Here is a 288,358-nt window from a genome sequence, read left to right as displayed (position 1 = left end):
TATGCCTTTAAAGAGCACTTAATAAACACTTTGTAAACCAAATTTGACTTTGTTCTGACTTTTCTTGCCCATAGGAACGCATTAATTAAATTTCAATGCATTCCTATGGGAAAACGCGCTTCGCAAAACGAAAAACTCGCAAGATGAAAGGACTCGCGGAACGAATTAATTTCGTTATGCGAGGCACCACTGTAATGGTTTATAATATTGAGTCCAGTATTGACTACATTGATTTAAATGAAAAATTATGCTATTGAATTCAATTGAATCAGAATGTACTTAACAGGTGGGACCCCGTTATCCCTCAGGGGTCCGTTTCTGGACCCCCTCTGCAGATAGAGAAAACCGCAGATAATTAAATCCACAGTTTTTGGGCCCACTAGAGCTCTGAACACCAGTCGCTTCCAGAGCAGTTCTGAGCCTCAGAATGGCCACTGCCCAGAGAATGCTGCCCAGGGCCTTTTTTCAGCGTCTTTTGGTTTTCAGCAAAAACTGGAAGTCACTGAAAAAGGCTCCGGGTGGCTTTCTAAGCCTTGGAGAGGCCATGCACCACCACACATGGACTCTCCGAGGCTCAGAATAATTTTCTCAAACCCAATCTGTACAAGGTATTAGTTTTTAAGATGTGGATTTTTAAGCCGCTGATGGTATTCTATGTAGCTATTCCAAAGCATACACACAAACCTACCATTCTCTTCTATGAATTGAGAAATATTTGAAATATTTTTCCTGTGTGATATACATGTACAGATAGATTCCCACTATGGAAGAAAACAAGTAAAACCTTGAGTTTGAATTGTGAACATTTCCTTTTAACACGCACAGTCCCCCAATCAGACTGTCATCTTCGCTACAGCCCATGCTGTACAAATGAAGACCGCTCAGCACAATCTTATTAGCACTTTTGATAAATATTTGCAGGATGTGTCTCTATTAAGGTGATTTCCTCTCCCCCCCTCCACTTTTAAACAGATTATTTCTATTCAAAGACATATTGCAGCGCTCAAGGAGCCTCTGCAAATTCAGGCATTTCCTGAACGGCAGAGAAAATGTACTTCATTATAACCTGCTCACTAATGAAATCAAATCATTATTTTTATGTCATTCTGCAGAAATGTAAAATAAATGGGATTCCAAGGATTGGTGTGTGAGGTACATGTCAGTGTTAAGTTCTTTTAGTAACGGCATGTCATAAATTCAAAGTACTAGACAGCCTGACACCATGTGGGAGAAGCTAAAAGGGAAGGTCTCCAATGAAAGTTTCACTCCCAGTCAGTTAGCAGCAATGGGGGTGGGGGGGAGAGTTTTGTTCTGGATTGGGACCATTGCAAGAGCAAAAGGCTAGTGTCCCATCCCCGTCCGTCCCCCCGTCCCCCAGTACTGTGATCCTGATCAGGACTGATCTCCAGGTAACTACTATTTGGAGGGGGGAAAAATAAAAAAGGGTCAATCACACACTTAACATACTATGACGTTTAGCCCTCAAGCATTATACGAACTGAAACTAATATCTTTTGCATAGGAGAAATGCTAGATTCCATACATCCCTTTCTTTAAGATTTTTGTTGCAAAACTCTCATCTTTGTCAGTGGGAACGGAAGTCTCAATCATTGCCACACAAAGCCCCCCTTTTGTTTCATACTCATGTTTCCACAACAAGGAAGCCCTGGCTGCTGTAGTCTAACTGTTAAGTGTGAGCATCCTTTATGCTAACAGTGAACTATTTAATGCACATACTATGCCTTTGGTAGGTCTACTGGAAGAGACAGGCCAGGCTTTGTCTTCCTTCTGAAAAGGAAGTTTATATGGGCTACAGTCAAGCTAGTCACACTGTTGGAGCTGTATGGTTCTTATTTTCAAACTGCATGCTGCATATCACCTGCTTTACAGGATTCATGTGAATTTTTTCAAGAGAGTGGCATGTATTTGCCTCAACATAAAATGCACTGCTAAATACAATATTAAATGTGAAGGCCTAGCTGAATTCTCTCAGCCCTACTCCTATTCTTGTATATGCATTCAGCACATACTTGGGCTGCAGTGGTATACAAAGCCAGGGTCAAACTCGATGTGATGGAACAGACGTGTACTTTATGTATTTGTCTCATTCATATATAAAGGAAGTTGGAAGGGAAGGTCTATTCCAGGGGTGGCTCTTTGACATATAATATGCAGCTAATAGAAATAATAATATCCCCTGGGGGCTGGGGATAAGAATAAGTCCTCAGTTTGGCCGTACTTGTCATAAGAAGCGACTAAACAGCCACCGGGTAGATGGGACTCGTCAGCCTGGGAAGGTAGCTCATCTGAGAGAAGGAAAACTCTGATCCCAAACCCCCACTGCCTTGCGGCTACATCCAGGCAAAATCCAGAGCTGGAGTCCCTGAGGCAGTTCATGGCTGAACACAGTCATGTTCTGGCAACTCCTGTGACGCCACTGGAATCAACTGTATTGACTTCTGCCTTTCCATGGGACCATTTCAGCGACGTGAAGAGGGGGAATTTGCTGCGTGGGCAACAGTCTATCCTCCATATCTACCTGACCCAGGCTTCGTGCACTGGAGAGGACACTCTGTTCCAGAACCACCATTCAGAGCGCGATACCATCATCTTCCGAGACTGAAGGATGCTAACAATAATAGAAATATGTTGGCTGAGGTCCTTTTTTTTGCATCACAATTAATATAGGAAGTAAATATGACATTTTCAAACTTAATAATTATTTACCAGGTATAAACTAAAAGTCCACTGGATTAAAACAGAAGTTTAATATTCATGGTGAGTAAATATATTTAAGAATTTAAAATGCTTCCTAAGTATTACAGCTCTCAAACACCTGAAGTATATCGCATGTGGCTCTTAGGTTAAGCAGGTATGACCACCCCTGGAGTATTCTTTATATGATAAGTCAGTGGTTCTCAAACTGGGTTGTGACCTACCAGCCCAAGAACCATTGCCCCTTTCCCCTGAAGAGGTAGGGCAGGGGGGAAGGCACTGGAAAAATCCTCAGGATTGCACCACTGCTGGGGACTGAGGGGCTTTTCCTACAATTTACCCCCTTGCACCAGCCTCCTGGGGGTGCAGGGAGCTCTGTGGAGTCCTCTGCAGGGCTACGTGTGTCTCAGAATGTTCAGAAAGTGCTATCATGACCCCCATCTGGGTTGTAATCGTGAAACTGGAAGTGGGTTGTGATTGCATTTTGTGGAACATTCAGAGACACAGGAAGCTCTTCAGAGGGCTCCAGGGGACTCCCTGCACCCCCCAGGAGGCTGGTGCAAGGGGGGTAAGTTGAACAAAAAACTCCTCAGTCCCTGACAGCAGCGCAATTCTGAGGATCGCGCCACTGCCTTTCCCTGCCCCCGCAAAGACTTAGTGGTTCATAAACTCTACATAAGAGTTTGAGGACCACTGTATAAGCAGTTCACAGTGAACCTGTCCAACTTCCCTGCCCTACCACACTGCACTCTGTAGCTTTAAAGAACTTTCTTTCTGCCAGGTTCACTTTCAGTTTTGGAACCAGTCTGGGGGAAGACTTAGGAACTCAGGAAACTGCCATTCAGAGCCAGACCATTGATCCAGTACAGCCTACACTGACTGGTAGCAGCTCTTCAAACTGATGCATTTCAAATTGATGCGTTCCTGGAGATGTCAGAGATTGACGTTCTGTGTGGAAAGCATGTTCTCTACCTCTGAGCTATAGGCACAACAAGGTAAGGCAGGTAATGGGAGAGATTTTGCTCTCCTCCCCTATACTCTTCATTTTGTGCAAAGAATAAGGTCTTCTTTCCTGGTTTATAACTCAAGGCAGTGGCTCCCAAACTGTGAGCCGTGGTTTCCTTGGGACCTATGGAAACCAGCAGGGGAGCTGCAGAATCCTTGCAAGAAAACCTGCCACTCTTTACAATGAATAGGATTGTAGCCCTAATGGGGAACCACTGCCAGTGGCCCAGTAAATCAAGGGAGCAGGCAGTCAAAATTGGGAACCATTGACTTAAGGGGACAGATAACATGCTCACTGTCTAGTTTGGTCCTTCAGTGTACTTAACTCTGCCTTAGGTGGTGGTGGTGGTAATAATAAAAAAATATTATTATTATTATTATTATTATTATTATTATTATTATTATATTAATATTATAATAATAATAATAATTATTATTATAAGACAAAGAAGTTGTAGTAGTAGTAGTAACAAGATTTATATACTGCTTTTCAATGAGAAAAGTTCAGAAACAGTGGGTCTTTATTTTCTTTTTGGTGTATTAAGAACTTAACATTGCAAGCTGCACACTATTATTGGCCTAATTTGCTCAGATAATTGCTAGGAAAAATACTTATGCAAACATTGTTTGCCTAATTCCATGCTTACCGTTGTATTTGCTCACAAATCTGTGTGCCATTCTAATCATCCATGCCATTTTCCGAATCTGAATCCTCTCCTTCCCCACTATTAGCCCCAATGTGGAACAAATACAGGGCATGGTAAAATCAGAGTCTCCTGCTATTACTTTAAAATTAATTTTAAAAATAATCAGGAGAGCCAACCTATGGATCTCCTACTGCAGGATGGCTTGGCCATGACTGTAGATTTCCATGAATAAGACAGACCTCTATATGTTAGAAAACACCAGAACCAAACATACTAATTTGAAAGATTTATATTTGAAGGATTTATTGAAAGAAATATGTTAATTTGAAAGATTTATAAAACATGGGGGTGGGGGTGGTGAAAAAACAACAATAACAAAAATCACTGTTCTCATATGTTGGTGAATCCGTGGCATCAAGGAGATATTTCCTATTTTCAGAGCTTTCAAAGGACAACTTCCTTTGAAAACATACCTCAGAGCTTAAAAAAGACCCCAACTACCTCCTGTTCTTCACTACCTTTTGTATTTCTATTAGTCATTGATTTTTAAAATACACATTCGGTAGTAATAAGGAAAAAAATGGTTATGATGAGGCAGCAATTAAAGCAGGACTGAAAGGGGTTGTGGCAATCTGTTATGGTACAGCATAGGCTATTTCACTTTTGCTTGCAGTTGGGGCTAGGCTAGTCTTTGTGAATAACACTTTGTCCTCAAATAGGTTTGTGGATTTCATGACAACATAATACTTGTTGTAAGTAAAGATGATAGAATACAACTTTAGAAGTCCGTTCTGTTCTTTGTTTTCTAATAAGAAGAACATGGTTAACAAGTGCAGAGGTAAACAGGTGTTCACAGATAAATAGGCAGTGGAAAGCTTTTCTGGATAAACACACCTCTTGGACAAAGAGAAATATCAAGTTTTCCCATAAATGCAATTATAGATTGGCACTGTAGTAAAAGATTCAGCTCATAAAGGCTAGTCATAATAATCCAGATGGAACATTTGGAAGTGAAACAACTAGAAATGATTTCACCTCTACAGCTAGGGCAAACCCAGATTACAAGCTGGCATAGTGTTCTGCAGACCACTGGTGAAATAGGACATGCAATGCATATAAAACAATATATAAGTATTCTTGATGATGATGCTATAGAAACATTCTCCCCATAGATCTGTGGTTAAATGCAGTGAATCCTGCTGTAATATTTACAGATCTACTCCAGGTTTTCCTACAAACCTTAGCATGCTGGAATCTGGAGCACTTCCAATCCAGGTTTTATTCAAGATTGAAGTACCTTTTCTATACCAAGGAAACTTTCTCTGCCGACCATTAAGGATTGTTGTAGCCCTCTAAAGATGTTTTGCTATCCTAGGTATCCAATCAAATCAGACTTTTACTCTGAATACTTCTCTGGTTTTGTCTGGATTCCTGAATAAGAGCCTAATCCTGAGCTTGACATGCAAAACCTTGACTTTCATCGAGTTGCTTTTCATGACTTTGCTCTTTCCACCATTTTAAATTATAACCACATTTCAGATTTTATCCATGGGCTTTCCCCTTTTGTCCAATTTCATCCAACCTTCCGCAACATTCACTGATGTCCTATGTTAATTTTGGTTTTATTTTGGTTTATTTAGGTTTTGCATGCGTTCATATGTGTTATATAGTTAATTATTTGCGTTTCTCACCAGCCAAAATAAACTTGCAGGCTAAATAAGGCTCTGCTTTGACATTCATCTATTTTTGCCTTTATCTATGCTCTGGTCCTGAACCAGATGAAAGTGTGTGGTATTGCTGTACTGCATTTCAACAAAAGTAAAGCAATTTACACAGCAAAATAAATCAATGAATGGTTAAGGTAGTTTAAGTATAAGGTAGCTTCTTATGTTGTTGAGCGCTGAAGATCACTGTTGTGGGTTTTGGGGGAAGGGGGAGGGGAAACAAGTCAGTTTAGGCAATAGTCCATCTCTTTCAGAACCAACTACATCCTGTTCAACAAAGTCACATTTACTTCAGCCACAGAGGCATTTTCCTTAAAAATATTTATCTTGTAATTACTCTGAAATTATTAGCATGAAATCATCCCATACAATTTGAACACCTCTCTCTCTCTCTCCCCTCCCTGCTGTGTAAGACCTGTAAACACATACTGCCACCTAAAGGAATTAAGGAGAATTGTCAGCAAAACATTCACTTTCCCTGTCAAAATTTGTTACTACTGGTATGTGTTTTCTAGTTCTCTTGCTTTCATACAGGCAAGGTACTGACATTGTAAACAGCTACTAACATGGGCAGCTTCAGAGAGAGTGGGCTCCCAGGGCATGTGATGTGACCCCATGACCTTCCAGTGCCCTCATGGCCCAGCTTGCAGTCTGGCAACCTGGATGTTAAACCCAAATCCCATTCAGAAGCTGTATTGTAAAGGATCCTGTATTGTAATCAGCTGCATGCAGGAAGCACTGAAGTTAGGAAGTTACAAGCATCTTATGGGTGCTTTCAGACAGGCTAGTAATTTTCCGGAATGGTGGGTCCCAGAAGGGCTTCTAAAGGAGGAGGTGAACCTCAGACAGTTTTAAGCAAGCTAGTATTACCCCCCTCTGTAAGTTATGAATTTATAGTGCTCCTGACTTCTCAGTCAGGAGCCCTCTGGGCAGCTCTTACCAGCCAAGCAGGACAAGGGTTGAATAAGAGAACATACAGCTTCATACTCCAGCAATTCTGTCCACATCCTCAGGCTATACAGGGTGAAAATAATCCATAATGACAGGACAGACAGGTGTTGAGGGAACACCTATGACACCATTATTAAGGAGTCCATGTTCTAATGGATATGAGTAATTTTATCCCCGTGAAGTATCTCTAGCAAATTGATCACAGTGGACCAGTGAGTTGTTCATCTCGTTGCCCGAGGAGCCAAGGTGTAACAGGTCCCAGATAACTCTAAACAGCTCTGCTGGGTGACTGTCTGTAGACACAGTGGCAGAAAAGTATGCTTTCTTCACTAGCCTCATCACCACTAGGTAGACTCAAAAATGAGCTCATGACTCAATAAAGACTCAATAATGAACCCATGTTTGGTTGGACTTGTTGACCGTTTTCCTACACTGTCGCTCAAGACATCTGCTGAGGCATTTACTTGTGGGCAATTTGGAGGAAAATTAGGGGAACCACTTCATCTCAGCAGAGGTTGTTTGAAAGTGATCATGTTGAAGGCCCAGAGGTTGGCTGAATTGTTTGCCCTGATGGCAGGAAAATCTCTGAGAGGTTGTACTTCTAGTCACTTTGCTGAGTATTCATTCAGTTGACCCAGACTGGAGGACCAATTCATGTCCACCAGGTGCTGTAAAGTGCTAGACTTCTTGCTCCTCCAGAAAAGATTGCTGCTGCTTAAAAGTAACTAATCCCTTCACCTGGACTGTTGGGTTTGAAATGGAACCTTTGTCTGTCTGTCTGTACATATTGGGCCCTTAATTGCTACTTTATCTCTATCTGCACTGGTACTCACCTCTTGGATTGACAACTAGCACGATCTGAAAAACATCATCCTGGCGACTGATCCCTCCCCTGACAAAACCTTAATATTGAAAAGCTGACCATCTTTATGTTAAATTTTCAGTGATATGCTGTTGGACATTTGCTGCTGGGTGTGGATGGGAATGTCCATTCCCTATGCATCAAAAGACATGCCCACTAACTTTGCAATGCAGATGAGAATTTCCTTACTGGATGAGGGTGACTGGCTCCTAGTTTAAAGGGTTTGCACAAAATTGAAATAAAAGATCTCTCTCTCTCTCTCTCGATCTCTCTCTCCTTGATGTTTCTTCCAAAGAAAGGAAAAAGGGAAAAATAATAATGGGATTTAGTGCTGAGAACATTGGGGTGCAGCAAGTCCATTTGTGAATAGAATTCATGAAAGTGCATTAATCAAAGCGCCATATGAATGGCAGTTTCCATTCGTTTTCCTGATGCCTTTCAATCCAGGCATGCAAAACAAGATAGAAAAGGGCAAAGTCTGCCCAGCACACAGCTCTTCAGAGAATAAACAGACCGCCAAAATCAGTAGCGCAAAAATTCATAAACATAAACCTTGCCAAGGGGGAAGTTATTCTGGTTTGGTCTGCATGTGTAGAATCGTTCTACTCTGAACTGAGACTATTTTGATGTAAGAAGTATAAGGTTTCAAGAAATGAGAGTTCTATTTGCCAGCAATGTAGCTCCATGTGAACCAAAACTATGCTGTAAAATCTTTTCTGATATATTTTCAGTTTACATAGCACCACATTGTCTCTCCTAAAATACAACTATATAGTATGTTGGCTAGGTGGACAATACAGGTCCCCTCTTTTTATCCCCCTTTTTTAATTCCCCTGCAGATAAATTGCATTGTTGCTTTAAAAAAAACAACCACTTCCACAATGCATTCTGGAGCAATGCAGGGCTAAGTGATGGGGTGTTGGCACAACCCGTAAATGGCATCAAGGAGCCCACAGACTGCCCTGCAGCCCTCCAGTTTGACATGTTATAGTAAGGGAAGCATTTTTGCTTTTTAAAAACATCTTCAACAGTTTTTAAAGGGACTGGTTTTTTTGTTTTTTTAAATAAACTGCAATTTGTTTAAATAAGGTGTAATGGAAATGTACAAGATCCCTCAAGGAGATAGGGTGTGGTGTCAACAATGGCTCCTTGCTCTGGCTGGCAGGCAAGCATGGGGTTAATACCAGGGCCTTGGAGTGCAGTGAATGTGCTGCACAGCTGCAGCTATTCCATGGCAATAGGGCCCTCAGGGATAAAAGCAACACCTGCAGGAAGGAAAGGGGTGTGGGTAGTAGAAGGAAGAAAGCTTATAGGAAGGGAACTGAACTGATGGATTAAGGAACAAATGGCTGATGGATTAACTGAGTAAAGGACAGATGGGTGAATGGACTGCTGGAGACACTGGAGATTGGTGTCCTGCTCCAAGACCTGCTGAGGACTAAGGTTTTGCTGTAGTGGCTGGAGAAGCTGCTGGCAGCAGAAGGGAGGAAGGAGGACCTCTGCAGGTTGAACAGGTGAGCTAACCTGGTGGTGGGGTCCAGCAGTGCTGCAGTGGATAACAGGGGCCATTGTTGGGGGAACGAAGGGGAACTAATTAGCTTACAGTGGGCATAAGTTCTCTAAGTGAAGCTTGGATCAGGAATCTGGCAAAACGCATGATTTTTTGCATCCTTGGGGGATCTGGGAATGGATCCCCCATGGATAACAAGGGTAGACTGAATCGCTTTTTTTAACCCCAACATGTATTCAGACAGAATGGGGTAGAAACACTTAGCACTGGATTCAGTACCTGTGGTAAGTTCCATTTCCCAGTGGCTTACTCTTCAGGAGAACAATGTTGAGGAGAAATGGTCTGAAACTGATAAATGGGTGGCAGTATAAAAAAACTGGAGGAATAGCATGGGGTGGAGGTAGACTACAGTAAGGCCCCAATTCTTTAATTCTATCCCCTGCATCAGCACCAACACAGTCCCTCCAAAAAGATGTGCACTGCATCCTGTGGTGAAGGAGACCCAAAGGCAGACAGGAGGTAATTAAAAAGATTTTTTTACTGACCTACTTGTAAGCCCTGGGGCTGCCTATGGGTCTTCTCAGACATATGCTGCCCACTTTGGTAGCATATGTTCAAGGAAGGAAAAGAGGCAGAGATTTTAAAAGAGGGGTTAATATCTGGCAGGAAAGGGGAAAGTGGGAATGATGAGGTAAGCTGATGTGCTGCATGCCTACCTACACAGAGAGAGATGTATGTACATGTATGTACGCACGCAGAGCGAGAGAGGGAGAGAGAAATTGCCAGTTCACAAGCATTAAGAAAAAAAAACTGCCAGTGAGCCACTTTGAACATTGTGAGAAGCACTGATCTAGAGTACAGTGTCCAATTCCGGATGCCACACATTAAGAAGGATGCAACCAAACTGGAGCATATTCAGAAAAGAGTGATGACAATGATTAGAGCTCTGGAAAACAAGTCATATGAGGAAAGGTTGAGGGAACTTGGTATGTTTGGCACGGAGAAGAGAAGGTGATGGGGGTGGACATGATAGCGTTCTTCAGATTCCTAAAAGGCTATCACATGGAAAAGGACAAAGATTTGTTTGCTACCCCAGAGAATAGAACTAGATCTAATGGGCTTAAGCTACAAGAGGGGAAGATTCAGTTGGACATCAAGAAGAAATTCTTTAAAGATCACAGTAGTGTGACAACGGAACCAATTATGGAGGGCAGTGGTGGGTTCCCCCTTGCTGGAAGTGGCTTTATAGGCACCTTTTGATGGTGCTCTAGCTTATACATTACAGAAAGGATGTGTCGCCAAACCAAGAAGGACTAGATTTTAGGTGCTGACATTCTGCAGTGCTAGCACATGAACTATGACTAAATCTTGCCTGGCTTTTCTCTGCTGTTTGGCAGTATTGTCACATGCAGGACCACTATGTATATATTCATGATAAGGTAATGTTAAGTATGTTTTAAATCCCACTGGTTTAAATATGAGAGATGTATTTAATGGCCCAATCCTAACCAGCAACAGTGACTAGAATGCAGGGCGGTTGGTGCAGTGTCCACTGCATCCTACATCCTGTCCAGGGGTGAGGCTGGTCAAGGGGGACAAGAGAAGAATTACTTTCCTTACCTTCCTGACTGCTATATGTCAGAGTCCTGATGTGACTCTGTTGCTGGCATAGCTCTGAGGAGCCTGCTGGGTGCACATCCAGCCCAGGACAGGGGTTCAGGATCTAGTGCAGGGGTGTCAAACATAAGGCTTGGGGGCTGGATGCGACCCGCAGAAGCTTTTTATCCGGCTCTCAGCTGCTGAGCAGTACTGAGGTGTTACTCCTATAAGGACAGCCCACATGAACATTGGACTCTCCCATATCTTGAAATTTGATCAAGATTTGTGTATTTTCTCTTCTGCAGCTAATGAGTTCCTAAGTGAAAAGTGCTTATTTTTGATTATGACCTGTTTAATGACATCATTTCCTGCCTAATGACATCACTTCTGGCCCTCAGAAGGCACCATGAATGCTGTTCGGCCCTTGGTTTGAAACGAGTTTGACACCCCTGATCTAGAGGTTGCAGGCTCCACCACAACTCATCCTGATATGCCCCATCCTGCCACAATCCCCGCCCATCTGCTTGCGAACCCTGCCAACAAATGGTCTGTGCCATGCTGATGGTGGTACATGGCTTTATGGCTGCCTCAGCCACCCTATAGGACTGGGCTATAAATCTCTCAAATTGGAGTTGATAGAACTGAAGTATGTTTAGCGCACGTTGGAGCTGTGCTCTTGCTTTCTGTTTTGTGATTTTTAAAAACGCCACATTGGTTGAGGATGTACCATTCTGCAGAACCTTGTATTTGACTGAACAAGTGAAGATGCTTTTAAAAATGGAATCATGATAATGGGATGGTTTTCTGTTAAGCTGAATCATGGCAATTTGCACACACTATAGCTAAATTAAAACGTACCAAATTAAAACCACTGATTGCTTGATGACTGTGTTTGATTCTGCATGCAGGTCACAATAATGACTCTTACAGCCCAATCCTATCCCCTGCCATGTTATCCCCTGCAGCTGTGCCAAGGACTTAATTGGACAGCCTACAGGAGATGAGTCAAAATATTTTGTACTTACATCCCAGTAGATTGCCCAATTGCTTATGGGTCTCCTTGGACCTATGCCAGCCTTTTTGCTGGCATAAGTCCAAAAAGAGCCAGGGAGTGTTCTGGGGATAAAATCCAGGCACAAGTCACTGCTGCTGGATTCACCACCTCCTTCTCCTGACATACCCCTGGTTCCTCCCCCGCCTATAGCCTGCCCCTGCTGCCAACATACTGGCAATAATGGAGGCCTCCAAAGCCTCTGCTTTGTGCACTGTGCACCTATCCATTTACAGCAGCCTGGAAGCAGATGATGGTAGCTCAGCTTTCACATAAGAGACATATGATGCCAGAATGCTGCTTTCAGAAATGCAAGACCTCAATAAGATTTTCTGGGCTGCAAGTTATTTTTGTAAAAAGTGGTTTCAGGCCATCCTTGCAATTTTGGATTCATCAGTGGTTCACTTCTAAGTACAGTATGTGGGACACAATTTGTGAAACATATTTTAATGATCTTTATGGAAAGTGTAATCATTCAAAAATGGTAGCACAAAGCTTGAGGGAATATCATTTGTGATTAATCTGTTCAGCCACTGGGTGCCAATGTTGTCTCATATTTGATAACCTGATACTTTTCCCATGGGTTGGAGACCTTCAAAGCTAAACTGATGTTCATATATTAAAATATTTTGGGAAATGGAATAAATATGCCAATTTTTTTTTGCATTTTTAAAAATCAACCTGGAAATTGGATGTCAAAAAAGCAACCAGCCAGCAATAGTAAACAATAAGGATTGTACAGTTTAACAAAAGAATAAGGTCCATAATGAAATGGGATCACTGTAGAGTTATGAGTTAGTAAGGCTATTTCTTGTTAGTGATTAATGGTGAACTACTATTTTAACTTAGAATCATATAATGGGTTGCCTCTGAAAAGGATCATTAATCATCATAAGGAACTGGCTTGCCATTTCATTATTTCAGGGTAGGCACAGTTCAGCAAATTTCAGGGAAGACATATACTTTAGGTGGACAACGAGTAAAAATAATGGAAATTATTGTAAGAATCCAATTCAGTTCTTTGGGACTTAAAATAGATTCTTGTTCAGTGCTTCTATGTGTTCCATATTCCCTTTTGCTTTCTTTACATGCTGCCGCCACAAAATCTGTTTGGAAGCTGTTCTTCTACTATACAAAAAAAGTGTACATTGTACACTGTACATTGTATCAGTGTACAATGCTTTTTGCCCATCACCAGAGTATGGGTGATTTGGTTTAGACGAGACAGAACCAGGGGACATCCACTAAAATTGAGTGTTGGGAGAGTTAGAACAGACAAAAGAAAATATTTCTTTGCTCAGCGTGTGGTTGGTCTGTGGAACTCTTTGCCACAGGATGTGGTGATGGCGACTGGCCTGGACGCCTTTAAAAGGGGATTGGACAAGTTTCTGGAGGAAAAAATCCATTATGGGTTACAAGCCATGATGTATATGCGCAACCTCCTGATTTTAGAAATGGGTTATGTCAGAATGCCAGATGCAAGGGAGGGCACCAGGATGCAGGTCTCTTGTTATCTGGTGTGCTCCCTGGGGCATTTGGTGGGCTGCTGTGAGATACAGGAAGCTGGACTAGATGGGCCTATGGCCTGATCCAGTGGGGCTGTTCTTATGGTTACTGCTTGCTTTCCCAGCCACCATTTTGTACCTTGCTCCAATTGGTGGATCAGTTGGTGGTTGTAGCAAAACACAAAGCTGATTCTCTTAAGCCTGAGCTCTGGCCCCTCCAGCTTTAATGTGTAGACTTTGAAATTCTGTTTGGCTGCACACTGCTCATTTTATGACAAGGCTGGAGTGGGGGAAAAAAAGTCAAAATACTGAGCTATCTCTGGCTAATCTGTTATGTGAATGACAGACAAGATGCTTACCATGAGTAGAACAAGCAAAGGATGGGAAGATAAGAGTGTCAATTTGATGTTTGAAACAGTAACCCAGGACAGCTACCCATGAGAAGCTCTATTTTTAAGCAATGCCCCCAGGCTGCCAAGTGGCAAGTATGTAGGAGTGATACATAATCCAAACATCATAAAGGACATTGAAGGCCAGAGTGGAATCATATGCTGGCTAGGATGGGAACTGGCCAATGGCCCATGCACATTAGAGGATCCATATTGCTAAATCGACCTGGAACCCTCAGCACTGGTGGCAGTGATAGTGCCCAATGTGCTATGAGAGAGTAAGCAGGGAAGAGGGGCTCAGTGCAGGACTTTGTCCCAGGGTCCACAGCAGCCTGGCACTTTATAGCAGGAAAGTTACTATTTCTGGTTTCTGGTATGATATATTGGTTTCCTGGTAGTATATTTGGAAGTGGAGTTTAGGCATGAGCATCACAGGGGAAAAGATACAGAATGCACCAGCTCTTTCTAGGGGAAGAAAAAACCCGCATTGGTGTAGCGTCTCCCTGAGACCTGCCTATTCAAAGGAATGACATATCTATACATTCACATCTATATACCATTGAATTTCTTGGACTTTTGGTAGAGTTAAGGAAAAGGACTGACCTCTCTGTTTAGTAATGTAGATACATATAGATAGATAAATATAGTATAGTAGATAAATATAGGAAAATTCAACAGGAAAAGGTTAATGCAGGACAAAGTTCCAAACAACACAGTCCTGGAACGTGCTGGAATCCCTAGCATGTATTCACTGCTGAAACAGAGACGCCTGCGTTGGCTTGGTCATGTCGTTAGAATGGATGATGGCCGGATCCCAAAGGATCTCCTCTATGGAGAACTCGTGCAAGGAAAGCACCCTACAGGTAGACCACAGCTGCGATACAAGGACATCTGCAAGAGGGATCTGAAGGCCTTAGGGATGGACCTCAACAAGTGGGAAACCCTGGCCTCTGAGCAGCCCGCTTGGAGGCAGGCTGTGCAGCATGGCCTTTCCCAGTTTGAAGAGACACTTTGCCAACAGTCTGAGGCTAAGAGGCAAAGAAGGAAGGCCCATAGCCAGGGAGACAGACCAGGGACAGACTGCACTTGCTCCCGGTGTGGAAGGGATTGTCACTCCCGGATTGGCCTTTTCAGCCACACTAGACGCTGTGCCAGAACCACCTTTCAGAGCGCGATACCATAGTCTTTCGAGACTGAAGGTTGCCAATACCAATACAATAAGAAAAAGAGAAGAGTACCCTGCACATGCCCGATCTCATCTGATCTTGGAAGCTAAGCAGGGTCAGGCCTGGTTAGTACTTGGATGGGAGACCGCTTGGGAATACCGGGTGCCGTAGGCTTATACCATAGTCTTTCAAGACTGAAGGTTCTCAACGATAACATTAACTTTGGAGTCCCATTACCTATGACTGGTTCCTCCCATTCTATATAACAAATCCCAGGTGCTGTCAAAATTCCAGATAACCTTAGATAAACATACCAATTTGTGATAGACAGCTTTAAAGCAATATTAGCATTGCAGCACACTGACAGTCTCCAAATGAGCACAATGAGGGCAGCAGTGTTGTCATATGGAAATCTTCCAATGGTGAACTCCTCTCAGGTTTTGGAAGCATGTGCTTCCACCAATCCCCCTGCCATGGTGCCCAGGAACCAGGAGGTAGACAAATGTCAATCCTCACTGTGAATGCTGTAGTTATGGGTGGCAGTGTGGACTCATGTATGCTACCACCACCTGCTAACCCTGACCTCCTGGTAGGCCACCCCACTGGGCCCCTGGCTGGCTTACTGGGAAATGGTGAGAGGTGGAGGCAACAGGGATTGCAAAATGGAGGAAGGATAGTTCAATGTTGCCACAGATCCCCACTACCTTTAATTAAGCCAATCAGGGTGGTCAGAGTCCAGTGTGGAGGCTTACCCACAGGGGATTTTTGACTGCTAGAGGTCTCCTCAGAGTAAGAGAACATTTGTCTCCTTGCTCCAGGGTAAGTCCCAGCAGCCACAACCAGACAACTCAGGTCTGTGCCAGCAATATTGCTGGTGCAAGTCCCCGTTGATCCCTGCAGGTAGATCAGGACCAGGAAGAGGGTTGGGATTTGACAGATGCTGCTGCTGCTGCCGAACCTGCCCCCCTCCCAGGCCTGATCCACCCACCTCCCCGCCCCATCACCACCCTGTTCTGCCCACCCCTCCCCATTCTGCCCCTTTCCTCCCCAGCCTCCTGCTACCCCCTGTGTGGGCTTACCTCCACCAGCAGGTCTCTACTGATCCATTAGCATGCATGGGATAACTCCATCCTTCCCACCATTGCTCTGGCTGCTTGCAATGCCACAAAGCACTTTATGGCACTTTTGCAGCAGCCAGAACCAGTGGAGCATGTGTTCTGCCAGTGCTTCCTTTAGTTAGGATTGGGTCATGGGTCTACATGTTGAAATAAAGCAAATGGCGCAGCTCTCCTGGGACTGGGACAATTGCAGACTTCAGGTTTGAATGTGTCCCAGGGTCAAAAAATCTTTTTCCCATGGAAAACCCTCATAGTGGGGGGAAAAGGTTTTGACCTGCTAGCGCAGTGATTTTCAGCCTCTTTCATCTCATGGCACACTGACAAGGCACTAAAATGGTCAAGGCACACCACCAGGTTTTTGATAATTGGCAAGGCACACCATGCTGCCAGTGGGGGCTCACATCTCCCATTGGCCCCATTAATAAATGATCTTCCCCCAAATTCCTGTGGCACACCTGTGGGCAACTCATGGCACTCCAGTGTGCCACAGCACAGTGGTTGAAAATGGCTGCGCTAGCAGAAAACTTTTCACAACTCAAAGTATTAAAATACTAAAATAATTGCAGTTTTCCATTTTTTTATGTTCTGCTCTGTTTATTTACATGCAAATAATCAAATGGAAAATTGGCTATAAAAGTTAATACACTGTTTTATCCCTGCTTCTTGGTGAGCAAGTAATCAAAAAATCCAGTTTGTTAGGAACCACCAGAGGTCAGTGTATTTCAGACAAATGTGCAATATTGCAAGCATACATCTAACTAATCTTTATTCAGTTCAGACATTAGCTCTCCATTCATTGTACCATATATATTGCCTGGTCATGCTTGTTTTAACACACATACAACCAATAAATAGGGTGCTCATGTATCTAACCATGTGGTGTCTTACATCCAAGAAAAGCATTGTATTTAATCTTTTTCACAGTCCTACAAGGCTCTGAAAAATAGTTGGATTTCATTATATCAAGATTTTTTTTTCTGTAGAAAGAAACCAATTTGAGATGAACTGTGCCTCATTTATCATTTTTCTTGTGTTAGAAGCACAATCCCATGTGCCTTGTCCAGTTATCTTACATTATAGAATTACATTCTAAAAAAATTACAATATAATTTCATTGATCTAGTTTAATCAGGAGTATCTTCCCTTGAAAACCTGTTTAGGGTAGGATGTCAACATTTTTAAGAAACTTAGGTGGTGTTTTCATCTATAAAGTGATCCTTTTAACTTGGTTATTGTTTATTGTAAAGCAAAGTGATGTTGAGCATTTCATTTCATTGGAATGTAGTTATTGAATGGGGGCCGAATCCTATATTCTCGAGTGCCAGTGTTGAGCTCCAGTGCCACTGCTGGGTGCTATAAACGTGCTGTAGAGCATGTTTTCGAGACCAGGAGAGCAAGAAGCACCAGCGCTGGGCTCAGCGCTGGGAGGCCGATGCTGAGGGAGCGTCTGCGGTAAGACGCACCACCAGGCAGCAGTGTGAGGTTTCTGAGCAAGAGAGATAGCATTCTGGGGCAGGGGAAGGGTGGATCGGGGCAGGAACCAGGGTGCGAGGGGGTGGGACTGGGGGAGTCCTTTTCTGCTGTATCCTATGTTCCGTGTCAGACTGAAAAGCCTGACATGGAGCTCCTCCAATCTGTACTGGCAGCCCTGGTGGGGCCCCTGGATAAAGCAGTCGCTATTTTTGGCGCTGCTGTTAAGATTGGGCTGCCCAATAGATTTTGAATGGTATATAATGTTGAATGCAGAAAACACAAATTAATATTGCAAAGAGCTGCAATGTCTAACGGTGCAAAAAGAATGGTTCACCTTATTGGAGAGGAGTGAATAATGTTCATTGTTCATGATCCATAGAGATAGGAATGGCTGAGATTCCATCCTAATCCTCATCATGATCATCACCACCAGTATACTGCTTTTCAACAAAAAAGTTCACAAAGCAGTTTACAGCAAAATCAAAAAATTCAATGGCTCCTTGTCCCAAAAGGGCTCACAATCTAAGTAGACTCAGAAGAACACCAGCAGCCAGCCACTGGATAAAACACTGGGCTGCAGTGAAAAGGGACAGTAATTCTCCCCCTAAGTATAAAAGAAGCACCACTTGAAAAATGCTCACTAATGAATTAAGCAAAGCAAAGCGTACAGACCATTGAGAGGTATGATTTAACAACATTCATGTGAGCTCCTTACCCACCATAAATTTCCTTACCTACCATATAGAATGTAGCTCAGTCTTCCATAGGATTATATATTTATGTTGCACTGTGAGTGAAAGTCAACATTTATACCATTGGGTTATTTTCATGCCAAGAGATACATGAAGCTCTTGTGTTAGCAGGACTGCCTTGTCTCATTACTTTTGTTTCTTAGGGCCCAATCCTATCCTGCTTTCCAGCACTGATGCAGTCATGCCATCTGGTGGTGAGGAAGAGGCAGCCATGGAATCCTCCTCAAGGTAAAAGAACATTTGTTCCCTTACATTGGTGCTGCATTGCCGCTGGAAAGTTGGATGGGATTGGACTCTTAACCTTCAAAAATATTTGCCTGTAGAACTCTTTAGAGCCAATATAAATATCAAGAACAATCCTCACAGCACTAGAGATGTTGCATATTTGAATGTACCCTAACATCAAAAGGCTTTTGATGAGAGTTAGCAGCTCAGCCAAAGAGCACATGTTTTCCATGCAGTGGTCTCCTAGCGGGACTGTTAAGTGCTTTTATACTGACTCACAAGCAAGCAGCACTGGTGGGAAGGCCTGCATCACCCTGCTGGCATTATATTCAGAGCCCCAGCTGCTGGCATAAGCAGATAAGGTGCAAAGTGACTTGGGGCATGAGGAGGTTGGCAGGGAGGTGAGGAGTGGGTGTTTCTGGGTGGGGCAGAACAGGGGTGGATTGGGCCCAGGAGGGGGCAGGATTGGGGGAGGGTTTTTCCACTGTATCCTAAGCCCCCCCTCCTGGAGTTATACTGAACTTCCTGGATTTATGCCAGCTATATAACTGACACAGAAGAAACCCCATAGGGCAGGCTGGGACATTACTTGGGAAATTTATCCCAAGGAGACCTCCAGTCCAGGGCCTCTGAGAGGAATTTTATCAGAGGTTACACATTTTCTTTTGGGCCCCTTTGCAAAGAGAGAGGGGTGAAACAGAGCAGGGGAGAGTGGTGGCGGGCAAGCAGAATAGGGGCAGGGAGGGGCGAAATGGGGCAAGGGGAGGGTAGAGACAGCTGGAAAAGTCTTTGGAGCCCACGTCTACCAACCCATGTGGCATCAGTAGTGTCCCCAGCATCCCGTGCAGGCAACATGTTTGAGTAGATAGAAAAACATAAGATTCCAGGAAATTTCTGGGCCCCCTCCTTTGGCTCCAGGGCCCCCCTTTGGACCCTGGGCCCGGGTACAAATTACCCCCTTTACCCTCCTCTCCAAGGCCCTGCTCCAGTCACCTCCTAACCTGTGCTGGATACAGTGCAGGCCATGCAGTCTGGCTGTACCCACACAGGTTTGGATTGGGCTTCCCATGTAGAAAACCCTGAACAAGATGGTCTGCCTTGGTATTAGGCATCTTCCAACGCTTCTGCCATACCATTAAGAAAAATCTTCTTGCACTAGTACAATTTGATGCAGAAGCTCATTTAGCGAAACAATATTAAACAGTATTTCTGTGGCGATTAGGTCATATGCCTTAGCAAAATGTTTGAATCAGTTCTCCGTTGATCTACAAGTGCTGCTGAACTTCCATCCTTATAAACATTTCCAAAGAAAGGAATTTGACACGTTCTCTTAGCAACTTGTCCGACTAATCAGTCATGAAGTTCCTTAAAGCTTCAGCAGTTGAATGGAAGAGAATGGCCAACAAATATGGCTTCATCTGTCTGAACTGTATAACAACCTGTGCTTACCACCCACCCCCTCTCTGTGATGACACTATAAAGCAGCGGTCTCCAAATAGAAGACCTCTGTGCTGTGGAAATGTCTGCCCTGTCCCAGCCGGCGCTTATAGTTCTGCCATTCTGCTGCTGCTCCTGGCATCCGATCTCGTCACAGGGATGCTCTAGGCCAGTGGTGTGCTCACACATTTAGCACCGGAACCCACTTTTTAGAATGAGAAGCTGTCAGGACCCACCAGAAGTGATGTCATGATCGGAAGTGACATCATCAAGCAGGAAAATTTTTCACAATCCTAGGCTGCAGTCCTACCCACACTTACCCAGGAGTAAGTCCCATTTGCTATCATTGTTAAAAGAATGTGCATAGTAGCTTGTTAAAAGTACAGGTGTGTAACATTTTCCTGAATGCAGTCACATACTATGGTAGCATCAAGTCTAATATATGAAAAATAAAATATTAAAATGAATGGGGACCCACCTGAAATTGGCTCACAACCCACCTAGTGGGTCCCAACCCACAGTTTGAGAAACACTACTCTGTGCAGTCACATCCATTGCCAATAGCCCCAGCAAGCTTTGCTACAGGATGTCCAGGCAGAAGTGACTGCCCAGAGTGTCCTTGTGATGAGATCGGGTGCCAGGAGCAGCAGCAGGACAGTGGAACTATAAGCACAACCCTGCCCCGTGTGTGCAATCTCCAAATTCCAGATCTGGCCCACGGACTGGTGTTTGGAGAGCCATGCTATAAAGGCCCACCAGCACCCGCCAAGACCAAATTTTTGGTCTGGACTTTCTGGATTTTCTTGCAGTGAAATGCAGTGTAGCTGGTTATGTTACCTGAATGCCCTGAGCTTGTGCATTCCTGTTTTACCAAGAAGGTGTCTCTACTTTTTTCTTCTTTAAAGGAAGCCACCTTTTATATAAGACAGATCATTGCATGTTATCGATAAGCAAGAAAAAGGGGCAAAAACCAAAGCATTACATTGGGGAAACACCGCTCCATGCATCACTAGTTATCAGAAGAACTGTGCCTCATGCATCATTGCAGACAGCGAAAACCCGCAGTCGCATCCTATAGCCTTTACACCAGGGACACATTGCTCCAGGCATCACTTTTCATTAAGGAAACTTGGCCTCATGCATCATTTTGCAAAAAGTATGCCTGGTATAATAAATCATATCACCTCAGGGAAACACAGGCATGCTTTCCTTTAGACCAAAGCCAAGCTGCCTCATGCTTTTGCTGATAGCTATGAAAGAGAAACCTTCTGCATCCTTTCACGCGGGGGGGGGGGGGGGGGGAGAATGGCAAGAGGGATGATAGATAAAAAGTTGAATCAGGAGAATGCCACTTTTTTTGTCAGTATTTGGCAATGAAGTCTGAGACACCCAGTTTTTTGGAATGAAAAATGTGTGCTTTTTAAACCATTCCCCCCCCCCCCTTTTCCTTCTGGAAGGGGAATGGAAGAAGCAAAAATGCTGACATAGCACCCGAGAAGCTATTCTTCCAATAATCATAAACAGCAAGGATGTCTTTGAACTTCCATCTATCATTGGGGTAATCTCACCCATCAGTATGCATTAAGAAAGAAGCCTTGCATTTTTTATAAGAGCAATAAGGGTATTTTAATTATAAGCTACCTTCTGAAGGTGATGTATTTTTGGACTGTTCAAATATGTGACTAGTGACTATTTCAGAATCTATTTCATTTTTATACACACTGGTGTGCAGACTGCAGTTTTTTATATGCAGGGAGATCTTGATGTAGCAGGTGGATGTGAGGAGGTCTGTGCAGAGTTTAATGGTTACACATCCAAAAGGGCCCTCTCAGATGACCGGAGAGAATGGGCTGGATAAAATGAAATGAAGAGTTATCTCAAATACGCTGGTCCCAAGCTGGTTCCAAGCCATAAAAGGGCTTTAAAAGTAAAAAAAAAACAACTCATCGATTTCTGAACCAGGATGATCCCGTCTTGCCTGGATTTAGTTTCGGTTTATTAGCCCTCACCTTCCAACCACCTCCCGGAAGCATTTCAGACCCATGACAGCCACCCTGGTATCTGGTAGAATGAAGAGATAGAGTTGAGTGTCATCAACATACTGATGGCACCCAACTCCAAATCCCCAGGTGACCTCTCCCAGTGGTTTCATGTAGATGTTAAATAAAATGAGGGAACCCACACCCCTTGGGCCAGGGCACCAAGCGGATGACCCTCAACACCACCATCTAGGATCTATTGGCCAAGAACAAGCAGAACCACTGCAAAATGGTCCCCACAATTGCCAGCTCAGCTAACTATCCCAGAAAGACACCATGGTCAATGGTGTCAAAAGCCATTGAGAGCCCCAAAAGGACCAGCAGGGATGCACATCCGATCCAGTCCTCGGTGTAGGTCATCCACCAGGGTGACCAAGGCCCTCTCTGTCCCAAAGCCTGAAGCTAAGGGAAGAAAAAGAGGTGGGGAGGCTGCAAAAGGGAGGATAGGATCTGGCATGCACCATTGCCACCAAATCCACCTCATCCCACAGCCTTCCTGCCCCGTTCCTCCCCATCGCTGCTAATTGGGTAAGAGGCAATTAACCTCTGCAATTAACCTCCCTGCAATTAACCCCTGCTAATTGGGTAAGATGCACTTTTTCAAGTGGGTGCTCGTTTTTTTTAGCAGGGGGAGAGTAATTGGCCCACCTCACCCCAGCACTGTCTGTTCTAGTGGCTGTCTGCTGGTATTCCTTGGCATCTTTTTAGATTGTGAGTCCTTTTGGGACAGGGAGCCATTTAGTTATTTGATTTTTCTCTGTAAACCGCTCTGTGAACTTTTAGTTGAAAAGCAGTATATAGATACTGTTAATCATCATCATCATCATCATCATCATCATCATCATCCCTGCCCCATTTCACCCCTGCCCTGCTCCCACCACTGCTTTACTTGCTCTGGTGAATCCAGGAAGATGTTCTAGCTTAGGTCCTCTCAAATTTTCTGATTTTCTCTGCACAAGGCATTTTGGAAGAACATGATGCCCTACTTGCAATCTGTCATCTGCAGCCCAGATATACGTTTACCACCTGTATGAGAACTGAACCTAGCTCTTGCCTTATTGCAGCTTTTGTGATGCATTACTCTAGCAGGAATGTTACCACTGAACAGGCAGACTGAATTATAACCAAATGAATACATTTGTATCAGAACACATGGTCTTAATAAAATACTAGTTAATAAAGTCATTCAGGTATTGAGTGGTTCCCATTTTATATCAGTCTGAACAAGTCAGAAGATTGGTCCATCTTGCTCGGTATCACCTACACTAAATGATAGTGATTCTCAGGTAAGGGTCTTTTCCAGCCCTTCCTAAAGATGCCAGGGGCTGAAACCAGGACCTTCTGCATGCAAAACATGTACTCTACCACTGAGCTACAACCCCTCATCACAAAGCTGCTTTTCTGTTCAATACTGATTGTCACTAATTAGTGTGGGCTAATTATCCACTGGGGGCTGGGGATAAGAATAGGCCCTCAGTTTGACTGTACTTGTCGTAAGAGGCGACTAAACAGCCACCGGGTAGATGGGACTCGTTAACCTGGGAAGGCAGCTCATCTGAGAGAGGGAAAACTCTGATCCCAAACCTCCACTGTCTTGTGGCTACATCCAGTTATGCAAAAGGCTTCAGGAGTCAACCTCGAGGCAAAATCTGGAGCCGGAGCCCCTGAGGCAGTTCACGGCTGAACACAGTCACGTTCTGGCAACTCCTGCGATGCTGGTGGAACCAACCATATTGGCTTCTGCCTTTCCATTGGACCATTTCAGCAATGTGGAGAGGGGGGATTTGCTGCATGGGAAGCAGTCTATCCTCCATATCTACTTTACCCAGGCTTCGTGCACTGGAGAGGACACTCTGTTCCAGAACCACCATTCAGAGTGCGATACTGTGGTCTTCCAAGACTGAAGGATGCCAACTAATTAGTGGTTTCATTTTGCAAACCCTTCTGTGATTAAGGATCAGAAGAATTAATCCCCGAAGCAATTGCTTGTGATGTTATATTCACTGCACAGTTGTGTGCACCAGTGTTCAACCTTAATCAATTGGGCTCAGGCACATATAACTCTGTGCTGAATTTCAGGGATACTCTGCGAACCTAATTCATTTACACATTACAGTACGAGAAAGCACCACCCATTGGCTTCTGTGAAATTTCAGTCTTGTTTGTACATTATTCTTGTAGCAACCAGACACTGGGCTCAATCCTATCCAATTTTCCAGTGCCAGTGCAGCTGTGCCAACGGGGCATGTGCTGCATCCTGTGGTGGAGAGGCAATCACAGAGGCTTCCTCAAAGTGTGAGAACATTTGTTCCCTTACCTCAGGGCTGCATTGCAGCTGCACCAGTGCTGTAAAGTTGGATAGGACTGGGCCCACTGTCTCTTGTGAACTTCTGTGGTCTTCCTTTGTCATTATTGTACGGTTATTTCCATAGCCCAGTGCTGTATTCCTAGTTAGAATCATTGACTGCTCTGGTTATGACTTTCTGCAACAGTGACTGGATTTAAAGCAACACCCTATTCTGGAATAGATGGGGAGAGGTTTGCAATGCTTGAGTCACTTTCCTTGAACCTGCTCTAAGGACAGGAATTTTCATTTAACATCTACCTGAAGCTATGGGGCAGGTCATCAGTTATTTGGTATGAGGCGTCTTCAATATGTTGATGGCACCCAGTTATACATCACAAAGCCATTCCTACCTAGATGGGCTCAAGCAATCTCAGCTGGACACAGCTTGGGGGTCCTACTGCACCTGACCTTGCATATAAAGGCCCAGTTGTCAGTCAACCTTTGCCCAGCTTCAGTTGGTGTGCCAGCTGTACCTGTTCCTGGCTTCAGGTTTCCATACCTTAATCACCTCTTGCCTGGATTACTGTAACACGCTGTATGAAGGGCTGCCCTTAAAGGTCATCTGGAAGCTACACCTAGTACAATTGAAGCGGTGAAATTTTCCATTATACTAAGGGGTTTTCCCCTCTAAATTAAGTTGTTAGCCATCTCAAATGTTTTTAAAGAGTATATGCATTCTTTAAAACTGGAACATTTTAAATAGCAAGTACCACCTTTTGCAGTGCCATTTTTGTGGTATGCCACTAAAGATCACAGCTGCACACAGGAGTGAATGGCAGCTATGGCATCACTCTGGACCCTGTTCCCCCAAATGTTGCCTTCTTTGAAAGGCCAGGAAGCTGCACAGCTGCATCTTGCTACTGGTGCCATTACCTTTCCAGCCACTTCCACATCCATCAGGGTTGGGTCAGATGGGCAGTGCCATGTAAGTCACCATGTACCATGTACTGGCCATGCTGTGAATTACACTACCATCACCAGTTGAAGGGCACTGCCTTATGGCATAATGGAGCTACTCTCTGGGAGCTCCTTTCAACCATGGAGCTTTGCCCAATAAAAATAAAGCTGAATCCTGTACTCTGCTGAGAAAAACTGTTTCTGGGAGCAGCAGGCAAAACAGCACTAGGCCCAAAAAATACTCCACTGTGTTTTAAACTCCACTCCCCCCCAAAAAATAACTCCACTGTGCAATACTACATGGTGCTAAAGAGATGTCCCCCTGTATTATATCAGACCTTGTCAATTATGTAGCCAGAGGGAGGCAGGCAGTATAGCTCCCTGTGTAAGCGGCTCCTACCATTTGCCGTTGGAGCCATTTGGGGCAGAGATGGCCATGCAAGCATGAGTGGCTCTGACAGCGACTGGGAGCAGCAGCTTACATGGTGAGTTGCACTGCCACCTGTAGTTACCACACTCCCCCCCCCGCTATGTTACTGGTTCTTGTGAATGCCAGAAATACCTGAATTCTAGCACAGTTCTGCAGCTGTGCTCCTTCCAGCAATGCTGCTGTTTCTAGAAGGAGCACTTTAAATAGCAGCCAGTGAGGAACTGTGTGCACTCATGCTACATCACTACATCACTATAGTATGCAGCCAGGGGTAGGTGGACCAAAGGTTGTGTTGCCTGCCAGGGCACTGCTGAAGAAAGTGTTTGTTCTCAATGATATGGAGTGAGGCACCGTGCAAAATTTCGTGTTTTGCACCTTCCAGCTATGCTATTGTATGGCCTGAAAGCATGTGGAGTAACCTTGGAAGATGCAAACAATTCCTCCCAGTTACTTGTATCAGTTGCTGCCTCATATGCAACCAAGTGAGAAAAATGGTTGGCAACCTTCAGTCTCGAAAGACTATGGTATAAGCCTACAGCACCCAGTATTCCCAGGCGGTCTCCCATCCAAGTACTAGCCAGGCCTGACCCTGTTTAGCTTCCGAGATCAGACAAGATCCAGCATGTGCAGGGTAACAGTTGCTGCCAAGCAAGAGTCCTGGCTCAAAATAGAATCCACATGGAGAGATTGCCTGCGTGGCTGTATCCGGTTTTGTGCATCAGTTGGGTTTAATCTGTGGCCTAGAGTGGAACTCAACACTTTAAAAATGAACTATTCTCCAGAATGGGAGAGAAGAAGTCCCCAAAGAAAGAAATAATGCTTAATATTTAGATCAGCCTCTAAAAATCCTCTGAAATCCAGCAAAAATTAAATTCCTCCTTAGGGATAGCACTTACCAGCAGGTGCAGGCATCTGTTTACAAGCCAGACAAATTTTGCACATGCTAAATTTATGGTAGAATCAAGAGGTTGCCCTCAATTTCACCCTCAGGGCCCTTTTCACAGATACAGCAGCAGGCGAGCCATTCTTAGATCACTTGCAGTGGCCTCCAGGAGTGTGAGATGTCAGACCAGATCCTCCTTTCCACAACTGTAGATTATTCTGCCCTGGGTCCAGTTCTTTCAGCCTTTGCCATCATTGGTTTACATCAGGATTGACAAAATACTTTATTGTACTGGAAGAGTTTCATTTCTATATATTTATAGAAAAATTGCTTTTGACTATTTTAATTTTTGAAAGTCTAGATTAGATGGAGCTGATGATTTTTTTCAGCTTAAAGGCTGAAAAACTGTTGGATGTGGAATTTCCAGCAGAATTCAGTGCAGAAAACCAGAGTGAAATATCTCCTTTCTATCAAAAGTAATGGCTAAAAACCAGAGAACAAAAAAATGCGTGGAGCCCTATGGAAAGTGGGAAGGACTGGTTTGTGGTGTTTGGTCTGTAATGGCTCATTCATACTTTCAAATCTTACAGTTTTGCAGTCAGCAATTGATAAGCATGCATCTCCAACCTCCTCCTTAGGGAAAATGAATCATCCGTCATGAATCCTGTCACTTGAATACACACATACAGGCGTTCCCTCAAATCCATGGGGGTTCCCCTCACCTCTGAAACATATTCTGAACCCCAGAGAGGCTGTGCGTGTCCGCCTTTGGCCTTTGCAGGCCTCAGAATGACTGTCTAAAGTAAAAAAAAAAAAAAAAGACTTCTGGTTTTTTGTCAAAACTTGAAGTGACATTTTTAAGGCATTAAAAAGGTTACTTCTGCTTTTGATGCAAAACCAAAAGTCACAGTTTTTTTTTATTTTGTTGGGAAGGTGAGGGTGGTGCATGGGGGTACTCCTGCATCCGTGGATAAGTGAATGCAGTTATGGGATCTGTGGATACACCCCCCCCCCACTATTTCAAATGGCTTATTGACTAGAGTTGATGGTGAGCTAAAAGTAACCCTGGATAGTACAAAGTTTCCTCATTATCCTTGGTGAGTCGAGTTTAAGGTATGATAGGAAACAATGTTAAACTCAGGTCACTGTGACAAATTACATCTTTAGAGGATTGAGTTATTAAGTGGGAGAAGGGCGGGATAAAAATAAAGTTTTATTATTATTATTATTATTAAGTGCATTTGGGTATGAAATGCTGTAATTCACCATCATTTTAATTCAGTTTTTAAAAAACCCATTCGTATAAAGGTATTAATTAGATGAATTGCGCTCTCTCTCTCCCCCCCCTCCATTGTATCGTGAGGATAGGATTGGGCCAAAAATTAATTACAGTAATGTAGAAGATTTACTAAATACATTACTATACTTGCTTATTCAGAAAGGGTTAGAGAAAATAAAATTATATCAACCATGAAGAAAAGAATGTTTCTTCAAGACCAGACGAGTCAGCAATACAACACATTTGAAAAATAGACATTATTAGTCAGTAGTATGCTAACACAGAATTTTCTCTGTATTTTCAGTCATTACTTTCAAGCCACAGTAACACAAAAAAGGCAGTACTTTATGTAACCATAACTGATATTTATTTGGATATACTGTAAGTCATTTATATCCTACTACAGTGTGTTTGACATACTTCCTGGTTTCATTAAAACAGAGCTACAGGGTTTAAGCTGATGTTCAGACTTAAAAGCTGGTATTGTGCCCAGAACATGCACACCAATTGTTTTGATAAATCAAATGTCAAGAGAGGTATCACACTGCAGTATAATTTGTAACTTTACCCTCTCCCGGGTGACCTGATACAATGGAGGACAGAGTGCCTATACATTTAACCATTATATAAAAGAGGGGATTTTGGCAGGCACAACTCAACACAGAAGACTTTAAAAAGCTGCATAGAAGATACAATGGTTAAAGGTATAGGCACTCTGTCCTCTACTATATCTGGTCACCTTGACCCTCTCCAGAAAGGTATAAGACTTGATCAGCAGGTCAGGTCAGTTTGAACAGTGTGAACAGAGAACTGCTCTGAACACATGCATCAAATTCCATTCTCATTTCTCCATATTCAGGAATATTACAAACAGGTGGAATACTGAACAGATGATTTACATTTTCTCAAACAATTAGCATTCCATTGCTGGAGTGGTACAGAAAGGCAAGTGCTTGGCATCTGAGCAAGTGAAAAAATACCCCTTTCAAAAAGTCACAGGCACTATGCAGGCACAGTTGTGTCATTCTTTCCCAGTGGTGTCACAAGCACTATCCAATCAGTTCCCTTTGACACTCTTGTAATCAAATCCCATATAGCACTCGCAGCCTTAGGAAATGAATGCACATTAATTGTGCAAAAAAAAAATGCCAACAAACGCACTATGAGATGTAAATAGAGTCATACAGTAGGTCACAGAACAGAAACAAGCCATGAGTTCTATAATGAAGTAAACTTTGGACTAGAATCTGAAGATAAGAAGGGATTATGAAAGTCAAAGAGATCAAGTGGTGACATGAAACAAAATGAGCCTAGTCAGCATGACGTGAGAAGATGCAAGGAACTCAGCATAAGGTCAGCCAAATGGAAAATGGCAGTGAAGCTCGTCTTCCATATGGAACAAAAACCCATGAAGCAAATTGATTCTCTTCTTCAGATACTCGGCCCATTCCTTTTAATACTCGACTGGAGCAGCATGCATGATTCAAGACGCAGATGGCTGCAAATGTGCGTGTCACAAGACATGCCTACTCTGAGTAGTTCCAAAATGGCTGATGCACATCAGAAGGCTCCAAGCACTGTATTTCTGCACAGGAAACTGCTGAGAGGATTTCAGATACACCTGTGGGTATATAAGAATGAAGCTATCAAAGGATACTTAGGGCACAATCCTACCCAGGTCTACTCAGAAGTAAGTCCTATTTTGTTCAATGGAGCTTACTCTCAGGAAAGTGTGGTTAGGATTGCAGCCTTAGGCTACTGTTCCTCACGATGTTAGCGTTAGCTTCCTCCGCCTGGGTCCCAACATTTCTTGCATTCTTCGCGGCACCATGCTTTCATCAACCAGTGTTGGGTGACCCGACCTCTTGCGTCCCTCTTGTTGTGCTCGAGCACAAATAAGTCCGCCTATCGTGTCGGTGGTTGTCTGAGTGGTCTCTTTCAGTCTCTTGGATATCACTCCAGTGATCATTGGTTCTTCTCGCGATGTGGCCCACCCATCGGTGTTTCTTCTTCTTGATGTGGATGAGTGGATCCTTCATGCCAGAGAAGCTGAGGATGTCCTCCAGATGGAGCTGTCGATCTCGCTGCTGTTGGAGAGTCAGTCCGACAAGTCTCCATTTGAGAGAGGCGTGGTCACTCGTAGCCACTCTGCAAGGGCTTTGGACCATGTCTCCGCTCCATAGCAGAGTGCGGGAAGGATGGTCAAGTTGAAGAGCTGTGCCTGCAGGGTGGTGTCTCTGGTGGCGTTGGCGACTGTTCTGATGGAGCATTTGCTCCCTTACCACGGGTAATGCAGAAATGATGTCAATGGGTCGCCTTGGAACAAGAGGCCCCTGTTGGGTTGCCCAAGCTGGGACGGAGGTTAGGATTTGGTGACAAAGCCTGCCATAGTCTCTGTTGCCCTCCTGGGCCTGATCCTCCCATCCCTCCACCTTCTCTCCTTCCAGTTCTGAACACTCCACCTCTCCCCCCACCCCAAGAAGACTTACCCATAGCCGGTACTGGAGGAGAGCCGTCCATCTGTTCACACGGCACTGAAGCTCAGCGCTGACTGCCTCTCCTCTCTGGGTGCTATGGACGTGCTTTATGGTAAGTTTGCAACACCCAGTATCAGTGCTAGGGCTGGTTAGGATTGCCCTGAGTCTTACTAACCACAATGGGCTATTTCTGAGTAACATAAATGCAGGTTGAGCCTACTTATCCTTGGATTTTCTATCCACAGATCTGGTTCAACGTGGGTTCCCTGGACCCACATTGAGCCAGACTTGGTCCAGCCTGAACCCTGAGCCCAACCTTGATCTCCAGAGGGCTTTCTGAAGACTGCAAAGGCCATGTGTGCCTGCCCATTTCCTCTGTGGGCTTCAGAATGCCTCCTAGAGGTAAAAAAAAAATGCTACTTTTGGTTTTTGGAGGAAAACCGGAAGTGACATTTTTATGCCTTTAAAAGGCATTCTGAGGGCTGGGGAAGCCGCACAGGCTAAAGACAGAGTCCCGCAAGCCAAAGCTGATCACAAACTGGAAGTGAGCTCAATCAGCGCTCAGAGAAACCTTGTGAAGTCTCGCAAAGGGGACTTTGAGCCTCCAGGACTCTCATGGAGGCTTTAGGAGCCCCCCAGGTATGATAGAAGGACCCTGAGTTCCTGTGACCCTGTGATTGCTGTGCCGCCATTGGAGCCACCCCCCATGCTCCTGCCCCATCCCTGGCACTACTTACGAGGTTCTCAACTCCCTCGGAGGAGTTTGGGAAACTCTCCTCTACACCGTTTGCTTTGTAAATTTCACAAGTCGAGGAATTTTTGAAAAGCTTCAGAGGCAAAAGGAAAAATGGAGGCCAGATGGAAGAAACATATTGCTTTGTTGGTCTTGAGCATTCCACAGGATACCTGTGTGGCGGCTGCAAGTTTGAATGTGGAAGAACATGCATAGTAAAGTGACTGTGCGAAGTGTGGGAGGCGGGTATCAAGTGACTTGAGCCTGGATGCTTTCCCCCCTGGAGCCTTCCAACACACCCCCTTTGTCTTCTTGGACTTGTGCCAGCTATATGGCACAAGTCTCCAAGGAGACCCATTGCTGTTCAAAGGGCTTATGGATGAGTAAGGGAAAATATTTTCCCTTCCTCTCCCAAACCTCCTGATTTCCTCCCACCCACCATAGCATGCAGCACAGACTGTTTTGGTGCAGGTGCATTCTATGGTGGAGAAAAGGATAGGATTGGGTAGTGTAAGACTTTTCCTTATGATTCTCACAGCCCGATCCTAACCTGCATAGGGTTGGGGCTGGCTGCACCTTAGCCCAGGGAAAGGGGAATTAATTCCCCTTGCCCTGGATAATGCAGTAGCAGCCCCAATGGGGCTACTTGGATCTACACCACCTAAAGAGGTGGAGCAGATCCAAAGAGCCTGGCACTGCACCAGGTCACCCAGGAGTGGGGTTAGGATCTGGTCCAAGTACCAAATCCTGGCTCCACCCCCTGCTTGGTCCCAGGCTGCCCACGGTCCTGCCCTGTGCCCAACCTCCCCACCCCAGAAAGCATCTGTTCCACTGTCTCCCCAACCTTCCCAGACTCCCATGCCAGCCCGACTCAGCTGGCACAAACTTACCAGTCCTGGAGCTCGCTCTGGCGTGGGGGTGCTGTCATGTGTCCCTGCACCAGACTCCCCAACTCACAAGGAGGTGCAAACATGCCTTAAGGCACATTTGTGACACTCCTGGGCCAACGTAAACAACTTGCGCCAGCCAAAAGAACACTCAAGATTGTGCTCTCAGAAGCCTGGTGTTTGGCACTGCTTCACAGGGGTGATGTGAAGTTTATATCAGATAGAGCATGTGCAGTGCTTCGAAAATGCAAGCAATACTATAAAAATACTAAACACTGTTGTTGTGGAATGGTAATGGAGAAATATGCATGTTCCCCTTGTGATCTTATAATGTCATAGTAATAAATGATTGAGTAGAATCAAGTCCATTCTTCAAGTAATGTAACAGCTCTACTTATTCACACACACACAGAGAGAGAGAGAGAGAGAGAGAGAGAGAGAGAGAGATGTCACAATCCTGATGTTTAAATTTTTCCCTACTAGATGTTTTCTCTAGGTCTTGATTATCATTGTAAAAGTCTTATCACTGTATATGTCATATCATAAGTCACTCCCGGATTGGCCTTTTCAGCCACACTAGACGCTGTGCCAGAACCACCTTTCAGAGCGCGATACCATAGTCTTTCGAGACTGAAGGTTGCCAATACCAAGTCATATCACTGTATGACTTACAGTACTGAAATCAGTGTCTGTTCCTTCCTGAGGTGGAAGGCATTTGTCAAGACTGCCTGTATACAGCTTACAGTTGTTCTGCTTCAACCTGCCTTAAACGAATGGTTTTTAGTTCTTCAGCAACCTGGATAATGGGCAGAGCATATAATAGAACAAAGGCATGGAATGACAATGCTTATGCCAATAAAGGAGTTCCAAAGATCTGCTTTTCCTTCAGAATGTCAGCCAATCACTGACATCTGAGGATAGGTCCTGACCTGAAAATAAGACTGATTGGAAGGATTCTGAGTCCAGAACAGAAGGCTTCCATTGTTCATGCCCTGTCCTTCAATTACCATGAGGCCTACATTGGCATTAGAGTTAATTATGTCGAGTCTATAAAAGTACTGACATTTAAAAGGAGGAAGCAAACCTTCCAGAAAATGTCCTAGCCCTTTCTTAGGAACAAAGAGATTATAGTATATTTCCTAGTATTTTGGAAGATTCGCCTTCCTTCCTTCCTTCCTTCCTTCCTTCCAGCAGATTCGCCTTCCTTCCTTTCTGCCTTCCTTCCTTCCAGCAGTTCTCAAACTGTGGATTGGGACCCACCAGTGAGTTGTGACCCAATTTTTGGTGCTTTGCAAAACTGACAGGGCAGATTAGGCTATGTGCAACAAAGGTTAAACAAGCTGCTTCATGGGAGTGGGTGGGGGGAGAGCACTGCTGGACAGTGCCCTTCACTGCAGGTGAAGGACTGAAGGGTTCAATAATTCTCCATTAGTTCCATCCCTCCAACTTACATGGTTCCCTGCATGCATTAACATAACAAGAAAATAGGAAGACCAATCAGACAACAAACAGAACACCCAGTGACAGAGATAGCCCCCAATGTACCATCAGAGGGTGAACAGTACTTTGCCCCAAGCCCAAGATGCCAGTCTGGCATCAGCACTGAGCAGACTGATGGCATTTCAGTTTCCTTCCTCTGCGGATCATCTGTGGGAAGGATGCTGTGTGGGCATGCCATGCTGTCTCCGAGATCAGGGCCACGAGCTTCCACCTGAAGCTTCCTCCTGAAGTGGTCCACGTTACTCTGCTTCATGATGTGGTTGGCCCTGCTCTTTTATACAATACAGTTGTGGCCTATGAAATATTTCTCTTTTACCAGTTGTGCAATTGCGAACATGTGAGAAACATAATTCAAGGTTAACATAAAACTAAAGGGTTGATCAGTATATCCACACACTATACCATTCACATTTTAGGATGATGTTCCTCCACTGGAACTAATGAAGGATACAAGAGAGGATTAATACAGCAATGAATCTGGCCTTTAGTGTACGTTCCTTTCAGCTACTTTAAATTGTAAATTACGGCTGCTTCCATGCTACAGTAATAATTGATTAATGTTCTTGGGCAACTGTTGCCCACTAAGCAGTCTTGTCACAATTATGAAAGGAAAATTTATCTTTTTTTTTTTTCATGATGAGTAGATTAATGAGCGCAGGATCTGATTGCTTTACTACTTTAAAGAGCCAGCTCATTTTGACACTTTCAAAATGCGATGCAGCAAATCCTCACTAGGGAATATTGAATCTGATTCTGAAAGTTCTAAAACTACCCAGAGCAGTAGGGAAGCATAGCCCATTTTGAAGCCCTGCTGACTCAGTGGGTGGCATGTCAGCCTGTTCTGGATCAATCTGTGTTCTCTTTGAAGGAACAGGTTCTCAATCTAGGGGTGCTTTTGGACTCGACTCCTGGATGGACAGATGACTGCTGTGTTCAGGTGTCCCTTTTTTTCCAGCTTTGGCTAGTGTGCCAACTGCACTCAACTCAGGTCTGCTGGGAACAAATTTGTTTCTCCCCCCCCCCCCCCATAGCTCTGCAAATAGGTTATGGACCCAGACACAATGCAAACTGCAAACCAAAGAGCTCAGGACAAATTCTGTGAAGGTGTGACCAAGTAGAAGGGACAGGTCACACTCATCAATCCACAGAAGAAAAATGGCTAGCAATTCAGAGGCAGGGTTTGCAGTAGCAAAGCTAAACAATGGAAATTATCAGCTGTGGTAATGCTATTTTCCAAAGGCCTTGACAGCAAATGGTTCTTGCTACATATGGTGCATAGGTTAAGACCTGGCTTTGCTGTGAATTAGTTTGGTTTTTTCACAGCTCTGAAGCAATCTTGAAAGGCCTTTTGGCAAGTTTTTATCACCACTGGGAGTGTGGTTGGGAACAACATGGCCTCTGGGACTCTCTTCCATATGAGATCTGGACTGTCCTCTTGGTGTTGATGTTCCACTAGGCTTTAAGAATGTTATTTCTTCAACAAGGTTTTGGTTTACTCAGAAGTAAGTATCATTGTGTTTAGTAGGGCTCACTCCCAGGTAAATGTGCGTAGGATTTCAACTTTAGGTCCAATCCTATCCAGCTTTCCAGTGCTAATGCAGCTGTGTGGTGTGCACTTCAACAGTAACAGAGGTCTCCTCAGTATAAGGGAACATTTGTTCCTTTACCTAAGGGCTGCATTGGCACCAGAAAGTTGGTTAGGATTGGGCCCTGAGTTTATGCTTTCTGCTTAAAATGCTCAGTTTTGTTTGGTCATGTCTGACTGCTTCATTATTGTTGCTTATTGTGGTTGTGAAATTTTTTTCCTTGTAGTTGTTTTGCTTGTTTTTTTGTTATTTTGTTGTGTGTTTTATATTTTCATTGATGTAAATGTACTTGGGTTTCACACTGGAGAACAAAGGCAGGGAATAATTTAAAAACATAACAAACAAGCCAGGCTGAGATAGATGCCCCCTGTAACGAATGTCCTGTTTTCCCACCCCCTGTTTTGTACCTATTTTTCTGTATATTTTCTGTACACTTTTAATGCCCTAGAAGCTCCTGTGTAAGTTTAGCAGCTAAAAGCTGCCAGGTCATCCATCTGCAAACAGCCTACTCTTTTGTCTGTTTGGAAGTCCATTACTAGTGAGTCCACATTCTGAATCCACATAGCTTTGTGGATTCATAAAATTTCTATCTAGAGTAACTTTTCTATCTAGAGACAGCTTGCATCTGCAGGTTGCTAATAATGGAGTAGCAAACCATTAGCAAAATGGAATAGGTCCAAGGGGTGGGATGGAGCTGTTTGTTACCTCTAGTATAAGAGACAGTGTACAGTCTCTTTATGCACAGATTCAGAACCCACAGATTTGACCCACCATGAGTTCTGAACCCGTGTCTGAAAGACCCAGAGCGGACGTCTGGTTGCATTCTGAGTCCAGCAAACAGCGGCTCAGAAAATAGATCAGACAGTGGATTTCATTATCCTTGGTTTTCTGGGAATGGCCCCCCATGGATGCTGAGGACGGACCTGTATCTCTGAATAGCAGTTTCAGGGTAACAATGGTGAGAGAGGGGTATGCCTTCATCTCCTGCTTGTGGGCTCTTCAGAGGCACTGTGGGGGAAAAGGAGGCTGGATTAGAAAGGTCTTTGACTAGATCCTGTGGAACTCTTCTTATGTTCTCACAGCAAGTTATTGAATTCTGGGAGGCTATGAGACTGTGGACCAGAAAAGCGAAAACAGCAAGGTTTAAAGGGGAATGTCACACATAATGGAACTGAGCTGCACAGGCCCTAACCTTTTGCTGCAAAATCCAAGTGCTTTTCAAGCCACTGTTTCTTTTAGCTTCCCTAGTCTCCCTCTCAGTGTTTGTTTACATCTATCAAAAATGCTGTCATTTACAATAGACAGAAAGCTGCTTGTGCCACTGAGTAGTTTTTCTGTCCATATGGCATGAGTTCTACGACTCTGTGAATTGGCGGTTCTGCCAGTCAGAGCTCCAGATGATTTAAATCCATTTCTTTTGGGCAATTTAGCAAAACCCACAGTGTGGCATTATGTCTAGGGAAAAGAAGATGAACGTGCATTTTAATGACTGAAGCAGCATGTGCTTGAGCTGGGAATGGAAGCAGCTGGAGCTCTTGGGAGACTGACAGCCCAATCCTATGCATGACTACTCAGAAGTAAGTCCCATTAGATTAAATAGGGCTTACTCCCAGGAAAGTGTGGATAGGGTTGGGCTGTGACACAGAAATATCCCTCACACACCAGGGAGCATAATGTGACTGTTGCAATTCTTTTTTGGTCCCTAAGGCCATGATCCCAAGTGCACTTACGGAAGTCAGTTCCATGGAAATCAGTGGGGCTTTTTATTGTTTAGGATCAGGTCTTCTATCATCTTCTTTCTTCTTTGCAGAAGGAACGCATACATTCCCACAAGTCATTCAGCTACATGCATATGATGCTATTGTTAAAGTATTGATATGAGATTTGGGCTACAAATGATGGTTATCCAATCTCTTGTTAGGCAACTTCCATAGGATTCCATTGCTTATTGCAGCCAAAAAGCAAAAACAAAAAAACATAAGTCTTGTAGCAACTAATCAATTTATTTTAGCATAAACTCTTCTGGACTAGAGCCCACTTCATTAGATGCACTTCAGTTTGCGTGTTGTGGAAGGGGAGTGTAAAAGATGGAATTGCAGACAGATGGAAAGTTAAGAGAGAAAAAGAACTGAAAGCTGAAGGGAAGGCCTCACAGGTCTCTCTAGGAATCTGATGTGATCTGTTGGTGATTTATAGGAGTGTACATGCTGTTCACTGCCACCTAGGGCTTCACTTGCATATTAGTAAATGCATCAAGTATTACAAAGGCACAAGATTTCAGTCCTCTCTTCAATAAGGAAGCCAGAATCCTCCTGGAACTTTTCACCAACTAGGGATATGGAGAGCACATGACTGAATTTATGCCGATCACTTACAAATTGTATACTTGAAAAATGGAAATAATTAGGAAGCTGTTTCAATAACCTGTCACTCCTTTCTCTTCCTGTCCTATGAAGTGTTAATATAAACTGCAATAGTGGCGACTTAAGTTCTCCCCAGAGATGGTTAGGAAAAATTAATTGGATTTCAGGAGGGGTAAATCAGTGTAGCTGTATTGATTTTCTGTGATTCACATGTTAAGAACTGGGGCCACCATGACTTTATTTAGCATACTGGCTGTTCAACCTCAGTTATACAAACCGCAGCTATTTCAAATGGGGTCATGTCCTCCATTTGTTTATTTCAGTGGACCAATTCCCTGTGTGGGGCAAGCTCTTCAAATAGTAGAAATTACTTGTGTCCCCTGTGGCATCCAGATAAATTGAAGCTATCTTCCATGTATACTTATGTACACATGAGATCTTCGTATAATGAGCATCATACACTTATGATGTTTTCAGCCAAAGCTTCATGAATATTACAAGACACAACCCATTTTTTAAGAGATACAGCCTAAAAAAACCTCTTAGCCATTTCAGCTAGCATGCTATGAATATTGTATTTGCTGAGAGCAAATCTATGCATTCAAGAAATGGATGTAGAACAGCCCTCCTGTTATGGTACCACTCCACAATGCAGGTGAGCGATGAGTTAATGCCTCACTTATGTTAAATCTCCTGCCTGTGAAAGGCTAGCTAGGTGGGAGGGGGGGAAAGCAGTTTGCAGAGAAAAGACTTGCTTCTTCCTATGTTATATGTTGGCAACCTTCAGTTTCGAAAGACTATGGTATCGCGCTCTGAAAGGTGGTTCTGGCACAGCGTCTAGTGTGGCTGAAAAGGCCAATCCGGGAGTGACAATCCCTTCCACACCGGGAGCAAGTGCGGTCTGTCCCTGGTCTGTCTCCCTGGCTATGGGCCTTCCTTCTTTGCCTCTTAGCCTCAGACTGTTGGCAAAGTGTCTCTTCAAACTGGGAAAGGCCATGCTGCACAGCCTGCCTCCAAGCGGGCCGCTCAGAGGCCAGGGTTTCCCACTTGTTGAGGTCCATCCCTAAGGCCTTCAGATCCCTCTTGCAGATGTCCTTGTATCGCAGCTGTGGTCTACCTGTAGGGCGCTTTCCTTGCACGAGTTCTCCATAGAGGAGATCCTTTGGGATCCGGCCATCATCCATTCTCACGACATGACCAAGCCAACGCAGGCGTCTCTGTTTCAGCAGTGAATACATGCTAGGGATTCCAGCACGTTCCAGGACTGTGTTGTTTGGAACTTTGTCCTGCCAGGTGATGCCGAGGATGCGTCGGAGGCAGCGCATGTGGAAAGCGCTCAGTTTCCTCTCCTGTTGTGAGCGAAGAGTCCATGACTCGCTGCAGTACAGAAGTGTACTCAGGACGAAAGCTCTGTAGACCTGGATCTTGGTATGTTCCGTCAGCTTCTTGTTGGACCAGACTCTCTTTGTGAGTCTGGAAAACGTGGTAGCTGCTTTACCGATGCGCTTGTTTAGTTCGGTATCGAGAGAAAGAGTGTCGGAGATCGTTGAGCCAAGGTACACAAAGTCATGGACAACCTCCAGTTCATGCTCAGAGATTGTAATGAAGGGAGGTGAGTCCACATCCTGAACCATGACCTGTGTTTTCTTCAGGCTGATTGTCAGTCCAAAATCTTGGCAGGCCTTGCTAAAACGATCCATGAGCTGCTGGAGATCTTTGGCAGAGTGGGTAGTGACAGCTGCATCGTCGGCAAAGAGGAAGTCATGCAGACATTTCAGCTGGACTTTGGACTTTGCTTTCAGTCTGGAGAGGTTGAAGAGCTTTCCGTCTGATCTGGTCCGGAGATAGATGCCTTCTGTTGCAGTTCCAAAGGCCTGCTTCAGCAGGACAGCGAAGAAAATCCCAAACAAGGTTGGCGCAAGAACACAGCCCTGCTTCACTCCGCTTCAGATGTCAAAAGGGTCTGATGTGGAGCCATCGAAGATAACAGTGCCCTTCATATCCTTGTGGAAAGATCTGATCATGCTGAGGAGCCTGGGTGGACATCCGATATTGGGGAGAATCTTGAAGAGGCCGTCTCTGCTGACCAGGTCAAAAGCCTTCGTGAGATCTATGAAGGCTATAAAGAGTGGCTGTCATTGTTCCCTGCATTTGTCCTGCAGTTGTCTAAGGGAGACTAGCATATCAGTGGTGGACCTGTTGGCTCGGAATCTACACTGCGATTCTGGATAGACGCTCTCTGCAAGTACCTGGAGCCTCTTTAGTGCAACTCGGGCAAACAGTTTCCTACAACGCTAAGGAGAGAGATGCTGCGGTAGTTGTTGCAGTCACCCCTGTCACCTTTGTTCTTGTACAGCGTGATGATGTTCCTTCTTCCTATAGAAAGCTTATGTAGAAAAGCTTATATATAAAGCTTCCTATAGAAGCTTCTTCCTATAGAAAGCTTAACTGATCTGAGTGTTCTCTCCTAGCCTCAGGCTCTTGGAAGTTTCCCCCAGTTGCCTTTGATTCTCACTATTGTCTCACCCCTTTCAGACTATGGCCATTTCTGAGAAGAAACAGGTCTGGTCAATTTCTCTACAGATTAGCTGCTTAGGCACCTACCAAGAAGAGTTATATTTGAAAGACTAAAAAGGCAGTTGTGACATGTTTGTGATCTCAAGAGGATATTGACCAGTTCTGCTTGGTGTCTGCTGCCTTGCATGTCAAGGGATGAATGGTGTATGCTTAGCCAGCATCCTTGGATCTCAGAGCCTTGCGTCTGTCCGTTACCATAGATATTCAATATGCCTGAATTGTGATAATCGTGTGATTTCAACTATAATTACATTTTTTGTTTGAATTTGGACCTGGAAGTGGAGGGTAGAGAAGGGAATATCCTCACATGGATTATATTACTACTTTTGTAGGATTTATTCAAATATCCAAAAATGGATGCATCCAGTCCTCTAATATTAAGCCTGAATACCACAACATGCCATTCATATTAATTTTTCATTGTATTTAAGCCTACTTTTTTCAATATTAATAATCAGGAAATACCTGGAATATATTTTTAAACTTTGTAAAACTTTTAAAGATATGGCAGAAGGTTTAACTTCATTGAAGAACAATTAGGGTGCAATCCTAACTTGTGCTGGAAACAGGTAGGCCAGCAGGGCCACAATGCATCCAGTGCAAGTTTGGGGCTGACTGCAGGCCAGCCCAGGGCAAGAGGAAACGTTTTCCCTTACCCCTGTGTTGTGCTGCTGCAGCCCCAATGGGTCTACTCAGATTTCCGCCACCTGATGAGGTGGCGCAAATTTGAGCAGGACCTGAGCTGCCCGGGGACAGGGTCAGGATCCAGCATAACTGCCAGATCCTAGCCCCGCCTCCCGCTCTCTGCCCACCCACCCAAGGTTCCGCCTACTGCCTGACCTTTCTTTTTGCTGCTAGTCCATGTTAAAAATGAAAGGCCTCTTCCTAATACTCTTCATGAAAAGAAAAGAAAGTGGGAAAGAAATCTCTTAGACATATAACTATGTATAGAAGGAAGCTGCAGGTCTGCTAACTGAAAGGTTCATCCATCTTGAAATTTTTATAAACTTTTTTTTCTAATTTCACATTATTTCTTTCCCACCAGGAGGACAAATATCAGCAATGAACCCAGGTGTTATTGATGGATTGCTCTCATGCCTTGGTCAGATGAAAACATCTAATAAGAATATGACAAATGAAAAAGGCCACCTGTGCGATCTGGAGAGAATACCAAGGATACACCATCATGCATGACATTTGTAGCATTGGTTGTTGGAGTTCCTGAGAGCACAACAACATTCATGCTGTTAAAATGCTATTGAACCCTTCATGCTATTGAACCCTTGAGCATGATCCATATGGCACAGCTGGTACAGTAATGATAGCATTTTGCAGGCACCAAAGTCTGGCCCCAGTGTCTTCTGTTTCAAAGAGCAACCTGTTCATTAAATGAATTAGTCTCTCTAAAATGGATATTTTTCAGAAAACCTTTTCCAGAAAATGTGAATATCACCTTGAACATTTAAAAGAAAGCCAGACGGGAGCCGAATATGACGTATTAGTAAATATGAAATTCAATCAAACCAGCAATATATAGTTACTGTTAAGGCTGAAGTCAAATGTACTTTCATTCACTTGACTGTGGTAGCTATGAAGGCACTCACTGTCAGGCATATAAGAAGCAGTAAGCACTGCAGTAATTTTCAGTTTAAATATTGCATGAAGCTTTTAATTTATGTTTCAGATCAGCACATGCCTATTTAAGACAGTTACACCAGACTGGATTTCTGTAGCTATTTGGAGGTCTTGTGCAGGATTTGGAAAATATATATAAATGGACCAATCCACCATACACTTGCCACAATAGAGTCAACAAACATCTTAGTGCATCAAAAGATCTTAGTGCATCTTTCAAATGGATCAGTTGCCTGGATGCCTTTAAGAGGGGATTGGACAAATTTCTGGAGGAAAAGTTCATTACAGGTTACAAGTCATAGTAGGTATGTGCAAGCTCTTGGTTTTAGAGGCAGGTTGCCTCTGATTGCCAGATGCAGGAGAGGTTGTGTCTGTTGTCCTGTGTGCTCTCTGGGGCATTTGGTGGGCCACTGTGAGATACAGGAAGCTGGACTAGACGGGTCTCTGACCTGATCCAGCAGGGCTCTTCTTATGTTCTTAAGAGCATGTGGAAAGATGGAAACTACATCACGCAAGACTTGCTTTTATTATGTAGTTTATAGTTCTAATACCCCTGCTAATTGGGTAAGAGGCACTTTTTCAAGTGGGTGCTCCTTTTTTTTTAGCAGGGGGAGAGTAACTGGCCCACCTCACCCCAGCACTGTCTGTTCTAGTGGCTGTCTGCTGGTATTCTAGTGGCTGTCTGCTGGTATTTAGGAATGGGTTAAGTCAGAATGCCAGATGTAGGGGAGAGCACCAGGATGAGGTCTCTTGTTATCTGGTGTGCTCCCTGGGGCATTTGGTGGGCCGCTGTGAGATACAGGAAGCTGGACTAGATGGGCCTATGGCCTGATCCAGTGGGGCTGTTCTTATGTTCTTATGTTCTTATGTTCTTATTCATTTGCATCTTTTTAGATTGTGAGCCCTTTTGGGACAGGGAGCCATTTAGTTATTTGATTTTTCTCTGTAAACCGCTTTGTGAACTTTTAGTTGTAAAGCGGTATATAAATACTGTTAATAATAATAATAATAATAAAAACTTCCTTGACCTTTTTTTTTTTTTAAAGGTGACAGATATGCAAAGGACAAAATAAATAAGTTATTTTTGTTCCAATCACTACAGTATGGGATCTCATCTTGAATCCAGAGTGTTAAGGGCAAGTATAGACCTTTTCCAGAGCTGTATAAAAATAGTAAGTAAACTGAACAAATTGTGATTCTCAGTTTTTACAATCTGGAGAAAGTTTTCTTTGGGATCACATATTTTCCCAAATTATTCTTTACACATCTCTCCTGGAATTCTGACATGTTTCTTTGAGTAGGAGGAATGGAATGCAGGAGCAGCCTCTGTTTTTGGTGTGACCAGGAGTAATGCCTCCAAAAAGCAAGCAGAGGTGATAAGCCCCATTGCTACAGATACCATAGGCGTCACCTTTAAAACAGGTTTCATATATACATACATATAGGGCTCAGATGTCTACACTGAGCAGGGGAGCTGGACTAGGTGACCTCCAAAGTACTTTCCACCTCTAACATTCTATGATTCTAATGGCCCAATCCTGGCCCCCACCCACTCAGAGCATGCAGCACAACTGACAGAGTGCACACACTGCATCCTATGGTGGTAGTAGTGGTGGTGGTGATCATGGGATGGTGAGATGGCCTGGACTTACCTATCTGTAGATCACCTGGCCTCCAATGGATCTTCTTGGACCTATGCCAGCTCTTTTGCTGGTGTCTGAAGTGATTCCTGGGGATTGTCACAGGCCAGAAAAGGAGGATAGGATATCAGAGTGCATGTAATAAAATGGGAATGCTAATAAAAGGAAACAAAAGAAGGATTAACTAGTTCATTGTAGCCAAGCAAAACTTCAGTAAAATCTTTATGCAGTAAAACTTACATTTCAATCCACTTTCTTCGCTAATGAACTGTCCACTTTCAGACTTGCCCCACCATCTCAGGAACTCCAACTGTCCCATCTCAACCCTGGACAGTGGAGCAGCTGCCAGTACTATATGGCCAATGCATGACTGTATGTCTGGTCCTCATACTGTCCCTTGAGCCATCAAAGCACTGGGTTAGTTGTTCCTCACAGGATGATGGCCTCCCTGCTTTGGGGTGATGCTGGCCCTTTAACCGCAAGACTGGACCAGGTGTAGTTGATGGTGGGGATAGGAGAGAGACAGCCCAGGAAGGGGAGAGCCCAGAGCTTCGTAAGGTACTCAGGGCTGGTGATGAGAGGTCTCTGGTCAGTTTACCTGAGGGCTGTGGTCTGTCTGCTTTCCTGGATAGAGAAAGAATGAAGCAACCCCCTTCTCACTGCTGAACTCTGAGGCTTTGTTGGGGGATTCTGGTTTTTGGGACAGCAATACCCCATTTTGTTTCTACCCCTCTTTCCCTGGGGCAAAGAAGGACTTGGACACCAACAGTTGCTCTCCCCTCTTGCAGCAACTCTGCTGTGGCAGAGGATGGAGAAACTTATATGAATGTGTAACAGACTTCTCAAATAATGGTCATTGGCTGCTTCATTCAAAACTAGCCTTATGTGTTTTGTTCATGCACATGTCGATTGTCATAAATGCATTCAGAGTTAATGGACTCTTGGCATCAGTGGACATCCCTTCCCCCTGTTTGTCCATTAAATTGAGGGTGCACTCTATTTATATTCCCTGTCACTGCTTCAAGTCTCCATGTCAAAAAGCAAGCCTCTATTATAACTTATACATGGCAGCTCATGTGTCTTTTGAGCTATATATTCTCTGTTTTAGAGCTTGATTTATGCAACAGCTCCATAATTCATGTGTGTGCAGAGCATAAAAGTGGGAGGAGTAAACAGACCTCATTAGAGAAAGCAAGCTACCAACTGATTTTATTTTTTCAGTTAATGTGCCAAATAGTGGCAAAGTTCTTATATGGCTGGCGCTGAGCAGAATCCTTGGCTTGGGGGCTTTGAGCAAATGCTCAAGCCAGTTCTCGGCTTTGTTACATTCCAGCTTCAGGAGGTGCCATTGCTAACACGATCATGCAGAAAAATAGCACTGGGTTTTCATTCCTTATTTTCACTTATTTCACTTATCTCCCACTGTTGGAGCTGTAACTATGAACATCTGCAAGCCTGTGCTGGGTGATGCAAAAGGATGCTGTTTTGCAGAGAGAGCCTGTTCTTTTGTCACTTCTCCCTAGATTATTTTCATTGTGTAGCAAAGAACGTTTTGGGGAGCATCTGTCACAGGTGGGCTCTTATCATGCTTCCTCTGGACTGGATGCCTTTAAAAGGGGATTGGACAATTTTCTGGAGGAAAAATCCATTATGGGTTACAAGCCATGATGTGTATGCGCAACCTCCTGATTTTAGAAATGGGCTATGTCAGAATGCCAGATGCAAGGGAGGGCACCAGAATGAGGTCTCTTGTTATCTGGTGTGCTCCCTGGGGCATTAGGTGGGCCGCTGTGAGATACAGGAAGCTGGACTAGATGGGCCGATGGCCTGATCCAGTGGGGCTGTTCTTATGTTCTTATGTCCTCACATTGTGCTGTCCTGTTATAGGAGGGGCTGGAAGGAGGAAGGTGTTTAGGACCCAGGGGGATGCGAGCAGCTCCACAGGCATCCTCCCCAAAAATGCATAGCCCCGCGGAGCCAGGCTCACTCATTCACAGTTCTGGAGAGCGATCTTACAGAGGGAAGCCTTTCTTTGCAGCCACCCATCTCAGCGACCAGGATTCCTGCAGAGAACCAAGCCCAAAGCGAGGCTGGATGGCGCTCTAAAGGTATTTGGGATGATCTTTCCCGGGCTTGCGTTCGCTTCTCTTTCCCCATTCCTCTCCTCCTTTTTTGTTGCAATGCCATGGCTGCGGCGTTTCAGCACTACCCTGCGCGGACAGCTCCTGCCTGCAATCCATCTGCACTCCTGTCCCTTCCTCCCCCACTCCTGCCTTGCCTTTTTTTGTTTTCCCCCCATTTGCTCAAACAGACCAGCTTGCAGTTCCCAGGGGGGCGCCTGGAAAAGAAAAAGAGGCAGAAATAAAATAGGTGTCCAAGCCTCAGAGCCTGGGAGAGGACACAAGTTGAGAAGGGAAGTTCAGGTGAAGGTTATCATTTTGAAAACAGAAGGGAAAGGCTGGGACGCTTGGGGTGGGGTGGGGTGGTGGTCTAGAGTCCTCCTGGCTGAGAAATGTAGAGAGACTAAGAGGCAGTTGCTGCTTCTAAAGCAAATTGATGGCTGCTTCTTTCAGGCATATTAAACCTGAAATGAGGGTGTACTGGCGAAAACAAGCAGGGTCAATTGAATTTTCTGCTTTCTCAATCGGAAATGACCGCTATTAATATGGGCTAGGGAGGCGGTGGCATGAGTCATTTCCACCCATTCTTCCCTGCTTTCTTTACTGTAAGAAAGTAAAGTGTGTTACGTGTGTTGCTAAACTGGCAAAGATTTACACACACACACCAGTTCAAATGCATTTATGGCTGCAATCCTCTCCACCTGGGAGGAAGCCCCATTGCCAATAATGAGAGTTTCTTCTGAGTAGACGTGCATAGGATTGGGCTCTAAGTGTTCTACTACTGCTATTCTGCAATTCATTTCCAGGCTGAAAAGCTTCTCTGATGGTCAAGTGCCAATCCTTGAATATCTGATTGGAGAAAAACAGGACTCAATAATGTTAAAGTTAAAGAACAGATGGCTGGTCTTTGCTCATCAGGAGCCAGTGATTGGTTTATATTTGGGAGAAAAGATCAGCTCAGGGAGGGAGATTTCCTGGGCTTTCAGGGTATAATCAGATGATAACACAGATTTTCCTGGTACATCAAAAGTTAGTGCAGGGCCAACAAGTAAAATGACGTTATATAACAGCATGACGTCATGCACAGAATGGCAAAGGTATGGGCTTTCACTTTCAGATGCTGGCAGTTTATCCTTTGAAGAGACTTTTATTGATTTGTAAAGGTCCAATGGACAGATGATCACATTTTGGTTTATTTTTCATAATTATGTGACAGCATTATAGACAATCTTGCAATTTCTGTTGACTCATTCCTGCTCTGAAAATTGCAGATGTTTTTTCAAAGAGGAGAAAAGGCATTCTCTTATTCTTAAATAGCCGTTTTAGTAATTGCATGTGAACATAGCAGGCTCTTTTCATTTTTCACAGGGCCTCTGCTCTGCAACCTTTTCTCATCCAGAGCTCATCTAGAGCTGGCAACAGCTCATCTATGTGTTGAGTTCTGTAATTAGAAATTGCAAAATTGGGCCTGCAGAGCAACAGTCCTGTTTCACATAATGATGAATATTTACAACCTGATTTCATGGGTAATATGAAGCCATCTGTTTGATTCAGAATGGTTTGACTTCTGTTGATAAGTAACTCAGTACATCACCCAAATCCAAAGAAATTGAAGGCTGAAATTTTCTTAAAACCACCTGCTTGAAAGTAAATTATCTTGAAGTCATGTAGTCTTACTTGCAAGTAAATTAGAACTGATGAATTTGCCATATCAATCACTGCAATGTCTGTCTTTTTGTATATGCAGCTATTTTACTGTAAAGCAGGATTATGTCACAAGAAAGATACATCTATGAAGAACAAGGGAGAAAATCAGGCAAAAACTGTGTCATTTGCTGAAAGAACTGGGCAGGTCTTGAGATTCAATGGTAAATGGCAGAAATGTGATGTTGCAAAGCTTTATTTTAGAAATTCACAACTGTGCTTTGGTAAATGTCTTCTTGTACTGGTAAAGGATGAAAATGAGGGTGAACTTTGGTTGTTAGGTTTGCCATTTACCAACAGAAGTTAGAAATGTTGCATCTTCAATTGTTTCAGACATTTATCAGCTGGTCTTGGTAAATGAGATGACTTACTTAAATTATGGAAAAGTGGGTGAAATTTTGCATACCTCTCTGGCTTCCTACATCTCCAGTACTTACCATAACATCCTGAAAGCATAAACTCACTTTGTTTTGAAGAGTTTTGACATGGAAATGCAATTGTTTTGCTGCAAGCCATATGTGCCGGGCCCAGGAATGCATACACAACCCCGCTTAACTCAGTTTCAAATCCAGCAGGAAACTGGCCTGCTGACTGGTAGCTCTTTGGCTTGTGGATCCACTTACCATGAAGGAGTGGATAGGAGTTCAAGGACACAGTTGCAGGACTACAGCTGCTGCAGAAGTAAGTTTTCATATCAAGAAATTTCCTGGGATTTCAGCTGGTCTCATGGAGAGTAAAGGATGGAGGTTGGGCCACCTGGAGGCCAGGTTTACAGGCAGGAAGACCTGGGCTCAGTAAACCTTTCCAGTTTTTGCTACCCTCCCACCACCCTGTTTAGCCCTCTCCCCTTTAGGGAAGGGGCCCAAAAGAAACTTTGCACCCCCTGATAAAATTCCTCTTGGAGGCCCTGATGTAAGCTCTCGGCCAGTGTTCAACCTGACTGACTCCCCTGCCATTCCAATATTTACTCAGGGGCAGTAATGAAAGTAAACTGGTATAGCCAGGTGCAGACTACATGTACAAGGTTTAGTGCCGTTATGGAAGCATCACTCTAATCCAATGTTTCCCAAACTCCTACAAGAGAGTTGGGAACACCGTAAGTGTGTGGTGGGAGGGGCTATGGCAGCAATGCGGTCCCCAGGATTGTGCTGCTGCGGGGGGGGGGGAGTATTTTTTTTTGAAGTTACATAAGAGAGTGGTAACTTCCTTAGGTAACTTAAAAAAAACACCTCCCCACCCCTCCACAACAGCACAATCCTGGGAATCGCATTGCTATCATAGCCCCTACACACCCCTTAAAGGGGCAGAGACAAGTGCTTCCCTGGCTGGAGGGTTGCGACCCACCAGTTTGGGAACCACAGCTCTAATCTATAGAAAATAATGTTTTGCTTAGGAAAGTCATGGTTGGCACCATTTCAAAGTGTCTTCTGGCCAAGCACTAGTCTTGCAACTTGCTCTCCTTCAAACTGTGATCCCACATTTGCTACTAATACCTTGTCAGTCTCCCTATCTAATTCTAATTCCATAGTTTCCCCTGCCTTTGCAAACTGGGTCACTGAAGTCACAGAAAACACCATTTTCTCTGTAGTTTGAGCAAGACTGGACACATGCATCTCTAGTTAAATACTGTACTAAGTAAAGATCACTCAAGGAGAAAGGAGAGGACTAACATGGCTAGAGTGACCATACCCAAAAGGGGCATCTCCTGCTTTTCTCCCACCACTCAGAACGTTGTACCTAAGCACTTTTGGGTAATAATATATATTTAAATTGGACATCCCAGCAAAGTGTCTCAACCTATGTTTCAAAGATGGGCAATCATTAACATAGAGCAGGGGTGTCCAAAGTTTTTGGCAGGAGGGCCACATCATCTCTCTGACACTGTGTCGGGGGCTGGGGGGGGAAAAAGAATTAATTTACATTTAAAATTTGAATAAATTTACATAGGTTTACGTAAATGAATATATTAAAGATGAACTTATATGAATGAATGAAGGTCTTGCAATAGCTCAAGACCTATAAAAGGTCTTGCACAAAGCAAGGCTGGCCTTTCCTTTGCTGCCTCTACTGCATCACAGATGTGAAACAGCAAGCAGTGGAGGAAGGCCTCATCCCACAGCTCATGCGAGAGGTCAAACAGTTGCCTTCATGCTGAGAGCAGTTGCGTTGGGCCAGTGCGGGCTCCAAAAAAATCTCCGGAGGACCAGAGGCTCATTGGAGACTGGTGGCTCCCTGAGGGCCGCATTTAGAAGCCTTGAGGGCCACATGTGGCCCCAGGGCCGGGGTTTGGGCACCCCTGACATAGAGCAAGAAAGAGGGCAGAAAACATTTGCTTCACCAAGGCTTCTGGGGTTTGGGAACAGAATCTAGGGACTGTTTCATGTCATTTCAGGAGGAGATTTGAATTTTCAACTATGTGCAAGTTGCATATTAGCTCACGTTACTTGCACTCACCAGTTTTACTTGGTGCTCAAGCTTTTATGAAACATATGAGCAGGTAAGGCCTGTGCTCACATGTACTTTAAAAGATGCAAAGCACAAAATAATACATGAATATGCACTTAGCATCTAGCACAGCATGTGTGTGCATGTACACTTGGGCACAATACCCCTGTGCAACCCCCGTGCAATTTTCTCATCCAAAGCAGCTTTCAGTGATGAATCACAACTATTTTAAGTTCATATGGCTCAAATTAATAGCATAAGAAAACAGCAGTGAGCAGCACCAGCTAAGGACCCTGCTCATCAGTACAGGGTTTTTCAACAGGGTGTTGCAGTGATGCCAGAAGGGAAGTGTGTGGGCAGGAAAGGAAGCCAATTTGTACTGAGAAATGATTTGATATTACAATATGAGCATTAGCTTAATGAATTATATAACATAAGAAGAGCCCTGCTGGATCAGGCAAAGGGAGCATTTAGTTCAGCTTCCTGTACTTCACAGCACTGGCGTCGCTAAAGGGGGGGCAGCGCACTAAGTTTTGCAGAGAGCCTCCCTGCGGCGTGCAAGCGGCTCCTCCCCTCCCCTTTGGAGCCATGTGGGTAGGGGGAAATGGAAAAATAGCTTTAAAGACCCGCTTCCAGGTTTCTTGCTCTTCCCTTGTTGCCCCAGAATGTATTGTTATAGACACTATACCACATTCAGCCATTAGATGGGGTGAATCATGAAATTAATGGAATGAAATAATAATTATTTAACAGTGTGAAGGCAGGAAACTGGATTTTGGTGCTTTTTCCCCTTGTTACAAGGCATTTAAAGGTGGACCTCGTTATCAGTGGTAAGTCAAATCAGTGGATACAGAGGTCCCATCTGTATCTCTAAAAACCTGAATCTGGCCTTTTTATGGACACAGGTGTTATTTTAAGTGTTCTAGCAGTGTTCACAGTGTTCTAGCATAAGAAATTGGCTCTGACAATTGACAGCTGTAGTTAATTAACTGAGGGAAACCACTAATTATTAAGGGCAAATTTTTGGTGGGACTGAGAATTAAGGACAATTTTTTTTGCATTTTGATTTTTCTGACTCAACACAACAGATACTTGAGAGCTTTCATTGCAGTGTTTCATTAACCTGTCACATTGGCCTAAGACTCTAGACCAGTGATGGCAAACCTTTTGGGCTTTTGTCAAAAAGTCAGAAAATGCCTAACTTGACTCTGCTGTCGCATCACACCTCCCGTCCAACAAAATAGAAGCAATTCTTTACATATTTATTTATTTATTTTTAAAAAATGCAGTCCAATCATGTGTAGTGCTTGTATTATATAAAGAAACATTTAAAAATTACAAAAATGAAACATAAATAAAACTTAGGTATTATCAGGTGCTGGTGAACACTGGTGTATCACCCAAAATGTCATGGCATGTCATAGGTTAGCCATCACTGCTTTAGTCTGATCTTTCAGGGAGGAAGACACAGAAGCTTCCCTTCCCCAGGTGCTGAGAATGTGACCTTCTCAGTTCTTCTTTAGTTAAGGGCTTGCCAGACTCACAAAAGCTGATGGAGGCTATTGCACCTGATAGACTTTTAGGGCGCAATCCTGACCAACTTTCCAGAACTGACTTTGCTGTGCGGATGTGGCGTGCACGGCATCTTGAAGTGGGGAGGCAGTCAAGGGGGCCTCCTTAAGGTAAAGACATGTTTGTTACCTTACCTTGGAGCTGCATTGTGGTTAGGTCAGTGCTGGAAAGTTGGTCAGGATTGCGCCCTTAGAAGCTCTTGTCTTGCAGTCCCTCTAATCTGTCCCTAGACAAAACCTAACTTGCACTTCATTCAGTATCTCAAAAATGTACCTATCTGCAGTTTTGGTAATAAGTCAGTTGACTGGAACTTAATCAATTGATCGGACTGTTAACATGGATTAATCACAATCCTATCCCCCATTATTACTGATGATGCAGCTGCACAGATGGAGCATGTGCTGCATCCAATGGTTGGTGGACACAATCAGGAGACCTGCCAGGTGTAATAAAAATATTTTCTACTTACCTCTGTGTAGGTCTCTTGATCTCATCAGACCTATGTCAGCTATATAGTCCAAAGGGGTGGGGCAGGTTCATAAAGAGGGGATATGAACCTGGCGTATGCTGGTGTTGCAGAGCTCTACTCCTGCCCTCCCTCTCCCTGCCCCCAAACTCCCTTCATCCTCACCCTCCCCACCCATGACACCCCCCCCCCACTGCCAACTTACAAGCACCTGCAGAACCTCTGGGTGCTACAGCCACGTGTGCCCTGCCTTTTGCCTTTTGCGGCAGAGGCCCTGAAGAACAATAGTGGCTCGGCTTTCATGACAGTATAAAGGTCCCTGTGCTGCTGGAATGCAAATTCTGGCAGTGCAAGGCCTGATAGGATTGGAGCCTTTATTGATTGACTGTCCTATTAAAATATATTAACTATACTTACTGGTTTTCTATTGCAGTGGTTCTCAAACATTTAGCACTGGGACCCACTCATTAGAATGAGAATCTGTTAGGACCCACCAAAAGTGATGTCATGACCAGAAGTGACATCAAACAGGAAATTTTTTAACAATCCCAGACTGCAATCCTACCCACACTTACCCAGGAGTAAGTCCCATTGACTATCATTGTTAAAAGCATAAACGTAGTAGCCAGTTAAAAGTACAGATCTGTAACATTTCCCCAAATGCAATCACATGCTATGGTAACATCAAGTCTAATATATTAAAAATAAAATATTGAAATGAATGGGGACCCACCTGAAATTGGCTTGTGACCCACCTAGTGGGTCCTGACCCACAGTTTGAGAAACACTGTTCCATTGCATTCCAACACTGACAAAATAACCAACACGCTTGCATGAAAGAATAAAAATGGAATGTTAGCTGTGTAGTTTTAATCTTAACAAAATTAGGCTGCAATCCTAACCTCACTTTCCTGGGAGTAAGACCCATTGAACACAATAAGATTTACTTCTGAGTAGACCTGGTTAGGATTGTGCCCTTGGATGTTCTATAAATCATATCCTACAACTATAGGTCTTCAGTTAATAAGCATTGCTATCAAAGGCATTAAACTGCTATTTTAAAATGAATAAGGATTGATGAGATTCACAAGTGCTGTGCAGATACAATGCAGTTACAAAGGAATATTCACAGGGCATAACAAAGCATGGCTAATCTTCTCCTTCCCTTAGTATGTATGCATGACAATGAGAAGTCAGTGTGTGCCTCTCATATCTATAGCTCGGTCTCTACCCTCATTTAGTAAAAGAACACACGCCCCAAACTCAGATTCCATGTAAAAGGCCAGGTTGATGCCAATACTGGAGCCATGCTCAAGCTTTCCATTCCCCAAAGCAAACCACGGTCATGATCTCTGCTCCAAGCAGCAGTTTGGAATTTGATTCCATTGAGGAGGAGCAAACTGGATGAGAAGCACCAGTACTGGACCCAGAAACAAGCCCTGGGGCCTGGCAGCTAAAGAACTCAGAATCCTCTAAACCAAAGTCTTCATCTCCTGTGCTTGAGATGGGAAAGGTCTGTCCGTGCCAAGAACTGCATGGGCCTCCATGCTAATACCATCAACAGACCAGGAAGGAGTTGATGGAGAGGAAAGGGAGTGCAAGGCTTCAGGCCTAGTGGGCATGTGGACATTTTCATGAATGATATCACCATGGCAGGCAAGTTATCAGCCATGGTGTAAGAATATCTCAGTGGAGCAATAATAGTCAGTGACACTCTCCTAGCTTTTAGGAAACAGTGCTGCTGCTCAAAGCTTATTGATCATTCTGTCTGCCAACATATTGCTGCAAAGCTGGATGTTAGTATGAAAGAAGGCTTGTGAGAATGAATGATACACCACTGTGTCAAATACAATAGAGTGATTTCTTTCTAAAACATTTTGGTATAGTTTAGTATAGTTACAATGGAGTGTACATGTAATGTGAGATATTTCACAGAAACTGTAACTCTGAACCGGGGTATTGTATGGCAGTTTATTTATCTAGAAATAAATGTTATCCAAGTGAGACTAACTTTTCCATAAAAGCCCTCATGCATCAGTACATATACTGATCTGATAGTTGACATTGCCAACAATGAATATCACATGTACATGCTCTTTCCTCATCCCATTTGCGGTCCTACCATAAGGTCCGATGGAGCAAAAGCCCCAGGCGTGAGGCGCTAGGACCCAGTGGAAGCTTCTCTGAGGCTCCCGACAGGGCCGGAAACTGTGCTTCCGGTTTTCCGGAAGCACAAAGTGTCGGGGAACCTCACAGCATTTTCTCTGACGCAGGTGGAGGTTGCATGAGGCTCCGTGAGCCTCAGGCGAGTAGGGAGGGTGGATTTCTGTGCGGGGGTGGTGGTGGCGGTAGCCTGTGGGGGGACACCATTGCAGACCTTTGCCCCAGGCAGGGGGTTGGGGAGGTCTGCTGCTGTCTCACCCCACCAACTCCTTTGCAGAATTACAGTGCTTTTTTCACTTAAAAATGGCAAAACTCCTTTCATGACTGTTGTTTTGAAGAGACCTGCAAGAAAAGTTTGTATGGCATGTATTATTTATTTATTTATTTATTTATTTATTTATTTATTTTTAAAGTAGAATTTATATCCCACCTTTCCCCTCCAGAAAGGAGCACTTGAGGCAGCTTACAACTCATGCTAGTCTTAGTGCGGTTCATTTCTTCAAATATGCCCTGGACTCAAGCAAATGTGCTTCTGTTGATTGCGATGATCAGAACAGAGTGCGGTTCATTTCTTCAAATGTGCCGTGGACTCAAGCAAATGTGGTTCTGTTGATTATGATGATCAGAACAGATTGATTGCATGCATCTAATTTGGAAAATTGCTGCCATGTAGATGTACCCTAATGTGCTCAAATTAAATGATTAACAATGGAGAAAAGATAACACAGGGCATTGTAGACTATGATTGTATGCTGTGATCACCAGAAATATCACTGTTAGGCATTCATTAATCTTATAAAAAAAACAAAAAACCATCAGTGACTGTTCCAAAGCCTCCCATGATCTTAGGTTAAAAAGGTTTTGCAGCTGGGTTTCAACCTGAAGTTCCAACAATGTAGCCATTGCAGCACAGTGGTTCTAAGAGCTCCCTTGCAAGAGTGGTTGTGGACAAAGTAGTATCACTAACCAAACGTGCCACGATGCTTGTGCAAGGAATGTGTACAAGCTCTAGGTTCACATATAGCCTACTTATATTTTTCATGAGAACTCCCATAAGAATTATACAAAAAAAGCATGACTAATATGTTACTGACTGTGTTTTCAACTAGTGGTTCTTCTCAACTTGCACTGGGTGGTTAATCAGGTATGATGGTTTCATTTGGAATGATGTTTCAGCTGCTACACAAGAAACGGGCATCGTTTGTAGCATTGCTTCTTTAGTTTGATGCAATAAGGCAAGAGCGTAGCTAGAGAGAGGCCAAAACAGTAAGTACTGCAGGCACAGAAACATGCTGTATAAGCAGCCCCTCCCACTTGTTTCTGAAGCCATTCCAGGCAGCGATGGCAAAATGCAGGTGCTCGTCAAATCAAATAGTGTCTCCTGCGTGTTGCGATTGCTGCCTGGAATGGCTCTGATGAAGAGTGGGAAGGGGCTGCTTACATGGCACTTTGTGACGCCTGCAGTACTTACTGCTTTGTTCCCCCTCAGCTATGCTACTGCAATAAGGACTTTTCTCAGAGGGACTAGCATTCATCTATCATGAGTTGATGGCACTCTCAATGTCTTCGTTATTATCCACATTATAATTAAATAAGGAATTGTAATGTAATGTTAAATATGTGCAATTTCAGCATGCTAGAGGCTCTGTTCAATTATAAATTCATCAAGCTGTGTTCATAATACTTTTATATTATGCATGCAAGCTATATAATGATAGCAGTGGAGTAACTACCAATTCTAAAAGTGTTGAGTTGTTAGTCTTTAAAATTTTTAATCAGATCTGCAGCCAGTAACAATTTAAAACAATGCTTGGCAACTGTGCTCATTGAAACTGTGTTTACATACACATAATCTGTGGTGCTTATATGTTTTTCAGTGGATGATACGAGTGATTCAATAGGTTTCGATGAATATGAACTGACTGTGAGACCACCTTGCATGGATAAGAAAAACACCAGCCAATTATATTTTTCAGTACAATTTGAGAGGTAAAAGCATCTGAATGGATTACACTTTTTAGTTGAATGGGACCAGTGCTTCTTATAATCATATATCTGAAGTTAAAAATTTGGAAGAAAGACTTGTGCAGAGATGACCCATTTACATGCTGGACTCAGTCCAGAGACTATAGAGAAAGCCCGCCTGGAACTCAGCGAAAACCCTGATGTTTTGCACCAGGATATCCAACAAGTCAGGGACATGATCATCACAAGGCCCGACATTGGGTTTTTACGTACAGATGATGCCTTCATCTTGAGATTCCTCCGAGCCAGAAAGTTTCACCAAACAGATGCCTTCAGATTACTGGCTCAATACTTCCAGTACCGCCAGCTGAACCTGGATATGTTCAAAAATTTCAAAGCAGATGATCCGGGGATTAAACGGGCTCTGATTGACGGATTCCCTGGAGTTCTGGAAAACCGTGATCACTATGGTCGGAAGATACTTTTGCTTTTTGCAGCCAACTGGGATCAGAGTAGGTAAATGTAGATAGTGTACTTATCTTTTTTATACACAGCATATGAATGGTTGTTAATAACTTTTTTTTTGCCGGTACATTTCCTTTGTTAAGATTATATTCAAATCCTGAGTTGACTTCTCCAAAGTATTTGACTAATGTGTGCATGAAAAATTTACTTCATTGGTGTCTCAGATGCATGCTTGTAGCATGCTTCAAGCAAAGTATCTGCAGGAAGTATGCAGTAATGCCTATTAGCATTAATATCAGAATAAAAGATTTTATAATTGTGGTCACAAGTACTGTAATGAAAACTAGACTGAACAAACCTTGTTGAACTACACTGGTAGAGGCCATGTGACTGTGTGAGCTCTATTATCTAAATGGAATAACCTGAAGAGCCCAGGGGAAATTTTTCTTTGCTCACAACCAATCTTTTCATACCAGCTGGTGCCCATAAATTCTGCTTTATTAACCCAAAAGTTGTAAACGTCAGAGACTTCACTGCTCTGCTTGAAAGTATACAGAGAGCTGGCTTTAAAGGGCAAATATTACTGCTATGTGATCTTGCAAGAAAAACCACTGTAAAGATAGTGATTAAGTCCAAGTGACAGCCTTGCCAAAAATGCTTCTTTTCAGGTTCTAATTTGAGGTCTATTTTTAGATGCTGATTATTTCCATACATGTCAGCGATAATCTCTGGGGTTTGTGTTGCTGTTTTTTTTAAAATACAAAACAATGCATGGCCAATCAAATGAACTTCTCCAGAAAGAGTTGCCATTACTAATACAAGGTACTAATAAGGTAAGCTAATAAGGGGCTAATACAAGGTACAATAAATGGCAGTGTTTTGCAAAATGGCATGTTCCACTTTTTAAGACTGCGTTTTACTAGTGGATAGAAAGTGCCAAGACTACTTGTCTGTGGCATTAGCACAGAAGTTATATGTGACAGATTGAAACCATTAGTTCAGAGCAATTACGCTTGAGTTAAAACAATTACATTTTTTCAGCCTATGGAATTAATAACCTTTTTGTGGGTGGAGAGTAAAAGAGATTTAAACAGAATAATAGCTGATTCACTGGCATGTGAAGAAAAGACTGGATAGTCTCAGAACCACAAGATAATGGGTTTGATTCAGCTGTATGATTCAGGATTTGGCACTCTTCTTGTCCTGCTTTATGGGTCACAGTTAGCTGTAATGAAAAGGTTTAGTAATAAGAGACGGAATAAAAAGAACAAGGTAATTAGAGGGAACATACAAGACTGACAGCTGCTGTCCTCTCCTGATTGTATGATTCATTGACCAAGTCTGTGACAGTTGTTGTTGGTCCTTGAAGACAGATGTCCCCACCTGGCTTTTGTATCACTTCCAATGGCTAGGGCAACATAGGGTAGCATAGGCACACCTAGGCATGCAGATGCCCACACCCTGCTCCATCCTGCCAAAGAGCAGTGGCAAGAAGAACCCCACAGAAAGTCAAACTACATTTTGTTAATAGCTTGCTTGATCCTGAAATACAGTGCATAGTTTTTGGGTTTTTTTTTTCCTGAGTTAGAGTTTTAGAGGGTCCAATTTGGTTTGGGAACATGATGGAGGAGGAGGGATTTAATCTAGCCATGGTCCCAATCCACACCACATCACTCATGGCTGTTACTTGCTGCTATGTAACACCAATTTAAAAAAAACAAAAAACCCTAAGCACATCATGATCAATCATGTTATTAATATAACAAGTAGTTTGGGCTCCCAACAAAATAGAGTGGCAGAAAGGAGTGAAGGGTAAAACTGCATTGGCATAAAGATTCATCATAACCAGATACTTGGAAGATTTACCTACATAACCTAGAAGCAGAGCACTATGTATTCCTGACACTGAGGCTGCAATCCTATACGCTTACCTGGGAGTAAGTCCCATTGAACTTACTTCTGAGTAGACTGTAAGGATTGCAGTATGTAACATGTTTATAGAATACCTGGCTCTAGAACAGGAACCTCCAAACTATGGCCCAGGGCCCACATTCGGCCTGCCACAATATTTTATTTGGCCTACAGCAACTTGTTTTGTCAGAGCATTTGCTAATGTTTGACATTTTTACTCATTATATATCATTTCTCAGTTTCAGCACAGCATTGTTTGTTTGAAATTGTCACATTTCTCTTCTGTACTGAATCATATCATGCTGATTACAAAAAAGATCCAAGTAAAACTTATTCATTCATTTAAATTTCATTCACTCATAAATAAAACTGATTTTTTTTCAGCCTGTGAAAATGTCTAAAATATACGATGTGGCCCTCATACTGAAAAGTTTGGAGAGCCCTGCTCTAGAATATAGCTCAGGCCAGTGTGCCAGCAATCCCTATCCAAGGTGGTTATTTGCTTTTCTATACTTGTTGTAGAAGCTGCTGAGCAGTAATAAATGGATCAGTGAATCACTTCAAAGATAAACCAGGGAAAACTCAAATGGTCACTTTTGTTGTAAGAGTAGAGGATGTAAAACGATTTCTTGTTAGTATCACATAGTGACTTTCAGTTCTCCAAATTTCCTGAGGATTTTCTTTTTTGGGGGGGAAAGGGCAGAGATCAGACAGACCAGGCCCATCATGAAATAGAATATTCCTACTTCGTGGTGGTTAAAGTTCCAATTTTCAAGACTGACGTGGTATGTGAAGAGTCAAATCTTAATCTCTGTTGACAAGCTCACACACAGTTCTCCCACAAAAGTACACAAGCTTCTGAGTCGTATGGTTATAACAGGATCAAATACCATTCATCAAATCCAATGGAGCTGCCAGGGCCAGCCAAGCCATGAGGTGGACTGAAGTGGCTGCTTCCAGTGGCAGGGCAGAGGATGCAGTGAACACAGGAAGGGTGTTCTGTCCCCTGCACCTGCTTGCTGCCACTCCCAGCTTACTGCCCACCTAGCTGCTTTGCAGTGCCCTTGCAACACTTGCTTGCTAGGAGTGAGTGAGAGCAGGATCAAAGCAGTGGCAGCCCACCTCCTCTCCTATTGCAAGAACAGCAATGGTCTTGAAGGAAAAAAGAGGCAGGGTGCGGTGGCAAATCTGGTTTTGACAGCTCCCTTCCGGAAGAGCAATTTAAACAGGATTACTTGGCATCCCTCATCTTCCTTGCCTGTCTGGGGACATAAAAGAAGGAGGTAGCGTGACCCTCACCCCTTTACCTTTGGACTTGCTGCCTGCTTGTCTCCATCCAGCTATTTCTTAATAAAACAGGCTGGGCAGAACATTCGGGGACCTGTCCTCTTCCTGTCCCCGCATGCCCTGCCCAACCTGTTTATTTTGAGAAGTGATTGGGTAGGAAGAAGCAGGCAGGGCAGCTAAGGGCAAAGGGGAAACAGGATGCTTTGGAGGTGCCGTGTTCTCCTTGCCCACAATACTGCTTCTTTAAACAGGCAGGCGAAGTAGAGGTGGCAGGGCTGTGGGGCACACATGTTAATGTGTGTGTGGAGAGAATAAGAAAAAAGGGGGAATTGGAAAAATGTGGAGGTGGTGGAAAATTAGAGCATTGTTTCAGGAATCACTTCAACGTGGGCTGGCAGCTGTCACCTTATTATAATGCCATTTTAAAAAGAGGCCATGGATTACATAAAAACTAGATTAGACTTTTTCCCTAGCTTTTATGGTATTAGGTCCAATAGTGCCAGCCCCAGGTTGCTGGAGGCCTGGGGCAAAGACCAGCACTGGGTCCCCATGGTGTATTGGGTGCCATAACCCCAATTTACTAGCAGCAGGCAGCAGTCACTCCTCCTGTCCTCCATAATAGCCAACGGGAGCATTGCCTAGAAGCCCTGATGCGAGTACCTCTGGTAGATGCTCACGTCTGTAGGTGAGGGGCCTGGGCAGTGGTTCCTTGGGTCTCCTGGCAATCTCATGTCACTGCTGCAGCCAGTAATAAGAGGTTCTGCCAGAGTTTTTTGGGAGGAGGGGCAGGTACAGGTTATGCAACACAATAGTTTGGAGGTAGCAATTTATCTGGGATGTCTCTATCTGAGAATGGGAGGTGGGACCAGTCTGAGAAGGGGGTGAAACCTCTGCCAAATCCTATACTCTGTGTTGGACTTGGAAGCAGCATTGAATGCTCACTTGGGAGATAAAGTGAGATATTAATTAATAAACTTAATCAATCATTTACATAAAAGCACGACACAGAGCTTCTAAAATCTGTGCCAGCAATTTAACTGGCACAGACTTGAGTAGCCCTATTGCGGAGGCATGGGCTTTACTTGGAGTGAGGGGACAAATGTCCCCTTCCCCCAAGGAGACCTTCGGCAGCCTCCCTGGTCCCACAAGATACAGCGGCAGCCATATTGGCATCGCTGTCGCCTGCAGCACCAGGGAGCTTAGGATTGGGTTGTAAATTACTATTCTTTTCTCTTGGGGGGATTGAGTGTATATGCTTAGATATGCACAATTCAGTTACACCTAAGATGCAGGCCAACTGTAATAGTAATTAACTCTACAATGGAAGGAAAGGAGAAAATTCTAATGTAAAAGAAAACTTCCAAAAGAGCCTTCTGGATTTTGAGATGTCATTTTGATGCTATCCATTTGATGCTACCTACAGCAATCCCAGATCAATTTTACTTTGATACCTATTAATTCCTTACCGTTGGGAAGCTGCCATAAGGTAAATTTGTGACAATTTGAGAATGCCATAGATAGTTCAAAGATATGGAAAAGATAGTATGTCTCTCTCTGTCATATGTTTATTCCTTAAAAACAAAAATGGTGATTCTGTCATGTACTCCAGGTAGGCTTACTTGCCAGGAAGAGAGTGTTACTCCTAGGACTCTGACCAAGGGGAAACCAGGAAGGCTTCATCTGTCTACCATGAAGCTTCATGATTGGTGAAGAGAGATGTAAGCCCTTTTCAACCAGTGTGCCGTGAATGGTCTGCAGGTGTGCTGCGAGAGTTTGGGGAGGGTCGTTTATTAGTAGAGCCACTGGGGGATGTGAGCCCCCCACCACTAGCATGGTGTGCCTTATCAATTGTCAAAAAACTGATGGTGTGCCTTGACAATTTTAGCACCTTGTCAGTGTGCCACAAGACAAAAAAAGGTTGAAAATCACTGGTCTAAACTGTCGTCAGAAACAAATACCATTTTGTGTTATCACTGTGGCCACATTCTGCTGGGATCTGTGCAGTCCAGCCTATCTCCCCTCATTCATTGACTGTAGAATTTCCCATAAATTAGCACCCCCATGTGCAGAGTGTGAGGAAACAACTCCTGTTTTAGGGAAGGAACACTGCATGATAAAGACAGAGATGTTGGCAGTGGGTGGGTGGGACCGATGTAGTCCTTGCCTTGCTGTGCTTGGATGAGCATAGTGTGATGGTATCATGGTATTGGGACTTCAACCTGAGCCTCCACAAAGGATGTGAATAGGTTGACTGTTTGTGTGAATCGGAATGTTGTGAAGAAGGAAGGGCCCAATCCTATCCAATTTTCCAGAACCGATGCAGCTTTCTCAAGGAAAGAGAACATTTGTTTCCTTACCTCAAGGCAGCCTTGAGATAAGGAAACAAATGTTCTCTTTCTTTGAGGAGTCCTCTGTGACTGTCCCTCCACAGGATACAGTGCACACCCCATGACACAGCTGCACCAACACTGAAAGAGTGGATAGGATTGGGCCCCGAAGCCACTATATTCTCTATATAGTGGTGCCTCTATATCCATAAGGGATCCTTTCCCTGATCCCCGCAGATACTGAAAACTACAGATAACGAAATCTGTGTTTTTTGGAGCCTACCTGAGTTTGGAACATGACCGAAGCCTTGCTCCAGTAATGTTTGGAGCTGTTGTGAAGACTGTAGAGGCTGTGCACATCTGCCTGCAGCCTCTGCGGGCTTCAGAATGCCTCCTAGAGGCAAAACCGGATGTGACTTTTTAATGCCTTCAACAGTCATGAGGAGGGCCAGGGAAGCCATCCTGGCTTCTTAGATGAGAAAAAAACCCTATCAAAAAAACTCTTCTAGACTGATCTCATTGGGCCTGAGAGGGGTTGAATTTGACTTCCGTGGTACACACCAAATCTAAACCCCCTTCCTGGGCCTGATAGGCCTACGTGGATCAACGTGGACTTGTGTCAGCTATAGAACTGGCATATTCAGGTTGATCCATAGTGGCTGCTGAGGCTTACCCTGGGGCAAGGGGACTAATGTCCAGCAGCCAAAACTCCCCTGGGGCATGCAGTGGATGCAGCACCAGCACTGCTACATTGCCACACAGTGAGTTAGAACTGGGCCATTAGCCATGACTAACTTTCTCACTCATGACTATAAACTTAAGATGCCATATTCTATATCTGTTCTATATACCAAATCTTACGGTCCAATCCTAAAGGGCCATAGTGCTAGTGCTGCGCTCCAGTGCTAGGTGTCGTAAACGTGCTATGAAGCACCCTCAGAGGAAGGTGTGCTAGCGCCGAGCCAGTGCCAGTTGATGCTGAGCTCAACACCAGATGGATGCTGCCCAGAGGAAAGTAAGAGCTCCGGGTGGTGATGCAGGCTTTTGGTACAGGGGAGGCGTTCCAGAGCAGGAGGAGGAACTGGCCCGGGAGGATAGTGGACCTGGCAGAGGCCTTCTCCTCCAGATCCTATCTTCCATGTCAGGCTTCAGAGGTTCTCTTTGTGGGACTTGGGGCTTTCCTTGGGGGAGGGGGACAAAACTGAGGAGACCTATGGTTGCTTCCTGGCACTCCCGGAATACAGCGGTCGCTATTTTGGTGCTGCTGTTCCTCTGGGCGCAGGGAAGCTTAGGATTGGCTAAGGGGCTCCCTCTCTGATACCTGAATTTTGCTGCTGTTTAGTTCTTTGAATTTTCATGTTTGTATCATGTGGTTTATGTTTGTCTCTTATGGCCCAATCCTGTCCAGGCCTTGCACTGACAGAACTTGAGTTCTGTCAGCTCAAAGCCTGTACCACTGGTGTGGCAGTCACTGCAATGGTGTGTGAGCTGGGGCAATCGGCTAGTGGCTGCATACATACCCCAACAACCTCTGGAACCCCTGCCAGAGCAGGTAAGTTGGTAGAGGGGGCATTCTGGGGTAGATTTGAGCTGGGTTTGAACTGGTCTGGGGCATGCTGAGGATGAGTTTGGATGAATATCAGTCGCATATCCTATGCTCCTACCCTGGGCTCAGTATACCCCTTGGACCCATTCTGATTTGCATCAGCCAAAGGCCTAGCTCAGATCCTAGTAAGCCTAGTGGGGACCAGGCAGCAGCGGAGTAAAATGATAGAGAGGTAAGTAAAACCTTTACTTACTTACCTCTCAGTTGCTGCTTGGAGGCTGTGCCAGTGCCACTGCATGCTCTGGGCCTTGCCAGGGTAGGAAAGGACTGTGACTCTTCTTTTTGTCTTGTTTATATTATTGCTAATTTATATTTAGTGCCAGCCACTTTGGGCTTAGTTTTATGAGAAGCAGCATAAATGTTATAAACCAATACATTACACTCAGTGCTTCAATTTACTAACCTTTAGAATAGTTTGGTGGCTTAGGACAAATATTGTTTAAAACATAATTTGATGGGCATCAGATTCCTCCTACCTGTTTAAAAGGCCATTCAAGGAATTCAGGTTCCACAGGTAGTTGAGCTGCTGAATTTGACTTGCTTCCTCCCTCTGACTCAGATTGAAGGTTACTAGAGGTTATGCTTTATATTCTTCCTTGCACATATACTGAAGAGACCAATTTATTTTGTCCCAGTTACAAAACTGCCAGCCTCACAGTGACGCACTCAGAAGGCTTTTGCTAAATAAACTAGATGCTAAAGAAAAGCACGCTGTTGTTGAAACCTACCAATTTACTGCAGGCTGTATTTTGCTCACCAGGGATCTTATATATGTAAGTTCAAGGTCTGTTGATATTAGCAGGTTCTGAACTAGCATATTTGAGAAAAGTAGGGCTGATCTTAATATAATAAATTAAACTGAGGGAAGGTCCTTTCTCATTTGAGGGCAAGTGACACTTCATCAGGATCGACTGAAGCACCTCACTTCCTTTCAAGTTTCTTATCATGAGTACCACATATGCCCTTGTTCTAAGTGACTTCAGGGAAATTGGTATTATTTTGATACCATTCTTCACGACGCATTTTCCTTCTTCTTAGCTTTCGTGGAACTTGGCCTCATTCACTCACACTACCATTTGTTCTATTGACTGGGTTGTAAGAATTAAATTCCATCAAGTTTAAGGCTGAATTCTAATATATATTTACCAGGGAGTAATAGCCCAACCATTCCCAAGGCCTGCACTGCCAGAACACATGTAGTGCCAAAGTAGTATCTGCCACGAAGTGCCATAAAGCACTTTGCCAGCAGTGCAGATTGCTGGCACGTCAACAAGAAGGCCAGGGCTTTCTTATATGCGCCGGTGGAGTGCCGAAGGCCTGCTGGTGCAGGTAAACCTGGTGCATGGGTTGGATTGAGGTGGGGAGGGATTGAAAAGGGTGGGCAGAACTGGGAAGAGATGTGCAAGGGTGAGCAAATCGGGTGCAGGGGGGGAGTGGGTTCAGCAGTGGCCGTGCACACCGAAACCTGGCCCCCTTCCCAGGCCTGCACGGATCAACATGAACTTGTGTCAGCAATATCACTGGCGAAGGTCCAAATTGATTTGTTTTGGCTGCAGGGGCTTATCTCCAGTCATGGGGATAAATGCCCCCTTACCCCAAGGAACCTGTCAGAAGCTGAAAATCCCGCATGGGGTGCAGCGTAGCCTGCACTGGTGCTGCTGCACCGCTGTGCAGGGATTTAGTTAGGATTGGGCTGCCTGCTGGTCCCATTAAAGTCAGTAGGACCAGCTTCAGAGTAGACATGCACAAGACTGCACTGCCAGTCTGCTTTTTTGAATTTGTGAAAGATGCCAGAATGAAGATGTAGAACTTAAAAAGCATGTCAGTGCTTTCAGTCCACAGGATTGGGCTGTAATTCATTTGTAAATTCTCCCTGAGTGCTATACAACATCTGTGCATTTCATTAATGTACTTTTTTGTTCTCTACTAGGATGAATGTAGCGCTCAGTTTAGAAAGAAAGTACCCGGAAGAAGGCTATTTGCTGAAAAGCAGTGGGCTTTCAAGAGTATTTCATACAGTCTTGTAATACATTTTTTTTCCTGTACCTGTTTGGCCATCCTGCCTCTTTTATTCACCTGTCTGAGCACTGCCCTCCTTTTTGCAACAGTTAAGTAGCTCCCATGCTGAATCCACATAGTGCTACTATAGGTGTCACTCTTGATAACATCTCTGCTGTAGGGAATCTGGCTCTTGGCCAGTATTAATTCTCAACTATTATGAGCTCAATCATATTCCACAGGCAATCATACTAACTTTGGTGAAAAAGAGTGCCTTTTATTCCTACTGAAAACTGAAACTTGGGTTCAAGTCTAGATTTCACAGATTGATAAATACAGCAGTTCCCAAATGTTGGGTCTGGGACCCACCAGTGGGTCATGATCCAATTATTGTTGAGTTGCAAAACTGGTAGGGCAAATTAGACTATGTGCATCAAGAGTTAAACAAGCTGCTGGGGGGTGGGGTGGAGAGAACTGCTGCCCAATCATCATTATAGCCACACCTCTTGGCATTTATAAATTAGGCAGCAGCTACAAGGGCTTCCCAAAAAATTGGGAACCACTGGATAAATGTTTCTTGACTCTAGATCAGTGGCAGGCAACCTGTAGTCCCCTGATCCTGAAAGTATCCAATGCTACATTACACATGGACCACAAAATATCCATTCTAGGAAGTCTAGAAAAGTCTAGGACAGGTGTTCCCAGAGACTTACTTGGACTTTGGGAACCCTGTAATTCTTTGCATGGTGGGTGGGCAGCAACTACAATCGCACTGCTGCCAGGTAGGGAGGGGGAATTTCACCTACCTGGGGTTTGCTATGGCTCTCCAAAAGGTCTGGGGAGCCTGCAACCCCCACTGCAGCCCTCCCTGAGGCTTGAAAATGTTGTAGAAAGGGGGAAGAAACCCACTTCCAGTTTATTGTCCCAAAACAGAAAGTGGAACTTTCAGGCTCCCCAAACCCTCCGGAGAGCAACCCCCATGTAAGTGAAAAAACCCTCCCTTTCCAGCAGTAACACGATCATAGTGATTGCATTGCTGCAGATTGCCGGGCTATTTCCCTTACAGGAGGATGGCCCTTTTCTGGTTCCCCTCGTGGGTCATGACCCCACCAGTTTGGGAACTACTTGTAGATATAGTGGCATCTTACACATAGTGGATTGCAGTTTCCTTGATTCTCATTGTCCTCTCAGAAACATCATATTGTTTGAAAGTGGGAAGATTACCCAAAAACTGATTTCCACATCTAGCACTGTTGTTGCTAGTTGAAGAAAAGAAAAAGAAAGGAAATTATTCAAACATTAGACATGATGCTAAAGCTTGCTGGTAGTGCAATCCTAGGTATGCCTTCTCAGAAGTGAGTCCCATTGAGTTGAATGAAATTTATCCCCAAGTAAGTCTATAGGATTGCAGCAAGAGTTGCTGGCAAAAGTTCACTGTCTATTGGGGAGATGATGTTGTTTGGAAAGATGAGATTCATGAAAATGCAGCCCAGAGGCTGCTGAAAAGGCAAATTGGGGATTATTAGTGATGATCTTGAAGCTTCATTAGCCAGTGTCAGAATGTATGTATCTATAGCATGGCTGCATTTGGAATACACAGTATTGCATTCATTTCTGGGCACTGATTCTCGAAAAGGGTTCTGTTCTAGATCCTGGGAAAGATGCAGAAATGATTGTCCGAAATTATCAAAGGGTGGGAACGTCTTATCCAGATGGAGTAACTAAAGCATTTGAGAATTTTTTAGATCTGAAAAAGGTGTGATATGGAGTGATATGGAAAAAGCATTTAAAATTATGAATGGTGTGGAAGGAGTGGGAACGGAGAAATATCTGAGTGTGCTGTTCATGGCCACTTGTTGAGGTCTTAGATGATTTTACCATGGGTTATTAGATAAATTCACATGTCAGTGGCTATCAGTGGCTGGCTATTTGTCATGATAGTTTAAGCTCCATAGTCTGAGTACCAGAGCAACTCTGGATATGTGATGCTGGGGAAAAGCAACAAGGAGGGCTGATGTCTTCACATTCCACTTGGGGGCTTCACTGAGACATCTGGTCAGTCACTATTGAAAACAGGATACTGGAGCAGACAGACTTTCGATCTCATCAAGCAGGGTAATTCTGATGTTCTTAGCACTACCTATATATGTGCATGCTTAATTCCCATATACACTATTGATCCATTTTTAAATAGTCAACCTCCTACAAAAGACACAATAAAACTCCTCTGTAGCAAAAGACTGCCCTGCAACTTGTGATCATTTAGAGAAGAGCTTGGTATCACATCCATCTTCTTCTAATGAAGGTCTCTCATTCTATTAGTTTTACGACAGGTCTTGGTTTAAAACTTCCACTCTGTATTATTTTGAATGTCTTCTTTGACTTGTCCTTAGTACTTTCTGGTTTCAAGAAATAATACTAATTTTTTTTAAATGCTTCATTCAAAGTCTGTCACAGTTGTCACTCAATGTATAAATGGAATGATAGGTTAAAATTCTTTGAATGAATAACCACAATGTTTCAAATTTACCATTAACAGCACTGATTTTACTGCCTCTTGTGAATCTGCCAGTAGATTTAATGCTAGGAGAGTTTCCTTTTGAAGTCACAGTTAATATTTTTTTAATCATGGTTGTGACCAAAGTCAAAGCAACAACAATTCTAGAAAATGAAGCATACAACTTGTGAAGATCAGGAAAAGTTAATTGATCGATTTGTCTCCATGTCTATATACAGTAGTTCTAGTTTCAAAAAGTGGGCAATTACAATCCTGTGCATACTTCCTGGAGCAAAGCCCCATTGAGCACTCAATGGGGTGAAATTTACTCCTGCTTTGTTGCAACAACTGTTGCTACAAAGCATTAATAGAGACTTGAGGGACTTAAAAAATTAAGGCCACAATCCTAACCCACTTTCCAGCACTGACATAAAGGCAATGCAATCCCAAGGTAAGGGAACAAATATTACCTTACCTTGAGGAGGCCTCCATGACTGCAGCCCCAACTGCAGGATGAAGCACATACCCCACTGACACAGCTATGCCAGTGCTAGAAAGTTGGTAAGCACTTCACCCTTAGTGCTACTCACATGCAATAATTTGCAGCACTCTGCTTAGTAGGTCAGATCCTAACCCCCTTCCCGGGTGTCCCAGCCTAGTGCCAGGCTGCTCGGAACTGCGCCACCTGTTTAGATGGCACTGATTCAAGTAGCCCATTCAGGCCGCTGCTGCATTACCCAGGGTAAAAGGAATCAATTCCCCTTGCCCTGGGTTGCGCGGCAGCCTTCCCCAACCCTGAGCTGGATACAGCGCAGACCAGGTGGCCTGCTTGTTCCAGCGCAGGATAGGTTTGGGCTGTAATGTATTTATTGTGGCCTGAATACAAAAGTTTGAAAAGCCATTCAATTTATACTTTGAAAACCTATTTTACTTACAGATATTCTGTAAATACAGCTGAACAAAATTACTGCTGCAGCTGATGAAACAAAAACCCAGAGGTTTACTGACATATTCATTTTCTTCTTCAATGAGCCCATGTCATTCAAATAACGTAAAATGACTTTTCTGAAATGTTCCTATGAAATTTTTTGAAATATTTGCTGTTTCAGATAACCTTTACCAGAAAACAAAAACCTATGGCATCATTGCATTTCTTGTGATTTGTAGATAACTATAGTCCTTTCCCTCTCTTTTTTATTCCATCCCTAGGAATTCTTTCATAGACATTTTACGCGCTATTCTGTTGTCGTTAGAAGTTCTCATTGAAGATCAGGAACTTCAGATAAATGGCTTCATTCTAATTATAGACTGGAGTAATTTCTCTTTCAAGCAAGCCTCCAAACTAACACCCTCTATCCTCAAACTGGCCATTGAAGGCTTACAGGTATGTGGGTTAAACATGCATGTGATACCCCAAATACTTTTAGTTTACTGATTGTCAGATGAATACTGTTTTTCAGCATGCAGAAAGAAACAAATCAAGAAGAATAAAACCATGCAGCGTAATCAGCAGTTCAAAAGTTTAACTTTTTATCTAATTAAATGGTAGAACATTCCTACTGTACAGGCATATAGTACTTATAACAGCAATTAAGAATAATGTTTGGAGATTTGAGATATAATCCATTTGAGATTTCCTGGGGATTTAAAACTTGCAACATCTGTCTAAAGCACATGCTATACACATGCAGGGTCTTTGTATATGTGGGTGGATAAATAGAGACATGTCTGAACCTGGATCATTTACATCAGTTTTACCAAAAGGTCAATGGTTTTTGTGTGTGTGTTTTTTTTAATGTTAATTAAAATCAGAGCAGCTAACAATGTAGCCACACCAGCTGATTTTAAAGCTGGCTTTCCTAGCATGTTGGGAATAGTAGTGTGGTTTGCAGTGAATTTCTGGTCACTAATATAGGCTCCACTTTTGACGTGTGCATGAATGTGTTGCATGTGTGATGTTTTTCATTGTGCAATTGAAGACTCCCACGCATAGGTATACACAGTTAATGAGCAGCCCCATTGATCAATCATAAAAAGCTAGCTGCTGTTCATGTGTACAAACACTAGATTTCACTGCTGTTTAGAGCATTTATGCATTGCAGGTTCCAGAGAGCACAGAAACTACTCAGAAATGGGAGTAAGTGTCTGCCTACAAATGTAGCACAGCAGGATCAACCAAAAGTACCCATATATAATGCACAGAGTTACTTTTGGTGTCTAAACTCTAAATCAATTCTTTCCACATAAGTCATCCCACCATGAATATACCATACAGTGGTGTGATTGCTTACACTTGCTTGAGTGTGTGTGTAGATGGCTGGATGATAGCATAAAACAGGAAATTAAAGGGTTAAATTCAGATGCCTACCTCCCCTTGATTTCAGACACTGAATTAGCAAAGACTCCTTATTTGTTTAGTTAAGCAGCTTTCATCTTATAATAGGCAATTACTTGGAATTGGTACCACTGAAGGCCTTTCAGTTGGCTTTGGACTTCTGAAAATCAGCAAAATCCCCTTGCCACAGGGAGAGCTCCAGTAGCTGCAATGGGGCAACCTGGACATGTGTCTGCTAAATTGCTGGCTTCCTTGCTCTGGGTCTGTGCCTGGGGAGGGAGATAGGATACAATGTGTGCCGAAGCCGCTGATCTTGTTCCGTCCCAGGCCTGATCTGCTCATCCTCCCCCTGCCCTTCTCCCCTTATGTGCTGCCTGGTGGGAACTTACTGTGCCCGGCATGTGCTGCTCCCTTTGCTAGCACTGGCAAAATGATGCAGGCCTTCTTGCCAGTGCTACTAACTGATGTGCTATTGCAATGCGCTTTACAGAACATTTGCAATGGCCTGTGCCTCTGGAGCAGTTGGTCCACTGGTGCAGTGGTAACATGGGATTGTGCCATAACTCACTATAAGGTAGCTTTATATATTCATGTGACATCTAGAACTGCACTACTACGGTGACCTCTTATTATCATAGTCATTATAGATATTGTTAGAGATAGAACAACTATTTTAGTTTTTTGAAAGTATTTATTTACTTATTTATTTTGCACATCTTTATGCTGCACTTCCTCTGAGGAGCTCAGGTACATGGTTCCTTCTCTCCTTTTATCCTCACAACAACCCTGTGAGGTAGGTGAGACTGAGAGAGAGTGACTGGCCCAAGGTCACCCAGAAAGCTTTGTACCTGAGCAGAGATTGGAACCTGGATCTTTCAGGTCTAAGTCCAGCATTAGAACTACTGTACTATCCTGGCTCTCAGTTAAGTATATTGTTTAAAATTTCTTAGCAGGCACATAAAGTATGCCTAACAAGCCTTCTATGTGCACAGATTCAGTAAAAATACATTTGTGTGCTCATTTGAAAAATGAATACTACAGGTTGAGTCTTGTTATTCGCAAGGGTCCTGTCCCAAGGACTCATGTGGATGGCAAAAAACACACTATAGAAAATCAATTTAAAAAACAAAGTCTCTTTGCTCTGGTGATTTAAAAACAGCCTTGCTGACCTTTGTAATGCACACAGAGGCAATCAGTCTCTCTCCAGGACCTTAGGCTTCACTAGGAGACAGCAATCCCTCCCTTCACCAGGTGCCCCAGCAAGGGGGAATGAACTGAGAAGGTGATAATCACTGCCATTTAGCCTTCTTTCACCTGCTCAGGGGGAAGGGAGGAGTGAAGCCTGCAGAGAGAATGATTGATGGATTATCAGCTGCACTCTCTGGCATTATTAAACAACTGTTTTCCTTTAATTTAAAGTGCTCATCAGCTTTGAGACAGAAAAATCTGGGGATAATTAGGTTATACCTGTAATCACTTGCATGACTGTCTCTCTGCAACAGTAAAAAGCAGTCTTTTAAACTGTGATTTTAAAGGGGAGCATTTTTCCCCTCCTCCAGGGATCAGCACATTCCTTCTCATTTGCAGGGGCCATTTGTGTTGAGTCAAATACATGTATAAAAAATCCATGTATAACAAGGCTGGACCTGTATTTTGAAATGTTTGCTCTTAACTCAGGATTATTGGACGTATTTCTGAAGTCAGTTCCACTGAACAGCCATATGCAGGGTAACTACATAACTAAAGTTGTAATGGAGAGCATTTTGGTACTAACTGAAACAAGGTTGGCTTGACATATTCCCCAAACACACAAGCCATCTGTTTCCAGCAGCTGTTGTGATACAATGCAGAGTGGAGTGTTCTCTGAGCTGTCAAACAGACCCTTGAAAAAGTGACTGAGGATCTTTCTTGGTATATAAAATAGAACAATAGGAACACATTTTGCTTGCTGCAGGAGAAGCTCTATGTCAGTTGCCTATCTGCCATTTCATTGAGTCTAGATGGTAAGAAGGGCAAGAAAAGATCAAGCAGGAGACTTGTGGCCCAATCCTATGAGCCATTTGCAGTAGTGCATCTATCAAACCATTGCCATAAATGTCCCCGTGTCAGTACAAGTGTCACACCTTGGTTGCATGCAACAGAACTGCTGGTCAAAATGGCCAGCAGCTCTCTGTGTGTGCCAGACTTGCCCAGAGATTCTGTTGGCCCAGGTAAGGTGGCAGAGACGATGGTTCGGGAAAGGTTTCAGGCAGGGATGTGGGGGGGGGGGCACACAGATTGAGTTGAGGAAAAGATGGTTAAGAGGTCACATGATACATATCTATAAATACCTGAGGGGCTTTTATGTGTAAGTTGAAGCAGATTTGTTCTCCGTTTCTCCAGAAGATAGGACCAAAAGAAATGGGTTAAGTGTTAGGAAGAACCTCCTGATGCTATGAAATGTTCAGCAGTGGAACAGTCTGTCTTGGAAGACGGATTATATACAGAATATTGAACATGCCATTCCACCTTATTTTGACCCTCTCTGAACCTACTCAGGTGGATTCACCAGCCCACATGATCTGCCAAGCCTCTGTTCGGCTACTGCTATTTTCCTCTGCTACTGCTATTTGCCACTACTATTTGCCTCTGCTTAAATTTTTGTTCTGTGCTGGCTGATTGCAATTCTCTCATTGGACTCTAACTAATTTAGGGATGGCCATAATGGTCATTCACAGAATTCCTTTTCCCCCCTTTTTTCCATGGGAGCAGGCCCAACTACCCTTGGGCATCCACTTGCATGGCTAATGTAGTGTGCAATCTCCATGCCCCATCATCTTTCACATTTTGCTCTTCATTATTATTTAAAGGATTCTCTCCCAAACCATATATGAAAACCAGGGGCTGGGGAGAAGGAAGGAGTGTGCAGTTACAATTGTGCAGTAACTAAATGCAAGCGATCAGTTAACGTAAAATAATAAATAGTTGGCTGCTATAAGACCCAAATTAATACCTGTACTCCAAATCAATGCAGTGATGATATAAAATCAAACGCTTCCTTTCCATTATAAATGGCTTCATGAATGCTTTTTAAAATGCCTTTATTAATGTTAATGAGATTCATAAGGTCTCTGAACTGAAGGATAATAAAGAGAGATTGTGGCATACAAAGAACAACGAAATATAACTTGGGTGGCTTTGCAAGGTATTTCTTAATGATTATACTATACCCTCCAAACTCCAATTCTAATTTTTAGACACAAAACTCTCTTTATACATTGTAGTATTGAATCTCAGGTATAATTTGCTTACTCCATATTTGACTGGATCCTCATCCATGCCAAAAAGGAGGATTAAAATGTAATTAATATATACATACTTTCTCATGACTGCATACAGCTGAAAACAGTTTGTTTCAGACAAACTTCAAAGATAACGTTCCTTTCCTCCCCACACGTGCAATTCAAACTAGCAGTCATTTGAATGCATCCATTAAAGACCAAAACATCATGAAGCAGATTGGTTAATGCCATTTATAACTTGTTCAGCATATATAAATGTTCTTTATAGCACTCTAGTAAATATTCATAAGCTTCCCGTCAGGTAACAGTACTTGAAAGAAATGTTTGCTTGTTGGCTTTGCCAAAGGCCCAGGAAGACAGGCTGTTTCGCTTAGTTTATCGCTGTATCTGTCACATTCTCATTCTAAGTCTTTTTCTTAAAATCATGTTTCTAAATGTTTGTCACCTTCAAAGAGATTTTCTTTATACAACTGCCACAACAGGCAGCATGTTGAAGATAATGTCAAAAAATATACATAAAAATTATAATTTTGAAATTATAACTCATAAATTCCCCATTAAGAACCGTTCATCATCTTCTTCCAGTGGTTATCAAACTTTTTAGAAGTCCTAGAGGCTGCTGCCCAATTTATAACTGCCAAGGGCATTAATGGTAATTTGCGCAGCATGGTCTCCCCAAAGTAGCAGCTTGTTTAACCTTTAATGCACATAATTTAATATCCCTTGCCAGATTTGCGAACCAAGAAAAACTGGGTCACGACCCACTGGTGGGTCCTGGACCCACAGTTTGAGCACCGCTCTTCTAGTGTACTGTTCTTGTGGTCAGGAAGCCTCACCATAAACAGTGCAAGCATTAACATCACAAGCTCCCCCTGCCCCTTACCTGCTTCACTCTGCTGCAGAACTGTGATGTCAACATCCTGGTTTCTTTAAACCACGGCTTAGTGGCTGGTGCAACATGTAATCATAGTATAATTCTGCTTTTGAACCAGAATATGAAGGCAACTTACACATTTTTGTTTCACATTCTGGTTTGGAAGCCAGAATTAAACCATAGTTCCTAACTTCATATGTCCTGCAGTGCCATAGCTTTAAAAAAACAACCAGGAGTTCTATCTGCATGAGCAAAGTAAATAAGAGGATAAGGAAGGGGGAGCATGTGAGCCTGCAGTTCTCCAGACCTTGGTCACAATACAGGCCATGGTTTTGTTGCAAGGCTGATAAGCAACTCAAGAACAACTCGGTACACAGGGATGAAGGTTAACATAACAACATAAGAACAGCCGCACTGGATCAGACCATAGGCCCATCCAGTCCAGCTTCCTGTATCTCACAGCGGCCCACCAAATGCCCCAGGGAGCACACCAGATAACAAGAGACCCTGGTGCCCTCCCTTGCATCTGGCCTTCTGACATAGCCCATTTCTAAAATCAGGAGGTTGCGCATACACATCATGGCTTGTACCCCGTAATGGATTTTTCCTCCAGAAACTTGTCCAATCCCCTTTTAAAGGCGTCCAGGCCAGATGCCGTCACCACATCCTGTGGCAAGGAGTTCCACAGACCAAACACACGCTGAGTAAAGAAATATTTTCTCTTGTCTGTTCTAACTCTCCCAACACCCAATTTGAGTGGATGTCCCCTGGTTCTGGTGTTATGTGAGAGTGTAAAGAGCATCTCCCTATCCACTCTGTCCATCCCCTGCATAATTTTATATGTCTCAATCATGTCCCCCCTCAGGCGTCTCTTTTCTAGGCTGAAGAGGCCCAAATGCCGTAGCCTTTCCTCATAAGGAAGGTGCCCCAGCCCTGTAATCATCTTAGTCGCTCTCTTTTGCACTTTTTCCATTTCCACTATGTCTTTTTTGAGATGCGGTGACCAGAACTGGACATAATACTCCAGGTGTGGCCTTACCATAGATTTGTACAACGGCATTATAATATTAGCCGTTTTGTTCTCAATACCCTTCCTAATGATCCCAAGCATAGAATTGGCCTTCTTCACTGCCGCTGCACATTGGGTCGACACTTTCATCGACCTGTCCATCACCACCCCAAGATCTCTCTCCTGATCTGTCACAGACAGCTCAGAACCCATCAGCCTATATCTAAAGTTTTGATTTTTTGTCCCAATGTGCATGACTTTACACTTACTGACATTGAAGCGCATCTGCCATTTTGTTGCCCATTCTGCCAGTCTGGAGAGATCCTTCTGGCGCTCCTCTCAATCACTTCTGGTCTTCACTACTCGGAAAAGTTTGGTGTCGTCTGCAAACTTTGTAACCTCATTGCTCAACCCTGTCTCCAGGTCATTTATGAAGAGGTTGAAAAGCACCGGTACCAGGACAGATCCTTGGGGCACACCGCTTTTCACCTCTCTCCATTGTGAAAATTGCCCATTGACACCCACTCTCTGCTTCCTGGCCTCCAACCAGTTCTCAATCCATGAGAGGACCTGTCCTCTAATTCCCTGACTGTGGAGTTTTTTCAGTAGCCTTTGGTGACGGACCGTGTCGAACGCCTTCTGAAAGTCCAGATATATAATGTCCATGGGTTCTCCCACATCCACATGCCTATTGACCTTTTCAAAGAATTCTATAAGGTTCGTGAGGCAAGACTTATCCTTACAGAAGCCATGCTGACTCTCCCTCAGCAAGGCCTGTTCATCTATGTGTTTTGAGATCCTATCTTTGATGAGGCATTCCACCATCTTACCCGGTATAGATGTTAGGCTGACCAGCCTATAGTTTCCAGGATCCCCCCTCTTTCCCTTTTTAAAGATAGGTGTGACATTTGCTATCCTCCAATCTTCTGGCACCATGGCCGTTTTGAGGGACAAGTTGCATATCTTAGTCAAGAGATCAGCAACTTCATTCTTCAATTCCTTAATAACTCTTGGGTGGATGCCATCAGGGCCTGGTGACTTATTGATCTTTAATTTATCAATGAGGTCTGAAACATCTTCTCTTTTAACCTCTATCTGACTTAACTCCTCGGTCAGGAGGAGGTTCACAGCATGTATTTGAATTGTATGCAATTTGTCCATGGGACTCATGTCCAAAGCATGGACATGAGTTTGATAGTGTCCAGAACTCTTATAGATTTCTCAGCCCTTTGTCTGAAAATTTAGACTTGCCATTGGCTGAAATGTGACATCAGAAATGGGGCTAATTCCTAATAGGATATAGATAAGAAACCATTTACATAAAAGATAGGTGGGCCAAACCATTGATTGGCTCTGATTTACATACTGGTGGGGTTTCACCTTAAAACTTAGCCAAAATTACACAATTCCCAAAAGTTTTCAAACACCAGCAGGGTACGCTATATTACCATTTACTCAGTTTTTACCCAGTATTGAACCTTATTCACTTCCATCAATTCAACGGACTTCCTTGACAGGCCTCCGTACCATCCTCATTAAGGAGGGTACAAAAGTACAAAAACACAGGTGTGAAGACCTCATCTTTGGCAGAACTTCAGACCTGTTTCTTGGCATGCCCATCTCGTTAGTGCGCCCTGATACAGTTCTCTTATCTTTTACACCTGTTGCTTAACATAACACAGCAAAGTAACTTTTGGTTCCTTTTATTAAAAGGGGTTTTCAAAAGCTTTACTAAAACTTCTATAATTCTATATAATTTTTTTGACCAGTTACCTTGAGTACATTGGTATTAAGGGATCACTTGGTTTCCATATGTCTTTTGCCCTAAAAGCATAAAGTATGAAATATAAAGCTATAAGTGAGCACTGTCAGGCAGGCATAATGACGTCCTTGGCAAGACTTCTGCCAGGATGAAGCCTATCTCTTTGTTGCCTTAGCCGCACTATCTTTTCTAAATTCCAGAGTGCTTACAGTCTGAGGCCTGAGCAGCTTCTGTGAAACTTCTGTGAAACTAACAATCAGCTACCAAAATGATTCTTTCAAGCAGCTTTTCTGTTTCCATTGTATGTGTTGCTCCAGTGGCCTTTACATGTGGGTTGCAATCTGGGGTTACCGTGCCTCAGTTTCTTATTAATGTCTGAACAGAACCAGAGCAGAAAAAAGATTTTTAGCAGCCTGGAGGTGTACAATTAATTAGAATTTCATGTGTCAGTGAATCCCTGCAGACCTAGTACCACTTCAGACTGTGAAGGCAAGCTGTAGTTGGTTGATGGGTAGAGGTCAATTTTATTCAGTAGAATTGAGAGTGAAGGTCTTTTTTCCCCCTAAGGTGATTTGGGTCCAGAGTGTTAATGAAACAGGGAATGAAAACAAAATTCTTAATCACCATAGTCCTGATCCAGCTAGATACCATATTTATTAATGTTAGATTCTTATATCCTAGCTTTCCATGCTGGAAACATAATTGCTAAGGTGGCTTAGAAACTGGCTTCTACATGCATAAGTGAAGGACCCCATGTGCCACAGATAGGGTCCCTACTTGATCCTACTGCTAAGGCTAAAGTACAGGCGTGTTCTTTCAAAACCAACAATTATACCTATCAACTTTTCAGGAAGGAGGGACAGATATAAACGGATCCCTGGCCAAACGGATGAAAAGCAATTACTGCTTTTTCAGAAGTGTTCTGCATGCATAATCTCTGTTGCTTCTTGGCTGATATATCAAGTGGCCTCTAGAGAGATAGTCATCATCAATCCCACAGGGCCCTGGCCAGATGGAAATGCGGTTGTATTGGACATATTTTACTGATGTAACCCACTGGAACTGTCCCTAATGACTAATGAAATTTTTACTTGAGTAAGAAGTGCAGAATTACGTCTCCTGAGATGAGATGAAACCCTAATGGGATGTTTTTGGCAGACATTCACATATTTCCCAAATGCTACGGTAATCAATTTCCAGCTTAGTCAACATTATTTTCATAGAACAAGAACAGCTTTATATTTTATGGTTGTTAAAACTAAGGATTACATTTAAACACAAGTTTTCCTTTGGGTCATGCATCGTGTGTTTTGATCACTCCTAAATGCCCAAGCAGTCTGGATTGAATTTCCCGCTTACTTTCATTGTACTTTAATTATTTCCCATAATTTTTCTCCATTTTTTTTTTCAGAACAGGTGACATTATTTGGTAGTCACATCCTCCTGATACAAAAGGTTTATAATTGAAGTATGCGTAATTACCTCGATCATGCACTTCACCTGAAGTATGCATGAATACGAGTAATGCACTCGTAATTGAAGTATGTGTGCTAAGGTGGCCCTGAGGCAGAAAACTCAATCTGCTGCTTCTCCCCCCTTAATTTCAGTGCTCCAGAGTGTTTTTTTTTTATGGACACACAGCTGGGGGGGTCAGAGCTTAGCCCTTGAACCTCTTTTTGTGGCTTGAGTCAACTGTGAACAATCTGGAAAATTAATAAAGATGAAGGTAGGTCAAAGTATGTGCAAAGAACATTTCCTTTGCCATTGAAGGCCAGTGAAATGAATGTTTTCATGCCTTCTGATCATGCCCCCAACACTGATATGCCCACTGGTTGAAATACATTGGTGGCTGTGAGCTGGGTGTATCTGTGTTTGGCAGAGACCATATGTGGATCTGGGTAGGCCCAGGAGTTGAACAATGTCCGCTGTTTCAACTCTGACATTCTATGATTCTCCATGCAGTTGGGAGCCCTCATTGCCCTGGGTTCCTTGTTGCATATATGATGTACAACCCCTTCCACCATGGCTGGCCCAGCCATGAAGTGACGATGTGGCTTTTGTCAGCAGCAAGATGGCGGAGAGAGCAGGGGGGTAGCAGAATCAGGATGCCCTTTGCTACTTTCTCCCTTCAGCCCATCACAGGCGTGAGCTACATTGAGCCACTCCCTGCTTGCTAAAAGCAAGGGATAATTGGATCATCCCCTTCCCCTGCCCCGTTGTCTCATAGGGTTTAAGGTTTAAACCCTGTCTGAGAAAGGAGCACTTTGATGCCCCTCATGTTGCTCCATACTCATGTGATGAGACAAGGTTGAAAGGAATGCATCCCTTTAAACCCCGTGAGAGGACACAGAGCAGTAAAAACATGAGACACTTCTTTTTAGAGGGGAGGTGTACATGTACGTTGTCCCTCCTGAAGAAGGTGGCAGTAATGAGTTGAGGCAGAGTTGTGCAGTGGACCAGGGTGGACCAGCCCTGCCTTTCACACAAATGCTGAATGTGCTCCTGGCAGGTGCATCTACATGGGTAGCATACAAAGTCCCACTTGCCTGCTGTGTTCACAGAACACAAGGTATATGATGTGAACACCCCTGAACAACTCCAGTCTACACAATGAGCTTTTGGGAGCCAGATCAGAGTGCATCTTCTGGGCATTTCTCCTCTTACAAATATAATCATGCTGTAGACATAACCTGTTTTATAAACCCTCTTGAGATTTTTGGGGAGAACAGACAGAGAGATCGAGGCAACCAATGGGATGAAAGAAAACAAGATTCCACTTGCAAGAGAAGCTGTAACATGACATTACTGGATTGGATGGTGGGAATTTTGACCAAAAAAAGTATCAGTCACATGCTACCTCTGGGGCAGGTTGCATGAAGGAAAGAACAAAAAACACTGAACTGAATAACTGTTCTGCTGACTGAAGATCTGCCTGCCCATTTTTCTCATTTACTTGGCTCTTATTCTAGGTGAAGTAATATATATTTTAAATTTTTCAAATGAGTTGCCCACAGGTGGACAAATCCATTGCACATTGGCATGCATTTACATTTCTATCATGCCAATCCTACTCCACTCTTCATGCAGGGATGTAGCTGAGCCAAAGTGGCACCTGCTATATCCTGTGGAGGATTTTGAGTTTCCGGTGGCCTCCTCTGGGTAAGAGAACATTTGTTCCCTTGCCCCAAGGTAAGCCTGAGCCAGCCTAGTGGGTTTACTCAGACCTGCACTAGATATATCACTGACACAACTCCTCATGGACCCTAGTCTGGGGATTGAGGCCGAAGAGGAGGATTTTATATTGCCATGCACCACTGCTACTGATGCCACCACTTTCTAATTCATCGTCACCCCCATCCACACCCCTTTCCTTCCCCTGGGGTCAGGTCCAGGAAGGATGTTAGAATTTGGCAGCCACCACTGTTACTGAATCTTTCCAGACTTAGTCTGTCCACCTCGCCACCCCAATGGGCTCTCTCATATCTTGAAAATATGAATAAGAGTTGCAAATTTTCTCTTCTGTCATTTGTAGCTAATGAGTTCTCACATAGAGAGAACAAAATGCTTTTCCCTCTTGCGTATATTAAACGTTGGGTAAAAATGGCTTTTAATGATGTCACTTTCTGCTTAATGATGTCACTTCTGGCCTTCAGAGGGCACCATGAATGCCAGCTTTGGACTTCGGTATGAAATGAGTTTGACATTCCTGCACTAAACTATGCAAAATGATTTGATAAGCACTTTGTTCTCACATAGAAACATAGATATGAGAGAGCCCATTTATCAAGCTGGGAGATCCCAATTATAACAGGGCCAGATAAAGTGCTTCCAGGGGCTGCTTTCGGCCCCTTATATTTGAAAGCCCTGGTTTGGTGTTATCTCTGTTGACAGGCAGTGGCGTTCAAGGATTTCAGACAGGGTCCTTCTAGGCCCCACCGTGAGAAATCAGGGGTAGAACCTGGGGCCTTCTATATGCAGAACAGATCAAAACAGTCTGCCTTTACTCAGGGAACCTGTTGAGAAGTGGTAGTTTAGCCTCTGTCCATACAGTTATAGCACATGCATATGGTCATTCTGCATGCTCTGTCTCCCTGCATGCTTGCAACAGTGCATAAGGGCTACTTCTCTCAAAGGTAGATGATCCACTTAGGCTATTTCTGGATTCATTAAATGATTAATCTCTGGAAGTTGAATTCCTGATAAAGTCAGATGTATCAATATGGTCTGTGCCAAGTTTTCTTCCAGTTAAATACAGGCAGATTACTTTCATGATGATACACTCTGTGATATCAGTTGCAGGAGTGGATTGTATTGTTTATAATTATTACTGGGTGGTAACAGAACACATAAGAACATAAGAACATAAGAACAGCCCCACTGGATCAGGCCATAGGCCCATCTAGTCCAGCTTCCTGTATCTCACAGCGGCCCACCAAATGCCCCAGGGAGCACACCAGATAACAAGAGACCTCGTCCTGGTGCTCTCCCCTACATCTGGCATTCTGACTTAACCCATTCCTAAAATCAGGAGGTTGCGCATACACATCATGGCTTGTACCCCATAATGGATTTTTCCTCCAGAAACTTGTCCAATCCCCTTTTAAAGGCGTCTAGGCTAGACGCCAGCACCACATCCTGTGGCAAGGAGTTCCACAGACTGACCACGCGCTGAGTAAAGAAATATTTTCTTTTGTCTGTCCTAACCCGCCCAACACTCAATTTTAGTGGATGTCCCCTGGTTCTGGTATTATGTGAGAGTGTAAAGAGCATCTCCCTATCCACTCTGTCCATCCCCTGCATAATTTTGTATGTCTCAATCATGTCCCCCCTCAGGCGTCTCTTTTCTAGGCTGAAGAGGCCCAAACGCTGTAGCCTTTCCTCATAAGGAAGGTGCCCCAGCCCCGTAATCAGCTTAGTCGCTCTCTTTTGCACCTTTTCCATTTCCACTATGTCTTTTTGGAGATGCGGCGACCAGAACTGGACACAATACTCCAGGTGTGGCCTTACCATCGATTTGTACAACGGCATTATAATATTAGCCGTTTTGTTCTCAATACCCTTCCTAATGATCCCAAGCATAGAATTGGCCTTCTTCACTGCCGCCGCACATTGGGTCGACACTTTCATCGACCTGTCCACCACCACCCCAAGATCTCTCTCCTGATCTGTCACAGACAGCTCAGAACCCATCAGCCTATATCTAAAGTTTTGATTTTTTGCCCCAATGTGCATGACTTTACACTTACTGACATTGAAGCGCATCTGCCATTTTGCTGCCCATTCTGCCAGTCTGGAGAGATCCTTCTGGAGCTCCTCACAATCACTTCTGGTCTTTACCACTCGGAAAAGTTTGGTGTCGTCTGCAAACTTAGCCACTTCACTGCTCAACCCTGTCTCCAGGTTGTATGTAGCTCTATTATTAGTTCTAAGTGGATAATAGCTTTTTTCTCCTATTGATCCAGTGTGTATAGACCTGTTTGGAGAGCACACTTTCCTAAGTTCTCATGAATAATGTCATTTTTTGTCACTTGATTCTCTAAATCAGTATGCTCCATATAGGATATGAAATTTTTTTGTTTTGGTCATGTGACAACTGTCATTAAAAAAAAAAAAAGAAAATCCAGTAACAGAAAAAGCCCTCATACAAAATGAAGATAGAAATGTTCCCCATTGTAAATGCTACATATACAAATGATCATATCCCTAATTTTAACCTAATTTTAGCATTATTATTCAAAGTTATAACACCTTAACTCTGCCCCCTTGAGTGAAGTTCAAAAAAACATGCCAGGGTACTCTCTCATGGATTACTCACTTGGATGGCATCGTTTCTCAAGTTGTTTTGTCTTAGATGGCTTAAATTAGTGAATCTTAAAGTTGGGGGTGACCAAAAGGTACACAAAGCCAAACTTTTGCCTTGAGAAAGGACCATCCATAAACTCTGTACCCCATTTCCACCCAGGAGCTGATGCATTTCAGACCACAATGTGATGCAAGCAGAGAATAAGCACAGCACAGAGTGGATCTGTGGAGAAAAACACAAAAAGACAACTCGAGCTAGTAAGAGAAGCCAGGTGTTCCTGAATGCTCAAAAGCTACCACTGGACCGTCAGTGATTACTGAGGAAGACAAACACTTTGTTTCAATAACAAATAATAATGTGGCCATAAAAATGCTTCCCTTGGTATCCCAAGTCATGCATCAAATATTTGATTCAGTGGGAAACACTTCATTTCTTCAATCAATGTTTACATCTACAAGCCTCAACAATGGCACAAGATAAATTGTGTGCGCGTGTGGTAGTATAAAATATATTTTCAAGACCCTGAACGTTATTAATCAGACAATGTAAAAAGCAGAGGTATATTCTCAGTTCTCAGGCTACTTTTTGACTTGAGCAACAAACATTTGCTACAATCCACACCAGAATGTACACTTAGAACCAGAGCAGTTTAATTGAGTTCAGGAAGATAGCTTTGCAGTCAACTGCTTGAGGGTTGCTCAGCCATTGTGTAGTACTTGGTAATATCACCTGCTGACTCTGGTGGTCTCCCAGCCTTCACAGCTCCCTTTGTCTTTTGTGAGCTTCAGGAATACTAGTTCAGCCTTTAGTGTCATTTCCATTTCAGTGGATGATGATTTCATTCTTCTCAAGCTTGAAGCAGAGTGTAGGTGGTTTTTATGAAGCACTTTCTTGATATTATATTTGTTTCCCTAGAGACAGAGATCAAAAAGGAAACAAGTAAAAGAGATGAAGTTCTTTAACCATGTTTGCTGTTCTCTCTTCTTCAAGCTACTGCACAAACACTGCAGAGATAGGTACATCATGGCACTCTAGTCCTGCAGCATTTTTACATGCAGAATAGCAAGGGCCCTTCTTTACAAAGATGTACTCGAGAAGAATTTGCAGTTAGTAGGTGGTAAAGAGCAACCCACAATTGTTTTGCTGTGATAGCTCTGTGAAAAGTGGCTGCCAAAAATGGCCGTGTAATAGCCCTTGTTTTTTCAAATCTCCACTGAAAGATAAAGCAATAGGTGTCTTGTATCAGACATCTTCAGCTCCATGGTGGCAGCAGAAAATAACAGAATGTTGTGAATTAGACTGATATTGTTTGGTTGGATCAAGGCCGGCCCATCCATGAGGACAACTGAAGCAGCACACTCAGGGCCCCGTCCTATCCATTTTTCCAGTGCTGGTGCAGCAGTACCAGTGGGGCTGCTTCTTGTGGTAGGGAGGCAATCACGGAGGCCTCCTCTAGGTAAGGGAATGTTTGTGCCGTTATCTTGGGGCTGCATTGTGGTTGCACCGGTGCTGGAAAGTTGGATAGGCCCTCAGGCAGCAGATTGACTAACTCTCTCCACCTACTTGCCTCTACCGATTCTTCCCTCCTCCTCATCCTTCCAGTCCCTGGATTAGAAAGGAAAAAGGGGAAGACAAAGTGTGGAGGGGAGGAGACTGCTCAGCTGGAACCTGGGAGACTAGGAGGACAGAGGCTAGCACATCATCAGGTAAGGAGGGCAGTGTTTGGCATGTTACCTTAGCTATTAGGTGTTCTTGGGTTGGCCCCAAGTTGGATCAACCCAGAAAAGTTACTAACCTAGTTGGTTGGCAACCTTCAGTCTCGAAAGACTATGGTATAAGCCTACAGCACCCGGTATTCCCGTGCGGTCTCCCATCCAAGTACTAACCAGGCCTGACCTTGCTTAGCTTCCAAGATCAGACAAGATCAGGCATGTGCAGGGTAACAGTTGCTGTCCTACAAAACCTGCTATCGAACACACATACCTGAATTAATCAGTCATGGTTCAGTGATGTCATTAAAAAACGGACAGAACAAAGTCCCTGCATTATTACTGCTTGAGTCTTTCAAGGCTTTCTTTTTCTTTTTCTTTTGTACTTACTCCAGGCTACGTGGTACTACCTTCAGCAGTGACTGGTGATGTGTCACCACTCCTTGGTATCCAAAGGAAGGAGGAATTCCTGCCCTTACCTGTTTGGGAAGCTGGGATGAAGGCAGGGGGCACTGCATTCAGCATTGTGCTGGGATGCAGTTGCTGACTGGCTGTATGCCTCTGGAGTGGGCTGCTGCCTCAGCAGGGTATCTTGCCAGGTAGTCCACAGATGTGCTTGCACAGTGCTGCTGACTGAGGCACCTCTTACCCCTGCCTCTTGAGAAAGGGGATGGAATTGCTCCCCCAGTGTGGTTTTTATTTGAAAACTAATTTCCTTGTGCCTTTGATGTAGCATGAGGTGCCATTTTATATTTGTTGTCCTCCTAGAGACCTCTTTTAGAAAATCAGGAAGGCACATGACAGCCACACTGAGGCCTGGCAACACATACATGCACTTTACAATTGTGGCTTGGTCAGAAAGTATGAACTTTAAAAACTGCATGCAGAGGGGTTTTTGAGCAACTCAAAAAGTGAGCCAAACTGCAGACTACACAGATATGAAGTGTATGATCAAAGAATTGAGACTGCAGAAGACAAAAGAAAAGGTTTACCCATCAGCAGTGGAGGACTTACACAGCCCTGGACCTGAGGCAAAGGTCTGTGCTACTACCCCCTGTGCACAAAGTCACCCCCCTCCACTCACCACAGCAGAATGGAGACGTGCACAGCTCCAGGACCCAGGGAAGTGTTCTGAAGCTTCCCTATGGTCTTAAACTATACTTCCGAAAAACTGGAAGTACAGTTTCCAACTGCATCAGAAGCCTCAGTGAGGTTTCCCGCGCTGTCCTAGAGGCGCATGGCCTCAGCACTTGGGCTATTTGCCCCATTCTCAAAGCACTAGGTCCACTGTTGCCCATCAGCCAAACTTCCTGGAATGGCTACTAGCCATTCAAGATGCACAGACCAAAATCAGCAAGGTAACCAGAATAATGTCCCTATCCCTGTATATCATGTGCTAAATATATATATATATATATAAAGCTAAAACAGTCCAAAGATGGGCTGGCTAGCTAATTCCTTTAAGAGTCACGTGGTCATTGCTGAGATCTGGACTCCAAGCCCCACCCTAACAGCAGTACTGCAAAGTGGCCATTAGAGGTGAAGGAGAAAAAGCATGTGTCAGTTACTGGAAATACTCACCTATAAGGCAAGAAATTTCTACCAATAAATCAAGCATACATTGACCCCCTTCATCTTAACTGCAACTCAGTCAGGGCTATTCAGGCATGTTTCAGCAGCCAAAAGAAGCCTGGAGGGTCTGTGAAGCATCTGAGGAACATTTTGAGTGGCTGCAGACAGCTTACAAACAATTACATTTGTGGAGCTTCATTGTAGAGTCCTCTGAGCAGGCTTGTTAACTCAAAACCCAGCAGTGCCTCTTAAAGCAACAGTGTGCAGTATAAAAAGTTGTCTGGTAGAAATTGAAGGAGGGTGTTCTGCTGTGGTAAGCTGTTTATGTTGCTTTATATCGGTGCTGCATTTGTTATGGAAGGTTTCAAACCTTGATTTTTTTTATTTTAGCAATTCGATGCAATGTTCAATTCTGTTGCTTTGGGGGGATGGCACGTAGCGCTACATAAAGACATTGTTAATGTCTTCAGAAACAGTGGTGTGACTCAGACGCTTTCCCCCCTTTCAATCAGGCTCCTGGGCAAGCTGCAACTCCTCCTCTCCTCCTCACAAGCACTATTTCCCAGGTTTTACCTCCAACTTATCTGAGGGTCATGGAACATTCCATTATTTTTGGCTGAAAATCTGCCCTCGCCTTATCGCCTTATAGGCGAGGATCTGTGGTATGATGCCTGTTTTCTATGCAGTTGTAGCAATTTCTCATTGTAGTAAGTATCTTTTTAAAAAAAGGTTCAAATAATTCAGTGTGCAATTGCTTCTGTTCAGAGACAGAGAGAGAGAGAGAGAGAGAGAGAGAGAGAGAGAGAGAATGGGCTAAGCTGCATCCGCTTATGCTTCTTTGTCAATGCACAGCTACATTGGTGAAAGATTAAGGTCACTGCATATGGTTGCCAATACAGTTCCAAAATGATTCAGAGACCAAACAACCAGAAAGTATCAATTTTATGCTTATATGATTCATTCATTCCTTTGTAATTTTGTTTTCAACTCCTAAGCATGATGGGAGAGTGCTAGGCTCTTGGAGAGAGAATTTTGTTTATCAACCTTGATGCTAGGACATAATATCAAAGAAAGCAAAGTCAGAATGTTGGTCCGCATTTTGAATGGGCTGAGTACCAGCTCCCACTGATTCATCAGTCATGTGTAGTGTGGTGGCTAAGAGAATTGGGACCTTCCTGATGTAAACTTTGTCTTTGACCTTAGACACACTGCTCCCTTCTCAAGCACAGCTGCAGTATGGGGATTAAAAAATATTACCTTACAAGATTGTTGTAATGCCAGGGCAGGGCGGGGAACAAATTGAGACTGGGAAGAGGGTGGTATTTGTGGTGGCAACACCACTGATATCCTATCTTCCTTCCCAGCCTCAAAGTGCCTTCCTAGGTTCACTCAGACTTGTGGCAGCAAAATAGCTGGTACAGATCCAAGCTGACACCTAAAGTCAAATGTTCCTTTACCCAGAGGAGACCCCTGGAGCCCGAAACTTCCCCATTGGCATGGCTGCATCAGTACAGGGGGAGTTAGGTAGGCTTTGGACTGCCCTTCATATAGCCCTTTTGGGTGTTCAGAACTTTATGTGTACTGGTCCAGCCTATTTATACACTGATTTTTTATACATGGATTTGACTCAACGCTAATGGCCACTGCAAATGAGAAGGAATGTGCTGATCCCTGGAGAAGGGGGAAAATGCATCCCTTTAAAATCAATTTAAAAAACTGCAGTCCTTTAACAATAGCCTTCTTAATGGGGGGGGGGCAGCTGGCTGACAATCCATCAGTTCTTATCTCTCCAGCAGACTTCCCCTTGAGCATGTGAAAGAAAGGTGATCACTTTGCATTGGTGAAGGGAGGGGCTGAGTGAAGTGCCTTTCTAAGCTTGGAGGACGACTGATTGATGGATTGTCGTCTTAATGACTCTTATCTTACTTCACAAAGGTCAGCAAGGCTGTTTTTAAATCACTGGAGAAACTTTGTTTTTTAAATTGATTTGCTATAGTGCGTTTTTTGCCATCCACTTGAGTGCTCAACCTGTTATCTTGTTGTGACTTGTGCAGCAATCCTGGAGATAAGTTTTACTCTCTCTTCCTATATTGCTGGGGCTGACTTGCCTAAGGCCACCTAGTGAGTTCATAGCAGAGGTGCAATGTGAATCCAGAAAGCCATCCACTCACAGCCATTATGTTATGCTGATTTTAATTTCAAATATCATATGTTTTAAATAGTAACATGTGAAAACAAGAAAAAGAAAAAGCTAAGCAAAGTGTATCTATTGTATGTCTGATCTTTGCCTCAAGAAACTTCTAGATTAATGTGTGTACAATGCGTGTGATGCTATTGTTCCAAATTGCACAATCTTTTCTATATATAATTCATTCTGAAATGATTGAAATAATCCATCACCTTGGGAGGGACCAGGGGACTCATAAGCTCCTATTCTCCCGTAGAGCAGAGCTGCTTATTCTTGAATGTCCTCCATAGGCAATTTGAATGCATTGCACATAAAGGCAAATATAATGGCTAAAACTCAAAACTGTTATCCATCATTGTAATGACAACTTTCCTAAGTAATTTGTTATCTTCTCCATGAATCGTTGGCATTCATCACAACGGATAGGAGGACAGAAGGTGGGCAGGGTGGTTGCACTGAGGGAAAGGGGAAGGGAATGTTGGGACTACAGAGAACTTTTCAGTCTGCTCCTGAGGCTGTTCCAGTGTTCAAAAAGCACAGCCACATGAAAATAGATTTTGATTTACTGCAGAGAAAGGAAAATAGAGAATGCCTAAGGGCAGCAAAGAGATGAGCATAGAGATTTAAGGGCACGAAGACTACAAACCAGAGCAATTACCTTCTTCCTTGACCTCTGCTGTGAGAATGATGAGTGAGGCAGCAGCGTAGCCAGGGGCAATACAACCTGGGGGCAGTGACATTGTAATGCCATGCAACATAGTGATGTCATGTGACACTGTGACATCACTTCCAGGTTCAGAGGAGGATGCAGAGGCTTTGTAATGTGACTGACCACCACCCCCCCTTCTTCAGCAGCTTCCCAGCTGAATTTCAGCTTCTGCTAAGTCACTGCATGCTCCCAAGCACAGCGCTGTGGAAGCTCAGTGGAAGCTGAGCTCAGTGGAAGCTGAGAGTGGAAGCTGAGAGTTAGCCAGGAAGCTGCTGCTCATATCAGACTCGCCACTGCGCACTGTCTCCTCAAATGGCTGGTGCAAAACATTCCTTCCATGGCCATTAGTAGCTCTTGTAAGAAGGCAACCCTGTGAATGTTATATACTATTACAGTAAGCCCTCAATATCTACAGATTTGGAACCCGCGGATCCCAAACCATGGATGTGGCCCACCTGAACCAATCAGAGGGCTGCACGTGGTCTCCCCAACCCTCAGAATGCCTATATTGGGCAAAAAAAAAAAAAAAAAAAAAGGTGATCTGGTTTCTTGGGGAAGCTGAAAATGTCATTTTTATGCCCTTATTTATAAGGCATTCTGAGGTCTGGAGAAGCCATGCACAGCCTCCCTGGCCTCAGATCACCCTCCAGACCCAACTGGAACATATTTGAACATCCACAGATTTTGGTATATGTTTGATAATGAGGGCTCCCTGTATGAATGTTGCTAGGGTCTGTGTTTTCATCACTTGTAGAAACTTCTGAGCCCTAACTAGGCACGGTGGAAGACGCTCAGTGTGTTTAAACGCAGAACTGCTCAGTCATGCAACAATAAGGGAAGAGTGGGGGTTCTGTTTTTAAAGAGCAAAAGGAATTCACAGGTGAGGAATATAGGTGAGGAGGAAAGTGCTCACCTTCCCACAACGTCTCCCCAAGAAATTTCTAGCAGTTACTTTGGGCAAAAAACACTTGGGGAGTCAAACTGCAGGAATGTAAGTAGGAAAACATGGAATTTTTTCCAGTCCTAGTGAGCCTCTCTGCACAAGTTTCATGTAGATTATAAATCACTGCCTGAAATCGGAGAGGGACAAGTTGTCCTTCTAGTATCTAAACATTGTTCGTGCCTCTGGCTGTTAGACACTGAATTATGTTATAATAGCAGAACACAGTGTGCTGTCTCTGCCTCTTGGAAAAGCCAAAGGGCCCAGGAGAATTTCCTTCACTTGCCAGTCTCAAAGGATCCAATTTATTGCTCATTACTGAAGTGAAGAGTTTTAGGCATGTTTTGCAGAAATTATAGCTTCTGCATTTCAGTAAGAGGGGGTTTCTGGCTCTACCAGTTCAATTTACCTCTTTTCTGTTATGAATTCCAGAGAGCTGAAAATAATAGATTGTTGCAGAAAAAGTAACAAAGAATATTGTGGCAACTTAAAGGCATTCTGATAGAGGTTTTCAGAAAGCAGATCTCAGTGCATCAGATTAGTCGTTGGTTCATTCATTCATTTGTTTGTTTGTTTGTTTGTTTACATAATGCCATCAGTGTGCATGGGGCTTCTCAGCAGACAGGACAGGTTCAGGCCTGAGGAATTTACAACCTAGAAATAGACACAAGGGAGATGGCAGAGGAATGGAAGGGGTGCAGTGGCAGGTAAATTAGGAAGGGTTTGTGAATATTTCACATATAGGGACACATAATTGTATGAGGGCAAAGGATTAGGGAAAGGAGAAAAGAGGAAGGAAATAGTTTGATCCCATCCATTGAGAGAAGAACATAAGAACAGCCCCACTGGATCAGGCCATAGGCCCAACTAGTCCAGCTTCCTGTATCTCACAGCGGACCACCAAATGCCCCAGGGAGCACACCAGATAACAAGAGACCTCATCCTGGTGCCCTCCCCTGCATCTGGCCTTCTGACATAACCCATTTCTAAAATCAGGAGGTTGCGCATACACATCATGGCTTGTACCCCATAATGGATTTTTCCTCCAGAAACTTGTCCAATCCCCTTTTAAAGGCGTCTAGGCTAGACGCCAGCACCACATCCTGTGGCAAGGAGTTCCACAGACTGACCACACGCTGAGTAAAGATCTTTTGAATGTGTTAAAAAAAAATAAGAGCAAGAAATCACACAATACAAGATATAGCAGCAAATGTGTTCCGGGCCTGTGGAGGACATAAATAAATACAGAACTGCATTGAATGAATACAATTGACATGGATGTGACTCACTTCCAACAAGTACTGATGTGATGAACAGGCATAGAAAAATCAATACTGTAAAAACACCACTCAAGAGGGATAATTACTTGCTGCAGTGCACTAGCCAACCTTAGGATTTGCTGGTATCAAAGTCTACTGTGCCAAATTTGCTAATGAACTCCAATCTTGTGGCTTCATGCTGGAGTTCCCCTTCTGAAACAGACTACTGTAGCATTAAGGTCTGCTGCAGACCAAATCCTGGGCGACTGAGGGTCAGACGATATGTTTTGGGGAATTGCATGATTGGTACAAGTTTAGTTTCTTCAAAGGGAAGCTGCATTGGACAACCTGGACCAGGGTCATGGTGTTGTTTGTGCCTGAACCATTTCCCTTACTTGAACCTTGCTAAGTGCAATTGAATGATACTTGCCATTACATTACCATTACCATTGCCCAAGTAATGTTGAAGACAGAGTTGGCGCTGCTGTGCACTGCCTCTTTAAGAGGCAAGCCCAGAAGTCCTTAGAATGAGGCAGGCCAGGGAAGGAACAGGAGGAAACACTTTCACATTTGCAACAGATGTCTATGAGTGGTTGGGCCCATATGATTTCCTTGTAAGTTCCCTGGGGTCAGGCTGTGTCTTTTTTGTTCTAAAGCAGGGGTCTCTAAACTTTTTGGCTGAAGGGCCGCATCAAATATCTGACATGGTGTTGAGGGCTGAGGAAAAAATTAAATATAAAATTTAAATAAATACATTAGAGATGGAACTTAGATGAATGACTGGAATGAATGAATGAATGAATGAATGAATGGGCTCAAATGTCCAAGATTTCTCCAAGCACCAACACAGCCCAAGAAATAAAGCACACACACTTAAATGGACCCCTATTCCCCCACCTCACAAGCACAACTCTGTGTTTGGTCAACTGGGCCAGAGGCTCTCAAGGGATCAATGGCTGGCTGCGGGCCAGATAGAGGCACTCTGCGGGCCACACCTGGCCCCCAGGTTGGGGTTTGGAGACCCCTGTTCTAAAGTACCATGTACATTGACAGTGCCTTATAGATGACAACAGGAATGAGAACTCAAGTCAGATGACTGATGTCCGAATCACAAAAATGTGTGTTTTTTGCCGACTCATGTACACTTGAGTCAGGCATGTCAATCACTACAGCACTGACTTGAGTCTGAGGCCACTGACTCAGCACTCAGTCTCCATGCATGCAAACTCGAGTCTTTCTGTGTTTGGATGTGCTTGCTTACTTTTTCTGTAGTGTGAAAGACCTCGTGGGGCATCATTCAGACCAGGTGAGCAGGAGGTAAGTTCTGGTTTTCTATTGAGCAGGAGCAGGGCCTATGTGAGGAATTTTAGAAAGAGGTACAAAGTTTCTTCTGGGCCCCTTTCCAAAGGCAGATGGGGGGGGCAAAATAGGGCAGGGGGAGTGTGCTGACAACCACAATAGCCTTTGGAGCTCAGGTCTACTAGGCTTCTTGATGCAGAGCCCAGGTCTACAGGAACATGCAGTATTGGCAGCTAGATAAAATAATATGGAAAACCAAACATACTCCTAAGTCTCTCTAAAATTTTTGAAATACAGAAAATCAACTGCAGAAAATCAGCATCATTTAGGCTCACACTAGAATGGATCAAAATGAACTTCCGCAGCAACTATAGCCCCACAGCTGGAACTCTGAGCTTCTATATACTCCTTCATGGTTATGGGATCCACAAGACAAAGAGCTACTGTAGCAGGCCAGTTTCCTCCCAGATTAGACACTGTATTAAGGAGGGTCATGGATGATTTCCTGGGCCTGGTGTGTCTGGCTTGCAGCAGCAGTTAACTCTGCATGCACAAGGTTGTGCCCCAGCATTATGTGCTGGCAGAGAGTTCAGGTGAGATAGGAAAATATCAGGTCCCAGGAACTTTCTGGGTCCCCTTTTTTTGCTCCTGGGCCCCCTTTCTGATCCTGGACCTGGGTACAAATTACCCCCTTTACCCCCCCCCCCTTCCTGGGCTCTGAGCAGGAGATGGAGGGAGGCAGGAGTGGGCTCTCTTGTCCATCTCTGAAGGAACTGATGATCACTGGATGAAAGTTTTTTCCCTGGATGGGAGAGGGGAGAAGGCTGGGGGGGGGGAGGTTCCTAGCCACCCAAGAGAAATTCATGGCATGGCTCCGGTGAGCTCACTGAATGACTGGCCACAATAGGACTACTTCTGTGTAGAGCTGCAGTGTTTGGCAACCTTCAGTCTTGAAAGACTATGGTATAAACCTATAGCATCTGGTATTCCCAGGCAGTCTCCCATCCAAGTACTAACCAGGCCTGACCCTGCTTAGCTTCCAAGATCAGATGAGATCGGGCATGTGCGGGTAACAGTTGCTGTAGAACAGGGGTGCCCAAACCCCGGCCCTGGGGCCACTTGCAGCCCTCAAGGCCTTGCAATGCGGCCCTCAGGGAGCCCCCAGTCTCCAATGAGCCTCAGGCCCTCCGGAGATTTGTTGAAGCTCGCACTGGCCCAACGCAACTTCTCTCAGCATGAGGGCGACTGTTTGACCTCTCGTGTGAGCTGTGGGATGAGAGCTCCCTCCACTGCTTGCTCTTTCACATCTGTGATGCAGCAGCAGGAGCAAAGGAAAGGCCAGCCTTGCTTTGTGCAAGGCCTTTTATAGGCATTGAGCTATTGCAAGACCTTCATTCGTTCATATAAGTTCATCTTTAATATATTCATTTATGTAAACTTATGTAAATTTATTCAAATTTTAAATGTAAAGTAATTCTTTTTTTTCCCCGGCCCCCAACACAGCGTCAGAGAGCTGATGTGGCCCTCCTGCCAAAAACTTTGGACACCCCTGCTGTAGAAGATTGGGTCATACTGGTAAGGCTTCCAGTTGCACATGTGACCCTCCTCCCTCTTGCCACTTCTGTCTCTGCTTTCACGCAGTTACCCTGCACATGCCTGATCTTGTCTAATCTCAGAAGCTAAGCAGGATAAGGCCTGGTTAGTACTTGGATGGGAGACCGCCTGGGAATTCCGGGTGCTGTAGGCTTATACCATAGTCTTTCGAGACTTAAGATTGCCAACCACCCACCCACTCCTGTCTTGTTTACAGATGGGATAGAGACATCAGGGAATATTAAATGAGAACTCTGACACACACACACACACACACACACAGACCCTGGCAGCAACTCTGTTTCTTTCTGTGGCTGACATTTTTATGGAAAAGAGTCGGAACTTGAGTCCTTTAGAGTCTCCAAAACACTCTGGGCGTCTTGGAAAGTCTGCCCTTAAGGATTCATTTTTGGTTAAAGGGGTCAGAGACTCTTGACTTGACATGAGTCAAGCTGGGCTGGATTTGCCTATCTCTGGATGACGACGACGATAATAATCTGAAGCACAGTTTGTGAGGACACATAAAACAGCCCTCTCTATTGCTATGCCTAGACTGTGGAACAGCCTGTCCAAGAGGTAAGCATCACTCTCACCGTGATTATTTTTCATCACTACCTTATTGCATTTTTGTTTAGGCATGAACAATGCTTGATTTTATATTCTCATCTCTTTGGAGTGTGTGACTAAGTTGGAGACACTTATATGTGTTGCCTCTCTTTTGTTCTTAGGATATGCTAATTTCAACATCTTTTTTATTTATACAGTGCCAGCAATGTGCCTCCTGCTTTACAAGGAATGAAAAGACAGGTCCCTCCCCTGAGTGCTTCCAATCTCGATTTTGCCACAAAGGCAATAACGGGGGTAGGAGGGGACAGAGGCAAATAGGGAAAGCACATGCAATTCTTTCAGCTACATGTATTTATATATTCCTAATATATATATATATATACATGTATTATATATTCCTAATATATACATGTATTATATATTCCTAATATATATATTAGGGCCCATTCCTATCCAACTTTCCATCACTGATGCATCTATGCCAATGGGGCATGTGCTGCATCCCTCAGTGGGAGGGGGCAGATACAGAGGCCTCCTCAAAGTAAGGGAACATTTGTTCCCTTACCTTGGGGCTGCATTGTGGCTGCTTCAGCACTGGAAAGTTGGATCAGATTGGGCCCTTAATTAATAGATACCACCCCAATTTTGGAAATGTACTGCTTTCAGCCTGGTTTCTGTTCCATTCAGAAGGTCCCGTATTCAATCCCTGTCCTTTCCAGCACTTCCTGGCAGGCCCTGTAGCAAAAGTCTCTGCTCTGGGTCCTCCTTGAAATGTGCTGCCTGAGACCCACTGCTAGTTGTAGCAGACAATACTGGGCTGAGGCATAAAAGGCAGCTGCATACATACATACATATGATTGCTGTGAGAAATGCTGGTGTCATTTTGGGCGGGTGTCAGACCTGTGTGTCTGCAGCTTTAAGACTAATACATGGGCATCTAGGAAATGTGATGTGGCCATTGGTCCCATGTGCTCATCTGTATGTTACTCACACATTACCTCTTTGTTGTACAAAACTCATTGATGTAACACCAGAGTTCCTTGAAGCAGTCATCATGCGAGCAGCTGCCCTAATTTTTTTGGGTTCCGTTTGAGTGGCAGGAAAACCTTCAGATGAATTTCTGTTTAACTTAAATCAATTTGCACATGAGCATGTAGTTCAATTAATTCTGAATGTAATGGATTGTCACACAAACCTCATTCCATCCATCAATACTGCATAATATGCGTGTGCATGAACCAAACCGAAGGAGAATTTTTGTTGGGTTTTGTGAAATGAAAGGCAAATGCTACTCAGCAGAGTATTAAGGAAATACATTCTCAACCGTGTCTGGTTGCATCGATCTATTTTAACCAAATCTGGAGGATTTTATTCTTTCTGTGACATTTCAGAAGAAGTCCCTGAATGCTCACTTGAAGGACTAGATGTGCAGGAATTCAGATAATGCCAGGGTCAGTGGCATGCAAATATATGATAAAAGTGCGATTGAAATGGCATGGGTTCCTTTGATAACATGCCTTGGGGAACAACGCATCCTAAAAGAGATTGGCAAATGGCAGCAAGGCATTTTAAACACAGCTTTTGCTTTTATAGATTCAGCTGGATGAGAAATGTGCTGTCTGGCTGGTGACTCACCTTTCTCTCTCTCTCTCCCCACTCTGCCCTTTCCTGCACTTTACATCATGGCGTGGCCTACATCTGTCTTGTCCTCAATTCACTCCTCCCTCAACTTTCAGGCAACTTGTCCCAGATATGAATTAAATATAGTCAGTTAAATATCACGAATTATTGACAGTTTGATTCCTTTGTATATTATGTTCTGGGATTCTGCTTGCCCACAGCACAGCCATTTTAAATAATTGCTAGAGCTGTCAGAGCAGACTGTTTTATTTGCAACCTTCCTCTAAATCTGACTATTAGGAAGACATCTCCTTCAGACACTACCTGCTCAGCACCACTCCATTAGATAACTGACCTTCCTCATGATGACTCATCTCTAACTGGCTAAGAGGGATGAGTCACTAGGAGGTGGTAGAGGCTGATTGCTTTTTACCAGCTTAGGCCAGCAAGCCAGCTGTGCTCTTTCCTGGGTATGAATGATCTAGCCACAGTAATTCACACCCTACTGACATCCTGATCCAACTACTATAGCATGCACTACATATGTTTACTACAACTGCTTCAGAATGTGGCCACTGGGTATTGACTAAGGGCCCGATCCTGAACAGTGTGCACCGGCTCACCGTCAGCATGTACTGTTGCAAATGTACTCTAAGGTACATTTGCAAGCCCTTACCATGGGCACAGCGCCAGAGCTTGCCCAGTGCCAGAGTGCAAGCCTGTGCTGGGCCCGCATTCTACCACCCAGCGGTTACCCGGATCACCTAATGACGGAGAGATGAGTGGTGGTGTTGGGGAGGTGGGGAGGAGGTGTTCTGGGGCAGGCGGAGAGCAGGCAGAGGGCCAAGAAAAGGCATGGTGGAAGGAGGGAGCCGGACAGGACTGGTGGAGCTGAGCAGAGCTCCTTTTCAGACTGCGGTCCAACATGGAACTCTTTGATTCTGCGCCGGCTCGAGAGCTGCCGAGAGTAGACCCATTGCGGGGCTACCTCCCTTACTCAGGGGAACAGGATAGAAATCTCCTTCTCCAACTTTGCTGCCACAGTCTGTCTGGTTGCCATGGGTGCCATTTTGATACCGTGGCAGGCTCATGCTTCGGGTAGCTCAGAATTGGCTGCAAAGCAGACTGCAGGGAAGATATGACGCCAAACTTGGAGCAACTTCAAAGTCTTCCATTGTTGTTGTCAGGCACAGTTAAAAGTCTTGATTCCAATGAGCCCTAAGTGTTTTCTTGCTCTCTGAAGTTTTCCTGTTTTAGTTATTATGGGAAGCCATCTACCTTTAACTTCCTTTAAAGCAAAATTAAATGTGATCCGTACATTTTATTCAGGCCAAGGGACCATCGAGTCCAGCTTTCTGTATCTCACAGTGGCCCACAAGATGCTTGATGGTTGATTGAAAACACGTTTACATCACTAGACAGAAGGGGATTGGGGTTTCCAAACAACCTGGACAGCTACATCAAGGACAGTATGAAAGGCGTGGTGGCCAAAAGTGGATCAAGACATTTAGAACTTTGGGGTGCTATGCAGGGCCAGAAGGTTTATTTCACTCTTGTTGCTGAAAATGCATTCATGGCAATGAAGAAAACATTGATGGTTGAATATTGAGCAGAAATACACTGGTTGTGAACAAGGGTTTAAAAAATGGTTATGAATAGGGATGAAAAATGTACTATTAAAGTAGAAAGTGACCTTTTTTGAGAAACCTTCCAAAATAACAATATAAGACCTCACCAATTTTGTTACAGTTCAGTTCGGTTTCATGTTATTGTTTAGCCATTAGGGGAAAAGAAAAAAAACACAACCAGGACAGAATTAGAAAAAATATTTCTTTAGGTAGGTGTGTACAGTAAGGCTACAACTGATTATGGATGTGACCAGTTATGACATGTATGCATCCTGGCCACTTCTCTCAATTCTCAATTAGTTTCTTTGATTACGTGGTGGGGGGGCTGGGTTCTCCCCCCCCACTTTATAAAAACTGTTGTAAGTTCAGGAAACTGACCAAGCCCCACCCGTTCCACAACCTGTGAAGGGGGGGGCAACAAAAATGGTGATGAGGAACAGCTTCAGACCAGAGCTTACTGATATTATTCTGATGTGAGAACCATACTTTACAGCTGTGCTAATTTTAAAGTTCCAAAATTATTAATGGCTTGCTGTGTGACAACATAAGTGAACTTAGTAAGTGTGCTATATTAATGTGAAATCTGAAGGAAAGTTTAGGGCCCAATCCTAGCTGAAAGCTCCCTACAGGGTGCAGTGGTGCCAGCGCAGTCTCTGCTGCATCCTGCAGGTGGCCAGAGATCATGTGGGGGGCAGTAAAAAACAGTGCTTTTACTTACCTTACTCCACTCCTCATGGGACCCTATGGATCTACCTGTACTTGCGCCAGCTCTTTAGTCCAAGTAGAGGCAACGGGTGTTCCAGAACCAAAATTGCCATTGTCAGTGATATCTACCCCTGCCCCGCCCTGACATGCCTCCCTGAGGCCCTGATCCTTGCACCCTGCTGGCTTATCATTGGTCTCAGGGGTAGCTGAGTCTGGTGGGCAAGCTTCTGGTGCCACTGCCATTTGCGGTGGCACTTCTAAAATGACTGCCACTGGCACACTGTGCACTCCTCCACAAACCATATTAAAACTGGCCCAGCACTAGTTAGGATTGGGCTGTTTATCTGTCAGCTATTCTCTAGTTGTACATAATGTCAGACACATGAGTGCTGCGTGCTCATTTGGCTTCATTGTGATTTTCCTGTTCACCTAACAGGAAACAAGCCCTGGTTGCCGTGTTGCCGTCTCTTTCCTTTCACATCGGTGCTTTTTTGTGTGTTTTTTTTTTTTGTTCTAAGCTTTGTACAATACAAGATGACAGACCAAACAAGGAGTAAATTAGAAATGAACAAAATTGGCTTCAGGCTTGTTGTTATTCCCTGGACTGTCTGATTTGGCTTAGAAATATAGCTTCTCTGAACTAATTATCCGCTGCTGGTCTGATGACTTTAAGTGAGCAATGAGAAGCTAATAGGTCACAATGACCCCCAAGCTTACTAGCTTGCAGGCACTGTGCTGTTAACATTAAAAGAAGGTTATATTGGCAACCTTCAGTCTCGAAAGACTATGGTATCGCACTCTGAAAGGTGGTTCTGGCACAGCGTCTAGTGTGGCTGAAAAGGCCAATCCGGGAGTGACAATCCCTTCCACACCGGGAGCAAGTGCAGTCTGTCCCTGGTCTGTCTCCCTGGCTATGGGCCTTCCTTCTTTGCCTCTTAGCCTCAGACTGTTGGCAAAGTGTCTCTTCAAACTGGGAAAGGCCATGCTGCACAGCCTGCCTCCAAGCGGGCCGCTCAGAGGCCAGGGTTTCCCACTTGTTAAGGTCCATCGCTAAGGCCTTCAGATCCCTCTTGCAGATGTCCTTGTATCGCAGCTGTGGTCTACCTGTAGGGCGCTTTCCTTGCACGAGTTCTCCATAGAGGAGATCCTTTGGGATCCGGCCATCATCCATTCTCATGACATGACCAAGCCAACGCAGGCGTCTCTGTTTCAGCAGTGAATACATGCTAGGGATTCCAGCACGTTCCAGGACTGTGTTGTTTGGAACTTTGTCCTGCCAGGTGATGCCGAGGATGCGTCGGAGGCAGCGCATGTGGAAAGCGTTCAGTTTCCTCTCCTGTTGTGAGCGAAGAGTCCATGACTCGCTGCAGTACAGAAGTGTACTCAGGACGCAAGCTCTGTAGACCTGGATCTTGGTATGTTCCGTCAGCTTCTTGTTGGACCAGACTCTCTTTGTGAGTCTGGAAAACGTGGTAGCTGCTTTACCGATGCGCTTGTTTAGCTTGGTATCGAGAGAAAGAGTGTCGGAGATCGTTGAGCCAAGGTACACAAAGTCATGGACAACCTCCAGTTCATGCTCAGAGATTGTAATGCAGGGAGGTGAGTCCACATCCTGAACCATGACCTGTGTTTTCTTCAGGCTGATTGTCAGTCCAAAATCTTGGCAGGCCTTGCTAAAACGATCCATGAGCTGCTGGAGAACTTTGGCAGAGTGGGTAGTGACAGCTGCATCGTCGGCAAAGAGGAAGTCACGCAGACATTTCAGCTGGACTTTGGATTTTGCTCTCAGTCTGGAGAGGTTGAAGAGCTTTCCGTCTGATCTGGTCCGGAGATAGATGCCTTCTGTTGCAGATCCAAAGGCCTGCTTCAGCAGGACAGCAAAGAAAATCCCAAACAAGGTTGGTGCAAGAACACAGCCCTGCTTCACTCCACTTCGGATGTCAAAAGGGTCTGATGTGGAGCCATCGAAGACAACAGTGCCCTTCATGTCCTTGTGGAAAGATCTGATGATGCTGAGGAGCCTGGGTGGACATCCAATCTTGGGGAAGATTGGGGATCATGAATCTAGCAAAAGTATTCATTCCATAACCCTGCCTGTCATGGGGAAGATGAGATCCCAAGATTCCTTGACTTCCAACTCTTGAGTCCAATTCTATGTTTTTCCCCACCATAGCATGCAGAAGCACCAAAACAGGCTGTACTGCATGCTATGCTGGGGGGAGGGGGCAGGAGATCAGGAGGCATGGGAAAGGAAACATATTTTCCTTGACCCCTTTGTAAGTCTCCCTATTGCCTATGGGTCTCATCAGAACTGCACCAGTTCTTTAGCTAGTGCAAGTCCAAGGAGACAAAGGGGGTGTATCAGCTGCTACTGGAGGGGACAGCATCTGGAGCAAGTCACCCATTCCGGTGCTATGCCCTTCCACCTTTCACACACATCCTGCTTTCCCCCCATTCTGCCCTGGTCCACCCTGCCCCTTCCCCTTTACACCTTCTGCCAACTCAACCTTTGTTTCCCTGCTGTCGTGTTCGGGGCCGCTCTGGCCTCTCTGACAAATATGTAAATTCTAATTTTTGGATCCCACAATCACAGATTCCACATATATGCCTTTCAGTTATGCTGTAAAACAGTAGCCACCAAACTGCAGCCTGCGGTTCTAGAAAAGCTAGATCTAGAAAAGCTGTCTGGGCATGGCACAGCACAGCATTTTTAATTCTGTGCCACAGCCTCCTATCTTTCCATCCAATCTTCTCGGAAACTCAGGGCAGCTACCTCTACTGCCTGTCACCCCAGCAGGCTCTGAGCCCTGATTTCTTGATGGAAGCGGTTGCCCAGCATGAGTTTTTGAGAAGGTCAGATGGAAAGATAGGAAGCTGCGGCACAGAATGGAAAGTGCCACACCTGGACAATTTTTCCAGCACACACTAGACTGCGGTTTGAAGACTGTTGCTGTAAAAGATCAGTGTGTGCAGGGCCACACATTAAGGATCGAGTTCATAAAACTTGAACATAAGCACATTCTTTTTTAAATTTGCTCAACTTTTCCAGCATACCATCTTCATTGGTTTATTTTTTTAAAAAAAAATTTCTGCAGATATTCTGTATTTTAAGATGAGGCCAAAAGTTATCCAAGCAGAGCTTTCAACTGAATTTGAGGAGGGGTCCAGCTGGAATCAGCCCATTTTGTTTACTGCCTCTTTTCCATTTGCCACCTCCATCAGTTTCACATAAGCAGCAGCTGGGACATTTATCCTACCAGCCACCATTTTTATCTCTGAGGCAGATGCTCATGATGACATCGCATCCTCCAAATGGAAATTGCAGGAGGGAGTGGAGAAGGGAACGGAAACAGCAAGTTGCTGTCCACTGGGAGCAGTGCCTTTGTCACCCCTTTTCTCTCTCCACTGAATCATTCTCCTCCAAAATTGTTGCCCACAAATTGGACAGTAAAATGGGAAGTGCAGTTAATCCTACTTGTTCTTATCAGTCTGCTCAGGGTTTACTGTTGTGTGTGTGTGTGTGTGTGTGTGTGTGTGTGTGTGTGTGTGTTGACATTTATTTATATCTATGTACTTATGATTGTCATAAGCTTTTACAGTGTCTTTTGTTAAACTAAAGGGCAGCGTAAAAATGTGTTAAAGAAATATATGCAATCAATTACTTGGAAGTAAGCCCTATAGAATTTGGTGGAAATTGCTTCCGCATCATGTCCGTAGGTTTTGAGTGTTAGCAGGGTAGTGAAGAGACACTTCTGAAGTGTCAGACTTTAATATAGAGCTTATGATTCTAATACGTAAACAGACAGTTGTAGAAACCCCAGAGCTACAATTTAAATTGGCACATCGTAAAATATGACAGTATTGTGTTGCAAAGACAAATCATTTCTTGAGGATGTCCTTCGCTCTATAACTTGCTTTATTGACGCCATTAGCCAACAGCAAAACAAACACAAAGGGAGGAGAATACCTAGACATGAATCACACTCTGCAAGCAGTTCTCTCCCTTCTTCTGAAGGTCCCTAGTGCCATATATCAAGAGGTATAAGCGGATTTGGGGGTTTCAGCAGGGAAGAGGGGCTGCTGGAGTCATCTTTGGGCAGCATTGCTCTCATGAATTCTATGCTCTGGATGTGAGCCATTGTGGGTGGCAGGTTCTATATTATTAATAATTATTATTCACAACCATTGTGTGTGTGTGTAATATATATATATATATATATATATATATATATATATATATATATATATATATATATATATTTCTGTTGAGGATTGTGATACCTTCCCAGAACAATCAAGCATATTCTGGTAGGTTAAAATAATTGCATAATTATTTATATTAAATAAAATATTTAATTATTTATATTAAATAAAATTATATAAAATAATAATTGCATAATTGAAATTCTTCTATAGTCCTGAGTTGTTAAACTTTTGTTGGGGAAAAAAAATACCTGCAGTGTTAACATGGTTGTTATTTTTGTGATAACTAATGAGTTCCAATTGCAAGCCTGAAGTGTTTTGTTTCTTTTAAAGTTTTGAGTTTTGTGTGGACAGATGTCTCCAGATTGTTGGCACTCAGCTATGACAGCTGTGATTGCCTAACTAACTATTGCAGAGCGTCAGAAAGGAAGCCAGCTTCAAAATGACTTCAGATTTCTTTTTCTGTGTAAATAAAGATCTTCCAATCAGATCCACACACTGACAATTACTGCAACACCCGTGGCCCAAATCTATGGGCCTGCTGTGCTGCTGGAACTTGCATACCAGTGGCACAGTATGCTTTACATTAGTTGTAAAACTTGACCCTCCATTCCATGTAACCATGGAATGTTATAATCAGTGTCAAATTGTAATACAGGTGCAGCCTATTTATCCATGGACTTTTTGTCTCAACGTGAATGGGGTGGGGGTACTGAAAGTCACACACACCATTACCTCCTTTGCCCTGCGCTGCCCTGCTGTTTCCGGGCAGCCCAAAAAAGTGTGCCATAAAGCACACTTGTGGGGGTTAGCACTGGATGAGTGCCCGAGCTGTCCCAGCGTGAGCCTGCACTGGAACAGCACTGGTGGGAGGTCGGCGATCTACCACTAGGCAACCTTTGTAAAGAACCTGGTGGTGGAGAAATAAGATGGGGCAGGGGGGAAGTGGCGAAGAGGCGTTCTGAGGCAGGCGGGGAGGAAGGCTGGCAGGGGAGGGAGTGTGGTAGGAGGGGGTGGGACCAGCAGAGCTCAGCTTCACCAGCTCCAGAGCCCAGTGTTGGGCCACATGGATTCCTTGATTCTGCACGAACCGAAAAGCTGCAGCAGAATTGAGTAGGTCCATTGCGGAGCTACTTTCCTTACTCTCATCCTTTTTGAGATGCGGCAACCAGAACTGGACACAATGCTCCAGGTGTGGCCTTACCATCGATTTGTACAACGGCATTATAATATTAGCCGTTTTGTTCTCAGTACCTTTTCTAATGATCCTCAGCATAGAATTGGCCTTCTTCACTGCCGCCGCACATTGGGTCGACACTTTCATCGAGCTGTTCACCACCCCACCCCCCAAGATCTCTCTCCTGATCTGCTCAGGTTGCTCAGGATTGGGCTGTTAACCGGGAAGACTTCTAACTACTCACAAAACAAAGAGCAAGGAAAGGAGTACAGTACTTCAATTCGTGACCACTGTGTAACAAAAAAAGTGGTCCCTGTTCAGATTGTAGCTTACCATTCCACTGGGTCACCACATGACTTCTATTGTGGTCAGGGGCAGGGACCCTCTGGGCAGTTGCATCTGCTGCCTAGCATCCCAGCAAGCTGTGCAACAGGACTTCTAGGCAGATGCGACTGCTCAGAGCATCCCTGTCCCCCAATTGCAGTAGAAGTGATGCTTCACGGGGCAGAAGGATTACTCCAGATCTAGCCCTCAGGCTGGGGTTTGCAAGGCCCTGCTCTATGCCTATAAAACCTTTGCCTTGCAAGGCAGTACTACTGGCAAGGGTTAATGCAGCATTTTAGTGCAGTGATTTTTTGATATAGGATACTGCCTTTTACAGATTTTTAAACTATAACTGTAATCACATCCAAGGCCAGCCCTGTCATGAGGCCAAATTAGGCAGTTGTCTCAGGTAGCACATTAATTGCACATTAATGAGAGGGGTGACATTCAGCCCACTCTCCCCCACTGCTCATCTTCCTCCCATTCCCTGACTTTGAAAAGAAAGAGGAGAGTGGAACACAAAAGAGAGGAGGACTTGTGGGCTAGAGCATTTCCAACATTCTAGCCTACCACTCTCCTCTCCTCCACACTTCTTCCACTCTCTTCCTTTCTTCCTCTTCCAATCAGAGATTGGTGCATCACCGGATCAGGTGGTACAGCCAGGAAGTCTTAGGTCAGCTGTGGCCACATGAGTTTTAGCAAAGCAGAAATTTAAATGCCTGTGGTCTGCTCTAGGAAGCCACAAACTGAAGGATTTGTTTTGAGAGCAGGTCGTATGACAGAGAAAGTTCTGGTCAAGGGCACTTATCAGCAAGTAATGCCTGTGCTGTTTTATTTGTGAGCCCATGTGCCCAAAAATCACACGGGAGTTTACTGGGCCAAAAAGTGACCAGGCAAAAAAGTCGTCCCCTCCTTCTTATTTCTTCTGGAAAGAAATGAACTAAAACTGTGCTGTCGTATCCATAATTGCTCAGAAGTAAGTCCTACTGAGTTCCATGGAGCTGACTCCCAGGTAATTTTGCATAGGATTGTGCATATTTAGTTTAGAATACTCTAACATAATTGTGCATTAGAATACTCTGGCTGCTTCACCAGAATTCACTGAATTCTCCAATTTATTGGAATTCTTCTTTCCAGTAAGGAGGATTCTTTGAGAAACTATTAGGGCACATAATACTACTAGCCCTTGGAAGCCATAAATCCTTCAAACGAAAAGATTACATGGGCTCAGAAGAGACAAGGAGCTTTACTTTTTCATTTTTGTGTGTGTAGCAAGATGACCTTGTGGGATTTAAATACTTGAATTTGTGCTTAAAAATCCCTCCTAAATATAGAAGAAAGTTTTAATCTTCAAAAGTCATCCTGTCGATTGCATTAAATCTACAGGGGTAGTTGTTTTAACATGTTGACATTTTCTTTAGAAGTATGCTTACATCGTAACACTTAAATTTGCATTTCGAAATAATTTTCCATAGATTTTGGATGACCTTTAAGCTGGTTGTTTTGGTTCAGATGAGGGATGCAAGGTTGGTTGCATCCAAAACATTTGTGAGGTGAGACCTGGTAATATCACAAGGAAGGGTTTGATGACTTCCCAGAACTGCCAGTCCTCGCACACGGGGGAAAAAGTGACCTGGCAGTAAAGGTGTGGAGCCCAGCAAAATGGGGTGAAAAAAGCAGAAAGCTGGAGAAAGAGATTTCTGGCAGATGGGCAGCCCTAGACCATTGCAGGCAGATCAACCATTTGCAAATAAAAAATAAAAAATAAAATTCAGCATTCCAGTATCTGTATAGTGTAAACTTAGAGATTCTCTTCAGACCCCCTTAAGATGGTTGGTATTTTGTCTGGTATGCCATCTGTAAGATGTATTTGAAAGACTATTGTTTTGCATTTTAATATTTTAGCGTTTGATACCGAAGACAGTGGAATGATTCAGCAGCATGGAAAAAGGATGTGCTGGTGGGAAAGGCGAGCTAAAGTTGAGAAATACTGGCTTGTAATGGCTCTACTTCTCAAGTTCACAAAAAGAACCTTGGGGAAATCAGAAAACAGACAGGGAGTGGGAACTGCAAACCTCCATGGGTGCCTGGGAGGTAAATTGATAAACTATTATTGTGCAGCGGCCTTCCCCCACTCCCACATTAATTCTTTCTTTTTCCTATTGGGACACCATGTGTCTGTCACATCCTCACTGAGAAGAGCACTGAGGAGGGGAGAGGCTGTACAAATGACAGGTCGGCTCCCTTCAGTTCACACCTCTGAAATGCAGCTTTACTTGCTTGTAAGTGGTTTTTCAAGGCATTATATTTTGCTGTTGAACTGCAAAGCCAAACAATAAAAATCTGGGAATTCTCGGGCTCCAACTCCCAACAAATGCTTCTTCAAATCTGCTAAAACTGAAAAAAAAAAAAATTGCATCCAACTACAAACTGACAGCTTGTGCAAAGGTTTCTCTTAACTTACTGAGGTTGTAATTATTGCACTTGAATATTTCTATTTCTTTCCAAAAGTGACACTGAAAGCAAATCCTGGTTTAACGGAGCGTCCTTTGGGAAATCAAAGCCAGGTCTTCCTTTCCATTGTGTTCTCTCTTTTCCCCTTGAACAAAGTGGAGAGGGGGTGTCTGAAAGAGACATGTGCATTTACTTTGCTTTTCTGAATCAGTTACACCATTTGCTGTTCCTTCTAAGAAAGGGGCAATGTTCAATTGCCTAAGACCAGGGCCTAGGAGAGAGGGGTAAAGGGGGTAATTTGTACCTGGGCCCAGGGTCAAAAAGGGGACCCAGGAGTCAAAGGAGGGAGGCCCAGAAATTTCCTGGGATCTTCCATTTTCTAATCACCCAGATTCACTGCCCACATGGGATTTCTGGGGGCATTATTGTGGGTATATTGTGGCAACTACTGCCACAAGCCAAACACACCAGGCCCAGGAATGCATACATTCCTTAACAGTGTCACATCTGACCAGGAAACTGACCTGCTACAGTAGCTCTTTTGCTGGTGGATCTGCTTACCATGAAGGAGTGTAGAGGAGCTCAGCAACACAGCTGCAGGATTGCAGGTGCTGCAGAAGTCTGTTTTGGTGTACACAGGGCACTTTCCATTCTAGTGTGAGCCTAAATGCAATGCTACTAATCTCCTGCAGTGATTTTCTATATTTGAAAGACTTTTTGAGAGACTTAGGAATGTGTTTGGTTTTCCTTATTACTGTATCTAGCTGCCAAAGCCAGGGAAGCAGGTAGACCTGAGCTCTGCATTGGGAAGACTGGTAGACCTGGGCTCCAAAAACCATTACCACTTTCCCTCTGCCTGTTTTACCCTCATTCTGCCCACCCCCATTGCCACCCCCCCACTCTGTTTCACCCCCTCCCACTTTGAGAAGGGACCCAAAAGAAATTTTGTACCCCCTGATAAAATTCCTCTCAGAGGCCCTGCCTAAGACCACACATTCCAGAGCGCTAGAGAGAAGAAGGTTGTTGAGGAGTAGCAGCTTTGATACAAAATCAGTATTATGTTACAGGTGGCATTTGATGCACCAGTCATTTCTGTTTCAAATTGCCCTCTGTCAGTCAGTGGCATCACTAGGGTTGGCGTCACCCAGTGTAGGAGGCCAGCGCATCACCCCCATGATGGACCTCCTCCCATTCAGTGGGTGGAGCAACACCCTGGACAGTGGACATGGTGATATACCATTGTCCAACCCTGCTGGTTTTTTGGCTATAACTTTTGATAGAATAGAGATATTTCAATGCAGTTTGTTGCATTCTGCATGAAATTACACATTGAGTGATATATACAATGATGACATTGTTTGAAAATACCAAGATTAAAAAAAATTTGGTCAGTAGTGAGTGGTGTCACCCCCCCTGTGCGTGTCACCTGGTGCTGCCCGTACGCCCCCTGGCAATGCCACTGCTCTCTATAATTATTGTTGTCAACCAGTAGTTTAGGAGGATACTAGAAAAATTGATGTTGCGGGTAGTTTATTGATTAAATGAGACAATGAACTTGGTAGACGTAATCCATATTACCTAAACCATGACACCTGCATGGAAAACTGTTATGTGTGTAACCTGATCCAGATACAATTTCATGACCATGAATTCTGTTATGATTGTGGCACATTTTTTCAGGCAATGCAATCATAGCTGGGAAACTGTGGCAAAATTTGTAAAGGGCTTAGTTCACAGTTCTCTAAGCAATTTGGCAATTTAGATCTTCATTATATCACGTGAAATCCACTGTGTAAATATATCAGGCAACACAGCTTTACTTAAATAGGCTTTCCATGTTTCTGACTTTGAAACCAGTGGTGCCCAGCTTCTGTATTCTTGGGGGCTATGCATTCACCCGTGACAAATGAACATAAGAAGAGCCTTGCTGGGTCAGGCCAAAGGCCCATCTAGTCCAACTTCCTGAATCTTACAGTGGCCCACCAGATGCTTCTAGGAACACAAGACAAGAAGATACATGTATCCTGTTGCCACTCCCTTGCATCTGGCATTCAGAGATATGTGACCTCTAAAACCAGGAGATTGCACACAGTCATCATGACTTCTGACAAGTGATGGCCTTTTCCTCCATAAATCTGCCCAATCTTTTAAAAGTATCTAGGCCAGGTGTCATCACAATATCCAGTGGCAAGAGGTTCCGTAGATTGATTATGCACTGGGTAAAGAAATATTTCCTTTTGCCTGTTCTCACGCTCATGCCTGTCAATTTGAGTGGATGTTCCCTGGTTTTGGAGCTGTGTGAGAAGGAGAAGAACTTCCCTGTATCTACTCTGTCCATCCCATGCATAACTTTATATATTTCAGTCACCCCACCTGGTGCCTTCTTTCTAGACCGAAGAGCCTGAAACATTGCGGCCTTTCCTCATGAGGAAGGTGCCCTAGCCCACTAATCACGTTGGTCACTCTCTTCTGCATTAGGGGCCAGTAGTGTATCCTTGCTATACCAAGCAATCAGACTCCACAATAAAGTTCTTGTTTATAAGGTGCATACCCTGGTGTTCCACTGATATGCTCCAAGTAGCTTACAAGTGTTGTTTATGAAACCCTTAAATACTAAAACATATTTACTGACCAATGAGTGTTGCTTGCTGACTCAATGCTACAACAGCAGCGAGAGGCATTGGAGAGGAAAAGATGTTAAGGATCACTCCCTCCAAGCATCTCAGATGTTCTGGCCAGTCTCTTCTCATGCTCTATTGGAAATGAAGCAACTCTGTGAGAAGTCAGAGCCACCTCCGGAAGCAGAAATAGGCAGAACTGGCTCTAGCCTCTCTTCTTCCATATGAAACTTGCCTGCCACCTCCATTCATCATCTGATGCTCTGCTGCACATCAGAGGTTTGATTGATCAGAGGCTTTTCAGTTGCAGCTCCCAGACTGTGGAATTCTCAGATCCCCTCACTCCTGGGGCTTCCCAAGTTATGGACATTCGACTTGTGAACACTGGCACTTGCGAAAACGTATTTTAATAATAATTAACTGGCATACAGGATGCCAACCCACAGACAAGAAGGATTTGCATGCTTGACAGAGAACTGCAGGGATGTCATGAGCTGCCACTAGTACCAAGAGAGTTCTGGAGTGCAGGAAATGGGGTGCAGGGTTGAGATGGAGAAAGGTGGAGACAGATGGTAGAAGGAAAGAGCGCTAGAGAAAGCAAGACAGAGAGGCTTTGGCGCTCATTAGGGGACTAAAAGGCAAAATAAACATCCTTGAATTGAGTGAATGAATACCTTCCCCCACCCGCCTCCCAACACCTGAGGCAGTGTGCTAAATATTGTTGTTCTTGTATGATAACCTCCTGTGCCAAAAGCCCCCTCTTACCTCAATAGTTATTTCCTCTGCTCTCCTTCACTCATTCTCTGGATTCAAAAGGGAAGAGGAAAGGAGAATGGAAGAGGTAGTGTGAAAGAGAGTGATGGGCTAGAGAGTATCTACTCTAGCGCACCCCTCTCTCTTTTCACACTTTCTTTTCTGCTCTGTTCCCCTCTTTGTTTTTTAAATCCAGGGAGCAGATGAGGAAAAGGGGGACAGGTAGAGGTGATTGGGTAGCAGATGCCCACTTCAATACACTGCTTGAGACACCTGCCTCAGTCAGTCTTGTGGATTGGAGGAGACTGTGTACAGATTCCCAGTAAATTAGCATGCAGGTAGGGTAGCCACTCCCAGAAATCTCTTCACTTGCATTCCACTCCAGATAAAGAAAATGGCAAATTTAGAAAAATATCAGAGCTTCCAAAATGCCTTTTAGGGACATTATACCTCATGATTGCTATTTGATCTCTACATTAATTTTTCAAAATGTCAGGAAGCAGGCTGGTTCTGTTATGTTTTTCAAGCAGTTTAAAAAGACCGCCAGTGGGATGGATGCTGTGTCAGAGAATTTCCTATTCACAAAGCAGTTTGCATAGCAAAATAAATCAATAAATGTCTAACTTCTAGAACAGTGGTCTTCAACCTTTTTTTGTGCCATAATCCTAATAAACAAACAAACCAACAAGGTATGAGATTGGAGACCCACTGCCAATTCTACCCCTCCCAGGACCTGAACTGCTCATCCTCTGCCCCTGTCTTCCAGGTAGCTTAGGGGCAGAGAGAAGGGAAAGGTGGTCATGGAACAGGCTTTGAAAGGTTGCTGTGACCCCATAAAAGAGGTTTTGTGACTCCATTGGTATCCTGACCCACAAGTTGAAGAACACTGCACTAGAACACCTTTTTAATCACTCTGCATTCCTCACCACAGTTTGCCTCACTACCTAATCCCTTCCACATCACAATTTTGTTACCCCCCCCCCCTTGATATGTAACATACTCTGTGGACAATCTCTCATCAGTCCTATTTTTGTGGCTTTAGTAGGGTGTGTGTGTGTGTGTGGGTGGGTGGGTGGGTGTGTGGGTGTGTGTGTGTTTTACAAGTATTCAGTCATCTCAAACAGACTTGTTTTGCTTTGTGGGTGAAAATGGAACCTAGGCCCAGATCTGAGCAACTTCTCTGCTTGAAGAAGACAAAGGAGCCAGCTTGGTCCCTGACGCTTGTATGAATCTAATGTAGAGAGATTAAATAGCATTCATGATATAGAATGACCCTACAAAGCACTCCGGAAGCCCTGACATTATTCTAAATGTGCTATTCTCCATACCTGGAATGGGATGTGACTGCAGATCTCACTGGCTGAGGCTACTCTACCTGCATGCTAATTTGCTGGGGATCTGTAGGAGCCCTCAAAAGCAAGCACTTGTCTGTGTTAGTTTCCATGGTGCTGTCACGCTGCTCCCATTCGACAGCTTCACTTATCAACATTTTCCACCCGTCCTCTTCTGCATAATGCGCTGTTCATTCACCCATAAAGTTCAGCTATTGTAATGGCTTGGGCAGAGGAGGGGGGGAGGAAGGCATTCAGGCTGAAGAAGTGAGCCGTGTTCACAGAGGTGTATGGGAACTGGGTTCAGTAACACTATGGGGAATTAGGAAACATGTTCCTTTCCCCATTCATGCAGTGTACCTTGAAAATCACATATGCACATGAGAGAGAGAGAGAGAGGAATATGTCTGAGCAAAGGCAAGTTGAGATTGAGCTGCTTTTAAATATACACACACCCAATTCCATGCAATGGTATAAAGGAACAGTGGAAAAATCATGGTAAGAGACAGGTTGAGTGAATGTATAAAGTAGCTGCTCTCTCATAGTGCCTCAATTAGCAGGCAAACCTCCTCCTCTGATTGACTGCAGCCCTGCTGCTTCTGCCTCTAACTGGGTGCCTCTTTTAATTGGCTTTCATTTTTTTCTTCTCCACAGGACAGCTTTCCTGCTCGCTTTGGAGGAGTCCATTTTGTGAACCAGCCTTGGTACATCCATGCCCTGTACACACTCATCAAGCCCTTCCTCAAAGACAAGACAAGGAAAAGGGTAATTAGAGAATACAGCCTGTCGCAAGACAGTCATTGCTACCCGCTTCTTTTAACTCTTCCTTTTGTTTCTTTGTGGTTTGCTTTGTGTGGCCTCAGAACGTCTGTGAGGGCTGAAGCCTCAGTTGGAGTTTGCCAACAGCCAACATTTAATCAATATTTCAGCAGGAGAGAGTTATTTTCAGACTCCAATCCAGGCACCGGAAAACCTTTCATCATGTACAAATAAAAGACAACCATTTTATAGTATAAACACGTGTGGATGAAATGGGTAGAGAATGATTACTGAGCTGGGAGAGACACCAGGGGCAATTCGCACTGGAGCTCTTTGAGAATGTTCTTTCATCTTGAGAGAAATTTTCTATTTTGCTTCTTCAGCAGACTGCCTTTCCTGTAAAGGAATAAAAAAGAGTCATGGTGGTGCCCCCAGCATTCAAATTTCAAATACAATTAGAGAAGAAGCACGTTTCTACTATGGCACAGAGCCTCAGAATATTGATTTCTACTGTATTACATTTTAGCACAATGTACATAACATTATGATTTATGGGGACACTTTTAATGTAATCCTGACCATTAGAAAACCAGCCAAAGAGGCATATTTGACTGACATAGGTCCAGTGGGCCATAAGAATAGCCCCGCTGGATCAGGTCATAGGCCCATCTAGTCCAGCTTCCTGTATCTCACACTGGCCCACCAAGTGACCCAGGGAGCACACAAGACAACAAGAGACCTGCATCCTGGTGCCCAGCCTTGCATCTGGCATTCTAACATAGTCCATTTCCAGGCCCTGCAAAGTCTCCACAGCTAATACAAGGCAGAAATAGCTACCAACAGCACTTCATGGAGAAGCCTTCTGAGCAATTATTTTGGTAGGGTGCTATAAATTCCTCCAGAACTGTGGGAGACAGAGCCAACCTGCCAGTGAGCTCTAGACACCATGGTGGCATACTGGCAGATGCAGCCAGTGTCTCTACCATCTGCCCCAACACTTACCAGCAGCAGCAAAATTTGTCACTATCAAAAACCATCACCACTGCCAGGTGCCTGCTTCTCCCTGAACTGGCAGGGGGCAGGAGCTGGAACTGAAAGCGCAGCATGGACATATGCCTGCTCTAGTTGATCACATCTCCCACATCCACTCATTACTTCCGGTTCCCAGTTTCACCCACTGCCTTTTCAAAAGGCAGAGCAAGTGGAAGGCTGGAAGTAGGGGTGGAGGAGAAAGTATGCTAGTGCCATGATAGTAGCAGCAGAAAAAAGAGGAGGGGGCTGTATGCCCACCTGTGCGCTGCCACCAGTGAGGCAATAAGTCAGATAGAGGTTAAAAGAGAAGATGTTTCAGACCTCATTGATAAATTAAAGATCAATAAGTCACCGGGCCCTGATGGCATCCACCCAAGGGTTATTAAGGAATTGAAGAATGAAGTTGCAGATCTCTTGACTAAGGTATGCAACTTGTCCCTCAAAACGGCCACGGTGCCAGTAGATTGGAGGATAGCAAATGTCACGCCTATTTTTAAAAAGGGAAAGAGGGGGGACCCGGGAAACTATAGGCCGGTCAGCCTAACATCCATACCGGGTAAGATGGTGGAATGCCTCATCAAAGATAGGATCTCAAAAAAAATAGACGAACAGGCCTTGCTGAGGGAGAGTCAGCATGGCTTCTGTAAGGGTAAGTCTTGCCTCACAAACCTTATAGAATTCTTTGAAAAGGTCAACAGGCATGTGGATGCGGGAGAACCCGTGGACATTATATATCTGGACTTTCAGAAGGCGTTTGACACGGTCCCTCACCAAAGGCTACTGAAAAAACTCCACAGTCAGGGAATTAGAGGACAGGTCCTCTCATGGATTGAGAACTGGTTGGAGGCCAGGAAGCAGAGAGTGGGTGTCAATGGGCAATTTTCACAATGGAGAGAGGTGAAAAGCGGTGTGCCCCAAGGATCTGTCCTGGGACCGGTGCTTTTCAACCTCTTCATAAATGACCTGGAGACAGGGTTGAGCAGTGAAGTGGCTAAGTTTGCGGACGACACCAAACTTTTCCGAGTGGTAAAGACCAGAAGTGATTGTGAGGAGCTCCAGAAGGATCTCTCCAGACTGGCAGAATGGGCAGCAAAATGGCAGATGCGCTTCAATGTCAGTAAGTGTAAAGTCATGCACATTGGGGCAAAAAATCAAAACTTTAGATATAGGCTGATGGGTTCTGAGCTGTCTGTGACAGATCAGGAGAGAGATCTTGGGGTGGTGGTGGACAGGTCGATTAAAGTGTCGACCCAATGTGCGGCGACAGTGAAGAAGGCCAATTCTATGCTTGGGATCATTAGGAAGGGTATTGAGAACAAAACGGTTAGTATTATAATGCCGTTGTACAAATCGATGGTAAGGCCACACCTGGAGTATTGTGTCCAGTTCTGGTCGCTGCATCTCAAAAAAGACATAGTGGAAATGGAAAAGGTGCAAAAGAGAGCGACTAAGATGATTACGGGGCTGGGGCACCTTCCTTATGAGGAAAGGCTACGGCGTTTGGGCCTCTTCAGCCTAGAAAAGAGACACTTGAGGGGGGACATGATTGAGACATACAAAATTATGCAGGGGATGGACAGAGTGGATAGGGAGATGCTCTTTACACTCTCACATAATACCAGAACCAGGGGACATCCACTAAAATTGAGTGTTGGGCGGGTTAGAACAGACAAAAGAAAATATTTCTTTACTCAGCGCGTGGTCGGTCTGTGGAACTTCTTGCCACAGGATGTGGTGCTGGCGTCTAGCCTAGACGCCTTTAAAAGGGGATTGGATGAGTTTCTGGAGGAAAAATCCATTATGGGGTACAAGCCATGATGTGTATGCGCAACCTCCTGATTTTAGGAATGGGTTAAGTCAGAATGCCAGATGTAGGGGAGGGCACCAGGATGAGGTCTCTTGTTATCTGGTGTGCTCCTGGGGCATTTGGTGGGCCTCTGTGAGATACAGGAAGCTGGACTAGATGGGCCTATGGCCTGATCCAGTGGGGCTGTTCTTATGTTCTTATGTTCTTAATGGGGGGAAAAAACAAGGAGGAGATACATCACAGAGCTTGGGGGCTCTGGGCATCAGTAGAAAACAAGAGAGGAGAATATTGGGTTGGGGAGGCACCTCACTCTTGGTCTCAGAGGCCAAGGCTGGTGGGAGGATATACAAACAAGTAGCCAAAGTGGGAAGAATAAAAGTGCAAAGACTTTCACCTAAACAGTGTTGGCAACCTTCAGTCTCGAAAGACTATGGTATCGCGCTCTGAATGGTGGTTCTGGAACAGCGTCTAGTGTGGCTGAAAAGGCCAATTCGGGAGTGACAATCCCTTCCACACTGGGAGCAAGTGCAGTCTGTCCCTGGTCTGTCTCCCTGGCTATGGGCCTGCCTCTTAGCCTCAGACTGTTGGCCAAGTGTCTCTTCAAACTGGGAAAGGCCATGCTGCACAGCCTGCCTCCAAGTGGGCCGCTCAGAGGCCAGGGTTTCCCACTTGTTGAGGTCCACTCCTAAGGCCTTCAGATCCCTCTTGCAGATGTCCTCTATGAGAATCCTCATAGAGGATCTCCTCTATGGAGAACTCATGCAAGGAAAGTGCCCTACAGGTAGACCACAGCTGCAACACCTGAACAATAGTCTTTCAAATGATAGTAGGAGACATTTTTTCCTTATCCAAGGTTTTAACTAGTGAAATTTGTACTTTCTGACATCAGACATGAATTGTGCCCACAGAGAGGTCTGTAGCAGGGCAGGGAGAGAAGACACAAGTAACACATGATCTGGGTAGAAACAGGCCAGAACTTTATGGCTCGTTATAGCTTACAAGAAAAGGTGGCTCACACCTGACGTGGTGGGCACGGATCCCCATCAAGCAACCAGCTGCCCTGTTGGCATTATTACCAACCTGCTGAGGGTGGGATCCAGGACAGAGAGTGGAAAAGTGGGCTACTGATGCGTATCTCTTGGTCCCGCCATTCTTAGGCCCCCACAAGGGGGCTATTGGCTTAAGCAATGCATGGATAGGTATATGACCCCACCTCCCTTTTCTGTGATCCCTGTTGCTTCATCTGGTCATCTCATTGCTCCATTAGATCCCAGATAAATGTCTTCCAAGTAGCTGTGACAACATAATGAACGTGTGGCCACATCAATAGATACAGATGTAAGCCAATTAATATACACACTATACATCACTAATATCATACTGCTATCAGAAAGGCATAGACTCCAGGCATCCCTGTGTCCATTTGGTGTTCAGCCCCACCATTTTCAACCCCACCAACCAGCAACTAACACCGTTCTTAGAAACAGACATGCAATGGGAAGAAGCGATGACCATCCAAAACAACATTAACTAGTGCTAGCAGCCAAATTTCCAAATACAGCCTAGGAATGAACCAGATGGATAAAGTTCTCCCTCTGGTTTTCCCCCAGCCTGCACAACAGTCTCACTCAAAGACTGGAAACGGCTATATCATGTGTTCAGATGGCATTGGAGCTGCCATCCAGCCCTCTCCACCCTGCGTGACCCACACAGGGCACAAGGAGTCACTTGGGAAGTCTGGGAGGGCTATGTCAGGGTCTTGTGATTTGGCCCACAACATTAAGTAAATAAGAAGCAGAGGGTCTTCTATGTTTCCCATAGAACCATGTGTCTCTTTTGAAATAATTTTTAATATTTTGGTATGGCCACGAAAAATTGATTATAAATGAACTCATTGTATCCTTTGTTTTCTGTTTATGTTTTTTCTAAAAAAAGATCTTTCTCCATGGTAACAATCTGAATAGTCTTCACCAGCTTATACACCCAGACTGCCTGCCCTCAGAGTTTGGAGGGACACTTCCTCCGTATGACATGGGCACTTGGGCTCGGACTTTACTTGGTCCAGACTACAACGATGAAAATGAATATACGCATACTTCCTACAATGCCATGCATGTGAAGCACACGTCATCCAACCTGGAGAGGGAATGCTCACCCAAACTCATGAAAAGGTAAGCAGCAAGACATTAGATTCTCTCAGAGCAGCCTTTATTGTTTTCTCCAAGGCAGTGCAGCAAGAGCAAATTTTGCTGAAGTGGAAAGGAAGGGGGTACTTCACCTTGAAGGGAAATTACTATGTGGCAATGAAAGAACTGCATCTCTACTAAATGCAATTACTTGCTTGATTACTAATGATTGGGAGGAAAGCAAGTTTGAGCAAAGAGGTTTCAGTAATGTATTAAATGGAAAAGCATCACAGTGGAATGCTCTGCCAAGAGACAGAAGGCATCACACAGAATTATGGCTGTCTTGTGTGTCATTAACCATGGTTGATTCTGGTGCATCCTGGTTACACTTGTTAAACAGGCAGAATTTTTTTCTCTCTCTGTAATGGAGGAAGTAAAATATGCGCTACAAGATGTCCAAAGCAAAATGAAAGATCTTTGAGTGGCATATTGTCATGCCTACTAAAACTAAGCTATAAAAAGTACCTTTGTGGGGGCTAGTTCAGTTATGGTGAATGGTGGTCTTTGAATGATGGTTAAGGAATTGGGAATGGGATACAGGAGAATGTGATCTCACAACGTTTCTGTATACAGAGGCATTCTACTCCCCCAGCATTCTTCATCAGCTGACCTTAACCACAGTTAAAAGCCATTTCTGCTCAATATATGCAACAGGGGTAAAAATGTGGACTGTGGGCTGAGCAGAAATGGGTTAAGGTTCTGTCTTACTGAGACTTGAAACTTGAGGCCTGTGATCATACTGTAAGGGCCCATTTGGAGAAGAGACAGTTAGGTCAGATTAGGTTAGACTGGGGCTGAGAAGCCAGCTGACCTTTTGCCTCCCTGCACCTGTAGTGAATTCAGAATCGTACAGACCAGAATTTCTACAGCAGGGGTGTCAAACTCATTTCATACAGTGGGCCAAATAGCATTCTTTGATCCTGCTGAGTGCCAGAAGTGACATCATTAAGCAGGAAGTGACTTAATGCATCATTGAGCAGATGATGGCCAGAAATAAGCACTTTTTTCTCACATAGGAATGCATTAACTCCGGGTTTCTCAAACTGTGGGTCGCAACCCACTTGGTGAATTGTGACCTGATTGTTGCTGAGTCAGCTTTAGCTGATCAGCTGATAGCTGAGCAGGCAAATGCATGGAGCCCTATGGAAAGTGAAACTGAACCATATCTTGCGTTTACTCACAACTTGCCTTAGGGCCCAGTTCTATCCAGCTTTCCAGTGCCAGTGCAGCTGTGCCAATGGGGCATGTGCTGCATCCTATGGTTGGAAGGCGGAGGCCTCCTCAAGGTATGGATACATTTGTTCCCTTACCTTGGGGCTGCATTGCAGCTATACCAGTGCTGGAAAGTTAGATAGGATTGGGCCCTCAGTCCACTGGAAAGCGCAGGCTGAAAGACTTTGAAAAAACTTTTATTAACAATTGGAAACCATTCATGGACTTCCTGTGTGTGAAAGGGAAAATGGGTCTAATGAATTATGGATTAAATGAGTAAATAATCGATATACATATATTATTACATTTTTTCATTTTCTTTCCTGTGGTTGAAATGTATTTTAGACATAACCAATAGACTGTTTGACTATTGGGTCCTGATAGTGATATGTTTTAAATATAAGAACTTAAATTGAACTGGGTAGGGCTGAAATTCTTACTGATTTTTTGGTGTGGAAGGGGTGTTATTGAAGGTAGGCTACAGACAAAATTCAATTGGTGGAACAGAGCTGGCTTCCCCTTACTTATTTGTTTTACTTTACTTTTAATTTACTTTAATTACTTATAACTTATTTTAATTTTCTTGATGACGTCCTTTCCGGCCATGACATCACTTCTGGTGGGTCCCGAACCGGTTGTCATTCTGGTGCTAGAAGTTTGAGAACCACTGCATTAGCTGCAAGTGACAGAAGAGAAAATGTGCAGCTCTTGATCATATTTTCAAGCTAGGGCACAGCCATCACTCATGCCACCCTTTCAGCAGCACTGCTTCTGCCAAGGTCACAGATCAGCAGCTGAGAGGTGCACTCTACAAAGTGACGCCTTGGCAGAAGTGAGTCTGAAAGGGCAGTCTGCATGATAATTGGGCTCTCTCAGCACCTCAGCAGTGCCTCCCTCTCTCACTCCTCTTGGCCTGCCCCAACTCTTATAGCATTTCTCAACTTCTGAGGCCTCCTTCTGTCTCTCTCTCCCAAATCCTCAACAGAAGCAGCACTTACAATGCTTACCCTTGAAAGGGTGGTGCTCGAAGAGCCCAATTATCACATGGAACAGATAAAGAACTTCCATGGGTGATCTCCAGCCTGTGGGCTTTTTATGACACCTGCTCATGACACTCCTGTTCTAGAGAATCTGCTGTTTTCATTTTAAGTGGACAGTTTCCACAGGTTTGACAGACCTTGACTACAGTTCTCACATAAATTCTATGTATTTTGTGTCATTTATATTGTAAGGTTGCTGTTTTACCTCTTCCATTGCTCATGATAAATTGAGACCAGGTACTTCATACTAGAAAACAGACACCACTGCAGTTTGTTTTTTTTAAAAATAAACATTCTTGTACTGTTCTGTGTTGTTGGTGAAGAATGAAACAAAGCGAATCCCAAACCACAGAGGCAGATAGCAAGCAAGCACTTCAGTATTTTTTTAGGCTTGTGAGGACTCGGTCACTGAACTCTTGCATTCTGAGCACAGTGTGAATTTCTACAGCAGTGGAAGAATGCACTCTGCATTTTGACTTAGGTCTTGAGGATATCCTTTCTACCTCAAGAAATGTCTGTGAGTTACTATGACTTATTTCCTCTGTGTACGCTGCATTCACTGAGAAGGCAAGAGAAACTATGGCTGCAATCCTAACCACACTTTCCTGAGAGTAAGTCCCATTGAACAAAATAGGACCTATGTAGACTTGGTGAGGATTGTGCCCTCTGTGTATTAGAAAGATGAAAACAGCAAGGTGAAAGTCATGACAGAACTAAACCAAATGCAGTTCTGCCTCATTGGGGGAGGGGGATAGGAACATCAAAATACCATAATAGTCTATATGCTGCACATTTCATTGTGCATACCTGATGACAGACGTGGAGAAATTAGAAACTCTCTAAGCAGCTCCTAATTAAGAATCAAGTTTTTTGAGCTCAGTAATATTTTTCAGTACTGTGAATCATTTCAATTGTCAAACATTACTTTCCAATTCTGTGCTCCATTTTCAGTCCCAAATCATCTTCATTTTCCTTCATGACCACAGTCTTATAGTTTTCTGACAGAAAACCAGGGTCCTACAGCCTTCCATCGCAACCCAGCAGGAATTTATTTTTTCCTCAGCCTGAGTAAAATAGAAGCATAAAAAAGACTGAAAAAACACACTAAAAATATTTGATCCATGATAAAAGTAGAACAAACAAAACTGTCAACTAAGCAGCATAACGGCAAAGGAGATACAACTCATTCATACCAAAGGCATGGCAAAATGGCACAGTATGAATGTAAAAAGCCAATAAAAAAGGGACCACTTGAGCCTCCAGGAAGGTTTATAGTTTGAGTGGCATGGCCAAGGAAGCCCTTTCTTGTATACCCACCAACTACACATGTGACAGTGGTGGGACAGAAAGAAGGTCCTTCATTAAAGTCCTCAGTGGGCAGGCACGATTAAGGCTGCAGTCCTGTATATACTTATGTGGGGTAAATCCCACTGACATCAATAGGACTTTCTTGTGAATATATAGGTATAGGGTTGTAATGTAAAGGCAAATACAAGACTTTGAATTGAGCTTGAAAACAAACCAGAGGAAGGCTATGCAGACTGTATAGTAAATGGAATCATATGCAGGGCTGGCCCATCCATGAGGCAGACTACGAGCCCAATTCTATGCATGTCTACTCAGATATAAGTTCCAGTATAGTCAGTGGGGCTTAATCCTAGGAAAATGTGGATGGGATTGTAGCCTAAGGCAATTACCTCAGGCAGCTGATAAACAGAGGGTACCCACCTCCATCTACTTTTATGCCTCTACTGCTCTTCCTTCTGATCTTCCTCCCAATATCTCCTCCTTCCCAAAATCTCCTCCTCCCTCCACTGCTCCTCCCTCCCAACTTCTCTAAGTGTTTTCTACGCTAGCCCACCTCTTCTGCTCCAACCCCCTCTTCCTTTTCCAATCCAGGGAGTGGGAGAAGAGATTGGCACATTACCAGAGGAGAGGCAGCATTTGGGACACTGCCTCAGGCACCAGGTCTTGGGCCATCCCTGGCCATATAGCCTTTCCAGCAGTCTCTGCGCTATTCCTGCCACAGGTTTTTGAGCACTTCCCCATTCAACTGTTCTGAGAGGCCCGAACACTCTGACACACCTGAGGGGATTATGCATCTGAGGTGACACAACGGAAGATTGTAAAGCAAAGAAATTCCAAATGCTGCTGGAAATGTGAAATCCCTCATGCATTATCAATAAGAAAATCAATTGGTGCTTGTTTGGTGCATGAAGGAAACATTTTCCTTCACTGATATTTTATACAGAAGGAATGAATTGTTGAAAGATAATTGCCTGGAGGAGATGCAGTAATCGGCAGAGAATTAGAGGGAAATGAGCAGATGGGAGGTGGAACCAGAATGAAGAGATCTTTGCAGCGTGGCCTGATTGATTGGTCACACTGCCTCGGCTTGAAAGGCAGCAAGCTCCACTCAAGGGGGAAAGCTCAGCAGGGTGGTCATGGTTTTTAGCATGGGCTTTAGCAAATAAGGTTGTTAATAACACAAAGGAAGAATATTAGGGGAGGAATAAAAGACAGGATCGGGAGCACGCAGCTTTCACATCCTGCATTCTTATTCAGTGGAGCCTCGTCTTCAGATTGAGCAGGGGCAGCTTGGGGTTGAACTGAAACTTTTCCCAACTGCCACAGGTTTAAGTAGCAGCTTACAGATCAAGGCTGCAATGAAATCAGGGCATCTACAGACATGTCCTTCTTTCCTATGTGGAAATCAGCCCCATTCTGGAAAAATGTTATGTGTAAAACGGCCCAGTGGGGATGGAGTTGCTCTTGCCACAGACACATACTAACCCACCGTGGGCCAGGAGGTGGCATATGGGAGTTAAGCTTGTGGTGGCCAATTTGCCAAACATTTCCCTTTTTTCAGATAGGCAGAACCAGAGGTTAACTTGGGCTGCTGCTCGGCCCACCCTGGCACCAGATTTTTCTTCCATGTTTCAAAAGTTGGCAGAATAATGATATCACCAGGCCTCAGGAAACTCAGGTAAGAGGCAGGAAGAACCTACCGCCAGGGAGAGAAAATCTAGTGCTCTTACTGGTAGGAAATCCAAGGCAAGTGATTGTTGAGGCCAGCGATTGCTGAACTTAGCACTGTCCTGGCGCATAGCTTCTGACTGACTAGAAACATCCTATTCAAATAGTTGTGCATTGCCTTGAACACAGGAAAAACGTAAATGATTTTCATTAATCATGTGGGTAGGAATGCTGACTTACAGCCCAAATCCTATGCATGTCTACTCAGAGGTAAGTCCCAGTAGAGTCAAAGGGGCTTACTCCCAGGTAAGTGTGGATAGTATTGGGCTGTTACTCAACCCATGTTTTTCCTAAATATAGGTCTGACTGAAACCCCTGGAGGCAGATGGCTGGAGCTGCAGGGGAAGAGTGATGGGTGGGTCTCCTCTTGCTTCTTCCATACAAGTCATCCATATTACCAGCACATTCAGTTAGAAAAAGCAGCCATTGGGTTTTGATTACACATGCGAGTAACAGGTGGTTCTGTCCTCTGCCCCAGTTCCTTAGTCTGCAGAATTCCTTTCTGTGTTCCAGCCTGAGAATTACAAGGATGAATGCTGTGGTTATAAGGAGTCCATTATAGTTTTTAGTGTTTTGCCATTGCCTGTAATTCAAATACTTGTAAGGCTACCAAATGGCAACTCTGAAGTGACTGTACTTTACAGGAGCGTGGAGAAGCTTTCCATGGAAGCACATTTATTATTTAGAGAAATAAGTATTGTATTGGCCTCCTTAGTTATTTCCTTTAGTCCTGCAGTTCTCAATCTGTGGGTTAGGATCTGCAGTTCATTAGGGCTGCCTCACTAGGAGAAGTGGATCATGTTTTTTTGCAAGTAAATATATAAAATATTACTTGTACATAAATATATTATTTTTTTCTAAATCACTTTTTTTATAAGTCTCATAAAGCTAAGTGCTCCCTGGGGCATTTGGTGGGCCGCTGTGAGATACAGGAAGCGGGACTAGAAGGGCCTATGGCCTGATCCAGTGGGGCTGTTCTTATGTTCTTAAGTGAGTCCCAATAGAGTATCATTTTTAAAAGTGGGTCCTGGTGCTAAAATAATTTAGAACCACAGCTTTATAGCCCAATCCTATCCACTTTTCCAGTGCTGGTGCAGCTGTGCCAATGGGACGTGCACTGCATCCTGTGGTAGGGAAACAGTCACAGAAATGACTGGGGAAATGTATGGGAACATTTGTTTCCTTATCTCGGGGCTGCATTGTGGTGGAATGTTGGATAGGATTGGGCCCTTGGTCTATAATGGACAAGTTCATCAGGGGCAATATAATCTTTGAGCCATTCCCTTTCCCTAGCTATGTTTCTCGATGAGCTGGGATTGGAATGAACCTTTCTCAGTTTCAAACTTTTTAAGAGCATTAAAAATAGCACTGATTTTTAAAATAGCATTAAGGCTGCAGTCTTATACACATTTTCCTGGGAGTAAGCCCGACTGAACACAGTGAAATTTACTTCTGAGTAAACATGCATAGGATTGTACTATAATAGTCTTAAAAGTGACACAAAAAAACCAGCTTCTTTAAACATATCATTCACAGCATATGGTACAGGGATATTTTGAGATGGAGAATCATCTAGAAAGAAGAGGTGCTTCCATTTCCTTTAACCAAAGTGATTGGAAGGGGGGAGGAATGTGTTTGTTACCAGCTAAAGTAGTGGTTCTCACATATTTAGCACTGAAACCCACTTTGTAGAATGAGAATCTGTCAGGACCCACTGGAAGTGATGTCACGACTGGAAGTGACATCATCAAACAGGAACATTTTTAACAATCCTATGCTGCAATCCTACCTGGACTTACCCAGGAGTCAGTCCCATTTACTATCATTGTTAAGATACATAGTAGCTTGTTACAAGTACAGGTCTGTAACATTTCCCCAAATGCAGTCACATACAATGACAATATATTCAAGTCTGATATATTAAAAATAAAATTTTGAAATGAATGGGGACCCACCTGAAATTGGCTCATGACCCACCTGGTGGGTCCTGACCCACAGTTTGAGAAACACTGAGCTAGAGAACACACTCCCTAACACTTAGCTCTTAGATTAATGGCTTCAAGAAGACAGAACATTGTTCCCATCAGTGTTCTGGTTAACTGTGCTATTTTTAAAACAGCAGTATTGTTGAAATGACTGCTGGTGATTCGTATGGGGAGCATAATTTATACTTTCAAAATCTAGCTAATGTTTAGATGGCATTCACAGTGAATGAATCACTACTTCACTCAAATGTGTGTGGTAGCTCTCTCAGTGGCTTTGGAACACTGTGTTCAGTTATTAAGACACGCATTACCTGGAATCTAAAAGGGAAGGTTTAGAGCAGTACAATACTCACGTTTAACAAACAGGCAATGTTATTTTACTTTCTGGTGGCTGCTTCAAATGGTACAAATTTGTGGATGGGTGGAATAGGATGTTGTCATTGCTGCTACTTCCTGGATCCAACCGACACATTATGTGGCCTACACAATTGTCCATCCTGCATAAAAGACCCTATCCATTATATATGAATAAATTGCATGGATTGCATGGGAGAAGGTGAATAAATATGATTCCCACACTTGCAGTCTGAAGTGGAACAGCCCAGAATTCTGCCACCGCAGTTTACCACCTCGGCATAATGTGTAGGTTGGGATCTCAAATCAAATCTGTTTTTGGAAGTCAGGGGAAGTGAAAAAGCCATTTGGATCTTCTGTAATAAGAGAGACTTTGAGCAAAAAAATAAAATGCACATTTCTTGCTGGGCATCAATTAGTGTGTTTAAAGCCTCTCTCCTTCCTCTTCAAGCAAGTCAATACAGCTTTTCGTTTATGGTGTCTCAAGAGAACCCAATATTTCAGCAGGACTATAAAAATACAATAGCCAGTTCTATTCATAGGTTCTTGAATTACTTACACAAGATGGTAAGGAAGACTCTTATACCGGAATGTGTCCAAGTGCAATTAAATGCACCACAGAGAAAGCTCAGCACAGATAGCTGGAGTCTGTTCTCCCCCAAAGTAATGGATCAATGTGTAAGAGTTTATTTGAAACAAACTCTAAGGCCTGGTGTACACATCATGTATGGCAGGGGTGCTCACACTTTTTTGGCTCGAGAGCTACTTTGAAACCCAGCAAGGCCCGGAGATCTACCAGGGGGTAAGGAAGCGTCTGACAGACACCCCCTTTGATGTATGGAGCCCCTGCTGGACCAGGTCAGAGGAGGCCCACCAAGTCCAGCTTCCTGTGCCCCACAGTGGCCCACCAGATGCTTCAGGAAGCACACGGGAGGCCTCTCCTGTCTCCCCACCCCACATACTGGGGGCAGCCACAGGTCCCCCCAAGAGGCACATGCCCAGCCTTGCTGCACTACGGGGGGAGGAGCTCCCCACTCCCCGCCCCCCCAAACTCTTTGTGGCTGCGCCCCGAGACCAGCAGGGAGAGGGAGGCGTCACAGGTCCTCCTCGGAAGGGGCGGGGGGCTTCCCTGTTTCCATGGAGAGGGGCTGTGGGTGCAGGCGGCAGGCGGGGGAGACACTGCTCCCACCGGCCCTCCTCCTGCAGTGTCGGGGGGCCAGGGGGGTCGTCTCACCTGTCAGCCCCAACCGAGAGCAGCAGCGGCCGCAGCACTTACCTCTGGGCTCCTACAGGGGCGGCTGGGCCAGGCATGGCTGGGCTGGGTTGGGCCGGACCTGACTGGAAGGGAAGGGGAGGGTCACTCGGAGCCTCCCGCGGCAACCGCCAGCAGAGCGTCTCCATCTCGAACTCCCGCCCCTCCCCCTTCCGCTACGGAGCCCCAGGAAGCACCTCAGTCCAGTGCAGCCCAGCTCCCCCTCCTGCCGCCGCCCACTTTAGCTCCTGCTCTTCCGGCATGCAGCGCCACGAAACTGATGAAACTGACTAGAGTCTCCTCAGTTTTGTTGCTGCATGCCTGAAGAGCAGCTAAAGTGTCAGTTTCAGTGTCAGTTTAGTGTCAGCTAAATATGTCAGTTTCATCTAGTCGCTAGACGAAACTGACATATTAACAGTTTGGAGAGACAGGGCTCCGCGATCTACTCATTTTGCCTCGCAATCTACCGGTAGATCGCAATCCACCTATTGAGCACCCCTGATGTATGGAATTAGCTTAAATAGTATCTCTGAGATGACCTCTGGTTGTTGTAACAAAATATTGTTTGTAGAAGGTGGTTCCAGATTGCTTTCAAGCCAAGGGAGCTGCAGTGCTTGGTTGCAAAGGAGAGCATAGATGTAGTGGGCATAATGGAAGCCTGGTTGAACAGAGAGAACCACTGGGATACAGTTACTCCAGGATACAAACTCTATAGAAAGGACAGGGAGGGTCTTATTGGAGGTGATGTAGCTCTGTATGAAGTTTAGGGTGCAATCCTAACCCAATTTCCAGGACTAGCATAGCTGTGCCAGTGGGATGTGTATCGCAGCAGCGGGCCTCCCCAGCCCCACTTCCAGGGCAAAGGTCCACAATGGTGCCCCCCGCAGGCTACTGCTGCCCCCCCTACTCACCTGAGGCTCATGGAGTCTCAAGCAACCCAGGAATGCATTGGAGAAACCTCTGTGAGGTTCCCCGATGCTTTAAACTGGGCTTCCAAAAAACCGGAAGCACAGTTTCTGCCCCCAACAGGAGCCTCAGAGAGGCTTCTGCGGGGTCCTGGTGCCTTGCACCTGGGGCTTTTGCCCCATCAGACCTTATGGTAGGTCCACAACTGGTGCGCTGCATCCTGCAGTCGGAAGGCAGTCATGGAGACTCCCTCAAGGTAAGGCAATGCTTGTTCCCTTACCTCAGCATTGCATTGCCCTTATGGCACTGCTGGAAAGTTGGTTAGGATTGCTGCCATAGACCTACAGAGGGTAGGTGACCCTAGACTTCATTCTTTGTAGTGCCCATGACCTAAGTGTGAGGTGTAAGCGTTGTTGAGCTGATAGGGAACAGTGACTGTAGTGCTATCCAGTTCAAGGCAAATGTAATTGGAAAGTTTGAAATGAAGTTCAACTCTGGCATTTTGGACCACATTTTGCACCAGTCAATCTGGTTCCCTTTGATTCCTATATGCACTGACGTTCACAGAAGTCAATACTTTTTTTGGTTGTCTGAGACTGCAGCTGTAAAGCCTATTGAGATTAGTGGGATTTTCTTGTCAATAAACTTACCTAAGCTTGCACTGTGACTTTATAGTTCCTGAACTGGTGGATATTTTCATGATCTCTACAACATTTGTATAATGTACAGTGAGCCCAAACTTAGCCCTCCATGCTGCAGCTGCAGAGCTCAGCACCCAGAAGTAATTGGCAATGACGTGGGATGTGAGGATGTCACCACCACTTACTTCTGGGTTGAGAGACCACAAAGTGACCCTGAAAATGGTGGTAAGAGGGTCAGGGTAGGTGGATGGGTGGGGTTTTTTTGCAAAGAAAACCTTGCACACAGAGCTCTGCCTTCTGACATGAGCCTCTGCTCTGTGGTGTTCAGTGCCATATTGTGATCTTGCTCCCAAGTGGCCCCTGCGTCGCCCCTGCGCATTTTCTGCACCACCCCACAGAGCCATGCCTCACAGTCTGGGAACAGATGATATACAGCAGGGGTGCCCAAACCCCAGCTCTGGGGTCTCTTGCGGCCCTTGAGGACTCCAGTCCAGCCCGCAGGAAGCCCCCAGTCTCCAATGAGCCTCTGGCCCTCCAGAGACTTGCTGGAGCCCGCACTGGCCTGATGCAACTGCTCTCAGCATGACAGCCAACTGCTTGATCTTTTGCCTGAGCTGTGGGATGAGGCTTCCTCCACTGCTTGCTGTTTCACTTCTGTGATGCAGCAGCGGCAGCAAAGGAAAGGTTGGCCTTGCTTTGTGCAAGGCCTTTTATAACCCTTGGGCTATTGCAAGACCTGCATTCATTCATATAAGTTCCATCTCTAATGTATTCATTTATGTAAATTTATTCAAATTTGAAATGTAAATTAACTTTTTTCCTGGCCCCCAACACAGTGTCAGAGAGATGATGTGGCCTCCTGCCAAAAAGTTTGGACACCCCTGCTATAGAGCTTCCATCTTTTTGTCAAACCAGACCATCCATGTAGTACTTGTGGAAACAATTTTCTTGGGATAACAGTACATAAAGAAAACCATATCAGCCTTGCAAATTTGAGTCTATTAGAAAAATAAAACAATGAAATGTTAACAACTGTGTTGTTGTTTCAGGTCTCAGTCTGTGGTGGAACCTGGGATGTTGAAACACGAGGATCAGAATGAGAATGAGAATACCCAGCCACTCTTGGCTCTAGACTGAGTCTGAACATTCATTGTGAACACATAAATGCATCATCAGACTTACAAGGTCCAAGAAACCTATGAAGTAAAAGACAGGTTTAATACATATTTACACACGTTCAGCTTGAAATCAGGCTCACCATCTTTGCAGAGCAAGTAATGATCATCACCAGCCATCCGTCTGTGTGGCCAAAGCCAAAGGGGAAGATTCCTTGTGGCCCAGAACTCAAAGATAATGGGAAGTGTTTGACTTTAAAGCAGGGTTCTTTTGCTTTCCCTTTTATGATGTATGATATTTACGACTGAACCATGAGAAACAACTTTCTATGTTCATACACTCAGAGATGCATCAGTTGAGGTTTTCCCTGACTGTTTAAATTAATAGGGATATTCTCCAATTTTACTAAAATAAAATGTAGATGAAGTAAAAAAAAAAAGTTTGAGTTTAAACATTGCAGTAATAGGCTTAGTTTGTCATTCAGAGAGAACACCTCCAAAAGTCCTTCAGTCCTTGCAAAGATTTTTTTTCTTCCCGATGTTTTTTTATTTATAAACAAAGAATTGCTAGGCAAGCACCAGCAGAAAATTGTTCATTTCTGCAGTATGTGATCCCATCATCCCAATATTTGCAGGGATCACTTATTTCAAATCTAATTCCTAACTCTAGAAAGTTCCTATAATCCTATCAGCTCAAGATAACGAGTGGAGTGGGTAACATGGGAAACAGATATTGTCAATTTCAAAAACTACTACTGTATTTCATTTTAACAAGGTGGGGGATTTTCTTCCCTCCCCCCAAAAGCTACTGCTCCACATTTATGTGGAGTAGATGTAGCAGTGGTGATAGAGGAAAATGAGGTGAACGCTCAATGGAAATACTGGTGATTAATGTTTCACTCCAGGTCCTTTCATTCATTTAGGTCACTCCAGCAAATGAAAGCTCACTGGAGCTGTTTCACTATCATCTTTTCCACAATCAGTTAAAGGTGTAGCCACGGGGCCTGACTGACTGCAGATATAGGCTGTGCTTATAATGGAAAAGGAAAACTTGGGATGAATTATTCAATATGCCTCCATTAGAACGAACTGTTGAAGAACAGAAAAATGTAGAACTGAAATGCCAAAGATCAGTTTGCTGTTCCTGTCTTTACAAAATCGAATCCCATCCCAACATTCAAATGAAAATAGATAATAAAAAATCTACTCTTATGAAACTGTTTTTGGCCGTGGTTTTATTTCCTTAAATAGTTATAAGCATTTAAGTCACTTTTTGCAACTCTATGGAAGAGCCAGTTCACAGTCTTTTGCCAAACACAAAATAGAATCCATGTACATTAGAAAGATTAACTTACTACCATGAGGTCAGCAACGTAACTCTTAGGTGACAGCTTGGAAGCAATGATATCATTTGCTTGGGTCTGATCCATTATGACTCAAACCGTGATGTTTTACTACCAGAGTGTATCCTCTTGGGGGTAAGTTTCAGGGACCGTTTATTATGAAGCCAAGGATATTGCTTTTACGGAGGAGTCGCTGCTGCCGACACAATATAATTTAGCTATAGTTTGTCCCTCAGGGTCAAATAGATACTGCAATTGGCCTGTCTTGTACAGCTGGAGCACTTGTTAAAACAGCAATACTCAAATCATCCTCTTTTCTTGTCCCTGTGAAATACAGAGGCCTTTGCTTACACTACAGGCTTGTGCTGGTATGCTGCTTATTCTGATGGAAACCAAAATTTGCCTGCTAACGTTTTGCCACCAGGGCCAAGAACTAAAAGTGCTCAACACCTGTAACAGAAAAAAATCACTTTTAACCATGCCATCTCTTTCGGCAAAAGTGTACTGTACTTTGCTTCCATTCCTACCACTGTCTTTCAAAAACAATGACCACATGCATTGTAAATCTTAAGAACTGCTGCAAGTATTAAAGTCTTAGCTAAGGATTTGTGTAATTTATTTTCATCCTCTAATATTCTTAACAGCATGGTGAAAAAAAGTTTACAGGTATCCAATGTAGCCATTTTAATTGTGATAATACACCTTTTAACTGAAGAAAAAAAAATAGGCTGACTGGACTAGAGCAATGCATGACGTTCCTTCCAGTTGTACAATTAGAAGGATTTGTGACTTTTAAAAGTGCTTCTTCCATTATCACTTTCAGCACAGAACTGTGTCAAACAATGGTTCTCAAACACTTCAGCACTGCGACCCACTTTTTAAAATGACACTATCACCTGGCTTCACGAGACTAAAAAAATGAAATTATGAGCTTTATGAAACTAAAAAAAAAATTCATTTTACCAGCTGCTTAAATCTTTGTTTTTACCCTTCTGGAGCATTTGTTGAGCTTCACATTCCTTGGATCAGGATCATTCTGGTGGTCCTGCATCCCCTTTGCCTGGCCTTTGATAAGAGCTGAGATGCATTCACCTACCTGCAAGTAAATGTGCACGTGTAGCTCAGTTTTGCTTTCCATAGGGTTCAATACATTTTTCTTGTCAGTGGGGGACACCCAACTTCTTTCTCAAGAGATTTTTGGGGCCTGCATTCATTGGATCAGGATAATTCTGGTGGCATTGCACTCCCCTTGATCTGCCCTTTGATGTGGAGTAAGGCATACTACTCACAAGTAAAAACACATGTGATGCTCCATTTTGGTTTCCATAGGACTCAATATATTTTCCTTGTCAGCTATCAGCTTGTCAGTTTAGCGACCCACTAAAAATCAGGTTGTGACCCACTGGTGGGTCCCAACCCACAGTTTGGGAGCCACTGGTATAAAGCATATGGAGATGGTAGTAACAAGGAACAGTCAAGGTTTGGTCATGTATACATTGCATATTTGTTTGTGGTTTTGCAGGTACTGAATATATTGCAGGTCTGGTTTCTTGCATTTTAGTAGTTTCAGTTAATAGAAAACAGCACTTTGATTCTTTGGTACCAGTGCAAAATCTAGAAGCAATTTTGGTTGCTATTAATAAAGTGAAGACACTTGAAATTGATGCACAATACAAAATATCACAGCACATAATGGGCAAGAATATACTTGTAGGCACACGTTTAGAGCAGATTGCTTTATTTTGTTTTCCAGTCACATAATCCTGCTACATGGGGTGCCTGTTTGGGAGGCTGAACTGAGAGAAAGCAATGCAAAATCAGGCTAAATCACCAGCTGACAGGAAAATGGAGCCTGTGAATTCTCAAATGCAATACTCTCACCTGTTCACACTTTCATTTTTGGTCTTAAATTTGCACTTTGAAAAGTTTAAGGCAACTATTAATAAACATTCTATACAGGAATACTTCTAATCAAAGAAATTAGAAAAGCTCAATTTAATCTTTAGCACATCCTGACTATAGTTTATAATATTAGAAAAATATTAAGATAAGCAAACAGTTTTCTTCTCACCAGCTTAATAATTTCTCCATACTTCATCTCCAAAACATTTCAAAGTAAGACAGTTCTGCAAAATCCACCTGATGTACATTTTGGCATATTTCAGTGCCCAGAAACATGACTATCATAGACATTCTGGGCGTGAATCATTCACAAGTTGAAGTTGCATTGCTAGTCATAATTTAGAAAAAAAATATCCAAAGCTGAATGGATTCCCAATACTGTTCTAGAATACTCATCCTATTTCACTAAATCAAGCAGAAAATGGAAAAACATGTCTCCAGGAAGTGAATCTCATGGTAACAATGAATTTGCTCTATTGCGTCTAGCTTAAAGTATACATTTTTGCCTTGAAGACCGTATTTCTAGCTGCAGGCCATGGTCCCAGCACCTAGGCTAGTGGCAAATGAAGCAAAATAGATATAGCACCAGAGAGGCAACAAGTGAAGTCATAGCATAATCTTGAGCAGAATTTGTGCAATTTCCATGTAAGTGAATCTTTTTATTGGCGTCCTGGAAATGTGAAAGCGGAAGGTACATGCAAAAGCGGAAGGCTCACTGCACCTCTATGCACCAGCAAGGCTTTAAGGACCTTTCTGTCTTAGAAATAAACACAATCAACACTGGGTTATAAAACAGGAATTAAACAAGGTCAAATGTGTACATGTATGTCTCTTCACTTGGAAGCAGAAAACCATACTCAGCAAAAATGCTTTGTTCATATATAACAGGCTTGATCATGGTTTAATATACATGTCATTTGCAGACTTACAAAAAGAAATTAAAAGAACATTACAAAACACAAGTCGTTCATAAAGAGCAACAACATGTCCATCCATATGTGATAGAAAAATAGTTATCTATAAAAAAAACCCAACAATAAAAAACCACCCGCTCACATTCTCTGCAGGTCACGCTATACATTCATTGATTTAGATCTAAATGAATTACCACATGTGGTGTGACAAATTTCCAAGCTGCCAGCATGTAAGTGCTTATGAGAATCCTTACCAGAGTGGATATGAAGACATTGATCTGGGATGCAATTCACTAAGCATTGCTGGTGCAGCAATTTATTTTAAAATGAACCAAAATTGCACATTAACAGTGTCTGGAAGATGGTGTCCTTGCACATAAGCCTTGAAAAATAAGTGACTAGCATATCAAGAGTATGCCTAGCACTTGCACACGTAACACAAGCATAGCAAAACACAGGCATGTTACTCTGAAATGTGGCACAGGACATTCTTTGGCTGACAGAAGTGTAGAATATCAGTTCTTGCAGCATGGATACAGAGCTATTAAATCAGTGCTGTAATGGTATACACAGAATAGGAATCTTTGAAGACCACATACAGATTTCTTCATACAGTTCAGTTTTGCTTTTTTACAAGGACAGCATTTTCTGTCACAAAAGTACAGCCCTCAAAAGGGGATGTCGAAAGTAACCTGAATGTGTCAACCTTAAATGGCTGGAAGGGTGCGTCGCTGTTGTTGTGTTAACTCTGGATGCCAGACATCCACAATGAATATCAAGCGATAACGGTTAGCATCCTGCCACACTTCATGCTCAAAGGAATCATCAAAAATTAGAACTTTCCCTTCTTCCCAGATCCTGCAAGACAAACAAGGAGTACTGCCTTAATTTCTTGCATGTAAGAGTTCCAAGAGAGAAGTTTCTGACCATATTTTCATCCAGTTAAAAGTCCCCTTCAGACAGGGCCAACTGTGAGGGGGCAAATGGGAGTATGACAGTTGGTCATTCCTCCATGCTGACGCACTCCCAGGCCAAACCCCCATCCTTGTGTTCAGCACTTGGCTGCAGAGGTTAGCAGAGAATATGGAAGGGTTCTGCCTTTTGGTTTAGAACCCTGGCCAACCATGGTAAAAATATCAGGGGACTTTGGACAACCCATATCAATAAACCAAACTACCCTGAAGTGAATTCTGCCACCCTGGAGTTGCTGGGTTATCTGTATTATCCCACCAGGTAGGAAGGGGAATTTTTACCACACATCAAGCACGGATATATGATAAAACAGTCATCTCTATTGTCCCACACCAAGCAGCAGATTGTACCCATTAACATTTTACAAGTGAAAGCAGAAGACAACTTTTCCCAATTAATAAACATCCAAATCAAAGATTGGGAAAACTTCTTATTCCTAAAATAAATATATGTCCAAATGCTGTATTTTCTATACTTATTCCCCTCCACCACACACACACACACACACACACACACACACACCCTACCCCAAGCTGTTTGCAGCTCAACCATGAAATTCACTGACTGACCTTAGTCTAGTCACTGAGATAGCCTAATCTATCTCAGAGGGTTGTTATAAGGACCAAGTGCTGATTGAGCCATGTATACTTCTCTGAGCTCCTTGGAGAAGTATATAAATGTAACAAAGTTTTGAAGATGTGAAATCCCAATATCACAGTGAGAGTAAGACCAAGATCCTCATCTCATTTTGGTTTCCATAGGACTCAGTATCAATATCCTCATCTCAGTTACAGAAGAAACAGCCTTCTACCAATTCAGACCACAGGAGGTGTATAGTAAAAGTATAGGAAGGCTGGGGTAAATGTATATTTTTTGAAAGTAAATATGATCCCACAAATGTATGTACAAATCAATTCTGGGTGAAACAGCAGGAACCTGGCTAACTAGTTTGACAAATATGGGGAATATATATAACAGGGGTGCCCAAACCCTGGCCCTGGGGCCACTTGCGGCCCTTGAGGACTCCCAAACTGGCCCGCAGGAAGCCCCCAGTCTCCAATGAGCCTCTGGCCCTCCAGAGATTTGCTGGAGCCCGCAATGGCCTGATGCAACTGCTCTCAGAGTGACGGCCAACTGTGTGATGTCTTGCATGAGGCTGTGGGACAAGGCTCCCTCCACTGCTTGCTGCTTCACATCTGTGATGTAGCAGTGGCAGCAAAGGAAAGGTTGGCCTTGCTTTGTGCAAGGCCTTTTATAGCCCTTGAGCTATTGCAAGACCTGCGTTCATTCATATAAGTTCCATCTCTAATGTATTCATTTATGTAAATTTATTCAAATTTGAAATGTAAATTAACTTTTTTCCTGGCCCCCATCACAGTGTCAGAGAGATGATGTGGTCCTCCTGCCAAAAAGTCTGGATACCCCTGATATATAAAGTAGTAATGGAAACGCTTAAACAGAAGTTTGGTATATTCAAATGAACAGATAATGCTTACTTTCATTAAACAAATTCACTATCAAAAACATAAAAGGAGTTAATTAAGATCTGCTGATAAATGTTGTATGGGGAAAATTGGGTCTTGAGAATTCCTAGAATTCTGAGGTACAGAATTAAGCAAAGAATGCATCCCTGTGTTTCTAGAATATTGGGAGATATTTTGTTAATGGAAGAAGAACATCAGCACATACTCTCAAACATACTCATATCTGACTGAGCATAGAGTTTCTATTTGTTACAATAATTCACCCTACATGATCTGGCATCAAAAAATTGAAATGTTACTATTTCAGGGCATACAGTTGCAGAAGCAACTCCTATGAGATTAAGCAGAATGACAAGGGCAAAGAGAACACACAGCACATTTATTTAAAGACAAATGTAGACTGAGGGCCTGATCCAATTTTCCAGCACTGATGCAGCCATGCCAATGGGACGTGCATTGCATGGGGGGGGGTAGAATCACAGAGGCCTCCTCAGAGTAAGACAGCATTTGTTCCCTTACCTTAGGACGGCATTGTGGCTGCACCAGTGCTAGAAAGTTTGAATAGGACTGGCCATCTGAACAACCCTCTCTAACTGTATCATCTCATCTCATTTTTGTTGGGCTTAAAGATGACTAAGGAAAACCGTAAACCAGTGGCGTAGCTAAGGCAGTGCAGGGGGTAATAGTTGCACCAGGCATCAAGCTTTAGGGGGGCAACAAGTTGAGCTTGACACAAGTGACCAAAATTGTGAAAATCTTGGTATTATGAATAATACCATCATGTTATATATCATTGGAAAGGTAATTAATGCTGGATGCAAAGAAACAAACTGCATTGGAATATCTGTATTCTATCAAAAGTTATGGCCAATTAAGCAGAAAATGAAAACACAATTGCCTTATGGATCAAAAAGTAGATTACCTTAACTTAAAACTGATCTGAGACTGATTGTTCTGAGAGCCAGTGACATATTATCATGTTATTGACATGCTGCAATGACATGTTATCATGATACAGCATGAAACCAATTAGGTGTTAATATGAGTCAGCTTTCATTTCCATGTATCATTTCCCTTGCTAACTGGATAAAAGGCACTTTTTCAAGTGGTGCCCCTCTTATATTTAGCAAGGGTAGAATAACCATCCCTCTTCACCCCAGCACAATGTCTTGAACCTATCAGGGGCACACTTTTTATTTACTTAATTAATTTGATTTTGTCTGGGGGGGGGCTACAAATCTTCTTTGACCCCAGATAGCAGATAGATGCCTTAGCTATGCCACTGACTAGGGGGAGGCAGTAGAGCAATTAGAAGGCAAGCTGCTGTGGGGAGGAGGTGGGTTCTTCCCAATTTTCACTTTTTAAAAAGCCCGGGCGTGATGTCACTTCCGGTTGTGACGTCAGTTCCGGGGCAACATTTTGAGCTTGGCACTAGGCTACATGATCATTAGCTACGCTACTGCCATAAACTGCTATATTTTTGACACACTGGCTTCACAGAGCATGCAACATGTTTAAGGCTATGGATCTTTTGCACATGAATCAGCATCCCCTGTATTTTCAGCCCTCTGAATCTAGTGGTACTAGTGATGATATTAATTATTTTTGAAAGATATTCATGTAAATCATGGACTGGTTCAGATGATACTCTAAAACCAGCCCTTCTCAATGCATGGGATGAGTATAGGTGAACACATCTCTGTCCTACCTGGTGGGCTACTACCCAATTACTACTACGTTAAAATAGTATGTGCCAGAAATATCCTGTCACCTGATTAGGTGCCAATGTGCTGGGGAAGCCATTACATGCCCTTCTACATGCAATTGAAGGAGCCAACTGAAGCAGCATCATAATCAGCGCCATGTGTTTTATTTGGCTGGGGAGGTTCCATCAGTTTCTCAGCTTCTGCAGATAAATTACTTTCTTCATGTGGCTGCTGATGTTCATCCAGCAGTACTGTATTAATCTGTGCCTTCCCTGAATGAAGTTGTTAAGAGGCCTTGTCTCTTTGGAAGAAATGATTGAATGATTGACAGCTATTCTGCAAATAAAAAGTTCCTCCTCCATCTGTCTTCACCCCAATATTCAGGGACTACCCTACAGAAGCTAAGCCAATAAGCAAGTGCATTCATCACCTTGTCTTGATGCTATCGTAATTCTATGGAGATGGGCAGCAACAGTCTCTGTAAAATTAATCTCTGATGAGAACAAGGCTGAGCTTTAAATACTGCAAACAGCCCATGACATCTCATTACCATAAAGATGTAGACAACAGAAGGAAATTCAGGAGAGAGCAATAAAACAGAGGAAGCAATTAGAAAACAGGATTTAATGAAACAATAGCAAAGTGCCCTAATTCTGAATACCCTGCTTTACAGAGACTTCATTTCAACTACAGTCAAAAGACAGGGCTGAACATTTGCTTAAATGAGAATGCAGTACAGTGAACAGTAAAATCATCAAGAGAGGAAAGCAATACTTTGTGGTGATACAAGACTGATGGCTACCAAGAAGGGGCTTGCTCTTTTCTTTTTTCTTCAGCCTGATTGATTGCTGGGCCCAAATGCAAATGGGAGCCAGAACAGTGAAGTGCTAAAATTAGCACTGCAGACAGGTATCCTGGTGTGCATGTTTGACAGCAGACAATGAAAACCTCACTTAATACTGGACTACTTTTCAAACTGAAACTATGAACATTGCCTGATTTTCAGTTTTCTGATTGTAGTTCTCTGGTGCTGTTATGTTAACAGTTGACAGTGTGTCAATGACATTTTATTGTGCTGTCATTGTAATATATATTTGCTAGCCTCTGTTTGGACTAGTAAGTGGGAAAAATATTTAGTAAAGAATCATTGTTAAGGATAAGATCAACCACTGGACTCTGCTCTGTTTCACTTTCTGTGACGAATTCATTTTACTCTGTTTCACATGTGGAATGGATTTTGTATATGATGTATATGTATCCGCACCCCCAGCTTGACAAAGGCATTGCTAGAAAACCCAACCAAAACTGACCATTGCCTTTCAACTTCTAGTAATGATGGGAGAAAAGGCAGGCTGCCAAAGCTGGGCCCTAGTGCCACGCACCTCCCAGACCTGAAAGTAATAACCCCCATGACAGAGCACTCACCATCAGCTGTTGCTGTGAATATATCATGGAGGTGGGGAGTGGGGAAATACATGCTCCAACATGGAACTGGGGAACAGGAACATACAACACTGTGCAAGAACATGGTTACCGAGTTGCCCTGGATAGGTGCACTCTCCTCTCAGTTGCAAGCTGGGGTAGGTATTCTCCACTCTTCACAACTGACCCACAGTAGCTTTCAATGAGTGCCATCCCACAGGGATTATTGCTTGCAAGCCTGGGGCCAGGTGGACACCGTGACCCAGCCAGGGAAGGCCCCCCGCATTGTCACAGGAGATTTAAGTTATGGATCATTTCTAGTTAGAACTTCTGACAACCCTAACTGAAACAGATAAGATGCTGAAATCAAGGTCTGCCTTTTCAAGCAAGCTCCAAGGAGGCCAAAAGAGGCGTGTGTCTAACATCTTCTCTCTTTTAGAGTGTGAATTATCCAGGCTGAGCCTAATTGTATCTAATCATTACAACAGTAGCAACTTTCAACACAATGAATACTATCCATGGTCTTGCTTTACCCAAAAGCATAACCCTGATAATGTCTAACAGAGGTTAATGTCACTATCTACATATTTAACTGCTATTTGTACATCCATTAAGAGACATTCTTGCCACTAAAAGGATAGGGAAGGAAGCATGCTATTCTGCAAGTCTACTTCCTATTTCTTAATAATGGTTAAACAGTTGTCAGCAGCATTTATGGCGACACTAGCCTGTAACGCCAAAAAAGCTTTAAGGAAAATTAGAGTGATTGTCAACAGAGAGCAGCAAACATTGTTCACTTTGAACTGATATGACAACCAGCATATAGATGATCAGAAGAGCAGTCTAATAATACAGCTTCCATCTATCACCAATCCTGAACTCATCTGAGGACTGGAAGGAGACAGAACTCTACATCTCGTTAACAGCTCTGAGCAACAAAGCTGCCCACCCACAACCCTGATTAAGCTCATTTCATAATGTTGAGAACAAATGTTCTTGTCAGTGATTAGACCATAAGAGCTCGTGGCTGCCATACACGAACATGAGTGGCCAGTATTTAAATGACGCGAGTGCTGGAAAGCATCCAAAAGCAGAGGCAGCAGCAAGCACATTTAATTGCTGAAAATGTTCAGCTGATTCCCAGAAAACATTTCTTTATGAGATGTTGGTAAAGATCATTGACCAATGTTATCCCCCCCCCCCCACATCACTAGCTGTGTTTCTACAACAGCAACAAGGGAAAAAAAGAACTCAAAAACATCCTCTGCAGACTTTGCAGACAGGAAGCCACAGTCCAGCTTCCCTTATTTCTTGTATACTCAAGATAGCACTATAGGCATCCAGATGAGACTCCCGAATCAAAATATAAAAGATCAGCAAACGAATGTTGGAATTCTAAAAGTTAAATTAATTTAAAAAACTCATAGACAACACAGATTCAACTTTTTTGGAGAAAGACTCAAGCTTAGAGGTAGAATGCATGTTTTGCATGCAGAAAGTCTCAGGTTCAATCCCTGACATCTTTAAGATGGACTCTACTACTAAACTCTGGAGTGTCAGAACACACAGACAATACTGAACTAGATGAACCAATGGCCTGATTCAGGAAAACAGCAGGAGCATAAGTGCAGATGTCTAGAGCAGTGTTTCTCAACGCTGCTCCCCTGATGTACCACTTGCCGTTGCGCTGCCCTTGGAGGTACAACCAGAAGTAACTGGCAATGACATCATCGCCAGTTACTTTTGGTTTGGAGACCACGACAGGAGCTTCCAAGATCAATAAGAGGCCCAGGGAAGGTGGGAGATCTTTCTCTTGCACTTGAAAACTGTGCACTAGAGCTCTGCCTACCAGATCTAAGCTTCCTATCACCATTGGAAGCTCCTATCATAATTACATTGCAAGGTGGTGGGTGCTATACATACCACCCAACATTGCCTGGCATACCATTGTTGGTACACGTACCACTGGTTGAGAACCACTGGTCTAGTGGATTTGCAGGTTAATTTGCAGGTGCACACCAGGCAGATTGTCACCTAAAAATCTTATTTTGTGATCTAAATGTTGAATTTTTGAGATGAATATCTCCAGTTAAAGGAGCACTTTTAATGGTATGGGGTTGTAGTCATACATAAAGGCCTAAGGGTTCTCTCAGGTCCCTTTTAGGAGACTTCACTCAAATTACTGAATAATCGTGCAAACAAAAAAGATACCTGTTTTCCTGGGCACATCGAATCCTGCAGCCTTCTTTTGGAATCACCAAACCTAAATGCATCCTTAACCTACAGTTAGTAGGCCCTGTGTGAGGCCAGACATGTGTCCCAGGGTGCATGACAGAATACTTGATCTAGAGAGAGAGAGAGAGAGAGAGAGAGAGAGAGAGAGAGAGAGAGAGAGAGGGGTATAATATTGGTTTTAGAATGAACACCACTCTCTCTAACACTGGCAGAGATAGCAACACTGCCAAACACTGCCAAAATAGCAACTCGGCACCAGCTAAGGTCCTTGGCTGGCATCTTCAACTCATTTAATATTGAACAGTCTCACTGACATAAAGGCATTGAGCTACTAATGACAGCCTTAATTACAGCTGATCTCCCAGAGTTCCAATTTTTTTAAATTTACTACATAAAATAAATAAAAGTGACATGCATTTTCTCTATTAAACAGAAGTCTATTTTTCCCCATCTTACTTAATAACCTCGGCATCTTGACAAGCATATCATATTTGCAAAAATCTAATAAAAAACCCTTCATATAAAGAAGGCACAATTAATTAAGTGTTTCAAGGAAGACACTGGACAACATTTGGTTCAGCATCCAATCTAAAATAGACCTCTATCAATGACTTTATTGGAGTAGAAACTAGCAAACTGATAAAGGGCCCAAATTTCTGGTGCTGATACAGCCATATCAGTGGGGTGTATGCTGCATCCAGTGTTGGGGGGCAGTCACTAAGGCCATTTGTTCCTTTACCTGGGGGCTGCATTACAGTTGCATCAGTGTTGGAAATTTGGATAGGATTTGGCCCAAATTGTTCTAGGGACCTTAATAGCATGTATAGTAAGAGAAATCTCACTTTAACCATCATATTGCACAGAACAAAACAGCTGGGCCACTTTTAGGCCATTCTGTATACATGCAACCACAATGGCTGCTGGCATTGCCACAATGTAGATTAAACTCAGCATAATAATCTGCTTATATGCAGTGAACAGCTGTATTTCTATGGTTACTATCTGCCTGAAGCAGATATGTTCCACTCTGGAACAGACAGCTTCATGTCATCAAGAATATTAGGAGGTTCTGGCCATTTGGGGAGAGGCTGGGAAAAGCAGTACCCTCAGTGATGTATAGCAGATGTTACAACTCCTCAGAAACACCTGCATCTCTGATTATTGAGGTATAAAGCCCTAATCACAATAAGTACTCTTGAAATACTGTGCTATTTTACAATTCAGTGGCTGAAGGTATCAAAATGACAATGTTACAATGAATTTTGCCCCCACTAAAACGTGAAAACCTTGTAGAGATGTTCTGAAGCCGAACGGCAGGAAAGACCTATAGCTACTCTGCCAGCTACATAATCAATACGATTTGCTAACAGTTTGGAAGATAATTTACAATTTCATTCTGCCCTGATAAATTTGAAATTTATTATGTTACAAACTCATTTAAACTGCATTTTCTTAGCCCAGTTTCCCAGGACTCCAGCTCATGCCAATTTGCTGGCAATGCTCTATATAACCTTCTTATGGTAGTCTTCGCTGAAATCCATCCCACGTTAGCCACACTTGTAATTATTCAAAGGTTTTGCATGTCCCTCCAGCTTGTTTGGTTCAATTGTGTTTCCTCTATCTATAGTGAGGCACAATTATTTGTGCTATCCCAATTTGTACATGGAAGTAAAAGATCTGAGGGAAATGTATATTCTGACTCAAACGCAGCCATTCATTGAGATCACGGGAATTCAGGCTTGTGAGAATCTGGATTCTATTTAAAAACTAACTTTGCTCCTTCACCTTTATAAAGGTAAACCCTACTCTGAGTTAGTTAATAGACTTTTAGCAGAGGCAAACTGGAATCTCTGTGCTCAACGCAGCATTTTCCCACACAAACTAACCTGTATCAATTGAATTGCTTTATGGTATCAGTTGTTAATCATGTTGACAGTTCATACAGTTAGTTTAAAAATCCTTCACACATTTATCTTCATAACTCTGCAGGTCATTGTTATTCCCATTACACAGATGAAAAATCTAAGCTGAAAGGAAATGCTACATAACAGCATGTACCTGGCCTCTTCTGCATCCAGTGGCTTCTGGGAATCGTTCCAATAAGGTACATGTTCTGGGAACACTCTTACAGGCATTTTCATTTTTCCTTCCTAAAAATTAAAAATAAAAACCCCAAACACCACAACAACTTAAACAATGGTAATTTGAATTCTAATCACAAAAGACTAGTGAGTCTTCAAATTCTCCAGGTATTTGGCATGCTTGAAACATGACAATTCTATAAAATGTCTATATAGACATATTTGTTTGAGGTACAAAAACATCCATGAACTGAATCATTGTTAGTGTCTAACAAAAAAAAATGTCCTGATGTCAAGATACTGAAAGCAGCAGAAGCAGGCTTCCTACCCCTCCAATGTCTGCTACTGGAGTGCAACCTGCCACTTCTCCCAAACCTAATCACAACTAGCAGGCATTCATTGAACTAGCCACTCACTAGACTACAGTCCTGGTAGCTGTCAGTCAGTACCTAGAACAAAAAATCCAGAACACAGCAGCAGTAAAGTTCATTTTGCCCATATGTCCTTGCAAATTAGCATTGGTTTCAACCATGTACAAACACAGCTTCTTTGTTTATGAAATAAACAGAAGGTATTGGGAAGGGAAGCACATTGAAAGCATCCAATTATTCCCCACCAATACTGTGTCATATTTTACATGTCATGTGTAAATGGCACATGAATGGCACAGAGTTCAAACATGTGGATTATGACATTATTCAGACATACACAAGCTGCTCCACATTTTCTGTACCCATGTACAAGAAACCCACATATGTGTTCCCAATATGTGTTCTGTAAAATCATGACTGCAAGAATAAATCACTTCACTGCCACAATCAGCTCTCCCTCCCTCTCTCTCTTCTAAGATAATGCCTTGAAATCTTAGCTGGTACCTAAGATTGCAGACTTTTGCACTGCTGATTATGAGATTTTTTTCATATTAGGAAGCTCAAATACAGCAGTCATAATGTTCAAGAGGACTCTGTGGAAATTGGCGGCCTTTCACCAAAGTGGTGTGAGAACAGGTAGAGAGCAATCCGGTTTTGTAAAACACAAAGGGACAAGATAACTTCACCACCACCACACAGATTACTAAAAAGTTAATGTTGTCTCTAGTGGAACAGCTCCTGTGCTACTCTGAAAGCATTCATGGTTTCCATATCACTGTTAGCCTAACATTTGAGCTCATGCCACAGCTTGTATTAATTCCAATTGACAGAATTGCATCTGGTTTGTGACATGAAGATATCTCCTTTTTGCCAGCTCACTTTTCCTAGGGCCAGTTTATAATTGTGTACCACTCACTGCGTTGGATTTAAAGCAAGTACAAGCCTTCCTGCAAGAGAAATGCAATAATATATCCTATAGTAGCTATATGTGGGAAGCAGAGTTTTGTAAGCAGCATGCAAGTTAACTTTCCTCAAGCTGCATCAACTGTCATGCTAAAGTCACAAAATCACAGTGTTAGAATGTACTAAAAGGATAGGTAGCTCTCCCCACCATCATGCCAGAAACCCAGCCACCATCTCCATACAGATCAACCTGCTTAATCCAGAGCACAGCACAGAAATGTTATTTCATATGTCACACAAATCTCATCGCTCTCTCAGGAAGCTCAGAGCAGTTTACATGGGGTTTCCCAGGACGTTTCCTGGCCAGGCTGAAACTTGATTAGCTTCAAAAATGTCTCAGCATTATTAAGGACTTCCATTTTCTCTTCTCCCAAAAAATGCCTGCAGAAAACATAGCACCAGGTAACCTATGCATAGAAGACCATTCACACATTGCTGGACAGGCTTCAGTTTCATTTTTGCTTGAGGAAGGCCAGTGAAGATTGGTGATGGAGAAAGCTCCGAGTCAGTGCCTTTCTGAAGAATGGGTAGGCCTGGAAACTGGGAGAGATTTCCTTTCCAGGGAGCTTGCATACCCTTTGGCAGTTATACATCCTGCTTCTTGGCTAGTGGGAGGAGATCACCCAGCTTGCATGCCTCCTCCATCAACAGAACATATATGTGACCCCACGTAGTAACAGATGAGAGCGCTCATACTATGCACACTTCCTGGCTTCTCTCCTTCCTTCCTGGTTACTAAGAACATGAGAACAGCCCCACTGGATCAGGCCATAGTCCATCTAGTCCAGCTTCCTGTATCTCACAGCGGCCCCACCAAATGCCCCAGGGAGCACACCAGATAACAAGAGACCTGCATACTGGTGCCCTCCCTTGCATTGGCATTCTGACATAGCCCATTTCTTAAATCAGGAGGTTGCACATACACATCATGGCTTGTAACCCATAATGGATTTTTCCTCCAGAAACTTGTCCAATCCCCTTTTAAAGGCATCCAGGCCAGATGCCATCACCACATCCTGCGGCAAGGAGTTCCACAGACCAACCACACGCTGAGTAAAGAAATATTTTCTTTTGTCTGTCCTAACCCTCCCAACACTCAATTTTAGTGGATGTCCCCTGGTTCTGGTGTTATGTGAGAATGTAAAGAGCATCTCTCTATCCACTTTATCCTTCCCATGCATAATTTTGTATGTTTCAATCATGTCCCCCCTCAGGCGTCTCTTTTCTAGGCTGAAGAGGCCCAAACGCCATAGCCTTTCCTCATAAGGAAGGTGCCCCAGCCCAGTAATCATCTTAGTCGCTCTTTTGCACCTTTTCCATTTCCACTATGTCCTTTTTGAGATATGGCAACCAGAACTGAACACAATGCTCCAGGTGTGGCTTTACTATCGATTTCTACAACGACATTATAATATTAGCCGTTTTGTTCTCAATACCTTTTCTAATGATCCCAAGCACAGAATTGGCCTTCTTTACTGCCGCCGCACACTGGGTCAACACTTTCATCGACCTGTCCACCAACACCCCAAGATCTTTCTCCTGATCTGTTACAGACAGCTCATTAGCCTATATGTGAAGTTTTGATTTTTTGCCCCAATGTGCATGACTTTACACTTACTTACATTGAAGCGCATCTGCCATTTTGCTGCCCATTCTGCCAGTTTGGAGAGATCCTTCTGGAGCTCTTCACAATCACGCCTGGTCTTCACCACTCAGAAAAGTTTGGTGTCATCTGCAAACTTTGCCACCTCACTGCTCACCCATCTCCAGGTCATTTATGAAGAGGCTGAAAAGCACCAGTCCCAGGACAGATCCTTGGGGCACACCGCTTTTCACTTCTCTCCATTGTGAAAATTGCCCATTGACACCCACTCTCTGTTTCCTGGTCTTCAACCAGGTCTCAATCCAGGAGAGGACCTGCCCTCTAATTCCCTGACTGTGGAGTTTTTTTAGTAGCCTTTGGTGACGGATCGTGTCGAACGCCTTCTGAAAGTCCAGATATATAATGTCCACAGGTTCTCCCGCATCCACATGCCTGTTGACCTTTTCAAAGAATTCTATAAGGTTTGTGAGGCAGGACTTACCCTTACAGATGCCATGCTGATTCTCCCTCAGCAAGGCTTGTTCATCCATGTGTTTTGAGATTTCTGATTCATTGGAACTACCTCACTGTGTATGCTGCTAAACCTATTTTTAAAGTGTGGTAAGAGAAAGTAACCAAGGAAGGAAGGGAGACGTCAGGAGCACACTCATCCCTTGTTGCATGGAGCTGGTTTTAGGGGAAAAAGTATTGTCCAAAGCAGTCCTCAGAGAAGCTTTTAGAAGCTCAGCCCATGACAGCTCCACCACAGACATCTGTTTTGTTTTGCTGTACCTTATTTTCACAGAAACAACTTCACCTTCATTAAAAGGATAATTGCTTCTCCTCGCTACAACTACAGCATGACAGCTCAATGACAGGAAGATGACAGCAATAAACATAAGTGCTTGCGTACCTTGCTGCCACAGAGTGAACTGGCTCCAGTCGCCTTTTTCCCGTAAGTTTTCATCTTCAGGCAGAAAGAGCCCCTTTCCTCTATCCATCACAGCAAGTCCTTCATCCCGAATTATCTTCCAGTTTCTTTCTAAGGACTGAGGAGACAAGAACAACAAAACAAATCCTGCGTTTTGCTAGTATTTAGCAAGCGTGTTAATTCTTCTGACTTTGAAAAAAACAAAACACAACAGCAGTAGCAAAGCATTTATCATCATAAACAGGATTCTGGGTTTTCCATTTCCATCCAGTTAAGGATTAAAAAAAACACACACAAAACACAGCATGTAATTTCTCAGTTTCAATTACCATTGTATCATAAAAATTTCAGTAATCCCCAGTTACCTACCAGAGTGGCCTCTGCTTTAATTTGCTTTTGATTAGCCTAAGGGATGTTTCAGCAGATCATTTTATGCTACGAGCTAACAAGAATATTGATTTTCACAGTTAGAGCACACCAGTATTTTCAAGACCAAGCAAATTACCAGAGTATTGAGAATACCGCTGAAATTCCAATGTGTGCATGTCTTAACTTTGTGGGTATGATGTTTCATGGCATACACAGGCATTATGGAATTTAAAACATTTACCCTTAAAAAAAGGCTAGTTATTTTTCCCCTAACTCGCAACCATAACCAATGCAACAACAAATAGCATTTGCTATCTTAGCATTTTACTAAACAAAGCTTTCCGTGGATCTCCATCCAGTTATTTATGTTAAGCAGAGTTAATCCTCTTAATTTACAATTTAATTTCATCAACAAGACAGAACATTTATCTCTTGGGTTTCTAAATGATTTCAACTATGTGTGTTTGCTAGACTCGCACATTTTTTTTCCTGCTTTCAAAAGCAGTGATTACAGGGCACAAGCAGCCTGATATTAAGGTGTAGTGAAGTGACTTCATTGGTTGGAGGACTGGTGGGTGCAGTGCTCAGCACTGCCACCTACTGACCATTGCATATATACCATTATCTGGCCCATTCACTTTGCCCTCCCTCACCTAATGTCTGTCCGTAAAATATTGTTAATATTTTAATCCCTAAACAACCTAAGATATAAAGGGGTAATACTTGCATCAATAACTTCTATTATAGACTGCTACAGTAACGCTTGATAATGTCAACATTATCACAATCCATCCAGGACTTGGGGAAGAGGCTATAGGGACAGTTTAGCACCTCCACCTCTGTTTCTCTTTAAATCACATCCCTGACATATGAATGGGCCGACCAACATTTAGACATAACCAGTGGTGGGATTGAGCCGGTTCGCCCCGGTTCTATAGTACCGCTTCTTAGTTCACCTCTTGGTTCGGAGAACCGGTTGTTGGCTGGGGAGTGCACGCGCAGCTATGACCCTCCTGCGACTGCGCGGAGAATGCAGGAGAGGGCGCGAACGGCCAGCCTGCAGCCTCGTTGATGAGGAGCAGTTCAGCTGCTCGCCATGTGCCTCTCCTCCCCGGCTAGTCTCAGCACTCCCAGTGAGTCGGGGGCCCGGGAGGAAGAGGAGGGCGCTGGAGCCCAAAGAGCCCCCGCTGCCCCCAAGGGTGAGCCCCCCCCCGCCGCCATGTGTCCCCACCCGCTAACAGGAGCAGTTGCCCGCCCTGCGCCTCTCCTCCCCGGCTGAGCTAGCTGGCTCAGCTTTCCCGGTGGGTCGGGGGTGCGGGAGGAAGAGGGGGACGCTGGATCCGCTCCCACTCAAAGAGCCCCCGCTGCCCCGGAGGGCGAGCCCCCCCTGCCGCCATGTGTCCCCTCCCGCTAACGAGGGCAACAGGAGCGCAGCGTGCAGCCTCGCTGACTAGGAGCAGTTCAGCTGCCCGTCCATCGCCCTGAGGATTGCAGCCCCAGCAGTTTGCCACACTTTCCTGGGAGTAAGCCCCATTGAACACAATGGAACTTACCTCTATGTAGGCACTGAGCACAATCCTAACCAGGTCTACTCAGAAGTAACTCCTATTTTGTTCAATGGGGCTTACTCCCAGGAAAGTGTGGATAGGATCGCAGCCTCAGTGACGAAGATGAGATGCTTCCTTCTTCACATTCTGATTGACAGTGGCTGCAATCCTAACCACAATTTCCTGAGAGTAAGCCCCATTGAACAAAATAGGAGTTACTTCTGAGTAGACCTGGTTAGGATTGTGCTCAGTGCCTATGTAGAGGTAAGTTCCATTGTGTTCAATGGGGTTTACTCTCAGGAAAGAGTGGCAAACTCTGCCACACTTTCCTGGGAGTAAGCCCCATTGAATACAGCGGGACTTACCTCTGAGTAGACACTGTCAGTCAGTAGGCGAAGAAGGAAGCATCTCATCTTCGTCACTGAGGCTGCGATCCTATCCACACTTTCCTGGGAGTAAGCCCCATTGAACACAATGGGGCTTACTTCTGAGTAGACATGCCTAGCATTGCATTGTCAGTCTGGAGGAGAATGAAACGCAGCCCTGGGACCTCCAAGGGGCACCTCCTTCCAGCTCCAGACTGCAGAAGTTTTTGGAGCTCCCCCTCCACCTTTGATCCAGGCAAGAGGGTCAGTCTCCCAGTGTCTCACCCCACCAGTGGCTCTCCCCAGAAGACTTTTTGCCCCTTAGGGACATCAAACCCCCCCCCATCTCTCACACAGGAAGGGACTGAAGATCGCTTATGTCTCCCCGGCACACTTCTCCAGCTTGGATGGGCTCAAGGTCCCCAGTGAGAGGAGCCGAGGGAAGACTTGCCTTCCCCTGTGAAGTGCAGGTGCAGCTCCACGCTTCCTGCTGCTGCTGCCCAGAGCAGATGGGTTGCTAGCCACTGGACTAAGCTAATTACTGGGCTGGGGCACCTTTCTTATGAGGAAAGGCTACGGCGTTTGGGCCTCTTCAGCCTAGAAAAGAGACGCCTGAGGGGGGACATGATTGAGACATACAAAATTATGCAGGGGATGGACAGAGTGGATAGAGAGATACTCTTTACACTCTCACATAATACCAGAACCAGGGGACATCCACTAAAATTGAGTGTTGGGAGGGTTAGGACAGACAAAAGGAAATATGTCTTTACTCAGCATGTGGTTGGTCTGTGGAACTGCTTGCCACAGGATGTGGTGATGGCCTAGATGCCACCTGGCCTAGATACTTTTAAAAGGGGATTGGACAAATTTCCAAAGTCCATCACAGGTTACAAGCCATGACATGTATGGTGCAACCTCCTGATTTTAAAAATGGGCTACGTCAGAATGCCAGATGCAAGGGAGGACACCTGGATGAGGTCTCTTGTTATCTGGTGTGCTCCCTGGGGCATTTGGTGGGCCACTGTGAGATATAGGAAGCTGGACTAGATGGGCCTGTGGCCTGATCCAGTGGGGCTGTTCTTATGTTCTTAACTACAATTCCCAGAATGCCTTGCAGGTCTCTTGTTATCTGGTGTGCTCCCTGGGCATTTGGTGGGCCACTGTGAGATACAGGAAGCTGGACTAGATGGGCCTATGGCCTGATCCAGTGGGGCTGTTCTTATGCAACCCTGACCCCCCTCCCCTATTTTAACAGTAATTATTGCCTACTCTTTATTCTATAATTTCAGGGAACAAATGTTCCCTGCCCCCCACCACAGGATGCAGTGCATGCCCTATTGGTACAGCTGCACTGGCACTGGAAAATTGGATAGGATTAGGTCCTAAGTCCTCTTAACTGTAACTTTCCAGCACCAAGTCCTGGAGGTTTCCTTGTGACAACGAAATGTTTGTTCCCTTACTTCGGGGCTGCATTGGCTCTGGAAAGTTGGATAACCCTTAGGCTGCAATCCTACTCACACCTGGGAAGCAAGCCCAATTGACTATAGAATGTGATTTGCTCCTGTGTAGGCTTGCATAGGATTGGGCTGCTATTCCCAGTGTGCTGAGGATGGTACAGTTAGCATTGCTCCTTCTCTTGAAGAAAAGTTCCTTTAGGTTATTCTCCCTCCCCCCACGCAAGTGAAATGCCAGGCTGACTAGAAATTGAAGATTTTATTGAACAAGTTTGCAAATTGGGTTTAGGTCTTATCACCTAATGAAAAAGAACTGGAGAAGCACTGGGAAGAACTTGTGATCAGGGTGAACCTCAAAACCTGCAAGGCTTGTTACATGTGCTCTTAATTTTCATTTTTGGGCTGGGTTGTGGGTGCTGGGCACCTACACAGCTGCAACACTTTCGAAGGACTGTGGTGGGGAGGTTCTGCCTCACCTGCCTCCCCAACCACTGCAGGCCCCTGCTTTGCACTCCCTGGTCAGTAGCAACCCTCAAACTTGTGGGAGACTCACCACTAGAGTAGACCAAAGTGATGGGTATCTGCTGTTGCCTGTCGGAAAGCAACCTAGAAAAATAGTCCCCTCATAGTACCTTTTTGCTCATTAGTGAAACTGTCCTTCAAGGCTGCCATTCTCTCTCAAACCCTGGAAGTCAACAACTCCCCTTGAACTTGTTGGGCTTCTGAGTAGACGTGCATTGGATTGCAGAGTTGGAAGTTGGAGGGGGAAGCTTTAGAGTTCACTGGAATTCTTTTTGGGGCTGGGTGGTAAAAGCAATAGAGCAGCATTTCTCAACCAGTAGTACTCATACCACCAGTGGTACTTGAGGTGGTGCCCAGTGGTACTCATGGCAGGACCCCCCCCCCCGACCTCCACTGCCTGGCAGTGAGACCAGCAATACGATGCAACAAACAGTGGTAGGAGGCTCAGTTCTGCTTTTCTTGCACTCAAAAAAGCCTTCCCATCTACCCTGGGAGCCCAATCCTATGCATGTCTACTCAGAAGTAAGTTCCATTATAGTCAATGGGACTTACTACCAGGAAAAAGTGGATAGGATTGTAGCCTGAGCCTCTCTCTTACCGTGGTTTGTTGCATCATGTCTGGCCTCTTAGTATGGAAATAACTGGTGATAAAGTCATTCCAGTTACTTCCAGTTGTACTTCCCAGAGGTGGGCCATGCACAATGGTACAGCAGGCGAGAGGCAGATGCTGAGGAATGCTGTAATAGAACAAAAAAGAAGGGGAGATATAAAGATGTTACTATGCTGTTGTTGCTTTTGGTTGATGATGACTATGTGCTCAGTGCACTTTTGCTGACCAGATGTTCACCACTAAAAGTGAACCAGATCCTTGAGAGGATTGACTGCTCTGGTAAAAATCACCAAGTTCCCACTGAGAAGGAAGGTGGCCCAGCTCAAAGCCCAGTGCAGCAAGTTGGTTTGTGCAGATGTGAAGGTGCTATGCTGCTGTGGTGTCTCCAGAGGTTGGTAACCTGGAGCCCTGGCAGTTCCCACCTCCTCTTCTTGGTGCCTTCCTGATTTCATTATACAACTGCCTTGAGAATTCAAGAAAAAATGTCCATGTGAAGTGTGCATGTCAGCAGCATGTTTATCCTCCTTGGAAACTAGTGGCCAGAGGCCTGTAAGTATGATTATAGAGGACAGAATTGCAGCCTTGCAATTTGGATTTAGACATTGGGTTACAGTAACTTGGTTAAAGTTACAGTGCAATCCTATGACTGTCTACTCAGAAGTAAGTCCCATTATGTTCAATGGGACTTACTCCCAGGAAAGTGTGTACTGTACAGTATAGGAGTGCAGCTGTAGTCTTTCAACTTCCTTTGCAGCAGACAATTGAAGCTGAGTTGCTCATTAGGACATAGAACCTGTTGTTAATTTATTTGAATCCCACCACTGGACATAACCATTATGAGCAACTTGGACATGAGCATGGTTTTCTTTTTTTTAACACTAGCCTCTAAATTGAGTTCAACACTGAATGTTGTAGACCTGAGGAAGAACAGCACTTGGCACTTTAGTTAAGTTTGCAAGGTGAAGTCTAACACTGCCCAGCTAGACTGGCTTGAGTTTCACCAATGCAAACAGCAAAAATGGTGAAATGAACCAGTTGGCAATTTGGAAGAAAAATAACTTGCCCAGATTTTTCTGTTTTCATAAACAAAAGGAGCTGATGCCCAAATGTTTTTGGAATTAATGAAACAGCTGTCTTTATGAAGCTTGTTACCACTCTCATGAGGATGTTATGGCACATTTTGCTTGCAGCAAAAGCACAGCTCATTATTAAAATTAACTCTTTTTCAAATATTGAAACAATTTTCTAGAGCATTAACATGGATGATATGAAGACTGCAAATGTTCTTCTGAAATGTTTTCATAACCTATAAATCTAAGTCCTTAGGCAAATTTTCAGCTGCTTTAGTTACTTTAAGAATCCAAAACAAAACATCAATTAATACATACATACGTACATATTACATGCATCAGCTGAAGCATGCAATGTTATGGATAGCAAGCAGCATGAGCTGCCAGTGCCACTCAAAGTTATTCTAGTACAGTATGACCACATAGCTTCATCAAGCTGTTCTATAACACTCTCTTCTTCTAGTTATCAAGGATTAGCTACAGTCATCACGAGACTATGACTGAAATGAAAATGCAGTTTTGCCTTGTGTTTTTTCTTAGTAAAAATAACTTTCTTACAGAACATGTTTTCTTACTAAAAATGGATTGTGCGTGAAAGATTATAGACTGTTATTGTTTGCTGCCTCCTCTCTCTGGTGTGCCAGCTGCCTACCTGCATGTCACGTTCCTTTGCTGGGCAAGAAACTGTTCTTTTTTTAATGCATGCTTCCACTTGCACTAAAGACAACTGAAGGTAATGGGTGCAGGGCCCCCAAGGAGAATCTCAAATAAGAGAAAAATGTGGATACCGGATCAGCGGATATGGGGGAATGCCTGATAAATTAGCTGTGAATGCTATTGCTTGACCTGAACCCCAGGAACAGTGAGGCATATATTCCTAATAGGAAGTGTCACACCTTGTAGTTACCCAAATAGTTTACAACTAATCTGAACTGGATCTTTAGGAAGCACAAGCTGCAACAATTCAAAATGATTAACGCTCCCCAGAGGAATTCCCTGGGACACAGAATGCTTTAAAAGGCATAAAAACTTCACTTTTGGTTTCCCAAGGGGAACTGGAAGTCACATTTCTTTGCTTCTATGGGCCATTCTGAAGCCCACAGAGGCCATGAGCAGATGCGCACAGCCTCTGTGGGCTCCAGGGAGAGTTTGAGAGCCACTAAGTCTTTGCTGCAGGTAGCGGGGGTGGGGGGAAGGTAGAGATGCGATGCCCAGCATCGCGCCTCTGATCGGGGTGCACAGGGGTATGCTGCCACTCACCACTGCCTGCAGCAGCCTCCCAGGGGTCGGGGGAGCCCGGCGCCAGTCTCAGCAGTGCTCCCCACGCAGCACAGAGCTCTCCAGAAGGCGATTGCGACCACCTCCGGTTTTGCGATCGAGAAGCAGGAAGTGGTCGCAGTCAGCTTCTGGAGGGCTTTGCACTGTGTGGGGAGCCCTGCCAGGGCTGGTGCTGGGCTCCCCTGACCCCTGGGAGGCTTCTGCATATGGCGGTGAGTGGCAGCACTCCCCTGCGCCCAGATCAGAGGCGTGATGCTGGGCATCGCGTCTCTGCCTTCCCCTTTTCCCTGTCCCTTAAGGGAAAACAGCACAGGGCTCTCAGGCTGGGGTGTTGCGACGCCCCAGTTTGAAAACCACTGCCTTAAACCAACATTTATGACATAAGAGTATCTGTAACATTTAAAATGTGTCTGGTCTGTCAGACTGCACACACTCATGCTTGTCAATACAGCTGCATCAAACCTTTTGAGCTGGCAAATTCTGGCTGCTATTGTATAGATTAGAAAGATTATTGCTTTTTATATTACAAAATGCTCAGGGTTGTATCCTGAGAAAGCCAGTCATTATTAAATTCTATTGAAATGAATGGGACCTAAGTTAATCACAACTGGCTTCTCTGGTGCTTAGTCATGACTTTCTTCTGTAGTTATGATTAATGTTCTGAGGATACAATCCTCAGTAGACAAAAATCCAGATGGCTCTCTCCAAAGCCCTTGTTACGACCTACTCTAGAAATAACAGATTCCTGCTTATATAGTAAAAATCAATCAATGGATTTGCTGAAAAGCAACATTGTCATTTACTTGGAATTTAAGTTTGAATATACTCTGAATTTAAGTTTGAATAAGAGCCTGTAGTTAAAACTTCACAACACTGCACCTTAACAACAGCATAGAATACTGATTATAATTTATTTGTCTATGTCAAGAGCTATACACACTGATGAGCTACACACACTCTAGTTTGATCCTTGTATTTATTCAAGCTGGCCTGATGCTACCTATTTTATACAATTAAATATCCCAATGAAGCCTCTGAGAATTATGAGTGCAAGAGAAAATGGATCAGCCACTAATTGCAACGTTCAGCAATTTAAGGCTTGCCTCCCAGTAATTAGTTTGAATTACTGCGGTCATCTTCATCTGATGAACTCAAGTGGTCTAGCATATAATTTTTGCGTGTTTGCTACTTAACATACCTCAGCAATCCATTTCCCCTCAATGCGTTGTTGTAAAACAATTCTAATGAGGGTTGAACAATTATCCATTTTAAGTTCTTGCAGCAATTAACTAGAATGAACAGAACACATGTTGCACTATACATTCAAGGTATCAAGGCAGAAGGAAGGAAAAGGTTTTTAATTAATACCTGGTTGCTCCCTCCACCCCAAGGTTATGCATCTTTTACTCAGATTTAAGTCCACTGTGTTCAATGGGACTTATTCCCAGGTAAATGTGCATAGCATTGCAGCCTTCAAATAAGAACTATGTAGTAAACAGAACAAAACTGCTCACCTTGACCAATTCTGTATAGCCAGTTTCCTTGGCTGTCCACCATGGCTGAGCCTTTAGACCCTTGACATTATACAGAGAGCGCTGCCAGACAGATGCAAAGTGTCCCCGTTGGTGCCCAAGTTCATACCATTTGTATGCCTAGAAGATTGGTATTTGTTAACCACCCATTTACATAAGCAATGCTTCAGCAGAAAAAGGATAAATCAATAACAAATATAATATGCTAGCAATTCCTCTGTGCATCCTAAGGATGCTCCATTTGGTTTCCTATAATTCAGCCCCATCAAAAATAATCAGTTAAAATGGCAGATGTCTTATGCACAAGCAAATAGAAGCAGATAATGTAAGAACTCTTGAAAACTGAGCACACCAAGGAGCCCAGGTGCACTCCATGTCACATATATCTAAAAACTCCTGGTGTGTTGCTGATTCGGTTATTTCCATTGCACAACAAAAAGTCACATTTTTCTCATTTACACAGACACAATGTTTTTCACTGTTGTCAACTTCTACGGAAAATTCCACATGCTTTTTGGGGGGCAGGACGTTTGTATGGTGCTTCCCATACTCTTGGTATAGTCCCTTTAGTATGTATATATTAAGGACTCAATCTGGGTCGAAGACGTGCTGTAAAGCACATTTGCAGCTCATTGTGTGTTGGCTGGGCAGGCGCAGGGATGCATGCCAGCCCATGGAGGCTGCATCCAGCCTCCGCACTGACCTGGGAAGGGAAGGTTGCATCGGCCGAGCTTGGCCTACGTAGGGGTCTGGGGAGGGCAGGGGAGGAGGCAGGAGGGAGGAGTTCCACGGCAGGGGGGAGGACGACTGGAGGGCATTCCAGGGGGTGGGCAGGCGGGGAGCGGGAGGCGGGGCTGGAACCCAGCAGTTATGCTGGATCTCAACCCCGTTCCCTAAGCAGCACGAAGCAACTCCAAGCCTCTCTGTTTTTCTCTGACTTGTACCACCTCCTGAGATGGTGCAGGTCCAAGGAGACCCATTGGGGCTGTGGTGGCTTACCCGGGGGTAAGGGGGAGAGTTTCCCCTTGCCTCCAGCTGAGCTGATTCTGGCCCCAATCTTGCACTGGATACAGAGCAGGCCTCCTGGCCTGCCTGTTCCAGCACAAGATAGGATTGTGCTGCACGAGACATGCAGAAAGCAGGTCCTCAAACATGAAGGTATGATGGGTGCTCTGATTTGCACATCTTTGCCTTATGGGAGCTGTACCTTCCATGCAGACCATACAATTCTTTTCCACTTTAGCAGTGGTGTCACTAGGGTTTGTGTCACCCAATGTGGGAGGCCAGCATGTCCACCCCATCATGGACCTGTTCCAATGCAGTGGGCAGGGTGATGTACCATTGCCCTGCCCCCACTAGTATTTTGGCTACAACCTTTGATAGAATAGAGATATTTCAACATGGTTTGATTCTTTGCATTCTGCATGAAATTACGCATTGATTTATATATCACATGATGGTATTATTCAATTTTAAATCAAATATTGGAAGTGTCACCTCCCCATGCATGTCACCCAGTGCAGCCTGCACCCCCACACCCCCAGCAACGCCACTAGTTTATGCCATTCTTGTTGGCAACCTTCAGTCTCGGAAGACTATGGTATCGTGCTCTGAAAGGTGGTTCTGGCACAGCGTCTAGTGTGGCTGAAAAGGCCGTTTCCGGAGTGACAATCCCTTCCACACTGGGAGCAAGTGTAGTGTGTCCCTGCTCTGTCTCCCTGGCTATGGGCCTTCCTTCTTTGCCTCTTTGCCTCAGACTGTTGGCCAAGTGTCTCTTCAAACTGGGAAAGGCCATGCTGCACAGCCTGCCTCCAAGCGGGCCGCTCAGAGGCCAGGGTTTCCCACTTGTTGAGGTTCATCCCTAAGGCCTTCAGATCCCTCTTGCAGATGTCTTTGTATCGCAGCTGTGGTCTACCTGTAGGGCGCTTTCCTTGCACGAGTTCTCCATAGAGGAGATCCTTTGGGATCCGGCCATCATCCATTCTCACGACATGACCGAGCCAACACAGGCGTCTCTGTTTCAGCAGTGCATACATGCTAGGGATTCCAGCTCGTTCCAGGACTGTGTTGTTGGAACCTTGTCCTGCCAGGTGATGCCATATGCATAAACTATATCAGCCAAATCAGTAAACTCAACCTTTTAAGAAATCTACTTGGCTGCCTTTGAGAAGAGGTTGGACAGCAAGGCTTCTGCCATTGGCTCAGCTGGGACCAATTGCTGCACTTGATTTCTCCCCTCCCAGAACTAGTTGCTTCAGAGGTAGGTAGGTCTCCTTCAGCCTGGCTGGGAATAACTACTAGTTGGCTTCTTTCCTGCCAAAACTTTCTACAGTGATTGGTCTACTTTGTAATCATGTGTCTCTGTTAGGTTAATGAAAACTGCTTAACTTTCTCTACGCTCCCCATTTGTTTTTCCACTTGTATTATACTACATTATAAGTCATTTTTACAAAATGTTAACTGCCTGAAATATGGTATATAAAAGTGATGGACAGACAAAAAAATATTAAATTTAATTTTTAAAAAGTCCATGCTCCACCCTGCTTTTGATTCCTCCTGACCATCCTTGTGCTTTCTATGGAAGGCCATCTCGCCTCCCTCAAAGACTGTTTCCAATGTTCTTCTACATTCCTCTTTCCTTGTGTGATTCCTTTAAATGAAACAGGAAGTGTGGGGCATGCTGAGAGAGCTCCTGGTACATTCTGCATCACATAAAGAAGTAGCAAGGTGAAGAGGTATGGGCTTCATCGCCACCTTCTATATGGCTTTGGGAGGCAATGGGAGGGGCATCACAAGGCACTGTGCTGCTATATGACCTCCCTCATGATCCTTCTAGCCAGGTGGATTAGGAAGTGGCGGCAGCAGCAGGGATCATTAGGAAGGGTATTGAGAACAAAACGGCTAATATTATAATGCCGTTGTACAAATCGATGGTAAGGCCACACCTGGAGTATTGTGTCCAGTTCTGGTCGCCGCATCTCAAAAAAGACATAGTGGAAATGGAAAAGGTGCAAAAGAGAGCGACTAAGATGATTACTGGGCTGGGGCACTTTCCTTATGAGGAAAGGCTACGGCGTTTGGGCCTCTTCAGCCTAGAAAAGAGACGCCTGAGGGGGGACATGATTGAGACATACAAAATTATGCAGGGGATGGACAGAGTGGATAGTGAGATGCTCTTTACACTCTCACATAACACCAGAAGCAGGGGACATCCACTAAAATTGAGTGTTGGGAGAGTTAGAACACACAAAAGAAAATATTTCTTTACTCAGCATGTGGTCGGTCTGTGGAACTCCTTGCCACAGGATGTGGTGATGGCGTCTAGCCTGGATGCCTTTAAAAGGGAATTGGACAAGTTTCTGGAGGAAAAATCCATTACGGGGTACAAGCCATGAAGTGTATGTGCAACCTCCTGATTTTAGAAATGGGTTATGTCAGAATGCCAGATGCAAGGGAGGGCACCAGGATGAGGTCTCTTGTTATCTGGTGTGCTCCCTGGGCCATTTGGTGGGCCGCTGTGAGATACAGGAAGCTGGACTAGATGGGCCTATGGCCTGATCCAGTGGGGCTGTTCTTATGTTCTTATGAATGGTAAACTTTGTGCACCTCAGGTTCCACATGCGCTTGGTCCTGAAAACTGGCAAGGTAAAGGAGGGTTGAATTAATTCTGAGGACAAGATCCAGCTCTTAAGCTTTTCATCCTTCCCAAAACTAGAACTTACAACCTTTTGACAATTCTTCACTTTAATATTTTATGCTTTGAATTATGATGATAAAAACCACAGATTTGATAAGCCATTCAATGCAGCCGTAAACTTGTGAATTACAATGTAAGACCTCCTGTCCCATCATAAAAATTGCCTAGATATGCTTTTCTGGTACTAGTCTTTTAAACATTTTTTTAAGAAACAGAAAAAGGTATAGATCTGAATTACTGAGCTACCTCAGGTGTTCAATACTATATTAGCTATCCTTAGATCTGGCCTTAAATATTACTACAAAATTATCAGCCTCTGTAGTGTACTTAAACACATAAACCAAATTGGTCAAAAAGTGGCTACCGCAAGTTTTGCAATAAATCCATGGCTGCATGCAGAAACTAGAGTTACCCACTAAACAACACAACTACATCATAAAGAAAGAAACTCAATACACAGGCCTCTAAAGACATTATCTATCTATCTCAGCTGTCTTTATAGCCAAGCTACAAGGAGGAAATAGAGGCAATTAAACACAATCCTACGCAGCCTCTATTGCCATGTTTTTCTTCTCTTGCAGAAAATGGGGGGGGGGTATTAGATAAATATCAACAACAGGGAACCACTTTGATATGACTCGGCCTGTCAACTTCATGAATAAAGGTAAAACATAGCAAGTCTCTTCACACAGATTCACAAATGTTCTCAAGCGTCACATTAATCGGCTTCGATTATGTTACAAGCCTCATGCCACAAGTCAACTTTGAGTTCATTGGGTGGTCTGCAATTCCAAGACAGCTTCTTAAAAGGAGCCATGTCATGCATTGTGAAAGCAGAAAGACTTATGTGTGAAGAGGGACTGTTAGCTTATCTGTAGCTATATTTCTTTGAGTGGTTATCTACCCAGATGCATGTAGTAGAGTTCTGCATCATTCCAGGCAGACAACAGGCTGTTCATCTGCTACTAGGGACCCTGCAAGGTCAAAAGATGTTTCTGCCCAGCAACAGCACATGCTCTGGCCCACTTTAGAGACTTCCAGTGATTTGTGGAGTATTCTACTCCTGCTCTTGAGTGGGGAGCCCAGGCGCATCATATGCCCTGAGGGTGAGAAGAATGCCCAATCCCTAAGTTCCTTTGAGGACCACCACTATGTTAAAATTGTAGCATCTAAATAGAGATCCAAAAGTTGGATCCTAGCCTACAGAGGGAATGACAACAACAATGGGTATTTATATACCGCCATTCTGGTCATCAGATTATTTCTCTGACTTTATTCAAGGCGGTTTGCATAGGCAGGCTGTTTCTAAATCTCCAAGGGAATTTTTACAATCACAGAAAGGTTCTGTTTTGCAAGAACCACACACATTTCAGATGGATCTTTCTGGTCTGGTATAACTTCTGGCCTCCAGTTGCCTCCCACACAGGCTGGCAAGCAGCTCCTTCATCTCTCACATGAAGGGCAGCCAAGATGCTTCTTTGCTCACACCAAAGAGCAGATGGAATAACTCAGCTCGGCTTGTCAGCTGCTTCAAGATCTCACCATTCATGGAGCTGCCGATGGACTCAAACTGTCGACCTTCTGATGTTATCTTTGGGCTAACGGAGGCTCTACCCTCTAAACCAGACCTCCTGCCCATATATGGTCATATATGCCATGTGACTGCACAGATGCCCAACTAAACAATTATAGTTACAGATAAGCAACCTGTCCTCCTTCAGATTCTCTGTGCAATCACACAGACTGGAGACTAGCTAGCTTCCCTCTGGAGGTGGATGCAAGTCAATCAGGAGATGTTCTGCAGAATGGTACAGCAAAATGAGGCATCAGCTCAACCTTGTGTCCAGGACATAGTGCTGGATAACGGTTGATGGACTGAACACACTATTGCTCTGCAGAGTTCCAGGAGTAGAATAACTCTCAGGCTCACAGCAGAGGATGAAACAACCCTGGTGGAGTGTGATTTCAAGAAATCTGGTGCCTGTTACCAACACTGCTCCCATGCCCACACATGTGTCTATTACTACTATGTATGTACAAACACACAGTCTTGAGCTCAGATTTGCCCAGCTGAGACTCAAATACAATCAAGGAAATTTATCTCTCTCTGCAGAAGCACGAATGGCCTCTGGGAACCAAGTGCCCCGGGAACAAAGTACCAGGTAAGGCACTGCGAGTTTAGGCTCTGTGTGAGGAGAAGGAGAAGGCAAGTGAACCTCTGAGTTTTGGAGAAGGAGAGGGAGGACTCTCTGAGTTGTGAAGAGGAGAAGAGGAGAACAAAAAGGAGAAGGTAACTGTACTCTTTCTAACTCTTTGTCTTCCAACTTTAAATCAACCTTAAATCAACATTGAAATTTAGTTTACCTTTAGCTTAGCTTTACCTAAGCTTTACCTAAGTTAGCTCCTAATCTAACCAGAGGGAGGGAGTCTAAGGTCCAGCAAGTTGGGGCACAGGAGCAAGGTGAGGGCAATAAAAATAACAACACAGTCCTGAGACATACAAAATTATGCAGGGGATGGACAGAGTGGATAGAGAGATGCTCTTTACACTCTCACATAACACCAGAACCAGGGGACACCCACTAAAATTGAGAGTTGGGAGAGTTAGGACAGACAAAAGAAAATATTTCTTTACTTAGCATGTGGTTGGTCTGTGGAACTCCTTGCCACAGGATGTGGTGATGGCATCTGGCCTGGATGCCTTTAAAAGGGGATTGGACAAGTTTCTGGAGGAAAAATCCATTATGGGTTATAAGCCATGAAGTGTATGTGCAACCTCTTGATTTTAGAAATGGGCTATGTCAGAATGCCAGTGCAAGGGAGGGCACCAGGATGCAGGTCTCTTGTTATCTGGTGTGCTCCCTGGGGCATTTGGTGGGCCACTGTGAGATACAGGAAGCTGGACTAGATGGGCCTGTGGCCTGATCCAGTGGGGCTGTTCTTACATTCATATGTTATAACAAGAAGTCAAAATGCAGCAAATGGCTGTTTTGGGACCATGGAGTTTCTTGAGTTTGACTGAGTTAAGGTATGTCCTTCCAAAAGGGCCCAAGATGTAATGCACGCCAATCAAAGAGGTTTCTGAAGGGACAAAAGGTATGGCAGGGTACAGGCTGCACTCATGCTTAGGTTGTTGGTGGGAGAGGCTTCCGGGAGAAGGAACTAAAAAGACTGATCAGGTGGCCATGCCCAGATTTGATCTAGTGCATGTGGTGAGCAGCAGATACTCACAGATAAAAGGTACCAACACTATAGTTCAGCCTTGAAGCTTGAATTATATACACATCTAATATGTTGGGTATGAATAGTATGAATACAACTTTAATGATCTATGAAGGTAAAGAAGTACTGCAGAATGTGCCAAGCATTTGAAGCAGCCTAAGAAGCAGTGTTGATAAATGGGATAACAGTGAACAGGTTTTGTGAGCTCTTCTTTATAAATAATTTCATGTTTCTCCAAAGAGGTGTCCTAAATTGTGCCTTCTAGGTTTAGGTCACAAAAGTAATGTATTGCAGCAGTAATTTACAATATGTCTTTATAAATGTTGGTTCTCTGGTTTTAGCCTTTGGATTGGTGGCACAATAGCTCCGTATAGACTCTTCACCCTTTAGAGCTCCAGTAGGAGAGTTTTCATATTTGCTATTCAGAGATGATGGCAAGAGAATCAATGGGTTGGTCTGACTAATTATACACAAAGAAAGTTAGTGGCAGTGAATTTAGGTTAGCAACTCCTGACCCAAGTATTGTTTCAGTGCATTTAGTAGCAAAGTTGCAGAGATGTTTAGCAATATGACTTTTTCCAATAAGAGTGTTAAATGAAGGTCTACAGAACCAGTGCTTCTCAAACTGTGGGTTGCAACCCACTAAGTGGATCACAAGTTTGGCCCCCCCATCATTGCGCCTGCTTGGAGCAATGATGGAGCCATGCAGACACAAACAGAGGCCACTTCCAGGGTGCAACCCACCTCCAGCAGTCACCCCAACATCATGCTGGCCCAGGGTGGCCTCCAGAGGCCTCTGTGAGCTTCAGAAATGGCTTTGCCTTATTAGCCATTTTCATGATTGCAACCAGAAGTCACTGGTGAGCCATTTCTGAGGCTAGCAGAGACCTCTGGAGGCAATCCTGGGCTGGTGAGACATCAGGGCAGCTGCAGGAGATGGGTTACGAAGCCATTTCCCCAAGGACAAAGTGGGTCGTGGCCCAGCTAAATTTGAGAACCACTGGTCTACACTATTTAACTTCTCCCTGTCAGGCTGGTTAAAGACAGAGAACATTGTATGTCTAAGCTAGCCTTAATCACATGCTGCTGTATCTAAAAATAGCATTGTCCCTATTCAGTACATTGCAGGAAATTGTATGTTTAAAGGTGACTAATTCAGTGCACTGTATTCGAAAAGGTATGAGGACACATGATAAAGCCACGTGGCAAAACCAAGAAAGTCTAGGTCTGGTCAGTGACTTGATGGACAACCACATGGCAGTGGTAGCACCAGGTTGCTCAGGGCTCTGGAACAAAGCCCCCATGGGCGGGTCATAAGAACATAAGAACATAAGAACAGTCCCACTGGATCAGGCCATAGGCCCATCTAGTCCAGCTTCCTGTATCTCACAGCAGCCCACCAAATGCCCCAGGGAGCACACCAGATAACAAGAGACCTCAACCTGGTGCCCTCCCCTACATCTGGCATTCTGACTTAACCCATTTCTAAAATCAGGAGGTTGCGCATACACATCATGGCTTGTACCCCATAATGGATTTTTCCTCCAGAAACTTTTCCAATTCCCTTTTAAAGGCGTCTAGGCTAGATGCCAGCACCACATCCTGTGGCAAGGAGTTCCACAGACCGACCACGCGCTGAGTAAAGAAATATTTTCTTTTGTCTGTCCTAACCCGCCCAACACTCAATTTTTGTGGATGTCCCCTGGTTCTGGTATTATGTGAGAGTGTAAAGAGCATCTCCCTATCCACTCTGTCCATTCCCTGCATAAATGGTCCCCATGGTGTGCACTGCCTGCCTTTGATGGCAAATTGGGATTACAACTGCCACTGGTACTGAGAATTCAGAGGTGGGCCCAGCCAAGTATGCCCTCAAATGGGCATGGATCCTCAGCTAATTCCATAGTCTGGCTGACCCCTACAACTCAGCTGCCACATGGGAATTCTCTTTATTTTGTCAATTTGGAGAGACAAATTCCAGAGTATGTTTTGTTCCAGGACCTTCATTTTTTGATGAACCCCACTTTTTGTCTATATAAACTGGACCATTCATTTCATGAACATCACAGAGCATACTGAAAACTTATGGCCAGAACTTAGTGGCCAGAACTTATAAGCACACATGAAGCTTTTTTTTTTCCTACGCACCACCTATACATGAATATAAGTCAATGTATCATTTGATCTCTACACCCTACTCAAGAAGTGCAAGAGGCACATTTCCAAAGTGGAAGCTGGTTCTGGAATGGAAGAAGATTTTGCTAGTTTTACAATATTTTTCACCTGTCTGGGAGGATGACTTAAAAAAAAAGCTTCTTTGCTCTATTGCTGTTCTTAATTTCTGAGGCTGATCCAAAAGACACTTTTGAAAAGAGTAGAAATATGCTTGGATCATCCTTCCAGGTAATGGTTTCAGCAGCTAGCTGAGCAGCTGACAAAGAGAAGAGCATCTCCCCTTGAAAAGAACTAGGAGAAAGACTAGAAATAAAGCAGTGTCTCCCTTCCTACCCTCAGCAATGCTATCAACAGCAGGCTCAGCAGCAGCTTCCTTAGAGGGAAGCCTTCTCCTCATGCTGGGTTTACACAGACCAAGCACATGAAAGGTGATTGAGTTGGAGATATGGTTGGTTGGCAACCTTCAGTCTCGAAAGACTATGGTATAAGCCTACAGCACCCGGTATTCCCAGGCGGTCTCCCATCCAAGTACTAACCAGGCCTGACCCTGCTTAGCTTCCAAGATCAGACAAGATTGGGCATGTGAAGCACCCTATTTTCACATTCAGCTTGATGCATAGATATCAGGAGTTGGGCTGAATGATCCTACTCTCCAAACAGATAGGGAAAGCGGGATTGTGCCACCTAGCCTCACCCTGATCTCCACACATCAAGCTGAAAATGGGATTTCTATATGCATCCAGCCAGCTGTCCTTTATGTTTGCTCTAAGCTTGGAGCCCAACATAAGACTGAAGGACAAGCTCCACTTCACCGTGGAGAAGTAGGCAATGGGACCTGTCTAGAGATCAACACAGCAACTTTGACAACTATATTACAATTTTCCTTACCGAGATCCTGTCACCACCATGCTTCTAGCTAGAAGAATGTTTTCTGTAAGCCTTTCCTGTTTCCCTTAGAAAGTCAGTTCCTACTAGCTTGTCTCAAGAAAAATCATGTCTCAAGGAAGGAGATACAGCTGTGATATATAGAAGACAGAGCATAGTTCTCTGAGAACCTGTCACCTGTGTACGCTCTAACGTCCTTGATTAAGGAAGGCTTCAGTTTTATTTATTTCCAGACAATCCCCTGTATGATCAACAGACACAATCGTTCATTTTGTTCATCTTAGCCTCCCAAGACGTTTGAGAGGAAACAGAAAATGCCTGCTACATACCCCTGGCTAACCTTACACATAGTCTCTGCAATGGCCAAGCTCCTTAAACTTGCAGCTTATTATCCTTTTTGTATAAAATTAAATGAAACTCAAAGAGATCCAACTCTACCTCTTTGTTTCCCACTCGCTGCATGGCATCGCCCAAATGAAAGTAGAAGCGGCCATCATCAGTGCCAGGGTCTCCTGATTCTAGACCTTCCTAGAGAAAGCAGAAAACTGTATGGACATAGCAGCAGCAAATATAAATATATATTTATTGAAGTACTTAAATGGGAACTGAACTGTATTGTACTAGTCCTATAACACAGGATATGATAGGTTCATAGTCACTTACCTATCATCATGACCTGCTCCCTTGCTTGCTCTGAAATTGTGTCAAATCAGGGACATGTGCAGGGACATCACATGCCCTCATGTCACCTTGATCCCCCCAAATGCAGCCTCTGTATGTGTGCTTGTGCACAAGTGCACCTATCCCCCATGCACTAGAGGGAAGAACAAGTGGGCACAACCCCATTCCCCCTTCTTTTTACCAGTATCCCTTGCTCCTGCTCATTGCAAACACAACTGGCACAAAGGAGGGAGGGTGCATACCATACTGTTCACAAGTAGAGGGAAAGGGATGGGCTCCAAATTACCTCTGCCTTCCTCCTTGATGCCTTGAAAGAACTAAGTAGGTGGAAAGAGGCTATTTGAAGCCATAGCAACTTTTTTTTGCCCCCTCTCACTCCAGCAGGACAGGGCTGCCATGGGAAGAAAATTGGCACATCCTATGGAGACGCAGGCTGGTGAGGGCAGTAGACAGACAGGCTGGTGTCTTACTCATTTGCTAGCCCTCCAAGTGACCATTTCAGATTGCTTCATGGCAAGTCTGGGCCTAGTAAATGTAAAATGTTCTCACCGTAGACTGGTCTTGTGAAATCACCTTTTTCTGGTAACTTACTATTTTCCAAGGGTGCTTTCAAATGAACCATTGCCAACATTTTTGTGCGAACTTTTCCTCAGTACAGGAAACAAAAGACGGTGATGAATATCTGTCCAGTAGCTCAGTGTTGGAAAAGTGAGCCACTATATTTATGCATAACAATCATATTAGATGTTGGTTACAGTTCATCACTGAGATTTAGAAATTTCTGATATTAAAGTTAAAGAAATTCTGCAGGTAAAACGTTTGCTTCTACAATTTTCACCCTTTATATGCAATTTTCCCCAGGATATTTTATGTTCCTCAAAAGGAAAAAGAAAGAAATTGGAAATATTACTTTCAAATAGGGAATGCTTTCTGAAATCTTGTTCTCTGCCTTCAGAATGAAGCCATAATGCACTTTAGCAAAACCATCATTAGGAGCCAGGCTCAGAACCTGCAGGAAAACACAAGAAAGCATCATTACAGCTGTACTTTTACAGGGATTCTGAGCTTTATGACCTTGGATTTGCAAATCAGTGTTCCTTCCATTAGTGGTCTAGAAGTACGTACTAGTACATCGATTATCTGTTAGAACTACATTTTGCATGTTAAGGTCAGTTCTATCTAGCCCCAGCTGTAGACAAGAACCACCTTAAATGTGTTTACAGCCATAGTTCAGTCTTTGTTTTTAAAGATGCATTCTAAATGGCAGGCTTGCTATTAGCACAAAGTATTTTTGTGAAATGAATTTTCAATTGATACTGACAAGTGAGGTGGGGGACAAAATCTCCTTCAGCTATTAAACAATAATTAATGCAGAATTCAGGAACAAACCTTAGAACTCATTCAGAACACCAGTCTATCTATGGCACAAAGTGGAAGAAAGAAAATTCCTCTTGTACTATAGAGGAATCCCTTGAACGTAAAACCAAGATCTGTTGCTCTTTGAAAACAAAAGTGACTTTGATTTTTACAAAGACCGTATTTAATGTATTGTGATTCAGTTCCAGACTATGTGATTCAAAGGTAAAACATCTAATGGGGGGAAAAAAGAGAAACACTTTCCATTTCTTGACACTGCCTTCAAGCTGTGGTACAATGGAACAGTTGATAAAAAAAAGTTTTCAAAAATAGGGCACCTTCTCCATCAGGTTGAATTCTGGCTATAGACATAGCACTCTTTGATTTAAGATTCAATATTTAGGTTCATCATTGAAAGGGAGGGAATAAAAAGTGTTCAGCATGACTGAACTGTTCAAGACGGTCTAAACAAAAAAAAATTAGGTCAAATATAAGAACAGGAAATTGTCAAAAGTTATCTGCACTGCTGATCCACATTCATTCCAATGCTACCCTCTTGGACAATGGAATTCAGAGGAGAAAAGATAAGGGCATAGGTATGCACTGAACCTAGCTTGCCTTCAGACACTTTACACTGACATGTTCCCTCACATTCATTGTTTCTAAATTCTCTTTACCTGTCTACAGCCCAATTATCCTCCCTGGAGCCACAAGTTTCAGCAGCACCATAAAGGCTACCACTGTATCCAGTGGGGCCAGAGAGGCCACTGGAGGTCTCCTTCAACGGAAGGGGACTTTTCCCCCTCCCCCCCCGGGGAAAGTTCCAGGCCCCATAATAGGGCTACTTGAGTCTGCATCAGCGATTTTACTGGCACAGATCTGAGAAGCCCTTTGTCGGGTTTAGCAGCCTGACATAGGGCATAGGATCCGGCAGAGGAGGCCTCAGCCTGTCCCACTCCCCTCCCAGGCAGATATCTTCCCATGCCCCACCCTCCCCCGCCCTGAAAAGCTGCACTGCTGCCTGGTGGTGCTACTTACCACTGGGCTGGCGGCTCATCGCAGGTGTCCTCCCAGCACTGGTGCTCCCTCCTCCCCAGGTGCCATAAACATGCTTTACAGCATGTTTGTGACATCCAGAGCCAGCAGTACACACATATATTGGTAGCGCTGAGGAGAATAGGATTGGGCCCTTAATCCCTGCACACTATGTTAATAAACTTGATTGGATTCGATTGAGGAAATCTGTGTCCCAACTAAAGTTATTTCTAAATTTTTTAAAAATGTATTGTTTTAGTACTTCAGATATTATGAACAGCTAAGAATATGGTACAAACATAAATGATTTTTAAAAACATTTGCAAAATGCTCAAACTATCCAGGACATAACACGAACAAGTTAGGAAACTAAAAAAGGAAGACCGGTATCCTAGGTAGAGTACAGTAACCAATTTGAAGTGTGAATATAAAATTTGTTTTACTGGTTGTATCTCTTGTTAACCAAAACTCTGATTACTAGAGGTGTTTGTTTCTGGAGAGTAAATTGGATTTCAGCCTGAGTTTTACTGAACTCAATGGGCTTACATCTGAGTAAAACAAATAACACCAGTTTCAAACACCTCTACTGATTATGAATGTGAATCAGGCTTTGCACGTGTTAATCATTAAAATAAGTGGACACAATCCATTTAGCAAAGGATTGCAGGATTGGGTGACAAACATATACTTCTAATAAAGAGATCCTCCCTGACATGTAAAAATATCTTTAGATACTGCTTTACATCACACTGTTTTTGGAAGACTTCCAGTTTTTCCAGAAGACATCTGAAAAGCACTCTGGTGGCTTTCTAAGCCTCAGCCACACACTGCCTGCGTAGCTTCTCTGAGGCCCAGAACGGTGGTTCAGGATGGCTCCAGATGCAATGAGGTAAAACCAGAAGTCACCCAAAATAGCTCCTGGCACCATTCCGAGCCTCGGAGAGGCTATGTGTGATGGCACGCAGACTCCGTGACTCAGAAAACCTCCCAGACATGACTGGAACAAGGTTCTGATCAAGTCTGGGAGGTCTGGGGGTGGGGGTGGGGGAAATGATCCAGGGGTTTAGCATTCACAGTGGGGTGAATCCAATTATAAAGAGGCCCCACCTATATACAGAGATGTCATTTTCATCTGATTAATCTCAAATGACTTTTGTCTTATGAAAATTTATAGTTGTTAAGTAAATGAATTCTAAATAACCAGTAAATAGATTTCTTTATTTGGTTATATACTTATAAATAAAAGCTCACCTCTTCATAAACTCTCTTGGCATTGCTGTTGTCACCGATCAAAAGATAACCCACTCCAAGGTTGTTCTTGAATGAAGTATCATTAGGAAACAAATTAACTAGTTTTTGTAACGTTACCAGTGAACCTTTCATACGACCTAATTTGAACAAAATGCACACAAGTCACAATGAGCAGGGATTCAGACCCAATGGGTTGTATCCTAAGGAAGTGAGCCATATCCAAGCACCAGTGAAATCAACAAGTACTGTAGTTAACAAGGCCTATTAATTTCAATGGAACGTAGGAATTCTAGTTTATTAAGATACAATTCAATACATATGCCCATAAAAAAGGCTAAGCTTACTGAAGCACCCTATACTATTCCACAATATTAAACACAAACAATGCAGAACATGGATGTAAGAACAATGATTATTTAATCCTTTGATCACTTTTACGGCCAATTTTAAAAGCAACAATTCAGAAAAGCAAGTTGATGGAATGGCCCAGTCTTATGGAGACCTCTTGTGGACAATTCTAGCATTCTTCATAGCAAACCTCTTTTGAAGAGTGAAGTTCCTTAAGTGGATTTACAGTACTGGGTAAATAGCCCACATTTAATCTCACACTTTTCAAGCCCCTGCTCTTTCTTACCTTCCTTAAATTACAGGTACTTCATCTGAAATTAATCGACACAGACAAAATTATCAATCTTTCAGACTCATGGGAGAAAGATGCTCACTGGGTATTAATTCACAAGCATTCTATCTCTTCCTGTATTATTGTACCATTATAGAATCCCTCTAAATTAATACCAAGTGACCTAATGTCATTCCTATGAGCCTGAATGATTGATCATGTCATTTCCTTGGATGAATTTCTATTTATATCTATACTTAATGCTATTGGGAAAAATCCAGCTAGATGAAACACATCTGGCAACTATATATTTGATTGTTTTTGCACAAGTGTAGCTGTGATCTGTACCGTACAATCAAATCTGATCTTCTGATATTGGCACTCTCAATCATAACACAACTTGCAGTCGACAAGCATAACACGCTGCTATTCTAGTGCAAGAAACGTTAAGGTATGTCACTCTGAAAGTGACTTAGGGTGTAATCCTAACCAATTTTCCAGCACCAAGGTAAGGGCAATGCAACTCCGAGGTAAGGGAACAAACATTGCCTTACCTTGAGGAGGCCTCCATGACTGCCCCCCAACTGCAGGATGCAGCATGTGCCCCACTGGCACAGCTATGCCAGTGCTGAAAAGTTGGTTAGGATTGCATCCTTAGTGCTACTCACATGCAATAATTTGCAACACTGTGCTTACTATACCGGTAAGTTACGGATTATAGTTCCTATTTGAAAAAACAGCTTATATATGTTTAGAACAATGTTCTGTTGAAGAAACTTACATCTGTAAAATTTTGTACTGTAATCTTTTGAGTACTGTGCAGAATTATTGTTGAGTTTTTGTCCAGCATAATTTTCTTTCTTGGTTAACAACATGGATAACAATAGACAACAGCTTTGATTCGAAAGCCTCAATTGCCATATTCTTAATTATGGTGCCTTTCTCATGTTTTGAAAACACCTCATTATACACCACATTTCGCATTCTCTATGCAATGTTCCCCCATTGTCTGAGTTGAGGCACACTTTCTTTTTCAGAATTAGAACACAGGACATATATTTAAGGCATACACCCCAAAATAATCACTTCTAGGGAATATTTGGGCAAATTTTCAAAATCTACATGTGCAAAGCAGGATTTGCGTTTTTTGTTTTTGTGCACAGTTTGCAATATTTGCAAATAGATTTCAGCTGTAATATGCATAACTGCTCCTCATTAAAATTCCTTTAGACACTTTTGAAAAATGGCCCCACAGATAAATACAGATTTCAGAAACTTACCAAGGAACTGCTGCCTATCTGCCCGACGTTTCAGTGTCAGTTTTACCAGATCATCAGGGATGTTGGGTAGACTAGCCACCTCCCCATAGGTGCTGATGGATCGTTGCAATATTTCATTGCTTCTCATCTTCTCAGCTAAGTCATCCTCACTCTGTGAACAACCATAAAGCATTTGTCAGTATCCAAATGATCATTGAACTTTGGAGACCTAACTATTATGTTAGAGTTACAGAGCAATCCTGAGGGCGATAAATATCCACTTACTCCAAGTTGCACCACAGCCACCTCTTCAGCTTCGCTGGATACAGTGCAGGTCAGCAGGCCTGCCTGTTCCAGCACAGGTTAGGAATGGGCTAACAGTCTATGCTTTAATACTGGATTGAAAGACATCTTGAGCTTTGGAAAGGCAGGTTGAAATGTTTTAAATCAATAAAGTTAAACCTTCATATGAACCAAGAAGCACAATGCCTGAGGGTAGAAAATTGCAATGAGCCTAATGTTCTTGAGGATTCTGAGTTTCCATGTTCTTTTTTTGTACTTGTGGAAGACGATTTTAACAACAGGTAGAGGTTCTACAGTCAGCTTCAACAGTTACCTGAAAAAGTAAGGGGCTGTAGCTGGGCCTGTTTTTGTAGACAAACCATAGATTTGACTCAGAATAAGGCAGCTGCTAATAGTGGTGCAGGAGTGAAAACCCAGCAGTATTAGCACATGCTTATCGTATAGGAGGTCCTACATTCAATCCCTAACATTTCCAGGAAGAGCTAGAAAATGTCAATCTGAAACCCTGGAGAACTGTCAACAACCAGCATTAATAATACTCAGCTAGATGAGCCAAGGTGAAGAGTACTCAACTCTTAGGCTGCAGACTGCTGAAGACTTTGCAGAGCCAAATTCCCTAAGAGCAAGTCTCTTAGGGTGTGTTCTCATGTTATTTTGGGGCTACATAATCTGGGGTATGTTATAACATAGCACTGAGTATGCTACTGCTTATTCACATGTAACAGGAGAAGCTGAGGCACATCCAAAGGAAGAAGGGCAGGGGATACCTTGGCATTTAGTCTCTTAATGACAGGAAGTGTTATATTACGTCACCTGCTCCCTTCATTCAAAAGATGGTGGCTTTTAAAGAACCAAGAAGTGCTGGTGTCAAGAAACATTCACACACACATGGCTCAATGGGAAATGTCCTGGAAATAAGAGGAACCTTCTTGCAAGAGCCAGAAAAACATGAGACTAGGGGGGTTCATTCATGTTATTTACTGGAGCACTTAAGTCTTTAGTTGGGCCATGTCAATTTTGATCTGTTCTGTGCTGAGACAACTGTATGTCTGATGCCTGCTGTTGATCAGTCTCAGTAGAAATTTGGCACTCAAGCATATTTAGTCAAAAATCATGGCAATCAAGTTCAAAGAGGCCATCTGGGCTCAGCTTACCATATGGCAGGGGCTGGTTGGTATGCCTGTGACCATCTCAGCCCAGGCTAACAAAAATTAATACTGTCACAGACACAAATGGTGACTTGAATGTGCCCAAAAGGAGATTATCTCAACCCCCTTCAAACATCTGAAAAATACTTCTTTCATTTGTATCTTGGCATATCACAGTGAAGGAAATCAATGAGAATAACTGATGCAGTAACCTCAGTTTTTGACTACTCAGCCATATCGCTGGGCTGGTTGGGATGATGCTGTTTAAGCCAGCCCCTGTTCCATATTGAAATACACATGTCTCATTGTTCCTGTTTGCTAAATCCAGGTGATGCATTGTACCCCATCCAACTAACAAATGCAATATGGGAGCCAAGCCAAATACGTACATTCCTAATTGTATGTGGGGCAACAGGAGGCTTGCAAGGTATCATCTGAACTATGTGAACTAAAGCATAATAGCAGGAGAAGAAGATTGGGGAAAACTTTCAAATGTTTGGAAAGAGGAACACACCTAATGATAAAAATCTCGTACCTGATAAAAACTGGGATAGCTGCAGTTTTGAAATTAACATGACAAAGAAAACTGGTTATTAAATACAACATTCATTTCTATCTTCACTATAACGTATATAACATATAACAGATAAAATCAAAATCAGAGGCTGTTTCCCACTATGTTTATTTGGTTGGGCTTCCAACAGAATAAATCTTGACTACATATTTTTAAATATGGAACATGAAAAATGAGATATTTTGTCTTTCCTCCCACAACATGTTCACTTTTTACCTGTGCTTTTCCATATCTTGCCCGTGGACTTTGGGGATATTTATTTACTAGTATTTCAAATGCCTTCAAAGCTTCTTCGGCTTTTCCCTGAAACAAAGACCATTTTATCTGAAGTAATTTGTGGTTTTTGGCAGGTTATTGCTTGTCAAATAAAATGAGAAGGGCAATTATTACCACCTGTTAACATCACATTCGGCTAGCAGTTCCCTTTCTCTCTGCCCCATGCTATATCACATGCTGCTGTCAAGTATCACCGAACCCTTTGCAGAGACTTTTAGAATCATTTGGGGGCTTTGAGAGGGAGGAGAGTTGAGAGGGGAAGACAGTCTGTGCTTGTACAAATTGCATGAGTGCAACACTCACATACCAAGCAGTGTCATAGACAGTCATCAGTTAACACATAGCTCTTTAGATAAGTGTATAGTAGTACATACTTTTCACATACATTAGAAGATGTATTATTTAGCAGTCACTTAAAAGGAATGCAGATCATGGAAATGTCAGGGAAGACTGCAAAACAGCACAATCTGCTATGAAAGGATTTAAACGGAACATCCTAGACAAAATTGGAAGAGTCCCAGAAAGGCTTTTAAAACATATGCAATGAACTATTTCCATTGAACATGTAATTTCCAAGCATTATACTAATAAAGTAGCCTTTGTCATTTGTAGTCACAGGGCACTACCCCTAATCCTTTTTCAACTAGACCAGACAAAAATCCCCAAAATCCCACTCACCAGGTACACATTGTATTCTTCACACAAGAGAGGTATCGAATCAACTGATGTGTGATTCTCAGGGATCACAAAGCACCAAATGTTAAAGCCATAACAAGCAGAATGAATGCAAGAATCAGCTGCCACTGGTAAGAAATGGATAATCCAATGGCATTGGCTGTTTTCATATTGGCAGGCTGTCGACTGCTGACACGGCAAAGATAAATACAACTTTAAAAAATGACTTTGCACTTATTTGCATATATTTAATCTTATGTCCACGCCTGATGTTCTCACCACAATGCTGATTGGTGCCAGGCATAAACATTCTATGCTTTAGAAAAAAAATGGCAATTGACTTCCATTTAAAGATAATATGTTAGGTTTAGCACATTTTCTAGTGCACATTTAGCACTATATTGGTTATAGTTATAGTCACCAGCCTAAAGCCATAGGAGTGTGGCAAACTACCAACTAAAATGAATGTGTATATTATGTGTATGTGGTGGATTTGAAATAATAATAAGTGTTTCATTCATTTGGCCACTGAATCCATTGGGCCACAAATGAGTGGCACCCTGTGGGTCACTCATGCCTACAATTGATTCAGCCTATTTTGTCACTTGACAATGATGCAAATAACTGAATCTACGATGGGTTTTGTGGGACACAAGCAGAATCTTCTGGGTCTTGAGTTGATTCTCTTGTAGACTTCAGCTTGGAATTTAAGCTTCAGCATACCTTTTTCCGTAGTTTCTCTGCAGCATCCAGTTCAGCTTTAATGCCTTTATCAAACTTATTAAGCAATTTTGGCTTCTTCTTCTTAGCTAGAAAAAAATTAGAAACAATATCACTTTACCCAGGAATTCACTGGTTAGGAATTTTCTTTACAGACAGGGTTCTTCTATGAAAGAGCAAAATATTTTCAAACATTGGAATAGATGTACATGTAACTTTTATATCTGCAATAATTTATCAAGTATATATCGTGTTTTTGATCAATTCTTCACTTCCAATAGGTTTTCATTTCCTAACACATGGACATACATTTTTTCCCTTCAACTTGATTGCATAGTTTTTAGGCAGGATCTGAAAAACTAATCCATAAGCACAAGGGGGTTTTGGATCTTTTTTTCTTGAATTGCAGCACATTCTCCATATGCATTGCTTTTAAAATTGAGGATAGTTTCAGAAGCAGTTTGTAATACAACATGGAAATCATATGTCCAAAGGCATACACTCTTTAGAAGAGCCTACATAGCTTTTAGGACTATGGGCATTGTACCCAGTGGCACAAGTTTTTGGGTGCCCTGGAGTCAGGTTCTCCCATAGTACCACCTGCTGGTGACACATTGGATGTGCTATCATTACTACTGACACTGAGAGTTCAGGAGTTGGCTGAGACACATGGGCCTCCTGATGGATATAGGTCCTTGGTCAATGTCCAAATTAGCCAATCTCTTATTGCAATGTTTCTCAAACTATGGGTCAGGACCCACTAGGTGGGTCGCGAGCCAATTTCAGGTGGGTCCCCATTCATTTCAATATTTTATTTTTAATATATTAGACTTGATGCTCCCATGGTACGTGACTGCATTTGGGGAAATGTTACAGATTTGTACTTTTAACAGGCTACTATGAATAACCTTTTAACAATGTCAGCCAATGGGGCTTACTCCTGGGTAAGTGTGGGTAGGATTGCAGTCTAGGATTGTTAAACATTTTCCTGCTGGATGATGTCACTTCCTGTCATGACATCACTTCCAGTGGATCCTGACAGATTCTCATTCTAAAAAGTGGGTCCCTGTGCTAAATTTAAATAAGCCACCAGCTTATTGTATCTTCCTCTCACCATTCTTCCCATACGGGTTGTTCTAAGAAATATGGAAGCTGAAAACAAAATGACACCTCATTCCTCCCTGTTTAAACTGGCACTTTGATGTTTAAAGACATGTAAAGGTGGAAGTAAGAAAGCAGCACCTTTTTTGAAGACTGCTTCATGTCACTGTGTAGTAAGGTAGGAAGTGTGAAGCACTCCAACTTTTTTTGTTTTAAGTATGTGTTTATCCTTGCACACCAGTTCTTTCACATTTAAATACAAGACAGTGTTATACAATTATCTTCTTGGTTTCTTTGAAATGTTTTATTAACATTTACACATTTTTCCTGTAGAGGTTATACCTCACCATAAACTAAATCCAGAACTTTTGGCTTAATAACCTTTTCAAATACTCAAGATTGTTTCAAAGTGTTATCAATCAGCCTAATTTATATAGAATCTGCTTGCATAAGAAAGTGCCCTGATTAATAGGTAACTTTTTAAATAGGGAACTTTTTAAAGAAAAACAGAGTGGTAATTATTTCTTTTCGAATACATAAAAATTGGTGATGGCCGGCTCCATCTTGGAAGAGACTTTCTTCCTTCCTCCTTGGGAGCTGTTGCACTTTATGCACTTAATAGTGACATTTGGGTTAGTTGGAGCAACTACAACAGCATCTGCCCAGGATGCGCTCTTTCCAGCCAGGAACTGTTGCGAGCAACTCCTAGCAGTGTCTAAAAGTGCTCCAAGCCACCGGGGTCAAGTACATGCCTGAGATTTATCAAGGGCTCAGCTCCCTATATAAGGCAGTGTGGGTGGGAAGATGGAATACCATAGCAGGGTCATAGCCAGACTAAACGTATAACTGATTTTAAAGCATTTGACTAAATACACACACATTACAGAATTAGGACTATTACCACCATATGACAATTCCTTCTATATAAAATTATTTTTTTTTAAAATGTGTAAATCAGAAAGTTAAGAGCAGTTGATTGCACAGGCCAAAATTTGGAAGGTATTTATTCATGGATTTCATCCAAGAACACCCATATGCTTCAGGACATTGTGTTGGCAATCCACCATATGGTATCAGGTTCATGAGCTAACAGGGAAATGACAGGCTCCTTCATCTGCCAAAGTTGTATAATTGGGGCAAAAAATGTAGCAAGGAGGTTTTGTGGAACATAATTGCTATCTGAAGGATATGATGCAAATTGTTAAATGGTTCTTTGTGGAATCTGGATCAGTCTGGATAATGGATCAGTTTGAAGAAAGCAATTTCTCTCTCTAATGCTGGAATTTTTTTAATTTAGAATGAAAATTGGATAGGTATAGGTTTCTAAATTGGAAGGTGTCAAACCCTGAAATTTCAGAATTTTGCTACCATCACTAAACATTATTTGTTAGTTCAACCCTACAGGTTAAAGCCCATTTTTGCCCAGCCCACAGGTGTACATGTTTGGTCCCTGTGGCGTATATGCAACATTGGGCAAAAATGGCTTAAGCTTCTAGTATGCCTGACTTGCCTGCACTGGCATCTGAAGTAAATCTATTAAAGCTTTCTAAATTTGTAATCATTTTTAAGCTAATGTATATAAGTCATTCAGAACTACAAATGTGATTGTATACTCAGAATTTTACTCTCAAATGCCAAATGTTAAAGACCCCAATTACTATGTTCTGTTGAGCTAAGACTATGGGCCAAACGAGATGCGGAAGATCTACAAATGCATCTCCCAAAATCTTTTTCAATGGTTCAAAGTAATTGCAGCCTGAATGGGACCATAGCAGAGCACAGGCTCTCCGTGCAGAGTCACCAGGTACAACCTTCGACTATCTCATGATAGGGCTGACAAAGACCTCTGACTGAATAATTTCCGGTCACTGCAAACAGTATTGGAGTAGAATGGATAAAGATCTGATTCAACAAAAGGCAGCTTCTTATGTCATTGTATAGTACATGTGAAAGGGGGGGCATGATTTGGATCAGTACTGAAGGGGGGTTAACCTCATCCCCTGATCTGTTTCCAAAAGTTAAATCATTTCCTCCACTAACATTCTACTTACAATGGCCCAAAAATAAAACTGATACAAAGACCATTGTAACCAAAATAAAAGTTGTCAGGAGATCCAAGCAAGATCTCCCATAACACGGCTAATTGTTCTGCTACAGGTCCCACAACATACAAAATTGGACAGTTTGGCCCTTGCATGCTATAATTCTAGCCCTTCAACCAATGCAGTAACTTTGGATTTTGTTGTGTTTTGTGATACACATTTACAGTAGCTTACCTTTTTCTTTCTGCAGAGTTTCTCTTCCACTTTCCCCTGTAAATATAAAACAACTTTAGAATAAAATAATATTTTAGAATGTATACAGTTAATATATTCAGAAATAGTCACTTCCTGCCATATAACAGTAGCTTATTATTAAATTAAATGATAGCTTATTATTAAATATTTCTCAAATATAATATAGATTACCTAAAATGCAAAATATAAAAATAAAATCCTAAAAATAGGATAAAGCATAACAGGATTGATGGCGCAAACGTATCACTGGTGTACACTGACCTACAGTGTTGCAAACATGCCATAAAGCATTTTGGCACCTGTTGAGTAGGCAGTGCCAGCCGGAAGGCATGTGTTGCTTTGCTAGCACTGCATCCCAAAGGAGCACTTGCAAAGTAAGTAAACTCCCACTGGGCAGCACAGAGGCAGGGGGAGGGCGGAGGAAGGGTGGAATGGGAGGGGTTGTAATGGGATGGGGTAGATTGGGGAGGGGGCGGATCAGGCCCAGGAGGGGGCGGGATTGGTGACAGCAGTGCACATCGTATGCTATTCCCCCTCCAAGGCTTGAAAGCCCAACATGGGACCTCTTGGACCTGCACCAGTGATTTTGTTGACACAGATCAAAGTAGCCCCACTGCGCCAGTGCCGGTTAGGCTAGGGCTGTGATTGTGCTTGAAAAGGTGAGAACTGAAGGTAGCAAGAATAAACCAAATGTAGATCAAAGGAACTAAAGTGCTGTGGTTATCTCGAATTCTTAATTCTACTTATTATTAAGGGCACAATCCTAACCAGGTCTACTCAGAAGTAAGTCCTATTTTGTTCAATGGGGCTTACTCTCAGGAAAGTGTCATTAGGATTGCAGCCTAAGTCTGCTTATTAAGTCTACTTATCCTCCATGTATGTTCTAGCACAGAGGTTCTCAAATTGTTGGTCTCCAGAGCCCTTTCTTGACCTAACAATGGCTCTCCCAGCTCTCTGAGGAGCACACATTGAGAAATGCTGCTCTAGCACATATCTATTGCCTTCTCAGTTAACTTTATGCATCTGATGGAGTTTATATTTGCATGCATTCATACTACAATAAGCAATTTGTCTTTACAGTGCCACAACCATTTATTTGTACAGTTACACATTAACAATACTTTTTCCCCCTGGAATGTACTGCTGGTTTCAGTGTATGGAATATTTCAACAATGATTTATGCATATATTATTATATTATCACTGCACTTTACACCTTAGTCATGCTCAAACAGCCATCATGAGATTACTTCTGGGCACCTGTAGGGTAATTTGGGGGGATCATAGTTAGGACCAAACACACGGAGACAGGAATTGAACCAATTTTGGCTTTGAACCAATTTTCCAGCATGAGGCTATTTAGGCAGCTGCCATGATTTAAGTGACAATTTAATTATCATGGACCCAAGTGAGGATGGGGCCATATACCAGATGGAGATCATATGCCTGGCATGCATAAGATCCCAGGTTCAATCCTCAGTATCTTCAGTTAGAGCTATCTGTGAGAGAACAGAAGTAAGATCTTGGGGTGGTGGTGGACAGCTCGATGAAAGTGTCGACCCAATGTACGGCAGCAGTGAAGAAGGCCAATTCTATGCTTGGGATCATTAGAAAAGGTATTGAGAACAAAATGGCTAATATTATAATGCTGTTGTACAAATCGATAGTAAGGCCACACCTGGAGTATTGTGACCAGTTTTGGTCACCACATCTCAAAAAGGACATAGTGGAAATGGAAAAGGTGCAAAAGAGAGTGACTAAAATGATTACTGGGCTGGGGCACCTTCCTTATGAGGAAAGGCTACAGCGTTTTGGCCTCTCCAGCCTAGAAAAGAGGAGGACATGATTGAGACATTCAAAATTATGCATGGGAAGGATAGAGCAGATACTCTTTTCCCTCTCACACAACACCAGAACCAGGGAACATCCACTAAAATTGAGTGTTTGGAGAGTTATGACAGACAAAAGAAAATATTTACTCAGCGTGTAGTTAGTCTGTGGAACTCCTTGCCACAGAATGTGGTGATGGCATCTGGTCTAGATGCCTTTAAAAGGGGTTTGGACAAATTTCTGGAGGAAAAATCCATCACGTGTTACAAGCCATGATGTGTATTGTGCAACCTCCTGATTTTAGAAATGGGTTATGTCAGAATGCCAGGTGCAAGGGAGGGCACCAGGATGCACATCTCTTGTTGTCTTGTATGCTCTCTGCGGCATTTGGTGGACCACTGTAAGATACTGGAAGCTGCACGAGATGGGCCTATGGTATGATCCAGCGGGGCTGTTCTTATGTTCTTAGCTAAGAGACATCTGAAACCCTGAGAGAACCATTGCCAATTAGTAGAGAGCACTGAACAGGAAGGACCAGTGGTGTGATTGAACATAAGGTGGCTTTCTGTGTTTCTATTATCTGATCTACCGTAACGATGCAGATTATAATGGTTTAATCATGTGAAGCCCCTGATAGGGAGAGGTGGATTTATCCAGTTCATGCAGCTATGCCATTCTGTCTAGGCGACAAGGCTGCTAGCAAGCCAGTGCATTTCAGAAAGGGATTTTATGTGGCCCAGTATCTATATAATAGCTTCCTTGTCTCCAGTACGCACACAATGCAGCACACCACTACCTCCACAATACAAGATATCCTTCTACATCTTCCTATTCCCCAAATAATACTTATCCATAGGTTTGGAGGACACACTTTGGAGGTTGGAGGAAAGTGTGAACAATTCTAAAGAGCTGCCAACTCTGCCTTTCAAAGTCCTGTTTGAGTGGGTACTCCCATCTTGTTTTCCAGACCACATAACATGCAGGATCTCTCTCCGAACGTGTGTTGACAGCAATTTAATTAATGTGTATTACATGTTTCTCCAAAGAACTCAGTAGGGCATTTTGGTCTTGTAACAATCCCTTGAGGTAGATTAAGCTGAGCAAGGCAGGCTTATAGCTGATCAGGGATTTCAACTTGGGTTTCTGTGTCCAAGGCCAACACTTTGGTCTCTTACCTTCATGCATGCTTAAATGTGTTGGCACCTTTACAAGAGCTTAAGATTGTATAATTTACAGCACATTCTATTAATCTGTCTTTTGGGAAGTTTTTCCTTGGTTCACAATGAGAATGGACATGGCCAGACATCTGTGCCTGATCTTTGCAGTAGTTGAAATTGGGAAAATTCATTTCTTCTTGAATTTGTTGGAGGTTCCTTATGACAGGAATTGAGAACCTCCATTGGAGATCAAAATGCCAAGGAACTTAAAGGATCAGATGTTAAAAGAGCTGGACCAGCACAAGAATCTACCCTAGAAAAGCAGAAGTGTGATTTAAGCTTAAGGGAGAAGAGTAATTAACTAGCTCAAATTCCCATTCTTCTCAGCAGAGATCCACATCCATCTCCATTTCCATACTACATATTAAAACTACAACTTGCAAATAATGCAAAACCTGCCTGCATCTGACTGCCCATAGCTCATTTGAAAAACTATTCTATGGCAGTGATAACAGTGAGATCTTTTTTGCACCACAAGCAGCTTTGCTACACATTAGGTGACTTGTAGGAATACATAAGACTTCCATTTGTCAGAAAAATTGTGGTGTACATCAAATGATGTTTGTTCTGTGATCTTATACTGCTATGCTATAATTGCATTTATGTTATGTATCCTGGCCATTTTTATTCTGTTTTATTACAGTACTTTGGGAATTTCTAATAAAAAAAGCAACCTACACATTCTAAATTAATAGACATTTGGCAGTAATAGAGATACTTATCAGGAAAAGAAAATAAGATACAACAAACTAAAATGAAGTTTAATTTTCTGAACTCAAGTAGGAATTAATAGTGTAAAGTCTATTTCTCTTCAGGTTGGTATCCAATCTCAAGAGTTCATTACAGCTCTTTTTGCTGTAATGTTACGCAATCTTTTGTGTACAAGGTGGATACATTTAGTACAGTTTTCTGACTACTTATTAACTAACTGGTACCCTAATCTTACATGTATGCATAGCTATAACAGAATTCTTGTGTCATCACAGTCACAATTTATCATGAGAAACACCTTCCAGAGAGGTAACAGAGTTAAGTTTGTTGCAGGTCTTGGAGACAAAGACAAAATGCAAGGTCTTGGAGACAAAGAAATTTGAATAGAAAGAAAAAGTAGCATTCAGTGAACTCTTAGCAAGTCTTAGTCGAATACTTTACACAATACAAAGGAACACATGTATTGGAGGTTGAATTACATGGTGAATGGGAAGAATGTAGCATATGAACTTCAACAGGCCATTAGGTCTTGAAAAGATTGTATACAAAATCTTGCGTAGAGAGAAAAATGCCTCTGGATTTAGGCTACTTTTCTCACACAACATTCTTTCATTAGGTTGAAAACAGCCCCTCTGTAGCAGAAGGATACCTTTTTATCCCAATGAAGTAATACTGAGTCACCTTAAAGCCTAAGAAATTTTAAGTATACAGGTGGTAGCTTGGTATCCGCAAGGGATCCATTCTTGGACCCCCCGTGGATACTAAAAACCATGGATAATGAAATCGCTGTTTTGGCCCTTTAAACCCTCAGGGGACCCCCCCCCCCCGAAAGCTTCCCCAGGCCTCAGAATGCCTTAAAAGGTATAAAAACATCATTTTTTTTTTTTTTTTTTTTTGCTGTAAGGGCCATTCTGAAGCCCACAGAGACCATTGATCAAGATCTTTAATGATTATTTATAACTTACTTTTACTCCTTCCTAATCACAATAGCCATCCTGTCTTGTTTTGAGTCTAATAATGGTCTGATGACTGAAGGCATTTCTGACGGTGTGAACTGTTAGTACAGTGGCATAACCCTACCGGAAGTCCTTGTTTGACTCAGAACCTTGCCTCAGGACCACAGGATTGCAGGAGGACCCTTAGGATCATAGCATCAAATTGGAACACTCTTCAGAGTAAATGAATACAACCAATTGATGGCAAATATAAAACAAGCCCCAGTAAAGGGCACATATGAAAGCACAGCAAGCTAATTTTGTGCATCCACATTCTGCACAATAAAATTACTAGTCATTTCAAATGATAGATAGTATAAGGTACAGAAGTACTGCTGAAGTACCCCAAGAAGTACTGCTGAAAAGAGATGTCATGACGCATTTTAGAAAATAATGACGCCACCAATGAAAACATTCTTCTGTATTTTATTGCAGTCAAACATTAACACAGAAGAAAGGTCCATCTTTTAAAAATCCCCTTCACCTTGCCCACCATGGCACATTTGTGTAAACATGAAAATCATATCATGAGTAAGAATTTTAAAAATTTGATCACAGCATAATAATCCTCTTATTCCAGCATTCTAAAAATAGATTGTCAGTGTACAAAAATGCAGTTCACTTAGCCGAACACAATCTTATTTTCCTTCCAAGAGTACTTAAAAAAATATGGCTTTTTAAAAAGTATTGCTCTGTCATTAATGCTCTGTCATTAAGAAACCAATGGATTTTCCACAATGAAGAATAACACTTTGCCTCAACTTGAATTATCAGCTTTAGAGGTCTATTATTTCCTGACAAGAAGAGGTCATAGCACATTATTATTCCCCTGCACATGTCTCTTTTTCCCTGGAGCAGCCTAGTGAAGTGACAGGTGGAGAACAGAGTTCTGTTACACCTTAAGGATCTCTCAGCACACAAGCATAAGTACCTGTATGAGGAAGAATCATGTCCACAGAAATATGGAATATATACTACATACACACTCTCACTATGTAGACTTCTCAATATTTTCCACTCCCACACAAGAAAAAAATGCCAGAACACATTTTGTGTTTCATTATAATATTTCTAAGTTCTAAAAAAATCAAATAAGTTCAAGCACGGCCTACAGCTTACAAGTCACATACTTCAAAATAATCCAAGAGCAATTCTACTGACTTCAGTTGATCTGCTCTTAAGTGTTTTCAGACCTACACAGCAACCTGGTTTTTCTTGCTGATATCATAGTTTAAAGGGAGATTGTACTTTAAATTCCTCTATGCAAAAGCATCACAAAATCTATTCCTGAGCCAAAAAAAGAATATAATCAAAATAATGTCGTTCTAAGACTACAGAACAGCACCACACAACAGTTATCTAAAACATAACTTTCCTTAAGCTTCACCTTTATCCATGATTAGCATGAGAGTTTTATTAATAAATACTGCTTTATGTTTAAGCACAGCAACTTTTGGTCAAGTAGGTGAGTTCAGTTTAATCGGTCAAATTTTGGCTCATCAGTTAACAGTCCTGAAACTGTAATCTCTGGCATAATTTAATGACTACTATTGAATCAGTGGTTGTAGGAATTCAGCCCATGTATTTATATAGATATAATTTCAGTGGTTTATTAACACAACAGCTCATCGAAATGGCAGCTGTTATACCATCAGGCCCAAGGACAAATGTAAAAACACTGCCACTAAACCCATGTGGACTTTGTATGTAAGCGACATTTCCATCTAAGTACTGCCTACACCTATGTGATTATAGAATTGTTCAGTGTTGGTCTTATAATTGAATGTTCATCATAAGAAAAGCCAGCCTAAACAGAAATGCTAGAAAAAGCCATTTAGTAATTTGGTTGGTGTATGCCTATGATAAGACTTTTTTTACCTGCAACACTTTACAGTGAGCTGAAGCTCACATAGAATAATTACTGACAAAGTATATACATAGGCCCAAGCCAAAAATTTCACAGCTCTACTTTTCTAGTTAGCCCTCATCATAATAAATGTAAATATCCTTAAGTGTTATTTGATCACATTTTAAACTTTCCTAACTTTGGTTGCTTCCAAATTTTAACGTAACAACATATATATATTAAAATTTTAAATTATTTACTGCTACATTATAAATAGCATATTAACAATTATGTGAACAGCACATGTAAAATTCAAATACAACAGACTTCTTGATCAATAACAAAGGAGAAAATAAAAACATTTTGTATCCTAAATTCTACAAAAAACAAAAGTGTATATAAGGGATATAAATGTATATTAAAAAGTATACTAAAATATCAACTGGGTGCTACACACTTTCAATTTGTAGGCAGTTTCACAAGAGACACTTATGTAGTTTTTTGTATTCATGAAATGAATGAAAAAAGTCTACATTTATCAGAATGTACATACAGTTCAAAAATAGTTTCTGTACCATATTAACAAGATTCACAAGAGATGCATTCCAGACAGAAAAGCTTCTCAGTGTCACTTGTGAAAAGGCCTTTAGTGTTTTTCTCCCCCAAGTTTCTGAACTGCATTAATTACGTGATAAAAAGGTCTACAACAAACATCTGCTCCCCTTCTGAAGAATATGGTTTAGGCTGGTCCTCTTGCTGTAGGGACAGTCTTTTTGAAGCTTTAAGTATCTGAAAAAATAAGGGGAAATCTAAATTAGAGGACCAACCATGATACAAATTTTTAAAAATATTTGATAATAATATGCAACTTTGTAAGAGATTACTTAATTTGGTACTATATAATCTTTTATTAAAACTACATTACGCACAAAGTTGCTGTTCATGAAATAAGGGCTGCAACAACAGACTGTGAAGGACAGTCCTTGTGTGTTAATACTGAGCAACAAAACTGAAATGGATCTCATACGCACACAAATTCAACACACACACACTACAAAATACCTATTGTAATACACAGTGCGAATGTGGAAGAACTATCTCCTGTAGATTTTTATCACTTAAGTCTGTACTGTTCATATGCATGCAAGTGAACAAAAAAAAAGAAGTGTATGTGTTTTTGCTTTTAAAAATAATATTTCTAAACAAACAGCATTAAATAAGGCTAAACTGAGCAACAGTAGAAATACAAAACCAGGAACAAAATTAGTATGTTGTTTTGCAAGCCCAATCCTCTGAACACATTTTATCTACTATGAAATATCTGGAAACTTGAAGCTGTGAGCTGCTTCCTTATGCAATGAGAATATTTGCATGAAAATTATTCATTTCTTTGATGATAATTCAATGATCGACACACCATTTTCGCCCTTCCATAGAAAACCAGATGCAACTTTGTGGGGTTCATCAGAAAAGCATGAATAACAAAAATCCAATTTCTTCAAAACTTGGTGCTGAAATGCTGGTGAGGGTATGCTTTTCTCATTAGCAGTTTAGATCATATCTCTTTCTGTGTTTGTTATACTGGACTGAAGATACAACTGGAAGGCCAAGCAGCAATTCCAGATTGCAATCAGGGTACTGGTGGTCTGCTCCTTGCAGAATAGTCTCTGACCCAGTTCCTGTCAAGTCAAGATAGCAAGTTCTTGAAGGGAGGCAAAGGTTCCATGAGAGACAATGTAAGGAAGATCTATAGTTTAGGAAATGAACACCAGCAAATGTGCTTAAGGTCATGCCAGAGGTTGACCCTAAGGGCTAATTACTTAATGTGTAAACAGTGTTGCACTCACTGTTCTTTTCAGCACACCTATAGCACTTCAGAGTCCAGAGTCCCTGGAGCTTTCAGAGATTAACTCGGTTATGCAGATCAGAGACCAAGCCTCACCAAAAAAGTTTTGCAGGAATTGAACTTTAATATATTACCTGCTCTGGCCTACTACTGCTGCTAGTATCCTTAACTATGGATTGCTTCTTTGTTGATAAGGCTGCTTGCTCAACATATTTCTCCTTTGAACTCCGCTTGATGACAGTGCGCAGGCGAAAACCTCTCTGACACCTTCGGTTTCAGTTCAGATCTTGACTATGCCACAATTGATGGTTTCCATTTTTCAATGGTTTGTAAGAACAAGTTCCATGATTAAGAAGTCATTGTATGTACTCAAAAGCTAGGGTTTTGTCATCCATAGTACCAGAGGTTGACCCTAAGGGCTAATTACTTAGTGCATGTGTGGAAATAGTGTGGCACTCACTGTTCTTTTCAGCACATCTATAGTATTTCAGAATCCCTGGAGCTTTCAGAGGGCTATATAATGCTGATTGAAATTGCACATTCAAAGTTTATTTTCTTCAGATATTACACAATTGAACATGTCTTGAAAGTCAGAACAGCAGATGAAGACAGCATAATAAAGCAAAGATTGGACTGATTGCACTGTTCCCAACTGCATAACTCCCAAAAAGATGCTTAAGAGGAATGACCAATGAGTTGTAGGTACACAGGAGGCAGAACTGCTTGAGTTCAGTGCCCTGGACATAATCTGTGTCCAAGGGACACCCTGACCATGATCCAGATAGCATTTTCCACTGCTTCAGATAACTTAACAGATTTCCAAACAGAAGAAAGCTGTATGAGAGCCTGCCAGGGCTGAAGGACACAGCTTCACAGCCACCTGTAGTAGTTCAGTCTTGTATATATGATGTTCATTACAAGCAGACCAACTGAGTGACACAGCAAAGGTTAAAGATTATGCTTGTTTTGAAGATGCTTTGTTACACATTTGAATCTTACAGAATCATAGAGTTGGAAGGTACCATCAAGTCCAACCCCTTGCTTGTAGCACAAAATCCTCCTAGAGCATCTCTAGCAGGTGCCCATCAAGTCTGAAGATCTCCACTGAGGAAGAATCCATCATATCCCTTGGCAATCTGTTTCACAGCCGAATCATCTTACCATCAAGAATTTCTTCCTGATGTCCAACCAGAATCTCCCCTCTCGTAGTTTGTACCCACTGAATCTAGTTCTACTCTCATATGCAGTTGAGAACAAATTTGTTTCTTCTTCCAAATGACAGCACTTCAGGTATTTGAGTACTATCATATCCCCTCTCAGCCTTTTCTTCTCCAAGCTGAACATACCAAGTTCCCTCAGTCTTTCCTCATTGGTTTGTTCTCCACCCTCGGATCATTGCTCTTTTCAGAACCTGCTTCAGTTTGGCTGCATCTGTCTTAAAGTGAGGTGCCCAGAATTGGAGACAGTACTCTAGGTGAGGTCTGACAGTGTGGAGTAAAGCAGAACCAGTGTGGAGTAAAGCAGAACCAGCTTCTTGTGACTTGGAAGCTATAGTTCTACTAATGCAGGTTAAAATTGTGTTGGCCTTCTTTGCTGCCGCATCACACTGCTGACACATATTCACTGCAACTCTAAGATCCCTCTCACATGTTGTGATGCCACACCAGTTATCTCCCATTCTGTACCTGTGTCTTTGGTTATTTTTGCCTAAGTGCAGAATCTTGCATTTGACCCTATTGAACGTCATCTTATTCATTTCAGCCCAGTAATCCGTCCTGCCAAGGTCTTCCTGAGAGCTTCTACTGTCTTCTGTTGCATTTGCTACTCCTCCCAGCTTGATGTCATCTGCGAATTTGATGAGACCCTCTTTTATCCCTTCATCCAAGTCCTTGATGAAGACGATAAAGAGAATTGGGCCCAAGACAGAACCTTGGGGCATTCCACTTGAAACAGTCTTCCAGGTTGATGCAAATCCATTGACAAGCACTCTTTGTGTACAGTTGTCCAACCAGTTGCAAATCCACCTAACAATTGTATCATCTAGCTCATATTTTACCAACTTGCTGATTAAGATGTCATAAGGAACCCTGTCAAATGCTTTAATGAAGTCAAGATACACCACATCCACAGCATTCCCACTGAGAAAGCTAGTAACCCAATCAAAAAAAGAAATGAGATTTGTCTGGCAAGATTTATTTTTAACCAATCCCTGCTGGCGTCTATTAATCACTCAACTGTATTCCAGATATATGCTGACTGCATATTTTACAATTTGTTCTAATATCTAGAACCTTACCGTCCTTAGAGTGGAAAGGACTAATCATGTTTGGGAGAAAGGGACAATGACAACTGGGAAAGGACTTCTTTGTCTATTCTTCTCATATCTGCAGGCTCTGACAATGAAAGTATGAGAATGCAGACAGGCAGATGAATGGAACTTGGAGAGCAGGTTAACTTTGCAATAACGGACCTTCAGTTTCACAAGTAGATATGGGAAAAAGACTCCCTACTTGGTATGTGATCTGCCTTGCATTCTGTTTTCAATAGTGAGTAGCCAGATGCTTCCAGGAATCCTATCATCAAGGCAAGCTACTGTTTCCCTACATGTGGAATTTAGTGGCATAATATCCCAAACATGGACTTTGCATACTTCTACTATGACCAATAGCTGTTCGTAAGAGTTTTGCTGGATCAGGTCAAGGATCCATATAGACCAGCTTTCTGTATCTCATAGTGACCCACCAGATGCCTCTAGGAGCAACCAAAACAACACCTATATCCTGTTGCCGCGCCCTTGCATCTGGCATTCAGAACTGTCATTCCCCAACTGTGGAGTTCTCAGGAGCCTTCGTGAGGGACTGTGTCAAATGCCTTCTGAAAGTTATGATATATAATACCAAAAGGTTGACCATTTCAAAGAATTCTAGTAGTTCTATATATCTTTCTTGTTGCCTAATATCCTTTTAAAGCTATTGGCCATAACTGCATTTTGCGCAATTAATTCCATATTAACTAGGCATTGTGAGAAAATTCCAGTCCATGCATTACACACAGATCATGTCTGCCCAGTCTCACCATTCACACTTGGGCCTGATTCCCTGCCTGCTAGCGAATGGAGCCTCACTGACACAGAGGATTACAAAGAGAATTGCAAACCAGTCTAGCTCTGGCTAGTGACCCCTGCCCGCCCTTCCCTTTTTTTACAGTCTGGGATGCGCTGGTTGCCTCTAGATATGGGTAGGAATTCTTGGCTGTTTTATTGGCCTTAGCAAACAATTTTTCACCTTCCTCAGGTGGTTTGAAGGATGGTGGTTACTTTTCATATCTGGTCACTTATTTTATTGCAGGTGGAATTGCTGTTTACTCCTGCCTGCAATAAACATCCGAGTTGTATCCTGTAGGCAGGAGTAGGAAATCGGTGTGTATCCCTATATCAGCAACGGCAATGGGAAACCCAGTACCGCTCATCAGATGTTCATGGGCTTGAGGTGGCTGGCTGGGGAGGCTGATAGCTTAAGATCGCAGGGGTCACCTCAAAGGCTTACCAGCTTTGCGAGCTTGTGTGGTCAGCTACCTCAACCCTGCTGGGCTTTTGATAAGTAATGTGGGCTGCTTGCCAACAGGATGCAAATGGTGCATCCCTGTACTAAGGAACAGACATCAAGAAAAGTGTCTCAAAGCTTTTGCAAATCTCAAGGAAGGACTGTTAGTTCCCAAGATTTCACCATAATTTCCAGTACCTAACATAGTTTCTATTTCTAGCTTTAAATAAAATCTAAACAAGGTTTTGCACAAATATCATATGAAATATTAATTGCAATCTTTCTCAATTTCAGAATTTCTTCTTACCAACAAGATTATCATTTGAGTAATCTTCTGCTTGAACAGGAATGTCTGTAATCAAAATATTAGTAGTTATTATAAGTCAGTTTTACCATTTTTTTAAATTTGCTGCTAAGACTTGAATTTCTCATAGTTGAAGATTCCCCCCCCCCCCCCATACAAACTGAAGTAGAACAGGAAGGTTTTAAAACTAAAATACAGAGGAAAATGAACACTAGTAATGGGATAGAAAATCTGTCTACATAGGGATTATTGTTTCAAACATGACAAAATTTCTACACAGAAAATATATCCAAGTAAAAAATCAGCAGGCAGTCCATGTTTAGATCATTACATTTGACAGAACATGCAATCAGCAACTATATATACACGAAGGGTACATGCTAGGCCCATGGAAGTGTTTTGCCATTTCAGTGATCCTAGTACATCCAAGAACCAGGTTTTGGACAAAGGTAATTATAATCAACGTTTCCAGTCCTTTGCCCTGAATGTTCTGCACCACACTATTTACAAAAGTTTGATGTGTTTCATGAATATACAAAATGGAAAAACCTAGCACATTATTAAGGCATTAGAAATCATGTATTGTCTATCAATTTCCTTGAGATTAGATAATAGGCTTTCTGATTTTAGGTGACTTGCTGCATTCAGGAAGGACCAACTGACCACTCTGTCAGGCTATGCTGCAAAAAACATATCCCCTAAAGGGAACATGGCATGCCACAGGTTCATGAAGAGATACTGGACCACTATGTACATTTCAATTTCTAACAAAACTGGGCTATAACGTTCTAGTCATAGCATGATGTTGTAAACCAGCGGTTTCCAAACCACAGACTGCTGCATTGAGAAAAGCCTTCCCCGAGTGATGTAGTGCTTACTGTTCCACACGGCAGCCTCTTATCTTTCCAGCCAATCTGCTCACAAATACGTGCCAGAAAGCTACTTCTGCTGGCCATCACCCCATCACTCTGTGCTCTGATTTCTGGAGGGAAGTGGCTGGCTGGTGTGGATTTGTGAGCAGATCAGCTGGAAACATAAAAGGGTGTAAAGAACAGTAAGCGCTATGTGAGGAAGGCTTTTTCTTCACACTGGATCCAGCACATAGGCCATGGGTTTGGAGCCTGCTATTGTAAACAATCTCAGAAATATCTGGAGAAATCATTTATATGATTTGCTGAACAATTTTGATCACATCTGAGTAAAGAAATAACTAGATGAAATGTACAGGTTTCGCTCAAGAAAATATTTTACAAACCTGTTTCACGAGGTTGATCAGCCAGGTGAACTTTTGCCTGTTCTCTCTCATCCACTGTGAACAAGAATTGGAGGAACATATTAGACCTACAATTGTGTATGCTTGTGTTTATTTTTATTCTCAGTTTTAGTGAAATAAATTGTTATGTTTGGATCACAAAATAGTCAAGCTTATTGTTACCACCACAAAGTCAAGATTTTTTTAAAAATTTCAATGAAAATTCAGATTTGCCAAATTCTGCAATGATTAATCAATCTTGATATGCAGTCCACAGGCTGTCAGTCCTATGACACTGCACAAGATGTATGAATCTTTATTTATTTATTTATCTATCCATTCATTCATTCATATTCCGCCTTTCTCCCTGAAGGACACCCAAGGCGGCTATAAAACATTCTACTGCCAGTACACATTTTAAAAAATGAAGCAATAAAAATAAAGAAATAGTGAAACAAACAATGAAAGAGGTTAATCCTTGAACCATTTATAGCTCTTAGAAATTTAAAAAATACAAAAATGCACTGAGCGTTAATATTTGAGTCTTTCTTTATCACCAGTTACATGGGTTTATCATCACTGCTTTCCCTGAAAGTCTAAAACATTCTTTGAAATCAATGGTGATTGTAGTAGATTCACTATGCATTATTGAAAAAGATTAATAGCAACTCCCAACTAATTTTTCATACAACTAAGTATTTCATACATATTTCGTACTTAAAAGCATACTTTGCGTATTTCCATATGTACTGTTTGTAAGACAACTGCAGCAGAAAACTTAAAATGAGCCTGTGAACTATTACAGCCTCATATTTTTCCCCACCATGTACTTTCTTACAAACAGCTTGATTTCAGTAATGAGCAAATCACTCAAAACCAGGTGACCCAGATTCATACCTGAGCCCTTAAAAAACAAGATACTTTGCTTAAATGGATTAACGAATCGATCTAATAAAAGCTATATCCTAATTAATAACTTCATCAAAATTATTTTTCACATCCTGAAATAATTCACATACACGTACCTGATTCAATATGTTCCAGAACTGTATCTGAGGCAGCTGTTTCATCTATGAAAGACATAAAATTTATAGCAAAACATGAAATTTCATGCTGTTATAGTAGCAACCAAATTCAGCTAAGACTAACTTCCCAAAACCTCTCTATCAGTATTAAAATACATGCCTAAAAAGGTAGTAAGAGAAATTACCTTTTCTACCTCTTGATCCAATGGAAGGATAAAAATATGACTATGGAACAGTTTTCTTTCCTCTTTTGCACAGATATTTCAACAAGGAGAAAGAACCTTCACATTATGTTCAGTGTTTCTTTCTCCAAAGTGGAAAGAAGGTGTCCTCAAATGGACTGCTCCTCCATTTGCTTCTAACAGTCAGGGTCTGCCAATCAAAAAGTGTTCTAAAAGCCTAAGAGAATAAAACCACTCTCAGTTCAGATCATGAAACAGCTACCTTGGAAAAAGTAGTGGTGTACATCGCTTAGTAATGGGAATATGTTCCAAGATCCCCGTTGTTAAGCAAATCCGTTGAAAAGTGAACAGAACAGTAAACAAAAAACAGATGGTGCTTGTTACTATCAGGTTGGGGAAACCAGCCATGATTTTTTGTTTTTGCTTTTAAATCCTTTCAGTGTTGCTGAAGTGGAACAGCTGAATTTGTCCCAGGTCAGCCACTTGCCTGCTGAGTGCAATCCATTGATCTCCCACATCGGCAGCAGTGAGGCACCCACAACTATATGTGATCTCTTGCCTCAGTTCTGGTGATTAAAGGATCGTGCTCAGGAGGGCACTCAGCAGGAAGTGGCTGGTACAGTACAAGTTCAGCTGTTCTGCTTCAACAAAGGATCTGCAAGTAAAGAGACCCATAGGATGTTCCAGGGAAGTGCAGGATGATTTTTCAAGGTATCATATTTGTGGTCAGTCGGTTTTTGGAAGGTCAAGGTAACACCTGTAATGATTCACCAAAAGACCAGAAGAATCCAGCAACAAATAATACAACATGCAAACTACTAAGCCTCATAGTTAAAAAAAATGAGGGAAGACATCCCTAGAAAACTAGTACTGACCACTCCCTACAAGGAGGAGCGAGACTAGGAGGTAGAATCCAGGTATTACTGTCTTCTACAAAAGTAAAAGAAAACACAATGGGTAAGTTACCCTCCTTCTACTGTGGAGGAAGTCTACCACCATTTATGATAAATGAGGTAGCGGTATAACTAATTATGATTTATAATGACCTTTTCTTCAAAATGTTCTTTCTCTAAAGTTGCAGGTTCAAGATAAAAGACATCCCTGAATATTTAGGATTGTGAACTGGTATCCCTTTTAACTCGGTGCTTTCTTGGTATTCAGGGTATTAATAAATTATCTCTGCAGGAAAAATACTCAGGAATGTACCCTGCGGGCCTTGTTTAAGACAAAAAAAAGATCCACACAGATACAGGGAAACCCTCAGGCGGTAGCAAAAGCTTCAGCAACAAAATGCTCTGAACTTAGTTTCCCTGAAATCTACACATCTACATTCCTCATGCCATTAGAAGTTCCACAAACACTTTGGGTGTGCTTCTGGGACCATGGTACTTGACGTCAGAAATCAAGCCTGGTTAGACAGCTGTTTTCCCCAGACTAGTTGTCACTGATATCGAAAGGAAGCTATTTTCTCGCTGCTGCTTCCCCCGTGCTCTCTATTATGCTTTCATGGGAGAGATCTTGCTTGCTTGAGTGGATAGTTCTCCCTGCCCCAGATGACAGATGGGACATCACCTGATTGGGTGAATTTTTCCTCTTTATCTCAGGGCTCTCCAAATGGTTATGGTGCTTTGCATTCTGAGGCTGAGGTGCAAAAAGCAGTGGTAGTCCTCTAAAAGCAAAGCTGCTGAGAAATGCAGGGCTTCTACTGAGTGAGGGACTGCAACATGGGAGCTAACACCACCACAGAGCTTCACTGCTAAAAAATACACTGCCTTTTTTGTTTTTGTATGTTTCCTCCCTTCCAGAAAAATTGGGGGGGGGAGTGATAAAATTACACTATATGATGGGGGGGTAAAATCACACTAAAAGTTATAAAAGAGCAGGGGGGAAAAAGTGATGACATTTCATCACAGCTGTATTCCTAAAAGATAAAACCAGAATTGGGAGCACTTCTCAGGCTTCTAGAAAAAACTTGACTGACAGGTCCCTTCAGAAACAAACAGGAGAAAGGAGCACACCAGTCAAGGATACTTTCCTCCACTGAGAGAGAATTTTATACTTCCATTTTTTTATCCAGTGCTGTCTGTTGGTTCTATTAGATATATAATAAAAAATAAAACTCTTCACCTTTAGATAAACAAAGCTAGCAAAACCAACCAGATGGAAGCATTTCATAATAAGGAAAGCAAAATAGCAACAGTAAAAACATATTCCTTGAAGGAGCACTTTATAACTTCCGTGTATTCAGGGAATGCAACTTAGAGCCCAATCCTATGCATGTCTACTCAGAAGTAAGTCCCATCATAGTCAGAGGGTCTTACTCCCAGGAAAGTGTGGGTAGGATTGCAGCTTAAGAGTCATTTGAAATGTGACAATATTTGTAGCTGTTTAGGAAGCATTATGCAATCTGTGTAGTGACTATTTCACTTAATAGTGCACAAACATGGATTTCTCTTTGAGTGCCTATATCAAAAACCATGACTGTCTACATCAGTGTTTCTCACACATTTAGCACTTTAGGACCCACTTTTTAGGATGATAATCTGTCAGGGCACAACGGAACTGATATCATGACTGGAAGTGGTATCAACAAGCAGGAAAATTTTTAACAATCCTAGTCTGCAATCCTACCTACACTTACCCTGGAGTCCATTTACTATCATTATTAAAAGAATGTACATAGTATCTTGCTACAGTTCTGTAACAGGTACAGGTCTGTAACATTTCCCCAAATGTAGTCACATGCCATGGCAGCATCAAGTCTAATATATTAAAAATAACATATTGAAATGAATGGGGACCCACATGAAGTCGGCTCACAATCCACCTAGTGCGTCCTGACCCACAGTTTGAGAAACACTGGCCTACATTATCATATGTAAACCAAACACAATATGTAGCAAAATACATACACATGCAATCAACATATGATGTAGACAAGTTTTATGCTATTTCCTACTCAATTGTGCTTTCTGGGCAGAAATTTTTTCAGGTTTGGTCAACTCAAAAGAAGAGCAGATCACTACTACCCTAAGCAGAGCACAAGTATTCAATCCAGCAACCAACTTTAATGTTGCAGCATAATTCTGTCTATTCTAGCTAAAATAAGTATAGCATGTTCACCTTCTGCATTTCCATGATAATGTTCTGTTAGAGGTTCTCCATCTGAAAAGAAAACATTGAAATCAAGGTCACAAGAAAATACTGAGACAGATTTCACAGCTGAAGGAAATCAGGAAGTCAAGTCTCTGACATGTGCATAAGGGAAAGGAAAAAGTGAATGTGTTCTCACAAACATACTTGGACTTCTGTGGAGTGGAGGTATGTGTGAGTGGTTTTGCCTGAGGGAGTATATGATATGGAATGGAGAAACAGCAAACAAAGACTGAGTGGTCTCCTCCACCCACATCTACACTCCAATTTGCCCCTTTTCAATAGTACTTTTTCTTAAAACAACAGTCAGGGCTTTGTTACATACATCTACATGTAGAAAGGCCCTTAAAGTCAATTTCAAGTTGTATTAGAGAAGAAGCAAACTAACAGGGTCCACTATGTCCATCTGCAACTACAAATTCCTAAAAGAAAGCTACAGGACAACAGAGACCTATTTGGCTATGATGTGCTTTTAAAGCTAAAAAGTGAAGAGCATTCCATCGGTGCAGTGTCACCACAGAGAAAGATAACCCTCAGGTCTCCACTTAACACACCTCTGATGGGGTAGTAACCCAAAACAGGACCTTCAATTAATCTCAGTATCTAAACATGGGAAGACACTGTCCTTGAGGTATCCTAGTCTTAAACCAACTCAAGTGTTACAGATTATTATTAGCATCTTCAAGCTCAGGCTTTCCTAGGCTTCAGCTGAGCCTAGAAATGGAACAATTGTTTTCATACCAGGGAGAAATACAGATTGTTCCAGTTAGCAGCCCAGAACTTAAATTCTATATTTTGGACATGGTCATACCCTAGGGTTAGCAAAATTATTTCAGTATCCAACCCTGACCAGAAAAGAAATTGAAATGAATCCAATATCAATCAAGAGTGAAGATACATGGTAACCAAATGATCAAGCACCTTTCTCTCATAGAGTAATTTTTTGAAAGGTCTAGAGTTAAAATAATGGGCAGGGGGGAATCTAAAGAGATCTTTTTATAGCAGACAGGACCAACTCCTCTCACAAGGTAGAATTTATTACTTCCTGGATATAACCATTGATTTGACATCTTTCCCAGAAAGATACAAAAAGCCAGGAAGGTGTAAGCATCAAGCCAATAGAGTAGGCTCAATCTTATTCACTCTTCCAATATTTAGGTAATAATCAACTTACCTATATCCTGAGTTTCAATTAAGACTTCATTTTCCAAGTCTAAAAAAGCATAATTTAGAATTTAAACAAACTAGGAATGGGACTATGTCTGTGAGTCAATAAAGAAAAAGTAACAAAATATTTCATTTCCCTTCTATGAAGCAGCACATGGGCTAGAAATGGAGTTACTGCTCAGAATGTTTTTAAAGTACTGTACAAAGCTCTAATGCTTTAAACTGGTTAAGAATGGCACACAGAAAATATATATCCTCTCCCTGTAATTTTTTTTTTAAATAATACTGTTTGGAGTACCAATGTCACAACTAGAAGAAGGAACTCCAATAAATATAAACACAGAGTAAACACAGAGGAATGGTTGTGTGCACTCATGGGAGCTGGAACACTCCTGGTCTCCAGCTTGGCAGTTGAAGGAACAGGGAGACTCCAAACACATGTTCATGCTTAGTTTAGATCTTTGAGATCGTACAGTGCCCTATATATTTCAAAAGGTGGTGATACAAGATCTTGGGTAGGGAAGCTCTTACTGGGACTGCATAGCTCATGCAAGTCCCCTTAGGCAGGTGGATCAAGATGAGAGGGAGGGGGAGAGAGATTAAAGTCTCATCTACATGTGTAATGGAATAAGGTACCAGAATGGAACATACCACATAAGACAGCAGGCAGCGGAATGTCATTTTTTGAGAAGTTTCTTGTAAATTTAAAACTAGCACAAAAAAGTAAGTTTAAAACTAGCACACATGGAAGTGAACTAGATTGTAATGTTTCTTCCTGAAATGTGCTAGCTTTGTACTTGCAGGAAATACTACTTAAAAGGAGCATTCAGAAATGGTTTCTCCCATGTGCAAATTGAAACCGTGCAGTGTGCCTTACTACAGCAGGATTCTACTACCTCATTCTGCTGCATGTGCAAACCAGATACAACACAGTGAGAGAAGAGGAAACCCCTGGGATAGGGTACTGTACTCTGGTCAAGTGAGCTAAACCTTCTTACTGCTGCTACTGTGGTCCCTGAAACACACCATATAAGTACATGGTATAGGAAAAACCTCTATACCATAGGTCATGTTTATTATTCAACCCAAACTGGGAAGCACAACTGGTGCTTTATTTTTTGCAAAATAGCCCTCTATAAGCTAACTTACAAGATAGATATTTTTGGTTTACAGTGGAACTAATAGGTAACTTACAAGTTGGTTCCTCTGCAAAATACAAATACTAAGGAACATTATTACTTCATGCTTTCTTAAGAACATAAGAACATAAGAACAGCCCCACTGGATCAGGCCATAGGCCCATCTAGTCCAGCTTCCTGTATCTCACAGCGGCCCACCAAATGCCCCAGGGAGCACACCAGATAACAAGAGACCTCATCCTGGTGCTCTCCCCTACATCTGGCATTCTGACTTAACCCATTCCTAAAATCAGGAGGTTGCGCATACACATCATGGCTTGTACCCCATAATGGATTTTTCCTCCAGAAACTCGTCCAATCCCCTTTTAAAGGCGTCTAGGCTAGACGCCAGCACCACATCCTGTGGCAAGGAGTTCCACAGACCGACCACACGCTGAGTAAATAAATATTTTCTTTTGTCTGTCCTAACCCGCCCAACACTCAATTTTAGTGGATGTCCCCTGGTTCTGGTATTATGTGAGAGTGTAAAGAGCATCTCCCTATCCACTCTGTCCATCCCCTGCATAATTTTGTATGTCTCAATCATGTCCCCCCTCAAGCGTCTCTTTTCTAGGCTGAAGAGGCCCAAACTCTGTAGCCTTTCCTCATAAGGAAGGTGCCCCAGCCCCGTAATCATCTTAGTCGCTCTCTTTTGCACCTTTTCCATTTCCACTATGTCTTTTTTGAGATGCGGCGACCAGAACTGGACACAATACTCCAGGTGTGGCCTTACCATCGATTTGTACAACGGCATTATAATACTAACCGTTTTGTTCTCAATACCCTTCCTAATGATCCCAAGCATAGAATTGGCCTTCTTCACTGCCGCCGCACATTGGGTCGACACTTTCATCGACCTGTCCACCACCACCCCAAGATCTCTCTCCTGATCTGTCCCAGACAGCTCAGAACCCATCAGCCTATATCTAAAGTTTTGATTTTTTGCCCCAATGTGCATGACTTTACACTTACTGACATTGAAGCGCATCTGCCATTTTGCTGCCCATTCTGCCAGTCTGGAGAGATCCTTCTGGAGCTCCTCACAATCACTTCTGGTCTTTACCACTCGGAAAAGTTTGGTGTCGTCTGCAAACTTAGCCACTTCACTGCTCAACCCTGTCTCCAGGTCATTTATGAAGAGGTTGAAAAGCACCGGTCCCAGGACAGATCCTTGGGGCACACCGCTTTTCACCTCTCTCCATTGTGAAAATTGCCCATTGACACCCACTCTCTGCTTCCTGGCCTCCAACCAGTTCTCAATCCACGAGAGGACCTGTCCTCTAATTCCCTGACTGTGGAGTTTTTTCAGTAGCCTTTGGTGAGGGACCATGTCAAACGCCTTCTGAAAGTCCAGATATATAATGTCTGCGGGTTCTCCCGCATCCACATGCCTGTTGACTTTTTCAAAGAATTCTATAAGGTTTGTGAGGCAAGACTTACCCTTACAGAAGCCATGCTGACTCTCCCTCAGCAAGGCCTGTTCATCTATGTGTTTTGAGATCCTATCTTTGATGAGGCATTCCACCATCTTACCCGGTATGGATGTTAGGCTGACCGGCCTATAGTTTCCCGGGTCCCCCCTCTTTCCCTTTTTAAAAATAGGCGTGACATTTGCTATCCTCCAATCTTCTGGCACCATGGCCGTTTTGAGGGACAAGTTGCAAGTTAAAATCAATATGACTAACCTGAATTGTCTTTAGCAAAAATTACAGGCTGACTCACAATAACAATGACTAGCAACATATACACATTATTTGATTCTGATTAAGGTTTCTGATTTCGTAAGATACAAAGAATGTAATGTAATCAGAAATATTTTTAATTTGAATAATGAGGCACGTTATTTTAAACCTAAAAACACAGCTACAAGAACTGAAGTGTCTACTGTTCCTTCTTAACACACACCAATCTGTATAGTACTTCTTTGTTGTGTTTAATCATGCCTTAGTATGTCTTATGCAAAATCTGCATGACTGAGGCATAGCATAGATCTTTTCTACTCAGTCAGCTCCCCACAAGAAGGAAGAGTGCTAAGAGTTTGGGAAAGTCCAATGCAATCACCTTTCCCACCAACATGATTACTGTATTCTTGCATCTGGCCAAAGTTAAATGAAATATTAGTATGGAGAAGTGTCTCTCATACAACTTTGCTTTGTAAAAGTTTTGTTGCACAGAAAACGATTTTATTACAGTCAAGTTGTCAAAGTCACAGTACATACCATGTTCTTCCACATAATCTTGCTGTTCTATGTCTTCTGGAAAAGGTTCTGAAAATAAGCAAATGTTAAGAATTTGATTTACAAGGTAAACATGAACATATATGGCTACTGTCTTCCTCTGGGAAATTATACATCCTGGCAGACAGTCCTGCTTAATTAAGTGATAATCCAGTACACAAGACACAATTAAGAACCCGAGAGAGCTGGAACCTTTGCACTTGGCCCAGGTAATTTGGACATCCCTGTTAACTGAGCAAAACAAAACATTTTCAGTGGCAGTACAATACTCTGATATTTAGCAAGGTGAGACCAACTGTCCCTACTCATCCTTGCACTATGTCTATTCCAATGGCTGCTGGTCTGTAGCTCCATGAGGACAGGAAACAATTCTGCCATTGGGAAATATTTGCTGAGGACTGGTTTAACAATAATACACACATATACAGTATGTATGTACCGGGTGTCAACCGGTAATGGCAAAAGTGGTAACAAGAAGCTTGAGGAAAAGAGTGGGGATCCACATCATATCATGCAGAAGTTGGCACTGTATGACATCTAGCAGCGATGACATTGTTGCTTCAAGACAGAACTGACTCAGTGTTACTCACTACCCAGTCACAGTAATGCATCACAGGTACTATTCAGATCCATACGGCAGTACCCCAACTTCTTATCTTCACCCAAATGTCAATGGCTATTACTCCTGGTGGTACATGCACAAGTCCTTCTCCATCAGTTAAGCTCAGCACTTACTCCAAGAGTTTTGCCTTTAACAATGCATATAGGATAAACGTACTAACTTGGTCATTAACTGCTTACACTGTTTGGCTCATAAGAGTTTTCCTCCACTCACTGTCTTTAATTTAAAATGCTACATATGAAGAGAGACTCAGCAGCACCATGGAAGTACAGCACATATAGTCATACCCCATTGAAAGAGAGATACCCCCCCCACCAAAAAAATCTGCAGTCAACAAACTCTTAGTTATGCGAAGCTCACTAGGTTTAACTGGAACCATCTTTAGATGCGTGGAAGATAAGTAAAAGAGATCCAAAAGCAAAACTCTCAACAAATGTAAAATACTACTGCAATACTCCTGTAACACAATAAGAAGAACGTAATTTGGCATTTAAGCCCAGTGAATCCAGTTTTAAAGAACATTATGTAAATAATACCTGTGTTGTGCTCCAGAGCATCTTCTAAAGTTAGTTCTTTGTAATCTATGAAAGATAAATAAATTCAATGTAGTTATTGCTCAAATTCCTATAGCTATGAAATCAAGGGATTGGTTGATTGAATGCCAACAAAGGGAAAGGAAATCAGGACTTCATCAGCCTCTTCATCCCCACTCACATCTTGTCCTACCCCTTTGGCCCTCTGGATATCAAGTTTGCATAAGGACCCACACACATAGAACTCAACATATTTAGGCCCATGTATCCAATCTGCATGTTCCAATTTGGGGGTCTACAGATCATGCTATATGCACATAGGTCCTTAGGAAAATGTGATGTCCAATGTAAGGGCATCAGTAGAGCCTGTGTGTCAAATAAGCACATCATAGGGAGGTAGCACATGGCTCCCCTCACCAGAGTGCAGGGGATAGAGTGTTGGACTGGTGGTACCCAACATCAGCTCTCTGCTAATTCTTGACGCTTCCTGGGTATTCTTGTGCAAGCCACAATCTCTTAGCCTAGCCATCTCAAGAGAGTATTGCAGGAAAAACTGCAAGCAGGGAAAGAAGCCCTGTATGCCATCTCAAGCAAAAGGGCAAGATACAAATCTAATCCATAGCTCAGTGATTCTTAAACATTTTAGCACCAGGACCCACTTTTTAGAATGATAATCGGTTGGAACCCAGCAGAAGTGACATCATCAAGCAGGAAAAATTTTAAACACCCCATATGATAAAAAAATAATGAATTAAGTAAGTGAACTAAAAATTTACAATAAGTTTAAAAATTTACTTAAAATAAAGAAGAACCCTCCTAACCCTCCCAATCAGTTGCTGATCTCTTTAAAACAAATTCCTCAAAGGCTGCAATCCTATCCACACTTACCCAGGAGTAAGCCCCACTATCGTTCTTAAAACATATACATAGTAGCCTGGTGAAAGTACAGATCTCTAGCATTTCCCCAAATGCAATCACATACCATGGTAGCATCAAGTCTAAGATATTAAAAATAAAATACTCATTGAAATGAATGGGGACTCATCTGAAATTGGCTTGCGACCCACCTAGGGTGTCCCGATCTACAGTTTGATAAACACTGCCATAGATCATTATGAATAAGAACATATACCGATGCTAAATTTATTTTTTCTTGTTTCTCCTTACACCAAGCTTCTAAAGTATTTCTATATGATTTTTCAGGTGAGAAATTGAGGCCAAGTTACAAACTACTCAACTAAGCCAATGACTGCCATGACATCTGAACATAAGCCCCTCTGAAGTCTATTCTAACCTCTATAGACTGCACATGCAGGCAGTATTTTATTGTATCCATCATTTACAAGACAGTACATTGATAGATTTGAGCCTCTCTGTCTCTCAATGTACAAAGTTATTTTTATTTTAAAAATTATTCCCAGGTGAAACAGAAGTTAGCAATAAAACATAGCCTTCACTCAATACATAGCACTTCAACCAGGCACATGCTTAGACCATTCAAGACTCAGAAGTCAATTCTGCCTCTCATTAGCTTTAATTAAAAACCATTCTTCTGAAAACATATTAAAGCAGTCAGGTATAGCAACTACTTTTAAAGACTAATCATTTTCCTTCCCTTAGCTTGATATTATAGTAATTAGGCTGACAGTTAGGAGCCACTGTTGAACTAATCTTGAATTCTTAGCTCTGGGAAATTATTTTTTAAATTACAGTTAAGTATTAAGGCCATTTTCTGCAAAGGCTTTTCAGTGTAGCCTATAATCTCATATATGAGATAGCACTTATTAGTCTCCAATGTACCCAATTTAACTTAAATGCAAAGTACTGTATCATTACAAAAGTGATTCTTTTCAATGGTTCTGAAATGATTAACATGCTTTCAAAACTATTACTACTGTAGAACTTCTAACCACAAACAGATGGATTCTTAGTTATTCTCAGAGTTCAAACTCCACACATTATGTTAGGAACATGCTACCTGCAATTACCACTTCTGTTAATTGTGCAAGACTTCTTTTACCAGTTGCCACAGATCATTGCCTCTTACCACCCTCAGGCAGATATCCCAATCAGGACTCATGCTGAGAGGAATTAAAATCAGCTATTATTACTGGTGAATTATACTGGTAATTACCAATATTATTACTTTCAACTATGAATAACCCTAAATAAAATATAAAATACATAAAATTCTTCATAAAGATTGCAAAATACAGTGGTAAATACATGACACCACACCAAAGTAGGCTATGATCTCTTTTTAAATGTGATTGGGCAATAAACAGAACAGTACATACTACTGTGCTTTGAATCATATATGCTTACATATCTTAAATAGGGTGCAGTAACCTCTGAGAATCTCACACACACATACACACAGACATAGAATGTTGTATGTTTCAATATTTAGGAAGAAGCTACAAGGGAAACATAGGAAGTTTGTTTAATCAAACTTTGGTCAAGATCAGGGGTGTTCAAACTTTTCGGCAGAAGGGCCACATCATCTCTCTGACACCATGTTGGGGGCCAAGAAAACAAAAGAATTAATTTACATTTCAAATTTGAATAAATTTACATAAATGAATATATTAGAGATGGAACTTATATGAATGAATGACGGTCTCACAATAGCTCAAGGCCTATAAAAGGCATTGCACAAAGCAAGGCCAGCCTTTCCTTTGCTGCCGCTGCTGTGAAACAGATGTGAAATAGATCTGCAAATGTGAAAATGTGAATGGCAGCAAATGTGAAATAGATGTGAAACAACAAGCAGTGGATGGAGCCGTCATGCTGAGAGCAGTTGCATCAGGCCAGTGTGGGCTCCAGCAAGTCTCCGGAGGGCCAGAGGCTCATTGGAGACTGAAGCCTCCTTGAGGGCCGGATTGGGAGTCTTTGAGGGCCGCAAGTGGCCCCAGGGCTGGGGTTTGGGCACCCCTGGTCAAGATGAAGCTTGATCACACTGTGAAAATTCCTACACAAAGAGCAATATTTCTATGGGGAAAGTCTTGTGTTGTATATAAAAGAGCATATAACAGAGATGGGAAATATATAACAGGGTGCGGAACTAGCAGCCAAATCCTGTCCCTAAACACCCATAGCTTTGTCCCTATTCTCAAAGAAATGCATATGTGATTCAGAACCCAAGTCACTTTCTTCCAAGTTGAGACAGAGACAAAGGGCTCTAGCCCCCTTTTCTACTGCATGAGAAGCACAGTTAAGGCCCTCTCTGCATCATGCATCTCAGCAGCACTCTCCCATGCACAAAAACATAGGGAAAAGGCAGCAAATAAAGTATCTACAATGAAGACGTTCTGCCAAAGTTGCTGCTGTACCCACCAGGAGAAAGGATTAGCAAGTCTTTGTCTGTGTCTCCACTGAGAGTGAATCAGTGGCAGAACCAATATTATGACCCTTTTATTCCTTGCTCAATTGAAAATACAGTGGGTCCTCCTTTTCCAAGGGTTAGGAACAAGCAGATCTGACCCAACGTGGGTTCTGAACCCGCATCAGGAGGGCACATACAGCACCTCTGGACTTGACCAGAAGGCTGGACTTCTGATCACGTTTTGAGGTCCTCTGTGGGCCACCCTCAGAATTCAATTTCCATAGGGGGTCCGGGAACGGATCCCCCACAGTTATCCAGGACTTGCTGTTGTATACTTGTCGTACACTCCCAGGGTTTGGGTGCTCAGAGTTCTTGAACCCTAGAGCCTCAAGGAGCCCTGTTCGGTAGAACTGCCACCACCCTGTATGTGCCAGTGTCTCAGTCCAGGGACACTGAGACCCTCCAGGCTTAATTCTATCCCTTGCAGGCACTGAGTACTTTCTTTACTTTAAAGCTTCAGACTTCAAGTCACTAGTCCTCAATGAGGATTTGGTAGCTTGCTGAAAGGGCTAGGCAGGATTCTGAACCTTTGCCCCCAACAGACAATGAACCAACATGGTAAAAGGATTTTTACTTTATTAAGTACATAGGGTTACAAAAAGTTACAAAAGGCAGCAAATACTTGAGGCATGAAACTTCTAGGAAATATCTCAGCATTAAAATAATAAAGCTAACTGGCTATCTCTATTATTCTCTAACTCTCACCTGGGTCAGCTTCTGCTGTAGACCTTCAGCCCCAGTTACCTATGAGGCCACATGGTCCTGGCAGGGCAGGATGTGCACCCACCACCTTTCCCACCAAGAAAGAAAGACCAAAGACAAAGAGACAAGACACCCCTTTGGGCTTTGTTCTTATACTTCTCATGCTACAGGATGAGGTGACTCTGTACTTTTTTGAACTGACCAATCAGAATCCTTGGGGACCGAATCTTCCCAAAGTGGGGCTGGATGCTAATCCTCTTAGGTCTCCCCCTCCCCACTGGGGATTCATGGTGCCTCTCTGTCTGCTGAGGTGCTACATCATCACCTTCCATTGAGTTGTAAATTCCTTGCAGCTAGGATGCAAGCCACTTTTATGTTACTGGGTTACTTTGGTTCAGGCTTTGCAATGCTACTAGGCCTGAACTGCACATATTCATGACACTTGCTATATGACCATATTTAAAGAACTAGTTGCTGATGAGGGACATACATATTAGGCAAGGCAAATGTAAATGAAAACAAGATATATGTTGCATATTTATTTTAAAAGAGAGTAATGGGAAATGCTGGAACAATCTACAAAAGCAACATTATGGTTTTTCCTGAACATTTCTATTGTAATTGTTAACATTTATATTCTTACATCTCTATTTTATTATGACAATTTGTTCAAAAAAAGGAAAATACACACACCATTATAATATATTATTATTATTATGCTCAACGATCTCCGACACTCATTCTCTCGATACCGAGCTAAACAAGCGCATCGGTAAAGCAGCTACCACGTTTTCCAGACTCACAAAGAGAGTCTGGTCCAACAAGAAGCTGACGGAACATACCAAGATCCAGGTCTACAGAGCTTGCGTCCTGAGTACACTTCTGTACTGCAGCGAGTCATGGACTCTTCGCTCACAACAGGAGAGGAAACTGAGCGCTTTCCACATGCGCTGCCTCCGACGCATCCTCGGCATCACCTGGCAGGACAAAGTTCCAAACAACACAGTCCTGGAACGTGCTGGAATCCCTAGCATGTATTCACTGCTGAAACAGAGACGCCTGCGTTGGCTTGGTCATGTCGTGAGAATGGATGATGGCCGGATCCCAAAGGATCTCTTCTATGGAGAACTCATGCAAGGAAAGCGCCCTACAGGTAGACCACAGCTGCGATACAAAGACATCTGCAAGAGGGATCTGAAGGCCTTAGGGATGGACCTCAACAAGTGGGAAACCCTGGCCTCTGAGCGGCCCGCTTGGAGGCAGGCTGTGCAGCATGGCCTTTCCCACTTTGAAGAAACACTTTGCCAACAGTCTGAGGCTAAGAGGCAAAGAAGGAAGGCCCATAGCCAGGGAGACAGACCAGGGACAGACTGCACTTGCTCCCGGTGTGGAAGGGATTGTCACTCCCGGATTGGCCTTTTCAGCCACACTGGACGCTGTGCCAGAACCACCTTTCAGAGCGCGATACCATAGTCTTTCGAGACTGAAGGTTGCCAATACAATATGCACAGTATTTATATACCGCTGTACATATATGTACATATATTTATATGTTAGCTGTACATCAATTAATGTAATTTAGACAAACCTGTGCCTTCTGGTTCATGTGTGTCTGGTTCATGTGTGTCTGGTTCATGGGTGTCTTCTTTCATGTTCGAGTGAATTTCATATGAAACTGAAAATTAAAAAAATGTGTCACACTACAAGAAGCCATAAATTTCAACATGAGGACAGAAATTATTAAATTTAATTTACTCAACCTCAAGGACATAGTACTCAGGGAAGTTAGTTGCAGAGAAAACAGAACTGTACCAGGATAACCAAAATCCTTCATAGATTGCCTACAATTGGCAAACACCAATTCTTTCACCAACACCATCAATATTTTTAAATAAGTGGTGACTGTTAACGTTAGATGCTGTAGGGTCCCTGTTTTGTCCCAATGTGAGCAGGTTGCAAGAAACAGCATATACAGCAGAGTACTTTCAAGCAGCAGTTATATTTTGAGCAAGGGATATCAGAAGCAGAGTAGTCAATAAACATTCCCGGTCAGCATGAAGATCAGTCAGTCCAATGATAACAAATCCCAATCAGTTTCCCACAATACAAAGTCAAGGTCCAGTCCACGGTCAGTAATCACACATATACATACAAATATCCAGCCTCCACAGTCACTGGCAGCAGTTTCTCGGTTATCTCCAACTACACCCCTACTACTGCACTGGAGGTTAAGCATACTAACCCTTAAGTAGTTAGATCAGCCAATCATTGCAGGCTTGGTAACACCCAGGGTGTGTCTGTCACAGGTGCTTGTTGATTTTTGCTAATTCAGCAGCCTGCACCTGCTCCTGGACCAATTCGTTAGCTGTGTTTCTGTTTCACTCAGAACCCAGAGCTAACAGTGACAACGGCTCAACTGAAAGCTTTTGATATCCATGCCTCATTTAGATATTTATATTAGCTAAAGAATGCATACAAATTTCAGCAAGCCTAAACATTTTAGTGGGGAGAGTGTTGGAGCAGGAACAATTTACCTCAATGACTTCACATGCAGAAAGTCACAGGTTCACAAGAGTTTTAATTTTTAAAGTAAGATGGCACCTTAGTATCCACGGGGCACTCATTCTTGTGGATACTGAAACCAAGGATAATTAAATCCACAGAATGGCTGTTAGGGCTGAAAAGACGCAACTTCCAGTTTCCTTGGAAAACCGTAAGTGATGTTTTTATACCTTTTTAGGCATTTTGAGGCCTGAGAAAGCTCTCCCCGAATCTCAGAATGCCTTAAAAGGCATAAAAATGTCAGTTTCCCAAATCAAAGTTGGTCTTTTGGGCCCTAAGGCTCTAACGGCCATTCTGAAGCCCACAGAGGCAGCAGGAAGATACATGCAGCCTCTTTGGGCTTCAGAAAGCCCTCCCGAGGCAATGGGAGTACAGCTCCAGTCGCCATCACAGGGCTCAGGCTGGGTCAAATCTGGTTGAGCCAGATGCATGGATGAATAATAAGTGGATCCGAAGGCCCCACCTATATCTACTTTATCTCTGTGTATCTCTGTCTTTTTCTGCCTTTCCAAGGGGCCCACCTCCTAATTATTTGGTGGCTCCTCCTAACTCCTGTTCCTTCTTCCCAGATTAGAGGCATCATAAGTCATGCTCTCACCACCTGTCTAATGCAGCCTTGTGACTTCTAAATGGTAAAGCTGAGCTGACACTTTCTCTTTTTGCTCCCAATAAGTTCTTATCTATGCTCCACCTCTGTCAGAATCCCATCCTACAAAACTCTCCAGTCCCATGGGAGATCCTTTGCCACCACTATTTCAACTCCTGGCTTTCTACTGCACTATGCTAATGTAAGTTTCACACTACAGGTTGCACATATGTGTACATCTCACTACTTCCAAAGTTGGATTGGCCTGCTTCTGGGTGCAGCTTCTGCCCTGTCCACCATGTTTCCAAGCAAGACTTCACCCCACATTACTGCATGAGATTTCTCTTTAAAAAGGGGAAAAATGGAAAATGAATAACTCATGCAATGCATCAAAAAGTGATTGACTAACTGAAAAACCAGAAACTGAGTCATCTTCTATATATGAAATTTATTGTTTACAAATGGCATTCATTACATGCTAATTTATGGCCAGCCCATACAATTGCATGGCTGTGTAAACGACCATTCACAGATCAAATACTGTATATAAATTATATGTAATATATCACATCTCAAAGCAATTATGAAAAGCAGACATACCATGAGTTTCGTCTTGTTCAGGCTCTCCAGGCTGATAGTCACTTGCGGGTTCTGGAAAAGGAAATGTGCAAAAAACTGGAAACACTGACAAGATTCAGGTTCTGAACAAATGCAAAAGCCCATGTGGAAGTGGGCATTTGTTGGAGAAAATCTGCTTGTCTGAATGCAAAACTTACATGAGTTTAATTATCCATGAATATTTTCCCAAAGAATAAATGAAACACCGTTTTCACTTTTTACTCCAATAGTTCTGACTTCTCAATGTGGGCTTTGAACATAAGATTGAAAATTCATGTGTCTTTCAATATTCATGAGTTCTGAGTCCTTGGTGTGCCTTAAACTGGCTCCTGGCAGGGTCCTCCTATGCCACAATTCATCCTCTCCTTGTTTTTGGCATTAAAAGGTAGCTGCCTCCTCCTCCTCACTTGTGAAGAGTAGGAGAGAAAGGCACAAAAGTGGAGGTGGTTTGGATTTCTGGTGCATCTCTGCATAGGCTGTTTGACCAAGACATTCTTGGTCAAACAGCATAAGACCCTCCCTATTAAAGTTGGACACACCATCATGTAATATGCCTGTAGCTTGTTATTAGATGGCTTTGCCAAACTGAAGATGGGCAACAGTAATAATTGTCCACCCACTATCACACCAGTTACTGGGAAGAATGTTACATCTGAGTGCTAATTATTCAGCCAGTAAGATACTTTATTTTATTTATGTAAATGTTTGAAACAGAACATCTTGGAGCTCAGTTTTTCCTTGGAACCTTTTTTCAAAAAAACTCAAATGTGTGGAATGTGCAGACATTGTCCCCACACACTTCCAGTCCTTTTCCCATGTCAAAAAACAGCCTTAGGGTGCAATCCTAACCCCTTGTCAGTGCTTTCCAGCCAAGCCAGTGTCAGTGACTTATGTCATTGACTTATGTCAGTGTCCCATGCCAATGGGACATGTGCTGCATCCTGCAGTTGGATGTCACTCACGGAGGCCTCCTCAAAGTAAGGGAATATTTGTTCCCTTACCTCAGAGCTGCATTGCCCTTATGTCAGTGCTGGAAAGGGGTTAGGATTACGCCCTTAGTCTTGTTGCAATTACCAGCACTTGAATTAGAAGGGAAGTATTCCTGGCAGTCATTCAACTGAAATGTTGTGCAGTTGCCACATCCCCCTCGTGTCATGTTGAGGTTGTTCTAAGTGACTATCAACCAACTGGCAGGCACCGCTAATCAATTTATAGGGAGTCTTGCTGTGTAGAGACAGTGAGAGAAGCCACATTTTTGGAAAGCCCCCCCCCCAAGAGGAACTCCACTTTCTTGGTAAAAGAAACAGAACTGAACAAGGGGGGGGGGAGAACTTCCCTGCGCAAGTTGGAGTGGCAAATGTTTGAACCAGGAAGCTTTCTGCAGGTTAAGTGCTGCTGGGTTACATGCAGACCCAGGAAGTCTGCTGAAGGATGACTGGCAGCACTGGAAGAGGGACTAGCATAGCTTTTGCCAAAAAAAAACTCCTGGATTGCAATGAATGCGTCGTTGCAAATTCATGGATTCATTCTGCCACAGAGTAACTACACATCTAACCTGGGATATGCCCCATCCAATTTGCAGACACACAGATTTATACAGATCCACACACAGATCCAGACTGAACATAGTACTGAGAGTGAAACAATATTACCATAATCTCTGAACGAATTAGATATGCTTCTAAACATACTTGGTTACAATCTAGTTTACAACACAAATTCAAGAGAATGCCAAAATGCAAAAGAGGATTTCCTGAGATATCAAAAGCAGGCAAAGGAGTCAGCACAGGATACTGTTGTGTTCTGCAAGTGCTAAACTTGTGTTCAGGTTAATCCAAATTGGCAATATCACAATATGTAAGCAATTTAATATATATTTGCTGATGCACTAAGTATGACTGAAACCTCTGCTACTTAAAAAACAAAATGCTTCTGCACTGGTTCATGCCAACCACATTGGTTACTACATAATCAAGAACGCAGCTTGAGATCAAGTCACATTAAACTATTCATCAAAACTACTCCATGATTGAACAGGATTCTATGCACAGAACCAAGTCTTTATAATATGAGCCAAATTGGTCATACATCTATTACCAATCAAGGCACCAAAACAAAAAATCAACATCAATCTGACACCACTAGTTCCAAAACAGCAGTTATTGGTCCATCTCACTCAGTGCTATCAATACTGAGTGGCAGCAGGTCTCCAGGGTTCCAGATAGGGCTCTTTCCCATCACTACATGAAGATTCTGCCAGGTATTGAATTTAGGACCATTGCAAAATGTGCTCAGTCACTGACCTGTGGTGTTTAATTTGCTTTTATTATTATTTTTAATGTATTTCATGTGTTTAATTTCTGCTGATTAGTTTTTTCAATTGTTGCTATTAACCACTATGGGTAAGAAAATGGTGGGCAGCAAAGCAAATGAAAGGAGGAGGAATGAGAACTTCAGGGTGGTCCTAGTCCTTTTTGGGTGTATTTTCAAGTTGTTTCAGCCTTTGAGCCTGATGAGTGCTCAAAACATGTTGGGAATCAAGCAAGTTTTCTAGGAAGTCATCTTCCGCATTTTAAAAGTTCTCATTTGTTTTCTGTCTTTAGTTACCAGAGGAACGCAGGAAACTACCTTGCTCCAAATTAGTCTATCTATACCTATTAGAAGTGCCTCTCTACAGTTTTCAACAGAAGTCTTTTCAGCTCTAACTAGAGATGTCAAGAGATGTAACCAGAGACCTGCCACATGCACATGTGCTCTATTATTAAGCTGCAGCCCTTCCCTTGAAAGCGATGCCAGTAAGGAGGGTTGTCATTTTTAAAAAAATTGAACAAGTGTTCACATGGCATTGTTGAGTATAGTCTATTGCTCATTTTTCTTCAAGTTAGTATACAGAGCACTGAAGAAGGTAAGCCACTGCAGAGACAAGTGAAGAATGAAACAGACTGCACAAAAAGATGAACACCTTACTAGCTCTCTAAGCTGATTCAGAAAAAAAAGTCTGATGCTGTAGAGATGTGATAGAAATACAGGTCCAGCCTATTTATACACAGATTTTTTTATACACGGATTTGACTCAACACGAATGGCCCCTGCAAATGAGAAAGAATGTGCTGATCCTTGGAGAAGAGGAAATGCACCCCCTTAAAATGAGTTTTAAAAACTGAACAGTCCTTTAACAGCCTCCTTAATATGAGAGGGGGGGGGGCAGCAGGCTAACAATCTATCAATCCTTCTCTCTCCTTTGGACCCCTCCCTTCCCCCAGCATGTGAAAGGAAGGGATCATTTTGCATTGGTGAAGGGAGGGGCTGAGTGAAGTGCTGATGGATTGTCTTCTTAATGACCCTTATCTTAGAGTCAAAAGGTCAGCAAGGCTGTTTTTCAATCACTGGAGCAAAGAAACTTTTGTTTTTTAAATTGATTTGCTATAGTGCGTTTTTTTTAATCCATGTGAGTGCTTGGAACGGAACCTACGCAAATAATTAGTCTCATCCTGTACATTTAATTCTATTTTAGATACCTTCCTGGAGGGATTCTGGCATTTCTGGCGTTTCCACTACTTCTGGCATTTTATAGTCTAGTTCTTCAACATAATCCTCTTCCAGCGTGGGAGCTTCAACAGTATCATCAGGTATTTCATTATTCTCCTCTTCATCCAGAAAAGGTGTTTCTTCTTCTATGTTATCTTCACCAGTTTCATCTATTTTATTAAATATATAAGAACATATCAAACATCCATTGAAATTCCTCATATGCCTGAAAAAACCAAAAGAGCTGCCCTGGGCACAATCCAAGAAAAGTTAATACTTTTAAGTCCCATGGATTTCAGTGGAGATGGTTTGTTTTTAAAAAGCAACAGAACTTAAAAGTCCTTAATTTTTGATGGGACCTGAAAGGATTGTTCCTCAAGTATTTATTGTTTCAGTGGGATGTTCCTATCCACTAGTACCACTGGATAAATAGGAAGTATAAATCACTGTCACAAGCCACTATAATTATTCTTCCACTTTAGGCAGGAAGCAAAAAGTATTGACAATAGCAACAGATAAGCTTTGTGACTAGCTACACAGTATTTGTTATTATCATTAGTGATTAACTCTCAAAGAAGAAAATATGGCAATTTGAAAAACAGATGTTAATGAATAAAAGTGCAAAGTTTGAATTCCTACCAAACTGAGACTGGAGGACTTCACGCAGCAAAGATTCTATTTCATCTTCAGGTTCTGCTTCAGCATGCACGTGTTCTACATTAGTTTACAGAATATTTGAAAGGTAAATGGAAAGAACACAATGAGGATCAAACAGATGAAGACCAAAAAATCTGTTTAGATCTAGAACTAGAATTATGCATTCTGACAAAATGAAAAGCAGCATATTTTTTCAGACAAGCATTTGGTAAGCAACACAAAAAAAGGGATTGTTTGGGGACACATTTTAGAAACATATATGCAAAGAATAAAAATATGATACTATTGGCAGAAGACGCTGTAGTGGTGATTAAACTAGAAGAATCATTTAGATGACTATACCATACAGAAGAGGTATTGTATGTTGCAGAAATCACAGAAACAGAAATGTTGCAGAAATCACTCTGATGAAAAATTTTAATCAATATGCGTCCAAGAAGATTAAAGTACAGGTTGAGTCTTGTTATTTGTGAGGGTTCCGTTTCCAGAACTCACGTGGATGGCAAAAATCACATTAAAGCAAATGTATTTAAAAAACAACGTTTGTTCATTTGCTAGGCGGTTTAAAAACAGCCTTGCTGACCTTTGTGAAGTTAGATGGAGTTATTAGGCAGACAAGCCATCAGTCTATCTCCAGGCGCTTAGAAAGGATTCACTCCAAGCCAATGACCCCTACCTTTACTCAGAGCGCAGGAATGCAGTGATTATCCTGTGCAAGGGTCGCTTGCCTTAGAATGAAGCTGTTCTAAGTACCTGGAAAGAGATTGATGGATTGTCAGTTGGCTGCCCTCTGTTGCATTAATGAGGCTACTGTTAAACAACCAAGGGCCCTTCTCATTGCTTTGAGATAAAACTTTGGGTGAAAAATCCATGGATAATTAGGTTATACCTGTAGTCTCCCTGCAGAAAAGGTTATATCTGAACAGACTCAGGGTTTTTAACATTTTGACTTGGTGCTCCTTCTTACAGGACATCTGCCTCCATAGGAGTAGCATTTGGATTAATGCTTGGGGAAACTTGCTTGTGAACTACTTATAACAATTCATGATCCAGATATTAGATTCCAACTATTTAACGACCTTTCATGACATATGTACACAGAATAATAGGGGGGACCAGTGCTTTTTTTGTAAAAAAAAAAAAAAGTGCAGGAACTCACAACTTGTTAATCTTTTATTTATTTATCCCATGCATGTATACTCAGAAGTAAGTCCCATTATAGCCAATGGGGCTTACTTGCAGAAAAGTGTGGATAGGATTGTAGCCTGAGAGCCCAAGCTTATGCATGCCTACTCAGAAGGAAGTCCCATTATATTAAATGGGGCTTACTCCCAGGGAAGTGTGGACAGGATTGTAGCCTGAGTTCCCTTGGGATTAAGACTGCCAACTTTTTCCACCAGCTCTTACTCCAGTGGTGTTTATCAGCAGGGTAAGCTTCAGCAGCTGGATTTCTGCATATCACCCTGCTGCTAAAGCTTTGCACACTAGCAGCAGGTCAGTTTTGCTGGCTAGTTCACAGTGGCAACTGGTTGACCAGTAAGTGTGGGGCACTGGGGCTTCAGGCTGTGATCCTAGCCACACTTTCCTGGGAGTAAGCCCCAATGACTCTAATGGGACTTACTTCTGAGAAGACATGCCTAGGATGGGGCTTCTAAGGCTGCAATCCTATCCTCACTTTCCTGGGAGCAAGCCCCATTGACTATAATGGGCCTTACTTCTGAGTAGACATGCATAGTGTTGGGCTGAGGCTGCAATCCTGCCCACACTTTCCTGGGAGTAAGCTCCATTGACTAATGGGACTTACTTCTGAGCAGACATGCATAGGGTTGGGCTCTGAGGCTGTAATCCTACCCACACTTTCCCATTGACTAATGGGACTTACTTCTGAGTAGACATGCCTAGGACTTGGCTGGCAACTGATGCAGGAGGCAGAGACACTGATAGGAGGGGCTGAACTGGCAGGATGAGTCCCTCTGAAACCTGCCCCCCTCCACCCTCCTCGCTGCTCATGGCTGCACGGCTGCTGCTGGTCCCTACACTGAGTATCATGGAAAGGGGGGTGAAAGTGGCACGGGTGCGCGAGCGGGATCTACGATGTCCCGTTGGCCCACTGCGGGACTGTCCCAGGAGCAGCTGTGTTGAGGGAAGTCCCATTGCCCCGCAACTGTTTCTGACTCATAAAGTGCCGTGATTGGCTCACCCCGCCCTGCCTCCGTCAACCCAGAGCCAAATCTCAACCGCCCAGCCGCCCGCAAACCCCAGGGCTCTGATTGGCTGAGAGAGGAAATGGGCATGTCGATGAGAAGCACCGCCCTCCATGGAATTGTGAATACCTCGTGGGGAGAGCATTGCAGGGCAGATCACGTGCCTCTTCTCTCTCCTTGTAGTCCTGCCTGGTCTTGATTGCTGCAGACAGTAGATTGTAGTCCTATCTAAAAGGTGCCGGAACGCCGTTCCGGTGCGTTCCATTAGAAAAAAGGGGGGGACCATACCCACGGATCCTGTATCTATGGATTCTTTTATCTATGGATCAGGTCCAGCACCCCCAGCATGCGTACCCCGACCTGGAGAGGTTCCCCAGGCCTCCCAATACCTTATAATGCTTTAAAAACGTCACTTCTGGTTTCATGGAGGAAATCGGAAGTTGGGTTATTCGAGTTATACTGCTCAGTCTGTGCCCAGCAGAGGCCAGGGAGGAATATCCTTGGTCTCTGCTGAGCTCAGACACCTCTCTGGAGGCAAGGAGAGTTGAGCTACCCTTGTTTCCAGGGGGCGGCCCCCCATAGACCGCAGGGATGGACAATCGCCTGTATCTGCAGTTTCAGGTATCCGTGGGGGGATAGGACTGGGCAGTAAACAGCTGTATATCTGGTTATAAACCAGGGTGACGGCTTAAACTAAGACACAGAAGAGAGAAATCATGGTTTATTTTTCCTGGGGGGTTATTTATAGAAAGACTCACCTGCTTTAGCACGGGGCTGCTCTGCAGTTCGGATCACCTCTTCAGCATCTCTTGGTGTTGGCTGCTCTGGGGCAGATCTTTCTTTAAGTCCTGCATTGTTTAGTTATAAAGTTAACTTTAAATTTTGGGATACAGCATGTTGATTTCATTTCCAATAAGATGGAAGGCCACAATCTAAAGGCCATCAGTCAGGATAGTACACACCAGAATTCTCTGGCGATCACCTTTCAGGCAATACTTTCTCCTTAAAGCCCTAAATAGTATTTCTAAACTTCCAGATTTAAAAGCAACTTAGGAAATATTGGTTAGCAATTGCATTAAATCAAATTGCCTCTTGGTAAGCATGACCTAGCTGTCTTTATTGTCCTTCAAATAAGTCTTGGGTCAAACATCCATACTTGCTTTGCAAACTTGGGAGTGTGGAAGGTGGAGGGCTCTTTCAAACTAATAGCTCTAAATTATGCCAATGATTGCACGTACATGCATATGGATATCCTTAGATACTAGTGATTTAGAGCACTATTAAATAACACTACTAAAATTAAAGCTCCTTTAAAATAATTTGTTACACAATAAAGGGCAGTGAAATATCACATATAGATTAGAAATTGTTCTGTCTTGCATCAGCACCTAGTCCCCTACCACCACTACCTTATTTTCCCTATCTAACAACTGCCAGCCTTATCACTGAGGCCATCACTGTCAGTGAAGCACAGGGCTTGGAACAGAACTTGTACAGCAAATCACAGCTTACTGGAGACGGCATGTCCAGTGTCCAAACAATGGGTATATAAAGCCTCTTTTTCTCCCTCCAAAGCTAACTACAAGTTAAGAGGGGCTGGTTTTGAATTCTCCCCTTTCTATCACCTTCTGGGTTGGAATGGGAATGAAGTTAGGCAATATATAACTGATTAAAAGCAAAACTATCTTCCCTGACAGCCAGGTTGTAGGCAGGGAGAAAAAAAATGCAAGTCATGCTGATTATTTGCTTTGTCCTCAAATGAAAAGCCCAGTTAACATGTTTGTCTCATTATGCCAACTTTGTATGGGCACTTCCCCCCTTCCCTTTAGAAGTGGCATGAAGTTGATGTGCATTATTCAATCCTTCTGATGTCCAAACAATGACATAGTTTTCAACTGCAAGCAGGGATCTTGTGATTTCATCACACATGAGCAAGGCGACTCCCATGATTTCAGTTATACTCTGAGCTCAATTACTTTGGCAACATGGCCATCAATACCACACAGATCACAGAATAACATGGGTAAAGCTCAGTAAGAAAGGTTTGCACACACTGCAGACATGACACACTTCAACAACATTGGGATTTTTATTTTCCAATGCAACTCACAAGTACCAAGAGGCATGTTTCAAGGGTTACCTTCTGCATATTTCAGGATGATACTTTCTACGTAAAAGTTTACAGACGACCAGCAAAACCCATTAGGAACTTCTTTTCTGCAAGCCCACTGAGGTAAACGGCCTTCAGAAGTATGACTAAAACTCTGTGGCAAATTATTATATCTTGCACAAAGTAAATACTCTGTGACTTTATAAAATGGATGCTTAGTCTCTTTTTCTAAAACACCTAAGTGAAATTAAACAGTACGATAAGTACCAAAACTAGGAATTCTGTTTCCCATTTTTATCAGTGTCTTATTCAACACAAGAACATATACAGGTAAGCGATGATGCACTTTCTGTATGCTGAAGTGTAAAATAAATGTGGATTAACATTTCAGAAGAGGTCCATTTTTAAAAGTATGTTTTTTAAATTCACAAAATACATTTTAAAATAAGGACCATATGCATACAATCATCTAAACGTAATCTTGATATCTCATTTTTCAGGAGAAAGGCCAAACAGTAATGAGCCCAGGACTCTAAGCAGCTCCATAACGTTCAGATGTGATGCCAAGTGTATAGAGGCTGGGGGAAGCAGGCAGACTTCACGACACGTGAAGTTTATTCAGTTTCTCAATCTATCAATATGCCAGAACTTTCATTCAGAGGTGACAAAGGAAACCATTTCCTCACCCATACCACTCTGGGTTTTCAGGCCAAAAGAAGCTGTTTTTGAGGAACCTATACTTCTGAGGAACCTACTACCAAGATCCAGGTCTACAGAGCTTGCGTCCTGAGTACACTTCTGTACTGCAGCGAGTCATGGACTCTTCGCTCACAACAGGAGAGGAAACTGAGCGCTTTCCACATGCGCTGCCTCCGACGCATCCTCGGCATCACCTGGCAGGACAAAGTTCCAAACAACACAGTCCTGGAACGTGCTGGAATCCCTAGCATGTATTCACTGCTGAAACAGAGACGCCTGCGTTGGCTCGGTCATGTCGTGAGAATGGATGATGGCCGGATCCCAAAGGATCTCCTCTATGGAGAACTCGTGCAAGGAAAGCGCCCTACAGGTAGACCACAGCTGCGATACAAGGACATCTGCAAGAGGGATCTGAAGGCCTTAGGGATGGACCTCAACAAGTGGGAAACCCTGGCCTCTGAGCGGCCCGCTTGGAGGCAGGCTGTGCAGCATGGCCTTTCCCAGTTTGAAGAGACACTTTGCCAACAGTCTGAGGCTAAGAGGCAAAGAAGGAAGGCCCATAGCCAGGGAGACAGACCAGGGACAGACTGCACTTGCTCCCGGTGTGGAAGGGATTGTCACTCCCGGATTGGCCTTTTCAGCCACACTAGACGCTGTGCCAGAACCACCTTTCAGAGCGCGATACCATAGTCTTTCGAGACTGAAGGTTGCCAATACAATACTTCTGGTCAATACCCTGGTTCTACACAGCATGCCTAGACTTTCACAACATGAAACAGGCTATGCAATAACTATACATATCAAAAGCACACATCAATTTTATTTTTTTTTAAATGCTGAGAGACCTTGATAAGATTTCTATAGCTAATATGAGATATTAAAAGCAGCAAAAACATACATTCTAAATATATACTTTTTGCAGGAAGATCCCCAACAGGTCTTTATGAAAATGCTTCCCCCCCCCTCTCTCTCTCTCACACACACACACACACAGAGTGAGTGCTATTGGTAGTCATTTGATTTTACAAAGTCTCATACCTCATGAGAAATACTCATAGAAATATGCTATAGGGCTACAGTATGTTGGAATCTGTTGCTTTTACTGTCATCACTTGATAAGATTTCTATAGCTAATATGAGATATTAAAAGCAGCAAAAACATACATTCTAAATATATACTTTTTGCAGGAAGATCCCCAACAGGTCTTTATGAAAATGTTCCCCCCCCTCTCTCACACACTCACACACACACACACACACACACACACACACACACACACACACAGAGTGAGTGCTATTGGTAGTCATTTGATTTTACAAAGTCTCATACCTCATGAGAAATACTCGTAGAAATATGCTATAGGGCTACAGCATGTTGGAATCTGTTGCTTTTACTGTCATCACTCAAACTTGTACCCAACACATCCATGAACACTTCTTGTGGCAAGACAAACAAACAGCAAAGGTTGGAAGAGTTATGCAGCTGTGTATTTTCAAACTTTGCACTGACCACATCCTTTGTAAAACACGAAATATTTCCGGGGCATTATCTGAAGTAACATTTTAATTCATACCTGCTACTCCTCACTGTCTTCACCTGTCTACTTACACCTTCAATCCCACTTGTTTTGTCTTCATGCGTTACAAAAGGTCAACAGGCATGTGGATGCCGGAGAACCCGTGGACATTATATATCTGGACTTTCAGAAGGCGTTTGACACGGTCCCTCACCAAAGGCTACTGAAAAAACTCCACAGTCAGAGAATTAGAGGACAGGTCCTCTCCTGGATTGAGAACTGGTTGGAGGCCAGGAAGCAGAGAGTGGGTGTCAATGGGCAATTTTCACAATGGAGAGAGGTGAAAAGCGGTGTGCCCCAAGGATCTGTCCTGGGACCGGTGCTTTTCAACCTCTTCATAAATGACCTGGAGACAGGGTTGAGCAGTGAAGTGGCTAAGTTTGCAGACGACACCAAACTTTTCCGAGTGGTAAAGACCAGAAGTGATTGTGAGGAGCTCCAGAAGGATCTCTCCAGACTGGCAGAATGGGCAGCAAAATGGCAGATGCGCTTCAATGTCAGTAAGTGTAAAGTCATGCACATTGGGGCAAAAAATCAAAACTTTAGATATAGGCTGATGGGTTCTGAGCTGTCTGTGACAGATCAGGAGAGAGATCTTGGGGTGGTGGTGGACAGGTCGATGAAAGTGTCAACCCAATGTGCGGCGGCAGTGAAGAAGGCCAATTCTATGCTTGGGATCATTAGGAAGGGTATTGAGAACAAAACGGCTAGTATTATAATACCGTTGTACAAATCTATGGTAAGGCCACACCTGGAGTATTGTGTCCAGTTCTGGTCGCCGCATCTCAAAAAAGACATAGCGGAAATGGAAAAGGTGCAAAAGAGAGTGACTAAGATGATTACGGGGCTGGGGCACCTTCCTTATGAGGAAAGGCTACGGCGTTTGGGCCTCTTCAGCCTAGAAAAGAGACACTTGAGGGGGGACATGATTGAGACATACAAAATTATGCAGGGAATGGACAGAGTGGATAGGGAGATGCTCTTTACACTCTCACATAATACCAGAACCAGGGGACATCCACTAAAATTGAGTGTTGGGCGGGTTAGGACAGACAAAAGAAAATATTTATTTACTCAGCGTGTGGTCGGTCTGTGGAACTCCTTGCCACAGGATGTGGTGCTGGCGTCTAGCCTAGACGCCTTTAAAAGGGGATTGGACAAGTTTCTGGAGGAAAAATCCATTATGGGGTACAAGCCATGATGTGTATGCGCAACCTCCTGATTTTAGAAATGGGTTAAGTCAGAATGCCAGATGTAGGGGAGGGCACCAGGATGAGGTCTCTTGTTATCTGGTGTGCTCCCTGGGGCATTTGGTGGGCCGCTGTGAGATACAGGAAGCTGGACTAGATGGGACTATGGCCTGATCCAGTGGGGCTGTTCTTATGTTCTTATTTCTAGAGTAGGCAGGTGCCACTTTTTAAAAAAAGAATTATGTATATTGATGAAGTCTTCCATTGCAATATGTGCATTAAATGTATTCTTTACTAAACAATATCATTGAGAATTGGTCCAACATACTCCTTGATTTTTTCACAGTACTAATTCCCAGTGTGAAGATGCTTTGCATTAAGTAACACTTCAAATATTTCAGTATTTTCCTTTATTTTTGTATTAGCCTTAAATGTGACATACTGAGTGCCAAAAACATGATTCCATTATACAAGCTACCTCAGTACAGTAAGAATGTACAAGACATGATCAGATACACTATGTACATATTGGAATTTCATAGTAGTCTCTCTTTTGATGTTCACAAATGCATACATATACTAAGGCTATTTCTGTTCAGGATCCTGTAATCTTATGTTTAGTCTAATAAGCTGAAGAATAATTGCCTTGCAGCCCAATCCTAGCCAAATCTCTACTTGGCAATGCAGCAGCACTAGCGTGAGCACTTCCCACAGGGATTTTTTTGGCTGCTAGAGGTCTCCTCAGAATAAGGGGACATTTGTCCCTTTTCCCAGGGTAAGCCCCAGCAGCTGCAACACGTCAACTCAGACCTGTGCCAATGAGACCACTGACGCAAATCCACATTGATTCATGCAGGCAGAAAAGGCCTAGGAAAGAGGTTTGGATATGGTGCATGCTGGCACCACGATCCTGCCCCTGAACCACCCAGGCTGTTCCACCCTCTCCCACCCTGTTCAAGCCCCTCCCTGCCTCCCACCCCTGCGCTGGACTTACCTGCTCCAGCAGGTCTCCCAATGCCAGCAGGAAGGCTCCAGTCTTCCTGCCAGCAAGACTAGCCTTGTGCTGTCGTAAAGCATTTCATGGTGCTTTAGCAACAACACACACCAGTGAAGCGCATGTTCCACTGATGCAGGCCTTCAGTAGGATTGGGCCATTAGTTATGATGAATCTACTAGGTTGTATTCCAAGTTTAGTCAGTCATGACCAAGAAAGTTAGTCATGACTAAGTTTCATGTTACAACCCACTGCGTTCCTATGATCATTAGTAGTCTTACTATCAAGTATGATTAAAGCAACATTCAATATGAAACGGTATCATTTGACTTTTTTTCTCTTCTCTTCTTCCTTTGCTGAGCCAGCAGATAATTTAGAAAGGGTTTTAGCTACCTTTTTAACTTCTTTATCTTTGCCACTAGCTGCCTCTTTATTTTTGATGCTTTTCTCTAGCCCCAATCTTTCCTTTTCAGCTTTTCTGTCTCGCTTAACTTTGTCAGATTCTCTCCTTGATTTATCCACATCAGCAACTTTTTTATCTTTTCTGTCCAATTCATCAACTTTTTTCTTGGCTTTCTTCTTTTCTTCATCTTTACTTTCCTTCTTTAATTCTTGCTTTTCTTTCACTTTCTTGATTGGTTCTTTGATATCTTTTACTTTTTCTTTTTTTCAAAAAGGGGGAAATGTTCATTAAGGAACATTAATTAAAATGTTGGATTTTACTAAATCAAATGCATATTCACACTTCAATTCCAAAACAAATTTTACTTCAAAAGAATTTGACCACACAGTATTAGTAGTGGCAGAAAAACTGAATTAAATACAAGCACTTGTAGGCTATAAAAATACACTGAAGAAAGATATCTTGGTAACTATTGGGTAGTTTCAATACCACTTTTGAGGTCTTAGCTACTATAAGCATAAAATTAGAATCTTTCGGCAGTAATGAAAGTTTTGCTAATGTTCCAACTAAACTGCTGAATATGTTATTCAGTATGTTAAGTATTATTATGTTATGGGGGAAAAACTGGTACAAAATATATTGGCCAAGTTATCTAACCAGAATGCTCCATGTGGAAGATATACCACTAATATTGATCAACCTTTACTGACTGAAAAAAAATGTCTATACATTGGCACAAACATGACAATGCTACAAACTGTGCTATCTGAATTTTAGAGCATTCTTGAACACTGAGAATCTTTGTCAAGAAGAAATAAGCTACTCCCAATTCTCTCTCTCTAAATGTTTTGCTGCAGCTGCTGCTTTTTACCCAGAATATCAACCCATTACCATAAGCAAACATCTGGGGTACTTATTCATGACTCTTTCCTGGCCCAAGAGGCTACTCATGGATATTCATAAGCCTCAACTCCTTTCTAAAAAGCATTCCCCTTCCATTTCTCTCACCACTTCCATCTCCCCCAGGGTATCCTTCCTTCACTTTCATCTACCATTCAGAAATTTGCTATATTAAATTCCAGAATTTGGGGGTAGGGAGGGAAACATTAAAATTAAGTACAATCATGCATTGGACCCAAATCACATACTTAATAGCATGATTTAGAACAACTATGCATGATTCAAGTGATCACAAGCACTTTGTAAAAAAAAATGCTGAGCAGCATATTTAGTTTGAATTTTATAGTGCAGTAAAACCAGTGAGAGAAAAAGCATAGGTTGGACCTTGTCAACCGTGAATTTTGCATCCACAGTTCTGAGTCAATGCGGGTCCTCCAACTCGTTTTGAAGATCAACCTGTACCCTTCGAATGCCTCCAGAGGGTGTTTTGAGGCCTGGAAAGGCCGCACGCTGGAGGTCTGGTGTTCAGAGGCTTGGCATGCCCTGATCCAGGGATTTGTTTATCTATGCATTTCAACAGCCAATGGGGTTCTGGGAATAGAACCCCTGCAAATGCCCATGCACAACTATACTATATTTTTAAATAGAAAAATTTAGAGAAAAGTGATCTTATTTGGAAATTTCTCTCTTGGAAGGAAGAAACACTGACTCAAGGAAAAATTATTCATTATAAATATAACTGTAAAAAATTACTTCAGGGAAGAAGGGTCATCTCTGTCAAGCTTCCAATTCAAAGAAAATACAGTATTTCACATAATTTTCTCGATATGGGGGAGGGGGGTAATGGGGTTGAATCATTTTAGCTTCATTTCAGTCACCAAAACATCTTTCTGAAAAAAGTACCAGTATAAGTTAACAACATGACTGAAAACTTTCACACTAGCATGACACAAATCAACTCAAATTCCAGTCACATATCAGCTGCCATGCAAAGATGTCAGAGCATACACACACACACACACCCATCCATGCATTGATGGTGTTAAGATCCAGGGCTCAAACTAGATAAGAGACTTACATGAGCAGGCATATTCAGCACAGGAGAATCAGTACACAGGAGAGTAGTTAACCCTTTGCCTAAAAATGCCTCCTCCTGGATAGTTCTAAATTTCTTTCCAGTTGCCATGCTCCAAACTAGAAGTGAACCATTTCAAGTGTCCACCCTGTGCCCATCATGTGATCATACATTTGCCAGGCCTGCCCTTTAAAAATTTTTCCCCCTCAATCATGTTTTCTGTATGTTGGTTTTTAAAATGATATAAGAGTTTCTGAAGGATAACAGAAACAAAATGCCTTAGGGTGCAATCCTATCTGAGCTGGAATAGGCAAGCCAAGAGGGGGTTGGGATCCGGCATAACTGCTGGATCCCAGCCCTGCCTTCCAGTCATGCAATTTGGATTGCATGCAACATAACTTCCAACATGCAATTTGGACTGCGCTGTTAATAGGTTCTCATTCCCTTCAGGGACTGAAAATTCAAATTATTACTTTGCTTATGGGAGGCAATAAGAATCCAAGAAGTTACTAATAACACAGGCTACAAAATTGAGGGTCAGAAAAGTTTTTCCCAAACTTTATGGTGGTTTGATATGAATTTGGTGTGCCAATTCCAAAAAATGGCATCCATTTTGCCCTATCACGTCTAGTTTTGGAGATACAGTACAGTCTCATTAGTGAATGGTTCAAGCAGCTTCCCTCATGATGTGATAGGACAAAACAGATGCCATTTTTGAAATCAGCACCCCAAATATACCCAGGAATTGGTGTAACGTTTAAGGAAGCAAAATGTGTGTTAGCCTGTGTAATTAGAGATGATTATGTAATCCTGAGTAAGACAGACAGGATTAGTTTGTCACTGTGGTCGAACACACGGCCCATGAAGCCAGTTCTGTCAGCCTTTGGGTGGCACTGAGCCCACCCATTCTTCCCAGTTCAAAGCTGCAGATGGGTGAAGGAGCTCCACAGTACCTTCATGCTTGTCAGCTGGACAAGCGGGGCGGGCATGCTGGCAGCTCTTCTGTCTCCCTGCTGTGCCTTTCCAGCTTCTCTTTTGGAAAAGCAGCAACTAGAACGGTGTGTCATGGAGATCGTAAAGCCCCGTTGCACACACCTCCACCTTCTCTCCTCGTTTTCTGAGTCTGCCAAATAACTTCAGCAGGCTCAGAATGCAGAAGTAATTGGCGGTGACATCATCACATCACTGCCAGTTTCTTCCAGGTTGACCCACGTTGGCCCAGCCTGGGGTCACACAACAGTCATGCACCTCCCGGTTGCCCAAAGTTGGACCGCCCTGGCCTAAGTCTTCCTGAACACAATGGACTGACTTCTGAGTAAGGTAAACAACACCATTTTCAAACATCTCTACTTCTAATTAAAAACATTAGTAACAACCAGGAGTTATGAATTGAAGAAAACATTACTGCGTATCTGGGGAAAAAACAGATATTGCATAATAATATACAAATAAGAAAGGGGGACCTTTATTCCTCTTTCTCAAGAGTGACATATGATATAGCATATTTATAAGTTATAAGCAAGTGATTTATAAGATAAGCAAGCTACTTAAGAGGGTTAAAAGAACATGTTTTTCATACGGTTCTATTTGTCATATACAATACAGCCAAATTGTTTGCCATAATGAAAATGGGTGCACACAGCAATAAGTACTGCATTTGAGTGGCTAAAGACGTGAAAGCAAAGTTCTAATACTTCGCTGCTTGGCAGGAAATGGGGAGTAAGCAGACTGAATCCAGCCCTATGCTTCCCCCGTGAACAGCTGGCTGGTAGGGAGGAACTTTTTTTTTTTTTTTTTTAAAGGTTGCTCACACTGTGCCCATGTTATAACAGGACAGAGAATTACATGAGTTTCACCCACTTGTACAATTCTCCATCCTGCTAGATACATGCACAGAAGCCTGCTTCCACGTGGATATTGCCTCCAGTTAGATCTGAGTGAAAGTGCTTTGGATTTAATTTTATACAGCACTACAGAGTACAGTTTATTTTTTCTTCAGCACATTTTGTGTAGGATGTGATAATTCCATTTGGTACATATAGAATACAGAATTAGTAAGCACATTTACCAAGATGGCAACATGCATGGATTTCAGCCATTAAAATCAATGTGCAATAAAGGTCACCAAGACTTTGGTAGCAAAGTACCTTTAGCTTTTCTCTTGGCTACCTCTCCAGGTGACCGCCCTAATTTCACAAGATGAAAATAGATTATAAACATTATTTTTAAGGCTGTATATACACTAAAAAAAACAAGACTTGCCACCATGAAACAGCAGGATTTCATCTGACATTAAAGATATTACATCATTTTTTTCTGAAGTGTTTTTAGTAAAGCAAAGATTTTTTTAAAAATATGAGTCATGATGCAAGGTGACAGACAGTCCAGTCATACTTTCAGCCAACAGTAGTTGAACAAGAAGTGTTTGAAAGCACTGTATCTGACAGAGCTACCAGTTGTCAACAAGCACAATATACTTTATACATAAACACAAAGCAGAGCCCTTATAGAAAGAGAAGGAGAATAATTCTTTAAGTATTAAAATGTATACCAATTTCATGCAATACTGATTTCCATAATTAAGGGAAGATTAATTATGGAAATCAGAAATTATTAGTCCAGAAGGGGTCTTTGAGGTCACTTATTTTTGGTTTAAGCTTGACTGGAACAACCCTAGTCTGAGAACGTTTTCATTTACTCAGGAAAATGAAGTTACATTATGCAAAGAAAACTCAGAAAATAATTCATAAAAAGAATCCTGGTTTGTCACAGAGATGAGTATCCTTTAATACAACGATACTTGTATGAAGGGTATCTGTTTCTTGTACAAACTGCTACCAGATTCAAACTTGACACAAATATGTTTTCATACAACAGTTAAATCATTCTCATATCGTGCCTTTAGGATTGTTTGAACAATCTTTCATCATGAGATAACCTCAAAAGTAATTTGAAATTTGGATTTGTACTAAAGAGGTTGCTCAGAAGACGATAAAAAGATGGCACAATTAGACCTAGAATTGCACCATTTCATTTGTAGGTGAGAGATTATACAAACAGGAATAAGACAGTTTGTGCCATATGTTGTGGTGGCCTGAGTTCAGTGCAAGCAACCTATGAATGAACTAATAGTGAGCATATTAATGGGGAAAATACCTATTTTATTTTCCCCATAAATAAAATAAAATAAAAGCGGTTAGCTTTTCGTAATGAACAAAACATCTACATAAGTCTCTGATCCAATGACCCTGGCAAAGTTAACAAGGACTAAACCACATTTCCCTGTTTATCCTAAGGCAGCATTTCTCAATATTTCTCAAGTTTCTCAATTTCTCCCCATCGTACCATTTCGTATTATCCACCTGTTGGAAATACCACTGGAAGTAACTGGCAATGATGTCAACATCAATTACTTCCATATTGGAAGGCCAAACATTACGCAACAAGTTAGATATGACCCAAGTAAGAGGCTCAGGCTGGACAGGAGGGCTTTTTTGAGCATGCAAAAAGCACACACTGGAGCTCTGCCTGCCAAGCTGAGCCTCCAACCACTGTTTGTCGCATTGTGTTGCTGGTCTCACTGTCAGATCTGGAGGTCCTGTGAGTACCACTAGACACACCTCAAGTACCACTGGTGGTATGAGTACCACTGGACCAGGGGTGTCCAAACTTTTTGGCAGGAGGGCCATATCATCTCACTGACACTGTGTGGGGGGCCAGGGAAAAAAAAGAATTAATTTACATCTCAAATTTAAATAAATTTATGTAAGGTTATATAAATGAATATATTAGAGATGGAACTTGTATGAATGAATGAAGGTCTTGTAATAGCTCAAGGCCTATAAAAGGCCTTGCACAAAGCAAGGCCAGCCTTTCCTTTGCTGCTGCATCACAAATGTGAAACGGCAAGCAGAGGGAGACCTCATCCCACACCTCACATGAGAGGTTAATCAATCACCCTCATGCCGAGAGCACTCTCATTGGGCAAGCATGGGCTCCAGCAAGTCTCTGGAGGGCCAGAGTGTCATTGGAAACTGGGGGCTCCCCGCGGGCCAGATTGGGAGTCCCCAAGGGCCGCAAGTGGCCCCCGGGCCAGGGTTTGGGCACCCCTGCACTGGACTAAACATCTATTTGGTTCTACCTAAAAGGCAGGAGAAACAGCGAAATCACTTTCAATAACCCTAAAAGGACTCACTGCCTCCTCCTCTCCCAGAACGTTCTCCGGCAGTGATCATTCCACCTGGTCATTATGTAAAACAGTATGAAAGACACAGTACTATAAGTTTTATACTTTCCTCTTGAATCATGTTTTGGACTGTAAACCATGGTTTTTAAGTTGTAAACTACAAAATTCTTTGACAGGTGATATATAAATGTAAGTTAAAAAAACTAGAAACATATTAACTGAAGATGTTTAAACTCTCACAATGCTAGATATAAAAAAACCAGTTTCATGATTAACAGTTTGTGCAGTTATAAAGATTATGAGACATCCCACTGAAATGTTAAAAGCAAGACTTCAGTTAAAGTAACTAAGATAGTACACATTAGCAAAGCAATGGGGGGGGCTAAGAGAGTTGCTGGCCTTGGGTGCTACGATGGAGGGGTGACACACTACCCCCGGCCCCCCTCAATACAGTGGCCATGCTGCCACAGGCACCCGCTGTAGTCAAGCGGCTTCAGAGAGCCATTGCAGCCAAGCTTTCAAGCGCCACAGCAGTGCCTGCCCTCTTTCCTGTGGAGGAGGGGGCGGCTGGACACAGAGGCAGAGCCATGTGGAGGCCGCCACAGAGCCAGTTCTTAAAGCAGCGGTGGGAACGCATGCCCACTGCAGGCTACAGCATGGGTGGGAGGGAAGCGCAGGGAGGGGGCTCAGAAGAAGCAGGATGGGCAGGCAAGCGAAAGATGAGGGAGCCAGGGTACCACGGCGAGTGGTGGCTGCCTCTGAGAGGGAGGGCAAACTAGGCAGCCAGCAGTCCAGAGGCAGAGCAAACAGCAACATGGGTGGGGGGCTCAGAAGCAGCGGAGGCAGGCAGGCAGGCAGGCAAATGAGGCTGCAATCCTAGCCTCACTTTCCTGGGAGTAAGCCCCTTTGACTATTACGGGGCTTACTTCTGAGTAGACATGCAGAGGATTGAGCACTTAGCCAGCCAGTGGTGACCCCGATCCAAAGCCAGCCAGCCAGCTAGCAACCGACTGTGGAAGGAAGGGAGGATGCAGGCCAGTTCCGATGGCGACCCTGACTGGTGCCAACAGTATTATTGGCTCAGCCAAAGGAGAAGGGGTTGGGAAGCTGCGAGAGCCTATCCCCTCACAGCATCCCGACTGGCTGGTGTTGGGGGATGCTCTGACCTGATGGAGCTATCCCTGAGCATGTGCAGAGTGCAGCTCCCTTCAGTGACAGTGAACCATTTTGGGCATATGTGGGGAGTAGTGTTCTCATGATTAAAGATGCTCAGGCTGCCTGCCTGTGCTCGCTTTGGTGACTGTAAAACAGAATGGGGGGGGGGGTCTGTGGAGCATGGAACAGAAGCTGTTGGATATGTGTTTGGGTGGCTGCTATGTGAAGGATGCCGTTTTGTGCAGGGGGAAATGTATTGGGGATGCTCTGATCTGCCGGAAAGGTTACTCTGGATGTTACTCTGGCAAGTCTTTACCAGATCTCCTAAAAATTTATCATGTTTTCTGGTAAAGACATTTTGAGAGAACTTGGTCAACTGCAGTCATCTGAAAGCCGCCTGGGTTGATCCTGAGAAAGCAAAGGCCTGGACAATACTTCAATTTCAGGAATTTGTTGTTCAATTAGAATTTTTGGATTCTGTGCCAAACCTAGCCTTGTGCTTCAGACTAACTTTTTGTGTTTCTTTAGCAGCACGTGAACAGAACTTTTCAAAATTAAAGTTCTCTTCATACAATTATGACCAAAGATAGACTTACCAACTTATCCATGCTGTCTATAGAGCATGAGTATGCCAGAAACATAGACTTTGAAAAAGTAACAGACAGATTTGTGGATGCAAAAGTTGGGAAGAGGAGGCTGTAAATGAAGTCGAAAACAGAGAGTATGCAAGTCTAACAGCCCAATCCCAACTAAGCTCTTGCACAGTGATGCAGTGGCACTGGCAAGACCTCTTGTTGCATCCCACAGGGGAGTTTTGGCTGCTGGAGGGCTCCTCAGGTCCCCTTTCCCCAGGGTAAACCCCAGCAGCCCCAACACGTCAACTCAGACCCGCACCAGCAATCAGTGGCGTCACTAGGCCTTGCGTCACCCAGTGTGGGAGGCCAGCGCGTCACCCCCATGATGTGCAGTGCACCCCCTCGTGTGCAGTGGGTGGTGCCTCTAGCATCGTGCGCATGTGCGAGGCTCATGTATGTGCACAACACTAAATCTAACTGCAGCTGAGTTCGGCGGTGCTTGCGAGCCCTTCCAAACTCGGCTGCAGGTGCCTCTAACGTCGTGCGCATGCTGAGCCGGGTTTGAGGCTGTGGCGTCACGCGCTTAGTAAGCGCACAGGGGGCACGTGGTGCATCACCCCCCACAGCGCGTCACCTGGTGCGGCCCGCACTCCCCATAGCCCCCTAGTGACGCCAGTGCCAGCAATATTGCTGATGGAGTTGATCCGTTCAGGACGATCAGGACCAAGAAGTGGGCTAAGATACGGTGCGCACCAGTGCTGCTAATCTCACCCTTCCCGCTCCATCTCCTCTTCATTCCATCCTCTTCTTGCCTTTGTACAGGACTTAGGTGGTCCAGCAGGTGCCCTTCGTTCTATCAGTGTGTGCGGGAAGGCTCCAGCCTTCCCACAGGTGTGCTGCATAGCAACACTGTTACAATGCACTTTATGGTGCTTTTGTGACAGCATACGCTGGTAGAACAGATGTTCCACTGACATTGAAAGAAGATAGAATTGTGCCCTAAGTCTTCTTGTTGCTCCTTCTTGTAATGGCAAAACCAGGAATTGTCATTCTGTTTAAATCCAGTCAGATTGCATAGTCTACAAGGTTTATGTCTGAAGGTTTACTAGATTTACATTAAAAAGAAGAATGTTTTAATATTTGCTCTAAATTATTATAAGTAAGCTATCTCCACTGTCTCTTTCTCTTCTTCCCCCCCCCCCCCAATTCATCTTGAACCAACATATTGGCTATAGAAAGCACTTTTATTTTCTTTGGGATGGATGCACCTTTTCCATAAAAATCAACTGGACTGTAGGAGAACAATCTGAACTTTTAGGGACAGGAGGGAAAGCTAAAACTGATAACCTTACATATGCCATTCAAAATATGCCAGAAATGCAGTTGCAATTAGTAGACCCACATCATAAGATATGGTTGCATTCCAACCAACATTAGAAAATAAGGAGTTTTGGCTTACCTTGGTAAGTCCTGTTCCTGGTGGAGACAGGGGGCATTCCTGACAGATGGGAATGTCCCTCGTCGCTACATATAGGCAGGTCACACCCAAAGGAGGGTGGAGCTCCCTGTGCACAGGGACCAGGACCCAGACTAATAGCCGAGCCACAGTCCTCAGAGACAAAACTTAATAACTGGAAAAGATTAAACTTCAGCAAAAAAAGGCAGACCAACATCCAGGATAGAACAAAGGTCATCAAGACCCCAACCACCAGTATTAGCTCATCATGTGTAACAAAATTTAACTGGACCAGAAGGGTACAGAGTCCAGTGAGAAGAAGGGAGGGAGGAATGCCCCCTGTCTCCACCAAGAACAGGACTTACCAAGGTAAGCCAAAACTCTTGATTTCCCTGGTGGAGACGGGGGCATTCCTGACAGATGGGATCTCCCTGAGCAGTAATCCCTGAGTTAGGTGGGATCAGATACAGAACATAGTAAACGCTAAGCACCGTCTGGAGGACTCTACGTTCGAAGGCAGCCTCTGCAAAGGTGTAAGAACTAACTTTATAATGTTTCAGAAAAGTATGTGGTGGCGACCATGTAGCCGCTCTACAGTCTCAGTCAACAAGGTGAAGTCATCAAAAGCGGCCAAAATGGCTGCCCCTCTCAATGAGTGAGCAAGGATCCCTTCAGGGGGCTGAAGTCCCAAAGTGTTGTAAGCCATGGAAAGGCAGGTTCTCAACCACCTAGCCAAAGTAACAGGCAATATTTTTCTTCCTAGTGTCCTAACCTGATAGGCTATAAGGTCATCAGTCTTTCTAAAGGGTTTAGTGCGCTTTGTGTAAAATCTAGTAGCCCTACGTACATCCAGCATATGGCAAGATCTCTGTTTAGGATGTTTGGACAAATTAGGGATTAGGACAAACGGATGGCAAGACTAATTCTTGTTGATGGTGGAAAATTGAATTAATTTTGGGCAAGAAGAACAGATCAGTACAAAGAACCAGGCTATCTTTGTGAAGATGCAGAGCTTGGGATGGATAGACAGCTCCCCCAGCTGCAAAACCCTACGAGCGGAGGCAATAGCCACCAGGAAGGCAGTCTTGACAGAGAGTAGTTTTAAGGGATTGTAGCTAAAGGCTCAAAGGGAACACTAAACAAAGCTGTAAGAGCCTTGAAAAGGTCCCAAGTAGGGACTCTGTGAATGGGAGGAGGATTAAGCAGATCCACCCCCTTTAAAAAACCATTTAACATGAGGGTTCATCAGCAGTGACAGATGACCTCCCGCTCCTAAATTGCCTTGAATTCCTGCCACCTGGCATTGCAGGTTGGAGGTCTTGAGGCCCTTCTCTATCCCATCCTGCAAGAAAACAAGCATAACAGAGACTGATGGATAGGTGGGATCAAGGTCCTTTTCTCTACACCATGAATGAAACTCTTCCACCTGGTTCTATAAACGCTTCTTGTGGAAGAAGGTCTAGAAGATAACCTGGTGGAGATTACCCTCTCAGAGAGACCTAAGTGTTGAAGCTCTAACCTTTCCACACAGACAGATGGAGTTTGTATGACTGTGGGTGATTTAGCAGACCCTGGGACAGAAGATCTGCTCTATGAGCAATTTCCCAAGGGGGAAAACCGACAACTGCAGTAGCTCTGGCTACCTGGGCCTTCTTGGCCAGCTAGGGACGACTAGGACCACTGGCGCCTATTAGACTGAGCATTTGCATCAGAAGGGGAACAGGAGGGAAGGCGTAAAGAAGACCCTTGGGCCAAGGGTTCAATAATGCGTCAATTGCCTCTGCCTTCAGGTCCTCCAACCTGGAAAGAATCTCCCCACTTGGGCATTTTCACCTATAACAAATGGATCCAGTACTGGTAGACCGAAGTGGACTGTAATTTTCGAGAAGGTCTGTGGATGCAGTCGCCATTCTGCCTCCACAAGCTTGCTCTGACTTAGCCAATCCACCTCTACATTTGGTTCCCCCCCAGATGTTGTGTGCCTACAGACATTAGATTTCTTTCTGCCCATTGAAGGATTAGGTTTGTCTCCCTCATCAGCTGCCTTGACCTTGACCCCCCCCCTTGGTGGTTCAGGTAGGCTTTGGCCGAACAATTCTTGATCCTGTCTAAGACGTGTCCCTGGCGCAAAAGAGGCTCAATCGCTCTCAATTCCAGCAGTTGATGTTGAGAGATGATTCCAGGGACGACCATCGTCCCTGAACTGATCTCCAGTTCAGGTGAGCCCCCCATCCTATTAAGCTGGCATCTGTGGTTAGGACTATCTTGGAATGAGCATGAAGACTGACCCCTAGAGCTAACCAGTTCTCAGTCAGCCACCACCACAGGTCCTTCTTCAATGACAGAGGAACGTGAATCCTGAGCCGAGACCTCCTCTCTGTTAGATTTTTATAAGGGGACAGAAACTGCTGAAGTTTCCAAGTATGAAAAGACGTACCCAGTTGACTAGCTGAAGACACAAAATCAGCATCCCCCGAAACCTGGTAAGTGTGCGTAAAGATTGTGTGATCTTCTGTTGTCTGTCGCTGAAGAGGAAAGCTCGAAAAACTCTGGGTAGCAAACTAAACCCCCCAGGTGATCCAATACTTGTGAGGGTGTCAGCATGCTTTTGGTTTTGTTGATGACAAACCTATACTGTTTGAGACACTGTACTGTAAGGGTGGTGTGCAAGTGAGGTAAATCCCTGGATGACACTTTGATCAGGAACAAATTTATCCACTTTAAATCTAGGATCCCCCACATCTCTGTTTCATTTTGGAAACGGAGAAAGAGTAGATCTCAGAGTTCCTTGCTGGCAGAGGAACCTCTTCTACTGCCAGAAGATGATTTAAGGCATCTAACATAGTAGAGAGTTTTGCTCTCTACTGGAGAAAAGAACCTGCCAGAACCTGTCTTGAGGCTTCCTGAGGAACTCCAGGGAGTAACCTCTGCTGACAGTTTCCAGGATCCAGGCATCTGAGGTGACCTGATGCCATAGGAGGGCAAACTGAAGAAGCCTGGCTCCCACTGGAACTGAGGGGGGTGGGGGGGAGAGACTTGGTGTCATGCCGACTTATCCTTGGAAGGTCTGGGGTTTGAATTGTCCCACTGAGAAGAGTGTTCCCTGTTTCTGGGGAAATCTGCCTATGTTCCACCTAGGCTTAAATCCGTTTGTTCTCTAGATATACTGGAGGAATGAAAGGAGCAAAAAGGCAGGTTTAGTTTAAACTTGACCTGACTTTTGGGTGCAGAAGGTAAAACCTTCGCTTGTCCTTGTTTTCTACCAGGACAGGCTCAAGAGACTGTCCAAAAGGTTTGCCCCCTACAAGGGGGTGCCTGCCAGTCTGCTTTGCAAACGAGAATCAGCACCCCAAGGGCAAAGCCCCAGGTTACGTCTAGCAACTACATTGGATGCCATGGCCCTGGACAAGGAGTGCATCCAAGGAAGAATAGGACACAAACGCTACTGTCAGGCAGATCATTTGAGGGGACCTTGATGGCCTTAGGGAGCGAAGGGCTGGAGTTAGACTGCTCATCAATCCAAAGAAAGGTAAGTCTAGCAAAGATAGAAGTTGCAGCCACAGCACGCAGGGCAAGAGGAAGCCTTGAAAGCACTCTTGAGAGTAGACTTGATTCTCTTATCAGAGGGATCCTGAGGCCTGCCCTCCGCTTTGGATAAAATGATAGTATTGGTGGCCAAGGCTGCTACTGGGGCATCAACAGAAGGTGTCTTAAGTTTCTCAAGAACTTCCTTGGGGAGGGAGTAGAACTTGTTGACTAATCTAGCATCTCTCCTGCCATGTAAAGGTATTGCCCACTCAGATTCCATGATCTTAAGAGAAGCCTCAGGAAACGGTATCTCTGCCTGGTGGAGTGGCCCTTGGGGGAAAAGGAGGTCTTCCAGATGCAGAGGACAGTGCTGTAGAGCTAGGCTCACCCTCTGCTGATGCTTTGAGGCTTAATGCTTTAATTACTTTCTCCAACACCCTGGGGAGGAATACTACTGGAAAAAGGCGATTCATGTTGGAGTCAGCACCCTCCTGGTCTTCCCTTGAGAAACTCCCTTTCTTCTTTGGAAGAGTGGTCCTCTGCGGAACTAAGTTCAGAGCCCCCATAACCCATAGCTGTTAGGAGCTAGGGATTTTGCCAGCACATGTGGCTCCCTGTGATTTAGGGGATTTGAGGTTTTTCTTGCACCAGGAGGCATGGGAGTCTGAGGCAGCTGAAAAATCAAACCCCCTGCGGAGCCAGGGGGGAGATAAGGGGCCTGGGGCATTTAGCTTTGCCCTTACCCTTGGTGCTGGAGGGATACTGTGGCTGAAAGGCAGAGCCATATGCAGCCAATCTGGAGTCTATAAGCCCCTCCAGCCATAGTACAATACGCTCTCTGTCTGCATTCCCTAGAGGTGAGAGGGTAGCAGAAGTCTTGGTGCCTTGTGAGTAGGTGCAGCTCTGCCCAATGATTTGGCTAATCTGGGTATGCATGAGATAACCAGGTCAGGAAGGCTGGATTCAGAACTCGCGTCAGAGGACATTGTGAGTTCAGAAGAAACTAACAAATAATCTCTATGAATGCAAATATGAACCTGAAGGAGCAGGTTCACAGCTTGGGGGTCCTCCTGGACTCGCAGCTGCTCCTGGATTCCCAGGTGGCGGCTGTGGCTAGGGGGGCCTTCGCTCAGCTTCGGCTGGTGCGCCAGCTGCAGCTGTACTTGGATCGTGTAGACCTGGCCACGGTGATCCATGCCACGGTGACATCGAGAGATTATTGTAATGCGCTCTATGTGGGGCTGCCCCTGAAGACGGTTCGGAAACTGCAATTAGTGCAGAATGCGGCAGCCCGTGTGGTCACTGGAGTTAGGCGGTTTGACTCTGTCAGTCCGCTTCTCCGGGGGCTACATTGGCTGCCCATTCGTTTCCGGGCCCAATTCAAGGTGCTGGTTTTGACCTTTAAAGCCCTATACTGCTCTGGGCCAGGATATCTTAGAGACCGCCTACTCCCTTACAATCCGGCTCGCCCTCTCAGGTCATCAAAGAAGGCCTTTTTACAAGTGCCGCCACCCAAGGAGGTCCGGGGGGCGGCTGCAAGAAATAGGGCCTTCTCGGTTGTGGCACCAACATTATGGAACTGGCTTCCCCTTGACTTGAGAATGGCTCCCTCTCTTGAGAGTTTCCGGCGAGGCCTGAAGACACTGCTGTTTATACAAGCCTTCTGATTTTTTGGCCTTCTTAACATTTTTTACACATCTTGTAGTTTTTTACAGGCCTGATTCCTCTGTGACTTGCTCTTTTGTGCTCTTTTTATTCTGTCTTTTAATCTGACTACTGTTTTTTATGGTCTCTGTTAATGTGTTTTTAATATGTTTTTTTTTATCTGCTATGTGTGCTAATTTATGTTTTTTAAATCTGTTTTTTACATGTTGTTAGCCGCCCTGGGTCCCTTTCAGGGAGAAGGGCGATGTACAAATAAAGTTTATTATTTTTTTTTTTGAGGGGGGGGCGGCAAAGGAAGTTTACCAACAAAAGAACAAAGAGCAACTAACAATTTAAGAGCCTCAGCTGAGCCAACCAGGCAAAGCCTAAATAGAAAATTTTCACCAGCCAGAGCCAAGACACTGAGGCTGCAATCCTAACCACACTTTCCTGAGAGTAAGCCCCATTGAACCAGATAGGGCTTACTTCTGAGTAGACCTGGTTTGGAATGTGCCCTAAATCACTGTAAAAAGGCTTCCCAGCCCCTTGCAACTCACGGTTTAGGCGGGAAGCATGAGAGCAGGCACCAGCAAGCAGCCCCAAAATGGTGCCCACGCCTCCATGGAGGCACCTGAAGCTGGGGTGCGCAGGGCAGACCTGGGCACCAAGAACTTGTGGAGTGGTCTGCCTGGTCTGAACCCAGACACTGTGTTAGCACCAGGCGGACCTGGAGGAGAAGGCAGTCGCTCCCCCCTCCCTGCCACCACCTCTGAGAGGCGCGGACCAGGCGCGCCAAAATCCTGCTGCTGCTGCTTCCCTGGGAGGAGTCGTGTGGCTGCGACACTGCAGGGACCTCAGAGCGGCAAGGCACAGAGGCAGGCTGTGAGCACTGCAGGGAGGAACGTGCCTGCCTGCTCCGGAGGGCTTCCACCGCCCCTGCCTTCGAGCCCCAGGAGGGGGGAGGGAGAAGAAGAAAGAAGCGCTGTGCAGGAGAGCTCCAGGAGGGCAACCAGCCTCTGTGTGAAACAGGAACGATCTGGGTCCTGGTCCCTGCGCACAGGGAGCTCCACCCTCCCTCGGGTTTAACCTGACTATATGAAGCGACAAGGGACATTCCCATCTGTCAGGAATGCCCCCGTCTCCACCAGGGAACTTAAAGACGTCAGAAAAACATTATGAGTTGGATTGTTCATGGGCTCCATACACCTTTCAGACTCCTATGAGCCTACTTCAAATCCTTTCCTCAACTAAATTATTTTTTTCAGATCTTAATCTAAAATTAGTGTACAGGCATCCCCGGTTTGCACAGGGGATAGGCTCCTGCTACAACTGTGGATACCTGAAACCACAATCCCCCACATTGCACTCATGACTCATCTCTCTGCAAACACTTTGTGAAATGGTGATTTTTCTTCCTTTCACTTTGGAACAGATAGCAGAAAGCGAAAACCTAGACTCATAGCTGCTATAGGACTTTCAGTTGTTGTCACTATTGACTCCTGTAGTTCCTCTAGGAATGAGTTCCTCTATTTGTTTCCTGCCTCCTGTTCCAAAGCAAAAGAAAAATCTCCTTTTTCGAAAACATTTGCAAATAAGACAGATGAGTCATAAGTGTGATGGGCGAATTTGAGAATGTGGACAAATGAAACCACGGATATAGGAGAACATATGTATATAATAATGCCTTTTTCATGTTAGTATACTTACATGTAAACCTCAATCAGTTTAAGCCTCATACCATGTATTCCTTTATCTAAGGCAAATATTTTTTTATTTAATTGCATACAAAAATAAATAATCACAACATTGAGCAGATCAAAAACAAGTTACCTCAGTCATGACTGAAGTTTACGGTTTCATCAAAAGGAATGTGAAGTACTATTTGGGTCCAGATACTTTAAAAAAGTCTTTTGAAAAAACATTTGGAGTAAAAAAAAATAGTTAACATAAAATATTCCGATGGAAACTTCAATTATTTTTATCTCCAAAATAAATCATCAACTAATCTATTGTGATTTTTATTATATAGGGTGTGAATTCCGTTTGCCATAACTAAAGCAGGCTCTGTACTTATTCTTGTCAGAAATGCATTTAAATAGTTATTAGATCATAATCCTTATAATACAGTTCTTACATAAAATATATTCATATAAATATCAATCAGTAGAACATGAGCTATTTGCTATTTTAACAGTCTATACTTACTAACTCTACATTGCCAATTAAATCATCTGCCTCCAAAAAAGAATAAGCAGCAATTACTGTCTGACAAAAGTTGACAAATTCAGAGGTTCAAATGAGAATTTTTCTGCATATAGAAAAACAAAACAAGAAACAGGAATATGTCTTGCTTAATGTCTGAAGGCAGAAGACAAGGGAAAAAAGTTAATCTGAAGAAATATTGCAGGGAAGAGGTCATTTTAGCACAGAGGTGTTTCACAAGATATTGCAGAAGTAAAAAAAAAGTGTCTGACCCAGATATGCAAAGATAATTTCATATTACCAGGGTCGGTTTTAAGAGCTCTTCTTTGCTCACCCACACCCTCCCCCATGCAATCATTTCCAAAAGTTATAGTCAATACAAATAGTGAAAATTGTAGCTTTAAAAAGATACAAAATTTATTATGATTCCCAACGTAGTTAACTGATGCTTTTAAACATTTCTAGAATAGATATGCCCAACAGTTTAAATCTTTTTTTAAAAAAATTTAAACAATTTTTAAATGGAAATGGGGGCGGATGACCCATGCTTTGCATTAGATACAGTTGAAGGTGGTCACAGAAATCCAGGGTTCAGTTCATATCTTTCCATTTTGAACAAGTAGAATAAAATAATTCATGCAAGCCATTTACAAACAAGTTAGTGTCAGAGGAAAGAAAGCAGAAGCTTATGCAAAACATAAAGCTGCTTTCCAATACTATGTGCTCAGTAGTATCTAGCTAGGCATGCTATGAAATGCACAGATCTCTTCTTCAGACTGCAGACATTACAAACTCATATTTACACCAGCATTAATAATCCAAGATCAGACAAGATGAGCATTTGTTCAATTGTGTGCATGCACAGAATGGATACTGCATTTGGTTCTGTTCCATCTTGCCCATCCTACCATGCACAAAAATATGCTGAATATCTGGGGTACCTGCCTAATGTCACCTCACTATAAGAATGGGGTATGGGGCAGAAAAACCAAACCACAACGAGTCACTGAGTTTAGTAAGAAATAAAAGACGATTTGTATTGATTATCTTTAATAAACTCAACATTACAGGAGAAATACATATTTACAGATTCTCACTTCCAAAAATGTCCACTAAACTGACAAATTAAACTGCTTTTGAGAAGTTAATAGTATATGAAAGAAAATGAGACTGAAGGCTCCATTTCAAAATATACAATAAGAAACAATTACATGCCATTTTTTTCATATAATAAATGGAACAACTAACCTGATAAATAAATTTAACCATCACTCTCTATATTATTTTCTATAAATCCGTAAAGGCACATAAGAAAGGGCCTTTGGGATAAAGGGATAAAGAAATGGGATAAAGAAATGGTAGCAAATGAAATAGGTAGCAAATGAAAGAATTTTAACAATGGGTTTCTTCTTTTAATGCAATAATAGTCATCATCTTAATCTAAAATATAAATATTTACACCATGTGTTGATCATGCCAAAATATTCTACAGTTAATTCACACTTGTTAGAAAGACAAATAAAGTAAGAATTAATTAGTATGTGCAGGTTAGTGCTAAGAATGCACAAACTGAGCAAAGCTGTACAGAAATCAATCATATTGCCAAAGACATTTTTGCCTTAGCTGACAAATATGTTATAGCAGTCTTTCTCAATTGCAAGTTTCTAAAAGGCTTTTTTGTCAAGTGAATCTACATCATATGGCTGATATGTCCATTGGGGGTTTTACCCCATAACCCTGTTGCTCTTTAATAACAGCATGGACATTTCCAGAAAATGAAATTGAGCCCTGAATGAAAGTTATTGGTTTTGTAAATCCACAATAACACAAGTCTTTTTTCCCTGAACCCCTTCATTCTGTGACGTACCATCAACATCATCTGCTGCATCGCTCTCTTCTTCTTCTAATATGTCAAAAGGAGTCATTACATCATAGAGAAATGAGAGGAAGCCATAAAACCAATCAGAACTTTCCTCTGCTAAAATATTAAGGACCTCCTCAAGTGAATCAATGTTTTCATTATTGCCATCTTTGGTGAGGCCTACACAAGAATAAAAGGAAAGAGAGAGGGAGAGAGAGACAGAAGGCAGAAGTTAGGTGGAAAAAGGATACTGAAATAAAAGGCTTTGAAGAGACCAGGTATACAATCAGTAGTCTAACAAGAATAGACGCTAAAAAGAATGCTAAGCAAGTTAGTGAGAAGAATTTGAAAGATTAAAAAAATGGCCAAGAAGCTCATTGGGTTGTTTCCCAATCATTCACACTGTGGCTATCTGTGATTAGGAGCTCCATTCATGAAGGAGAGTTGCACTCTCAGGATGTCATGCACAGTGTTAAAGGTTAGGATGCAAACCTTTTTTCCAATAACAAAGAAGTTGAAGAAATATTGAGAAAGATATATTTACACTACTGACTTGGTGGCATCTGGAACTTGAACACTTCACTGCTCTTCCTAACTCAAAGGATAAATGAAAAAGTACCAGCATGAATACAGAGCAAATTTCTTACTTCCCACAATTATGAAAAACTGTTTACTCCTCACCTTCTGCTTCCTCTTAAACCATGATGATCCATAAAAAGCTGTGACCTCTTTCTACCATGATTCTTCAGTTTGTTCAGAATGACTAGTTGAGGAATTTTGTCAAATACATCTTAGAAGTATCGGAGATCTACCAGATAATCACTATCTACAACCTTGTGGATACTTCCCAGAAACTTCAAGTGACTCAAGTCAATAGTTTACTATACAAAAGCCATGCTGATTCTTCCACCGCTAAAGCTTGCTCTTCTACAAATTTAACCTTCTAATTTTAATCTTTTTCCACAGTTCACCCAAGACAAAATTTAGGCAAGATGGACTATAACTCCAAGGTTTTCCCCTCATACTTCTTTTTAAAAATTTGTATTACACTATTTCCTTCCAATTCCTTCCAATCTTCCAATTACTGAGCTCTCCCCCCCCCCATGTGTCCAGGAACTTCTGCTTTAGGAAATCAAGACAGACAATATTAAATATTGTCCTTATTTCTAAGCCATCAAGAAAAATTATGTCTATTATTTCATGGGAGTCACAATCAGTAACTTGCGTTGACAGTTTGGATTATGAAAAGATGTGACTTTTTAATTCAAAGAATTGGAAGTTTTCCTGATCCAAGACTAAAACTACACAAGATGTGGTCTCATACGATCAAAGCAGGTTTAGACACTCCAGACAGGGACTAGATCCAGATTCCTTGCCTCATTATGCCAAGATTCCATAATCTCCATGTCCAAGCTCAAAGCCTACCAGATACCAACCTCTTATACCAGGGGTGCCCAAACCCCGGCCCGGGGGCCACTTGCAGCCCTTGGGGACTCCCAATGCGGCCTGCGGGGAGCCCCCAGTCTCCAATGAGACTCTGGCCCTCTAGAGACTTGCTGGAGCCTAAGCTTGCCCAACGCAAGTGCTTACAGCATGAGGGTGACTGTTCAACCTCTCACATGAGCTGTGGGATGAGGGCTCCCTCCACTACTTGCTGTTTCACATTTGTGATGCAGCAGTGGCAGCAAAGGAAAGACCGGCCTTGCTTTGTGCAAGGCCTTTTATAGGCCTTGAGCTATTGCAAGACCTTCATTCATTCATAGAATTTCCTTCTCTAATATATTATAATTTATGTAAATTTATTCAAATTTGAAATGTAAATTAATTCTTTTTTCCCCAGCCCCCAACACAGTGTCAGAGAGATGATGTGGCCCTTCTGCCAAAAAGTTTGGACACCTCTGTCTTATACAATCACTCATAAGTCTTAACAGGTACTCCAGAGGTGGTGAAGTAGTCACCTAATTGCAGCACTTTATCATCTATAGTATAAGAGGACGTAAATGCTAAATCAGGTCATTGCTCACCAATATGTGGAGCCACTCCTTCACAAGCAACTTGCTATCTATAAAAGGGTAGATAGTTTTAAAGAAGTAGTCGCTACAGCAATATCCTCTGTTAATTCTGGCGACCTTATCCAATTCCATTGTCTTCTGAATCCTTAAAATGATATTTGATTGGATGCTGGGGATCAGTTAACCCCTGCTTTGAAGTATTCCTCATTACACTAGATGCTCTCAATCACCTATCCAACAGACCATCTGTCAGTGAATTAGTGCTAGTGCCAAATGTTTGTACATTTGGAGCAAGTACTTGTCACTTGGAAGACACCACTCACAAAAGGCACTCTGTGTTTTGACAGCATCCATATGGTGTTCTTCACAACTGGAAAGTATTATAGAGAATGAACATAAAGAGAGTGTAGTCTAAAGCATTTTATTCTTCTAGCAGTTTGTTACTCAGCACCATGAGAAAAGAATGAAGGCACTTTTACAGCAGTGCTTTCTACAATAGGTGTTTGTCACCTACCAATCAAAAACTTATCTCACTTTTATAGTTAAAAACTCAAACCATTCACAATGGCTAAAAAAACACAAGAGTAGAAACAATTGTAAAACAAAATATAAGCAAAAAAGCAGCAGATAAAATTACAAAAAAGCAAAAAACCAAAACTTAACTAAACACAACTAAGGGCGCAATCCTAACCCCTTATGTCAGTGCTTTCCAGCACTGCCACAGCGGTACCAATGGGACATGGGCTGGATCCTGCAGTTGGCTGTCACTCACGGAGGCCTCCTCAAAGTAAGTGAATGTTTGTTCCCTTAGCTGCATTGCCTTTATGTCAGTGCTGGAAAGCACTGACATTGTATTGTGTATTGGCAACCTTCAGTCTCGAAAGACTATGGTATCGCGCTCTGAAAGGTGGTTCTGGCACAGCGTCTAGTGTGGCTGAAAAGGCCAATCCGGGAGTGACAATCCCTTCCACACCGGGAGCAAGTGCGGTCTGTCCTTGGTCTGTCTCCCTGGCTATGGGCCTTCCTTCTTTGCCTCTTAGCCTCAGACTGTTGGCAAAGTGTCTCTTCAAACTGGGAAAGGCCATGCTGCACAGCCTGCCTCCAAGCGGGCCGCTCAGAGGCCAGGGTTTCCCACTTGTTGAGGTCCACTCCTAAGGCCTTCAGATCCCTCTTGCAGATGTCCTTGTATCGCAGCTGTGGTCTACTTGTAGGGCGCTTTCCTTGCACGAGTTCTCCATAGAGGAGATCCTTTGGGATCCGGCCATCATCCATTCTCACGACATGACCAAGCCAACGCAGGCGTCTCTATTTCAGCAGTGAATACATGCTAGGGATTCCAGCACGTTCCAGGACTGTGTTGTTTGGAACTTTGTCCTGCCAGGTGATGCCGAGGATGCGTCGGAGGCAGCGCATGTGGAAAGCACTCAGTTTCCTCTCCTGTTGTGAGCGAAGAGTCCATGACTCGCTGCAGTACAGAAGTGTACTCAGGACGCAAGCTCTGTAGACCTGGATCTTGGTATGTTCCGTCAGCTTCTTGTTGGACCAGACTCTCTTTGTGAGTCTGGAAAACGTGGTAGCTGCTTTACCGATGCGCTTGTTTAGCTCAGTATCGAGAGAAAGAGTGTCGGAGATCGTTGAGCCAAGGTACACAAAGTCATGGATAACCTCCAGTTATCAGATAACCTCAGCATCATCAGATCTTTCCACAAGGACATGAAGGGCACTGTTGTCTTCGATGGCTCCACATCAGACCCTTTTGACATCCGAAGCGGAGTGAAGCAGGGCTGTGTTCTTGCACCAACCTTGTTTGGGATTTTCTTCGCTGTCCTGCTGAAGCAGGCCTTTGGAACTGCAACAGAAGGCATCTATCTCCGGACCAGATCAGACGGAAAGCTCTTCAACCTCTCCAGACTGAGAGCAAAATCCAAAGTCCAGCTGAAATGTCTGCGTGACTTCCTCTTTGCCGACGATGCAGCTGTCACTACCCACTCTGCCAAAGATCTCCAGCAGCTCATGGATCGTTTTAGCAAGGCCTGCCAAGATTTTGGACTGACAATCAGCCTGAAGAAAACACAGGTCATGGTTCAGGATGTGGACTCACCTCCCTGCATTACAATCTCTGAGCATGAACTGGAGGTTATCCATGACTTTGTGTACCTTGGCTCAACTGACATTAGGAGTTAGGATTGTGCCCCAAGTTTTTGAAGCTTTCATTAACAGGCCACACATATGGTAAACTTTGGTTAAAAAGATGAACAGTATTAAGATTTATTTAACCCATTTCTGCCCAGCCCACAGATGTACACTTTTCATCCATATTGCTTATATGCAACTTTGGGCAGAAATGGCTTAAATTCATCTTGAGGCCTGGGTTTGGCACTAAAACAACTGTGGTCTCCCAATTATCAATCTGTACCAACAGGACAACAAGGTGAGTGCAACAATGTTAATTTTTCTGGGCACTGTATACTACATTATTGATCATATTATTCTCCATAAACTTGAAAACCAACTTTTAAAAAAGTGATTGTTCAACAGCCCCAGAATCAAAATTACTAAGGTTTAAAAATGCAACCTGGGTTATGATTTAACAACTAATATTTTTTTAGGACTACAAACTCACACAACAGTAAGTATTCACTTTCATTTAAAAAGGTTACAAAAACCTCTTTTCTCACAAGACGTATTAACAATTTCTAGCAGTTCATCAGAATTGAATAAAGACACCTAAAAACAAACACTTTCATACACCTTACATATTTTAAGAATGTTGTCCTGTCTTATAACTTTTATAGGTTATATATAACTACATAGCTTTTTAAAACTGTAATTCCAGTTTAAATGCAATCCAAGAATAAAGTTATCACAGGCAACAGAATAAACAGCAAAGATGGGAAAGGAATTTCAAGATGATAAAAATTCTTCAGGAATCCTCACGTATGCCAATTCTTAGCTCCTGCTTTGCATATCCTTCTTCAACCATACAGTACATGAGGTGTCTGTTACTGGCTAGGGATATTTTGAAGGGGCAAAATGGAGCATAAGTCAGGAGGTGTAGAAGCCTTTACATTCATGATTGATTTATATATAATATTTTGCCACTAGTCAAGACAACCCCTTCAGCAAGTCCCAGCAACAATTTGGAAAATACCTGTTAAGCCTAAACACCTGAACCAGCAATACATTTTTAAGCACACACAGACACTAATGGCAGTGGCATAACCAACAAAAATGATTAACCTTTTAAGGCTATGAAATGAACTACTTAGAATGGACACAAAATAAAATGATTTAAATAATTATAAAGAATGAATGAATCATCATGAAGAATCCTGATCCCTGCCGCTACTCACACTGGGATTGCCTTTGTCAGGCCTCCCCATCCTGCAAGACTACACAGCTGATCTAGTTGGTGGCCGCGCACAGCAGAAGGGGTCCCTACTTGCCTCTCCCCCCAATAGCTGCTTCTCAGTTTGCTTGGTAATTTACCTCAGCATAAGATGTAGCATATATGGCTCTTTAACATGGAAGTCTTAGAAAGAAGCATACACCTTATGGTAAAGGAGGGAATGTATTTCTCATTAAGTAAATGGGAAGAAAGCAATCTTTGCAAAAGCAAAAATGGTTGAAAAATGAATCAGTGGTCTTGTGCATGAACAAAAGACCATCTACGAGAAACAAAGAACATCTCATAGAAACAAAGAACAGTATCCGAAATTTAGTCAGTTGTGACTAAAGATCTATTTCAAAGGAACTTATTTCCTTACAGTGCAATCAGATACATGCTTACTCAGAAGTTGAACTGCCTTTCTCTCAAGTTCCATATGTTTAGAACTGCAGGTTTAGTCATGACTAAGTAAACCAAGGATACAGTACCCCCCGCCCCTAGAGAAAAAGTAAATGCATGAACAAAAGCAGTCAAAGTGTGGAAACACAGAATTACTGACCAATGATCCATCATTTTAGGCTAGGGCATTCCCTCTCGCCTTCCCCCCCAATTCTCACAATACAGTTCCCAAAAGATCACACACATGCACTCACTGTGATCTTGTGGTCTCAAGATATGATCTGATCACAGACTGCTATCAGATTATATAAGGATTGATAAAATCATGCATCAACAGACTACAAAAACACTGGTCTAGTAATGTTAGAATTCCCAACTTTCTAGAAGGAATGATACAACTAATTACCTATGGTACAGTAATATTTTAGAATGGTTTGCCATCTCAGTGGTCTCAGCAGGAGGAGGATGGGAATTTTAAAAATGTTAATTAATACAGGCATATAAATCAGGTTGATGGTTTTTGTAAAGGTTCTATATGGAGACACACATACACTACAATGCACATTGTGATTGCAACCAAATAGCTTCAAACTTACAGCAGAATCTTAAAACAATCACATATTGTATTTAGGAAAGCACATATTGCTTGGGAAAAGTCAAACAATTTACTGTCTGGTAGGCAGTGAAACCAATTACAGCAAAATCCTAAGCATATCTATGAGAAGTCTCTTTGTGTTCAATGGGGCTTACTCTAATGAAAGTATTTGTAGGATTGCAGCCTTAACTCTGGGTTATCACCTATGAATTTTGCATATTACAATGAACAGTTCTTGGAAGACCCACCATTTTTAGGAACTTTCTCTAAATGGAGCGTAAGGGGTATAACATCTAATTAAAAATATATGGTTAACTATTAGATTATTTCCTATGATAAGGTTAGAAGAAAACTTCAATGTTTCCATGGTACACACATTCTTTTGACCTCTCTTGAAAAATACAAGACTCTTTTAGGCCTATTCTATTAGGCCTTCTTCTATTAGCGGGAAACTTTCAAGAAGTATGTTATAATCTTATTGGCTTGAATGAAACCTAAAAGAAGAGATATCACTGTGTAAGCCCCATAAGGGCGTAGCCAGAGGGGAAGGGGAAGGGAGATGTCCCACTAGATCAGGGGTCTCCAAACCCCGGCCCGGAGGCCAGATGCGGCCCACAGCAATCCTCTATCTGGCCCGCAGCCAGGCTCTTGTCCCCTGAAAGCCTCTGGCCCACTCAACTGAACACAACCAGAGCTGTGCTCTGGTTATGCCTGGAGGGTGATCTGAGGGCCAGAGAGGTTGAATGAATGAGCCCATTCATTCATTTATTCACTCATCTAAGTTCTATCTCTATTTATTTAAATTTTATATTTAAATTTTTTTCCGGCTCTCAACACCATGCCAGATATTTGATGCGGCCCTCTGGGCAAAAAGTTTGGAGACCCCTGCACTAGATGATGAAGCAGGAGCATGCACAACTCTACCTGCCAGCTGGTGCGAGAAGCACATGTCCCCACTTGGGAGGCATGAGCAGACAGCTATGCTGATCAGCTGGGAGAGAGGCAATGTGGCTGTCAATTACATTACCAGGCATTGCCCATTCCCAGCTGCAGGAAGGAGGGGTCAATCAGTGGGCACCAGGGATAGCTGGGTGGAGCTGGCCTCGACCCTATAAAGGGAAGAAGGGAGCAGGGTGAAGTTTGTGGGATAAGGTACAAGTGAGCAGAAGGGAGGCAAAGGCGCAGGAAGGGTTTATAGACAAAAGGGAGGAAAGTGCAAGGAGAAAACAAAGCACCCAGAGGGGAACTCTCATTACAGCAGGGAGAGTAAGGACTGGGCTAGATCCAACGACAGTAAAGGTTGGGCCTGCAGCAGTCCCAAAGGAATGATGTCTCAGAAAGGAGGCCAGGAAGCAGGAGGGAAGAGGTGTTTCAATAGCAAGCCCTCTATCTGGGGCAAGGAAGTAGCAGCACCCAGATCCTCTAAGCAACTAACTGCCCTGGGAGGGGGGCCATGAGGGGCCCTCATCCCTCAGAGGAGTGTGGCAGAGCTAACAACACAGCAGGCTGTCTTGACTCTGTGATACAACCACAGGCCCTATATGGAATTGCATTGCCAGTGAAGAGCCTACACGCAGAGACCCGTAAGAGAGCATAAGAGTTCATGGTCAAAGAAGGAAGGGGGTTAATTTAACCCTGGGAGAAGGTCAACTTATCCTGTCTTCTGTTCCATTTGACTCTGTGATCCAGATACACAGAAGCAGATAGATGGCATGATGGCTGCTTTTTAATAATTGTTCTGTACTATTGGTTTTATTGCTGCTGGCCTTACTGTTCTTATGTATTTTATTGTATTTTTATAGTTTTATGTATTTTGTTTGTATTTTAACTGTTGTTAGCCGCTTTGGGTGCCCTTCAGGGAGAAAGGCAGATTATAAATCCAACAAATAAAAAATAAGCAAAGCACCAAGAGTCTGTGGAGTAATATGACAATGAGCTTTTCAAGCCCTCTGGAGATCAAGCCTCCCCCACCTCGGAGAAGGAAGAGATTACACACTGATACAACTTTTAAAAAAAATCTTTGAAACCTATCAGATTATTCAATTCTTGCTGATATTGCTGAAGATATTTGCTGAAGATGTTCATTCTAAACTGTTAATTGTTTTACATATTACTGGGCACACTCCCAAAACTAGTATTTTGGACAGAAAGAGACTAATTTATGAAATTACAGGATAATCCATACCATATGGTTTAAGAAGTCTATTTTAAACAAAGATGTTAATGTAATTATTTAGACATAGTAACTGCAGCCAAAGTCTTTATTGCTGCATAGCAGAAAGAGGCAGCAGCCACATCCATTTCAGAACAGTTACAAAATTTTGTAATACTGTCTTAATAACCAACATATTTCTTTAGATATTCTTGGAGTAATTAGGCAGATATCTTTTCCCCCAATTTTCCCACTAACAAGTTGAGTTGTGTATTGATATTACAATTTATCATATATTTCATCTTCCTTATTATAAAATATATAACAAAAAATTGGATAGAAATAGATGTCATGTGCTGAAGCACTAAATGCAGGCCTAAAAACAATAGTAGCACTGGGTCTTTATAACTCTCCAGGCCTTTCTGATAGCATTTCTTCTGACGATTGAGGCTAAACATCATTAAATCTGTTGGCTGCATATATGATCAATGATGCAAAATGAAAATATCTGAAGATCTTTACCAAGTATAATTAAACAAAGTTTAATAAAAGGTTAGAAATAAAGACAGGAAAAGGAATGAAGTAGCAATAGCCACTCAAAGTTACTGCACAGGAGCAGTTTAGCATCCAATATGTTTGCCACCTCTAAACGTATATCCCATGTATTTTTTTCCTAACATCTATCATCTAATATTGAGATAAACCCCTGAAGGCAACTACAGGTAGGCCTTGTTTATCTGTGGGTTTGGAACTTGCAGATTTGACTCTGTATGCATTCCAAACACAAGCTGGAGGGCCCCATCTCACCTCCTGGATGCAACCAGAGCTACCTTACAGTAGTGTCTGGGAGATTTTCTGAGGCCCAGGGGCACACAGTCTCTCCATGCCTCAGAAAGCCCCCCCAGAGCTGTCAGAAAGGCATTTCCAGTTTTCTAAAAAACCACAAGTGCCTTTCTGACACCGTTGGAAACGACTGGAAGGTAGAGGGCCCCAATCCATTGATTTGGTTATCTGTGGGGGTTCCTTGAACAGAACCCCTGCAGATGCCAAGGGTTCACTGTAAATGGTAATAGATACACTCTGAGAACGGTACAATCTCATAGTAATTTACCTTAGAATTTATCAAATCAATTCCTTTATTTGATAAATGCACCATGAGAAATGGCCCAATTTTTTAAGAATAAATGTTTTAAAAATAATTTTATACTGTAAATGCAAACAAGACTTGAAAATCGAGCAATTCTTCTATAGCAATTATACAATTTCACCAATATTGATCTACCAATGAAGTAATAATTACTAGTATTACATTAGTAATAATGCATATGAGGCAACTATTTTGATTGCATGCTACATTGCATTTTAATCTTGCAATAAAAGCAGGTGGATCAAACAACATAATACATGAATACTACAACAGAAACAATACATAGAATAAAGGTTCATAGGTGTGTACTTGCCTAGCAAAATCTTAGCGTCATCCACATCAAAATCTCCATCTCCATCAGCATCATAGATTCCAAGCTTTCCTAGAGCACATAAACAGAACTTATTTCAGAAATCTGTTTAAAATTAATTTGTTCAAAGTGTGATGGAATGTAGCAGAACTGTATTTGACAACCTTTTATTTTTAAAAAAGTGTCATTCCAAAATACAAATGTAAACCTATTAATTGCTTTAATATTTTTTCCTGAATAATTTTTTGTTAAATCATAACAGAAATCTGAAATTCTTTCATGTAGCTAATCAGCACTTCAATATTTAAGAAACTATAAAAGGTTGTGCCTTTGTTGGTAGGAGATGGAAAACAAGCATGATCCTGAATACATCTTTTTCAGATACAGAATCAGTGCATTCAGGAGCTATACAGATGCATGCAGTACCAAGGCATTCTCGCACCTATGGAAAATTGCAAACTGCTGTATCTGATACACTGACAAAGCTGCATTTAAAGAGAAGTTCAAGCAAAAGTAATCAAATACAGTAGATGCGTGCCAAGCTGGCAGGAGTTGTACATCAGTTATAGTTTGAAAGTGGACTAAAATAGTGGGGGGGGATTTGTAATTGATTTTTTTCTTCTTCTATGATTTATTGAACAAGGCAGAAGTCATGCTGAGAAGAAACTGAAACAGAGAACCTGTCCACTGGCTCTTCAAATACCAAGCTATATCAAAGGCAAGTGTTTTTCTTTTATTAAACCAGAATGAAAATAAAGGAAATTAAATTATGGTTTTGTTCAATATCTGAACAGACAAACTGCCTCTAAAGGCTATTTCTCCCAGAAATGGCAGTGCTAAGCAGATGGAAAATGAAAATAGAAAAGCAGCTCTAAACAGTGGTTGACCCGATTGTTTGCAAGCACAAAGCATGACTTGGGCTTTGAAACTACCACATCATGGGTTTGGCGAAGTATCTCAATTAAACTGAATGTGTCTGCATAGATTATTTTAAAACATTTATAGTGGAACCTTTGCTTTGGCTGGTTCAGAGATAACTAAGCATAGTTTTGACATTACAAGAAAGAGCAAACACAAGCATTTCACTCTTTGTGCATTAGTGTTGGCAGCAAAGCCTGCACTTCTAAGCTAGCCATAACTCCCCAATACTTGAGGGAGCTATACTGTATTCAAACCAAGGTTATTATATCAATATTTCTTAACTAACCAAAGTTTGATGAACTAAAGCTCCCCAAATTCCAAAGTATACAGGAAATTGTGGTTAGTTCAAAAGTGAACTGATGCTTTCAGTCTCATCCAGTGCACAAAAGTGGGGAAGAGTAAAGACAGCATACAAGCTCGAGGCTCTTACACGTTCACTCCTATGAGTAATTTTTCTTTCTCAATGAGAAAAAAAAGAATTAAACCTTTCAAAATGGGAAAACATTTCAGTCAAATCAAAATTACTCACTGCCACAAACTATTTTAATAAACTCACTAACACCTATATCTATAATTCTTTCCTTCGAAAAGTCACAAATGGCAGACATTAACAAATGTTGCTTAGAGTCTGCCCCATTCTTGAAGCTCACAATTTAACTAAAGCTTTCTAGCTTTATGAAGGGAAACTTGCTAAATGCTTTGAATACATTCAGACCCTCTCCTTAATTTGCAGATTATAGTGTTTTCAACAAGGTTGATGGCTGGTATGGGGAAGAAATTGCAGGTGCCTGCTTTCCTTCTACCGTCATCTTCCAAACCTCCAATCTTAGATAATTTTGACTGAGAAATGTTCTTAACTTTAGGATGTTATCTACTCCAGGCCTCTAATAGTTTCTAGAATCAAAACAGAAGCAGGAGGGCCAAAAGTAGATAAGCAGAGAAAAGTTGGCATGCCAGCAGTTACCCAGAAAGCCTTTCAGTGTCACGAGACTATGGGGATACAACCTAGCCCACATACTTTCCAACCAAAAAGGACAAAGAAATGCACAACTCAGCTGGACAAGATCAGCCTCTTCCCTCCTGTCTTTTTATTTCCACCAGCCTCTACCTCAAAAAGAACAAAAGGAAGCTTAAACACTAAACAGTTTAAAGAGTTAAAAATGAAGGATACGAAGATACAGTAATGAAGCCAACCCTATTCTGTTCAGAAAGGAAAAATCAAAGGTGTGCAGTAGATTTTCAGGTTAAAGACTAGCTTCACCAAAGAGTGTGTCAGCTAGTAACAAAGAGACCACCTCAAGTTGGGGGGGGGCACCGAACACCAATCAATTGTCGGAGAAACTTTTAGTTTTCAAGCTCATGAGGATACAAACATAGTTCATTTCTCTATAATCCTACCTTGGAGTACCTCTGATAAGTTATAACGGAAGTCCTTTGCTTTAGCTGCATGCATAGTAAAAATATAAAAACCATTATTCAGATCATTAGATCCCAAACAAATAAGCCACATAACACTCCCCCCCCCCTTCAACCTGCAACATAGCCTTCCCAATTTTCCCTGCACTACTGGTTAGGAATATACATAAACACAGCTGAGGTTTTCCCCTGATCTCCAGACCTCACAACTAATTAATTGCACCTTGATTCACTGCTTTTTACTACTTCTGATGTTGGCAGTAAATAAATCATGAATAGGTAGTTTTATTGTAAAAGCCAGCATTTTAAAATTGTGAAACCAGGTATCCAAGAACATTAAATATACTCTTAATTACGTACATGTGATATCTGAACTTCTTACCTAAGACTTCCTCGTAATCTACAAGTTCAAACCAAACCACTGCGACCGATGTCCACACTCCCAGCAGTGCAATAACCATAAACCAGGTAAAAAAGGAACTTCCAGAAATCCCTTCTTTCTTGCCATTCTTGCTTCCTCCATGTTTTGTCTCTATAAAATAAATAATGTGAATTATTATCTGAAAGCACAGCTATACACAGTATTAAAAGTTAGCAATCAGTTATTTTCAAGCACAAAATTTAGAACAAGTTGTACAGTGGATGCATTTATTTTAAAGGTATTGCTATATACTGCTTTAGATTATATAGCAATACCTCCAAAAAATGTCACTTCCTTTAGCACTGTTTTGTTACAGTGCTTTTTGTCCTGAGCTGATTTATACTACTTCAGCCCATGACAACAGTGTACAGGCATCCACTGCTTAACAACCTTCCACTTAACAATGAACTACATATATGATGGTGGTCAAAGCACAACAAAGAGGCTCTTAATGAGGCAGTCTGGACTCCCATAGCATGTAGCAGAGTGTCCGTTTACACAACAAAGAGTCCCTTAATACAAAAAAGAAGTAATCTATCTCCAGTAGCCTGTACAGCCTGCATGTTTCTGGCAGGGAGTGTTGTTTACACAACAAAGTCACTAGACTGGACTGAATGTTCACTTAACAACCTAATTGCACAACAGGGATTGGAGAACGTATCCCCGTCATTAAGTGGTGCACACTATTCTGGCCAACCAATGCCACCTTCCTGCCTTACAGTCAATGGTATCTCCTACACTGCTGTATCAGACAACTTTTAGCTTCCTAAAAATGGATCCCCTACATTATTGGAGGTATTACTCTAGATCAGTGGTTCCCAACATTTTTTCACTTGCGTGCCCCTTGGCAGCCCTTTTCCATAAATTGTGCCCCTCATATTAGCCCCTCAAGACATTCTAATGCCAGCCCTGCAAGGCATTCTAATACAGACCAACCCTTTTCTTCCATTATTCAATTCTATTTTAAATACCCCTAAAGGTACTGACAAATATCCCTGGGGGTACCCGTATTCCAGGTAGGGAACCACTGCTCTAGATTGATTTAAAATCAAATCAAAAAATGTTCATGATTTAAAGTCATATATAAATCTAATATCCTCATTTTGTATGCCAAATATTTTCTAAATGGGAACACTCACTAAACAATAAAGCACAAACCAATGTGTTTTAATTATTTTAACAAGTTAAAGTCTTTATACCACCTGGAAGCAAATTCCAAGTCAAGCCTCTGGTCAGGCTGCCCTCTTCAACTGACTCAGAGCCCAATCCTGTGCTCGGTGGCATGGCTTCATGCCGCTGAGCACTGTTGCAAGCACGCCGGAAGGCACATTTGCCAGCCTCACTGCCAGACTCCCACCTGTGCTAGCCCAGCACTGGCCGTTACTGGGCTAGCGAGGAGTGGTCGCCCAGCCTCCACAGCTTGGCGGTCTCCTGGACCGCTGAGCCACAGCACAGTAAGTGGGGAAAGAGAGGAGGTGTTCCGGGAAGGGAGGAGGCCGGAGGGGGGCAGAGAGAGGGCAGGGGAGGCGCGACGTGGGGAGGGGGCGAGCTGGAGGCGTGCCTGGGGGAGGGATGGAAGATGGTCCCACAGAGCTCTGCTCCGCAGGATCCAAGGCACTCATGGAGGGCTCTGCGCCCTACATGAGCACCTTTACCTTACCGCCAACCTTTTGGTCAGCGGTAAAGAGAGTAGCCCCATTACAGGGCTATTTACCTTACCAGGGGGAACGGGATGAAAATCCCTTTATCCCAAGGCGCCTCCCACAGTAGCCCAGGGTGCGCAGGATCCGGTGGTAGCTGTTCTCGGTGCCGCTGAGCCTGGGCACCCTGGGCGGCTCAGGATTGGGCTGCCTGTTGGGACAGAGAAGAGACGAAGCAAATACTAACATGTTTTATTAATATGTAAACCTTCTGGCTGCTTCCCATTAGTGTCCAGGCTGCCTGTCAGCATGTTATTCTATAAGCTTGCATGCTTATAGCATTCTGTAAAAGGAAAGACATTCTTGCAAGGTGCAACCAGTAAGAAGCAAAATGAAGTTAATGGGCAGGGATGCAGACCTGTGGATAGCTGGATCTGTGGCTATGGGGGGGATGCCTGTAATTTTGTGTTAAAGTATTATCAAAGAAGTCAAGAGTGCAGGGTTGGGAAGCAAGAAAACGGGTAAGAGAACATTATCTACAGCATGTAAAAAATGTTAGTTGCTTTCCAAAATGATGCCTTTTGCACTACAAAACCATATACTGTTGAAGAGTGGCATGAAGAGGGCAGGGGTTAACCATGAAATTAACAGACCTGTTTATTTCTTTCTATATGTAATTTTGCATGGTTTCTTTGAAGACAAGGACTCTATGAAGTTAGGTATGCTGGATTGAGGGCAGAATGTCTGAACATAATGTCTGATAATTTCTGGGTAACAGGCATGTAGATATTGTCTAAGTTCTTTGGGCTGATCACTGGCCAGAGGACCAAACAGCTGCAATGATCTTGCTTACGATCTCCCTTGCAAAAACAAAACCCACTGTGAACAGTTTGTGCAGTGATTTGAGTACTGATGCATTAACTGTTTTTTCAGTGACTTTTCAATTATTAAGTGACTAACTTAGACTTAAATGCATCGTACAGAGAAATGAGAAGAAAGAAGATTTGCCCCTTACGAATACTTTTTTTCTCCTTGGTAGGAGATGATCTACCTAGGAACTTTAAAAAACAAAACAAAAACCCAAATTATTCAGTTATGAAAAACAATTTAATACACCAAAGTTTATTATAAATTGCCAATAATAATCAAGTCACCGCTGATATAAAAACTGAATTTGTAACACCACATACCATATAGATCTATATAGAATACCATCAGCTTGCCTTTAATTAGAGTGCCATGCCTGGCTCTGCTCATTGTCAAGTCATATCTCTCAATTTCACAGGGTTTGATTCCTCTCATTTCACCTCACTGACTATCAAGGCCAGAACTATGTGGCTTAACTTTTGCTAATTTTTAATTCTCATTATTGCATTCAGGTAATTTTGTTCTATGTTTTTGTGAGCAATAAACACAAACAATATAGCCAAATACTTCTAGGAGATGAAAACCAGAAAAAGAAAAATAAGGCTCATTAGTGGATTATACCAGCACCGAAGACATTTTTTTCTGTATTTCTACTGCCTTTTTTACAATGGCTATTTCCACTCCCCCAGTATTCTTCCTTGACACTCCAACTGAAAATTCCTTTATTTAAAATTTCTGCCCTGGCATCCCCCTGCACATAAGAAATTATGTAATTTTATAAAATTATAGTAAGAAAAATACTACAAAATACTGAAAACCAGAATAAAAACAGTTAATATCCCCAAAATACGAAACCGGCAAAACTAAAGAGAAAAGGTTTAACGAAAAAGAAAGGTTTTTAGCGATTGCCAGAAGGCTCACTTTTGAAAGAAATTCACTCAGGACATTTCTCTGTCTTTCCAGTTTGCAATTCCTGTTTCACCTTAATTAAAATGTTCAACCATGCAACTCACAGGTTGCACCTTAAGTTGTTTTTTTTTTTTCTTTTTTCTTTTTTAGGGAAAGGGTATATAGTCAATGGGGCTTACTCTCTGGTATGTGTGGATAGGAATGCAGCCTTAGATACTTTTCTAACAAAGATAATTCAGCTTAAACTCAAAATTAGGATTCTACACTAAAAGAGTGTCTACAAAAACACAATACAGTACCATATTTCTTTCTGCAGGAAGACAATAAAACTGCAGGAGAAATCAAGACAAAAATAAAGCTTTTTGCCTAGCTTTAATGACAGTACAGACCAATACATTTTTAATTTATTATAACATGGTTGGACAGGGAAGCCACAAGAATACAGTGTAGCATACAATGATGCCCAGAATCTAAGGAAACCACTATTGACTCTGAGATTTAGGTAGAGATGAAGATTGAAAGTTATATTCTAGAGTCCATATAAAAGTGATTTCAAAGTTATAATCATATAAACTTGCAAGGGTCAAACTAGATGCGACATTAATCATTTGGTCTTGCATGTGTGTTTTAACCATAAATAGCAGCCACAGGAGACCCTGATCCGTATTGGGCATACAGTGCAGAGTGTTTTAACCCTTTGCACCTTGTATATCCCTGACCAGGACGGCTGTCCTCACTATGGCTCCTGTGTCCCTAAGTATGAAACTGCCAGTGACAATCTTAACTAGGACTATGACAGGCCAAAGGAGTAAAGGCCCATGGCCCACAGTCTTATTCTGGACCAGAATAAGGCTGCTATTTACATTAAAAAATGGGGGGGGGGGGGACAATGTCATCAATGCCATTTCTACGAGTTGTTGGCCTTCAATTTCATCTAAAATGACATTCACTGCAAATATATCAGGACATAACACGATGACATTTTTATTTTTAGAATTGTGAAATTATTACTGCTATGCATATGCAAACCACTAAGATCACCCAAACATTCCAAAAGACACTATTTTTGTTATCCAACTTTAACTGCCTATACTTTCAATATTCATAGCTATGTTAAAGATTTGTCTTTACACCCTTTTACGGAAAGTTGATAAATTCTTTATCATTCAACTTTTAACAATTCGAAAGTCACCTATGAAGTAAGGGCATATATTAGAACAATTTACTGAATTAAACTCCTCCAGAGAGTCAGAGTTGAAGCCACCATGCAAATACTGTCAGCAATGTAGAAAGTAGGTCAATTTCCAAATCTGGTAAGCCCTTGCTTTTGTCTGCCATATGTCTAGAGAGGCATCACAATACTCTAAAATACAATTGCGCACTTTCAAAATCCATAAAGTAATACCATGAATTAGATTTTAGTAGGCATGTATAACATTTGTTCACTTGCAGCTGTAATACATCCAATTCGCTATAAAGGAAGCACCATTATCTCTATTTAAAAATCCATCCACTTTCAGAATCTCAAGAACAAATATAAAGTAAGCATTCTGCTTCACAGGGTCATAGAACACCAGTCACAGAATATCTCAAATATAAAAAATTTTCTGAAAAATTTAAAACTTTCCACAAACTTTTCAGACTAATGTGATACCATGACACCCGTAGTTTACTACCCAGTAAGAGAGAAAAGTCATCACATTTGTTATTCCAAACTGCAAAGACTGTACCTGAGTCTTCAGCCATTTCATCAGTGTCGTTTATCCATGAATAAAGTAAACCTGAATATAAAACTAGAGTCCAAGACAGAATCAGCAAGAGTTCACCCTAATGTAAGCTTTGCAACAGCAGCAAAGAAAGTTCCTTACGGCCAGCTCAGCTAAAACCCGAAATCGGACCCGGCTGCAAAGTCTGCTCAAAATCTATTTTTAGGGCATTCATCTGCAAGCCAAATGCTTTTAAGTACCCATATGGAAACCCACTGCTGACGACAATCAAATTTTCCCCCTCCTACCAACAAAGCATCCTGGGTAGCAGGTCCTTTCCATCTCATTTAATCTCTAAACACCAACATACCAGAGAAGCAAAACAGAGCAGATTTAAAAAAAATAATTGCACGAAAGCATGCCTCAGTGACTAAATTCTAAGAGCATTAAATCTTCTGTATAAACTCAAACAAAAGTCAGGACACAAAGCTTGTCTATTCAATGCGGGAATCTGCCAAACACATTTACATGATGCTGACATGCAACTATTGCACGGCTTTTTGGAGAGCTCTGCATATATATACACATTTATCTGCAGTTGACATAATATGAACTACAATTACAATATGGCATTGCATTGGTATTATGGATCCACTAAGGATACTATATGGAAGGCAATGCTGAGAGCGAGAGCTATTAAGCTGTCAACACACTGCCAACACTATCAAAAATCCAGAGTAATAACCAACAGAATTCCAGCTACCTCCAAGATAGTGCTACATTATCAACCTCTGTTTAAAAAGCAAAAAAGAAAGCCAAGGTACCATTTTAAACAATATTTATAAAAACAAGGTTTGAGCACTAATGTGGTCAGAATAGGTAGAGCTAACATTTATAAACACATCACAGGCTTTTAGGCTTTAGACAGATGGGAAGTTCTGTAAAGCACACTTTTCTTCTTAATTCAACTTCTTTCGAAAGACTTGTGACAGGTAATAACAGCTTAAGGTAGAAAAATACAAACACACAGAGAGTACCGATTTTTACACACATATAGGTCACTTCCAATAGCCAGTCTTGTATTCTGATGAATGTTGTAACTGGTGAATAATTATCTATGTGCTAGTCACTAGTGGGTTTATTTTAATACAAGGGAGAGGCAATGTTGTCTGTTTTAAGCTTTTCATCCTCCAATACCCTGCTGAGTAGTTCAAAAGTGACTGCATTAAGGGACGCACCCATCTTTTAGTAGGGCAGGGTGCAACAGCTTTAAGATCAAAATTCCTGATAACACTTCAACTCCTCCCTTCTCAGAAAGGCTACAGAATTCAGTTCCTAATAGTACAATCTAAAATATATTACTCAGAGGAGTGAATTATTAGGAGAAGGGGAAAGAAAATAGAGGTATGTTGTATGTTCCCTGTCTTTTGTTTCTGGGAAATCTACAACACTTCACTGCTACTACTTTTCCCTTACCATCTAGCCCAGGGGTGCCCAAACCCCAGCCCTGGGGCCACTTGCGGCCCTCAAGGACTTCCAATCCAGCCTGCGGGGAGCCCCCAGTCTCCAATGAGCCTCTGGCCCTCCGGAGACTTGCTGAAGACCTTGCTGGCCTGACAACTGCTCTCAGCGTGATGGCCAACACTTTGACCTCTTGCATGAGCTGTGGGACGAGGGCTTCCTCCACTGCTTGCTGTTTCACATACAGCAGTGACAGCAAAGGAAAGGCCAGCCTTGCTTTGTGCAAGGCCTTTTGTAGGCCTTGAGCTATTGCAAGACCTTCATTCATTCATAGAAATTCCATCTCTAATATATTCATTTGTGTAAATTTATTCAAATTTGAAATGTAAATTAATTCTTCCCCCCCCCCCCCCCGGTCCCCAACTTAGTGGCAGAGAGATGATGTGGCCCTCTTGCCAAAAAGTTTGGACACCTGATCTAGCCTAACGAACAAGCCTACAGCTTTCAAAAGTTTACTGTTGCACCATGTTACTTTGGAGTTGTACTTCTGGGATATTTTTACTTTAATTACCTACTTTGGGTTGTGGATTTTTTTTTCTAATAAAGTGATTTTCAAATAAATGTACAGCTTTAATTTTAGCTATGTCCTCTAGATTAAAAAAGATATACAGTATTTTTATAGACTTAAAATGTAGTCCATCACTCATTTTAACAAGAATAAGTTTATTCAACAACAACTAACTTCCAATTCAAAAACAATTTCGGAGAAAATAACAGCAAACAGAGCTGTCATTGAAAACAGCTCAGCTAAACTGCTACACTACAGCACTTCTTCAAATTCAAATTTAAGAAATTTTTAAGCTCTACTATTATGTTACTAGGCTATGTCAGACACTACTGTCTGCATCAAGAAGTGTGTAAATGTAACCTATGAATGTTCTAAAAAATATATAAAAATAATTTAAGTGCATCATTAGTGAAAAACAGCAGTTTCTGCTCAGGATCATAGCATGAACTCAATTTCAATTCACTGAATCACACTCATAAAGATATGATAGATAGGCTGTAGGCGTATCTAAATGACAGCTGTCCCAGATCATTTTATACAACCCCCAGATGAATTGCAGGTTGTGAAAACCGGACAAAAGAGAAACATAACTAAATTACTAAAGAAACACAAATGCTGAATGGCACTTCGCAAGAGGGCAGCACTCATGTTCCCAGTCACCCATGGCCCTAGTTTAGCCTTAATATACACAAATTATCACAAACAGATGAAAGATTATAAAAATGCTCTATAAATCCTACTGATCTCCCTAGTTTTTTGTACATAAAGTCAAAGTAAACCTTTCAGTTCCATAAGCAGCCCATCAGAAATATTTTTCACATGATAGTACTCATAGTATTTGAAAGCCCTTTACCATACGAGTTAACTCATGGTATGAAGAATCTCCTCACTTGTGCCACCCACCGATCCCATTTGTAATGCTGGTATATGAACGCTTTGTGCAATTGGAAAGCTATGCTTATTGAAGCACTTTCCATCAGCTGCGCAGACCATAGCTACAAGCATTTCCGATGTCTTCAGCACGGTGACAACATCGATTTTAAAGTGTCAAGGTTAAATTTTGACCTTTTCTATTTTTTTACTGCATTTGAGTGTCTCACTGTTCCAAGTATTTAGCTTGGAATCAAATCAATCATTTGGAAATACCAAGTTTGGAAAACTGCTAGCTTTCTAAAAACAAAGGAAGTTTGATATGCAAATCACAAATGTTTTCAAATATGGAACACTGTACATCTTCTAAGAAGGTGCAGTCCTGTGCAAGACTATACCAGCTCTAACCTTTCCATCAACAATCATAGATGGGGAAGTTACTGAATGAAATTGAATGGAAATAGATTCAACACAGACAAAAAACCTTCACTGCATGCATGGTCAAGGTACAGAATTCACCACTACAGAATGAAGTGACACACAATGGCTTAAAAAGCTTTTTAAGGGGATTAGATTCATTAGCTCTTATCAAGGACTATTAGTCACAATGGCTAAATGTGTTCTGAGGCAAAATGTCACTGAATACCAGTTGAGGTGGGGAGGTAGCGTGTTAGACCTTTATGCCCTACTTATGGTTTCCCAGGGTATCCAGCTGGTCACTGCGAAAGCAGGATGCAGGACTAGATAAATGTGTGGTATGACACATAATGATCCTTATTGCTTTAATTTCTATAATATAAACTTACAAATACTACTTCTTCATAAAATCATGTATTGTTAGAAGATGAAGTCAACATGAAGATCATCAAGTCTTGCCTAGTGCAACCATCATTGATAGATGACCACCAAGCCTCTGCTTGAAAACCTCCAATAAGGGAAAGTCCACTACTGCACAAGGTAGACTGCTCAGTGTTGGACACTGAAGCGCTTACAGTTAAAGCGCTTGTAGTTAGCCTAAATACACTTTTCTAAAGTTTCAACCCACTGGTTCACTGGACCCACTAGCCTCAGAGTGAGCCCACTCCTCTTTCCATGCACTAGTCCTTCACATACTTGAAAACAGCTTTTCTGTCTCCCCTTAGGTTTCTCCAGACTAAACATACCAAGCACACTGTTCCTGATGGGATTTGGTTTCCAGATCCCTCACCATCTAAACTGCCCTCTACTGAACCTCACCCAGCAATACCAATGCCCTTTCTAAAACCCAGTACGTATTCCAAACTGGACACAGTACTCCAAGTGAGGTCTTAGTAGAATAAAATAGAACTATTAATTCTCATAGTCTGGACTTTATACATCTTTTAATGCAGCCCAGACTTGCATTACCTTTTTTGTCCAGCCTTATCACACTGCTAGCTCACATTCATCCAATGATCCACTAAACTGCTTTCCTTTTCATATATGTGCTGTCAAGCCAAGTCTTCTCCCATCCTGTATATGTGCCTATGCGCAAGACTTTTCTTTGTCTCCACTAAACTTCATTGTGTTAGCACAGGCCCAATTATCAAGTCTGAATGATCAAATCTGAACATTCTGAGTCCTGGTTTGGTCTTCCAAAGCAGTGTTTCTCAAACTGTGGGTTGAGACCCACTAGGTGGGTCATGAGCCAATTTCAGGTGTGTCCCCATTCATTTCAATATTTTATTTTTAATATATTAGACTTGATGCTACCATGGTATGTGACTGCATTTGGGGAAATGTCACAGACCTGTACTTTTAACAAGCTACTATGTATATTCTTTAACAATGACAGTAAATGAGACTTACTCCTGGCTAAGTGTGGGTAGGATTGCAGCCTTGGATTCTTAAAACTTTTCCTTCTTGATGATGTCACTTCTGGTCATGACATCCCTTCCAGTGGGTCCTAACAGATTCTCATTCTAAAAAGTGGGTCCCAGTGTGAAAACCACTGTTCCAGAGTATAACCTCTGCCAGCCGTCTAGCTTCAAGGCAATTTTCAAAATAGGTTCTAAATGCTCTTAGCAAGACATTGCTAGATGCTGTACATCATTTTATTTTATCCTCAGAATCCAAAAATATATGCAGTGTTAAAGATTAAAAAAAGATTAGCTTAAAAAAAGGAGTGCACCATAAATATTATGGCATGTTAGAACAAAGGGAAGTGGCGAATGGGCACATCAGGCATTGCGGAAACCTAGAATCTGTGCAAATCTAGAAGGACCTTGAGATTTCTATCATCTTGTTTAGTAGAACATATTGTTGCAAGTAAGACTGGAGCACACTATGCATCTTGAAACATCATTAGCTATTTTCTTCAGTATTATCACACTCTAAAGATCAAAAAAAGATTCAGGAAAATTATGCTATGTAATTTTCTTGTGCTGAAAGTTTACTTGATTTGCATCACCAAAATTTAACATTAGAAGTTAAAGCACTTCTTTATTACAGTGTTCTTTTGCATTTCTGAATCTGGTTATCAGTGTTGTAACTCATCTGTGGTACAACACTGAAAACCAGATTGCCATTGCCAAATGGCTTAATCAAATAGCATCACAAACCTATGCAAGTCTACTGAAAAGTTCCATTGTGTTCAGTAGGGCTTATTCCCAAGAAAATGAGTATAGGATTGCGGCCTAGGAATCACATAATCATAATCACCTAGCTGATTACATAATTAAAGCATATTTTTTCAATACACCTTTAAGTGAGTAAAGAGGAGGGTAAATTACATAAACAAGCTTACTGTTTCCCAACCTAAGGTTTACTCATTCTGGTCTGGTCAAAGCTTTTCATTCTTGTGAACTCTCTCTCTCATGTATTACCATAATCATTTGGCATAACAAGAAATTACAAAGACATTCATTTCATGTCACTGCTACCAACACATCTCCAGTTAAGAACAAGACCCAATATAAAGCAGAGATGCTTTACCTGCATCTTATGAATAGTTTAAGAAAAGCTTACGATGAAACACATAAGTAGTAAGGGTGCAAAAAGGAGATTTGTCCAATACAGTGGGCCCTCCTTATCTGACTTCAGTTTTCATGATGCCAAGCCCGCGGCTGGAGGACCTTAGAAGACCTCCTAGATACAAGCAGAACTCATTTCCAGAGGTGTTCTGAGGTCCTCCAGCCATGATTTTAATTATCAGCAGAATACAGTATCTGGGTGTGTGTGTCCTGGAACGGATCCTCTGTGGATACTGAGGGCCCACTGTATTGACACACTGTTCCAATTACAGGGTGAAAAAAGTAAAATAGGGCACACAGAACATCCCTATAAAAGTCCCCTATAAAAGTCCCATCATCAACTTCTGCTTTTGGATATTTGTGTCAGGGGTTGAGCCCTTGTCCGACCCCTGCCTTACCTGGCTGCAGGCCAGGGGCAGAACTGCCTGGCCATAGAGCCACCACCACCTCTCCAGCTGACCAGGTAAGACGTAGGGCAGCTGGGTGGGAGAGACCGTCCCCCCCAGGGCTCACCTGACCTGAGCAGTGAGCAGGGCCGGGTCACCATTAACCACCAAAGAAGAGGGAAGCAGGCCAGGGTCAGGGCCCCTTTAAGCCTAGAGAGGGAGAAAGGGGAGGAGCCAAGGGTGTGGCTGGGGAGGATAAAAGCAGGGAGGCCTGTGATGACAGGCAGTTCTGGAGAAGGAAGGCAGGAGGATGGAGCTGGAGCCCCTGCCTGAAGACCAAGGGCCTCAGGTCCTGCCTCCAGGGAGGAGGACAAGGGTGTCATGAACCCCCTCCCCCTGGCTTGGTCTGAGGCTTCTCCCACAAGGAACCCCAAGGAGGTGGACACCCCACCCAGGGGTCCCATGAGACCATCCAGCCGACCCTCAGCACCCCACCAGGTGACGCCCTGAGACGACCCCCCCCCCATTTCCAGGCACCCCTCACAGTTTGGTTAGAGACTAGTTTAGAGCAGCTAAACAAGCAACCCCTGAGCCTCCCTTTCCTGCTGGAAAGTAGGAAAAGAAAGAGTAGCATAGTTTTAGTGTACAGGTATGTGTTGCTTAACAACAGGGCTATGTTCTTCAAACCCCATCATTAAGCGATTTTATAGTTATGTGAAAAATATATTTTAAAACTTACCTTGGTGGTTGTGATGTTGTCATTAGCAGGCACCAGAGGCCCCCTCTGGGTTGCGCTACACCTCAGAATGGTCCACAGAAACATTCGAAAGCTACTTTCCGTTTTTGGAAGCAAACCAGAAGTGGTTTTCTGAAAACCAGAAGTAGATTCCAGAGGCTTCTGTGGTTCATTCTGAAGCCCATGGAGACTCAGAGCAACCTGGTGGAGACCTCTGGGGCCTCCTAAGGACACCACCAACACCAAGGGAAAGAGTTTCAATTGCTTTACACTTGAAGGTCTAGTCTCCTGGGCAGGAGGTCTGGTCTAGAGGGTAGAGCCTCCATCTACCTGAAGATAACATCCACAAGGTCGCCAGTTCGAGGCCACCGGCACTGTGCGACCTTGCAGCAGCTGACAAGCTGAAACCGAGCTATTCCATCTGCTCTGAGCGTGGGAGGATGGAGGCCAGAATGTGAAGCCAGATCGGAACGAAACACCTGAATGTAGTGGTTCTTGAAAGAAAGAACCTTCTTTCAAATTGTAAAAATCCCTATTTAATAAGGGATTTAAATAAAGCCTGCCTATGTAAACCACCTTGAATAAAGTCTTGAATAAAGACCAAGAAAGGTGGCATATAAATACCTGTTGTTGTTGTTGTTGTTGTTATAATATTTACACTTACAATAGACCATTGTATATGCAGTCCGTTGTAGGTCGGAATGCTGCTAAGCAGTGCACACCTGTAGTTTTAATTTGGCAACCAAGGCCAAATTTGTGGATCTCTAACCAAAACTTGTGGATCTCTAACCAAAAGCAAGCTACAGTACTCCAAATGTAAACAAATTTAATTCCTTTGACATATTTTAAATTTAAGTTCTCTGATTTAACTTGAATTCAATTAGATTTTGAATTTGATTTTGTCAGCATTCCTCTCTGATCTCTGTATAATCAGTCACTCTGTAGTTCAATGAATAATTCTGATTTAGAACAAAAAATTCATGTGGCATTTTGTGCACGACAAACAAAAATGCATCATGCCAACAGCACACCATTCATTAGTACTTAACTACAAGCACTTAAGAAATGAACAACACTGCAAGTAATACGCATGGGGAAAGTACTACAACATATTATTAAAAAGTAAATCTATTCTTTGCTAGGGCTGGAAAAATTGCTTTGTTATTTGATACCTACAGTTTTGAGGTTTAGAAATCTTACTTACTCAATTTTGTTGATGGTTGGAGCCTCTAATCCTGGCACCAAAATATTTTCCAGCCTTAATTTATCTTGTTTCACAGCAAATTTAAAGAAAACATTCCATGCAGCAGGTCAGTGCATGAGAACAGTTAGAAAACAAACAGCTTCAATCACTACACCCTTGTCACACTTTACCAGTTGATGATGCTCACTCGAGAAGCGGTCACCTTGGTGCAAGTAAAACTTCATTGCATAAATACCCTATAATGAAGAATTCAATAAATCATTAGCATAAAAGGAATTATTCTGTTCTTTCAATGTTTAGAAGAAAAACTGGCTTTTAAAATTGGTTTACAGATGAAAATTCAATGAGCAGTCACAGTATATTTCAAGGGCAGTATGGTAGATTGCAAAGAGTAGTACAAGATATAGCTTTCAGGAAGTGTGTTTGGCTGCTCTAAAGACAAAACTGTGCATTACAGAGCAAAAGAATGCATTATGAAGTGTTGCAACATACAACAAAGATTCTTGATCCAAATCTTGCTTGGGAAACACTATGAGAACTCCAGATAGATTATGTTGCAGATAAACCTGAAGTAGTGTACCACATACAATTTTCATAAGTATGTAAACCACAGTGCTACAATCTGCAGGTGCCATTCCTTGACATGGTAGGCTCCAGGAGTAGGAAAATACTTGCTGCTCATCTGCTCTGTCTATCTCACTGATTTTCAACTTTTTTCATCCCATGACACACTGACAAGGCACTAAAATTGGCACACCATTGAAAAGGCACACCAGTTTTTTGACAATTGACAAAGCACACAATGCTGCTGGGGGGAACGGTCACACATACTCAATGACCCTACTAAGAAATGACCCTCCCCCAAACTCCTGCAAACCACACCACACCATAGTGCCATAGCACACTGGTTGAATACCTCTGGTCTATCTAATCAAAAGAACAATCAGCCTTACACTTTTCCCCAGTCTACAGTTGTGCAAGTTATTGAGATTCATATATTCTCCTAGCATTAAAATACCCATGATCATTTGGGAAATCCCAGCTGCCTGTGAGCTTTAAGGGCCGGGGGAGACTCACAGAACAAAAGCTGTTTTGACACTTATACAGTGGGTGCTCGGTATCTGTGGGATATCCATTCCTGGGGACGACACACACACACACACACACACACACACACGGCGTTTTCCACAGATAATGGAAATTTGTGGAGAAGACCATCCCAAAAAATAGAAATGACTTTTAGAAGCCTCCAGCAGGCTTTTTGAATTGCAGGGAGGTTGAACGAGGTCTCCCTGCACCTCAGAAGATCGCCCAGGCGAGACTTCCGGTTGCATCCTCTGAGGTCCTCCAGCGCAAACTTGTGATCTGCACTGAGACAAGATCTGCTGATTGCAAATTCATGGATGATGAGGGCCGACTATATAATCAAATCTACTCACCTTTTTAAAGAAAACCATAAACACATTTATAGAATACCAGGTTTAGTATCAGCTAAGCATCATAATGTTAGGAAACAGTAACTGCCACCAAATTGTAGAAATGCCATAGGAGATAGTTATTTTAGTACAAGAAGTTCAGTACAATATTTTTGCTACCCCTTTGAGAATTCAACTCATTTTTTTTTAATATAACAGCTCCTGAAATACTTTTCTTATATTAATCTCAAGAAGAAAACTCATAGCTCAGTGTCAGCGAATGTACTTAGCACACAGAAGGTCCCAGATTCAATCCCTGGCTCTTCTAGAAATAACTCCTGCCCAAAACCCTGGAGAGCTACTACCAGATAGTACGGAAAATCAAGTTAGACATACTGTGCTGCAGTGTTGCAGCATCCTACTTCAGCAAGAGACATTGAAAAGCAGCACATGTCTTATCCCCAGCCCGACTCTGAGCTATGCAGGGGACTCCAGCTAGCCTGTGCAGGAGCAAGGGGGTGGGTACGGAAAAGGCAGAGGTTTTAAGGATGGGACTGCAAAGGGGATGGAGGGGGGAGAGAGACGCAAAACAGAGACAGAAGGGAAAGAGAAGGATTTGATGATATAAGGAGGTGGGTTATAGACAAGAGGAGAGGAGGAGCAAAGAGATGGCAGCGAACTTGAGAGTCGGGAAAGAAAGATCAAGGAGAAAATTTGATGAATAGGAAACAGAAGAAGACAACAAAGGAGGGCACAGAGGTGAGCCAGAGTGAACAGGGTGAAAGGGATTGGAAGGAGAACAGTGGACAGAAACAGGAAAGATGGGAAGCTGACTCAGAAGGACACAAGGGGGGAATCAGAAGAAAAAATGAAAAGCAAGAAAATGGGGAAAGAAGCTCGGTCAGGGAGAGGAAAACAGTTTCCCCCTATGTATGGATAGTTGCAGGGTGACAAAATCATTCCACACAGCAGGTCAAATAGCACTTATGGTACCTGCTGAGGGCCAGAAGTGATGTTATTATGTAGGAACTAATGTCGTTAACCAGGTGATGTCCAGAAATAAGCACTCTGCTCTCACTTCAGAACCCATTTGCTGCAAATAGAAGAACAGAAAATATACAAATCCTGATCACATTTTCAAGATATGAGAGAGCTCAATTATCACACAGACTGCCCTTTCAGCAGCGATACCCCAGCAGAAGTAGCACTGCTGAAAGGGTGGCCTGCATGATAATTGCATCTCTTAGCTTCACTCTTTCAGCAGTGCCATCATTTCACAGCTCAACAGCTGAGAGTAGCTGATGGTAGTGCTAGGAGAACCTAATTATCATGGGGGCTGGATAAAGAAATTCTGCAGGCTGTATTGGGTTCACAGGCCTTATGTCTGATACTCTTGTTCTAAGGGCTAGGGCTATTAAGCCACTGCACACCCACTAGTTCCTAGGAGCCCCACCTATTTCCAAGCCTTCACAGCCCCAGGATCCAATCCTAAACACCTCTGGGACCACAGAGTTGGATGCAGAAGTTCCTCAAGATAAAGCATGGCACATTAAGCTGAAGAAATTCCTTTTATGGACCAATGGTGAGGAAGTCTGGAGGGTTGCAAAGATTAACCCATTTCTGCCCAGTCCACAGGTGCACATATTTGATCCCTGCTGTATACATGCAATGTCAGGCAGAAACGGTTTAAGGATTAAAAACTGTCTGAACAAATATTCAGAATCCTGAAAGAATACTGTAAAACTAACACATGAATAAACCAGCCTAGCGCATTATCACATCTCTTTACAATAATTTTTTCCACTACAACATCCTACACAATCCCTTATGATGTCAATCTGCCACCTTGGAATGAGAAAGGACAAGGGGGAAGGGCATCATATAGACTAAGGGCCCACTCCTGTTCAACTTTCCAGCTCCAATGTAGGCACAACTCAACACAAATGTTCCCTTTCCTTGAGGAGGCCTCCATGACTGCCATCATCACCACAGAATGCAATGCACATTCTATTAGCATGGCTGCATCAGTACTGGAAAGTTTAATCGGCTTGGGCCCTAAGAGTCCAACTCAATTCAAGGCTCTTATGTATGTTACCAATACAATACAAGAATGCACTGATCCCATTTACACCAATACGGAACAAGAATCCACCTATGCTAATACTGTTTCATGGTTTCAGTAATCCATGATGTTAATATTCAAACTCTCTGAAAACTTACGCAGTCTTTATCCAAAGCTGTGTCTGCAAAGGTGAAGTTACACTGTTTGAATATACAAAATTGTCTCCAAAGAAAATGAACAGAAATGTGTATATGACAGAGGCAGACATCCATGTCTCATAACCATCTATCAAAGTTAGCATGGGATGGTTAAGCTGATGCATTCTAATATTCCCCCTTAGTTTTCAACTGAATGCCTTTTTCCTTCTACCTAGCGGAAAAAGTAGCATGGACAATAATGCAAATCTATTTTTTTACATTGAGCACATAAAGATTATTTTAGGAAATAACCAGTTCTCTGTGATTAGCTTTTCTGAATGCTACTTTTTAAAAAAATCTTATGAAGAATTGTCTTTATAAGACATGATTGATAAATAAATCACAGGATAAGAGTCAGGACTCCGAGACACCCAGAAAGGTCATGATTCTCTTTTTTAGCAAAGAAGCTCCTTAGGAAGAGTAGTTCGCAGTTGACAAAATAAATAAGATTAAAAGGCAAGTATTGATGCCAATACGTACTTCATATGCCAATGAAGAAAGGGATGAACTAATGTCAAGAACTGGTCTGGTAAAGAACCCATTAAGCAATTTAACTATAGCATCTATTATTTGCTTTGCAACTTCTCTGCAGGATGCAAATGAACTAGAAACACCCATCTAAACTGCTCTTAATTGCAGCTGTACACTATATTGCCTCAAGTGAACATGCAACAGGAAAACCTAACACAAAGCGTGGTTTTCAAACTTGGATCACATTGCATTGATTTCTTGATTCAAAGCATTTACTGAAAACTACAGAAGTATTACAACATAGAAAGATGGACATACAGACTTAGGCTTTAATTACAAGAAGCCCTCAGATGGTGAAAAAAACTACTGGCATAGTTATAAAATATACATTTCAAGAGAAAAAAAATGCTTTGTCACTGATGAACAACTCGAGTGGCCTGATCATGAAATTATTACATTAAGTTACTGGCTATGCAAAAGCTGCTGCAAGTAAAACGTATCGGCTTAATGAGTCATGACTGACCTTTTAAGCTAAACAAGTTTTAAAAAACAGAAGAAAGTCAAGTATCAGAAAGTGAATGCCATAGGAGTTTAGGGTGTGTCCAGACCAGCTTTCTTGTCACTTGGATTTCAGTTTTGCTCCTCACCATAGGAGTACAAAGCCAGACATTATACAAAGATACACACTGATTTCAAGAGAACTTAGTTCTAAGATAAGTAAATTTGGCTGAACTTGTTTTAATCTGTTTTATATGTTGTTAGCCGCCCTGGGTCCCTTTGGGGAGAAGGGCGGGATAGAAATAAAGTTTTATTATTATTATTATTATTATTATTATTATTATTATTATTATTATTATATGAAGAGGAAGCCTAGCTTTATCTCTTCTCAATAAAGCTTTTCTACCTAGACCATTATGCCCATACTAAGGAAACAATATACAGGTTGAGTCTCATTATTCGAAAGGGTTCTATTCCAAGAACTCATGTGGATGCCAAAAAACACACTATAACAAATCAATTTAAAAAACAAAGTTTCTTTGCTCTGGTGATTGAAAAACAACCTTGATAACCTTTGTAATGCACACAGTACTGTATGTGCCCCATACAGTAAGGCAATTTGGTGGCGGATAAGGCCAGATAAGGCCTACCAGGCTGCTGTTGTGTGTGCTAAAACAGGGGTGCCCAAACACCGACCCGGGGCCACTTGCGGCCCTTGGGGGCCCCCAATCAGGCCTTCATGGAGCCCCCAGACTCCAATGAACCTTAGGCCCTCCAAAGACTTGCTGGAGCCCTTGCTGGCCTGACACAACTGCTCTCAGCATGCGGACGACTGTTCGACCTCTCACCTGAATTGTGGGACAAGGGCTCCCTCCACTACTTGCTGCTTCACGTTTGTGATGCAGCAGTGTCAGTGAAAGAAAGGCTGGCCTTACTTTGTGCAAGGCCTTTTATAGGCCTTGAGCTACTGCAAGACCTTCAACCTTATAAATTCCATCTCTAAAAAATTCATTTATGTAAATTTATTCAAATTTTAAATGTAAATTAAATCTTTTTTCCCTGGTCCCTGACACAGTGTCAGAGAGATGGTGTGACCCTCCTGCTGAAATGTTTGGACATTCCTGTGCGAAAAGTAAGCATTCCTGTCAGACAATGGGGCAAGGGCCAATCAGGGCAAAGTGCTAAATCATTGCACATTAGCAAAGAAAATAACATATTACCAGTTTATCTGTATCACTGGTTACCAAACTGTGGTCCGCGGACTACAGGTGGTTCGCAAGACCCTGAGAAGTGGTCTACAAGGTCTCAGGAAAATAAATAACTTTTGATCACTTCCAGTGTCTCACCAAGCAAGCAATCTCCTATGGACCACCAAAAAGGGCAGAGAACAGACTACCCACAGCCATAGACACTGAAGTGTCAGCTGTGGCTGTAGGTGGTCCATTCTCCATCCTTTTTGATAGTCCATGGGGGTGTGCTTGGGAGACCAACCACTAGAGAGGGTTAAGACCAGACCATCCACAGCCGCATGCGGTCCATGACTATTCCGATTTTTGCCTCAGTGGTCTGCAAGCGTCTAAAGGTTGGGGACCTCTGATCTATATCCTGAATGTTAATCTGTCTGTAGTAAAATACCATGAAACCCTGAGATACATTCAGTTCCCTAACCCATTCAGGGTCAAACTACAATTGCATTAAACACACAGTTCAGCTTGGCATTGATGTGTCTGCATATGTTTAACTTAAAGTAGCAGCCACATGGGGACCAGAGGAAGGATCAGCATCACATAACCCTTTTTCATTCTGTATTATGGTTCCAGTAAACCTGAACCTTCACACTGGCATCAACAAGTGTTCTTTCCTGGATCAAATAGCTTCATTGGGAACTGCAGTACAAAGGAAACAGCTATGCAACCCTTTCCCAAGTGCCACGGTCCTCCAGATCATCCCCCATCTTCTGCAGCTGCTAATTAAAATGCACACGAACATACCACCAAACTATGCATTTGGCACAACATGTAATTTGGGCTCTGACACAATCCATTAACAATAGCCATACACACTGGAGTGAACCCTTTCACCCAAATTGGTGAAGTCCCTGGTTGCATAATATGAAGCTGGCTGCAATCAGAAAGTTGGTGCAAGTTCATCATTTGTAACCAGCTCATCCACAGGAAAAACTTAAACCTGGAATGTGACTGACAGTACCAGTTTGACCAACACATAGCTTTGTTAGAACAATGGAGCAGGCAGAATATCACCACTCTACTAGATTTTGCTCACTCCTATTTGTTGGACAAGTTCAATCACCTGCCCATTGCTAAAGGGTCAAACTATGGGCTTAGCTAAGTTTCCCATCATTGGAGTAGCCACTAGGCAAGGCAGGAGTTTAATCCCCGAACGCTAATAAAAGGAGAGAAACAAGCTTGAAAGGTTGAGTGTTAGGTTTCAGAACTTGTAAGAGCTCCCTATACATTGCTGTCATGTCTCACCAGGCCCTGGAGGGGAACAAAAGAACTACAATTGCTCTTTCCAAATGGCAGTGTACAAGTGGTATGGTAGTCTATGGGACTTTGTCTACATCAGGGCCACTCGAACCCCGGCCCAGGGACTGGATCCAGGGTTCAGGCGGATCCATCCACCCAGTGACCAGACCTTTTGATTTCACCTGGGAGCCACACAAAGTCCTCCTCGTTCAGCAGACAGTGACACTCTGGGCAGTTGCATCTGCCCAGACATCCTGTCACATGGCCTTCTGGGACACTGGGCAGCAGATGCAACTGCCCAGAGCATCCCGGTCCTCTGAATGAGGACTTCGCATGATGCCTGGGCAGAACACTCAGATGCAGTCAGGCAGGGACCACATTCCCAGTGCACAGCTGTTGCAAGTTTGAGCACTGCTGGTCTAAGTAAACAGAATTAAGGTTAGGTTTTAAATTTCTCTAAAGCAGGGAATATATTCCTTGTCACGTAAAGAGCTACTGTATTATAAACTGCAAGCTGTTTTTAAAGTTCCCAGTAAAAAGAGCAGCAGCATTCACCACACTACTTGATCATCCAAAGTAACAGAATATTCCTAAATACCAAGCACAGCTACTCAGTGTGAAAAACACTGAAATTTACACCTTAATCCAGAATATATTTGTCAGAACATCATGTTTTGAGAACTGAACTTATCTATGCTATTGTTACTGCCTGGAACCTTTGAAGAACAGTAGCCTCGTCGTTTTAAAAAGACAATAGAAATACAAGTTTTTGGGGGGGAGAGAGGGAATTCTGGAAGTACTGTATTCAAGTTAAAATCTGTCCACATGTTCATCGGATCCTCTGACCACTAACTCAAATGTGATCTATTAAGTATACAGCTTTCCATTTATTTCTGCAAGTTTTGAGAAGAGTACTGTACATATTTCTCAGCCTCTAAAATGCCAGTAGAGAGGAAGAAGGGGAGGGGGCAACTCAAATACGAGCAGCAGATGTAAACCATCTGGTCCTACCTCGCTCTTTTCTCATGGTCTGACACGTAACCACTTTGGAGACGATGAGGGAATGACCAAACGGAAGGAGGAAAAGTACTTCACGGGCAAGGCAAAGCCAATGAAACAGATACAACTGTTAGTCAAGAGAAGACAATTTAGACTTGCACATGAAACTTGATGCTTCCAAAACCACCCCTCTCTCAAATGTGTAGTTTTCTTTTTGACTCCTTATTTGTTGAGACAAAGATGGAGAGAGAGAAAAAATTTATAAATATATACAGGATTGTGAAATAACTATCAAGTTGGACAAAAAGTTTTTGGCATTTTGTGTGCCAACCCCTCAAATTCACAGTGTGGAAGAATCTAATCTTCTCCTCAACTTTGCACCACAACTGTAACCTGCAAGTCTATAGAACATTTCTCTGCACAACTCATAACATAATTTCTCTCTGTAATTAAAACAAGCAAAACATTTTGGTGTTAGATTAGAACCAACCAAAAATTTCTAATACAAAACAGGGTGCTGCTCCAGGCTGAGTACTCCAGCACAGCAAGAAGTCTAAAAATGTAAAAACCTGCAACTAGGTTAACTGAAATCAACTGGACTTTCAAAGAAATGCAACAAGAACTGAAATGCTATGTTTAAACTTTCAGCTTACCATAGAAGAACACTAAAAGAAGTGCTCCCTCTACAGCAAGCTTGACATTTATGTTTTAACATTCTTAAACAAGAATTGTCTATATAGCTCTCCAGCAAGGTTTCCTGAAGAGATATCCAGTAGGAAAATTTAAGATAAAAGCATTGCATAATAGTGCAGAATCCCCCTGGAGAGCTGGATCTCAACAGAGTAAAATCTATTAGCTGCACTCCATTGGGGGGGGGGAGAGATTTTGCAATATAGCACTTTGAAGAGATGACTTACAGAAGATCTCTTCCACATAGTAAATGTAAAGTACAGGATGAAGCATACAAACAAGTTCATAGCAAAGTAACAGTCACCAGAGAATATCTAATGGCCAGAATTCATTACAGAAAGACACTTTCAGTTCAAATACCTGAAATACTTTACACCAGTGTTTCTCAAACTGTGGGTCAGGACCCACTAGGTGGCTCACAAGCCAATTTCAGGTGGTCCCCATTCATTTCAACATTTTATTTTTAATCTATTAGGCTTGATGCTACCATGATATGTGACAGCAAATGTTACAGACCTGTACTTTTAACAACCTACTCTGTATATGCTTTGAAGAACAATAGTCAATGGGACTCAGTCCTGGGTAAGTGTGGGTAGGATTGCAGCCTAGGATAGTTTGCAAGCATGTGTAAATATAGGAAGATAGATGTTTGAGGATTTTTTTTCCTGTTTATTATAAATAAAATATTTCTTTCTAGATCTCCTTTTTTAAAGTAAACCCAAGTGGGTCTCAATAGAATGTCATTTAAAAAGTGGGTCCCAGTGCTAAAACATTTGGGAACCACTGCTTTACACAGTTTCAATACAGAATCAAGTATAATTTTATTCTGCTATGACTCAGTAATTTGCATTTTGAGCATAAGGTCTTCTGCAGGGCAAGAATCCCCAAGAGAAAGGTATCTAGTTTGTTTCAAGTGTTCCAGAGATGACCCCAACTGAGCTGTGCATGAACTGCAGGTTTACAGAAGTCACAGAGAGCAAAGGTGGGGGTGTGAGTGCTGAGGAAAGAGACAGAAAAGGAGTCAGAGTCAGTACACTGTACACACCAGCTGATCACTCAACATTTGATTTGTGATGGATGTCTACCCAGAAGCCTCACCATAATTAATGGAGCTTACTCCTAGGTGTGTGTGGATCAGATTGCAGCTAAGTCAACTTCCAGGCACAGGCAAAGTGGGAGGAGGAAGAGACAAACCTAGGCTCTTAGTGTGGTGTGTCTGTGTGCTCAAGGAGGAGATTGGAGCCAAAAGGATTAGAGGGGGATGGCAAAACTTGCAGGATGAAGTTCTGCAACTCCAGGGATAGGAAATTCCAAGATCCATTTTTTCCCCTTATTCCCCCATTATGCATACTCAGGCTGGAATCCTATCCACACTTTATCACGGAGTAAGACCCATTAACTATAGTAGACATGCCTAGGAGTGGGACCTCAGGCTGCAGCCCTATTCACACTTACCTGGGAGTAAGCACTACTGAGTATAATGGGACCTATGTCTGAGTAGACATGCACAGGATTGGGCTCTCAGGCTGCAATCCTATCCACACTTACCTGGGAGTAAGCCCTATTGAGTATAATGAGTAGACATGCATAGGACTGAGCTCTCAGGCTGCAGTCCTATCCACACTTACCTACGAGTAAGCCCTATTGATTACAGTGTGACTTACTTCTGAGTAGGCAAGTATAGGACTGGGCTCTCAGTGGGGGCAAAGACCTGCATCTCTGGGAGGGGGGAGAAAGGGTGTGACACACAGTTTACTAACATGCTCGAACAATCCTATTCCACCATCAGAACTCTCCCCCTCCCCAAAACCATAAAGTGAGCCCTATAGGATTCTCTGCAAAAGGGGGGGGGGTCAAGACTACTTAAATGGACCGCCCCAAGCCTATACAACAGCCAAGCCAACAAGGGGGTCCTGAGATAGGGGAGGCAGTCGCAAAGGGCAAGCAGCCCCTCCCCCAGCCCAGACGCAAGCCAGAGGCACTGGGGTGGGGGAGGGGGCTTCGGAATGTGGAGGGGGAGGGGCAGAGCCCGAGGCGCCAGTTTCAAAAGCAACGGCTGACGGCAGAGCCCCCGTGAGGGACTCTCCGCGGAGCGCCTCCAGGCACGGCTCGGGACCTCCAAGGCGGGACGAGCCCCTGTGTCACCGCCGCCCTCAGGGCCGCTCTGCGCGCAGGGCCGCTACTGACCTCTCCTGCCTCCAGGGCTGGGGCTACCGCCCTTGGGGTTCCTGCGCGGGGCCATGTCGCTGCCTGTCAGGTCACGCCGCCGAGGGGAGAGCCAGCGGAGGGCAGAGGAGCGAGTGAGTGGCTGCCTGGCTGGCTGGGCGCGCTCCCGGCGATAGAGGCGGGGCTGCTGGAGGGGCGGCGGCCACAGAGATGCCACTGAAGCAGCTCCGCTCGCTCGCGTGACCTGGCAGGCGCGCTCCCGCCCGCACCGCCCACGACGCCCGACTGGCAGCCGCGTCCACCAATCGCAAAGCCGGCCTGAAAGACGGAGGCCCCCTATTGGCCGCGGGCGGAAGACCCACCTTTTTATAGACACGCCCCGGGTGGTGGGGGTGGTTGCCTAAGGACTGATTGACTGGAACGTGGCAAGATGGAAGGAGAGGGGGGGAGGCGAGCGGCAGGTGGGGGCTGCATATGCAGGTCTACTCAGAAGGAAGTTCCATTGAGTTCAATGGGACTTACTCCCAAGAAAGCGTGCATGCGGTGGGTGGGGAGGCAGAGCCTCCCCACCGGAGTCCTTCCAAAAGCATCACCACCTTGTGAGGTGCCAGAGCACCCACCACCCGTGCGCTCTGCCCGCTTGCGCCTCTGCCCTTCCAGCTCCACGCATGGTTGGTGGGTGCTCAGGCGCCTCACACGGCAGTGGTGCTTTTCAAAGGGCTCCAGTGGGGAGGCTCTCCCTCAGCTGCTTGCCACCCAGGGGGACTCTGGTGGGAGGGGGAAGCAGGTGAGGCAGAGCCTCTCCACCAGAGTCCTTCACACTATGCATGGGCTGTGGGTGCTTGGGCACCTCAATGGCAGTGGCACTTTTCGAAGGACTCCAGTGAGGAGCTCTTCCTCACCTGTCTTCCATCTGCTGCATGTCCCTGATAGGACTGCAGCCTAGGATTTCCTCAGAAGCAACCCCGTTGTATTTCCCCGCCCCCTCCCACCAGTAGCACTGTAGGAAGCATGGGGCTCTTTTTCTGACGCTCACAATGAGCCAGAAGAGCACCCTTCAGAGCAGTGAGTTGGAGAGGTGCAATTGATCAAAGGGCTGGGAGCTGGTCAGTTTGCTTCCCCCCTCCAGTTCTGCTACTCCACTTAACTGTTTCTTCTCACTTCATGGTTACCAGAGAGGGAAGGAGGACACTGTGGATGGCTGTTTCCTGATAGTTGTCAGGGTTGCAGGAACCTCAAAGTGCTTTTGTCTAGGCCAGTGTTTCTCAACCAGTAGTACTCATTCCATCAGTGGGACCTGAGGTGGTGTCTGGTGATACATATGGGACCCCTGGATCAGGGACATGTGGTGGGTGGGAAGGCATATGAGGCAGTCTCCCCACCGGAATCCTTCAGAAAGCTGTGTGTTGTGTGTACTTGCACATCTCACACGGCAGTGGCATTTTTCAAAGAACTCTAGTGGGGAGGCTCTGCCTCACCTGCCTCCCACTCATTGCTCGTCCCTGTTCTGGATCCTCACCGCCTGGCAGAGAGACCAACCATGCCATGCAACAAGCAGCAGCAGAAGACTTGGCTCAGTGGGCAGAATTCCAGCATGTGCTTTACGCGCACACAAAAAAGCCCTCCCATCTGCCCTGAGCTTATTACCAGTGTTTCTTGCATCTGTCCTTCCACTCTGGAAGTAAGTAGTGCTGACATCATCACCAGTTATTTCTGGTGGTACTTCCAATAGATGGATCATGTGAAGTGGTACAGCAGAGGATAAACACGGATCTAGGCTAACAGTAATCATGAGACAGAATTTTCCAAAATAAAATAGATTTTATTGAAACAGAAACAAGGAAAAAGCCATGTTTGCTTGTAAGATCAGTTGCATAGAGATGTATTGGTTGTATGGATCAAGGATAACTGAGAAAGGTTCTATTAGGACAGGCATAGGTTAAACCAGCGGTTCACAAACTTTTTGGGTGTGTGGGAACTGCTGTAAGTTCCTGCAGGGCTGGGGTGAAGACAATGATGTGATAGTTATGGGCAAAAGGGTTGTGTTTTGTTTTTTTAACTTACCTGAGGCATTGCTGGCCTCCTGGGGCTGCAGAGAGCCTGCAGACCCCTCCATAGGGCTCCCCATGTCTCCAAACCGCTGAAAATAGTAAAAAAAAAAAGAATGACACTTCTTACTGTTTTTGGCAGTCTGGAGGCTTGGGGAGCTCTACAGCGGGGTCTGCAGGCTCCCTGCACCCCCAGGAGGCTCGCACTGCCTCAGGTAAGTGAGCTGCATGGCTTCGGATCCTTTTGGGTACAAACTGTGTTTTTTCCAGTTTGTGGAAAATTGGAAAAACACAGTCAAAAAGGTGCTGCTTGGTTGGCAGGGAAGGCAATTTCTCCAGAGATAAGGGCAACTACCATAGCTGGAGGTCTTCTGAATAAAAACTGTCAAAAATGGACAGAATGGAAGACTTTATTGGAGGGTGAGACTACCAAAATGAACAGAATCGATGCCTTCAGTGGCGAAGACGACACCTGAATTCTGCACCCAGAGTGGGGTTGTTAATTCAGAAATCTTGCATTTGTATCCTATCCATATTTACTCAGAAGTATTCCCACTGAGTTCAGTGGGCTAACTAGTAGGGGGTCACTCTCAAGAAATACAGCAGGGCATAGATCTAGGAAATTCAGCAGGGCATAGGATGGTAGCTCAAGTGGTTGAACACATGCTTTCTCTGCAGAAGGTCCCAGTTTCAATCCCAGGTCTCACCAAGTAGAACTAGAAATGGCTTTCGGTTGTGCCAACAGTACTAAGAACATATGAACAGCTCCACTGGATCAGGCCATAGGCCCATCTAGTCCAGCTTCCTGTATCTCACAGTGGCCCACCAAATGCCCCAGGGAGCAGACCTGCATCCTGGTGCCCTCCCTTGCATTGGCATTCTGACATAGCCCATTTCTAAAATCAGGAGGTTGCACATACGCATCATGGCTTGTAACCCGTAATGGATTTTTCCTCCAGAAACTTGTCCAATCCCCTTTTAAAGGCATCCAGGCCAGATGCTGTCACCATATCCTGCGGCAAGGAGTTCCACAGACCGACCACACACTGAGTAAAGAAATATTTTCTTTTGTCCTAAAGCTCCCAACATTCAATTTTAGTGGGTGTCCCTGGTTCTGGTGTTATGTGAGAGGGTAAAGAGCACCTCTCTATCCACTCTGTCCATCCCCTGCATAATTTTGTACGTCTCAATCATGTCCCCCTCAGGCATCTCTTTTCTAGGCTGAAGAGGCCCAAATGCTGTAGCCTTTCCTCATAAGGAAGGTGCCCCAGCCCAGTAATCATCTTAGTCGCTCTCTTTTGCACCTTTTCCATTTCCACTATATCCTTTTTGAGATGTGGCGACCAGAACTGGACACAATACTCCAGGTGTGGCCTTACCATCGATTTGTACAACGGCATTATAATATTAGCTGTTTTGTTCTCAATACCTTTTCTAATGATTCCAAGCATAGAATTGGCCTTCTTTACTGCTGCCGCACATTGGGTCGACACTTTAATCGACCTGTACACCACCACCCCAAGATCACTTTCCTGATCTGTCACAGACAGCTCAGAACCCATTCACCTATATGTGAAGTTTTGATTTTTTTGCCCCAATGTGCATGACTTTACACTTACTGACATTGAAACACATCTGCCATTTTGCTGCCCATTCTGCCAGTTTACAGAGATCCTTCTGGAGCTCCTCACAATCACGTCTGGTCTTCACCACTCGGAAAAGTTTGGTGTCGTCTGCAAACTTTGCCACCTCACGCTCAACCCTGTCTCCAGGTCATTTATGAAGAGGTTAAAAAGCACCGGTCCCAGGACAGATCCTTGGAGCATGCCGCTTTTCACCTCTCCATTGTGAAAATTGCCCGTTGACACCCACTCTGTTTCCTGGTCTTCAACCAGGTCTCAATCCAGGAGAGGACCTGCCCTCTAATTCCCTGACTGTGGAGTTTTTTCAGTAGCCTTTGGTGAGGGACCATGTCGAACCCCTTCTGAAAGTCCAGATATATAATGTCCACAAGTTCTCCCACATCCACATGCCTGTTGACCTTTTTAAAGAATTCTAAAAGATTTGTGAGGCAAGACTTACCCTTACAGAAGCCATGCTGTTTCTCCCTCAGCAAGGCCTGTTCGTCTATGTGTTTTGAGATTCTATCTTTGATGAGGCATTCCACCATCTTACCCCGTATAGATGTTAGGCTGACCGGCCTATAATTTCCCGGGTCTCCCCTCTTTCCCTTTTTATAGCTCGATATGACATTTGCTATCCTCCAATCCTCTGGCACCGTGGCCATTTTGAGGGACAAGTTGCATATTTTTGTCAAGAAATCAGCAACTTCATTCTTTAATTCCTTAATAACTCTTGGGTGGATGCCATCCAGGCACGGTAACTTATTGATCTTTAATTTATCAATGATGTCTGAAACATCGTCTCTTTCAACCTCTATCTGACTTAATTCCTTGATCAGGAGGGGCCGTTTGAGCAGCGGTATTTGCCTGGGGTCTTCTGCCGTGAAGACAGATGCAAAGAACTCATTTAATTTTTCTGCCATCTCTAAGTCTCCTTTTATCTCCCCTTACCATCCTTACCATCCAGAGGGCCAACCGCTTCTCTGGCGGGTTTCCTGCTTCTAACATATTTGAAGAAGCTTTTATTATTCCCCTTAATGTTGCTGGCCATGCGTTCCTCGTAGTCTCGCTTGGCCTCCCATATCACCTTCTTACATTTCTTTTGCCACAGTTTATGTTCCTTTTTATTCTCTTCATTAGGGCAAGACATCCATTTACGGAAGGAAGCTTCCTTGCCTTTTATGGCCTCTCTAACTTGGCTGGTTAGTCATGTGGGCACCCTCCTGGACTTAGTGGAACCCTTCTTCCTTTGCGGTATACACTTCCTCTGGGCCTCTATTACTGTTGTTTAAGCAGCCTCCATGCACTCTGGAGAGATTGGACTCTTTTTACCTTCCCTTTCAACCTCCTTCTAACCAGCCTCCTCATTTGAGGGAAGTCTGCTCGTCGGAAGTCAAGGGTTTTTGTGAGAGATTTGCCTGATATTCTTCCCCCGACGTGCATGTCGAAACGGATCACAGCATGATCACTGTTCCCCAACAGCTCCGTAACATTGACATTTACATTGACATTAACATTTACTGAGCTAGATGGACAATGGTCTGATTCAGTATAAGACAGCTTCATTTAGCCAAGAATTGAGTTATTCTCATAGCTCATACAATCCAATAAACTATAAAGACAGAGGGGATGGGGCTAGAAGCTGTGCAGCTAGGCCTCTGTTCCCTTAGAAGTATATCCTTTTGTGTTCAGGGAAAGCAACTTCAAAGGAAGCATGTATAATATTGAGGCCTTATTATGACTGTCCCTTATCTGTGTAGTACATGCAAATAGCATAGATATAACACCATTTGCATGTACTACACAATTAAGGGACAGTAATAATAAGGCCTCAATATTATATGCTTCTGAAGCAATTTCAGAATCTAAACTAGTCACTCCTGTCAGTTTCTTTTTACTCTTGCCAGTTTTATGTTACAAAACAATACTGCAATCCTAAGGAGTCTTGCATATGAGAGTAGGTTTTTCCAGGGATGGTCACTCAACGACTGTGAAAACATTGATTTTCCATGACTTTTGTCAACTTGAGTCATGGACATCACTGACTCGGACATGACTCATGACTCGGGGACAGTGACTTGAAAATGACTCTAATTTGAGTGATGACTCGCTTTTTGTGTGTACTGGCAACTTTGTGTGTGTGTGCACTTGCTTTTTCACTGCTTCTGCATCACGCCAAAGACCATGTGGGCAATCCAGAGGCTGGCATCCAGAAGGAGGGCAGCAGCAGACATGGTGGCAGGAGAGTAGGTTGGTTCCAGGAGGCAGGGGGTAGAGGGAAGAAGGAAGGCTTAAGGCTTTTTGTTTCAGCTGCACAAAGCTAGGGGAGGAACCAGAAGGTGGGGGCAGCCAGTACACAAGGGAGGGGGCTCTCTTAGTGTTCTAGGAACAGACAATTGGACAAATGGATAACCTGATTTTTTAAATGAACTTCTGTGGAGTTGCATCTGACTTACACTGTGACTCGTTTCTCGTAATGACTTGCAGCTCGAATTTATATGACTATAAGAGACTCAGGTAGAGTCGCGATGGCTGACTTGCAAGTCAAGTTGAATCCGGGGGTTGGCAACTCAACTCATGACCCGGACATAGTAACTCCTGCACATCCCTGGGGTTTTCCATTATTCACAATTCAGGGAGTCAGAGTGCAATCCCACTGGAGTGCTGAGCCAGTGCACCAGCCTAGAGTGTTGCAAACATGCCATAAACATGGTGTGTGTGTTTTTTATGACTGTAGAGTAAGCAGCGCCAAAGGGAAAGAGTGAGCTATCCTGCTAGTGCTGCATCTGAGCCCTGGCCGCTGCCAGAGATAAAAATGCTCAGCAACTGTTACCCTGCACATGCCCAATCTCATCTGATCTTGGAAGCTAAGCAGGGTCAGGCCTGGTTAGTACTTGGATGGGAGACCGCCTGGGAATACTGGGTGCTGTAGGCTTATACCATAGTCTTTCGAGACTGAAGGTTGCCAACCATTGAGTGGTGGATGGGCTTGGGGAGTGTGGGGGAGGACAGAACAGAGGCAGGAAGGAGTGGGAGAGGGCAGAACAGAGGATGAGACAGACCCAGGAGGGGGACGGAATCAGCAGGCCTCGGCTGTATCCTAACCCCTGTCCCAGGCCTGGCAGCCTTTGTGGGGCTGCCTGAATTTGTGCCAGAAATTTAGCTGGTGCAGATCCGAGTAGCCCCAATGGACAGGCTGGAATGTTACTCAGGATAAGGGGGGAAATCCCCCAGCCCTGAAGAAACCTCCAACCTCCTAACTAAAGCTGGATACATTGGAGGCCATGAGGCCCTGCTGCACCAGTGCAGGTTAGGACTGGGCTGCCCAGCTATGGCTTTTTTTTTTTAAACTTACACTTGCTCTTGAATTATACCTGTGGTATATACTTAAAAAAAATTAAGGGCTTTCAGCTGCAATCCTAAATAGATTTCCTAGGGAGTAAGCCCCATTGAACATGATGGGACTTACTTCTAAGTCTTTACATGCCTTCTCAGAAGTAGGTTTCCTTGAATTCAGTGGGGTTTGCTCCTTACAGATGACTGCCTTAACATTAAAATCAGTGGAACTTACATCAGAACAGACTTGCTTAGAAAAGTGATGTGATGCTCAGTAATTTCAGTGGTTCTCAAGCATACTTAACTTTCATTGATTTGTCCTTGTTGAACTCTGGAATGTGAGTAGGTTTAGTTGGTGACTGTGATAAACTTATAAATAATGAAGCAAAAAAACATTTTTCACAGTATTTGCTTTACTTTTTAATGACACTAAAATAAATGTATTTGTTTTCCTTGAAAATATGAATGACAAAAACAAATTCGGTTAGTAGCAATATTCAGATTTTTGACCCAAAGAAGGCATAATGAAATCTACATGCCCCCTTAACTTCCCCGTTTTAGCCAAAAATTGGTTCCCTTCTAACCATTTAGGTCTAAATAGTCTAGTCTAAATAGGTAGTAGGAGCTGCCTAATAAGATAAGGGAGCTGGAGTATTCTGTAATTTGAGAACTACTCAGTAATACTCTATATCTATTTGAAAATTCTTAAGATCGGTCTGTAAGTGCATGTGTCTTATCTTTCCCTCCTTCCCCTCCCCAAATTTTCTACAACATCAAGCTGATTATGGAAAGTAAACATGAATAAATGGCATTTATTGACGTTCCTCTGTTGGAAGAAAACTGAATTCTTTCTTTAAAAAGGGTTGATAAGTAACTCAGAGCAGTGTGAAATTCAACAAGAAAACGTTCATGTTAATAATTTACTAGGAAGCAAACTTAGATATGTTTACATATGACTTTTAATTTCTCTGGCAGTCAGTGACTTCAGATTTCATCACTCTCAGAAAGCTGTCTAAGGGCACAATCCTAACCAGGTCTATTCAGAAGTAAGTCCTATTTTGTTCAATGGGGCTTACTCTCAGGAAAGTGTGGTTAGGATTGCAGTCTAAAAGTATACCAAAGAACCTCTCTGAGGTGATTATACTGATGTATATAACAGGAAGACTGGTTGGTATTTACTTAAGCTTTGAAAGATCATTAGCAAAACTGCTCAGTGGGGTGGCATCAGCAGTCGGCCACATTGGGCACTGGCTGATTGACCATGCCCAAAAGAAGACTCATCTGGTCAGGCCAACCCTCAGTGCATGGGACAGTGTCCAGTGTACCATTGGGGGGGGGCAGGTGGGGAGATTATGGGGGAGCCAAGAGGAGAGCTTTAGCATGGGGATCCCCACGACTGGTTACTGAAAGTCTTAATATAGATTTTAATATGAAGAGGAGTTTTTTGAATTCTTGTGCATTGATATTAGTCATGGAGAGTAAGAGCCCAATTTTGAGCTCAGTGCACTGGCTCACAGCTGGCACGCACTGTCACAAATGTGTCGTAAGTCACATTTGCGGGCCCTAGCACCAGGTGAGCGCCAGTGTTAGCCCAGTGCTGGCTGGCCCCATTGTGGGGCTGCTCCCTTTACCCAGGGGAAGGGGACAAAAGTCCCCTTCTTCCAAGGAACTGCCAGCAGCTGCCCAAAACACTCAGCCCCATGCCCTGGGCATCCCAGGATTGGGCTGTGAGTCCTGTAGTATTATATTTCTCCAGTATAGAATCCAGTAATAAATACTAAGAAGAATCCAGGTTTTTTATCTTCTCTGTCACCTCTAGCATCTGGGAGACTTATCCTAGTCAAAAATACTGATAGGAAAATGTGAAAACTAAAATTATTTTACAAGAAATAGTGTACATGGGTGAAAATGGGATAAGATCCTGGCACGTCACTGCTGCTG

At 42.9% G+C, this 288,358-nt stretch overlaps 2 protein-coding genes and 2 pseudogenes across 8 annotated transcripts; 3 read left to right on the top strand and 1 right to left on the bottom strand.

Annotated features, from left to right (window-relative positions):
* Positions 1-15,179: 15,179 nt before the first annotated feature.
* LOC136650112 (5S ribosomal RNA) lies at positions 15,180-15,298 on the top strand (annotated as a pseudogene).
* Positions 15,299-55,897: 40,599 nt separating this feature from the next.
* CLVS1 (clavesin 1) lies at positions 55,898-128,988 on the top strand. The gene is given in 6 exon segments (XM_066625943.1): positions 55,898-55,957; positions 55,959-56,353; positions 69,138-69,312; positions 112,296-112,406; positions 117,175-117,410; positions 128,901-128,988. Coding segments are annotated over 6 exon segments (1,065 nt in total).
* A 3,062-nt stretch (positions 128,989-132,050) lies between these two features.
* Positions 132,051-279,576, bottom strand: ASPH (aspartate beta-hydroxylase). Of its 7 annotated transcripts, XM_066626216.1 has the most exons (29): positions 279,433-279,514; positions 268,598-268,663; positions 255,052-255,201; positions 254,652-254,696; positions 252,336-252,404; positions 217,533-217,622; positions 214,553-214,627; positions 213,904-214,083; positions 210,368-210,418; positions 208,208-208,294; positions 202,536-202,580; positions 201,360-201,407; positions 197,970-198,008; positions 196,766-196,807; positions 193,461-193,505; positions 192,439-192,492; positions 191,187-191,231; positions 178,873-178,908; positions 175,499-175,584; positions 174,041-174,127; positions 171,821-171,971; positions 169,922-170,058; positions 167,190-167,288; positions 166,037-166,126; positions 155,605-155,742; positions 146,855-146,990; positions 143,003-143,094; positions 140,921-141,054; positions 132,051-133,983 (listed from the first exon to the last, which is right to left on the bottom strand). In XM_066626216.1, exons 3-29 carry the CDS (start codon positions 255,128-255,130, stop codon positions 133,833-133,835), a joined length of 2,331 nt encoding a protein of 776 aa, XP_066482313.1. In that variant the 5' UTR covers positions 255,131-255,201; positions 268,598-268,663; positions 279,433-279,514; the 3' UTR covers positions 132,051-133,832. The 7 variants fall into 7 exon arrangements, with proteins under 7 accessions (XP_066482313.1, XP_066482308.1, XP_066482309.1 ...); XM_066626211.1 differs by lacking the exon at positions 268,598-268,663 and having other exon boundaries at positions 279,433-279,576; XM_066626212.1 differs by lacking the exons at positions 268,598-268,663; positions 279,433-279,514 and adding an exon at positions 260,237-260,417.
* A 6,323-nt stretch (positions 279,577-285,899) lies between these two features.
* LOC136650760 (5S ribosomal RNA) lies at positions 285,900-286,016 on the top strand (annotated as a pseudogene).
* The last annotated feature ends 2,342 nt before the right edge of the window (positions 286,017-288,358 follow it).

This window comes from Tiliqua scincoides, chromosome 4, assembly GCF_035046505.1.
Source record: "Tiliqua scincoides isolate rTilSci1 chromosome 4, rTilSci1.hap2, whole genome shotgun sequence".
In the NCBI taxonomy this organism is placed as follows: Eukaryota; Metazoa; Chordata; class Lepidosauria; order Squamata; family Scincidae; genus Tiliqua; species Tiliqua scincoides.
The sequence above is the reverse complement of the archived record's forward strand: the minus strand, read 5'-3'. Positions and strand labels throughout refer to the sequence as shown.

Excerpts from the sequence above, each read along its gene's own strand:
- ASPH (XM_066626211.1), bottom strand. The coding sequence starts at position 279,487 with ATGGCCCCGCGCAGGAACCCCAAGGGCGGTAGCCCCAGCCCTGGAGGC. Across the intron at positions 202,581-208,207 it reads ACATGAACCAGAAGGCACAG|ATTACAAAGAACTAACTTTA; the intron begins GTTTGTCTAAAT and ends TATCTTTCATAG. Across the intron at positions 174,128-175,498 it reads CAGAGAAACTACGGAAAAAG|GGAAAAGCCGAAGAAGCTTT; the intron begins GTATGCTGAAGC and ends TCTTTGTTTCAG.